This window comes from Pogoniulus pusillus, chromosome 31 (genome assembly GCF_015220805.1).
Source record: "Pogoniulus pusillus isolate bPogPus1 chromosome 31, bPogPus1.pri, whole genome shotgun sequence".
Classification (NCBI taxonomy): Eukaryota; Metazoa; Chordata; class Aves; order Piciformes; family Lybiidae; genus Pogoniulus; species Pogoniulus pusillus.
In genome coordinates, this window is record NC_087294.1 from 12971282 (window position 1) to 13216920 (window position 245639).

A 245639-nucleotide genomic window follows, 5' to 3' on the forward strand; every position below is an offset into this window, starting at 1 on the left:
CTTGGTGATCCACATCTTCAGCAGCTCCCGGTCTTGCCGAACGCTGGCCTCTCGTCTCCACAAGCACTGGAGTCACTCCGAATCGCCACAGAAACACAGAGGCAAAGCCGCCCCAAGACTCGTTCATCCACACGGCGCAGGCGGCGTTTGTTTGCTGAGCGCAAAGAGGCTTTCAGGACCTGCGTGGATCGTTTTTACTAGCAAGGAATGAATTACATTCTGTGTTTCATTCCACACAACTTCCAGCAGGTTTTGTATTGTTAAAAAAAGGCTATTTCTGTGTGCATGTGCATATATGCACAGAAATGTATGCATGTGTGTGTGTATATATATATATATATATGTAAGCTGGCCCAATAAAAGGGTTTGAATTACCAGCATTTCCTTACAAATTAAAGGCAGGCAAGGACCAGTAATACAGGTGACAGAGCATGCACTAACAAAGTCTGCCTCTCCACGCTGCCTCTTTGATGTACCTCATCTTTGCCCTGAAGGAATTTCATTATCCTACGGTGAGCCAGTAATGAAATCTGTACTCAGAATCAAGCCTTCATAGAGAACGCTATCTTGACTCTTTGTTCTGCACAGACTAGCTGTGTGTGGTAGGAATATGTTTCTATTTGTGTGTGATCTGAGCGCACTTTGAATACTGATCTCCAGATAAAAGAGGATAGAGATCTAATTTGACAAAATATTAAAATCTTCTATCTTGCTTTATCTAACAAAATTCTGATGCTTATTACCGTGGTGAACATTCGGAGCGACGCTTGCGGTGTTCAGCATGTGTGAGAAAAATCCCTCTGTGGAGGATGGAATGGAGTGTCAAAGACCCTGATTTATAAAGAGTGCAGAGGGCTCTTAAGTACTATTTTTAGAACAATGCCGCAACAGATTTACACACAGAGAAACAAAAAACCCTCCTCTACAGTCACTTAGGAGCAAAGTAGCATTTTGCTGCATAATAATGAGGAATTAATTGCTCTTTGTCATCACTTTTTATGCAAATTGCCACAGAGCGTTTTGGCCAATGTGCATTTTACCTTTTAACAAAGACAGTAGTCATGACAAACTAGACCAAATTCCACAAGCTACAGACCGAAGTACCACACACAAATTGCAGCTAGCAAGTCTATTCCTCTGATGAGCTCTATCAACTCCCCATGGAAGTCCGTTAAAGAAAGGAAGAAAGGATGAAAGAAAGGAGGTAGGGAGCAAGAAAGGAAGGAAGGAAAAGAGAAGGAGAAAGAAAGAGAGAAAGAAAGAGAGAAGGAAAGAAGGAAACAAGGGAAGAAAGAGAGAGAAAGAAAGAGAAGGAAAGAAGGAAAGAAAGAGAGACAGAGAGAGAAAGCAAAACAGAGGAAGAGAGGAAGAGAGAAAGACAGAGAAAGTGAGAGAGAGAGAGAGAAAGAAAGAAAGAAAGAAAGAAAGAAAGAAAGAAAGAAAGAAAGAAAGAAAGAAAGAAAGAAAGAAAGAAAGAAAGAAAGAAAGAGAAAGGAAGGAAGGAAGGAAGGAAGGAAGGAAGGAAGGAAGGAAGGAAGGAAGGAAGGAAGGAAGGAAGGAAGGAAGGAAGGAAGGAAGGAAGGAAGGAAGGAAGGAAGGAAGGAAGGAAGGAAGGAAAAGATTGATTTCTTGGCCTATGTGTCTTGTTAAATTAAGTTCAATTATCAGAGGATTTAAATTTCTTCTCATGGGATTTGCTTGTCACTCTTTACAAGTCTCTGTTTATGTTTTTCTTTTTGCTTGGGATGATCATCAAATATCAACAATTTTTTGCTTCCTTACCGACCACTTTCAAGCTTTTTCCTCACATTGCTATGGAATTTCAGCTGTAGCAGGTTGCCTGCTGTTTGAAAATGTTTTGTTGGAGTTCTATTTAAAAGGAAAATCACCCCTGTGTTTCCCCAATGCTTTCACAGCATTGACGTTTGGGCTAAAGTGACAATTCTTCACAGAATCACAGAAACATCCAGGTTGGCAAAGCCCCTCAGGATCACCAAGTCCACCCTATAACCCTACTCAACAAGATTCACCTTAAACTACAGCCCTAAGCACCAGAACTGCAGCAGCTACGGAAGAGCATTTCCTTTCAGTACAAGTAAATTTTTTTTGTCCTAGATGAAGCTTCAATTTTTTTCAGTCATTCTGCAACTGACACTGCAAATCTGATGCAAAAATTACCTAGATGGCAGACCAGGTCAAAAAAGAAGACACTGTAAAGTGCTGCATTGTGTCAAAGCATTTTCTCCAGAAGCATCTCAACATGTTTGTTTTTCCCTGAGCTGTGGAGGAAGGATATCACTGCTCAAGGAGTTTCTATCTTGTGTTTGCAACGAATTCATTCAGCAAACTATTAGGTCTTTTCTACCTTTGCTTTCTACCAACTTCAAACACAACAGCAAGCTCCAACAGAGTCCTCTTTCTATTCATATGCTATTCACTGCAGACATTTGTGGTTCACGACTTCAAGTTAACATAGCAAAGTGCATTTGTAAATCACTCCAGTAATCAGAGGTCACAATTCTTTGCTGTAGCTACAAAAAAACCAAACAGCCATAACTTCACAGACATGCTGCAAGCCAATGCACTTTGCTTTCACCTCTGAAATGGAAAAATAAGAGGGACTTGACCTCTGCCTTCAGTGCTAACAATTCAGCAACACTATCTATTAATCAGAAAACAGATGAGTGCAGCTTATAAATCCCTCTGTGTGTAAAGAGGCATCTTTAGCCTTACAGAAATAGATATTTTTGTCCCAATCCTTGCTTAAAGTGAAGGAACATCCTGCAGCCTTTCTGGAAAATAAAATCAAAAGTAGTGGATGTGTGAAGTAAATGAACCAAACAGTTGTTAGTTACATGAGTGGAAACTGTCAGGCTTGTTAGAGTCCCAAGTTCTTTGGTTAGTATTAGAGCCAAAAGCAAAATAAACTGCCCCTGTAAAAGCCAAAGCTTTCAGTATAGTGCTGAGGCACTCCAACACTTCCTCAGAATGGCATAGTGTCAGGGATTTAGCCTGAAACAAGAAGTCCAGTATCTTCCAACATCTCTTCAAGGCCATCAGAGGCAGTGAAAGCTACAGTGCCAGTTTGGCCAGTGTGTGCTTGCTGAGTGCCAGTACATCTGCATCTCCTCACAGTCCCTACCTGCCCTCCCGCCGATTCTTCTCCAGCTTCTGTTCAGCCAGAAGCCATCTGCAGTTTCCACAAGCCTTCTTTTGTTCCAGTCATGTTCCAGCTACATGAAGAACACATTATTAAACTACACAGCAAGCAGAACTGCCTCTTAAATGTTATTATGCATGTTGCAGGGAGCCACTTCCCAGCCTACCTTCTGGAGGCACACTGATGGGCACCTTAGAATCACAGAATGGTTTAGGTTGGAAGGGACCTCAAAGCTCATTCAGTTCCAACCCCTTGCCATAGGCAGGGACACCTCCCACTAAAACAGGTCACTCAAGGCCTCATCCAACCTGGTCTTGAACACCTCCAGGGAGGGAGCAGCCACAACCTCCCTGGGCAACCTGTGCCAGTGTCTCACCACCCTCACTGCAAACAACTTCTTCCTAATATCTAGTTTAAATCTCCCCTCTGACTGGGGAGGGAAGGCTACTCCAAGGTCTCCTGGAAGCCTTCTCTTCTCCAGGCTGCAGAGCCCCAACTCTTGTAGCCTGCCCTCATAGGAGAGGCTGTACCTACCGTTGCTGGGCTCTGCCAGAACTGGTAGCTTTGCACTCTACCTCTTCCACTGCATCTCCTCTGCTCACCCCTAGCACCCTAGTCTCATCTCCTAGTGCCACCAGCATTGCTCTGTCTTCATGGCTACACATCTCCCACCGCCTGCTACATCCTGCATGACTCATCCCCAGAAACACCTCCTTGGAAGCAGCAGCAGCACACTCAGCAAAGTATACCTCCTTCTGCAGAGGCTAAGGGAGGACACAGCAACCACCATGGCAGCCCAGCACTGAGGACCATGGGAGATGTCACCAGAGGCACAAGTTGCAGCCAGGCATCCAGACATCCCACCAGCACTTTCAGTTCTGGAGAAACTTCTTGAGATCTCATGGAATCACACAGAATCACAGCATGTCAGAGGCTGGAAGGGACCTCAAAAGATCATCTAGTCCACCCCCCGGGCCAGAGCAGGATCACCCATACCAGATCACCAGTCTTCCTTGAGACAACACCAATATATCCTCTGTCAGAGTTTCACAGTTCACCCTGAAAGGAAAGAAATTTCTCCACATGAAGCCTGATGCAGTTATCCACTGAAAGCAGAATTATGGGTGCTAGGAAGTCAGAGCTGTTACCAACTCAGTATCTTTGTGAGTACTATTTACCTCAAGGCTTTTACTCTTAATTAGTGGATTTGGGTCTAGTCAGCCACTGGTACATGTGCATAAACTCTCATTGATGTTAAAGACTATGTCAAGCAGAAGACTCCTTAGCAATAGTAATTTCTCCCCTGGGAATATTGCTTTCTTATCTACACCTTCCATCCCCAAACACTGGCTTTGAATGAAGTCTTGCCAGACTGCTGGTGTCCTCTGGCATGTCAGAAGTGGGACACAGACTGCACAGAAATATCGCTGTGCTCCTGAATGGAAATAGTCTCCCGTCTGATATTTACTGTCCAGAGCACAAACACCTCTCAATCACACCTGGATAAGCCTCCATGTGTCCTCTTTGGTCTCCAGTCCCAACCAGTTTCCCTCCCTCAGCAGTGCTGAAGAGAAAGGAGCTTTTCTCTAACCTTCTTTGTGCATCCCCTGATTTGCAGATGGACAATCCTGCCCAGGCAAATGCACCCTAATGGTCTGATGGAGATATTTTCACTTTTCTGGATAACTGTAAAGACAGAGCCTTGTTGAAAAATTGATTACAAAGCTCTTGAGCAAGCTGAGCTAAACCAAGGTTGAGCTGTGTCCACAACTGGCCTCATATGACTTTTGAGCTGATTTGCCTGTGCTGATTCTTAGTGATAGGGGAATACGAAACGAGGTTTAAACATGTCATTATGGATGTCCTTGCTGTTGGAAGCAGACTCTGGGATCATACTGACCTGCAGAACCCAGGAAATTGCCAGAGTTGACCTTCAGAACAACAACAACCAACCAAACAAGCAAGCAAAGCAAAAAAGCACACAAATAAAATCAAACAAAAAGCTTTACATTCTATTTTGAGACATAATGCTAAATGTAAAATCTAAAATAGATGATAATAGTGAACAGGGGAAAAAATACAAAACAAACCAAACAATTGAAAGCAGTAGTAGAGCCAATGAAGATCTCAGAAGGCAGCACTGACTCAAAGACAGAATAGGCAAGGACAAAGCCTTAACCTCACTGGCTACCTCCAGGATTTGCTGCTGGCTCTATTTGGACTGCCTCTCCTGGTACTGAGCTTCCAGACACCAGAAGATAGTTAGGATTGTGTTTGTTCTGGGGCTGATAAATTCTGACCTCATCAGTAGAACCAATGAAAAAAATAATCTCTAAGTCATTCATCCCATCTGTCTGTCTGTCATAGGTGTTGCAATTATTCTTCCCAAATTATTGTATGTCAAACCAAAGTTGAGCAACCTTGGCCAGCAGATCTGAGCAGTTTACTTCTCCTTTTATTGAAAAAAGATAAAACAGCAGAGAAGCTTCACCTTTTGACTCAGTGATCACAGAACATGTTTTGGACATGATGCATGAACTTGTCTCACACAAGAGAAGTCTCTCTTTGTCCAGTCCATGCTGCTCTGAGAGCAGCTGAAATGATATCTTCTAAGTCTTCTCTAGGAGCAGAAAAAGAGTGATTCCCTTTAGACTGGGACCTTGCCAGTGGGGTGCAGCTAAAACAACAGGCCTACAAGAAAGCTGGAGTGGGACTTTTCATAAGGGTGTTTAGTGACAGGATAAGGGAGAATGGTTTGAAGCTAAGGGACAGTAGGTTTGGACTGAGGAAGAAGTTATTCAGCATGAGGGTGGTGAGACTCTGGAAGAGGTTGCCCAGAATGGTTGTGGATGTTTAAAGGCAGACTGGATGAGGCCTTGAGCAAACAAGTGTAGCTGGGAGGCCTCCATGCCCATGACAGGGGATTGAAGTAGATGCTCCCTGAGCTCCCTTCCAGCTTAAGCCATTCTATGGTTCTATAATGATGCCTGACTCTCCATTTCTTGACGTATGAAACCAACAGCTCCTTAAATTCCCTTTCTATTATGCTAGCCACTTCTATTTGTTGAAAGGTCAGTGCCTGCCGTTTTTTTCCTGCCTTGCCTCCTGACACTAAGCTCTCAGTCCCAGCAACAACACTTTGTTAAGACTTCAATGCATTTCAGACATTGTATCTCACCAGCTCCTCAGAATATCCTGCCAGAGACCTGATGCTGTATGCATGGCAAATGTTCTTTCATGGAGCTTTTGATGTCAAGCCAGGCTGCAGAGACGTTACCTCGTGGATCTTTGATATCAAGCACCATGACAATGTCTCCTTCATAACCATCAGAGCCACTGACTCAGGGTGTGCTGTTCCTACCGTCAGTGCTCCCGGAAACATCATGTACCTGGGGTGTGTTAGAATCTGGTTGCAAAAGGGAAAAAAAAAGACATATGGTGCCTGTACTGCGCTCATTAATCAACTGTGAATTTCTTAATCACCGCAAAGAAAATGATGCAATTTCACAAATGCTACCTGCACAACCCAGGAGAATACATGCATAATTATCAATAATGACTTAGAGCTGTGCACAGGACCAGGGCTTAGCCAGGAAGGCTGATGGTTTTTTTCTTCCCTTCACTCAAATGCTGCAGGGTAAAATGTACTTTGGAAGGAAATGACAATTTCCTCAATTAAAAACCGCAAGATGTGTCCTCATTTTTCCTTTTTCACTCCTTCACTACCACCGTAAAGATCAAGTTTCACAAGGTCTGCTAACGTGTTGCTTATTCATACAGGCTTCGAGGCAGCGTGGTTGAAGCCACCACTGCAACAAAGGTTGTTCTGTGCACTACTTTCAGTCTCTGCTTGTAGCGGTTTCAGTTAGGGGTTACCTATCGCCAGGGAAAAGCCACTTGCTTTTGCAAACACACGACTGAAATACCTTGCAATGCACAGAGCTCTCCAACAAGTGGCACTATTAAGACTATCCAAGTTATGAGATGGATATGCAAATGAGATCTCAGAAAGGGATGTTGGGACACATTTTTACAACGTTGGGCTCCATTTAAAACCTTTTCGTTTCACACAGAAGACATGACCGAGACAGATATTCATAATTCAGACACTCTGGAAAGTTTTGTGTTATCCATAATGAAAAACACCGGAAAGTAGGTCAAGTGCAATAAGCTCAACCATGCGGTCCTCTCTAAAGGGATGAAGTCACTGCAGTGTGGAGAAATCACCTAATTAAGATGTTAGTAAAGGTAACGTGCAACCAGGAAATTTCTCCACGCTAAGAGCTAAGCTCAGTCAGTTACTGAATGTGTGGTTGTAGCCTTTTCTTGAGTACAGTGCTGCAGCATCCACAGCAAGTGACCCCTCAAGCATTCACAAGATAACATCACATTTATTCTTGCCTTATTTTGTTGTCGTGGCTTGACAAATAGTGGATCATCCTAAGAGTCCATACATGACATCTCTTTGTTTGGAAGATGTGCTTGGCTGTACTTCAAGAAAAATACTCCAGAAATAGTCACAAACACAAAATCTGATTTCAGTGGAAACGGGATCAGACTGGATTCGTCGCTGGGATATAAGCAGTTTGGAAATGAATTGGGAAGCCAATGCATTAAAATGTAAAACACATTCTATAAAAATAGTATTTTTAAACAGTAGCTTTCGTTCCATTAGTGTAATATTTCTTCTGTCTTTGAAAATCAGGTCTCTTAGTTCCCCCCCCTACCCCCACCCCCCCATTTTCCAGTGCTACATAGAGATATAATAGAGATAATGGAATCACAATCTGACTGATACACAAGAATCTGAACTCTGTCTTCCATTATGTGCTGGTCACAGAATTATTAATAGGGAACTGAAAGCTGCATTAAGCAACTGGGTGAGTTTTCAGAAAGCTCATGTGTTCAGTTCCAGCTCAGCTGTACCTCCTTTCCTTCTGTGCTGATCTTCATCCTGCATGAGCATGATCAGGTTCGCACTGAACCAGAGAATCACAGAATTGTCAGGGCTGGAAGGGACATCAAGGACCATCTAGTTCCAACGTCCCTTGCCATAAGCAGGGACACCTCACACTAGATTAGGTTGCTCAGAGCCCCATCCAGCCTGGCCTTAAAGACCTCCAGGGATAGGGCTTCCACCACCTCCTCCACTGAAGTAATTGTGAATTTTATCACAAGGGTAAACAAAATAATAAAACCTAAAATGGAAGTTTTTGCTTTACACTTTGTTCAAGCCAAACAGTGATGTTCATTTGAAGATGTGGGCCAGTGAGACAAAAGGCACCTTTTGGAAATGTGTGCTGTGGGCAGAGGTGTACACAGAGCTTTGCTGAGTTTTCTTTTTGGCCAGCTTGGACTACCTGGAGCTGTACCTCTCGTAGCATGCTGTAAATAACAGAATATGTGCACTTCAAATACAGTGGCATAATGGGCACGTAGTGTGCTAACTAAAGCACCACAAACACTGCGTGGCTTATTTTTATCCCTCCATCCTTCTCAGTATAGTATTTTTATCTCTCACGCCAATACAAAATTATTTTTGTGCCTCTAGGAAAAACAAGGCAACAAGAAGAGTCACTTCTGCTAGTGTTTAAACATGTGACAAATCCCCTTACACACTGTGGGACGTCTGCAGAACCAGAACCTAAATGGCACTTGCGAGCGAGGCTTTACAGGAGCACTACTTGGAAACGGAAAGTGAAGTTTATGAGTCAGATTCTCCAGTGGGGAGCTATTCTGCAGCCACATGTAGCTAGGAAAAGCAGGGGTAAAACACTGCTGAATTAAAATACTTCCACGTTACAGGACCGGACAACCGTGTAAAATGCATGCCAGGGGAGAGCTATGCTTTTGAAAAGGGACAATATATTTGTCATTACATGCAACGAGTTGGTTCTGCATTATCTGCTTAGCCTTCTACACTTTAGTAGACTTTAAGGGCAGCCTGTTGGGGCTAATGCAGTTTTAGAAGCCATCAGTGAAGCAACTGCTCTAAAAGGTAAGGAAAAACACTACCTATCATCTGTCCGTAGTGAAAGAGGGAAGCAGAGGATGAACTGTACAACAAAACCTGATGTAAACAGAGAAAAAATAACAAACACGCACGTTAATTACCAAACATGCTTTTGTTAGCAGTAGGTCACCCTCGTTCTTTATTGCCATTCACTGTAACTGCCATTTCTTTTTCAAGACCACTGACCCAGGAAAATGTAACCCTCTAGTTATCCAACGCCCATTAATTAGAGATGTCTCCAGAGATAATCTCACTCACAGCCCCTATTGTGAGCCATTTATTTTCTAACTTTCCCTTTTTATCGGCCGTCTTCCAAGCTTTATGGGTTGTTGTTTTTTTCCCCCGCCCTGTCCTAGCAGGGCTGAATCCCTCGGGCTCGTAGAACGCAGTTTATTCATTTATGGGTTCTCCCAATTGCATTTCGCGTCTGGTGACATTTGGGGACTCGCTTGGAAGCGCTGGCTGCCGGCACCAGGGTAATTTGCAGGAATCACAGCTTTCCACTTGGCAAACGGAGCCACGGCGCCGTGGGGTGGGAAAGGGCTCGGGTACGGGCACCTTCCACCCGCCAAGACGAGGCAAAGAACAAACAATCCTCTAGCGCTGGGCACACTCGGACGGGGCTTTGTTTTTGTTTTCAGTCTAGGGCACGCTTATCTCTTCCTGTGATGTTCGGCGGGGCTGACTCATGACTGTTGGATGCTTGCGGTCGGCAGCAGAAGTAGGACGAGGATTCTCCGGGGGCGGAGCGTATAAAATACCATCAGGATCAACACCGCGGCTCTGCCGGCAGCCAACAGTGCCCGGGTGGGTACTTTTTTGCCCTGCTCATCACACTCTGCCCACAGCCAACCCTGAGCAACGCTCTCGCTCGCCCTCCGCACAGCCAGGCCCGGCCGCGGTGTAGGGCCCTTGCCCCCCTTACAAGGCGTGCCGCCCGGGGAGGTGCACATCACAGCACATCCCTTCGTCGCCATCCATCGCGGCGGGGCCGGGCTGCACCGCTGGGCCTGCTCAGGCCGCCGCCAGCCCCCGCCTCCATGGCGGCCAGCGGGACCCTGGCGCCGGACTACGCCTCCCAGCGCCCACTGCGGCCGCCAGCGCGAGCCCCTCCGCGGGGGCCGTTGGCAGTGGCGGCAACGGCTGCCGCGCGCGCGCGCTCACGCGCGCAGGCACACGAGCGCAGAGGCACACGAGCGCAGGGACGCGCGCACACGGTCACACAGGCAGACAGACAGACAGACAGACACCCGGGAGAACGAGGTACGGAGCGCTCCGGCAGGCAACGCTCCCTGCACATGCGCTCTCGGCCGAAGGGGCAGGGCGGGTGCAGTGTCAGCGGCGCCGCTATTCGCGGAGCGGCCGTGCGCCGCTTTCCGTGCGTAGAAGCCGGGGCAGGCTCGGAGCGGGCGCTGCGCCGCTGGCGTAGCGTTATTGTGAATGGAGGGAGCGGGCGGCGGGGCGGGGAGGATGATGTCAGCCTGCGAATGTCAACAATGTAGCGATTGAGGGGCGGGGGCGGCGCTGGGCCGGGGCGCGCGAGGCGGCGGCGGGCTGGGCGGCAGAGCCGGGCAGCAGCGGCCGCGGTAGCAGCGCAGCGCCGCCTTCACTCCTCCGCCGGGTGCTACCGCCGCCGGCCCCCGGTGCCGCTCCGGCAGCGACACAGCCGCCGCGGTGCCGCTCCCTCTCCCCCTCCCGCCTCCCTCCCTCCGCTGCGGCTTTCTCTCCTCCTCCGGCCCCCCTGCCAGCCCCCTCCCTCTCTCCCTCCCTCCCTCCTTCCCTTCCCCCTTTATTTTTCTCCGCAAGACTTTGGCTCTGGAAGCAGCTGGTTGAAAGCAATCGCCATGTGATGAGCGTCTGGGTCGGGTTTTTTATTTTCATTTGGGGGGGGGGAGGGTGCAGGTTTCTGATCGCAGAGAAATTTATTAATAAGAATTTCCGAAACAACAACAGCAGCAACAACAAGAGCAACACCTCCCCCCCCCCTTCCCCTAAACCTCCTCAGCCGTAACAGCCTCCCTCCCCCCCACCCCCGGGCCCGCTCCACCCCGCCCCACGCCCTCCCCCCCCCCACCTTTGGCTGCAGCGAGAGGGGCGACCCCCGAAAGTTGCGCGGAGGCGAGGTGAGTGCGCCTGTTCCGCGGCTCGGCAGCCCCGCTGGGGAAGGGAGCGGGGCGGTGCGGGGGGGTGGGGGAGGCGAAGTTTGGGGAGGAGGCTGGTCGGACGGGGGGCAGCGTGGTTTTTCCCCTCCTCCTTCCCGAGCAGCTGTTGCGCGGCGTTAAGCGGAGGGCTGCTGCCCGGCCCCCGCAGCGGCCGCGGGCTGTGCGGGATCGCTTATTGCTTATTCCTTAATAAAGTGGGAAACACGCGCGTTGCGTAACGGCGGGCGCCGAAGTGTGCGTGTGTCCGTGTGCCCCTCTACGTGTGTCCGTGTGCGCGGTGCCCCCCTGCCCCGTGTACGGCACCGCACCGCCGGGCGGACCGGCAGCCCCTTCGGGAAAGGGCCGTCCCGCCGCCTTCCTCTGGCCCCGCCGCGGCCACCTGCAACCTCTCGGGGCAAGCGGGCATCGCACTCGCACCCCCCCGGGCGTGCGCCGTCCCTTGCGTGGCCCCCACCCGCGGTTTGTATAGGTTTGGAGCGCGCTGTGAACTCCGGTAACAGTTTCTTGGATCCTTAACGCGTAGCGTGTAGGCAAGGCAGCGCGCCGCCAAGACGCTGGCTGTCATGAAAGACGTTAAGTGTGAAATCATGCCTCTCCTTTTGTGGAGCAGGCTATTTTTGTAATGCAGCGGGTGTCTTGCTTAAAACCCTTCAGCTATCGTGAGATCATTGTGCCCTTGCTGCTGAAGCCGCGGCAGCGGCGGAGTAAAGAATCTTTTTTGTTTGTTTTTCATTCTTTAACAATAAACGCGGGGCTGGGATGACATCTTATTAGAAAGACTCTTTAGGATGTTGGAAAGGTTGGGAAATTACCGTGTTGCTGTCTGCTCTAGTTGAAGCCGTGTCAGTGTTCTCACGATGAAAGCCCGTTTTCAAAGACTTCGGAACTGTCACTGAACTTGTGCATATTTTAATTTGGTTTTCTGGGGCTGGAGCCGGAGACAAGTTGTTGTTTTTTTCCTTCAGGCTGGTAATTGTCTGAGATTCTGCTGTAGATGGTGGAATGCTCTGCAGCTTGAAGAGGGTGGTGGTGCTTGGGTAAATTGACTTCTTCAGGTATGTAAATACTGAAATTTGAGATAATTGCATTGGATGAGATGGGTAGAATAAAATGATAAGGTTGTGTGCATTAAGCTGTTGTCTGTGGGGCTGTTGTAGAAACAGCCCGAGACTGGTGGTTTAGGAGTCTTTACATCTGAGGGACAGAAATAAAATTCCACTTGAGATGTGGGCTTGTTCTTTTAAAAGCCTGTGTTGCCTTTTGTATCCACTCGCCTGGCCCCCCGTCACTGGGATCTGGGCACTTGTGCAGCAAAATGAATCAGCGCTGTACTTCCCAGCGGTGTGTTGAACTCATGCTTTCAGCATCGCTTTTCACATTTGACCCTCCAGCTTCAAAGGCTATTCTGAAGGTGCTCTGCAAGAAATGGAAGAAAGCCGTGACTAATTGGAAAAGTGGAAGACTGAAAAATCAGGATCATAGGTCTAGTTTTCCTGGTAGTCTGCACTATAGCACTGGACCAGGCACTCAAACAGATGTACGCCAGTATGCTGACCTGTCAAGTGGACAAGAGAGGTCCCTAATGATGCAGGAGATGGGGTGGATGTCAGGATATTGAGAGATCTTTTGCAGAAAGGCTCCACAGCAGCACAGTGTGCCTTTCTGGGCGATGCTGAGCTGTTCTGCTGTGAGATTTGTGCTCGAACAGCTACATTTTTGGAAAACTTCTACAGCTGTGAGGATCAGGTGGGGAGGGTGCACATGGAAGGTGCATGACTGACGCACATGCTGGCAGATCCCAGGTGGTTAATCATCAGAATTGCTTATGCCCAAGTATCTTGCACTGGGAAGCACTGCTAGGACAGGAATTCCTAGCCCTTTTCTGACCTGGAGGCACATTTGGAACATGTATTGGTGTTGATGTCATGCACACTGGCAGGATGTGTTGGTGATGTAGGTGGGATGCCTTCCTCTCCTCCCCTCTTTGCTCTCTGTTGTTCATTTTGTAGAAAACATTGCCTGCTGGCTCTTCTGTGCCGGGCAGGAAGGAAAATTAGAGATAGCACCCAAGTTGCTAGTTGGGAATAATGGCCTAAATCCCTATAAATAGGCATTGACGTGATGTTTCTAATATGAGGAGATTCTGGTAAATCTTCAGCATTGTAGAAGGCCTTAGAGACTCATTGAAATTAATGAGTTTAATAAAATCCCTGTACTATATAGGAATCCTGTGTATATCTTGGTGTACACGTAATTAATGACAACGAGAGCTGAACATAAACCCCTCTATGGATGATGTGTAGTGTGGAATATGTGACAGGTTGCTTTGTCTTTGCTTATTTCAAAACTTCCATTGCTTGATTTTTTTTTCTGAATTACAATAGCTATTTTTCTTAATGATGCTGCTGTGTGATTGCCAATTAGCTGTTTTCCTTAAGGTGTTCTCTAAAAGTGTCATCAGCTCTGAAACAAAAAAAAAACAAACTCAAAAACCAACAAAAGAAATGAGCAATCACTTTATGTTTTGAACATTCAAGAGGAATAAAAATCTTTTTTCGTTTTTGGTTAGGACTTCAGATACAGATAAAGATGAGAGCTCATAAATGTCTCTTACCTATGCTCTATGGTAGTAAGCTGTGTAACACTAATATATGCAAAGTAATAATTTCGATAGTAATGACATTTTTATGTAATAAACTCTTGTGTAAATTGAATAGCATTTATGGTGTGATGTGAACAGAGTCTCTGGTGATATTTAACGTGGTTTGTGTATTCAAATCAAAAACTACATGCCTTTTTACTCGAAGGAATGCTCTCTGAATGGCTTCTCAGTTTACAAGTTGCATGAACATACCTGTAGCGCTCAGCAGATCTGACTTAGGCTTGAAGGCATGCACGCTTCCGTCTTTCACCTCTGGGTCTGAATTTCCAGCTTGGCTCATTTTGGATGTGGTGGTCATATGTTTCTGGGTCGGACCATGTTGGGGAAGTAACACCAGTCATTCCAGTGGTGTGCTGAAGAAAATCTGGATTTAAACTTATAGCTTTTCTTTAAGTCTGAGTTAGTCCTGCTGCTTTCAGTGTTGTTCCTCACTACAGATACCTTAAGAGAATGTGGGAGAGAGCCCTTCTGATAATGCAGTTCTTCACTGATATTTGAGTAGGTGCCTAAACGATTGTGTTGTAGTAACTGAATGGGCAGTAGGTTTTATAGCCCCAGTAACTCCAAAAGGTTTTCCAGACTAGTGCTTAATCTGCTTATTCAGCTTCTCACCAAAAATGCCCATCGTTCCTTTAAACTCAGCTGAAAGACATTAACCTTGGCAGCTGCCTGAATATTATGCATTTATTTGAAGCTCTCATCAAGAAGATGTACAACAGCTGAGTTGTAGCCTGTTTGTTTTGCTCTTTAGTTAGGCAGAAACGTCTTTGTAGTGGATTGAAAAGAGCACTACTTACTGTGCCACTCTTGGACTATGAATTGTAATTTTGAAGCAGGCAGGCTGTGGAATGCATACAAATGCTTTTGTGGCCAGTGATGGACTTGAAGCTGAGTTGCTAGAAGTAATGGTATTGATCAAAGAGCAGCCATGTGTTCAGAACAGGTAAATAAAAAGGGAGGAGACAATAAGTGTGGGAAAACCCTTATGCTAAAAGTTTACACGTACAGCAGTGCTCACATCTCTCCAAAAGGCTTGGAAGGCTCCTCTGCTTTATTGTGTTGATCTTTGTGCAGAGAGAGCCACACCAACAATCTGAAGAATGCCAGTTGTGCTGCACTGGCATCTCAGCAGATCAATAGATGTGTCCCCATCTGGCTTGAAGCAAGTTGCCTGCTAAAGCTCCTAATGCATCGTGGGCTGAATTGCAGCTTCTGCGTGGATGAGGGGGCTGCCAGGCATGCAGCCTCTCCATGTATAATCCCTTATTGCTCTCTCCTCTGCCTCTGCCCCTGCTTTATAGTTTGCACCTGTTTGGTGCAAACTTGCCCTCAAGGCAAGCTGGGAGAAGAGGAGGTGGAGCTGGCTGCAGGGTCAGGAGGCACCAGGAGCTGAGGTAGGCCATTTTCTTTTTTCGGAATGAGGTGACCTAAAGGGTGAGATCCAGCAGGGTTTATTCCCAGGACCTGCAATTTATATACAACTTTCTCTACTCTTGTATCAGCTGAAAAGATGCCTGAAAAGCTGCTGGGAACGAAAGATCTGGGACCTTCTCCTTTACTCTCGGTAGGAGTTGAAACGGAAGTTTTTCTTTGCTTCTGAGCTCTGAAAACACTCAGCTGGACTGTGATGGGTAGATGAGTTTTGATGCATAGGTGTCTAAGAAAAACAGGAACTCTTTACTGCTTGTCACCGTTCAGGGCTCCTAGGCTTCAGAGCAGCAATTGTGTTGTTTTTCAAAAGAGGAAAAGCAGTTATGTCTAAATAAGCAAAATGACTCTTGAGACTTAATCATAGCTCCTTATTATAGCTGACATCCACTGAGGTTTGGTTTTGGTTGGTTTGTTTGTTTCTTTTCTTTATTAGTGATCGCTTTAAAAGCTAAACCTGGACTAGGAAAACAGGAACTGTAGGTGTGGAGGTGTTCTTTTGCCCCAATTTGCATGCAGCCTGTTTTTTATTTAGTGGGTAGGTGTGTGCTCGGTGTATGGGAGAGCGTTTGAACATGTCAGCAGTTTCCTACGAGCTGCTCTTGCTGACTCACGTGTCTGGTGCGGCTTGGAGCTGCCCTCGCTAGGGAGGATCCACAATAGGAGGCGCAGGCAGAGAGACCATCAGTGCCGAGCCGTTGTTCAAAGGTTATTTCCAGTTCTCCGGTCACTGCTTTGCTGTGGTTTTCTTCCCCCAGTAATATCGAAATGTGCTGTCATTTTGCCAGGCTACTGCTCTGCTAGGTGTGTAGCGTAAAGCAGAAACTCTCCGCACTGCTGCGGAGATCGTGATTGAAGTGCATCTAGCTCAGCGGAGACCTCGTTGCTCTCTACAACTACCTGAAAGGAGTTTATAGTCAGGCGGGGGTTGGTCTCTTCTCCCAGGCACCCAGTGACAGAACAAGAGGACACAGTCTCAAGCTGTGACAGGGCAGGTTTAGGCTGGATGTCAGGACGAAGTTCTTCATGGAAAGAGTGGCCACTGGGACGGGCTGCCCGGAGAGGTGGTGGAGTCATCATCCCTGGAGGTGTTTAGAAGGAGACTGGATGAGGCACTTGGTGCCATGGTTTAGTTAATTAGAAGGGTTAGGTGATAGGTTGGACTCAATGATCTTAGAGGTCTTTTCCAACCTAGTTTAAAAAAAAAAAAAAAAAAGAAGAAAGATGCCACAAATGTTCAGCAGGAGTAAACCTCTGGCATTGATTCTCTTGCCATTTTTCTTTCCTTTTGTGTGTGTGAATGAGACGTTGCCCCCTACCCCCCGAATAAAAAAAATAACCCTGACCACTGTTCCCAATCTGGATATGCCACATCCAGTACATGATTGTATTTTCCCTTGCAAAGGCACACTGGCCAGTCTCCTACCCTCCACCCCTTTTTGTGGTAGAAATCTTTAAAGCTTGTAAGTAGTTACAATGAAACTGGGTTTAGCTATCTTTAGTTCTCAGAATTTTGCTATTTCCTAGTCTGTTTTTTTATCTCCTGTGTGGCAATGTTGTTGGCTGTTAGCATGAAAGGATTCCTTCATTTGCATGAAGATGAAAACTTACACTCTTGTACAACTGCTTCTTTATTTACAGACCTTATTCTGATTACTCATAAGGATTCTAAAACAAAAGCTTCTGCTGACTGATGATTTTTAACTCATCTTCTTGGGGTTTTTGGTGGTGGTGTCTTTTTCTTTTCTTTTTCTTTTTCATTCTCTGCTTTCTTTTTCCTTAGTAGATCACAAAAGCCTTTGCAGAAGTGAAGCAAATTCTCAGTCTGCATTTACTGTATCAATCTGAATTTACTGTCATTGAATTTAGATCTGTATGCATATTTTGTATGTATTTTTCTTGGGTTTGTGGAATGGGGTGAAAAAATAAGCCGTTTTTAAAAGTATGATCAATAAAACTGGATGGTATGAAACAGATTTTTATAACAATAAGGTGAATGTGTGCCCTTGTGGTCAAGAGAGCCAATGGCATCCTGGAGTGCATCAAGAGAAGTGTGTACAGTAGGTCTAGGGAGGTTCTTCTCTCTCTCTGCTCTGCCCTAGTGAGACTACACCTGGAATAGTGTGTCAAATTTTGGGCTCCCCAGTTCAAGAGAGACAGGGACCTGCTGGTGAGAGTCAAATGGAGAGCCCTGAGGGTGACTGGGGGACATTCCCCTATGGAGAGAGACCGAGAGCCCTGGGGCTGTTTAGTCTGCAGAAGACTGAGAGAAGATCTGATCAACGTGTGTAAATATCTGAGGGGTGGGTGACAAGTGAAGGGGGTCAAGCTCTTTTTGGTGATGTGCAGCAATATGACAAAGAACAACAGGTGCAAACTTGAGCACAGAAGGTTTCACCTCAACATGAAGAGAAACTTCTTTACAGTGAGGGTGACAGCACTGGAGTAGGCTGCCCAGAGAAGTTGTGGAGTCTCCTCCTCTGCAGACTTTCAAAACCCACCTGTGTGCATTCTTGTACAGATTACCCTGGGTGAGCCTGCTTTTGCAGGGGGGTTGAACTGGATGATCTCTGGAGGTCCCTTCCAACCTCTAATATTCTGCAATTCTGTGAGTTCTTGTCACTTGTTTTGTTTTTAGTTAACTACTTTGACCAGTAATGAATAGAAAGCCACATTGAGAGCTTTTTCACACATGAAAATGGGTGTTCTTGGTTTCCGCCAATACAAATGACTCATCAGTATCAGCAGGGCTTCTACTTCTAATAATAAAATTGTGGAAGACCTTTAAAACGTGTGGGTTTGGCCCCTACTCTTAGTGAAAATTTGGAAAATATTACCTGGAGCTTTCTTTTAAAAAATAAAACAAAAAAGCCAAACCAACAAAACACACTTATGGAAGCTTTAGTGAACACTTCTGGAAGCTTTAGTGATTTGCTGTATGGTGGTTAAAGATCTTGTACATTCCAAAAAGAATCTAATTGTACCACCACTTGTGATGCTGAAGTCTTCCCCTCTTCTGTTTCATCATCACTGTTTCACGACTCAGTGTGGTTGAGTATTGCAGACACTTAGCCCTGATGTCAGAGATGTGCATCTGGAAAATATCATCTATTTATATTGAGTGGTGGAAGACTTGGCACACTACCTCATCCTGCTGAGCTGCTGTTCTCTACCTCTCCCACTCTGGTAAAGAGAGGACAGTAAGATTGTGGAGTGACCTGCATTGCTGTTTGAGTTGAGATCAGGGGATCTGGAGAAGAAAGCAAACAGAAAATAGGAGTTAAAGAATAAACGGCAACTGCAGGATGTGTCTGTCGTTACCCGGGAGGAAATGCATGTCTTCCAGTACTGAAAGTGATACTGAGAAAAGGGCAGATCAGAAAGTGATCTACTACATTCTTTCTATCTCTTTTTTTTCTCTTCGTTTTTGTTTTTGTTTGTTTGTTTTTAAGTTAATAGTTATCAAATGTGCTGATCTTTTTTAGCTGTTTATCTATGAGGCTGAAGTTTTTTTGTAAAGGCTCTGCCTTGTGTTACAGAATCACAGGATTGTTAGGATTGGAAAGGACCTCAAGGATCATCTAGCTCCAGCCCCACTGCTCTGGGCAGGGACATTTTCCACTAGATCAGGTTGCACAGAGCCACATCTGCCTAGCCTTAAAAACGTCCAGGGATGAGGCTTCCACCTCCTCCCTGGGCAACCTGTTCCAGTGTCTCACCACCCTCATGGTGAAGAACTTCTTCCTAATGTCTGATCTAAATCTCCCCTCCTCTAGCTTGGATCCATTCCCCCTAGTCCTATCACTACGTAACATCCTAAAAAGTCTCTCACCAGCTTTCCTGTAGCCCCATTCAGGTACTGGAAAGCTACAGAAAGGTCTCCTTGGAGCCTTCTCCAAACTAAAGAGTCCCAACTCTCTAAGCCTGTCCTTACAGGAGATGAGCTCCAACCCTCTGATCATCCTCACGGCCCTTCTCTGGATACATAAGAGGGAAGAGCTGTGTTTGCTCAGAAGTTAAAACAAGCCAATAATCACTAGGTTACTAAAGATGAGATCTGGGGGAAGCAGGGCTTGCAGGTATGTGCATGAGTGGTAGGGAAAGATGGTATGTAACAGATTCCAAAATAAAGGAGGAGTTTGGTTCTCCTTGGTTCAGAATTCTGGGATGCACTGGACACACAACACAGAATTCTGAACACATCTACACTGAGAACATGGGTAGACCAGCTGGAGTGGCACCAGTCTCACCACCATGATGGTGCAGTTCCCTCTGGGGACACCTACCTTCTGAGATGGCAGCTGACCAGCTCCGTTGGCCAGTGGGATAGGGTGAGTTTAGCCTGCCCTTTGATCAGTAGAGCTGCTTGGGATTGTTTGTCTTATTTGGCACTGTAGTTTCTCCCTATGGCTGTAGCAGGTGAGCCATAAGTATTGTATATATACCTTTCTCATGATGGCTTTAGCGTTTAATCTATAATAAAAGTATTGGAGCTGTACCCAGAGGGGGTTACCTATGTGTGAGAGCGTTGCCTGGTCCCACAGAACTCACTGGAACAACATGTTTCAGCATGTCCAGATCTTTCTTGTAATAGGTGCTCCAGAACTGGATTCAGTACTCCAGGTGGAGTCTCATGAGAGCAGTGTAGAAGGGCAGAATCACCTCTCTTGACCTGCTGGCCACACTCCTCTTGATGCAGCCCGGGACACCATTCAGTACAACAAAATAACCCCTCACACATACTTTGAAACTGTACCTTGTAGAGTGCAAGGCTGCTTCATTTTCATGTAAGCAGAGTATGCCCCCCTGCCATGCTATTTTAATAGACTTTAGTTCTTTTATGCAAAGTATTCTGCTTTTAATGGTAGTCCAATTGGTGTCTCCTGGTCTGCATTAATATATAGTGTTGTTGCTCTGCCTTCATGCTGCCTGCTGGTAAAAGATTTAAAGACTATGAGGCAGAGTCACTTCTTTCCCCCCCTGTTTGAAAATTCCAACATTTGTGAAACTTCAGTATTTATTTTCTCTGTCACTGCACTATTTATACTAGGAAGTTATTCCTTATAAGGATGTGATGGTTCATTGCTTCTTATTACTCTATTTTAAAAGCAGAACGTGCTGTTTCTAAAATCCATTCTGGGGGCAGATCCTCAGTAAATCTAGACCCATCCCAGCTGCCTCAGTGTCAACAGGCATCTTTTACCATTAAATATTTAGATGTATTTATGTAGTTAATCCGGATTGTGCTAAAATACCTAGCATGTGTTTGTTAGTTTCTTGTGCGATCAGACTGTGATGGAGAATCTTTGTCTGGTAGCTTCATACTTGAGGAGGCACACTAAAAATAGAAGCACAGAAGCCTGTGGAGATATAACTTTGAAATGTGAAAATCCAATTGTTTGTTACATGGCAACAATAAGAGAGGTTTTACTATTTTCACGTTGTTGTAGCAGGAAAGACCAACTTCAGGGATTTATTTGTGGACAGTTCTTACTGAAGTTCACAGAAGAAATACAACATAAGTGCTTATTCAGAGTTCAAGAGGTTTAGTTTGTCTTTAGAAAGTCTTGCCATCAAAACTATCCTGAGGGTTGGGTCATGACATATGAATAACATCTAAATTGCACCTATGTACTGAGCATTCCTGTCTGGAATGGGACTTGTGTCCAAAATCACTGAGGGCTGGACCTGTGAAGGGCAACAGACACTGTCACTACTGGATTTTGAGATTGTGATTCTGCTCTACATCATCTCCTCTCCTTTCTTGTGCTTGCCCTGGTGTCTGTCTCATCCCACAGTGGGCCAGCCCAGAGAACTAAATTGGCAGAAGATTATTAACTATGTAAGGTTAATTTTCTGCTGGCTGAACTTAGTGCAGGGTCTGGCAAGGACCCCAGGTGAGGGATCAAATTAAAACAAGATTTGTTACAAGCTCTAGAGCTGACAGTGGGACACCTAGCCCCTGAAGTAGAATGGCCATCACAGCATCATGCTCCATCTGCTGGAGCTCAGCCATGTCTTGCTCTTGCAGTGTGGCAGTACATGAGCAGTCTGTGCTCAGCCTAGCCCATAGCTTGGCAGTAAGAACTTGCTGCTGGGGCATGAATCACAGAATCAATCAGGCTGGAGAAGGCCTTCAGATCATCAAATCCAACCTATCACCCAACACTAATCAACTAAACCATCACAAGTGCCTTACCCAGTCTCTTTTTAAATACTTCCAGGAACCGTGACTCCACCACCTCCCTGGGCAGCCCATTCCAATGAACTTCTTCCTAACATCCAGCCCAAACCTCCCCTGGTGCACCTTGAGACTGTATTGCCCTCGTTCTGTCACTGGTTGCTTGGGAGAAGAGACCAACCCCCACCTGGCCACAACCTCCTTTCAAGAGGGGTTTGGCCTGGTTAATTTTGGCTTGTGTTTGCAGCAGACAACGGAAAGGAATGTTACAGGAAAACAGAACTTAATCAAGCAAGTCTTCTACATTAACAAAATGCATATGTACTAGAATTTGCAGATACTCAACTGTAGTTATTTCCACCTGATTCTGGTTCCCTCTGGCCTGATGTGACCCAGTGATGTCACCTATCTCCCAGTTGGGATGAGCTCCTGTGAATTTAGGTTTTAAAGGCAGTTATAGCTGAGGAGATGAGCAGACCTGGTGATTGTGGAGAGTTTTTTGATCCTGATAGCTGCAATCCTAGACTCTCTGTTCATCATTGCAGACATTTATCACTGAGAATGATGGCAGTAGTGCTCACTGAGAGATGATGACTAACAGGTTCAGCAGATGATCAGAGAGACCTGAGTTTTCTCAAGAGAAGGAGGGAGTCTGACTGCTTCCGTAATAAGAGGGTGAAGTTAGGAGGTCCTACTTGGCCATTGTTGGACTTTGCTGAACTTTGAGCTGATGCAGCTTTCCAACCTAGCTCATGTGAATTTACCATTTTTGTAGCCCTATCTAATTTTCCAGAAAAAATGCTAAATAAGACCACAGATCCAAAAAGCAGCAGAGCTAAAGCAGGGGAGGCAGGGTGAGCAGTAGAGGCTTTGCTAAGTGGCAAACCTACCCATGTTGCATCAAGCCATCACATGTGGCTTCACCTCTGTGGCTGTTGGAGGTGGGCAGCTGTTGTTTGGTGTCACCCCTGTTCTTCTGTTCCTGAGCAACGCCGGTGTGACTTTATGCAAAGCTGAATGCTGGACCATGCATATTAGGCAAACTTTCATTTGGAAAAGAAAGTATCTGCTGACTTTTAGTCAAGTCCTGCACTTGAGCTGGGAAACCTAAATTCTGCTTCAGGTCAGCTTCAGGTATCTGATGTGCTTGAGGTACTTCAGTGTGTTAAACCTGTAACCCATCAAATGCTTCAGACTCTGCTCAGTGATTTTAACTTCATTACCAATCCCTTTATTCCTGTGGCTGTTTTTAAATGTGTACTGAAGGAGAAGCATGGTGAAGAATTCTTTTTACAGAAATGTGAATTAATTGATGGTGTGAAGTAATGGTGAGGCATGTTGGTGAGCTCACCCCAGTGTGAGTTACAAAATCCTTGAGCAGTTTGTGGTAGCTGGAAGTTCACAGGCAGTGCAAATATAAGCAGTCTGCAAGGACATTTTTGTTTATTTCTTTCTTTCTTTTCTCCCTTCTTGTTCCTCTTCATTTGCCTTATTATTAGACTAAAAGTAGAGTCAGTGATTCATTCAGTAATCTGTTTCTTGGACAGTTAGTCATCTGCCAATTTGTGTTAACTTTCCACTTGGTTCCGAAAGTGAGTAATGCTTAATGCACTAACCACCAAATTCCAAGCTTAAAAAAAGCTGTGAGCATCGTTGAACTAAGTCTCCAGGCTTTCCCTTCAATATTTTTACCATCCTGCAAGATCAAAGCAAGTAAGTTCTGGCATGCTCTGCACCGCAGCTACAGTCCAATTGTTGTGTCTAGCCCCAGTTATTAAAGCAAAACACAAAGCTGCAAATGTAATTCACAAGTTCTGTTGTCTACCAACCCATGCATTACTTAATCGGTGTAATGCCTCTTGTTTTGCTTTGCAACTCCTAGTTTCAGCAGATAAATGTTGCTTCCTTATTTCCCTACCTGCCTACCCTGATTTCCACAGCTTTGTTCGTTTATGTTGTTCCCCTAACTCAACAAATTTTGATGCTGCCAGACTGATTTAGTGAAAAGAGCTTGCAAGGAACACTGGAATTTATATTAGCTGGTTGCTGCAAATATTTCTGGTGCTTTTGGGGGTTTTGGTTGGTTTGTTGCTTGGTTGGTGATGGGTTTGTTTTTTTAAAGAAAAAAAGATTGTTTTGTTGAATTTTTATCTATGCAGAACTTGAAGCCATAAAGCTTTCCTGTAGGTATTTTGATCTCAGGGTGATGCCAGTCATTTCTGAAGACCAACACAGTGCTCGTTTGAATCATTTGAGAGTTTTTTAACTCTTCTCTCTCTCGCTGTCTGTCTCTCTTTCTCTCAGTAGCAAGGTCAGTAGTAACAAGAGAACTTTCTAGGACCAAGGTCTTCACAATCTGTTTTAAAATGACATGAGAGAGCTGAGTACCCGGCTTCTCAGCAGCAAAGGAATCCAAAGTGCAGGAGAGCTTTGAGTGCTGTGGGGAGGGTGTGTGTGCGTGCAGGGGGTAGGGTGAGGTGAGAGTTGGTAAACATGAGTGTTCTGCTTGACCCAGCGCTTCTCTCCTTCCTTCTGCAGGCAGCTGTGTGTTGCCTCTCCTTCCCCACCCCCACAGCTTCGCTCCATTTCTCACACTGAAGTTGTCTCTGCCTGTGATTATCCTGTGGTGCAGATGGTTTTAGGGTGTCCCCTGAGTCTCAGTTCTGTAAAGTGGCAATGCAAAAGCCTGTGGAGGGGAAGGAATAGCATTTGGTTGTACAGCCTGTAGCCAGCCCTTGGCCACCTCATGCTGCAGCGTAATGGGGTCAAAGCAGAGCTGACTGTGCTCTGCTGTGTCAGAGTGAGAAACAAAAGATTCTTTATCGTGAGGAAAAGGCAGGGAAGGATCCCGTTTGTAATTTCCACACCATGTAGATACCCCGAACTTCCATACACTCATGTTCACCATCAGCTTGGAGAATTATGGCTTCTGAAAGGGATTTTCCTTTCAACCTGACTTTGCCTGCCAGTGTGTTGGAAGAATTTGGTTAAGCTTTGGACAAACAGCCATACTGGGGGTGCATATTTGAATGTGAGCCTTTGAAATGTGCCCATTCTGACTGACTTGCATCTTCTTTTCCCAATATCAGCAGTATTAGTTAATGCACTTGCTCCTTTAGACTGATTGTGGCTATTGCACTTCCAAAGTGACTTGCTTCTGCTTTGGTCTCAGCTTTGAGCTGTTGAGCTTTTCTTTCAAAGACTGATGCTGGCTGGAAATTTTCTTGGCTATGTCTGCTTCTCAGCTGGCTCAAGTGTGAGTGGACCTTTGAACTGCTTTTTGTCCAAAGGCATCTGGAAGCCAACCTGTACAAGTGTTGCTCCTCTGTCTGATTTCAAACACAGGACTGCATATGGAGAGACTCAAAAGTTATACCAAAATAGCTTGAGAAACTCTCTCTAAGATTAACATATTATGAAATTGCTCCCTTGTTTTCCAGAATCAACATTCTCACCTTCTTCGGAGGCAGTCAATCAACAGAGGCAACTCTGGCTGCAGCCCCTTGTGGTTGATGGTGTAGGTGGCCATGCCTGTGGCTCTTCAGCCCTCCAGGGAGAGGGAGCTGCTGATGGGTGCCCAGTTGGTGGAGGCATTGACTGCCAAATCCTCTCCGCTCTGCCCCACACAGAATGTCTGGCCTACACCAGCATTGCTTTTAGGTTTCTGATTTAAACCCTCAGAGCATCATGAAGAAGCTTGCCTCTTTGCTCATTTTGGGGTGGGGAGAGAAGAACAAGGGCTGAGGTGGTGCAGCTATTGTTTGGGTTTGATGTGCTCTCTGTGCGTGACTCAAGCAACGGCTGATTCAGTCCCTGGAGTGGGTTTGAGTTTTGCTTTAGTGGTTGTTATTTTTGGTTTGGTGGGGTGGTTATTTTGCCCTTGTTGTTGTTAGTGGTGGGGTGTGTGTGTGTGTTTTATGTTTGTTTTGTTCTGGTATTGTTTTGTGTTGGGGTTTTTGTTGTTGTTGGGTTTTTTTTTGTAATTGTTGTTGGTTGTTTTGTTTTCTAAGGAATTAATCTGGCCAGAGGTGAGAATTGATGCTGTTTCATTGGATTATGAGTAAACCAAAATTGTGAGGAATGTCTTTGCATCCAACCTTTTGCTTCTGACCTCTAGCAGTCAACGCTGGCTGACAGACCTTGAGCACTGAACTGAGGCTGGAGGAGATGGGCACCTGCCTTTTACAGGGTGTGCAGCATTCAGGGGATTGCTTAATCACTGTGTTTGGCACTTCAGGTTCCAGGTCACCTGGGAAGGACAGAGAAGGCTGCAGGATTTATGAGTGCACCTGTCTAAAACCTGGCACAGCTGCATTCTTTGACTGGTTAAGAGACTACCACTTCCCACCTGTTTCCTGACTGTAAAGTTTAGGATATTCCCATGAAGATGGGTGCACCAGTGTCATCCTCCTGCGCAGAGAGGTGCCAAGGAGGCGCAGCCAGGCAAGGGCTGTCCCAGCTATTTATGGAGGGGTGTCTCCTGCCCCAACTTGCTCTGCAGGTGCACAGCTCGGTCGGTTAAAGAAACCACGAGTTGAAATGATCGCCAGGGTGAAACAGTTTACAAATAGCTTTTCAGTGTTTGTTTTTATTTTTAACTCCTTCCCCCCGCCTTGGGCTCCTCCTCCGGTGTACTGGCAAAGCTGAAGCGGCTCGGGGACAGCAAATCGTCGTTACAGAGTATGCAAAGTGCCCCGAGAGTTTCCAGAGGACCCTTGGAAAGAGAATTGGTTGCCTAATGGCAGAGATCTCACACTTCTTCCTTCCCTGAGCCCCAACTGTTCCCTTCCACTCCTTTCTTATTTGGGGTTTAAAGGGCGTAAAGCTTCATTTTCTGTGGTTGCTGAGGCTTTTTTGTGGGTCACTGCATGCCGCCTTGTTTTGTTTTAAAGGGCTGACAACAGATGAGAAGATACCAATAGCAACGTGTCTGAGGTTGGTGGAGGCAGGGTAACCTTCTGATGCCTGCAAGGAGACCCCCGAGCCAGGTCCTGTTGCTCAGGCATTGCCTCCTGGTGTAACGGGCACAGCTGGACACCTTCTTGCTGCCTGGGGGGGTTGTGGAGTCTCCCCTCTGGAGATATCCAAGAGCTGCCTGGATGCGTTCCTGGGTGATCCTGTTCTTCAGGGGGGTTGGACTGGATGAGCTTTCAAGATCCCTTCCAGCCCCTAACATTCTGTGATTCTTTGATTCCTCAGGCACTTGTTGTGTGCCACTTTTGCCCTAATTTTAGCTTACTGCAGAACGGTGATCTCAACTATACTGCTGTATCTGAGCATGAGAGAGGGAATTTAGACATGTCTCTCTCTCTCTCCCTCTCTTCTGCTTTTGATTCATTTTCCTAACCCGTGTTTAATTGATTATGGAAAATTCTCGTCAGAAGATGAAATGTCTTTGCTGGGTGTTTAATCTCAAAACCACAGCTCCCAATACCCAGGATGCACTTAGTGGCAATGCCCTGCTTACAGCCTTTTTCCAGCGCTGCAAAGGCATGGGTTAGGTAGGTGTGCGTGGAGGGGAGAAAGGGAAAGGGCATGGGTACGAATAGGAGGAAGGGGTCTCTCCTGCTCCGTGGACTGCTTTTCTGGTTTGTTTAGTAGAAGAAAAAAAGAGCGATTCTGCCTGCCTGCAAAGTAGGTTAATGGTTGCAGAAAGCCTCGACGCTTGCACTCCACGCATGTATTTTCACATGTGTGCCGATGGCTGCGTACTTTGCGGCTGGCGCAGCGCAGTTGGAAAGTATGTGGGAGTGTGCTTGCTTCCTCTGAGGCTGCTACAGGTGGTCAGAGGAGGGTGGGGGACAAAGGAGAGGAGATGCTCGGGGCGAGGTATGACACCCACTTCCTCTGGTGTGTGTTGTCATGCACTCGAAGCAGCCGCCTCGCCGACAGCCAGGCAGCTGCAGATCGCGCCCGCGGTGCTTCATCTTTGCTCCTACAGATTTGCTGGTGTAGGTTTATGACTAAGGTTGCGGTTTAATATGCCCTTTTTAGGTATGCAAAGTGTTTAAAATTACCTAGTGCTGCGTTTCTTTTTTTTTTTTTTTTGCTCCTTTCCTTTTTCTGTTACTTGCCATGGCCTTTTCTGCCTTTAGAAGTTTCCACAACTTTTCGAAGGTAAGAAGCATAACTTCATTTTAAAAGAAGAAGAAAAAGGTTTCCCTGCTGGTGACTTGTCAGATACAAGTATGTTTTGGTTTGGTTTTGGGTTTTTTTTGCCCTTCAAAGATTTTTTTTTAATAATTTCTTAGCCCTTAAGATTTAAATATGCAACACAAACCATTGGTAAGTCTTATAACTAAAGAAGAAGAAAGCTTAAATACCTGGACTCTCTTTAGGCGAGATGCCTTTCTTCTGCAGCTGTACCCCAAGAAGTTTATTGTTAACATTTGCAAGTAGAGATTTGTTTCCTTGTACTTTTAAAGCCTTTACTTGAGGGTCTGCCATTTTCTTTTAACTGTTCAGATCCTGTTCAGTGCCTCAGATATTTGTTGAGTGTGTAGTAGGTGTGCTCACATTGCCTTATGTTTCAGATTGAATGATATAACCGAGTAAGCTACGCCACCGTCATGCTAATGGTGAAGATAAATTAGCATGTTCTGGATTGGGGAGGAGATGGGAATGGAAGGGAGAGGACCTATACTTAATACTTGCATCTGATTGTTGTGACACTCTTCTTTCTTAGCAGGTTGTGCAGCTTTAGTGTCTACTGATTACCTGTTTTCTTGGGTTTATGTCCTGTTCTGCCATGGGGCTGGCTAGAGTTTACCTACTTCCTACTGAAGAAAAGAGTGTTTTCCCCATGGTGTTACCTGGAATACCTGATAGCAGCTCATGAGTGACAGGAGCTCCAAATGCTCAGCTCCAGAGGAGCCTGAGTGAGTTGAGCTGTCAAATGTAGCTATTGGGTATTAAGCAGAAGTGTAGAGCAGTCTTTTTTGCTGTTTGTGCCACCTTCTATCTGGTTGTTAGTTGAGACTGCAACTAGAAGGCCCAGCAGTAGTTCTAGACAGAATCACAGTGTCAGTCAGGTTGGAAACGACCTTTGAGATCATCAAGTCCAACCTGTCACCTAACACCTTCTAATCAACTAAATCGTGGCACCAAGTGTCTAGACCCTGTGTTTGGCACTTCTGAAAAGGTCGATCTGCAGCCACTGTGGAAGTGTTAAAGCTTGATACATGTTTTGAAAAGCAGTAACTGCAGGGAGATCTGATGCACCACAAAGAAGTGCTGAGATATGTGAATCATTAGCAAACTCATACACAATTAATTTAATCTAGGGAAAGGTGCTGAAAGTCTCACAGCTCTTTGGCTCAAGTTCATCTCCTGCAGAAAGACTTCCTAGCTGTTATTTCTTATGTGTTAGTTGCTTTGGACTTGAGGTAGATGTTTATTGTAATCCTGCAGTCCACTTGCCAAAATCTCCTGGGTGCCACTCTGTGAGCGCTGCAGGAGCTCCTGGAGTAGCTCAAGTAGAAGATCATGGGATCACAGATGCCAGTCCTTCTCCAGAGGTTGGTTTGGTATAGTTGAGGATGTCATCCCTGCTGACTGCAGGAAAGGATTTGACTAGATGATGTTTGAAGGTCCCTTCCAACTCAGACTGTTCTTGCTACCAGCAAAGGCTACTTTGCCCTGGCAGGAGCAAAGGCCTCAGCAGCTCCTCTTGAGTTCACCCATCTCAGTCCCAGGAGGGTGATGGCCAGTCCTTCCACTAACAGAGCTCCTGCACCTCTTGAGGGATGCAGTCCATTGAAATGGCCCCTGAATTGCTCTGGAGGCAGACTGACCACCCTGGTTTAGGGCTGTGTACAAAAAGGAGCGAGATGGGGGAGGCTGAGCTGAAATAGCCATAAAAGGTGTGTGCAGCTGCCAAGCTGGAATTGTTGGATTAGAAAATGAGAGAAAAAGTGGTGCAAAGCCAAGAAGCAGCTGAGACAAAACATCAGAAATACAGACAGAGTGAAAGAAGGCAGTCAAAGCCCTCTCTTCTGTCACACTGGAAAGAGAAACACAGAATCCAAAGACCCATGTTGGAGTAGGTAATGTAGGAATTAAAACATATACCAGTTCCAAGTTGGGTGTTTTTTATGCAGCCTCACTTCAGAATTAACTCTACCCCATAAAAGAGCTGCTTGCATACAGGAAACCATGTTTTTTGGCTACCAGATACAGTAGAAAGGCAGGGTGGGGCATATGTGTGCCTTATTGTATGAAAGCAAAAGGGGAGGGTATGCTGCAGAGCACCATAACTGAATCCCTCTTACTTCTCTCCCTTTCTCAGGATATGGCAAAACCCAACAGCAAGGCGTGAGCAGCTGGTTTGAGAGTGACAGTGTGCCATTTAGTCTCTGCTCTTTTGCTATCCACTTGGTGAAATAGGGACTTAGGAGTTGCAGGGAGTTTTATAAGTCCTCAAAGCAACAAAAGCATTGGTTCAGCATACAGAACTTGCACGCTGCTCAGAGGCATGTGACAGATACAATACTAATTTCTTTTAATATTTACTTTATTTTTAGAGATCCTCCTGCTAGACTTAAATGAAGCAGATCGAGGTCTGGCTGTGGTTGCAAGCTGTGTCAGAAAAATTAGCACCACACTTTCCAGTGGAAGCAGAACAAAAATGTAAAGTCTGCCAATTAAATTGGAAACAGCTCTTAATTTCCCCTCTCCTCCTCCTCCCCCAAAGGATGAATGGCTTACTCTTCTGGATGGAACTTTGTGTAATGACTCATAGTTTTATATGGATTAGTGTGAATATGTAGGTGAGGGAGACGCTGGTATCTGAGAAACTATATATAATGTCTAGGAGAAGTGTTCTGGAACACAGACTAAGTGAAGGTTTGATCTGTGCCTCTCACTGGGTTAGTGGAAATGTAAATGCAGAATATCTTCCCCTCTTTACTCCCTGCTCTCCCAGTTATGCTCGCTGGATACAAAGGAGGTTTGTGAAGGGCAGAGACTGTACCTGTATGGTTAACTGAGATAGTCATCAAAATAGGTGAATCCACTTTGCCCTGACATAGACAGGGCACCAGGAGCCACAAGTAAGGGAAGTTTGTGTGGTACCCTTCCTGAGGTGGTTGTTTTTCCAGTAGATTTCCATCAGGTTGAAAAAGGTCCTTTTTCCTCTTTACCTCACTCTTTGATCAGGCAATGCTGGTCCATGCCAGATTTAAGACTATCTCTTCTGATGGAACCTTAGTATGCCTTAGTATGTGTTAAGAGTGTGTCACCGATGTACCTGATGCTATGAAGCCATAGGTAGGGCAGTCATCCTTGTGGTCCTTTCCAACCCTGACTGAGGAGCTGTTAATAGCAGGACAAGTGACTGTCCCCTGTACTCAGCACTGGTGAGGCCACATCTCTAGTGCTGTGTTCAGTTTTGGGTCTGTCACCATAAGAATGACATGGAGGTTCTAGAGCATGTCCAAACAAGTGGCTGAGGAAAGGTTTAGTGTGGGGAAAAGGATGGTCGGGGAGACCTTCTTGTCCTCTACATCTACTTGACAGGAGGTTGTAGTGAGATGAGGGTTGGTCTGTTTTGCCAATGAACAACCTGCAGGACAAGAGGAAATGGCCTCAAGTTGTGCCAGGGGAGGTTTCTTCATTGAAGGGGTTGTTAAACATTGGAACAGGCTGCCTAGTGGGGTTGTGTTGTCACCATCACTGAAGGTATTTAAAAGACTTGTCTTTAATGTGACACTTAGGGATATGGTGGACTTGGCACCGCTAGGTTAATGAGTGGACTTGGTGATCTTAAAGGTCTTTTCCAACCTGAATGATTCAGTTGTTCTAATAAAGCCCCAATCAATAAAACATTCAGGTTAGGAAGAAGGAACAGCTTCTTCAAATTTCTGTAGCCTTGCTTGTGAGCAACACAGTGAAATGGCTGAGTTTGAAAGAGCTTTTTAAAGTGGAGATAGTAAAGAGTCAGTGAATAGTGGTGGAAGAGAAATGGGGTTGAGCAGACAGAGGAGGATGGAAATGTGTTGTGCTGACACTGCTGCAGGTACACGGAGTGGGGCTTGCACCTTTCAGTGTTGTCTTCTCAGTCTGCAGCAAGGACATTTGCTTCCCAGGGGAAAATAATCTTTCCCTGGGATCTTCATTAAGGGTAAAAGAGAAAGAAAACTGTTCCCTATGTCTCTGTATGATAGCTGTACCTTAAAATTAGACCTTATATAAGGATCTGCCCGCTTGAGTAGCTGTCCAAAAATCTGATGTAGTGAGGTCCTTCTTTTTAGATGCTTCACTATAGCTTACTTCAGCATTTAATTGTGGGGACCTTGTTTTTCCATCTCAGACTTGCAGTGGGGTATTGTTGTGCTAACATAGTTACTATTAGGTAGGAAAATCATGAGGTCGCTCCTGAGCTCCTGGCCTCTGCTTTACCCTGGGAGCATGTTGTTGGTCTTCTCTGAGAGGACCCAGGCTGGATGAGGCTCTGAGCAGCCTGGTCTAGTGCGAGATGTCCCTGCCCATGGTGGGGCGTTGGAATCTGTGATTCTCTTACTATGGAATCTCCTCAGTTCTCTATAGGAGAAAACTGTGGTTTTCCCTTCAAGGCACTGTAAGAGTGCCTTGATACCCTGGGGACATTTTCTGGAGAAGGAGACAATCATTAAAAACACAGAACCAACAACAACAAAAAAGAAGCAGCTACTTCTCATATAAACAGTGGTGGGATCCCACAGCACCTTCAAAGAAGTAGGCTTATTTTCTCACGTGCACTATCTCAGACCTCCCACCATCAGATGTCAAGGAGGTCTGACTTCCATTTTAAAACTAGTACCTGGTGTGGAATAGAGTTACACTGAAGTCTTACTGCCTAGAAACCCAGACGTGGAGAAATGAAGAATTCGTGTCCTCTGGTGCAATTTCTTGAAAAGAGATTAAAACTCCAGTGTTTATCTTGGCTCCACAATGCAAGGAGCAGGAGGGAGCAGGGAGGGTATTTTATAATTAATGAGTCTTTCTGCATGTTTCTTGTGCCTCTTGGCATTTAGCAGTCTCGGTGACCTAGCTTTTTAATTCCTTTTTCTCTTGTTGGTGTTCTCATCGGTAGTCTCCTGAGATGCAAGAATCTCTACCCTCAACCACTGAGTCTCTTCTTGGCTGTGAGGATGTGGGCCAGTGTACTATACTTGGGCTCCATCAGTCAAGTAGGTTAGTGTTGCTGTCCCATTCCTATCATAACACCTTTTGTTCTCTGTTTTGGCACAAACCCACCATCACCCTCACCTTGAAATCAGTATCCACAGAATGATAGAATCAATTGGGTTGGAAGAGACCTCCAAGATCATCCAGTCCAATCTAGCACCCAGCCCTATCCAGTCAACTAGACCATGGCACCAAATGCCTCAGCCAGGCTTTTCTTGAACACCTCCAGGGATGGTGACTCCACCACCTCCCTGGGCAGCCCATTCCAATGCCAATCACTCTCTCTGGCAACAACTTCCTCCTAACATCCAGCCTATACTTCCCCCAGCACAACTTGAGACTCTGTCCCCTTGTTTTGTTGCTGCTTGCCTGGGAGAAGAGACCAACCCCACCTGGCTGTAGCCTCCCTTCAGGTAGTTGTAGACAGCAAAGAGGATGCCCCTGAGCCTCCTCTTCTCCAGACTAAACAACCCCAGCTTCCTAAGCCTCTCCTCACAGGGCTGTGTTCCAGGCCTCTCACCAGCTTCCAATTAACATAACGAGAAGAGTTATCACAGAACCACAGAAACATTTAGGTTGGAAAAGACCCTCAGGGTCACCATATCCAATCCTACTCTACAAGGTGCACCCTAAACCATATCCCTAAGCACCACAACCAAACAACTTTTAAGCACAATTCCAGGGTGGGTGACTCCACCACCTCCCTGGGCAGCCCATTCCAAGGCCTGACTGCCATTTGCCTATGCTGAAAGTGCCAGCCTAAGCAATGGCAGGTCGATTTGGGTACCATGGAAGTCTAGCCACAGTACTCATATTTAGTGGGAGTTGGGTTTGCAGTCCAGGCTGCCCTCCACGCAGAACATTGTGGTTGCTGTGACAGCAGTGTAAACCTGGTCCGCACCAAAACAAAGGTGATAGGAAGAAGCACTCTTCAGCTGCCCTTCTCTGGCCTCAAAGAGGAGAAACGGAAGGTGAAAACTCATGGCTCCTGGCACTTAAATGAGAAAGGCAGCAAGACTGGGGAAAGTCTTGTGTGGACCAAGCAGCAGAGCCTGTTCCAACCACAGGCTTTTATTTCTTTGTGTATCTCTGATTTTTGTGGATAGAGAGGGGTTTGGCTTATACATGGGACTGATCCTTCATCTGAGAGACTGCTAAGAACATCTGACACTGGAGATAATCGATTCATCCTTTCAGATGGGAACTTTCTCAACTGGTGGCAGACCGTATATAGCACATCAATAGCTCTGCCTCCCCTGGGGTTTCTCCCTGCAGCTGCAGACCACGTATGTGTATGTGTGCGTGTTCAGCAAGGAGGCAGGGCAGAGTATTTAACCAGCTGTAAGTCAGTGAATCACTGTAGGGGAAATTATTTCCCTTGGGCAGAAGAACACTGTGCTAGAGCAGAGGCTGAGTTTGGCAGGCCCTCCAGTGGTTCAGGGAGCCCATGCCACCACTCTGGTGCCTTGCCTGGGCTGCAGAATGGATTCCCAGTTGCTAGGTCCCAGTGAAGGAATCCTGGGAGCTTTGCAACCACTGTACAGCTATCTGTGTAATTTCCTCTGCCACTCTGACTGAGGTGTGGAGAGGCTGGAAAAGAAACGTGAGGTTGGAAGGCTTGAGCATGAGCCAGTATTTATGTAGAGCAAGAGCAGGGAGATGGAGTACCATTAAAAATAATGGTGTGCTGCAGGACAGGCAGCAGATCTTCCGAGGCTGGCACAGGAGAAGAGCATGTTTTTACTCCTCTGGCAGTAGGGCTTGTGCTTCCTTCCCTGCTGTTCTCCTTACTTGGAGAGTAGTCAGGAGAGAAGTCATCTGATCAACCTGCCAGAGGCCCTTCTTCACGCTTCTGCCTGGCTGAAGAGGCAAGCGTGAAAGCTTCCCCATTCATTCCTAGCTCTTCTCTCTTGGCTATTCAAGCATAAGCAAGTTCAGGCTGTACCAGTCTGTTTCCTCCATGCAGGCAGTCTCTCTGTGTAGTAAATATTGTTGGTCTTTCTCTAACCCCTGGGTATGACACACCTGTTTTCTCCTGTGGTGTGGTAATTTCAACCAGTTGTGCTGAAGTGGAGGAAGCTGACAAGTAGATGGAGAGTTTTAATTTCACTGAACCCATTCAGGGAAAGCAGCTGGATTTCTGTTCTGCATACGTCCTTATTCCACCCCATGCTTGACTAGTTTGGGAAGTGCTGTGGTGAGCACCTGACTGGGTGAGCTTTGTCACCTGTGTGAGTGGCTGGATGCTTATCATGGAGGCTGCAGAGTGAAGCATTGCCTAAAATGTCTGGGGCAGAGAAAGTGACCTAGCTTCACTTTTGTGGAAGAAGCTTTAGAGGTTTGCATTAGCTTTTTCTGCCTCTTGGTGAGTAACCCAAAGGAGTGAGCAGTTCCAAGAGGGAAGCTGTTCATGAAGGTTACTAGCTGGCAGCCTGGTGTTCTGAGGCACAATCATTCCCCTAAAGCCTGGTTTCCAGATGGATGAGTGGAACAGAAGAGGCAGGAAGGGACAGGTTTTCCTGTGATTGATGAGTGTTGGTTTTGCACCTTGCTCTGAAGGTTCTGTAGCTTGAAGCTGCTGGTGGGATGGACCACGAGTGTAACCAGAGAAAGCATTTTCTTGTGTCCAGTTGAACTACTGTCATACAGCGACTGTTAAACGCTGCTGATGTGACCTCTGGAGTGGTGTGTGAACAAATACCGATGTGTGGGGAATGCTTAGCCTCTACAGAAATGAAAACTAGCAAAACTAAATGCAGTGCATGACACCCAGTAGACCAGTAGACTGTATTCAGTGTCACAGATCAGAGGTTTGTCATTGCATGACAAGGGTCATAGATACACTGCATTGACCTGGATGAGGACACTGAGTGTACCCTCAGCAAGTTTGCTGAGATACAAAACTCTGGCTGTGTGGCTGACACCCCTCAGGCTGTGCTGTCATCCAGTGGGATCTGGACAGGCTGAGAGCTGGATGAAGGCAAACCTCATGAACTTCAGTAAGGACAAGTGCAGGGTCCTGCATCTGCAGATAAAGAACAACAGACACCAATACAGATTGGGGCTGCCCAGCTGGAAAGCAGCTCCATGGAGAAAGACCTTGGAGTGTTGATGGGCAGCAAGTTCTGCATGGGCCAGCAATGTGCCCTTGTGGCCAAGAAAGCCAATGGCATCCTGGGCTGCATCAAGAAAAGTGTGGCCAGCAAGGCTAGAGAGGTTCTTCTCCCCCTCTATTCTGCCCTAATCAGACCACTCCTGGAATACTGTGTCCAGTATTGGGCTCCCCAGTTCAAGAGAGACGAGGATCTGCTGGAGAAAGTCCAATGGAGAGCCACAAGGATCATGGAGTGAGACTGAGAGCCCTGGGGCTGTTTAGTCTGGAGAAGAGAAGGCTGAGAGGGGATCTGAGCAATGACTGAGGGGGTGAATGTCAAGTGGAGGGGACCAATCTTTTCAATGGTACACAGTAATGAGAGTCAGTGAAGAGGATGTAGGCAGGCTCTGCTGGGTGATGCCCAGTGGCAGGACAAGGAGCAATGGGTGGAAGTTGAGGTGTAGGAAGTTCCATGGAAATAGGAGGAAAATGTTTTCCCTGTGAGGGTGACAGAACAGTGGAAGAGGCTGCTCAAGGGTGTTGTGGAGTCTCCCTCTGTGGAGATATTCAAGAGCTGCCTGGATGTGTTCCTGTGTGATCTGCTCTGGGTGATGCTGCTCTGGCAGGAGGGATTGGACTGGATGAGCTTTCAAGGTCCCTTCCAGCCCCTGACATTCTGTGATTCTGTGATATTTCCTCTTGGATCCTGAATATCATAGGAATACCAGAGAGGTAGAATGGTACATTAGATGTTGCCCTGTTAGTGAAAGAGAAGAATAATTGTCCTAGTAATGCTGATGTGAAGAAAAGTCACCTCTTTGGTGGAGAGGCAGAGAAAGTGGGGGAGGTCATAACATGGAAGTGAAGTGTGAATGTGGCCATTAGCTGTTGAGTCCAACAAGACTATTTTTTTTTCCTATTACATATATTATAATGTCTTTCAAAAAAGCACAGAGGTACCAATTTCAGTGTACTGGACCTTCACTAAGTAAGATAGCATCTTTCTGGGAAAACCTATACATAATTGCATTGTTTCAGTAGGCACAAGCCTTGCTTGGGCCAGGAGCACGTTTTGGACAGGACATGTTTTGATTACTATCTGTAGAGTTCTATATAGCAATTGTCCTCCTTGCCTTTGTGTGTGAATTTTTTAGCACTAAAATATCAAGCTACAGCACCATGCTTCATTGTTAAACTCACTGACCTTTGTATTTAGTTGGAAAGGGAGCAGGAAATCTGTGTTTCCTAAAAGATGCCTGAAGTCACAGAAGAAACCAGCATCCCTTCTGCTAGCAGCATACAGAATAACCTCTTTGGTGCAAACAGAAGTAACTGCGGCCACATGAAAGCTGTACAGAGGCTTGGCTGTGGGAAGTCAGCGATGATGGGAAGCAAATCAACTGGATGTTAATGTTGGTTGTGTCAGATACATAAACTCGTGTCGGTTGCAGTAGTTCTGCTTAACAGGATCCGCAACCTATCTCTTACAGGAGCAAGCATCTCCTGTAAGAGAGCAGTGCATACACGGAGCAGATGCGTATGCACTGCTTCAGAGGCAAGATCCAGTTTTGGGCAAAAGAAAGGTGATCTTGTAGGGAAGGGAGATTAAGGTTGTTGCCTTTCCTCTGACTCTTGGTCTGAAAGAAAACTAAAAGCAATCTAGAATGATGAAGACGAAACTGGCCTCTCTTGCCAGTTGGAGGACAGCTACTAATGTTTATAGTCTTGGAACAAAAGACAACAAAACCAGTTACTTAAGAAAAGAATCCATCATTCTGACAAAAATAGAGCTTTCAGCTGTTGTGTTGTTGAGGGGTTTTCCCTTTTGTTTTTTCCTTCTTCTTTTTCCCCTGAGCCTGTGTTTCTCCAGCCAGTCAATCCTGTTACTGAATACAACTCTGTAAATCAACTTAACGAGATTAATGTCTGTAAATATTTGTAAAACCTATGTGTTATACAGTTTCTTTAAATGAGATTATGTCATGTTTATAATACTTTATATTTTTTTTTTGCCCTGGTTTGGTCTAATATTGAATAGTTTTCATTTTTTTCCCCCCTCCTTGCTTAATGTCATGCTTAAACCAATAAGGTACAAATCCGCATGACTGCCCACTTGTTACACTTGAAATAATTGCACTGAGTCACTGTGCATGGACTTGGATTGCCATAGGGTGTTAATAGTTGATATTTAAGTAAGCCTGTTTATCTGAAAGCTGGCTCATCAGTCTGAAGGCAGCATTTCCTACATGCAGTTCAGCCTAGGATGACTGCAGTTAGATGCAGTCTGTGATCATTAATAATGCCTAGAGTTAACATTCATCTTTTCAAAGATGCTAAGTGTGGGGAAATAAATGCAGGGAATATAAGTGTTAGGGATTGTGTGCATTTAATAACAGCCTTCTTAAATGATTTTTTTTCTTGCCTTTGCTTTTTGTCTCAGTCAGTGTCTGATTTTTGTGCTCTGTCTTAAATGTCTCGTTTAACCAGAGGTTTGAAATTAGGGTGACAAAGCTGGTGAGAGGCCTGGAACACAAACCCTATGAGGAGAGGCTGAGGGAGCTGGGGGTGTGCAGCCTGCAGAAGAGGAGGCTCAGCGCAGAGCTTATTGTTGTCTACAGCTACCTGAAGGGAGGCTGTAGCCAGGTGGGGTTGGGCTCTTCTCCCAGGCAACCAGCAATAGAACAAGGGGACACAGTCTCAAGTTGTGCTGGGGGAAGTATAGGCTGGATATTAGGAGGAAGTTGTTGTCAGAGAGAGTGATTGGCATTGGAATGGGCTGCCCAGGGAGGTGGTGGAGTCGCTGTTCCTGAAGGTGTTCAGGAAAAGCCTGGATGAGGCACTTAGTGCCATGGTCTGGTTGATTGGATGGGGCTGGGTGCTAGGTTGGACTGGATGATCTTGGAGGTCTCTTCCAACCTGCTTGATTCTATGATGCTAATAATCAGTTCCCTTTCATGAAGATCTTACTGAAAGATTGGTTGGTTTTATTCTGTCCAGGTTTGCAGCCCAGCTTCTAGTTCCAAGCCCTGATACAAAAAAATTTTTTTCCCTAGTGAAATGTTACTCTGTGGCAGAAAGAACCCTAGGGAAACAGACACTTGAAATGCCATTTCGTCATCATTAATTCTGCTAATGTGTTTGCAGATTGCTAAAACACTGAGAAATTTAGTGGCAGCATCACCTGCTGGAGTGTGTTTTACAGAACAAAAACAAATAGTAGTGAAGGGGGACAAAGGCTGTTAGTTTACTTGCACCTTCTGCTGAGAGGCTGTTCTTTGGTCTTGAGGGAAGAAACTGATGCTCTGCAAGCCCTTGGCATGCAGAGGAGGGTGGAGAACCTTTTTCCTAGCAGATGCCCTGCACCAGCAGGTGAGAGGCTGTTTGGCCACTCCAAGGAGGTATGTGTTGAATAAAGCCTGCAGAGCTGAGCTTCCTCAAGCAAAGTGGATGACTTCATCTAGGACTTTGTCAGAACTAATACTTAGATTTTAGCAGGAAAGCCTAACTTTCCAAACTGAAAAGGGTCCACTGTTCTTGCTTTTGGGGGTACCAGCCAGGAAAGCCCAACTTGCTAAACTGAAAAGGGTCCACTGTCCTTGCTTTTGGGGGTACCAGCCAGGAAAGCCTAACTTGCTAAACTGAAAAGGGTCCACTGTCCTTGCTTTTGGGGGTACCAGCTATGTGTCAGCAGCAGGCTGGATTTAATTTTTCATAGGAGAAGCATCTGTGCAATTTTGCAGACTGAGATAAAGCAAACTTTAGACTGGAAATCAGATGAGTTTGTCATTCAGAACAGTCAGAGATAGAGGTGAGCAGTCAGACAGCACTTACTTCTTTACAAAGAACAGAAGGAAGAGCTTTATGATGTACCACTCTGTCACACTTACAAGTATTTATTGCCTTTGAGCACAGCTGCTCCTGACTAGGGTGATTTTTGTTAGCTGGATTCCAGTTGCTACAGTCACTTGGAATATCCAAAGGGGTTGCTGTTACTCAGAGGACACATCTGGCAGCTTAATATTTTGTATCAGGTGGTATTTCTGTGCTCATGTTAATTATAAATAACATTTTCCTCTCTCAGCCTATGTGTTACAATTAAGAGCATAGGGGAAAAGGACTGGAGGACATCATAAATATGCTTTCATTTATAGTCTCTTACTGATCTTTTGCTATCTATACAAGGAATTAAACAATACCACTTTTAAGGAGAACGTAAAGGAATAGGTGTGCAAGAGAGGCCTCATTATTTTTATTTTACTGCATTAGAATTTATTTTTGGTAGCTTTAAAGTACTTTGCCTTGTTCTTAACAGCAGGAATTCATGGAGCATATTGAGATCCATTATAAACATATCATTTGTTCCTGGGCACCAGTGTAACATATGTGGGTGTCAACTGCATATCACAGTGGGTTTTAACCAATTCATGATACTTTTGTTCTGATGCAAAGCTTAAGCGTGCTAGAACCATGATTTTTTTGTTAGCAGATAGCTTTGGTTTCAGTCACTCTCAATCTCAGTACAAAGTGGTTTTAAAAGGTTTATGTCCTTGTCCTTTTGAAGCAACTTTTATATTCCACCTGGATAACATCTACCGGTATTGGTCCTGGAAATCATCCTCCTATAATGTGTAATGCGGATGTGGAGTTCCACTCTCTTAATTAATTAATTCCACTGAGGTCTTGGACCTCCTAGAGGAGTAGGGTCATCTCTGTTAAGTGTCCAAAGAGGATATGACCCACCAAACAGCAGTGCTCTCTTAAAGCTTTCCTTGATCCTCTGGCTGGGATCCAGAGAGCCCATCACTTCGAGGAATACACGTGTCAGACCGTATGACCTTACATAATAACCATGCTTGTGAGAAGCCCAGAGGGCAGGTAGTCCATGGGAAGTCCAGTGCTGATGCTGTGCCAGAGAGGTTTGCAGCTAGCTACCTCCTGGTTCTCCAGCTTTTATTTGCTCTCCTGACTTTCTTGTTTAGCAATGAAAGTGGAGGAGTGGGAAGTGTGGCTTGTGCTGTCCACGCAGGGATTTCTGACGAACGCTTACATGGCTGCACGAATTGCTCCTCTTGCCTCCAGTCAATTCTTTGGCTGAAATTAACTTGGAGATTAGAGGAGAGGATACAGCCACAAGCATGCACACACAAGCTTGCAGAGCAATGAAGGTACCTAGAGAAATTGCCCAGAGCACATTTTCGTGTGTGTCACGTAAACAAACAGCGTAAACATGCAGCGCCTGCTTGTTGCCTTCGTTTGGTAGGTTACCCTGTGTTGCCCTAAGAGCTTAAGTTAAAATGCTTAACCACTGCTGTGCTTGATCATAGGGGATCTGCTGAAAGAAAGGGGCTGACCTCCTTCACCCCTGCTTCCATTCCTGGCCGTGTAAAATGGAGGCTACCTGTCTTCCCAGGGCTTAGAGAGGATTAGTCACTCCTTACGGCTGGCTTTGGAGGGGAGAAGCACTAAGCAGGCCGGCATGACGTATGTGTTCTGATGGAGATGGGCAGGGAGGCACCGGAGCGCTCGGGGGGAGAGGGAGGAGCATTAACTGGTGAGGATGGGGTCGGGAAAGCCCCTGCGTGGGTGCGTGGAGGCAAAGCCACCGGCGGCCACGGGGAGACCAGAGCTGCGTGGGGCTGGCTGCCTCCTTTGGGATGCCTGCAGCCGGCGAGGCGGAGGCAGAATGCTGGGAGCAGTTCAGTGGATAGGAGCACAAACCTGTTGGCTGTAATCAGCTTAGGAGGGACCAACCGCCCTGGCAGCCGCACGTGCGCATGTGCCTGGCCCCGCGTACCCCCGGGGGGCTGCCCGCGAGTGGGGGATGCTGCCTTCGGCCTCCACTGTACCGCCTGGCCAGGGCCTGCCCTCAGGAGCCTCCCAGACCCTTAGCATGATGCAGCACGAATTTGGTGTTCCCCTGGAAGGCTCAGCTCCGCGCTTGCGTCTAGAGAAATTAAAGCCCTCCTTAGGACACGGTCCCCTTAGAGCGCAGAGCCAGTGCTGGGAGTGCTCGCCTGCCGCTTCACACCCGGCTGAAGGCGTTTCTCTCCTGGGCTCTCTGCTGGCCCTGTTACCTCTTCAGTGAGAGGACACAACCCCATGCTTGCCCTCCTGATTAACATCTTCTCCATCTCTGCTTAAGGATCCTCCTCATGGTATCCCTGGCAGGAGCTTATCCTCCTTCCTGTCCATTCCCCTCTGCATCCTCTGAGATTTAACTCTATATAATTAGGCTGGATAAAGCCCAACAGATAAAGCAGGGTCTGAAAATGGGGTGCAGAGAGCTCCTGCACTGTGCAGGCTGAAGGGATGCCCAAACACATCCCTGCCTTCCAGGATCCTCTGCTTCCCTCGGTTAACAATCAGCAACTTCTCACATTACCTCACATTTCTTTCATCCTTTTTTTATCTTTTTTTCCCTTCTCCTTTTTTTTTTTCCTTTCCTTTTTTTTTTTCAATGTTCCTCATCTCTCCCAAGGAGACAAAAGGCTGTACTAATAAAAGGTAATTTCATAAGTCTAGGGAGAACACCCTTTTTTTCCTTGTGCAAATTAAAGTAATGTTCTGTAATAACTAAGATGTAGGAATTGATTTTTCTGCAGGTAACAACTTCCTGGGCTCGATACAGAGCTGTGCATGTTGTGTGTAGCTCCTGCAGTATTTCAGGGCCATGATAGGAAGAGCCTTTATTATCACGCAGGAACAGCAGTCGCATTCCAGCCTTTTCAGGTTTCGACACGTGAACATCAAACACAGGAACAGCAAAACACAAAACATCTGAAATTCTGAGTTTGCCAGGCCCTACACTGTGAATGTTGTGGTACTTCAGAGCCCTTGAAAATTCAGTTTAAAAAAAAAAAACACATAATTTAAACATAATTTCATCTTCTTGAAATATTAAGACAGGAGAAAAACAAAGGAGGAGGCTCTCTTGGCAACCACATCTGCAGTGGGGCAGATGACTTCTTAGGTAGAGCTTCAAGATAACAAAGTCTGAGGCAGAAAACGCTGGCACTTCGTTATCATCAGGCTTCTTGTGGTCTCTTTCAAATGCGGTTGGCAAGCTCCTTACTTTTTCCCTGTGGCATAAATGGAGAGGCTGCAGCTCGCAGGCTCTGGGAGAATGTGCAAGTCCAAAGAGGTGCTGTGAGGTGTGGTTCTGTAGTAAACAGGCTCACTTGAGCCTAAGGGCTTGTTGGAGCAAGAAGTAGGGCATGAAGGGCAGATAATGTTGATCCCTGACATAGAGAGGATGAGCTTTGTGATTCTGGGTGAATAAATGATGTTCAAAGAGTGCTCACTTTATCCCTCTCTGCTGAAGGAAAGGGTAGAGCACGTAGGAAAAATGGCTGGTTTGTCTGGCTGTGCACATGTCTGGTGCTTGCTGAAGTAAAAGTTGGTTTCTAGAGCCCACATAAAATCCATAATTATTTCTAAGTCACACCTCTGTGTCTTGGAAGAAGTAAACTTGTGGACCTGGAGTTAGGTCTGAGTTGTGGCAGGAGCTGAAAGGACATTGCTGGTCTGGAGATGGAGGAGGTGTGGACTGTGATGTCCCATTTTGAAGGAAGCCAGTGGAGTGAGCGACCTCAGGAGGTGTCAGAAGAGAATCACAGAATGTCAGGGGCTGGAAGGGACATCTAAAGCTCGTCCAGTCCAACCCACTGCTGAGCAGGATCACCTAAAGCAGATCACACAGGAACACACCCAGGCAGGTGCTGAATATCTCCAGAGAGGTAGATTCCACAACGCCCCTGGGCAGCCTGTCAGAGAGAGGTCAGTGTTGATGCCTAGTTGGGTCAAGAAAGACTCAGAGGGTGAAGTTGGCTCCCCAGAGCAGCAGGTGTGGGCATTGATGGCACAGGTTGTGGTTCTCCTGGTTTTACCAAGAGGCAAACCTCATCAGTGGGAGGATGCTTGCCAAAGTCATATGCTGTTGTCATCTGAGCAGAGCTGAAGGGCTGTGTGTAGCTGTTACATCTTGTTCTGATGGTGGAGGTGATGCACAGGTATTTGTGCCCTTTCCCTCCCTGCCCACACTACCAGTGCTGCTGTTCTGCAGCCAGCCCTTCTTGGTATGGCATTGCTTGTCTCCTCTGTTTTGGTGGTCACATTTGAAATACCCTGTTGTTGGTTATGCAGAGTATCTACTTCTCATCACTCTGTCTTCATCTGAATGCTGTGTTGGCTATTCAGTAGGGATTTACTGTTTCTTGACTATTATATGTTAATGGCTTCAAGTTTTCCAGTGTCTCATCCTTTGGCCATTTCACCTTAAATTATTGTTACAGCTGCCCCTTTGTGAAATGTGCTGTGCCTGTGCTGATTTTTTTCTCTTCAGTGCTTGGCCACTAAAATAAACCTTTCTTGCCTTTATCAGTGTTTAGAACAACAGATTCCCATTAAATCAAATACGGGAGTTTGGTTAATGGGGAGACTGTCTAGCACTACAGAGTGGATAGTACACTCTGTTGTAACCTACAGCAGCAAACTGAGAGTGGTATGTTTCATGAAACTTGAGGTTTGTCTGCTGATTCTTCCTTATATCAGGCTCTCAAAAATTTTTGTTGCCACTCTTTATCCAGAATTTCATCACATGTCTGTTCCTTTATATAGGGGACAGAGTTTAGAGCTCTTCATACTCACATCAAAGGAAAAGATACTTTTGCAAAAGGCTGATGAGTAAACCTGGACCTCAGCAAGAAAAATGCAGGAAGGTAGTGCATCAAACCCTGACTCTGAAGTGTATGCAAATCTTCCTTCAGTGGAGCTGGAGCAATGCTGGAGTCTTTCTGAAACTGCTGTGTGGCCTCATGTCCAAAAGAAAACTCCTGGAGGACAGAGTGGGAGAGAGGATTGTGCAAAATTTAGGAGTTGCAAGGCACTGTGTAGTGGTAGTGACAGGCACATGAAGCTGCACAGGTGGTAGTAAGCTTTATCTCAACCCTGTTACTGAGTTTGAAGTACCCCAGTGTGTGACAAAGGGACAGCTGTACTGAGCTTTTTCTTTCCACTGGGCTGTGAAGGATAGGAAACTTCTGCCTAGGATTGCGTGGGAGCTGGCCTGGGTGAAATAGAGGATGCTAGGAAGAGATGCTGCTGAAATGTTGGATGTTTTGTTTTGCAGAATGACTGTTTAAAACGTGTTGATGCTTCCCTGCAGCCTCAGACCACTTTCTTTCCTGGTTGGCTGACAGTGCAAATGCAGGTCTGGCTGTTTCTCCTACGTAGAAAGTATTTGGCTGTGAAGAGGGTGAGCCTACATAAAGACTGGTGTGAGGAAACACAAGATCTCCCAAGGATAGCAGAGATTTGTTTCTTAATGAGTCTTCGGTACAGTGTTTCATAATGGACCTTCAGAACAGTATTTGCCTCAGTGTCTTAAGACCTTTGGCAGAGGGAGTGGTCTCCTTCCCCTTGCAGAGCTGCTGTGAGCAGGAGCTCTGGGCTCCACTGCTGTGTGTGGCCCCTCTGCTGCCTGCACGTCATCACTTCCACCTCTGAGATTTTGTCTTCAGCAGCCAGGCTGCTTGCAGGCTGGGATTTGGTGGTGTCTTTGTAAATTAGCGTTTGGAAAGGAAACCAACAGGCTTTGCTGGATGCCCATGAATTGATCCAGGTGCAGACAGTAGTAGATCATTCATGAGCGTAACCCAAAGAGGATGTAGTCAGTTGTATTTTTGGTTTGTGCTTGAGGCTTTTGTTTGGTTATGTTGGTTTTTTTTTTAAACTGAAAGTATTGTTGTAAAGTGACTTAAATGGCATTAAGTTTAAAAACAACTAAAAATCAGGCAGGTGTTATGCTGGAATGTGAAGTGTTTTTATAGTCTTACACCATATCTGTTTGGCTTTTCCTTGTGTTATCATGACTTACAAAACCAAATGAATGATCATAATGGACTTTAAGATCCTGGGTTATTGCTTGAGTTTATGCTGGTTTGGGGTGCCTGTTGGTTGCATGCCTACTGCAGATGAGTTGAGTTGTCTTGATAGCTGCAAAGCAGAGAAGCACAGGACCAGAAGTGTGGCTTACTATTGAGGTGTTAAAAATAAATATACTAAAAATGCCTTCCATTCCCATTCCTAATTGTCTCTCCTTAAAATAAATTAAAACAGAGTTAGAGAAGCACCCATTTATTTCCAGCACTTTCTAGAAAGCCCTGGAGTAAGAGGACATGAGCAGGATGCTGCTACCAGCCCGCTGCAAGCCCACATAGAAGCGTTTAACTGAGTGAGGAGAGAAGCTGCTTTTGTTTCAGATTATAGGACCTTATTTAAAACAAATTGCAGCTTGGTTGTGGGGTTGGTTTTTGTTGGTTTTGGGGTGGATTTTTTTTTTGTCTTTTGTTTAAAGTTGGCTCTTTTCAGCCAGTAACCTCTAAACTCTGCCTATTCTGTCTGTGTCTGCTCTAACATGCCAAGGCAGAAGGGGCAGCCAAAGCTGGGGACATGTGCCCTCTGCTGCCGTGGCTCGGGTGCACCAGATGGTCCCACCCCGCAGCTCACTTGCTGCTTATTCCCTTCAGTTTCCTAAATCTGCCATAAATCATCAGTTCCTTTTCCTAGCAATTAATCATTTCTCTTTATTTTTTCGGTTCTATATTTAATTCTTCCTATTCATCAACTCTCTGGCGTGTGGATCATCCAATATTAGAAGGGTTGTATGCGTTTCTGTGCCAGTTCAGAGCCGCGTCCGTATACTTCTTAGTTTCCTCTCTTTATTTGGGTGACCAGCTACAAGATGCTCCAGAGGAAGAAGCAGTGCCCCTGCTCCACCTCAAATGGCAAATAGAACATCCTGACAGCCTATGGTGGCTTTAACCCTTTAATTATTGAGTCAAGATTGGAGCATGAGACTTTTATGTTGTTTTGTACAGCCTTGCTGAGGTGGGAAACTCATGCCCGGTCCCTTTTTGAGCCCAGCTGGACTCTTGGCCTTTCTGGTGTAAAGGGCAATGATTTGCTGTTGTGTAAATTGCATGCTGAATAGAGTTTTCTTTTACATGTGTTTTTATTTGGTTGAAATTTATTGTCTTCTCTTGTGTTATGAGACAGAGGAGTGGAATCTCCTGGTTTATCTTCCCAGTTGGTTTTCTAAAACATACCTTTTTAGCAGACCAAATGGAACATGTTATCCAGAGCTGGAGTGCACCTTCTTTCTGCTAAGCAGTGCTGCTGCTTCAGGAGTTTTGCTGTCTCTCCTTTTCTTCCTTTTCCTGGCTGTTGGATGAGGGAAAGGCTGTGGATATTGTCTACCTAGACTTTCAAAAGCCTTTGATGCTGTTCCCCACAGAATTCTCGTGGGCAAACTGGCTGCTCAGGGCTTGGATGAACACAGGTCTGCTGGATAAAGCACTGCTGGACCAAAGGGCCTAAAGGGTGGTGGTCAATAGGGTTAAATTCAGCTGGTGGCCAGACACAATTGGTGTATCCCAGGGCTCAGTGTTGGGGCCACTTCTGTTTACATCTTTATTGGTGACCTTGAAGACATAAGAGTGTGTCAGCAGTGAGTTGCCAGATGACAGCAAGTTAGGTGGCAGTGTTGATCTTCATGAGGATAGGGAGGCTCTACAGAGGGACTGGATAGATTGGATCCATGGCCAGTATTTATGGGATGAGCTTCAACAAGTCCAAATGCCAGGTCCTGCACTTGAGCCACAACAACTCCAAGCAACACTACAGGCTTGGGGCAGTGTGGCTGGAAAGCAGCATGGCAGAAAGGGACCTGGGGGCTGTAATGGACAAACAACTGAATATGCGCCAGCAGTGTGCCCAGGTGGCCAAGAAAGCCACTGGCATCCTGGCTGGGATTAGAAATGCTGTGGCCAGCAGGAGCAGGGAGGGGATTGTCCCCTTGGACTTGATGCAGGTGAGGCCACACTGAGTACTGTGTTCAGTTTTGGGCACTACAAGAGAGATGTGGAGGTGCTGGAGGCAGTGCAGAGGAGGGCAAGGAAGCTGTGAAGGGCCTGCAGAATAAATCTGATGAGGAGAGACTGGAGAAGCTGAGGCTGAGGAAGCTGAGGGCAGAGCTCATGGCTGTCTGCAGCTACCTGCAAGGAGGTTGTGGAGAGGTTGGTGCTGGGCTCTTCTCACAAGTAAATAGTGATAGAACAAGAGGGAATGACCTCAAGCTGCCACTGGATTTAGACTAGATATCAGGAAAAACTCTTTCCCACCAAGAGTGGTCAGGCATTGGAATGAGCTGCCCAGGGAGGTGGTGGAGTCGTCAAGCCTGGCTGTGTTTAAAGGTCGTTTGGATGTGGTGCTTGGGGCTATGGTTTAGGGTGCACCTTGTAGAGTAGGGTTGTGGGTTGGACTTGGTGATCCTGAGGGGCTTTTCCAGCCTGAATGTTTCTGTGCTTCTTTTTGCCACGTGGTGCTGGGGTACCCTTTTTCAGAGCCCTGGTATGGGGTGACTGATGATTGGCCATGTGCTCTCCTGCCTCTCCAGGAGGGCAACCTAAGCCATCTCCAGTGCTGCCACAAACTGTCAGTGAAGTTGGTTCAACAAAGCAGAGGAGAGGTGTCTATCAGCTGAGCAGCCTGATTGAGTGATAGCTCTTGTTCCAAAACACAGCTGCAGCACACACGTAGATCCTGTCTGCTTTATTTCATTTGTAGACATGAATTCTACAGAAAACTTCATAACAGCTCCATCGTGTTTCTTAAGTGGTTCTTTGAACCCGCCTGTTACTTGAAAACGCTTGTGAGAAAGATGAGGAGGAACACACTGAGATGTTGACATCTGCAGCAGCAATTGGAAATGAGAGACTTGTAGCCCTGTGTCCAGTAGTCTGTAGCTCACTAAGGCACAAATCTGACCCAGGGAGCCTCCAAGAGGATGCATGGAGGAGGTTCATAGCTCTGAACGAGCGTGCGCAGCGCCTTAGCTTTGCCAGCGTGCTGCCTGCATCCCTTATTCCAAGTCTTACTCAGACATCTGAATAACTTCTCACCTCTCAACTGCAGGTTGATAGTGGTGCCTTTTATGGGCTCATGTGGGTGAATTCTCTATAGTACATAGTGTTGCTCTGCCTTTAACGTGGATATGTAATTGCTCAGATAAAATATATTCATTGTACCTCACTGCAGCTGTCAGCGTGAAAGGAAATTGTTCAGTTTTTTTTCCCCTTGAGTGCTGGGGTAGTTTTTCTCCAGCGTTTCTTTCTTTGAAAGCTCTAGTAGCATGCTGCATTTTAGATCACTCTCTTTATGGAGGAAAACTCACTTTCTGCTTTTCTTGTGTTCAGAGTTATGCAAAGCAGTTGGTGAACGTAAACATGCACCAGTAAACGCCGTAGAAATGTACTCTACAAAGATTCCACCATTAACCACACTAAAGTCTACAAAAATGCAAGGTGCTACAAATTGATGTCACATGCAGGAAGTGACATTTGAATTCTTGCTCATTTAAAATGAAGCAGGCTTAACCATTTTCCTCTTTTCAATGGTTGAAGATTTTCCATTAGTTAAAGGGCTGTCTGTCTCGCAAGCCGTTGAGAATTATTCCTCCCCCCCTTTTTTTTTTTCTTAAGGAGGCTTGAACTATTTGGCTCTGTTTTTTTAAGATCACAGAATTAACCAGGTTGGAAAAGACCTTCGAGATCATTGAGGCCAGCCTGTCACCTAACACCTTCTAATTAACTAAACTATGGCACCAAGTGCCACATCCAGGCTCCTAAACACCTCCAGGGGCGGCGACTCCACCACCTTCCTGGGCAGCCCATTCCAGTGCCACGCTTGCACTTCTTCCTAGCATCCAGCCTAAACCTCCCATGGTGCAGCTTGAGACTCTGTCCCCTTGTTCTGTCACTGGGTGCCTGGGAGAAGAGAGCAACCCCACCTGGTTACAACCTCCTTTCAAGTAGTTGTAGGGAGCCATAAGGTCACCCCTAAGCCTCCTCTTCTCCAGGCTGCACACCCTCAGCTCCCTCAGCCTCTCCTCACAGGACTGTGCTCCAGCCTTCTCCCCAGCCTTGGTTCCCTTCTTTGGACACATTCAAGCATCTCAGCATCTTTCTTAAATTGAGGGGCCGAGAACTGGACATAATACTCAAGGTGTGGCCTAAGCAGTGCTGGGCACAGGGGCAGAATAACTTCCCTTGTCCTGCTGGCCACACTGTTCCTACTACAGGCCAGGATACCATTGGCCTTCTTGGCCACCTGGGCACACTGCTGGCTCATGTTCAGCTGCTCTCAACCAGTCCCTCCAGGTCCCTCTCTGCTTGGCTGCTCTCCAGCCACTCTGTCCCCAGCCTGTAGTGCAAACAGTATATGTGTGAGTGTGAAAACTGTGTACATTTAATTGGCTATTTGAGAACCTGCGTTAGAGGACTGACCTCAGAAGCTTTAGGAAATGGTAGTCCCAGTGCTTATCTTTACACTTCATAAAAAGCATTGTTGAACTCTTGGAAGAAGAGGGTGTTTGGGTGTTTCAGTCTCACTCCATTTTTTTGCCTCTGTTCTGGTTTGCTCTACTGCTGGTGTTTCTGCTGGTCACCTTCGGTGCTGGAATATGGTGTTGAAACAGCTCTGATGGTTGTGGTTTCATACTCAAAAGTTTTTAATGTTTCCATCATGTGGAAACCTCATGTTGGGCCTCCAGCAAAATTTGCTTGAATCCAAACAAAAAGTGAGGGCTGCGACATGCGACCGGTTTTGGCTGTGAAATCAGGGTCAGAGTCACTTGCACACATCCAGTCCTGGCAGCGGTGCACTTGGGCTTGTCCAAGTCTTGATCTTCCCTGCTGCTTCTGGCTGAGCCCATGGAGCAAAGCTGGAGATGGGTAGGTTCAGACTGGACGTGAGGAGGAAGTTTTGCACCATGAGAGTGGTGAGAGCCTGGAATGGGTTGCCCAGGGAGGTGGTTGAGGCCTCATGGCTGGAGGTGTTTAAGGCCAGGCTGGATGGGGCTCTGGCCAGCCTGATCTAGGGTAGGGTGTCCCTGCCCAAGGCAGTGGGGTTAGAACTAGGTGATCCTTTTGGTCCCTTCCAACCCTGAGTGATTCTATGTTTCCTGACAGCAAATGGCATCCAGGAAGCTGAGCTGTGGGTCCCCTCTGCCATTTGAGTTGTCCCAACAAGCTTTTCCTCCTTCCTTTTTGAGGGACCTCACTAGAGTGAACATCTGTCCTCCTCCTTCATTTGAATTGCTGATCCTTTTCTCTTGCTGCTTGTGCTGTGGGTTGCGCACAACTGTAGACACTCTTCTGAAGCATGAAAGGATGATGTGTTTGTTTCAGTTCTCAGACATCTGGCAGAAGTATTTGATAGCACTGAATTGTGGAGATGTTATCTCAGTTGCTTAAATGCTGTACTTCAGCATTTCTCCACTGCCAGAGCTGAAAAACAAACCCAGGAGATTTGAAGTATGAAACTCCCTTGCAAATTAAATCTAACATTTAATGTACCTTTAGCTGGTAAAATTATCACAGTTGGTAATTGGTATCAGTAGGTTGGGTTGGATGATCTAGGTTGGACTGGATGATCTTGGAGGTCTCTTCCAACTCTGACTGATTCTACGGTTCTATGATTTTTTTGTTATCATCGCTATTGAATTTTCTTTATCAGAATACTCTTGTTCCATTTGTCTACCACTTCTCATTGCAAGGGAAATAAGAAATAAGGAAGTTTTTACTTCTCAGGCATCTCTTTTTATATTATTCTGTCATGCTGAAATGTCTCTTTGGTATGCTGGAAGAGCTGGGAGATTTTAAAATGCAATCCATTAAGGGGGGGAGAAGAATTTAAAAAAGATTCTTCTGCCCCTGTGCTCAGCACTGCTCAGGCCACACCTTGAGTGCTGTGTCCAGTTCTGGGCTCCTCAATTCGAGAGAGATGTTGAGGTGCTAGAATGTGTCCAGAGAAGGGCAGCAAGGCTGGTGAAGGGCCTGGAGCACAGCCCTGTGAGGAGAGGCTGAGGGCAGAGATCATTGCTGTCTGCAGCTACCTGAAGAGAGGCTGTAGCCAGGTGGGCTTGGGCTCTTCTGCCAGGCAAGCAGCAACAGAAGAAGGGGACACAGTCTCAAGTTGTGCCAGGGGAGGTCTAGGCTGGATGTTAGGAGGAAGTTGTTGGCAGAGAGAGTGATTGGCATTGGAATGGGCTGCCCAGGGAGGTGGTGGAGGCACTGTCCCTGGAGATGTTCAGCAAAGCCTGGATGAGGCACTTAGTGCCATGGTCTGGTTGATTGGCCAGGGCTGGGTGCTAGGTTGGCCTGGATGATCTTGGAGGTCTCTTCCAACCTGGTTGATTCTATGAAAACTAATGATTAAAATGTACTCTTAAAAAAAAAGGAAAGAAAAAATCCTGTTAAATAATTAAGATGCTTTGAGCTTTATCAGAGTTGTCAGTGTTCTTGCTACAATATACATATGCAAAAACTATAAGGAGTTTAATATTTTATAGCAAGGATAACTCCAAACCCTAAATCTGCTGGCTTGTTTCTATGGTAACAAATATTGAAGTATGTCTAGCCAACACTGTTGGGGGGTGTGTGTGTGTGTGTTCCTCCCCCCCCCCCCCCCCCATTTAATTTCTTCCTATGAGTTCTAGGAATTCATTAAATCTGTAGAATCCTTTTCAAATTGGTCTGTTCTGTTGTAAAATTCCCTAAGATTAATGTTGAACATAAGTTTAAATTTTAACACAAACATCTCTTTGAAAGAGATTTCTTAGCAAGTGAGGGATTAGAGTTGTGTTTCTAAGACTCTGTGCTCATTGATCTGGTATTTTTTGTTCCTCATTGACAAGTTACATTTTATTTTTCCATGCATAACTATACTTTAAAAAGAGCAGCAGAATTTCACTCTGTGGATTCTGCTGAAGATATTAAAGGCTGTTTAACTGGAATGGTCTGGCTGGAAGTCAGCACCTGCAGAACTATATTTACTTATCAGGACCTCTTGATGGAGAAGAGGAGGCTCAGGGGTGATCTCATTGCTGTCTACAACTGCCTGAAGGGAGGCTGTAGCCAGGTGGGGTTGGTCTCTTCTGCCAGGCAACCAGCAACAGAACAAGGAGACACAGTCTCAAGTTGTGCTGGGGGAGGTCTAGGCTGGATGTTAGGAGGAAGTTGTTGTCAGAGAGCGTGATTGGCATTGGAATGGGCTGCCCAGGGAGGTGGTGGAGTCACCGTCCTTGGAGGTGTTGAAGCAAAGTCTGGATGAGGCACTTAGTGCCATGGTCTGGTTGACTGGATAGGGTTGGGTGCTAGGTTGGGCTGGGTAATCTTGGAGTTCTCTTCCAACCTGGTTAATTCTATGATTTCTTCAGGGCTCCCTCCTACTTCTGTGATGGTTTGGGTGTTACCTGTCCCCCCACACTTAAGAAAATCACCCTGACTAGACTCAGACAACCTGGAAATTTGAAGAATGAAGCTATATTTACAGCTTAGCACAGTATACAAGCAGATATTCACAATATGTACATCCCAACATCTCTCTTCAATTGAGGAGCCCAGAACTGGACACAGTACTCAAGGTGTGGCCTGACCAGAAATATACAAGTTAAAAAAAGTAATCCAGAAACACAACAGCCCTCCCAGAAGTCAAAGTCCCCAGGAGGGGCTCCCAACCACCCTTCCACCTTCTTCCCACCTCTCTACCTTACCCCAGACTTTGCCTTATGTTCAAGGTGAGTTTGGAGGGTTGGTCAGGGGAGTTAGGAAGCAGAAGGATTAGTCAGGCAGCAAATTAGAGAGAGAGAAGTTCGTGCAGCACCAAAAGTCAGAGAGAGACTGTGTTATCTATGTTTGTTTTCTTGTTCTTACACATCTCAGCAAGCCTATGAGTGCAGTAGCCATCACCATTGTTTCCTTTTCACAGCCTATCATCTAATTCCTCTCACCAAAATATCCCAGCTAGGCTCAAACTAGCACAACTTCTTAGGGATCCTGTCCTGCTCTTAAAATGTTGTCTTAGTGGGAGCTTCAGCCTTCTTTTGAAGGAATTGCACTTAACTTTGTTTTATTACAGAGTATTTTCTGGGCATGCAATTTCAGCAGTTCTGTAATAAAGTTAAGTGCAATTCCTTGAAAAGAAGGCTGAAGCTTCTGTGTCTGACGTCATCTGATGGATTTTTCTTTTGAGGGCAGCCTGGCAGCATTGGGAAGTAATCTGAAGTGTTGTCTGTGAGTTTCCATGTCCCCAGTGGTCACTCAAACCACAAGCACCTGGTCGCAGTAGTAACAGAAAAATGTTCAAGACTCTTGAAGTGAAATGTCAGGTTGGTGCAACTTTTTGCATCTGTTTGACTAGCCAGCATTGGATGCAGCTGGAAGCATAAAGACTTCCTCCCTCTGCCTGTGGGGACTCTGGTTTCTGCTGGGATGTAGTAAAGATAATGAGCCAGCAGAAAGACAGTTTGAGAAACTGAGATTTGCACTTCACAGCTGTGTTTCAGGAGCCCGTGGTGATGGACTAAATGCACGTATTCTTGTAGGGCTAAGAACATCCAAACCTTTTTAACGCCAATAGACTTATAGCTGGGAACTTGAAATGGGACCCAGCAACCTTAACAGATGCTTTGAAGGACTAGGAGGTGCAGCTGGAACCAGTAACTGAAGTACTCCAAAGGTGATGCTCAGAGAAAGTGCAGTTCATTCCTTCCTATCCTTCCAGAGCAGTGATTTCAGTGGTGGGCTTGAGGCTGCCACAGGCCATGAGGGCCAGAAGAGTTGATGCTTCTGCTTCTCAGGCAGAGCCAGGCTGAAAGAAGGAGGCAATGTTTATGCACAAGGCAATACAAAACCAAAACACAGACATAAATGCTGTTCATCTGGGTTGTAAGGAAAGTACCCTGTCACCTCACGAGCTCTAGGTGAACCTCCAAAACCTCCTTGCATCATGGCAGACATTGTGTGGAGAGTCACAGGATCATGGGATGTCAGGGCTTGGAAAAGATCCAAAAAGAGCGTCTTAGGAGTGTGAGCTGTAGTGGTACCAGAGTGCCTCCAGCAGTGCCCAGGCTACTCTTACCAGGAAGCTGTTACAGCTGGTGGGGGAGTCTCATCTTCACACACAGCCCCCCCCCCCCCCCCGAGGGCACACAGTCAAGGACAGCAATTTCTTGGCAATATTTTGGCCTGCCCAGACTTCATCCCAAATTTCAGCCTTTGATCTCTCCAATGAGCTTATCCAAGGGGCCAGTGTAAATGACAGATCTGCATTACAGTTCCTCAGAAACAGGGAAAATAATTTTGCTTTCATTTCTTGGGTTGAATGTGGAATTTGTTGGAACCATGGATGTGTTCCAGCCCAGACTTTTTTTAAAATTTTCTTTAAAATAATAATTTTTCATAAATAGGTGCAAGAATATATGTCACAAAGCAAGTTGTGGTTTGAGGCCTTGTGACATCGTAGTGATGGACTTGTCCAGTTTCCCTGAAAATAAATTTGACAAGATTGAGAGCAGGATTGTACATGTGCATGTCCAGAGAAGGGCAGCAAGGCTGGGGAGGGGGCTGGAGCTCAGCCCTGTGAGGCGAGGCTGAGGGAGCTGGGGGTGTGCAGCCTGCAGCAGAGGAAGCTCAGGGCAGACCTTATTGCTCTCTACAACTACCTGAAGAGAGGATGTAGCCAGGTGGGTGTTGGTGTCTTCTCCCAGCCAACCAGTGATAGAATGAGGGGACACAGTCTCAAGTTGCACCAGGGCAGGTTTAGGCTGGATGTTAGGAAGAAATTCTTCACAGCAGGAGTGATTTGCCATTGGAATGGGCTGCCTGGGGAGGTAGTGGAGTCACCATCCCTGGAGGTGTTTCAAAAGAGCCTGGATGTGGCACTTGGTGCCATAGTTTAGTTGATTAGAAGGTGTTCAGTGATAGGTTGCCCTTGATGATCTGAAAGATCTTTTCCAATCTGCATGATTCTGTGATCATAGAATGGTGTAGGTTGGAAGAGACCTCAAGGGTCATCCAGTTCCAACCCCCTGCCACAGGCAGGGACACCTCCCATTACAACAGGTTGCTCATCCAACCTGGCCTTGAGCACTTCTAGGGAAGGAGCAGCCACAACCTCCCTGGGCAACCTGTGCCAGTGTCTCACCACTCTCACTGGAAAGAACTTCTTCCTAACATCCAGTTTCAATCTCCCTTCTGCCAGTTTAAACCCATTACTCATCATTACAAGACTTGATGTGCATGAAGGCTGTGAGTACTGCTGCTCTGTTGTGGTTGTAATCTCTGGAAGGCAGAGCAAGACCACTCACTGCAGCATGGACAGTTGGTAGCCATTGGGAAGCTTTCACAATGCACTAATGTGTCCCTGCCGCTTTCCACCTTACTTGGAAACATCTGGTATGTATCAGGGTGCCACACACTTCTTTTGACTCTTGGAACTGTGAAATGAGAAACCAATGTGTGCTATTCTGCGATCAGCTCTCACATTCTCATATGGTGTCTGTGCAATCAGACATATCAAACTGTACTTTGACTTGCTCCTTCAGTGTGTCAAATGCCATTTGGTTTTGATGAACTACTTAGTAAAATTCTGCAGAGAGTAAGCATGGGTGGAGGGGAAGTACATGTGAGAGGTAAGATGCCAGCAGTTATATGGCCTGCTCAGCACAAGTCAAAGCCAGAGATTACAAGATCACAGGATGCTAGGGGCTGGAAGGGACCTCTGCAGATCATCAAGTCCAACTCCCCTGCCAGAGCAGAACCATAGAATCTAGTACAGGTTACACAAGAACATATCCAGACAGGGCTGGAAAGACTCCACAAGCTCTCTGGGCAGCCTGTTCCAGTGCTCTGGGACCCTGACGGTAAAGAAGTTCTTGCTCATGTTGAGGTGGAACTTCCTGTGCTGCAGTTTTCATCCATTGCCCCTTGTGCTGCTCCAGGGCACAAGTGAGCAGAGGCTGTCTCTGTCCCTTGCTGTGCCCTCAGACACATGTATGCATTTATTAGATGCCCTCTCAATCTTCTTCTCTCCAGACTAATCAGCCCCAGGTCTCTCAGCCTTTCCTCATCAGGCAGTGCTCCAGTCCCTTCATCATCCTTGTAGCCCTCCATTGGACTCTCTGCAGTAGATCCCTGTCCCTCTTAAACTGGATGCATTATTCCAGGTGGGGCCTCACTAGAGCAGAGTAGAGGAGGAAGAGAACCTCCTTGGATCTTGTGGAGATACTCCTCTTAATGCACCCCAGGGCCCCATTGGCCTTTCCTGGCCCCAAGGGCACTTCGCTGTTCAGGCCCTGGTTGGCACTGTTGCCCTTTGTAACGTTTGCACCAAACAGGAGGCAGTGTGTTTTGTAGCGATAGCATCAGTGTTTCCCTTAACATAAGCAATCCTGCAGGAAGATGAATGCTAGAGAATTAAAGAAATAGTCAGGTGAGCTCATTGAGGGAGCATCTGCTTTGGTATGGCAGCATTTGTTTGCTGCTGGAGTTATGTAGCCCCATGCAAGAGGAGAATCACAGAAGATTAGGGGCTGGAAGGGACCTCAAAAGATGATCCAGTCCGACCTCCCTGCAAGAGCAGGATCACCTAGAGCAGATCACATGGGATTTGTACAAGGAAACAAGGATTTGTAGAACCATGTTCATTTTAGATGTCTCTTGAGCACTTAGTGTTGGCCTGCCAGTTGGGTGAGGAGAATTTATTTGTGGCAGGTTTTTTGGAGGCCTGGAGTTTGGAAGAGAAAGCAGGCTGTACAACTCCATAATGCCTTTTAAGTCATCATCCCAGCCTTAATGTCACTGACAACAGGAGTCCCTGCCCCATCTCCCCGCTGATTCAAAATGTGGTTCCTTACTCTTCAGTCCTCTGGCTGTGAAATTTCAAGAGGTCAGGGGTGGCTCCACTGCAGCTTCTTTCCTCTCCTCAATTCCTCAGCCTTATGGCAGAGCTTTATAGTTATTTTCTGTCTTTAACCGCTGTGGAAGAAGTGCTTAACCCTGAGGCAGTTCAAACCTTGTGCTGCATTAATTACAACCTAGTGCTGTGCCCTCCGCAGCAGCGGAGCGTTGTTTGGGAGGGGAGCAAAGACAAGAGCGCTGCGCACTAGGAGCGGGAGGACCTATCCTGCCTGCCAAGATCCCCTCCTGTGTGCCAGGGGAGCTGGTATCAGCTCCTGGATCTGCCTTGCAGCTCCCCGAGCTGGCTTTCGCCCACGGTGCTGTTTGTCAGGGAGCTGCTCCGCCACCGGAGTGTTTTATTTTCTAAACCACGTTGTGAACTCTGTACAAGTTAAAAGGTTTGTTCTGCCTTTCATCTCCTGGGCTGTTTTCTGCAGAGATTTCCTAACTTTTCCCATGACGTTTTTGCCTGGTTCTTCAGCAGATTGTAGGGACTGAAAGAGGCTATTGTTTCCACAGGAGTGCAGGCATGTGCACATCGCCTAATCTGGTTGGCACAGAATTTCAGGAGTGGGTGTTGGAGCGAGGAACAGGGTTGGGATGTGTGTGGCTGTGGACTCTTGTGCACGGTGTGTTCTCTTCTCTTCTCTGTAAATAAATACCCCAGTTCACTCTCTAGGTTTGCCATTTGTATTCCTCTGACAGTTGAACTCCAGTACCATGAGCTTAGTACACAAAGCAGTGGTGTGCAGAAAGGTTGCAGAAGCTTTGGTTAGCAGAGATTGGAAAGCTGGTTTGGTTTTCAGGCCTGCTTCTGAATAGGTATCAGCTCTTGATGGCCTGGAGACTCAGCACTTTAATTTCCCTTTCCCCCTCAACCAAACATAGAATGGTCTGGGCTGGAAGGGACCTCCAAATGTTCAACCCCCTTGCAGTCAGCAGGGACATCCTCAACTAGATCAGGTCACCTGGAGCCCTGTTGAGCCTCTCCTTGCATATCTCCAGGGATAGGGCCACAACCACCTCCCTGGGCAACCTCTCCCAGTGTTCCATCACCCTCATAGTGCAGAACCGGTTCCTAACATCCAGTCAAAATCTGCTCTGCTCTAGCTTGAAGCCATTGCCCTCCTCCTGTCCCTGCAGCCCTTTGCAAACAGTCTCTCTGCAGCCTTCTTGTAGCCCCCTTCAGGCACTGGCAGGCTGCTGTTAGGTCTGCCCTGAGCCTCCTCTTCTGCAGGCTGCACACCCCCGGCTCCCTCAGCCTGTCCTTGTGGCAGAGCTGCTCCAATCTCATAAGCATTTTCGTGGCCCTGCTCTGGACCTGCTCCATCAGCTCCGTGTCCTTCCTGTATTGAGGGGTCCAGAGATGGATGCAGCACTGCAGGTGAGGTCTCAGCAGAGCAGAGCAAAGTGTCAGAATCCCCTCTCTGGCTCTGCTGGCAATGCTGCATTTGGTGCAGCCCAGGCTGGGATTTGCCTTCTGGGCTGCAGGCTCCCACTGCCTGCTCACGTCCAGCTTCTCATCATAGGTTTGAAACTGATACTTCATTGTCTGTCTTACTTTCTCCTTCCTTACATTTGAGTTTACGTTTTTGAAGTGCAAGGTAGGCCAACAAGTGCTTTTTGGCCTGGTGCTTAGGAGGCAGACTTGGGCAATCAAGATGCATTTACCAGCTTTTGAGACAGTGCAGTCTGAACCTTACACTTATACAACAGACTTCTTCTGCAGAGTAGTTTGCGTACAAGACGTCACGTGGTGGGGTTTGTTTCTTTTCAGCTGGGTGGTATCACCAGGGAGCAAAGAAACTGCCCATGGTTGGGTTTTGTTTTACACCCAGGATCTTGTTGTGTGCAACCTCGCTGCAGATTTGTTTCCCATGTCGGAAGCGTTACCTAGAAGATGGGGCTGGGATAGCTCCAGCTTCCTGATGGTGACCCAGATCTCTGCTGGCGATGAGATCTCATCTCCACTGGGCATGGAGTGAGAGCAGCAACGGTGTTTTCAGCTGCTGAGTTGCAGGAGCGTTCCCATACGGTGTTTCCAGGCTCAGCTGCAGCTTTGCAGCACCTTGGCTGTTGCTGCTGACGTGCCTGTGTCTGGTGGTAAAAGGTGGGGGTTTCCTCCTCGGGCTGCTTTCATGTAGGTCTCTTAAGAGAGTGTGAGGCAACTCCCAGGGTGTTTTTACATACTACTTTATGTGTGTGTGAGACAGCATAAAAACCCTCGGAGTTTTTTCAGCAGCAACAACATTGTATTACTGACAGTTTGCTGTATCTGCATTTTAATGTAGTTGCTTTCCTTGGTCAGGAGTAGCTGTTGCTTGGCTCCATGGAACTGGAGGATGCATGCTGGGAAGGCTGAGATTTGCCAGCAAGTTAAGAACTGATGAGGATTGATACAGTCTTTTGCTGATGGATTTTGTCTGGCTGAGGTGCTTTGTGGTGCGTGCACAGGAATTCCCAGGTGTTGATCAAAGCACTTGACCGTGGCCAATTTTGTAAGAGGATAGGGAAGAGAGACTGAAGTGAGGAGTTAAGGGTTTGCCTGGTTCCATTTCATGTGGGGCCTGTCTTATTTAGCGAAGAGCCTACAGCCTCACCCCTAGTCACGTGTGCTTTTAGCACCTCTGGACCAGACTCTGGTGTGTTGACTACCTTTGAAGGGTTTCTGCAGTGCTTCCATGGGACACAGTGCTTCACAGACCACCTACTGCTGCTTCGAGCAGTGCTTTTGAAATTGCACCTCCTTTTCAGCAGCGCATGGGCACGGTGCAGAGCACTGGAGCCAGTCTGTAAAGCTGCCTTTTCCTATCTGATGCTGCTTTTGCCTTAGATGGAATCCTTGCTGCTCTACCCAGGAATATTCGAGGCAGTTCTCTGCTCTGCACTCCCGAGGATTGGATGTAGGACAGTTTGGAGGGTTCCTAGCAGTGGAACTCCCTATTCTCAGTCACTGAGTACATTAGAGCCCTAAATTATTTACCTTAAAGAATTCCAGCCCTGAATTATTTACCTTTAAGGTCTATCTTCCTGCCTTGTGCATTTAGTCGACAGTAGCCCTATGGTCTGTGCTAGGCTGTGAGTGTCTGAGGCGGGATAATGTCTGGGGCGGATCCAGCTGCTTGCTGTTAATTCTCTTTTTGTACACATGTACATTGCATTGTAACTAAGGTCGGAGCGTGGCTCAGTGAGACATAAAAAACGTTTGTACAGACCTGCTTGTAAGTCCTGTGAACGCATGGGCAGTTTTCAATGACGTGGTGGCACTCTTCTCTTTTTGCAGGTCGGCTGCCTATTGCCGCACGTACAGCTGTAAGCTGCACGCCCTGGGCCGATGCCCTGCTCAGCATCTTGTTTTTATCCCTGCTGTTCCGTCTCTGGCCTCACGCTTTTATTTATGGCACACTACTAAAATCCTACTGAAGGAGTTTGCCATTTCCTCTCAAACTTTTTTATGTGTTTATCAGGCTTGAGAGTTTGATAAATGATTTGGGAAGCGTTGCCAGTTTTGTACAGGAAGACAGCTAAAGCAAGAGGACAAAGGATCTTGAGGGTCTTACAGCCTTGCTGCTGAGTTGTCTCCATAGTGTGTAGTATTTCATGTACTGGAAATACAGTTCCCTTTTGCCGTGAGTGTTCATTAGTTGTGCTTGAGAGAAGCCAGGGTTTCAGGTTGGTTAGGAACTCGCCATTAATGGTCCCTTGGGAAAAGCTGGGTTTAAATGACTGGAGTGGTGCTGCATCAGAGCTGCATGGCAGCTCTCCAAGGCACAGCTCATCTGCCTGAGCGCTGAGAGGGATGGCAGGGAGCAGCGGGGTGGCTGCCCTCTTCACTGCCAACAGCTGTCAGGGTTGTCCTAGGCTTTAATCTCATAGCTGTGTTGCATGGCTCAGGTATGTGTCTTGTGCTGAGCGCAGCAGGAGGAGGTGATGAGAGCTGCATGGGCAGCACTCTCTTGCCACACTTCTTTCCTTTTTCAGTGCTTCAGCTCGTCAGTGTTCAGTGTTCTCTCCTGCAACATAGCTTTGGTACGCCAGCAGGCTGAGAGCAAACAAATGGCAAACAGTGTACACTGGCTCCGTAGAGGCTTTAACGTGATTCACTGCTAGTGCTGCAGCTGCAAAGCCACAATGCAGCCCTCCATGCCTAAGCAGTGTGTCACTTTCTCCCCATCCTACCTCAAATTTTCCATCCCCATTAGGTGACATTTCTTGTTTTGACTTATTTTTCCTTGCCATTGCCTGGCCCAGCTCTTGGCTGCTTTGAGCATAGATGGCCGCAGGCTGCTGAGGCTGCAGCAGGGAGGTCACCTGGAGCAGGAGATAGAAGTGATCCCTGGCTTTGCTTGGGAGATGGCCCAGCCCAGTCAGGAGCAAATCCAAAGGGCATCTCTGTTCCTCCTCAGCCTGGGACGAGACTCTGCTCTTTGCTTTGGGTGGTACCTGGCTAGCCTCAGGTTTAAACTCTGTTCCAGATGTTGTAAGAATTTACCCTTTCCAGCCACTTTTTCAGGAATGGCTCAATCAGGCTGCTGTGACCAGAACTTTGCAACAAAAACTTCCAGGCAGACATGCATGTGGGTGATGGACAGAGTATGCCAAGTGCCCAAGCCCTGAAATCTCAGGGCTGCATCCCTAGCCCTGTGCTTTGTGTTGAGGTTTAATTTGCATGCCCTTGTAGAAGAAGGCAAAGTTATCACTTACAGGTCTCTTTAAGTTACATCTTCTTAAGTGAAGGGGTTTGTTTCACTTGCTCTCAAGAAAAGCAGTGAAATACTGATGTTAATGGTATTTCCAGGACTGAAAATCCACTTGCATTTCTTCTTTACTTATGATGTGTTTCCTGACCATTCAGAGAGGCCGGTGGGGTTTTTTTGAGGTTTATCTTCACTGGGGTTTCTACCATAAGGGCTTTTTCCTGCCTTGAGTGTGGAAATGTCTTCTGTGAAGTGTACATTTTGGATTTTTGGTGTATTGGCAGGAGAATTTGACTCTAAAAGCTTAAAGCTACTAATATGTGAAGTGAGGACTCAGCACAAACGCTAAAAAGTCCTTTTGAGACTTTTAAGTGGTGTCACTACTTAATGTTATAGGTGCAAATTTCAGGGAAACCCCATGATTAATTTACTGTTGATGTAATTTTGCAAGTATTCTTCTTAGATTGCTGCTGTGGTTATTAGTGGCATGTATTTGCTTTTGAAACCGAAATAGAATTAAGCAGCTCTCCCTCCCCACCCCCCACATTTCTGCTTTTGGTGGCCTTGTCTGCTTAGTGTTGGTCCCTGCACTACCAGGCAGGATGCCCCAGGGATTTGGGGGCAGAAGAGCTGCATTCTCCCATGTAGTTCTACAAGGCATGGGCTGTGGTACCTTCTCTTCTATTGCTTTGTTTGGTCAATGAGAGCAGTTCTCAGGAAAGGACTTTTTTTTGTTTAGTATCTTTATACCACAAAAAGGCAGAAAACAAAAGACTGAAGTATGTGCTGGGAAAACCAATTGTTGTAATGCAGTTGATAGCTAATTGTGTGCAGTTAATCAATTTTCTCTTTTCTGTCTTTTTTTTGTTTTGTTTTTTTTTTTTCCCCACACAGAGCGATGAGGCAAGAGAGAAGTTTGTAAAAGCAGGAAAATGTGATTGCATGAACATCATTGTTGGCAGGAGGACTCGGTGGCTTCAGGTAATAATGTGGCACTGCTTTCTCTTCTGCTTTACAAACCGGCTAGGTTGCAGGCAGTGGCCCTGAGGAGTGACTGAGGAAGGTGAGAAGGTATAACAAGAATTAGTGGCTGGCTGTTAAATTAATTCAGCCAGGTGAGAGGGTGTGAGTGTTCCATCAGCACCAGTGAATCATAGAATCAGGCAAGGTTGGATGGGACCAAAAGGATCATCCGGTTCCAACCCCCCTGCCATGCCCAGGAACACTCTACCCTAGATCAGGCTGCCCACAGCCTCATCCATCCTGGCCTTAAACACCTCCAGACATGGGGCCTCAACCAGCTCCCTGGGCAACCCATTCCAGCCTCTCACCACTCATGCTGAAGAACTTGCTCCTCACGTCCAGTCTGCCCCTACTGACCTGCAGCTTTGTTCCATTCCCCGTAGTCCTGTCACTCCCTAATAGCCTAGAAAGTCCCTCCTCAGCTTTTTTGTAGGCCCCAGGCCCCCTTCAGATACTAGAAGGCCACAAAAAGGTCACCTCACAGCCTTCTCTTCTCCAGCCTGAACAGCCCCAACTCTTTCAGTCTCTCCTCATAGCAGAGCTGCTGCAGCCCTCTGAGCATCCTCGTGTCCCTTCTCTGGACACACTCCAGCATCTCCACATCCCTCCTATAATGGGGGCTCCAGAACTGGATGCAGTACTCCAGGCAGGGTCTCACCAGAGCGGAGTAGAGGGGGATGATTGCTGAAGAGAACACTGCTGGTGCAGTAGCTTCCTTCCTTCCTCCAGGCTGTTGAATCTGAGGCTGTGCTTTTTTTTTTCTTTTCTTTTTTTTCATTTCTTCTTTTTTTGTTCCCTACCCTAACCCCTTACAGCTGCATTGATGTAGGCGGGGAAGCTCCATGTCTGTTTTATGGAAGAAGGTCAAATGATTAGCTGTCCCTTTAGACTGCACAACTTTGAATCTATGAATATTTCCCTTGAATTCCCCCTTTTAAAAGATTTCTGGATCAGAGGGGATCATTATCTGCTAAAAGACCCAGACCTAAGCCTTTCCTGCTGGTTGATTTGTGAGTGAAGACAATTTCTTGTTCCGTGGCTGTAGAAAGCCTAATACGTAGTACTTAACCATGTCACTGCTGTATTTGCAGTGTTAAAACAGTGAGGTTAAACATATTTAGATCATAGGATCATAGGATGTTAGGGGTTGGAAGGGACCCGAAGAGATCATCGAGTCCAACCTCCCTGCCAGAGCAGGACAATCCTATCTAACACAGATCACAGAGCAACACATCCAGACAGGCCTTGAAAGGCTCCAGAGAAGGAGACTCCACAACCTCTCTGGGCAGCCTGTTCCAGTGCTCTGTGACCCTTACAGTAAAGAAGTTCCCCTTTGTGTTGAGGTGGAACCTCTTTTGCTGCAACTTACACCCATTGCTCCTTGTCCTATCCCAGGGAGCAAGTGAGCAGAGCCTGTCCCCCCAACTCCTGGCCAGCCCTCAGATACTTACTTATAAACGTTTATCAAATCCCCTCTCAGTCTTCTCTTCTCCAGACTAAAAAGCCCCAGGTCCCTCAGCCTCTCCTCATCAGCCATGCCCTCCAGTCCCCTAAGCATCCTTGTAGCCCTCTGCTGGACCCTCTCCAGCAGATCCCTGTCCCTCTTAAACTGGGGAGCCCAAAACTGAACACAGTATTCAAGATGAGGTCTCACCAGGGCAGGGTAGAGGGGGAGGAGACCCTCCCTCGATCTGCTGGACACATTCCTCCTAATACACCCCAGGATCCCATTGGCCTTCTTGGCCACAAGGGCACATTGCTGTGCAATGGATAACTTATTATCCACCAGCACCCCCAGGTCCCTCTCCACAGGACTGCTTTAAATCAGATCACCTCCCAGCCTGTACTGGTGGAGTTTGTTATTTCTCCCCAGATGCAGGACTCTGCACTTGTCCTTGTTGAACTTCATCTGGTTCCTCTGTGCCCAGCTCTCCAGTCTGTCCAGATCTCACTGGGACAAGCCTCCCGGCTTGGTGTCATCAGCAAACTTGCTGAGCAGACACTCTCCTGTTTTGTAGGAACTTTAAGTTGCTGGCTGAAAGGCAGCTCTTATGTTTTTAATCATTTTATTTTCTTCACTGAGGGGGAGTGGAAGATGCAGGTGGGGAGTTTACAGCACTAATTGCACTACACATTCATAACTGGGGCCAGATCCTACCCTCAAACTTCTCAGGCAATCCCAGTGAAGTCATCACTCAGTGGGAAAAACTCAGTTGTGGCTTTGCTATAGTCATGACCAAGAAGGACATTTAAATATCGTGTGAATAAGTGTGGATTTGCCATTTCCTCAACCCAGTATTAAATTGCATACTCTGGGAAGAGAGAGTTGCTGTATCAACACTGGTGTAATGACACGTTATTAAAGAATCAATATCCAGTCATAGAAACAAGTCCTGGTGTAAGCAGTTGGGTGCTTACAGCTGCGATTTGTATGTATTTGCAAATGTAATGGGCTGCTTTTTTCCCTCTGTTCTTGTAGCACTGGTAACTTGGATAAACACTGCCTGTGTGACTCATTGGAGAGTATAAACTTCTTTTAAAGGAGCAAGTGTGGGATTTGCTGAATATCCTCTTGCTCGCAACCCTGAATACATGCGTTAGGTCATGATTCATCTTAAACTGGCCAACTGGAGAGGAAAATTACTGCTGATCTCCCATAGGTGACTTCAGAAACAAACAGAAGGATGGAAGTGCTTTAAAGACATAAATAGTAGTTGGAATTCATAAAATCATAAAGCAAACATATGGCACAAGGTCTTCTGAAATGTAGCAGTTGAAAGGGTTTTTTTTTTTTTGTAGTTTCAGAAAGATCTTCTTTAGTATCACAGGAAGAGTAAATATTTTCATTTCTTTTTCTTCACCTATGTCTCAACTCCATTCCTTTTTCTTCCCCCTCTTTCTTCTTTCCCCTCCTTTTTCTTTTTTCCCTCCTCAGAATCTTCTTGGTTTGGTGGGATGGGGAACCAACACCCCGTATGCCTAGAAAGACCTACTTGGGAGTGGGAGATAAACGCTGCTAATTGTCCTCCTGTTGTTAGGTTCATTCTTGAAGTCCTGCAGCGTTGGCATGGAGTTGATGTAATCCAGAGTGAACGCCTCCTGTGCGCATGTGTGCGTGAGTGAGATGTGATGGGCGCTGCAGCAGCTCCTGGACGGGCCAAGGAACTGCATGGCTCTAACTGAGTACCCTGAGCTTTGGTGATGAGGGATAGAGACCCTCCACGGCTGTCTGCACACACAGGGGTGCATGCTTATGGTGGGGTGGTACGATGTGGCCTCCCCACTCTTCTGCTGCACCCTCAGTGGGGCGACCGTGGTCCTTGGTGCTCTGAGCATCGTAGTGTGGAATGAGGCTGCTGCTTAAAAGGGGATGAAGGAGGAAGACTGGAAGCAGAGGAGTAGGGGACTAAGAGGGGAGGGGGATCTAGGGAGGAAGACACGGCTCCAGAGGGAAATACTCTGTGCTTTGCAGTTGCTTGTGTGGATAGAAACCAGATGGTGCGCTGGAACACCCGCTCGCTCAGGCGGCAGCGGAGCCAAACATATGGTTAATGGTTAGGAGAAAGAGCTTTGCGAGCCAGGGCTTTGCTGACTGCCTCACATTACAGATTGTTGCAGTGTGTCATTACATTGCCAAACTAAGTGCTTAATACCCGCTGCGGGCGCTGGGCAGGCATTTGCAGGGAGGATGCTGAGGCTCCATGGGCAGGGTGGGAGGCTGACATCACGTGCATCCCCCTGCCACACCCCCCCCCCTCCCTACCATTTCCCCTTTCCCCACTGGAAGCACCTTAAATCTTGCCTTTTATAACCTGAACCCTCCAGCAGACAATTTTGTCATTCCGTGTGTGTTTATCTGTTTTATTTCCAGCAACGTATGCTTGGGTTTGCCCTTTTTTGTGCCTTCTTGATTCGATCCCCAAGCAGCCAAGTTTGCCTCAGCTGCAGCACCACACTTACATGCCCGGCATCTGAAGTTCCTGCTCTGGGATCTTTGGGCGACACCAGGCCCATGTTATCTAAGGAACTGCTGAGCTCATTCATCTCCTTTTCATGGCCCGCTTCCTTTTATTTTTAGCCAAATCCGTCAGGCCTGACAGGCGGGTAATTTGAGCCAGAGAAAGGGCAAAGCTCCAGGTCCTTTCCACAAAGCAATTCTTCTCCTCCCTCCTGGGAAGGCTCCAAACTTGGCCTGCTCCAGGCAGATGGATTTGTTGAGTCATGTGAGATCATTTACACAAAAACACAGCGAGGCAGTGAAAAGAAAAGGGGGGGAAAAAAAAAAAGGGAAAGAAAAAAAAAATAGAGGAGGGGGGGGAAGGGGTGGGAGAGCCTGCGCTGCCGGGGCTGCTGTGAGCGTAGGAAATGTGCTGCGAGGCAGCTAGACAGAGGAATGCAGCAGATTCATTCTTGTATAAGGTAATGTCTCGTTTACAGTACAGGGTGGAGCCAGCACGGAGGAGAAATCACTTGAAAACAGATTACTCATTTGAAACAAAAAAAAAAATTCTCCTTAAAATAAATAATAATAATAATAATAATAACCAAAACAACAACAACAACAAAAACCCCAACCAGAGGCACCAAACCAGCCAACAAGCAAGCTGTGTGCACGAGCGTGCAACAAAGGCGGCGTTGTTGACAGCACCGGATTACAGTAGCGGTAAACTCCGGGCTGGGAGGTTGCTGGAAAATGAGTTTGCTCCATGATGCAACCAGAGTTTGCTTTGTCTGGCCGCCAGCACGAGCGGGGCGGTGGGGACAGGGGAGCCTGGCGGCTTCGTGCTTCTCCAGGGATGGTTGAAGGCGATGGGGAGGGATGGAGGGAATGATACAGGATCCCGAGTGGGCAGGCTGCACTGGGGCGTCGATAACAGCGAGGAGGAGGGGGTGGTTGTGCATGGAGTGGGGGTGTGGGAGAGCCTCTTCTTGTTTTGGTTTTGGACTGGTTATGGTATAGGTTTTGATTACGTCGGGGAGTAAATTGTGCTTATCCAGATGAACGTTGATTTTGTTCCCGTTGGCAACCCAAGCTAACCTCAGCGTGTTGGGTTTGGGTTTTTTCAGTGGGCGGTAAGAGAGAACATCAAACTTGGGGGTTTTTAGATCTTGATGCGTCCTGGAGAATGGGGTTGGGTTTAATTTATGCAGTGTTCTAAGGAGATCCATTCAGACCTTGAAATAGACACGGTCTGTGTGTTAAGTGTTGTTAATAAAACTTCCAATTCCTCCAATTTTCTTTGCAAGGCAATATCTGAATATTAATGTTTTGTCCCAGCGATGATTAAAAAGCAGGGTAGCAGCAGAAGCTGGAACTGGAAATTGGTGGAAAAACATGTGCAATCAAACAAGTCCTTTGCAAAGCATGTCATTAAATTCTCAGCTGCAGTTAAGGAACTCGTGGGAGTGTGTAAATGTGGGTTTGGATTTTAACTTGAACCTTTCCCCTTCTGAGCAGCATCTTCTGCAGACTCCACAGCGCTATCCGCTGAGGTGCTTTCCTGCGGGGAGGGGAGGGTTTGTCTGGAGCCAGCCTCCCTCTGCTTGACCTTGTCTTCCCTTTTTTCCTCCTCGTGCTTCTTTTTTTCCACTTTTGTCTGAAAGACAGCTGGCTTTCTCAGCCCCCGTGCCCTGCCAGGCTGTGCCGCCGAGCACATTCAGCCCGGGGAGAGCCTTCGTTTCTCGCGCTTAATAGTTTTCTCACTTGGTGGGACCCTTTTGTCTTCTGTGTCTCTTGATCAGGCCGCCTTGTTAATTCTGGTGAAGGAGCACTTGGCAGCACCCCGAGTGCCAGTTGGGGTCCTGCATTGCACGAACTCATGGTGGGGTTCTTACCTCTTAGCTTACAGCTGATGTCTGAGGTGAGGATCAGCAAGGAGGATAAGAGAATAGGGATGAAAATACGGCCAGGCGTGGGACCTGGACTGTGCAACAGGCTGTGTCGTGGGATGGCAGTAGATCACAGAATCACAGAATGTTAAGGGTTGGTAGGGACCTCGAAAGATCATCCAGTCCAACCTCCCCCCTGCCACAGCAGCATCACCCAGAGCAGATCACACACGAACACATCCAGACAGCTCTTGAATATCTCCAGAGGGAGACTCCACAACCCCCCTGGGCAGCCTCTTCCAGTGTTCTGTCACTCTCACAGTGAAAGAGTTTTCCCTCCTGTTTCCATCGAACTTCCTATGCTTCAGCTTCCAGCCACTGACCTTTGTCCTGTCATTGGGCATCACCCAGCAGAGCCTGGCTCCATCCTCTTTGCTTTGAGCCCCTTGGAAAGGTGCCAGAGAAGGACAGTTCTGTTACTTTCTCTTTGCATAGTTACTGTGACTTTCTTTCTCTAAAATTTGTGAGGTTTTTTGTCTTAGTGGACAGTTCTGCTTAACTCCTGTTAACTGCTTACATCTCTCACCAGCTGGGAGCTCTACAGTCAGCTCTATGTATGGCCCTTAGCAGACTTGTAGTTTTTCCACTCCCCTGCAGAGTGCCTCACTCCTCAGTATCTCCTTTTTGCACTCCGAAGATGCTGCCTGTGTTGCTTTTTGCATCTTTACATTGGACAACCAGCCCAGCTACATAGGTGTGGTGGGTTGGGAACTTCCCCCCTCCCAGTTAGAATTTACCAGACCAGCTCAGACAAACTGGAAGTAAAATGAAGCTGTACTTACAGCAAAGCTAAATTTACAGGCATACATACAAAATATATTTACATGTATTTACAGTTATGTGCAATTGAGAAATGCTGCAGAAATGCAAACTTCTCCCTCTGGACAAAGAAAGCCCAGAAGGCACCAATGCCACCTTCCCTTGTAGAGTAGGGTTATAGGTTGGACTTGGTGATCCTGAGGGGTCTTTTCCAACCTGAGTGATTCTGTGATTCTCTCTCCCCAGACAGAGAACAACCGGCAAGGCTTCAGTGTTATCTTGTCAGTCAAGATAAGTGGAAGAGATTAGAGAGAGAGGAGAACAGATCCAGTGCCCAAGAGCCAAGAAGAACAAATTGTTTGTTTATACTTTGGCTTTTTATACCTCTTAGCAAACCAATGAATGACATAGACTTTATCATTGTGATTCTTCTGCAACCTGTGATCTAATTTAGTTAGATTCTGCACTGAAATTTCAGGAAAGTACCAGTTTGTCTTATTAGAGTGTTCCAATAAGCTTTCAACTGCTACAACAGATTTCAGGAACTGTTGATGACCTGACTATCAGGGAAATCAGCCCTGCTCTTCCTTCCCCATCTTCCGTGGCTGCTCAACTTCCCCCTCTTCTTCTAAAAGTGTGTTGCCTATAAGATGCTATCAGCCCCATAATTCTTGTATCTCACTTCTCCTATCGTTTCGATTCTTCTGTACCTACCTCCTCTTCCTCTATCTCACAATTAGCCCAGAAATTTCTCTGCTGCAGGCCTTTTCCCTCCTTGCACGTACTGTGGCGCTGCCTCCTTTGGGATCAGAGGAAGAATGAGTTTAGAGTTCTTACGTGTTGTGTCATGTCCTCTGCTTGACTTCACTTTGCACAGGTAGAGGGCATCATCTATGTAATATTCTTTTCATTGCCACTTTAAGCAACCAAGTTTCCACCTAGATTGGAGGATGAACAGGGGTCCTCAATGTCTCCCTCACCAAGGCAGTGGAGTCCTGCTGCGGTGCTCAACCTCCTGCTGAGGTTGCTCTTTCCAAAGTGATACAACTCATAGCCAGGAGTTTGCTTACTTTCCCCCAGGCATAAGTGCACTGTTTCCTTCCAAATACCTTATTCTGTGCCTTGGTTGTATAACCTCCCTCAGTCTGAAGTTATGCCAAGGAGAGATGCTCCAGGAGCGAGGCACCCTTCTATGTTTGAGCTCAAACTATTTTGCTTGACTGTATTGTGTAGCAATTCCCTCCCACAGAAAACTTGGTCAAACCTTGTAATTCTTTGTGGTGGTCTCTCAGATGAGTGGTACAGTGACCTACTTGTATCACAAACGTTCATTTTGGGGACTTAGGAAATAACCTGAAAAGAAATCTCTAGCTTGACAGCTTCCCCCTAGCAAAACATCATAGAAGTTACGCTGTAGCGGTGGCAATTTCCCCTTCATTTGTGCATCTAAAGGGCATCCGAGGGGAGAGGTGAGATTTGTTCTGAGCAGGTTACTCACAGTTTCCGTGGAGCTTTCTAAGGCATTAAATCTATGTAAATTTTTCTTACCCAGCAAGGAACTACTGCAGTAGTAAAGCACAGGACCGTTTGTAATGTATTTGGAAACCTAGCTGTTTTCTGCTTGTGGCCAAATCCCATTAACTGTGATTTCCCTGCTTCCTTTTCCTCCTGTCAAGCCTTCTGGATAGTGGCTTCTCTGAACAGCTTGTTTGGAGAATCTGCTCTGAAAATCTCCCAGCCGCTCCACTCCTCTCAAAACAAGGGAATCTCTGAGAGCAGCTTATCACCTGCTCACCGCCTGACTTCCACTTCTGCTGGAAAGTCTCTGTCAGCCGCACAGCAAACAAGCTTAGATCTCATTCCATTCCCTTCCCTTCCATCGAGTGCAGCAGAGGTAGAAGTCCTTTTGGAGCCTAAACTTTGCCCGTTGCTTTAGTGAGATGTCAATCCAGACAGCACAAAGCATATAAAATTGGCTTCTTTAATTCCTTTGGAACATCCTTAGGGATCCTCGAGAGGTGTCAGGAGTTTCCAGCCAGAATGTGCAAGCACCCTCTGGCACTGCCCTTGGAGTAGCAAGTTTTTCAAGTCTGTGTTAAATATGAAGTTGTTTTAAGGCTCTGTTTACTCCATTAGCTTCTCACTGGTAGTTCCTGCAGTCTCACTAAATGCTAATGTGATCCTTTCGGTTTTGCCTTCAAGTTAAACTGATGTAGGCAAAAGCCACTTCTGATCACTGCCCTTGTGCAGTTAGTGGGAACATACTGTTGCTCCTTGATGAATTTGTCCATGTTTAATAGATCCTTGTGGGCCATATTTGAATTTAGGTGGATTTTGAGTCTTTTGATTGATGGTTTGAATAGCTGGGGTTAGAATAGAGGGATATAGAGGTGCTGGGGCCAGTGCAGAGGAGGGCAAGGAAGCTGGAGAAGGGCCTGGAAAATAAATCTAATGAAGAGCGACTGAAGAAGCTGGGGGTGGTTAGTTTGAAACAGGAGGCTGAGGGCAGAGCTCATGGCTGTCTGCAGCTACCTGAAAGGACATTGTGGAGAGGCTGCTGCTGGTCTCTTCTCACAGGGAATTAGTGATAGAAGAAGAGGGAATGGCCTCAGGCTGCGACTGGGTAGGTTTAGACTGGACATTAGCAAACATTTTTTCATGGAAAGAGTGTTCAGGCATTGGAATGAGCTGTCCAGGACAGTGGTAGAGTCACCAACCCTGGATGTGTTTAAAAGTTGTTTAGATGTGGTGTTTGGGGCTATGGTTTAGGGGTGAACCTTGTAAAGTAGGGTTCTGGGTCAGACTTTGTGATCCTGTGGGGCTTTTCCAACCTGAATGTTTCTGTGATTAAACACTCTGGTTACTCATGTCAGTTATTTTCCTGTGTCCGCACCAAACTGTGTGTGTTGCACAAATATTTTTAGCTACAGCCTTGCCAGCTTTGTTTAAGGAAAAGAGATGTCCTCATTTCTCAGAGATGTTTATCTCTGAGTGAGTGGAATTACATTGCTGTTTTTTTCTCAGTTGTTCAAACTCTGAGTGCTGAGATGAAAGGCTCACTATTACTGGCAGAAGTAGGACTTGCTTTTGCAGAAGTAGAGCAATTTATCTCCTGTATCTGCTTCTCTAACTGCAGCCTGTACAGACCCCAAAGAGTCCTGCTAGTCAACGATTTCCTCAGTGAAAAGAAGAGATTTAAAATGCATTTAGCTGATGCTCAGTTCTGCGTTTGATGCCTCTTGATTGCTATGGTCACGGCATAAATAAATACATTTGATGGCTTACTTGATCATGCAAATGTTGATTGTCTTTCTGCTTCATCAGAATGCTGCTTTTATCAAAGATAGCTGCTGTCATACAGCCCCAAGGTGTTGATTAGGTAAAAGGGAATGCCAGGTATGGAAAGACAAACCGGCACTTGCAAGGTGACTTCTTACTAGGAACTAATGAGGTCTTTTTAAGTGACTTCAGCTTGCTGGTTTATATTTGAATGCCTTCTTGGAATTACTAACAAAATGCTGAAAAAATACATTTGTCAAGCTTTCTGGGAGGATGGCATCAATAATTAACATGGCATAGCTGTCTGCTCGTTTCTGGGTTGATTGCTTATTTGCTTCCACATAGTACCGTGAATGGGTTTGAAGGCCCTCCAGTGGGCTTGGACTGTGCTGGAAAAGCTCAGGCTTGTTGCTGCCCTTCTTAGTGCCATTCATTGGGATTAACGATGTCTGGATGGATGGCAGAACCCAGATGGTTATGACAAAATAATTGTCTTCCTCTTGGATGTGCCACTTGGGCACAAATGTTAGTGAAGCTGGCGATGACAGAGGCAGCAGGACCACAAGCTGCTTCTGAGGAAGGGCATCTCGTGTGCCAAGGGTATGAGTGGCACAGTCAGACAAGCTGGGCTGCGTTTGAGAGCAAGAGGTTAAAACAAGGGTGATCCATGGTCTGAAGCAGACTCTTTCATCTGATGGGTCAGTTCTTAGATGCTTGTTTAGTCACATAGCTCAAGTGAAGGGGGTTTCACCTTTGCCCACATGCTGACAGTTGCACACTCTATGGAAGTTATTTTCTTGCTGGGTTTTGGCCCTAGTGAGTTTTGTCATTGGAAATAACAACAAATAAAGAAATGGAGGTTTCTGGGGCATCAGAGCCTGTTCGTTGTTTGAAATAGAAACATTGAATCAACCAGGTTGGAAGAGATCTCCAAGATCATCCAATCCAACCTATCACCCAGAGACCTCTTGAACACCTCCAGGGATGGTGACTCTACCACCTCCCTGGGCAGTCCATTCCAAAGCCAATCACTCTCTCTGTGAAGAACTTCCTCCTAACATCCAGCCTAGACCTCCTCTGGCACAACTTGAGACTGTATCCTCTCATTCTGTTCACACAGAGAGAGTGATTGGCATTGGAATGGGCTGTCCAGGGAAGTGGTGGAGTTGCTGTGCCTGGAGTTGTTCAAGCAAAGCCTGGATGAGGCACTTAGTGCCATGGTCTGGTTGATTGGACAGGGCTGACTGACAGGTTAGACTGGATGATCTTGGAGGTCTCTTCCAAACTGGCTGATCCTATGATTCTGTGATCTTGCAGATACTGATTTGTTGATCTAAACTGTATAGTTGCAACTAGTTAGTTGCTTCTGTAACCAGGTCTAACTCTGGAGTGCACTGCTTGGGGAAGAGGCTCAGAAGTTCCTGTTCTTTTAAAGCAGCAGCCACCTGAGGCTAGTTGTGGAAAATGTGCCAAATTGATTTTCTTCTTTTTTTTTTAAAATTAATTTCCATAAGCAGCTCATAGACAGGTTTATACCACACTGAAAGTAGTCTCACTGCTCTTTAATGTAGATACCTGAATTGGTGATTAAGAAAAGATTGTTAAACAAGTGGAATTTAAGTACTGGTACAGCCTCGTTGTAATAATTTCCCCAAAGGCACGTTGGTAATTCTGCTAAATAGAGAGTTTAATAGACTTTAATAATGTGTACTTTAGAGACCCTGTACACAAAGGAATAATGCATAAAACATTTCTTATGGTAAACTGCTACCTTTGCATGTAAGGAGGAAATCTGTTGAAATAAACCAGATGTGTTATGTGTGGCATCACATCGCTGAGCATTAAGGGCCAGCAGTCATTGTCACGTCCTCACCTAGCACTTCACCTGTTGCCATCCAAGTTGCAGCCTGTGTTCTTTTAGCAACAGAGAATGAGTTGTTTCAGGTAGACATTAGTTTGCTTTCTGAGAAGCCCTTTACTGGCAGGCAGGCCGTGTTGGGCCACAGGGCTTTGTTTGCCTTTGATGCACCTGTCTGGTGTCAAGAGAAGAGATGAGCACTAAGAAATGCGGAATAACCTTGTTAAAAACAAACAAATAACTAACAGAGTAACAAAAACTACCCTAGGGGATTGTGCTTTGGCAGAGGGGTTGGACTCAATGATCTCTGGAGGTCAGAGAATCATAGAATCAACCAGGTTGGAAGAGAGCTCCAAGCTCATCCAGTCCAACCTAGCACCCAGCCCTGGCCAATCAACCAGACCATGGCACTAAGTGCCTCATCCAGGCTTTGCTTGAACACTCCAGGCATGGTGACTCCACCACCTCCCTGGGCAGCCCATTCCAATGCCAATCACTCTCTCCCTTCCAACCTCTAAGGTTCTGTGAATAAAAAGCAACCTTAGCAAGCTCTAAGTGAATTTAGTGTTGGATTTTGGTTTGATTTCGCTGCGCTGCGGCTGACAGGCAAGAAGGAGGAAGGAGCAGATGCTTTTGGTAGAACAGTAGGGCATTTATCTCTTTTAATGAGGTAACATCATTAGTGCTGACAAAGTGCTGAAAATCAATATATGTAATGGACTGCTGCTGTCTTTCAGTAGTGCACAGGCTGTTGTGTTGCTGAGCATTTGAATCTGCTGAATCACAGGTCAGGCTTTATCTCCTGTCTGGTGCTGGGGTTTGGTTTGTTTGGGTTTTGTTGTTGCTTTGGTTTGGTCTGGCTTTTTTATAAAACCGTTTTGTTTTCCTCCTAATCTTTGACTAAGATCTCTGAGACCTGGAGCATACCTGCAGGATATGAGCTGGGACAGGCAGATGAGAACTGTTTATATGAGCATAGGACCCCGTGGAAATGCTGCATACATCCATGACGGTGCATGTCTGTTTGAGCCTGATTCCCTCTGCCTAAAATCACTGCAGGTTTTGTTTTGGGTATTTTGCCTTTTCTTTTTCTCCCCCCTTGCCCTTTGCCTGCTTCCTTTAGAGCAGCCCTCTGAGCGTCCTCGTGGCCCTTCTCTGGACATGCTCCAGCATCTTCACATCCCTCTTATTATAGGGGCTCTAGAACTGGATGCCATACTCCATGTGGGGTCTCAATAGCGCGGAGTAGAGAGGGAGAATCACCTCCCTTGCCCTGCTAGCCACACTTCTGCTGCAGCCCATGCTCCGTTTGCCCCTCCGGGGTGCAAGTGCACACTGCTGGCTCATGCTGAGATTCTCATCAGTGGAGAACTGTCTTTTGTTCCTCACTTTGCAGATGGCAAAGACGACAGTGCATGACCATAGTAGTATGAAAATAACATCATCGACAACAACAAAAGTGCAGAAAAAGGCAAAATTAATCTAAATTTGAAAGATCTTGGAGGTTGTTTTCATAGTATCTCTGTGAAAGATCACTTAATTCCTCCAGACTGCCATCCAAACCACACCATCCTCTACCACAAAAAGGTAGCAACCTAAACATTTGAGGCATGCTGCCTGTTTACCGGAGAGCCCGGCGGTGACGCTCGGGCACCCGTGCCGATTCCAGGAAAAGAGCCTGTCGGTAAAAGAGATTCATCTGTATAGATCATGCACATCAAAAAAAAGAGTGGTTCCTCTTTCTTTTTTTATCTGCATGCCCCTCCCATGCTGGGCTTCCCAACACCTGCTTGTGGTGAAAGAATATAAACAGAATTGCAAGATTCCCCAGCCTTAACTCTTGCCTGACAACTCCAGCTGAGCGCTGGAAGGTCACACGGTTTTTCCTCTTTGTTTTTATGAGCCTCTGCAGCATCCCCAGGTACTACCATCCCTATCACTGAATCACAGAATTAACCAGGTTGGAAAAGACCTTTGAGATCATCGAGTCCAGCCTATCACCTAACCCTTCTAATTATTGGAAGACCTCCTCTTGTTTTTGCCTTGCCGTGATCTGAGTCAATCTTGTTTGTCAGAGTTGATACTGATCCAAAGTTGAGGTCTTGTTGCCCGCCCCTCTAATGTGTCCCCTTGCACAATCTGAAGGTAGCAACTGAGAGCCAAATAAGCTCACAGCTAGTGAAGCCAATTATTAGCATTACCTGAGGTTGATGTCTTGGTGAGGCTGCATCTGGAATATTGAGTCCAGTTCTGGGCCCCACAGTTCAAAAAGGGAACTGTGTGAAAGAGTCCAGCACAGAGCCACAGAAGTGCTGAAGGGTGTGGAAGGTCCTTCATTGAGATTCACTGAAGAGCAGTGAAGGGGAAAAGGACCTGGGGGTCCTAGAGGATGGGAGGTTGACCATGAGCCAGCAATGTGCTCTGGTGGCCAAGAAGGCCAAGGCCATTCTAGGGTGGATTAGAAGGGCTGTGTTTAGTAGGTTGAGAGAGGTTCTCCTCCCCCTCCACTCTGCCCTGATGAGGCTGCATCTGGAATGCTGTGTCCAGTTCTGGGCCACTCAGTTCAAGAAGGACATCAGGGAATTGCTTGAGAGATTCCAGTATGGAGCCACAAAAATAGTGAAGGGATTGGAAGATCTTCCTTAGGAGGAGAGCCTGAGGGAGCTGGGGCTGTGCTGCTGGGATAGGAGGAGCCTGAAGTGTGACCTCATGGATGGTTATACAGGTGTGCAGGGTGAGTGGCAAGAGGCTGGAGCCAGACTCTGCTGGGTGATGCCCAATGACAGGACAAGGGCCACTGGGTGGAATTTGAGGCAAAGGAGATTCCATGGAAACATGAGGAAGATTTTTTTTCCCTGTGAGGGTGACAACAGTGGAAGATGCTGCCCAGGGGAGTTGTGGAGTCTCCCTCTCTGGAGATACTCAAATCCTGCCTGGATGCATTCCTGTGTGATCTGCTGTAGGTGATGCTGCGGGATTGGACTGGATGACCTTTTGAGGTTCTTACCAGCCCCTAACATTCTGTGATCATCTGGTAGTAACACTGCTGATTGTAGGTTTGGGTCCAGGCTAGATTAATACTTGTTGCTTTTGTAAATTGAATTGGCATTCCTGCTGAAGAGGTCAGAGGGGCACCCAGGGTACAGTCAGCATTCCTCACTGCTGAAACTAATGCACAGTTCATGCAAAGCAAAATTGTCCCTAATGCTTTGTTACCCCTATGGTGCTGTTGACAGTCTTAAACTAGCAGAGAGTATTGGCCAACAGGTGTCAATTAGATACTGTCTTGGGAGATCTCTAAAGATCTTTTTTTTTGGGGGGGTTCCATCCACCTGTGCTCCAGAACATCCCTTTTGTAAATCCATATTTCTGCCTCACATAGCTCATGCGTTCCATGCCACCTTACCAAAGTTCACTTCCCTCCACTCCTAGTTTGGGATTATAGAAACTTTACAGACATCTCACCCTCCTCTTGCTGCAGGCACTCCAGGCTGATAAATAAATACTTGGCTGAGTTTTGCTGCCTTTTACGCAGTTAAGTAAAAACAAATGCCTTCTGCTTTGTTAAATGCTAGTCATGCCTACTTCTGTTGCAAAGTTTCTCAACCAGCTCGGCTTCCGAAGGACTGATTCCTTTTTAGTGGCTCTGGAACAGTTAACAAATCTTTCTGTGATCAACATGTGAAAAGTAAGTAATAGTGTTGGGCTCTAAGGAAAGAAAATAGCTGATCATATCCTTTCCTAAGACTGCAGGGGCATAAGCCAACCTCATGAGGTTCAACAAGACCAAGTGCAGTGTCCTGCAGCTGGGTCAAGGCAATCCCAAGCACAAATACAGGTTAGGCAGTGAGTGGCTGGAGAGCAGCCCTGAGGAGAGGGACTTGGGAGTGCTGGTGGAGGAGAAGCTCAGCATGAGCCAGCAGTGTGCACTTGCAGCCCAGAAAGCCAACCAGAGCCTGGGCTGCATCAGGAGAAGTGTGGCCAGCAGGGCGAGGGAGGTGATTCTGCCCCTCTACTCTACTCGGGTGAGACCTCACCTGGAGTACTGCATCCAGTCCTGGAGCCGCTATGACAAGGGGGATGTGGAGATGCTGGAGCGTGTCCAGAGAAGGGCCACAAGAGTGCTCAGAGGGCTGGAGCAGCTCTGCTATGAGGACAGACTGAAAGAGTTGGGGCTGTTCAGTCTGGAGAAGAGGAGGCTGTGAGGTGACCTTCTTGTGGCCTTGCAGGATCTGAAGGGAGCCTACAAAAAATCTGTGGAGGGACTTTTTAGGCTATCAGGTAGTGCTAGGACTAGGGGGAATGGAGTAAAGCTGGAGGTGGAGAGATTCAGACTGGATGTAAGAAGGAAGTTGTTGAGCATGAGAGTGGTGAGAGGCTGGAATGGGTTTCCCAGGGAGGTGGTTGAGGCCCCATGGCTGAAGGTGTTTAAGGCCAGGCTGGATGAGGCTCTGGCTAGTCTGATCTAGAGTAGGGTGTCCCTGCCCATGGCAGGGGGGTTGGAACAGGATGATCCTTGTGGTCCCTTCCAACCCTGACTGATTCTATGATTCTGATTCTGTGGTACAGCTGATCCACCTTTGCTCTCCTTTCCCCAGTAAAACTGGGGCCAGTGTATTACGATAGAGGGCACAGGGAGAGGGAATGGAACAGTTTGCAAAGCAAAGAGCTGCTGCTACTACAGGCTCCTGTAGTACCTGATTTTTCTTTTTATGGTGGGCGATGCATGTAAACCATTTCAGCAGTGCACCCGAACGTGGCACAGCTTTCCAAGAGGAGAAAAAGCAGAGCTGCTCGCTAGTATGGTTTCCGAGCAGGCACAGAGGTTATCCTGTCGCAGGCTAAGCCGCTCATTGCGCTTGGTGGTTGCCTGTCATGGCAAGTACAGGGCAAAGCACTGATGGAGGAAGGCTGCTGGCGTGCACTTGCAGCCCTGGTGGGCCAAGCCATGTTTGCCCAACTTTTCCTGGGTGGTCGCCTGGCTTGTATGCAGCACATGGAAGCAGATCTTCTGGAATGTGGAAGCGTGCCTTACGCGTTGCTCCCACAAGGGGTTTATAGTTTGGGCTGGCATACGTGAAGGGAATGGAGAATAATAGAAGAAAGAAAGCTTACATAGCCCCTCAGCTGTGCTTCCTGTCCACACCAAGGTTTTGCATTTGAAGTAAAACAACCAGCCTGGGATGTAGTGTAAGTCTATTTAAAGTTCAGTGATCAGGTTTTTTGGTAAGTGAGTGAAGGGTTAGGATGATTTTTTCTTCCCTTAAACTCATCTTCAGTTTAGACAGTGCATACTGCTGTGTGTCTTCACTCAGGGAAACTAAATCCATGTGGATTTAGGGATTGAGTAATGTGGTTCTTAAACATTCAAAAGATCCCTTGGACCAGGGTAGTTTTATGTGATACTGGTTTACAGAAATAGATTGTGAAGGGATCACAGGATGCTAGGGACTGGAGAGGACCTCCACAGATCATTGAGTCCAACTCCCCTGCCAGGGCAGGACCATAGAATCTATTGCAGGTGGCACAGGAACACATCTAGACAGAGCTGGAAAGTATCTGGAGAAGGAGACTCCACAGCCTTTCCGGGCAGCCTTTTCACAGTATTCACAGTATCCAGTGCTCTGTGACCCTTATAGTAAAGAAGTTCTTATTCATGTTGAGGTAGAACTTCCTATGCTGTAGTTTTCATCCATTGCCCCTTGTCCTGTCACAGGGCATGACTGAGCAGAGTTTGTCGCCTCCCTCTTGACCTCCAGCCCTCAGATACTTAGATACATTGATTAGATCCCCTCAGTCTTCTCTTCACCAGACCTAACAGCCCCAGGTTGCTCAGCCTCTCCTCACAGGGCAGCGCTCCAGCCCCTTCATCATCTTTATAGCCCTCCCTTGGACTCTTTCCTGTCCCTCCTGAACTGGGGAGCCCAATACTGAACACAGTATTCCAGGTGAGGCCTCACCAGGGCAGAGTAGAGGGGGAGGAGAACCTGCCTCGATCTGGGATGTGGCGTGCTTGGGGATTTTTTGTTGTTGTTCTTTCCTTTTCATTAATGGTGCTACAAACTAGTAAACCTTTTTCAGTCTCATATGCGAGCCAGCAAAGCTTTTTCAGTCTCATATGTGAGCACTGTATGTTGGATGCAGGGAGAAGAGCATATGACCAGCATCTCTCTTTCATTGTTCTCTAGATCTGGCTGTGATCTACTTAGTAGCTTTGCACTCCTAGCTCTAACCATTTGGTGTAAGTCAGAAGCAGCATGTCTCTTCAGCCCTTTTGTGGAGAGCAAAACCAGGTCTTTGCCCTTGGAGGCAGCCTCATCCTCTGGGCATACAGTCCTGATTTTGCGAGGGATGCCCCAGGGTTGAAGCCACTTTGCTTCCGAGCTCTGTAAATGTGGGGATTGTGTTGTCTGTGAGGTGCCTTGATGGTCCGGCACTGGGAAGATGTAAAACGCATACATACCCAAAGTCCTCCTGTCTTTGCAGTGGTTTTCGAATTAACAGTCTTTTGTTTTGTTAACGAGACAACTCCCTAGCCCTAGCCTGCTTTTTCGGTAGCTCACTGAGATCTTTCCCCCGGTGACATACTGCTCTCTGGGTTTCATCTGGCAGGAGCAGTCTCTAATCCAAGGTTGTGCAGGTAAGGGGAGCCCTTCAGAGGCTCTTGGAAAAGCAGGGATGCGTGGTGTGGTACTCAGGGAAGGTGAACACTCTGGCAGTTTCCCACTGTGCCAGGCTATTCAGTTTTGAAAATTGCAGCTTGCATTTATCCTCTCAGTAGAATGAGGCACTCCTCTTGGGCTCCTGGAGAGGACCAAGAAGTGTACACTTAATTGCTCTGTGAATGATGTGAAGCCTTGGAATGCAATCTAGCCGTTGCTCATTAACTAGCTGAACCTATTAAACCTGGACAGCAAGCAGGACTGAGTCGGCTGCCCTTGATTGCAGGCAGCTAATGGAGCTGTGGGAGCAAGCTGTGACTGCAGAGCGGAATTGGCAGTAGACTCTCATCAACCTTCTCAGTTTTGAACTCGCCCTACACTCCATTTAGACTTCTGGCTTGGAGACAGATGATTTCAGAGCAGCAAGGAGGGGGGGAGGCAGAGGGGGAAAGCATTGTCTTGCTAGCTCTGTTAGCTTTCATCTGAAGTTAAAAGTAAACCGGGATGCAAGCGGCATCGGTAATTTGACATTTAAACTTGGAGAAGCAGAGAGATTTGTGGCTGGCTGCGGCTGGCTTTGGTTATTGATTATTTGGATATTGATCTCATGCAAATGGTCCTGCTAGAAGAGAAGAAAATGCCCAAATAATGTCACCCGGCACCTCTTCAGTGTTTTTCAGCTGTGAGGGAATTGCCTGCTCTTACAAAGCACTCACATAGGTGGTTTGGTGCTCGTGAAGTATGCCCTGCCTTTGAAAAGAGCATGGTAGCCCTTTCTTGCCTCTTCATGCCATGTGTGCATCCCAGCAGAACACAAGATTCGCTACGTGTTAGCTGGATAATGGAGGGTTTGTCGCCTTAGGGTTTTGGTTTGGGTTTTTTTAGTAGCTTGAAGAAAAAAATGAACAGAATTGGGCACTGCCCAGGAAATTCGAAGTATTTAGCTCTTAAATACACAACTGGAGATGGATACAGCCCTGGCTGTGTAGCATTTACCTCCACAGCACTCTTGGCATCACGCCGCAGCATTGTTTCAGAGAGGTTTGTGCTCAACCGCCAGCGTCTCATCCTTCAGCACTCTCATACCTCCCATCCAGTTGCACTTTGTGCCCAACCTTATTTACCCTGTGGGTTTTGCCAGGATCACAGGTTGGTGGTGTGGCTGCAAGCCCAGTCAGACCGTCTGTCAGGGGAAAAAGGGGAGAAGAAGTGGTTTTGACACACGGCCTGAAGAAGGACATGCCCAAATGCGCTTTGGAATCTGTGTTCTGCTTCCTCATTCAATACTTTCTAAGCTGCTGCACATTATGGATTACTTTCCTTTTTTTGCTGTTGTTTTGCCTTAATTTCCCCCTTGCAGAGATTGTTTCATTTGTAGTCTGGATCCGTACGTTCTGTTTGTGCTGCTGGCAGATCCCATCAACACCCACTTTTCTGTGAAGTTTAAACTTTAGAAGAGAAAATAAAAGTCTCTGGTGTCACAGAAGGCTGACTTGCTTGTAAAATACTTCCATGTACCAGAGATGCTGTGGAAAAATATTGTAGGAGTCTCTTAGTACATTAGCATTTTATGCATTTCGCTCCGAGGAGTCCCGGAGTGCTGCAGCTGTAGTGCATGCCTGCAGCTTGCTGAGGTGTGGTCCCTTGGACAGAGGCTGTAAACCAGCCCTGCATTTGCTGAGGCTTCAGGGAGCTGTGGATGGGAGCAGCTTGGAACAAAGCTGAGGCGAGGTGCTGGAGCGATTGCAGAGGAGGGCAAGGAAGCTGGGGTAGGGCCTGGAGAATAAATCTGATGAGGAGTGACTGAAGGAGCTGGGCATGGTTAGTTTGAAAAAGCTGAAGGTAGACTTCATGGCTGTCTACAGCTACCTGAAAGGAGGTTGTGGAGAGGCTGTTGCTCATCTCTTCTCACAGGTATAGAACAGGTACAGGTCTCTTCTCACAGTGATAGAACAAAAGGGAATGGCCTCAAACTGTGACTGGGTAGATTTAGACTGGCTATGAGTGGTCAGGCATTGGAATGGGCTGCCCAGGGAGATGGTGGAGTCACCATCCTTGGAGGTGTTTAAAAGGAGGTTAGACAAGGCACTTAGTGCCATGGTTTAGTTAATTAGAAGGGTTAGGTGATAGGTCAGACTCGTTGATCTCAGAGGTCTTTTCCAACCTGTTTAATTCTGATTCTGTGACTTGTAGCAGCCATGCACCAGGACCAGCATCCAGAGCAGCAGTTGGCACTGGTCATAGAATCATAGAATGGTCAAAGCATGTTTCTCTGCATCATCCTAGCTATCCTTCAGCCTATTTTACATTTGAGACTTCTGAAAACCAACATGTGAGTTGTTCTCAGATCAGCTGTTTTTTTAATGTAACTCAGTGGGGGACATAGAGCATTGGTGAGGGGACAGCAAAACTATTTTCTGATGATTTGGAGACACCAGTTACTTCATTCTGGGGAAGTCAGGCTGGCAGAAGCTAACAAACCCTAAAAACGTAGGCTTCTGTAATGGTTAACAGAACAAATAGCACAGTGTATTTTCTGGTTATCATTTCAAAACCTTGGTGGCTTTTTATCCAAGTGCTCCCATCCAAGTGCCATCATTCACATGTAGAATCTCATGAGTAACTACGGGGCGGGAGGAAGAGCAACCTCACTGATGTATAAGAGAGCTCCATCTTCCAGAAGGAATTACATCATGGCAGCTGTGATGTCAGAGCTCAGCGCTCAGCGAGCTGTCAGCAGCCTCCCAGTCTGGTGTTCCTAATCAAGCAGCACAGCAGCCTGTGCTCTTTTTGCACTCTTTAAAGAAAAACAAGTAGTTGATTCTCTCAGTTTTAAAATGTATCATGTCTAAGAGAAAAGAACAGCAAAGAAAAAGGAAAGAAGTGTTTTATTTTCTTTTGACATGACTCTGTTAGGCAGAGTAAGCCTTTTGATACATTAAGTTGGGAAGTAATTAGTCTTGGGAGTGTGAGATGGGTTATAATCTTAATGTCATTCTGCCGTTACTAAAACAGGCTAATTTTGTCCTTTGCTAATCCATGCAAATCCCATTGATCTAACAGTGTTGTGTGCATGAAAACGAGAAATGCAGCTGGCCTATATTTTGGGCTCTCCTTGCCTAGTGTAAAAGCTTACAGGGCATGTTGTTGGAGGCAGCCATCCCTCCTGTACGCTGGCACAAGGCAGTGCATCGCGCGCAGCTGTTGCTGTTTCAGAGCTAGCAGGTGAAGTACAAACCCTTTCATTTCTCTAGATTCAGCAGAACGTGCAATCTGTCAGTACATTTACAGCAAAAGAGGCAGAGAGGAGAAAACATCTCCAGAGAAGGTAAAACCTGCACTAAATGAAATGGGTGGCTTTAAAAGCTTACACGGATCTTGAAGAACACAAAGGGCTGGACCGAACGTTGAGAACCTCCACCTACTTAAACAGGAACACATTTAGGTCAGTCCTTTGTGCTCTGCAAAACTGTCTCCCTAATCTCCCTTCAGAGCATTTCTGCCTGTGATTTAGGTGGGGGGGGGAGGGGGCAGGGGAGAGGGGAGGGAAGTGCTTCCAGGCTGAGACTTGTAGCTAAGTTGTCATATGGAGTTAATCTGTTGAAAGTCTGATGCAGTGTAGATGGGCTCTGAATTCTGAAAGCTGCTGTTCACTGGTGAGGGTACTCACATGCAGGTGCTCATTACCTAGAAGCATTCAGCCAAGGTATCCAGAAACTTTGGTTTTTGAACCCGTGGAGGCAAATTCTGGTTACCTGGGTTGATCTGGCTTTGTTTGTGTGTTTCAGCAAGACTCAGAGTGATTGTGTCAGATGATTTCTTCCATGCAGTTTCTTGCGTTCATCAAGTAAGTGGAGCAGAAATATGGTTTCCTCCTTTCTCCACCCCTCGCTTTTATTTCATGGAATGGGAAATGTTGAAACTCTTGGAAAGCTTGATGTGACATTTGTTAATGCAGCGATGCTGTCTGCTGGGTTTGGGCCCTGTAAGCAAGCAGCAAACATCAAAAGCTCCTGTCTCACTTCTTTTCTTTAGTGCTGTTGGTTTATGATTTGGGTGTGGAATAAATTATCAGGCAATAGATATTTAAAAGCATGTAATGAAAAGTACTTTCTAGCAGATGACGTTGTTTAGCCTAGAGAAGAGGAGGCTCAGGGGGGAACTCATTGTTGTCTACAACTACCTGAGGGGAGGTTGTAGCCAGGTGGGGGTTGGCCTCTTCTCCCAGGCAACCAGCAATAGAACAAGGGGACACAATCTCAAGTTGTGCTGGGGGAAGTCTAGGCTGGATGTCAGGAGGAAGTTCTTCACAGAGAGAGTGATTGGCATTGGAATGGGCTGCCCAGGGAGGTGGTGGAGGCACCGTCGCTGGAGGTGTTGAAGAAAAGCCTGGATGAGGCACTTAGTGCCATGGTCTAGTTGACTGGATAGGGCTGGGGGATAGGTTGGCCTGGATGATCTTGGAGGTCTCTTCCAACCTGGTTGATTCTATGATTCTATGATGAAGCTGTTGGTACAGCTCTCCAGATCCCTAGTTGGAGTCTGCCATCAGAGTACTTGGTATAATCACAGAATCATAGAAATGGTCTAGGTTGGAAGGGACCTCAAGGATCATCCAGTTCCAACCCCCTGCCATGGGCAGGGACACCTCCCTCTAGAGCAGGTTGCTCAAGGCCTCATCCAACCTGGCCTTAAACACCTCCAGGGAGGAGGCACCCACAACCTCCCTGGGCAACCCGTTCCAGTGTCTCACCACCCTCACTGTAAAGAACTTCCTCCTAATGTCTAGTCTAAATCTCCTCTCTGCCAGTTTAAACCCATTAACCCTCGTCCTGTCATTACAGGACCTTGTAAATAGTCCCTCCCCAGCCTTCTTGTAGGCCCCTTCAGATACTGGAAGGCCACTATAAGGTCTCCTTGAATCCTTCTCTTCTCCAGACTGCAGAGCCCCAACTCTCATAGCCTGTCCTCATAGCAGAGCTGCTGCAGCCCTCTGAGCATCTTCGTGGCCTCCTCTGGCCTGGCTCCAACAGTTTCATGTCCCTTTTGTGTTGGGGGCTCCAGAACTGTACACAGTACTCCAGGTGGGGTCTGAGAGAGACTCGTTCAGGATTTAAGATATCTTTAACCAGCATTCTGTGAGCAGAGGCTCCAAGGAGATTGTAGCTGATGCAGTTGTGATTGCAGTGTGAATGTGGGCGTCGTGTAAGTGAGACTGAACCTCCTGGGAATGAACGTTGGTGCTCTGTCTTCCACGAAACCCCCATGTGCTCACCCACGTCAGTATGTATGGCTGTCGCCCACCCGCTAATGAACAATGAAACAGAAGTGCTCTGCGAGGAAGTCTTCCCTTGGTGTTCATCCCCCAAGTGATTCTCCTCTGTGCTAAGCAGGCACTAAAACGAAAGGCAAAAGAACCACAGAAGTGGAGGAGTTAAACCAAGAAGATGCCTCTGTGTACCCAGCTACCTTCAGTGTTTGATTTTGGGAAGAGGGATTGGGGGGCACTCCTGTTTGAGCTGACGCTTCAATTCTTGCCTGTCTCTGTCTGCACATACTGCTTTTCACAATCAATAAAATCAAAAGCTGGCAGCAATCCTGATCTTGATGGAGCACTGCAGTGGCAGCCCGTCTTATCTGGAACTACAGAGCATACTGAAACGTGCTCCATCAGAGAGAGTTAATTTTCAAGAGGTAGAAGTGGAAGTGCAGCACGGTCACGTAGAGATGTGCTGTCTAAGCCGTTGTGAGACCAAGCAAGGAGAGGTAGCTATGACTTAAAATTCATAATCCAAGCAAGTGAAGCAGTGGTGGTGTTATGTGGGGCAGCAGAAGCTAGCTGCTCTTTTGAAGGTCTGAAGTGGTTATTTCAGTCTTCCTTCAGCTTCCTCTTTCCTTCATCTGAGACGTAACAGCTACAGATTTTTGTGACATCTCTATTTACTCAGACACTTTTTCTTTTCACTAGAGAAAAAGTACCTTGGAAGGCCTCTCATGGAGACTTGGTGGGTTGTTCAGAGAGGTACCAGCTGTGTCACAGAATCACAGAATTAACCTCTTGTCGACTTGGCCTCTCTTCTAGGCTGCACAGGAGAGGGACAGACCCCAGGCTTGCACCAGTGTGATGCATAATGGTCAACCTGTTTATTGAAACTCAGCGTGAACCTCTAGAGTGGTATTTGGTAGAGGGGCCTGTACTTTTGATAGGCTTACAAAGCAGAGATGGGCTGTCCACACACACAGATGCAGACCTGACCAGCTACCCCTTTGCAGGAACTTAGCCATAGTGCTGCCTGTTCCCAGGGCTGAGCAGTGTGTCTGCTTGCACAGCTCAGAGCTCCCTCAGCTTCTCTGCTGACCTTCCAAGGCCACCCATCTGCAGCTGTGCCTCCTTAGCAGTTCAGTTACTCAATCCTGCTTGCTCTCCTTATTTTCTCAGACTATTCAGTTCTGTCCAAACCCTGGCAACCTCTGGGATCATCAAGTCCAACCTATCACCTAACACCTTCTGATTAACTAAGCCATGGCACCAAGTGCCTCATCCAGCCTCCTCTTAAACACCTTCAGGGATGGTGACTCCACCACCTCCCCAGGCAGCCCATTCCAATGCCAATCACTCTGTGGAGCCCGTCTTCCTACAGGACTGGGCTTTTTGCTGTGATGATCTACTGTTCTTTTCAATCCTTCTGGCCCATTTGGACTCTCTCCTGCATCCTGACTTTTGAATGCTAATATTCCAGGTCTGTGGCTTGACTCTCCAAGTGCAAAGTCTGCTCTTCCCTTACAGTTGACCCACTGTAAGGTCCAGAATGACTTGTCATTGGGGCCCGAGTATAGATAACTTCTCTCACGTGAGGTAGTAGAAATCATTGGCAAAAGGCACCTTCCTTTTCATCCTCCATCTGCTGAACCAAGCAGCAGCATAAGTACAGATGAGTATGAACTAGCTCAGCAGCCAAAAAAAAAGTGTTTTTCGGATTATTTTATTTCCTCCAGCTCTGGTAGGTGTTCACTTTCTATGTTTCACTGGATCTAGGGAGTCCTAATGTGAACCTGCATAAGATTTGAGTGGTGATAACTACCAGACGTATTAGCGTGCTGGGGATGAGGGAGGGAGACAAAGCAAAATGTCATGCTGAGGAACATATGAACAGTTCACAGCAGCTCTGGAGACAGAACACAGCTGCTTCTGAGATAGAAGACGTGGTTTCTTTTTTAAGCCAGGTATTGAAATGGCTGCTATTACTGTAAAGTGTGAGTACTCTGCAATCTTTTCATCTTGCAGCATCCTTATCAAGCAGAACATAGGTGACAGGAAAACTACTGTGTTCTCTCAGTGGTTGGTGGTGCATGTGTACCACCTAACCCAACGACCTAAACCAAGGTTGAAACTGAAGTTGCATAGACTGAGGTTGTAGAGTCTCATGACTCAAACCGACCTAGCCAAACACTATGGCTGAGGCAAAAAGCAGTAATGCAACACTCTGTGGTTTGTGTACTGCTCCAAGGGAAAATCTGCCCTTGGAAAAGAGGCAAATTAGAGGAAGACAGAGAGGAAGCTGTTACAGCAAAGCATATGCCAGCTACACTACAGATTCTGTCTTAGGTGAAAGGATGTGACCTGCTTTGGTGAAAACTGTCAGGCAGGCAAGCCTCTGAGAAGTTCCTCTGGGAAAGTTTGGGGAAAAAAAAACAACCAACCACTGAATGTAGGTTTCTGGAGCACCAGAATAAAGGTTGCAGCCTTAAAAGATGTGCAGGTGAAAGAGGTGGATGAATACACAAAGTAAAATCTTTTGAGTAAGCAAAATATCTGTGCCCAGAAATGGATGAAGTTCAATCTAGGAATGAAAACAAGGCTGTAATATATTCATGAAGCAAAATGATTATAACTCTGAGGGTGTAGCATTAATTATTACTTCCAAGAGAGAAAAATAGCTTATAGACTGGGAACCAATTAGTGGTCGATTGCTCTGAACTAGATTTCAAACACAGGACACGAAATGACAATTATGCAGTGTTACCAACAGACAAATACTATGATGAGATAAGAGCTGTCAGCAGATTTGGACTGAATTCTTCAGCCTGACATCTGCTTACTAACGGGGAGACTTCTTTCTTGGAGTGAGAGATGGTGACAGAATGGAGGGATCGATGGCCAAGCATCATCTTCTGTCTCCAACCCAGTAGCGCAGGGCCTGGCTCAACCTCCCTGCTATCGAGGCTCTCAGTGATGCGTGGGCATAGTGTAAAAGGTGTCCCCAGAGCAGCTGGTGGAATTGCTGTGGTCTGAATGTACTGGAGCAAAACACAGTGCACAGCTTCAGCAGATACCCACATGCAGTAGAAGTGATGGTTATTTTTTGTGACAGGACCAAAAAGAAAAAAAGGAAAAGCCTCTGCAGGAGAAACAGTAAGGGAGGTGCTTCTTTTGTTTTCACTAGCAGGTGAACAAGCATAAGGTGCTAAAAATGTAGCTAATTTCCAGCTAAGCAAGCTCGAACAGTGAGCTTTCCAAGGATGGAAATACCAGAGCCAACACCTGGCATTTGAATGCAGCCGGCAAAAAGCAGCAGGTTAGTCAGTGTCAGAACAAGAGAAATAAAGCCTTGCTCAAGAAGCTGACCTAATTCCTGGAAAAGGACAAGGGATAATGGATAGGGGTAAGGGGTATAAACTACAGCACAGCAAGTTCCACCTCAACACGAGCAAGAACTTCTATACTGTAAAGGTCACGGAGCACTGGCACAGGCTGCCCAGAGAGCTTGTGGAGTCTCCTTCTCTAGAGGCTTTCAAGCCCTGTTTGGATGCTTTCCAGTGTGACTTGAGCTAGATTCTATGGTCCTGCTCTGACAGGGGGGTTGGACTCGATGATTCTGGGAGTCGGTCACTTCTGTCAGACAAGCAGTGACAGAACAAGTGGACACAATCTCAAGCTCTGCCAGGGCAGGTTTAGGCTGGATGTTAGGAGGAAGTCCTTCACAGAACAAGAGGACACACTCTCAAGATGTGCCAGGGCAGGTTTGCACTGAATGTTAGGAAGAAGTCCTTCACAGCAAGAGTGATGGGCATTGGAATGGGCTGCCCAGAGAGGTGGTGGAGTCACCATCCCTGGAGGTGTTTCAAAGGAGACAGGATGAGGCACTTAGTGCCATGGTTTAGTTAATTAGAAGATGTTAGGTGATAGGCTGGACTTGACAATCTCAGAGGTCTTTTCCAACCTGGTTAATTCTGTGACTCTGTAATCTATGGAGGTCTCTTCCAACCCCTAACATCCTGTGATCCTGTGAAAAACTTTCCCTTTGCTGTTGTTTGCATCAGCTCAACTGGTAAGGTGCCACCTCCCAGCCTGAGGTTAACAAGTGAAAATGGTTTAGTAACATGGCAAGAAGGACCTGATGGCAGCAGGAGCACTATGAGTTTACCAAAGGTACTGAAAATGCTGAGCTGCAGAACAAAGGCAGAAACCATCCAGTCACTAAACCCAAAAAGCTACTGATAGGGGCTACTGCAGAAAAATTATTGAATGAGTTGTTGTTGAGTTCCTCAAGAAGTAGCAGAATCTAAGCGACTGCAGCAGTTGAAGGGAAGCTCTGTTCCTTTCACTGGTACAGCCCATGGAAAATGAATTAAAAAAGAAACAACAGATTCCTTTTTTTTTTCTTCTGGCTTCAGCTCAGCCATTTCAGTTCAGGAGGTAAAGGAATGGCCACAATCTTGGACAGCCTCTCCTGCTCTTTAGCTTGAGGCAGGTTGCTTTCCAATCTGATATAGTTGGAGGTTTTGTGGTTCTGAGGGAGGGCATTTTTATTACCTTTCTCAGGAGATTAATCTTCTCTTTCAAGTGTGCATTTATAATAATTGCTCAGTCTCAACGAGCTTGAACCATTGAAGCAAGTGGGCAGCTGAGTGAATGGTTCATCTTGGATAATGCTGGTGTACAAAAGGGCATGCATTCCATCGCCTCTTTAGAGGTTGCTCTTGACTTGTTGACACGACCAAATCACCACGAGAAAAAGTACAGCTTGATACCATATTGAGTACACCCTCAGCAAGTTTGCTGATGACACCAAGCTGTGTGGTGCAGCAGACAGGCTAGAGGGAAAGGATTCCATCCAGAGGGACATGGACAGGCTGGAGAAGTGGGCACAAGCCAACCTCATGAGGTTCAACAAGACCAAGTGCAAGGTCTTGCAGCTGGATCAAGGCAATGCCAAGCACAAATACAGGTTAGGCAGTGAGTGACTGGATAGCAGCCCTGAGGAGAGGGAGTTTGGGGTGCTGGTGGATGAGAAGCTCAACATGAGCCAGCAGTGTGCACTTGCAGCCCAGAAAGCCAAGCAGAGCCTGGGCTGCAGCAGCAGAAGTATGGCCAGCAGGTCGAGGGAGGTGATTCTCCTCCTCTGCTCTGGTGAGACCCCACCTGGAGTACTGCATCCAGTTCTGAAGCTGCTATGACAAGAGGGATGTGGAGATGCTGGAGCATGTCCAGAGAAGGGCCACAAGGATGCTCAGAGGACTGCAGCAGCTCTGCTGTGAGGACAAACTGAAAGAGTTGGGGCTGTTCAGTGTGAAGAAGAGGAGGCTGTGAGATGACCTTCTTGTGGCCTTCCAGTATCTGAAGGGGGCCTACAGAAAAATCTGGGGAGGGACCTTTTAGGCTATCAGGGAGTGACAGGGCTAGGAAGAATGGAGCAAAGCTGGAGGTGGGTAAGTTCAGACTGGGCTTGAGGAGGAAGTTGTTGAGCATGAGAGTGGTGAGAGGCTGGAATGGGTTGCCCAGGGAGGTGGTTGAGGCCCCATGGCTGAAGGTGTTTAAGGCCAGGCTGGATGGGACTCTGTCCAGCCTGGTCTAGGGTAGGGTGTCCCTGCCCATGGCAGGGGGTTGGAACTAGATGATCCTTGTGGTCCCTTCCGACCCTGACTGATTCTGTGATTCTGGTATTGTCAAGTGTTACCACAGTTAGTTCCAGCACCCTGAGCATGGGATGCTTAAGTGACAATTCAGAAACCATGTAAGCCAAGAGTGCCTGGCATTGCAGGGCTAATCACTCCTTGGGAAAACAAATCTCAGGAGACCTTTGGCAAATCCTAACTGAAGCATTGTGTAAAAAAGGCAAAGGAATACAAGGAATGAGTCAATTTACATGTCTTGGCAGAAACACACCAACCAGTGGGGAAGTCCAAAAGGAAATGTCACCAACTGGCAAGGCAACAGCTGCGTTTACCAACTTAAACAAAATTAGTCATTGAAAATACAAATGTAAAGACCAAACTACAAGTCTTCCACTCAGATGTTATTTCCATTTGAACATGTGGATGTGAGTATTGGAAAGTCACCAAAGGCACAGACGCCTCGTGCCTCCAGAAGTAAATACCTGGGGGAAATAGTAGGTACCAGATGGGGCGAATTTGTCATGAACGCAAAGATCTGTCACTTTGTCACCAGCGTGTCCCCCAGGTTCTCCAGGGTAGGTGATGAAAACACTTGGGTGGTGTGCAGAGTGTAGCAGCAAGCTTGTCCAAGCAGATGGGCTCTGGAGCAGCTGGAGGGACCTGCAAGTGGTCAGACCTTGGAGTGTGAATGCTTGCTGGCACTCAACGAGAAGAAAAACTGCAGAGAGCTACCAAAGATTGACAAAGACTGCAGAGCCCTCTTGGCTTCCAGAGCAACATCTGTGGGTGCAAGAAGGCATTAGGGGGGAAAAAGTTACTCTTAATTCACTCGATGTGAGGGGGGGCTTCCATGGTGTTTCCCCTTTTGCAAATCTACTCTATTTAAGGTTGGGATAGTGAAAGGAATCAGAGCTTCCCAGTGACTGCCTTCTGGCCCTGGCTGTGGAGTGCTGCATTGCACACGTGAGCCAACAGGTCTGTCGTCTCTGGGCTAGCATGCCTTTTCTGTTTGATCTCAAGCAAATCACACGACCCTGCCCTACCACAAGACTATGGTGTTTTAATTAGGAACAGTGGACAGTGCACTGCTTTTTCTGACTTCACAGCCATCTGCAGGGACTAGTAGGTGGAAACAGGAGAAAAGCACCAGCACGTGTTTCCCACACTGTGTGATGAGTAAAGAACTTGTAGCTTTGTTTAAAAGTGACCTTAAGTGGTGGTAACTGTAGCTACAGATCATCTTCAGAGGTGGCTGTTAGCCTTTATCTTCCTCATTTATGGGTGCTTGCATGCTTGACTTCATTCAGTTTTGTGGCTTTTTCATTTGATGTTGTAGGTTATGGCAGTTGCTACAGTGAAAAAAAACCCAACATTTAGATGACTGAGTTGTAGAGCACTTTGTGGAGAACAGAGGCAGCAATAACATCCCCCACTCTTTGTTTTGTGGAGTCTCCTTTTCTGGAGGCTTTCAAAACCTGCCTGGATGCATTCCTGTGCAGACTACCCTGTGTGATCCTGCTTTGGCAGGGGGATTGGAGTGGATGATCTCTAGAGGTCACTTCCAACCTCTAAAGTTCTGTGATTCGGTACAAACAGCAGCTCAGTTGTCTGTTCTGTATAACTTTGGTTCACAGCAGCTCAGTTGTCTGTTCTGTATAACTTTGGTTCACAGCAGCTCAGTTGTCTGTTCTGTATAACTTTGGTTCACAGCAGCTCAGTTGTCTGTTCTTTATAACTTTGGTTCACAGCAGCTCAGTTGTCTGTTCTGTATAACTTTGGTTCCTTTAGGAAATGCTGCTTTCATAGAAAAGTTACCTGACACTGTCTGCTCTCCCTGTTTTTATCACTGCAGCTTAGCACCTTCTTGTGCATCATGGTTGAAGTAGCCTGTTGGACAAGAAGCTGTTTCTTCAAAGTTAGACACATTCCAGCACCTCCATATCCCTTTTGTAACAGTGGCTCCAGAACTGGATGCAGTACTCCAGGTGGGGTCTCACCAGTGTGGAGCAGAGGGAGAGGATGACTTCCCTCGACCTGCTGGCCACACTTCTCTTGAAGTCTTGAAGTGTGTGGTGAGGCTGCTTGACAGTTTCTACAGGGAGACTGACTTGCAGGATCTCAGCTGGGAACCCTGTTAAATTGGTAGCCAGTCCTCTTGAGACCACTTCTCTTCCCCCATGACCCAGCATGGGCACGAGCAGCACTGCCTGCCTTGCTAGGCTGGATCAAACCGTTCGGGCCCTTCACATAAATGGTTGCAGATACATCCCTAGAACAAAGTCTTAATGCAAATTGGTCATGGCAGCAGGGATGGAGTTCAGCAGGAGATAGCCTTTGGGGTGTTTTGTCAAACTCCTGAAGCGTGAACTGTTGGTAAACCAGAGCTAGCAGGGCACACTCGGAATCTGCAGTGCGCAGCGCTGTAAAGCAGCTGCAACCCCCCTGCCAGTGCCTGGCCATGGGTTTGTTCTGCCCTTTCTCTGCAGACTTGCTGTCACCATCCTACCTGGGGGCTTGGGGCACGCCAAGGACCCCAGTCCAGCTGGAGATGGCAAAGGTGTTGAAATGCTGCTGCACATGCCCTTGGGCCAAGCTACCAGACCCAGCTCTCCTGCTTCCCAGCCCGCTTAGAGCAGGAATTTGTCCAGATGGCCACAGTAGAGCTCTTAGTCCCTTCCGTGGGCAGCAAAAGGGTTCTTTCACCTTCTTGAAGATGAGTACCTGAAATGGTATGACATGTGCCCTAGAAGGGACTGTCACTTTGCATCAGTGGTAGAGGAGATCTGGGGAGATGACTGTCTTGGCTGCAAGTTTCTACCTTCTGAATCAGATGAGATTAATCCTGTTGTAAACTGCCGGAGTGATGGGGCCATGGAAGTAGCTAGATAAGTAAGTATGTGATGGGGCCAGAGAAGTAGCTAGATAAGTAGCCAACAGCTCATTAGATAATATTTTACTTTGTAAGGTACACTCTCTGAGCCTGGTGATCAGCTGGAGTAGAGAGGTGGGTGTGGAAGGTGCGGTAGTAGTACTGAGAGTCTTGTCTAAGTCATGGTACTCGGTGGTCCTGTTTATTAGCTGTATCAGTTTATTAGCAGGTAGAGTGTTCTGTGATAAGGTTACACATCTTTACAATAAAGTGTTCTATAAATAAACCTGAATGTTTTCTAAAAACACATGGCATCTTAGCTCGTGTCAGGAGCAGTGTGGCCAGCAGCACTGGCGATGTCACTCTGCCCTGTGCTGGCACTGGGGAAGCCTCAACTCGAGCACTGTGTGCAGCTCTGGGCCCTCGCTGCAAGAGAGAGATTGAGGGGCTGGAGCAGGTCCAGAGATAGCAGCAAGACTTGGGAAGGGACTGGAAGGGAAGGCCGATGAGGAGAGGCTGAAGGAGCTGGCGTTGCTTAGCCTTGACAAGAGGAGACTTAGAGGGGACCATATCACTCTCTACATCTACCTGAAGGGAAGTTGTAGTCAGGTGGGGGTCAGGCTCTTCTCCCAGGCAACTTGTGACAAGACAAGAGGGCATGGCCTGAAGCTGTGCCAGGGAACATTTAGGTTGGATGTTAGGAAGTACTTCCTCATGTAAAGGGTCATTAGACATTGGAATGGACTGCCCAGGGAGGTGGTGGAGTTGCCATCCCTGGAGGTGTTCAAGGAAAGATTGGATGTGGCACTTGGTGCCATGGTTTGGCTGATGTGGTGGTGTTAGGTCACAGGCTGGGCTTGACAATCTCAGAGGTCCATTCCAGCCTCAGTAATTCAGTGATTCTGTATGGTTTCTGTGTGAGCTGCTGTAGGTGGTCCTGCACTGGCAGGGGGATTGGACTGGATGATCTTTTGAGGTCTCTACCAACCCTTAGCATTCTGTGATTCTGCAGCGATCTCATGGATGACTTCCTGTTTGCACTTAGCCAGTTCAGGGCTGCATCAAGAATAGCTGGGTCCTGGGTTTGCCCTGAAATTCCAGGCTTTTTCAGTTTGAAGAAAGCTTTCATAAACAGTTATCCTCATCTTGTTCTCCTAAATCTTGTCAATAGAATTGTTTGTAAACAAAAATAATACACGAGGCACTTTGAAGCCCCAGCAGGATCTTCATGTGCTGTTTTTCCTGTATCCTTCTCAGTCAGGACAGCAGAAGGAGCTTTAAAGATATTTCCTCTGTTGCCTTTAAAGATATTTTCCTCTGTTACGGCAAAGATTGTAAGGACTTCCCAGTTTCAGTTGCCTTCCATGCCCTTGTAATCTCTTTGGGCTCCATGAGTCTTTTTAGCCTGTATCAAACTTATTAGATGCAAAAGTTAAAGTTTAGTTCACAGTTACAAGTACTGAAAAGTGTTGTGTTCTTTGAGTGCCTTCCTTCCAGGAGGCAATGGATGGGAAGGAATAAAAGCATACCTTAATTATACAGCCTAGCTGTTTGTTTTCACAGCTGCAGCACTGCTGAAACGTGCAGCAGGCATCCTAATTCCACTGAGCGTGGCCCCTGGATCTTGCACCTGACAGTCACAGAATGTTAGAGGTGGGAAGGGACCTCCAGAGATCATCCAGTCCCACCCTCCTGCCAAAAGCAGTCTCACAATCCAGTACCATAGAATCATAGAATCAGCCAGGGTTGTAAGGGACCACAAGCATCATCTAGTTCCATCCTTGCTGCCATGGGCAGGGACACCCTACCTTAGATCAGGCTGGCCACTGCCTCATCCAGCCTGGCCTTAAACACCTCCAGGCATAGGGCCTCAACCACCTCCCTGGGCAACCCATTCCAGCCTCTCACCACTCTCATGCTCAACAACTTCCTCCTCCCGTCCAGGCTGAACCTATCCACTTCCAGCTTCACTCCATTCCCCCCCAGTCTTGTCACTCCCTGATATCCTGAAAAGTCCTTCCCCAGCTTTTTTGTAGGCCCCCTTCAGGTACTTCAGATACCAGTTGAGGGGTGTGTATGTGTGTGGCTGAACAATGCAGGAGGACTACAAGAGGTTTATCCCATTAGAAATAAATTACAGTGTAGTGTAGCATGAAAATGATGTGTCAGTGAATGCAGAACACAAGATTACCTTCTGTCTCTTCCCTTTATCATAGATAACAGAAGCAGTATGGGAAGGAGATTTATATTGCTCTCATTTGAAGCTGACCAAGCAATTTAGATGGGATGAAATAAGGCTTTTATTTCTGGAGAGACTAATGTGTTCCTGCTAAAATGCCATTAATTGCTTTATTATTTAAGGCACAAATTATATCTAGCAATTTGTTGGTCTCCTTTTTAGTTTTTTTCCCCAGTGGAAGTAATTCACCACAGAAAGATTATTCTGTCAAAAAAATGATGATGAACCTACTAACAAATTCAGCTGAAAGAAGCTGAACTTTCAATTTAGCTTTTGTTCCCCCCCCCAAGCACCACATGTGTGTGTGTGAATTTCAGTAAAAACAGTACTAGCTCTGCTAAATATGAAAAACAAAATATGATGGCAAAGAGGGAATTATGGGCATCCTCTTACATGTTGGAAAGCTGCTGTCACCTTCTGGTAGCTGTGGCACCATGTGCCCATTGCAAGCAGAGCTTTGTTGTGCTGGGTGCACATAAAGGAGAGGAGCTTAGGAAGGCTCCCAGGCTGTCCTGAAGACAAAGACACTCAGCAGGATGGACCAGTTCCTTCCAGGTCCAGTGCTAAACTCTGCTCCTGCTTCCCTGTTTTAAAAATAGAATCATAGAATCACCCAGGTTGGAAGAGACCTCCAAGATCATCCAGTCCAACCTAGCACCCAGCCCTGGCCAAGCAACCAGACCATGGCACTAAGTGCCTCATCCAGGCTTTTCTTGAACACCTCCAGGGACAGCAACTCCACCACCTCCCTGGGCAGCCCATTCCAATGCCAATCACTCTCTCTGACAACAACTTCCTAACAACATCCAGCCTAGACCTCCCCTGGCACAACTTGAGACTGTGTCCCCTTGTTCTGTTGCTGCTTGCCTGGCAGAAGAGACCAACCCCACCTGGCTACAGCCTCCTTTCAGGGAGCTGCAGACAGCAATGAGCTGTGCCCTGAGCCTCCTCTGCTGCAGGCTGCACACCCCCAGCTCCCTCAGCCTCTCCTCTCAGGGCTGTGCTCCAGGCCTCTCACCAGCCTTGCTGCCCTTCTCTGGACACATTCCAGTATCTCAACATCTCTCTTGAATTGAGGAGCCCAGAACTGGACACAGCACTCAAGGTGTGGACTTACTTATATTTATAGAAACATATATCCAGTCACAGCCTGGGCTGCATCCAAAGCAGCATTGCCAGCAGATACAGAGAGGAGATTCTGCTGCTTTGCTCTGCTCTTGTGAGACCTCACTTGCAATACTGTGTCCAGCTCTGGAACCCTCAATGCAGGAAGGACATGGAGCTGATGGAATGGATCGAGAGAAGGGCCACAGAAAGGATCAGGGTTTTGGTGCAGCTCTGCTAGAAAGACAGGCTGAGGGAGCTGGGGGTGTTCAGCCTGCAGAAGAGGAGGCTCTGGACAGACCTCATAGCAGCCTGGCAGTACCTGAAGGGGGCTACAAGAAGGCTGCAGAGAGACTGTTTGCAAAGGGCTGCAGGGACAGAATGAGAGCAATGTCTTCAGACTAGAGCAGAGCAGATTGAGATTGGATGTTATGAACAGGTTCTGCACCATGAGGGTGGTGTGGAACACTGAAACAAGTTGACCAGGGAGGTATTTGAGGCCCCATGCCTGGAGATGTTCAAAGTGAGGCTGGACAGGGCTGTGGGCAACTTGCTGTAGTTGAGGATGTCCCTGCTGAGTGCAGGGGGGTTGGACTTAGATGGTCTTTGGAAATCCCTTCCAACCGAGACCATTCTATGACTCTGAGTCTGTATAGAAGTGTATATGGTTATATAAATTAATACATTACCAAGAGATATATAAGTTGCATTGCTGCTTGTTTTCCTTGTGAGTCAGAGCATTGCTCTCTGTCTTGATGGGTGTTTAAAGCTGCAGCGAGACTGCTGAAGTGCCAGCAACTCTATATCATTTGTGTCACCATCTATAGGTAAGAAAAATAGCTCTTAGAAAAAAATGGGTTTGTTACAGATGTGTAGCTGTGAATTTATGGCTCCAGTCGTCCTTCCAAGAGAGCATCTGTGAATGCCAGATAGAAAGCTTCATGAAGGAGCTGGCAAGAGGAGTAAGCTGTAGGGAGGGGACCGCAGGAGAGGGTAACACCTGAAAACATCCATCAGGAGGAGTAAAGCTGGGGGAGGCATGCAGCCCCTAAACCTAGGCAGCCCCTGCCTGACTGCTGGTTTCATGCTTGCTTTTTGAACAGTTTTGGTTCAGCATTGCCTTGGTGTGTTTATTCCCACCCTTATTTACAACGGGCAGGTTTTATGAGGCTCGGAAGTGAGCGAGTGCTTTTTCCAGCTCTGCTCTCCCTGCCTGCTGGAACATCTGTACACACACACACACTTTTCCTGTCTAAACATAGTCTGAGCTCCAGTGTGCCTAAAACACAGCTTCAGACTTGGGTTTGTTGTTGTTTCAGTAAGCAGAAAAATATGTTCTAGTATTATGTCACTCTGCTTATGTGTTCCAGCAGCTGCAGGCTATCTGTGTCCAGTTAGTCGGTAACAGCCTTGCTTCCTAGGGTTTGTTTTCCCATAGCCCAAGTCCTGGGTCACTTAGGCTGACCAAGCCTCTGCCTTGTGCTCTTTGAGGGATGATTATTCTTGCCCAGTAGGATAATTCTGGCAGGATTTTCTGCAGGAGTGGCATGACCTCCTTTGGCTGGCCTCATGCCCTGCCAGCAATGCTGTTGGAACAGCACTGCTTCCCACCCCCAGCGCGTTCTTTGCACGTTCCTGTCCCTGCAGGCCTTGCCATGGCTGTGAAAAAAACCAAAATGTCTTCCCTTCTTCCTGCAGGGCCTTCTCCATGTCAGCTGGTCCTGCTTTTGCTTCCCAAAATCTCCACCTCACGCCTTCTAACACAGATGCAGTACACTAGCCCCTCAGCAGTAAATGTGTTACAGGATTGCAGAATGTCAGGGGCTGGAAGGGACCTCGAAAGCTCATCCAGTCCAATCCCCCCTGCCAGAGCAGCAGCACCCAGAGCACATCACACAGGAACACATCCAGGCAGCTCTTGAACATCTCCACAGAGGGAGACTCCACAACACCCCTGAGCAGCCTCTTCCACTGTTCTGTCACCCTCACAGGGAAAAAAATTCTTCCTCACATTTCCATGGAACTTTCTATGCCTCAAATTCCACCCATTGCCCCTTGTGCTGTCACTGGGCATCACCCAGCAGAGCCTGGCTGCATCCTGTTCCCATTACCCTACACATCTTTATAACCATTCATGAGATCACCCCTCAGGCTCCTTCTCTTCGAGCACCACAGCCCCAGCTCCCTCAGGCTCTCCTCCTAAGGAAGATCTTCCACTCCCTTCAGCACTTTTGTGGCTCTGCACTGGACTCTCAAGCAGTTCTCTGTCCTTGAACTGAGAGGACATTGTTCCTGAGGTGTACATTGGGAAAATTGGAGTTAGTTTATTTATATTTTGTTATATTTAGTTTAATGTGTTGTGGCCTCTGTTCTGTGGACATGAGGTTTAATCTTGCCCTCTCATCAGGCAGGTAGAAAACCAGGACAGGAACTTTGTGTAGCCTAGGACCCAAGGAAAGGAAGCTCTGCTAAATGGCAGATTGTACTCCAGCTGCAGTTCTGTGTTGGCTGGTGTTTAGAAAGCTGAAATATATTCAGATCTTTCAGGGGAGGCTGGTGGCAAAGGTAAGGAGGAGCAAAGAAGAGACCAGGATCATCAAATACTAGATGTTGGGGCATTCATAAATAGATATCACAGTCCACATGTTTGTGTGGACTTGTTCAGTTTTGCTGAGCAATGAAAAAAAATAGGCTAAATACTTTTATGTGGAGGGGAAAAATAAAGATATGATCACGTTCAGTTGTAGAAGTGCTTAGGCTGCTGGAAATTTGGGAATGCTCAGTGGCAGAGTGGATGAGTTACGTGGGTCATCTCAAGTGGGTGCCAATGAAAAAGGGCTTTGCAGCTCATTATCAGTTATTCTCTCTCTGGAGCTGGTGTTATGGAAAGGGAAGTTTTGAAACTTTGACTATGCTGATTTTTCTTGGTAATATTCTTCATCTGCCTTTGGGCAGCATCAGAGCTTCCCTAGCAGAGCAGTCAGGCGTCTCCTGACTGCTGCTGGCCAGTTGGAGCCAGGAGAAGGAGGTAAGAAACCATAGAGTTGGCATCCTGGTTATGACTATCAGTGGCTGCCAAAATAGGTTTAAAATAGCTTCTACTCAGAGAGTGGTATTACAGACCTGTGTTTGAGTTATTTGAACTCCACAGGGCTTGGGAATCAAGATGCTAAACGCTGCAGCTTGCTGGGTTATTTTGATGTAGACTTGTATGTCATGAAGTTTGTTCACATAAATTCTTACTGCAAGCTCTGGGCCATGCCATTTTTCCAGAAGTGAGTGTTTGTCTTTCTTTGGCTTTGGTTATCCTCATTTATGTTGCACTGATGCCCAGAAGCCAAGTAGGTTGGGGCACTGCTGCTCTGCGTGTGGGGTGAATGCATGGTGACAGCCCCTGCTCAGAGCGCCAGCAGCCTGGTTTACTGGTTTCAGAAGGCTGTTGCTGCCAGCTGCTCAGGAGCATTGGCTTCTGGGCTGGAGCTTAGCAGGGACAGATACAGCAGGGGTAGTAATCCAGGGAAGGAATCCAAATGTACATTGGAAATGTAGTTTACAGTCTGTGTGTGGCACGGGCGTCTCTGTGTGCAGCAGTGATGTGTCTGCATGCAGCACTGGTGTCTGTGTGTGGCACTGGTGTCTCTGTGTGCAGCAGTGATGTGTCTGCATGCAGCACTGGTGTCTGTGTGTGGCACTGGTGTCTCTGTGCAGCACTGGTGTCTGTGTGTGGCACGGGCGTCTCTGTGTGCAGCAGTGATGTGTCTGCATGCAGCACAGGTGTCTGTGTGTGGCACGGGCGTCTCTGTGTGCAGCAGTGATGTGTCTGCATGCAGCACTGGTGTCTGTGTGTGGCACTGGTGTCTCTGTGCAGCACTGGTGTCTGTGTGTGGCACGGGCGTCTCTGTGTGCAGCAGTGATGTGTCTGCATGCAGCACAGGTGTCTGTGTGTGGCACGGGCGTCTCTGTGTGCAGCAGTGATGTGTCTGCATGCAGCACTGGTGTCTGTGTGTGGCACTGGTGTCTCTGTGCAGCACTGGTGTCTGTGTGTGGCACGGGTGTATCTGTGTGCAGCAGTGATGTGTCTGCATGCAAAGGTTGTGCAGTTTCCTTCTGTGGAGACTTTCAGGCTCTGGGTGTGTTCCTGTGCGACCCGTGCTAGATTCTATGGTCTTGCTCTGGCAGGGGGCTTGGGCTTGAAGATCTCCAGAGATCCCCTTCCAACCCCTAACACCCTCTGATCCTCTGAAATGACTTTAGAGCTGTGTGCATGTAGCCAGTAAGCAAAGAGTCAGTAGGTGGCACTTCTTTTGCTACTGCTGCTCTCACTTCACTTTCTCCTCTAATTTCAGTGTTTCTTCCATGCCACTATCTGCAGGTGAGCATGTTGGTTAACTGTCTTTGTGCAAGGCACAATCAAAACAGTAGGTATTCAGTTTGTAAGTTTCACTTATTCATCTTATATTCTCTTAATGACATTGTGTTTTAATCCTGTAAGTATATACTGTGCCACACATCTGTCTGTTTGGGGAGCTAATCCTGTTGTAGTAGGCATCTATTTCAGGAGCAGCCCAGACAAAGCACTGCACACTGGAGAGGCAGCCTCCTTTACAGGCTGCAGACAATGGTCTGTAGAGGGTTATGTTGGTGGTATTAGTGTAATGCAGGAGTTCAGAAAGGAAAGGTTTTATTTGCAGCATTCACTCATTAACAATATTCTGTGGAGGTTTTTCCCAGAGAATAAGCAGACCAAGCACAGTGGGATCCGTGCCAGGGTATGTTGTAGCCTTGCACAGCATCAGTCGAAGCTCACAAGTTGGATAAAAGGCAGCTTTTTATGGCTTTGACTATTCCTTTAACAAAAACAAGGAGGGGGGAAGGAGGGGGGAAAGAGGTTTGCTTACAGAAGTAGCAAATTAATTCAGTTCTATCCGAAAGTAGGTCAGTGACTGACCTCCTGGTAGCATGAGGCAGCAGTTTGCAGCAGAAGTGACAGCTCAGCAGCATGAACCCTCTGTGTCTCCAGGAAGCTTGTTTTGACAAATGTAAACACGTTCTGTCCTGTATTCCTCTTACTTATTTGCTTCTTTTTTTGCTGCTGCATTAGAAACCACAAACTGTCACTCTCCATACCCTTTCTTCACCCTCTCTGGTCCCCACAGGGAAATGCCTTGTAACATAGCTAATCATTTTTGCGAGGCTGTGTAATGAGGAAGGCGTTCCAGCAGGGCTGGGGGTTGCTTTTTCTTCCTGACAGCCCAAATTGAGCACTGTAAACCAGACTTGACTAAAATCCAAACCAAAGTCTTTCCAGTAGGAGGGAAGTCATTGAGAAGTCAGGAATTGGATTAATTCTAAGGTTCTATGAATTTAGGAGCCTTGTGTCCTCGTCTTGTGTCGACAGGATCACAGAAGCATTCAGCTTGGAAAAGCCCCACAGGATCACCAAGTCCAACCCAGAACCCTACTTTACAAGGCTCACCCCTAAACTGTAGCCCCAAGCATCACATCCAAACGAGCCTTACACCCCCATCCAGGGTTGATGATGCCACCACCTCCCTGGGCAGCTCACTCCAGTGCCTGACCACTCTTGTCATGAAAAAAAATTTCCTCATGTCCAGTCTAAATCTACCCAGTGGCAGCTTGAGGCCATTCCCTCTTGTTCTATCACTATTTACCTGTGAGAAGAGACCAGCACCAACCTCTCCACAACCTCCTTTCAGGTAGCTGCAGACGGTCATGAGGTCTACCCCCAGCCTCCTCTGTTTCACACTAACCATCCCCAGCTCCCTCAGTCTCTCCTCATCAGATTTATTCTCCAGGCCCTTCCCCAGCTTCCTTGCCCTCCTCTGCACTGGCTCCAGCACCTCCACATCTCTCTTGCATTGAGGTGCTCAAAACTGAACACAGTCCTCAAGGTGAGGCCTCACCAGTGATGAGTCCAAGGGCACAGTCACCTCCCTGCTCCTGCTGGCCACAGCATTTCTAATCCCAGCCAGGATGCCATTGGCTTTATCCCTTTCTGCCATGCAGCTTTCCAGCCACACTGCCCCAAGCCTGTAGCATTGCTTGAGGTTGTTGTGGCTCAAGTGCAGGACCTGGCATTTGACCTTGTTGAAGCTCATCCCATTAACATTGGCCATGGATCCAATCTATCCAAGTCCCTTTGTAGAGCTTCCCTACCCTCATCTGCTTCCTTTTACTCCCTCTCCTGCACCAGGTGGGCAGAGCCAGGAAGGAAATGGCTTCTTCAAGACCTGCACTTTGCTGAGCAAATCTTGCTGTGTGAAGCTGCTGCAGGCTGAGATCCTTTCAAGTCAAGGCAATTTGAGTATCTCAATCCCTTCTTAATGTTTAAGAACTGGATCAATTTTTGGAGTGCCCCTGCATAAGTGGAAAGCTGCAGTGTTTCCCCCCACCCCCAAATGCTCAGAGGAGATGCTGCCAGGCTGTCCAAATGATCTGCTTCCCTGTTTGCTGGTGGGTGGCAGACCTCAGTGTACCAGATATGACGTGGTGACCTTTGCAGTGACGTGAAGGCAGGCATAGAGCAGAGGCAGGAAAATTGCCCACAGGGTTCTTAGTCACTGCTGCCACTTGCTTTGGGAGAGCAGAAGCACTCTTCCACCCTGGGAGCTGTCAAGTGTTTAGGTTGGTGTCCTGTCCTCACTGGTTGGAAGAGTGGAGCACAGAGAATAAGAAAGCTGCAGCCTTCTGTATTTTTTTACCATTTCTAACCAGAGGAGTTTGTTTCACACAGTCTGCATCCCACGCAGGCACTGACTGCCCAGCACATACAGTTTACACATATTTATCCCCATTCCCCATCTGTGGAGGGGAAAAGGACCTGGGGTTCTTAGTGGATGGAAGGTTGACCATGAGCCAGCAATGTGCTCTGGTGGCCAGGAAGGCCAAGGCTATTCTGAGGTGGGTTAGAAGGGCAGTGGTTAGTAGATTGAGAGAGGATCTCCTCCACTATGCCCTGGTGGTGCCACATCTGGAATATTGTGTCCAGCTCTGGACCACTCAGTTCAAGAAGGACCTCAGGGAATTGCTTGAGAAAGTCCAGAGCAGAGCCACAAAAATGATGAAGGGAGTGGAAGCTGAGAGCACCTTTATGTCCTTTACTGATTCCAGGGTGTAGACAACCTGCCCTGAGGAAGAAGGAGGGTTTTAAGAGCTGCCACTCAAGGGCACAAGTGCTGAGTAGCACTTATTATCTTGAGTACACAGAAATCAATTTGGACCTTGTCTGATGAGTGCCGCCGCTCTTTACTATGAGGGTGGTGGAACACAGGAGCAGGTTGCCCAGGGAGGTGGTTGGGGCCCTCATCTCTGGAGATATTCAAGGTGAGGCAGGACAAGGCTCTGGGCAACCTGATCTAGTTGAGGATGTTCCTGCTGACTGCAGAGGAGGTTGGACTGAATGACCTTTGGAGGTCCTTTCCAGCCCAGACCATTCTATGACTTTTTATTTCTGTATGAATCACAGAATCACACATGTTGGAAGAGACCTCCAAGCTCATCCAGTCCAACCTAGCACCCAGCCCTGGCCAATCAACCAGACCATGGCACTAAGTGCCCCACCCAGGCTTTGCTTCAACACCTCCAGGGATGGTGACTCCACCACCTCCCTGGGCAGCCCATTCCAATGCCAATCACTCTCTCTGCCAACAACTTCCTCCTAACATCCAGCCTAGACCTCCCCTGACACAACTTGGACTCTGTCCCCTTCTTCTGTTGCTGGTTGCTTGGCTGAAGAGAGCAAACCCCCACCTGGCTACAGCCTCCCTTCAGATAGTTGTAGACAGCAATGAGCTCTGCCCTGAGCCTCCTCTTCTGCAGGCTGCACACCCCCAGCTCTCTCAGCCTCTCCTCACAGGGCTGTGCTCCAGGCCCTTCACCAGCCTTGCTGCCCTTCTCTGGACATGTTCCAGTATCTCAACATCTCTCTGGTATTGAGGAGCCCAGAACTGCACACAGCACTCAAGGTGTGGCCTGAGCAGTGCTGAGTGTATGGGAAGAATAACCTCCATTGTCCTACTGGCCACACTGCTCCTGATCCAGGCCAGGATGCCATTGTCTCTCCTGCCCACCTGGGCACACTGCTGGCTTGTGTTCAGCCTACTAGACTCAAGAAATAACTGCATTTGCTCAAGATAACATTGTGTGACAGCTGAGAACAATTACAACTCTTACTTGAAGCCATATCTTTTCTTTTCCTTCCTTTTTTTCAGTAGGTGGGTGGTGTCTGCAGCTCTGAGTAGTTGTTACAGGATATTTGTCACTGGTCTGCTATTACCTTGAGTGCTGCTTGTGCGAGATTATTTATCTTGCAGCCTTTTCTCCTAGTTTTGCATAACACACAGATCTTGTGGATGGGAACAGGATATGTATTTTTTAATGTTTTTCTTTTTTTACTAGCTCTTTTTGGCAATAAACACAACACCTAACTGTAAGAGAGAAAAAAAAAACCCACCCAACTTTCACAACCAAGCTTGTTTTGCGAAGCCCAAACATTTGTGAAGCTTTACAAACCCTCCAGCTTTGCATAATATGCCCATCCCTGGTCTCAAATTCGAGGTGGCAGGAGGAGGGAAGTGTTACTTTTTTTAACCAACAGCTTATGACTGTGTCAACACATGACAGTTTGTCAAAGCTTTGCTGTAGTGGTGCTGTAAATTAATTTTTAGCATCAGTTGCGAGTGGTAAACACTTTGTGCAGTGTGAACAGCTCTTAGTACAGCGTGAGTTGTCAGCAGCTTGTGAGCTACCCTAGAAGAAAGCAGGGGGGAAGCAAAGGAGGGAGGGCCACAAGCTCATTTACTAGTACAAAATGGATCTGAGTCTGCAAAATTTCAACATCACAGTATCACCAAGGTTGGAAGAGACCTCATAGATCAAGTCCAACCCTTTACCACACAGCTCAAGGCCAGACCATAGCACCAAGTGCCACGTCCAATCCTGCCTTGAACAGCTCCAGGGATGGGGACTCCACCACCTCCCTGGGCAGCCCATTCCAGTAGCCAATCACTCTCTCTTTACTCTTGGGTTTTGCCTTTACTTGCTTGCTTTAAAAGCAGACCCTGTCCCACAAACATGAGCATGCTCCCTCGTTGAGAAGTCACACACATGATATTAAATGCCTGGGGAAAATTAAATAGTTAAGTGAAATATGCAGTCCAAAGAGAAATTATGGCTGAGAGCTCTCTTTTCCTCATCTGTCCCCTTGCTATTTCTGTTAACCTATCCGAGCTGCTGTGGTGAGGCTGGCATGGACAGTTCATACAGTGAGAGTTGATTCTGCCACTCTGCTCTGGTGGAGCCTTGCCTGGAGTACTGTGTCCAGCTCTGGACCCCTCAGTAGGATGCAGCAGGTCCAGAGGAGGGACACAAAAAAGCTCAGGGGGTTAGAGCAGCTCTGCTACAAGGACAGGCTGAGGGAGCTGGGGGTGTGCAGCCTGGAGAAGAGAAGGCTCTGGGCAGACCTAAGAGCATCCTGCCAGTGCCTGAAGGGGGCTACAAGAAGGCTGCAGAGAGACTGTTTGCAAAGGGCTGCAGGGACAGGACGATGGCAACGGCTTCAAAGTAGAGCAGAGCAGGTTTTGACTGGATGTTAGGAACAGGTTCTGCACTATGAGGGTGATGGAACACTGGAAGAGGTTGCCCAGGGAGATGGTTGTGGCCCCATTCCTAGAAGTATTCAAGGAGAGGCTTGACAGGGCTGTGGGCAACCTGATCTAGTGGAGGATGGCCCTGCTGACTGCAGAGGGGGTTAGACCTTTGGAGGTCCTTTCCAACCCAGCCCATTCTATGATTCTGTGATGTGATGAAAGGAAATGATTTAGTACAAAAAGCCAAGGGATATGCATTGCAGAATAGCACTTTTCAGATACAGACCTATTTTAACCTGTCAGTTCGGCAGAACAAGCAATAATAAGCCCCCCAAGTGACTGTTAAGGTGAACATTAACTTGCACAGTTGCTGGATTGCTAACATGTCTACAACTTAGAAGTGAACCCCCACTCAAGAGAGAGAAGAAGGAAGTTGGTGCCTGGAATTCCTGGCCTTGCTCAAATCACCTGCATTTTTTTGTGCGAAGGCCAGTGTTTCATCTTGCATTCCCTGCAAAGGTTTTCAGTAGAACTAGATGAGAACAGCTGTGTGCATTTGCTCAGTGCTTTGATACACTCAGCTTGGGGCTTTTTTTCTCAAGCACAGTTGTTTCTTACAGCTTCAGCATCCCAGGCAGGCTTTGATTGCACCTTGGAGCTTGTTCTTGCAAGTGGGCAGCACTCATGAGGTTTGAAATGAGAAGGTTATTGAGTTCCACTAAAGCTAGTTTTGACCTGCTTATGGTTTTAAACAGAAAGATACCTGTTTGCTCACAAGGAATTCTGATTTTATTTCCTTTTCTAGACATAACTGTAGGTGATGCTTGAATGAAAGAGCTGAGCCACACCATCCAGAAAAGTGTCTAGAGCAGCAGCTGACTTGCTCGGAGATTGCTTCCAGGACTGTGTTCTAAGTAAGTATTTCTGCAAAAGTAGCATCAGGATCAGATAGTTTCTTCAGTTTTGAGGCACTTCTTAGGTGTTTTGATTGTTCCTTATGATTTCATAGCTTTACTCCCAGCATCTAGCAGACAGTAAGAGTGTATGTGGGAACATGAGCACTCCCACGTCTGAAACACAGAGCTGGAGACCTTTCAAAGCTCTTTGCTGACTTGCTCTAAAACTCCCCAGCACAGAATCACAGAATGACAGAATGTTAAGGGCTGGAAGGGACCTTGAAAGATCAAGGTGTCAAGTGGATGGAACCAATCTCTTTTTGGTAGTCAGCAGCAATAAGACAAGGAGTAATGGATACCAACTGGAACAGAGAACCCAGAGAGGTTGTGGAGTCTCCTTCTCTTCAGGCTTTCAAAACCTGCCTGGGTGCATTCCTGTGTGGACTGCCCTGGATGATTCTGCCTTGGCAGGGGATTGTACATATTCTACAGAGGTCCCTTCCAACCTCTAAGCTTCTGTGATTCAGTGTTTTATTTAATTCACCCTGAGGTATTGCTACTGATTTGGTAGAGGGGGTTCAGAGCTGGGGGGGTAGAGCACTAGTGAGTCCATCTCAGTTCCATCAGTAAGCTGAAGGATTCAGTATTCCAACGTGGCTTTCTGCCTCATGTCCTTGCAATTTAACTAGATTAGTCTGTTTAATGGTGCCAGGAGGCCACATGTTGGCTCTCCATGAAGCCACAAACAGTAGATGCATATTTTGAAATAGTTAAATAAAAGTTAATTATGATTCACAAGTAGTTTTCTCCCAACTATTAAGTAATATCAAAGGCTGAATTTTTCAATCAGTAGTTGTTTTTTCAGCTGCAGAGTGGGACCAAGTATTCAGTATTTTCAGATGGTTATTTTTGCAGCTGCTTGGCTGCTTTAAGCCTAAAAGTATAAGGTTACTTTGTAGAGCTTGATGGCCTTGGGTGCACAGTGGGCACAAATTAGTGAAAGCCTGTGGTGGTAGCAGGATGATGACAGCCTTCTGAGGCATCTTGGTTAGCTGGGGATAGTTTGGGCTTCATCCAGCTGAGCTGAAAGTAGCATATTGGGCACTTTTGAAAGTTTGTGGTTTTGCAGCATTTTCTCACAGGAGTTTGGAGCCTTTTATCTTTCTCCTTAGTTATTGCACAGGTGGAAAGTAGCTTTTCCTTTTTTTTTTTTTCCCTTTCTTTTTCCCCCTCTGAAGTTCTTGGAGATTCTCCTGTAAGGGATGCAGTCAATGTGAGTTAGGCTATCAGGTAGTGACAGGACTAGGGAGAATGGAGCAAAGCTGGAGAGCAGCCCTGAGGAGAGGGACTTGAGGGTGCTGGTGGACGAGAAGCTCAGCATGAGCCAGCAGTGTGCACTTGCAGCCTGGAGGGCAAACCAGAGCCTGGGCTGCATCAGGAGAAGTGTGGCCAGCAGGTGGAGGGAGGTGATTCTGCCCCTCTACTCTGCTCTCCTGAGACCTCACCTGGAGTCCTGCATCCAATCCTGGAGCCCCCATTACAATAGGGATGTGGAGATGCTGGAGCATGTCCAGAGAAAGGCCACTGGGATGCTCAGAGGGCTGCAGCAGCTCTGCTGTGAGGACAGACTGAAAGAGTTGGAGCTGTTCAGTGTGGAGAAGAGGAGGCTCCCAGGTGACCTTCTTGTGGCCTTCCAGGATCTGAAGGGGGCTACAAAAAAACTGGGGAGGGACTTTTTAGAGTGTGAGGTAGTGACAGGGCTGGGAGAAATGGAGCAAAGCTGCAGGTGGGTAAGTTTAGACTGGGCCTGAGGAGGAAGTTGTTGAGCATGAGAGTGGTGAGAGGCTGGAATGGGTTGCCCAGGGAAGTGGTTGAGGCCCCATGGCTGGAGGTGTTTAAGGCCAGGCTGGCTGAGGCTATGGGCAGCCTGCTCTAAGGTAGGGTGTCCATGCCCATGGCAGGGGGGTTGGAACTAGATGATCCTTGTGGTTCCTTCCAACCCTGACTGATTCTATGGTTCTATGAATTACTCCCTGAAATAACAGTTGGACTTGTTGCAAATAGCATAATGCCACAGGATTTTGTCTTAGCAATAGGTGTGAAGTGCTTTCCTCTGGAAGACCTCACATGATTTTCAAATGTCAATTAAACCACGTCTCATGATGATAATGGGAGAGAGCACTGCTCTCACCCACCGTGAAGGCTGCTGTGGCTGTGAGCACATTGCTCACATTTGCCTTAGTGATTCATTTGCTGAGCCAGTAAAGCATTTCAGGCAATCTGATGCAGTGACTTACCGGTAGCTTTTCTTCAGCTGATTGCTCATTTCACCATGATGCATGAGCAGCATCAGAGCATTTGCTTTGGAACTTACCTTTTTTGTCCATCTCCTGGCTTTGGTTTTCCCACCAGATCTGCTCTGCCACGTAACAAAGCTGCTCTTTGCATAAGCACTTACTGTCATTTCTTTGAAGCTGTGAATACAACACAGAATGGTTTAGGTTGGAAGAGACCTCGAAGATCATCCAGTTCCAACCCCCTGCTATAGGCAGGGACACCTCTCACTAGAACAGGTCACTCAAGGCCTCATCCAACCTGGCCTTGAACACCTCCAGGGAGGTTGTGGAGCACAGAAGCACCCAGTGTGACCAACAATCACATTGGGTGCTTCTGTGCTCCACAACCTCCTTGGGCAACCTCTGCCAGTCTCTCACCACCCTCACTGTAAAGAACTTCTTCCTAACATCCAGTTTAAATCTCCCCTCTGCCAGTTTAAACCCATTACCCTTTGCCCTGTCATTCCAAGTCCTTGTAAATAGTCCCTCCCCAGACCTCCTGTAGGCTGGGGATAGTGGAAGGCTACTACAAGGTCTCCTTGAAGCCTTCTCTTCTCCAGGCTGAAGAGCCCCAACTCTTGTAGCCTGTCCTTATAGCAGAGGTGCTGCAGCCCTCTGAGCATCTTCATGGCCTTCCCTGGACTCTCTCTAACAGTTCCATGTCCTGCTTGTGTTGGGGACTCCAGAACTGTACACATCTCCTTCCAAAGATCACTAATACGTTTTGATGAAGTCATAGTAGTGACCACAGGGTGTAAAAACAGAGAGACAAAGGACACTTAGCACTGAGAACTAGAAAGAGTCTGATGTTGGTAAGGGAGAAGAGTTAAATATTGAAGGTTAAATTTGTTTTAATGCTCGGTTGTGTTGGTTTTTAAAGCCAAAACAAAGGAAAGAAAAAGCAGAATAAAAAGGTTGCACAAAGCAGAAGTGTGAGTGAAATGAAACGTAGTGGCTAGACAAATCTAAAATCCCCTCATTCATTAAGAAACTCATCAACCTTCAATTTCCAAACCCCAGTAAAAAAGGTGATCTGTCAGCCACTTAGCTTGGACTGGGCACCCAACTGGATGGAACTCATGATCTGGGTTCAGTTGCCTGCCTCAATCACAGGTTCCCTGTGCATTCCAGAGCAACCTCATTCATCTGCTCCATGACTCACTCCCTCCTTTGTGCAGCAGAGACCATCCTGCTCCTGTCCATTGTGAGAGTGAAGTGTGTTGTTGCTGCTGAAAAACCTGGGCATTGTGATGAGGAGAGCCACCTCAGGGACTAGAGTGAGAGGGATGCCCCTTACAGGGGGCAGCCCCCCAAGCTGCTTGTATTTCATTGATCAAGAGAAGAGGAAATTGCTTCCAGATCTAGAAAGGTTGGGGGTTTTCATTCCAAGTCCTTCAGGCCTATTTCTTCTGGAGTTTGGCTGCCCCAGAGCAGCAGCAGGCATTTGGAGTATTCCCTGTCTCTCATCCTTCTTGGGCTCTCTGCTTATGGCTTTGAGCCACTCCTATCTGCTCAACACTGGAGACCCACAAGAAATCAAATGGGATCAGAGATGCTGCTTCTGTCATCTCCCAAGTTATGTGAAGATGTCTTGACATGTAAATCCAGTTGTGTCTAAGAAAGACACTGAAGAATCACAGAATGCTGGGGACTGGCAGGGACCTCAAAAGCTCATCCAGTCCAACCCTCCTGCCAGATCAGCATCACCTAGAGCAGTTCACACAGGAACACATCCAGGCAGCTCTGGAATAGCTCCAGAGAGGGAGACTCCACAACTCCCCTGGGCAGCCTCTTCCACTGTTCTGTCACTCTCACAGGGAAAACATTTTCCTCCTGTTTCCATGGAACTTCCTACGCCTCAAACTCCACCTATTGCCCCTTGTCCTGCCATTGAGCATCACCCAGCAGAGCCTGGCTCCATCCATTTTTCTCTCTGAGGAGTGTGTGGAGTCCCATATGGTCTTTTTCTTCTCTGAACATTAGTAATGCTCTTCTCCAGCCATCAGTGAGATCTTGAAAGTACAAACACGATCATACCCAGGCCAAAGGCACGTTTTCTTTTGTCTTGTGCTCTGCTGCAACAGCTCATGCTCCTCTCACCTTCTTGCTGCCTTCCCTGTTTTTTTGGAGCCCTGTTTTCACAAACCTTCCTTTGGCCTGACCCTCAACTTTAGCTGAGCAGCAAGGGTTAATTAGATCTCCATCTTTTGGGGACCTGAGTAGTCCTCCCATCCCTCTTGTATTTCAGTCCTCTTCCTTCTGTGGCCACAGAAGCATTTCCCCAGCCTTACCCTGAGGTCCATGCTCATCTGGGACTCTTTCTGCCATTGATAGTGTTTGTCCTGCCCCTTTCATGAGAACTTACTGCTAATAATTCATGTCTGGTGGGATGCAGAAGTGGCAGAGTCCCTCCCCAGCCTTCCTGTAGGCCCCCTTCAAATACTGGAAGGCTACTACAAGGTCTCCTCAAAGCCTTCTCTTCTCCAGGCTGAAGAGCCCCAACTCTTGTAGCCTGTCCTCACAGGAGAGGTGCTCCAGCCCTCTGATCATCTTCATGGCCTTGTATCAGTTGTCCTTCTCAGTTGCAGCTGGTGATCCTGAGGGGCTTTTCTAGCCTGAATGTTCCTGTGATTCTGTGCCTGACAAGATGGCAAGCACTTAGTGCCACTGCTGTTCCAACCCTGTGCCCAAGCTACAAGTAATGAGTTACTGAGCTAATTTAGTTTTATATCAAAGAGGTGACTTTCCCCCTGCAAATCAAGAAGGCTGTTTAATGCAGTGTAATTGACTTGAGCTGTAAGATTCAATATACTTATCTAAGATTACAGTTCAATAAAATCTAATTGCTCTGAGAGCAACAGGAATTGTGTAAACAACCAGGGACTCTTTCCTGCCTTTCCCCATGGAGGTCTTCTGATCTTTATGACTTGGGTTACGCTGCTGCTTGACCTGCAAGTCGGCAGGAGCGGCTTGAGGTGAGGGCATTTAGTGCAGGGAGGTGAAGCCAGGCAGCTGAAGTGTTGGGTAGCCTTCTTCAGACAGTTTTGACACGAGTGACTCGGCTCTGAGAGTGCTCTGCCAGCCTGGGGCTGGGGAAGGGGAAGTAAGCTGCGTCTGGTTTCATTATGATGGTAATTGTAACAGCACGATGGATCAAGCCTAGAACACAGCCGGCCAAAGCATGCACAGAGAACAAACCCTGCAGTCTGGGCAGTGCCTAAACATCCTTCTGCCTTGCCTCACCCAGTGTAGAAATAAAGATGGGAAAACAAATATTTATTCAGAGTTTCCTCTGCCTGTTTACCAGGTCAGAAGATGCATGAGGCCAATTTCCACCTGCATTGGCTTTTGGAAGTGTGTGCTTTAAACATGGAGAGCTTTTCTTCCCAGCTACTCATTCCTGATTTGTTTTCTCAGATGCTCTGGGGAAAGCTCTAGATTCAGTTGGTCACTTGCAGGGCTTCAGGGAATAGTGCAGACTTTTTGAGTGGATGAGGACATTGGCACAGGTAATAATCACAGAATCACAGAACATTAGAGGTTGGAAGGGACCTCCAGAGATCACCTCCCTGCCAAAGCAGCATCACCCAGGATAGTCTGCACAGGAATGCAGCCAGGTGGGTTTTGAAAGCCTGCAGAGAAGGAGACTTCACAACTTCTCTGGGCAGCCTGTGCCAGGGCTCTGTCACCCTCACTCTAAAGAAGTTTCTCCTCATGTTGAGCTGAAACCTTCTCTGTTCCAGTTTGTAGTTGTTATTGCTGCTGATCACCGAAAAGAGCTTGGCCCTTGCCACTCTACACCCACTCCTCAGATATTTGTACACATTGATCAGATCTCCTCTCAGTCTTCTCCAGACTAAACAGCCCCAGAGCTCTCAGTCACTCTCCATATGCTCAAGTCCCCCAGTCATCCTTGTGGCTCTTTGCTGGACTCTCTCCAGCAAGTCCCTTTCTCTCCTGAACTGGGGAGCCCAAAACTGGACACAGTATTTCAGGCATGGTCTCATTAGGGCAGAGCAGAGAGGGAGAAGGACCTCCCTAGCCCCTGCTGGCCACACTTTTCCTGAACCAGCCCAGGATACCATTGGCTCTCTTGCCCACAAGGGCACATTGCTGGCCCATGCAGGACTTGCTGCCCATCAGGACCCCAGGGTCATAGTATCATAGTATCATAGTATCATCAGGGTTGGAAGAGACCTCACAGATCATCGAGTCCCAGCAGGGCAGCCCTTAATTGAGTAATTTGGGATGGGGGTGGTGGCTGGACAGTGTGGCAAGTGTCCTTGTCATGCATTGAGGCACAAACTTTGTTATTTTCCCTTCATAAAGATACATCCCAAACCACAAGCCTTGATGCAAATGGTGGTCTTATGTCATGAGGAGTGCTTACCTACCACCGTGCTTATTTTCTCTGTTATTTCTTCCCAGTATTAATTACCCTCTTGCAAGCAGGAAAGCAAAAATACACTGTCAGATGCAACTAAGAGGTTTGGCTGGTTCTGCTACACTGACTTCATACACAGTGAATTATATAACACTGCTTGGTAAGGCACGTGCTGTACTCATCAGGCACTGTGCAACTTCCTATTTTTTACATCATCTAAAACAAATACCAAGACTACAGAGACTAATAAAGCAAGATAATCAAAGGCAGAACAGGCAGGTTTTATGGTATGAGGTAAGAAGAAAACCAGAAGCCCTCCAAAAGCTATGAGAATTGGAAAGGGAGGCTCTTTCATGTGACAAAGTTAAGCTATAATGAGTGGGTGCAGGGGGTGTTTTTCTTGCAGAATGAGCAGTGAGTGTGGATGGAGCAGGTCCAGAGGTGAGCATGAATATGCTCAGGGGGCTGGAGCAACTCTGCTACAAGGACAGGCTGAGGGAGCTGGGCTTGTTCAGCCTGGAGAAGAGGAGGCTATGGGGAGACCTAAGAGCAGCCTGCTAGCACCTGAAGGAGGCTACAAGAACCTGCTAGCACCTGAAGGAGGCTACAAGAAGGCTGCAGAGAGACTGTTTGTAAAGGGCTGCAGGAACAAGATAGGAGCATTGGCTTCAAACTAGAGCAGAGCAGATTGAGATTGGATGTTAGGAAGAGGTTCTTTGCCATGAGGGTGGTGGAACACTGGAAGAGGTTGCCCAGGGAGGTGGTTGTGGCCCCATCCCTGGAGATATTCAAGGTGAGGCTTGATAGGGCTGTGGGCAACCTGCTGTAGTTGAGGATGTCCCTGCTGACTGCAGAGGGGGTTGGACTGGATGACCTTTGGACTTGATGCCCTCGGAAGTCTTTTCCTACTTGGTTAATTCTGTGATTCTGTGGTTCTGTTTGCCGTGATCTGGAGAGCAGAAACACTCTTGTGGATGACAGGAGGCTTGTTTACATATGTGTTTTGAAACAAACAAATAAACACCAAGAGAAAGCCCCCCCCAGACAGAAAGCAGCATTCAAATCAGTCATTCTGATGGAGGCAGTGTCAATTATTAGGCTGCAAAGGGAACTGATGACTCAACTTAGGCACAGCGCTGCGGCGGGCTCCGATTTTCGGTTTCATAACAGCTTCTTTTCAGGAATGCTTTTGGTTCACACCTGACGTTTAAAGGCGGCTCTGGGAGCGCTCAGCGCTTTGTGATTGGGGTGCTGGAGTCCTCTGTCACAGCCTGCTTTGAGCAGCTCTGCAGAATGTAGGAGGTTATCCACAGAGCTCGCTGGAACGCCAAGTGGGAGAGGAATCCTCTGACCCGCAGCTTCACAACCCCGCGCCCTACCTGCGCAACACCGGCGCTGCCGCTCGCCAGGTCAGGTTTATAGCTGAGGTCACCTCAATGAAATCGAGAAGCACTTTGATTCAGAAAGCAAAATGTTTTGGTTCAATCCCATGCTTAGTAATTCCAGCCAGTGCACTTGTTAAAAAGGAGTGAGTCAGAAATGGAAATGCAAAGCATTTCTCTGAAGGGTGGCCGGAAATTAGCTCTGAAAACTGAAACAAAGCCCCAGACCGCAGTTTGATCTATTTGCTTCACAGTGTTAGATCTGAGAAAATCCCTTTGTCTTCAGGAGACATCTTGGTTCCTCTCTCAGAGCACTGATACGGTCCTTACACTTGGATGATCAATCACATCAGGGCAATCTGACGTGTCTTAATTTTTTGGTTTAAAGAAACTGAGCTCCCTCTAAGTGTCTTCCCTGCCCGAGGCACTGCTTGATTCTGTCGTGGTGTGTGGTAGGAGCTGGTGGAAGTATTACATAGGATGGGATGGGATGTTGCAATGTTTGGAGTTGTGTAATGCTGTGGAAGAAATGCAGGGGGATTGAGTGGAGTCACTCAGCTGCTGGGGCCGTTTGAGGTAGGTTTCTAGCTCAGACATAAAAAAAACATTAGCAACGGAGAAACTTAGACAGTGATTGTAAAGTGGAAAGGTACTGGGGTCTCTGAGTGGAGAGGTGAACATGCCAGGCAAAGGTCATAAAACAGTGACAGCAGATAAGTTAATACAGAATCATAGAATGGTTTAGGTTGGAAGGGACCTCAAAGATCATCCAGTTCCAACCCCCTGCCACAGGCAGGGACACCTCCCACTAGAGCAGGTCACTCAAGGCCTCGTCCAACCTCGCTTTGAACACCTCCAGGGAGGTTGTGGAGCACAGAAGCACACAGTGTGATCAACAATCACATCGGGTGCTTCTGTGCTCCACAACCTCCCTGGGCAACCTCTGCCAGTGTCTCACCACCCTCACTGTAAAGAACTTCTTTCTAACATCCAGTTTAAATCTCTCCTCTGCCAGTTTAAACCCATTACCCTTCGCCCTGTCATTCCAAGTCCTTGTCAATAGTTTCTCCCCAGTCTTCCTGTACGCCCCCTTCAGATTCTGGAAGGCCACTCCAAGGTCTCCTCAAAGCCTTCTCCAGGCTGAAGAGCCCCAACTCTTGTAGCCTGTCCTTATAGCAGAGGTGCTCCAGCCCTCTGATCATCTTTGTGGCCCTCCTCTGGACTCACTCCAGCAGTTTGATGTCCTTCTTGTGTTAGGAGCTCCAGAAGTGTACAATTTCATTGGAGCATCAAAACCTTTATATCTGGAAGCACAGCTTCTATCTGCCCCTTGCTGCGCTTGCTGCTCTCTTCCCCCACTGCTGCTTTGGCTGCTGCTTCGCTGCCACTTTTACTCCATCCTCACCTCCTCTGAGGTTGCTGTTTACGTTGTCTATGTTGTTATGTTTTGTTTAACTGTAACAATACAGTTTTATTTCCTGACTTTCCAAATCCTGAGCTGTAAGAGAATTTTCTCTCTCTGGGGCAGGTTTACAGTAAGTTATCAGGGGAGAGATCCACTCTAACCCACAACAGCTGCGTAATACCTGATGCTTGCTACAGATACATGGCTTATGTGGCTCTCTAACTGCTCCAGCACTAAACAGTCACTGGCTTGGGGCTGACTGCTCCCCAGCTTAGCACAGAGGGCTGCAGTGGTGAGCACCTCAGTTCGTAAGGACAAAACCCTCTGTCCATGGAGAGAGAGCAGAAGAGGAGTCATGAGGGGTTTGATGTTAGTAGAGGTGGTCTTAATGCAAGCAACTTAAAAATCAACATACTGAGTGACAGATAACTTTGCTCAGGTCCTCATTCTGCACCTGAGATGTTGCTACTTCTTTCTCTGATGGCGTCTGGGCACTTGCTGCTTATCCTTGAGAGTGAGTCTGAATGCTATGGATTCATTGCACACTCTTGGACAGCACAGGGATTGCTTTCCTGGGTCTGAGGCCCCTGAATGTAAGTCAGAGTGGAGGAGGACAAAGTAATGGATCTGTGTTTAAGGGACTTGCAGTTCCGTGGCAAAGCTGGTGAAGTAGTGCTTGTTCCAAAGAGAATCTGGGTGATTTTGCTTAATGACTGTTTACCTAAATAAATAAATAAATAAATAATGCATATTCATGGCCTTAACTAAAGTAACTCGTGTCGAAATGTTTACCTCTCCTGAGGATAATTATTAGGGGTGGGGGGCGGGGTGCAGCAATTAATAATAAAACATTTAGATGAGCTTACAGAACGTTCTGATTGGAATAGTAAACATTATGCTAGGAATAAAAGCAAATGCACAGAGCTTGTCTGAGACTGTAATAAAGAGCTGTGCTGTCTGTAGGAACAGGCTGAGCAGAAGCGGTTGGGGTGAAATGGTCTTGAAGCTCTTCAGTAGCACAGGGAGGTTTCTTCAGAGCCAAGTTAGGTTTGTGAGTGAAACAGTCTTGCAGCTCTTCAGTAGCTCAGGGAGGCTTCTTCAGAGCCAAGTTGGGTTTGTGAGTGAAATGGTCTTGAAGCTCTTCAGTAGCTCAGGGAGGTTTCTTCAGAGCCAAGTTAGGTTTGTGAGTGAAACGGTCTTGAAGCTCTTCAGTAGCACAGGGAGGTTTCTTCAGAGCCAAGCTGGGTTTGTGAGTGAAACGGTCTTGAAGCTCTTCAGTAGCACAGGGAGGTTTCTTCAGAGCCAAGTTGGGTTTGTGAGTGAAACGGTCTTGAAGCTCTTCAGTAGCACAGGGAGGTTTCTTCAGAGCCAAGTTGGGTTTGTGAGTGAAACGGTCTTGAAGCTCTTCAGTAGCACAGGGAGGTTTCTTCAGAGCAAAGTTAGGTTTGTGGATAGGTTTTCCCTGTATTCCAGTGCAAAAAACCAGTGACACAAGTGCTGGCATCCTGTCGTGGTGTGATGGTTTGGGTGTTACCTGCCCCCCCCTCCCCCCACTTTAGAAAATGCCCCAGACTAGACTCAGCAGCTGGAAATTGAATGGATGAAGCTATATTTACAGCTTAGCACAATATACAAGCAGATATTGACAATAGATACAGAATTATACAAGTTTAAAAAGTAATACAGAATACACAACACCCCTTCCAGAAACCTGAGTCCCCAGGAGGGGCTCTCACCCACCCTTCCACCTCCTCCCCACCCCTCTACCTTACCCCAGACTTTGCCTTACACTTCAAGGAGAGTTTGGAGAGTTGGCATGGGGGGTTAGGAAGCAGATGGGTTAGTCAGGCAGGTTAGAGAGAGAAGTGCAGCCCAAAAAGCCCAGAGAGAGACTCCTTTATCTGTGTTTGTGTTCTTGTTCTTATCCATCTCAGCAAGCCTATGAGTGAAGTAGCCATCACCATTGTCTCCTTTTCACAGCCTGTCATCTAATTCTTCTCACCAAAGCATTCTAGCTAGCTCCAAACTAGCACACGTGGTTTGGGAGTTTCCCTCCCTTCCCCCTACCAGATTAACCAGACTAACTCAGCCAGCTGGAAGTTAAGCTGTATTTACAGTGTGCATAAATATACAAGCATATATACACAATATATGCAGATATTTACAGTCATATACAAGTTAAAAGCAATACAGCAATTCAAAATCCCTCCCAGACTGAGTGATCTTGAAGGTCTCTTCCAACCTGGTTGATTCTATGATTCAAACAGCCAGACTGCCCAAGAGGGCTCCTGACCAACCCCCCCTCCTATCCCCTCCTCACCCCTTATCTCAGAGATAACCAGATAAATCTCTGTGTAGCTCATGTGATACATTTGCAGAGATCTGAGGTGTGATGTCAAAAGCCACCAAGGAGTTAGAAGGACATGATTAGATGGGGCTACGTAGGTTTAAGGCAAAGGAGTTAAGGCAAGATGCAAGCAGACACACAGACCAAAGGAGGAGAAGTGAGTGCCTTATCTTATATTTCAGTGTTTATGCTCCTCAACAGAACAAACAAGTGATGGAGACATTGCTACTATTTTCTTCTCACAGCCAATGATCTCATTTCTCTCATTAAGATATTCCAGTTATCCTCAAACCAACCCACATCTGCACAGTTCAGTGTGGCAGCATAGTGCCCGTTGGCAGCACTTTGATTCTCAACCCAAGCACTGGGGAGTGCTTTGCTCGTTTGTGTCAGTAGTAAACCAAAGCATCCTCCCTGTTGTGAACCTTCTCCCTGCCTCCATTTCGTGCAGTCCTTTGAATGAGATCTTTTGCTCAGCTGAGAGCTTGAAGTTTGGACCCATCCTTTCATGTCTTTTGGCTACGATTCCTTATCCAGCTAATCAGCTCAAAGAGAGGCAGTGATGTGTTCAGAGATTTCTGTGACAGCTGCACACCATTAGGCTGAATGGCTCAGAAAAAACCCTCCTAATGGTAGCTTAGTGCATTAAATACATATTGGTCTGTCAGTTTAGCATATGGCAGCGAGAGAACTGAGTCTGGGACAAGGGGGCTGCTGCTTAAGCTTGTGCAGACAAAGCTTGTGGGAACGGTGGAGCTGGTCTGCCCTGTAGCCTTAACCTGACTCCTTTCAGACCAGCAGAGGAGCACAGTCAAGCAGTGTGATATGTTTGCTTGTTTGCACTGGATTGCTGGTGGAAAAGAGAGCAGAAGATGGGCAGAAAGTAGTTAGGAGCACCAAAGCAGCCGGCAAGGGCTGCAGTCTCAGAGCTCCTGGTGCAAATGAGATCAGCTCGTCTTGCTTACCAAGGTTTTAGAGGGGATCTAATCAATGTTTATAAATATCTAAGGGCTGGGGGTCAAGAGGGAGGGGACAAACTCTTCTCAGTTGCACCCCGTGGTAGGACAAGGGGTAAATGGGTGTAAACTACAGCACAGGAAGTTCCACCTCAACATGAGAAGTACTTCTTTACTGTGAGGGTCCTAGAGCACTGGCACAGGCTCCTCAGATAGATTGTGTGGTCTCCTTCTCTGGAGCCTTTCAAGCCCTGTCTGGATGTCTTCCTGTGCGACCTGCACTAGATTCTATTGTCCTGTTCTGACAGGGGGGTTGAACTTGATGACCTACGGAGGTCCCTTACAACCCCTACCATCCTATGATCCTGCAACCCTGTGTCTCTTGGCCTGTCTTAGAGTAGAAAGATGCTGTCCTCTCTGAGCCATTCCCTAATTCTGCCATCTTCTGGGGATGAAGGTCTTCAGGCTTTCTCCTCTAGACCAAATTGATACCATCTAAGATAGCATCAGATGTACTGGGGACACTCCGCGGCACCTTGCGTGTCCTTTGGATCCCCTCTCATCTAGAAGCCGAGAAGTGGCTTTTCTTTGCCTGGAAGTGCAGTCTGATTGCTAGCTGTGGTGGAGTCCTCGCTCGTGGCTGCTGCTGGTGCAAGTCCCTGGCTGTGCTCTGAGAAAGAGCCAGATGTCGAGGAACAAGCGCTAGGAAATGGGCTGCCTCCTTCCCAGCACAGGTGGTGGGAGTGCCCAGTTGACTTCAGTCCTTGTGAGGCAGCTCTACAGCTGCTTCTGGCTCATGAATTTCATCGACCACATTTTCTTCCTCTGCATTCCTGTGTGATCTACTCCAGGTGATCCTGCCCTGGCAAGGAGGATGGGCTAGATGAGCTTTCGAGGTCCCTTGCAGCCCCTGACATTCTGTGACTCTGATTCAGTGGGCTGACCATGACTGATCCTGCAGGATCTGTGGGTGGCAGATGAGAGTGCTAACGGCAGGACAAGGTGTCCTGTTGGTCCATTTTCTCTGCAGTGGGGGGGGCTTTGTAAGCATGGTGCGTTTGCTCCTTTGAAGAAGTCGCTCTGAGTTCACCTGGGAGAGATGGCAGGGCAGCAGAAGTATCCACCTGCACTTCACCTTCGGGGAGCTCGGCCACCAGCCTGCCAGTGGAGGCAGTGGCAGCGAGGCAGGCAGAGCCTCAGATGGTGTTTTGCAGGCTGCACATGCAGAGGGTGCAGCACAGTGAACTCCATATCAGCTCACAACTAATTATCAGTGTATAAAAATTCCCCTGCTCGCTGTTCTGCCGTTAGAGGCTCGCTGCTGAGATTTATGGCTCTGGCTAAAATGAAGTACCATTTCCTTTTCCTCAGCATTACTGTGCCTGACCTCTCTGACTTTTCTTGTTACACAGATTTGAGTTTACCCAGCAGGGAACAGGTCCTTGAAGCTCTTACCCACTGTGGTTTTCACAGACTCATAGAATTGACCAGGTTGGAAGAGACCTCCAAGATCATCCAGTCCAACCTAGCACCCAGCCCTAGCCAGTCAACCAGACCATGGCACTAAGTGCCTCAGCCAGGCTTGGCTTCAACACCTCCAGGGATGGTGACTCCACCACCTCCCTGGGCAGCCCATTCCAATGCCAATCACTCTCTCTGCCAACAACTTCCTCCTAACATCCAGCCTAGACCTCCCCTGACACAACTTGAGACTGTGTCCCCTTCTTCTGTTGCTGCTTGCCTGGGAGAAGAGACCAACCCCACCTGGCTACAATGCCCCTTCGGGTAGTTGTAGACAGCAATGAGCTCTGCCCTGAGCCTCCTCTGCTGCAGGCTGCACACCCCCAGCTCCCTCAGCCTCTCCTCTCAGGGCTGTGCTCCAGGCCCCTCCCCAGCTTTGTCACCCTTCTCTGGACACCTTCCAGCACCTCAACATCTCTCTTGAATTGAGGAGCCCAGAACTGGACACAGCACTCCAGGTGTGGCCTGACCAGCATTGAGTACAGGGGCAGAATAACCTCCCTTGTCCTACTGGCCACACTGTTCCTGATGCAGGCCAGGAGGCCATTTTGCCTTTTCTCTTTTCCTGTTTGCTGTGACCAGTCAAGATAAGCCACAAAACATTTTCAGTTCTTTTGACTTCCCTTTGCTTGATATGCAGGTGAAGACAGAGAAGCTAAGAGACAGCTCCTTCACATGGGATGCAGCATTGGCTTAATCTATCCCCACCACAGCTTGCACACTCTTGTGCTAGACACGTACCTGTGCCAGCTTGGGCTCTCTCTTCATTGTTTGATTTGCAACCGTTGCCTTCAGGATTTATATGAGCTAAAGGATAGTTCCTTCACTTAATGCTAGAGCGTGGAGGAGCAGCTGTACAGCTTGGAGCAAGGCTGTATTTCTTCTGCCCTCGTGTTGCACACATATGTCCTCATTTCACAGGCTGATGAAAATGAGACCAGGGACTGAACTTTCTCAACTGGCAAACGCATCACTGACTTCACTCTGATCTGAAATCACTTGAAAATTAGTTTGTCTGGTGTTGTAAGACAGTAGGGTGGTGGTTTTTTTTTTTCTGAGTACAGAGAGAAGGAAAGAAAAAGGGAGCAATGTTGAGCTTTTGCCATCCCTCCCAGTCATAGTTAGATGTAGTTATTTTTGTATTAAAGCTTGGAGGAAAAGCGGTAGAGATGCCAGATAAACCTTCCCAAAACAAACATTTGTGTTAATGCTTAAATATTGTTCATCTCTTGCAGCATTTACTTATCTGTTTCCCACATGCTGAACCTTATGGGGAGTTTTTGTGGTTGTCTGTGGCCTGTTCTTTCATTCTGTGTATTAACTGCTTTCTCGATTTGCATTTTGAGAAAGAAATGAGCACTGAAAGTCTTGGCTGTGATAATGGTTCAGCATGGGAACCTCCTTTCAGCAGGGCAGGTGCACGTTCCTGTGGTCCCTGAGCGCTGGGGCAGCAGTCCTGGAGCACAAACCCAGTGAGCTGCATCATTTCATGGTGCCCTGGGAAGCAGTCCTACCTGAGAGACCCGGCGCTGGTTAATCCAGTGTCACCTTCTGAGGTGGCAGGCTCAGAGACAGCACTTCCATCCTGATTGCTCAACTGTCTGGTTTTCTCCTGTTCTCACGTGTGTAAACTGCAGCCTTGAGTCACAGAATCACAGACCGTCAGGGGCTGGAAGAGACCTCGAAAGCTCGTCCAGTCCAACCCCCCTGCCAGAGCAGCATCACCTAGAGCAGATCATCCAGGCAGGTTTTGAATATCTCCAGGGAGGGAGACTCCACAACCCCCTTGGGCAGCCTGTTCAGTGTTCTGTCACCTCACAGGGAAAAAAATCCTCCTCATGTTTACATGAAACTCCCTATGCCTCAGAGGGTATAGCTTTGCACCTTCTGCTCTTGATAAAGAGTATGGTGTCAGTGGCTCCTGAGAGACTGGCTCCTGGGGGGTGATTTCCACAACCAAATGGATACCAGCAATAATGTTCTCCTTTGTCAACACAGACACTGAAAGAAAACCATGTCCTTGTGGCTTAAATCCCTGCTACTTGCAAGGCATTACAAGAAGGCCATGAGGATGGCTCTTGCCCTTTCAAGCACTCACAAAGAGAATGTAGGAAGCCGTCCTGCTCTCTTGACAACACACACAGAGTCACAGAACTTTAGAGGCTGGAAGGGACCTCGAAAGCTCATCCAGTCCAGCTCCCCAGCCAGAGCAGCATCACCTAGAGCAGATCACACAGGAACACATCCAGGCAGCTCTGGAATATCTCCACAGAGGGAGACTCCACAACCTCTTTGGACAGCCTGTTCTGTCACCCTCACAGAGAAAACCTTTTCCTCCTGTTTCCATGGAACTTCCTGTGCCTCAACTTCCACCCATTGCCCCTTGTCCTGCCACTGGGCATCACCCAGCAGAGCCTGGCTCCATCTTCTTGGCACTCATCCTGCACATCTTTTTAACCACTCATGAGGTCACCCCTCAGGCTCCTCCTCTGCAAGTTAAAGAGCTGCAGCTCCCTCAGGCTCTCCTCATAAGAGAGGTGTTCCATTCCCTTCATCATCTTTGTGGCTCTGTGCTGGATGTCCTTGAAATGGAGGGCCCAGAACTGAGCACTGGTCTTTAAGGATTCTATTCTATTCTGACCTATTCCAGGAGAAATATGCCAGCCATGTGAACACAGTCTCTGGCATGACTTCCGCTGTGTATTGCTCTTCCTGCATGGAGCATAAATGTTAATCTTGAGGCATTTGCTAATGTTGTTGTGTGGGGGTATTTTTCCCAGCATCTATTAACTTTCCTTTTACACCTAGCCGTTCTTTTATGAGTCATACCCTGAAGATGAAGCTTTCTTTTGAGTATATTCCAATGATAAAGTCATTCAGGTTTTACATAAAAAAGATATACAAGTTCCTGTGGTGATGCTCTTGAACTACAGCCCTCCGCCTCTCCTAAGCCAGCCTGGCTGATGTGTCACAGAGTTATATGCAACCAGAGGACAAGAGGGGGTGGAAAATTACCCCCACACACATCCCCCAGTTCCCCTGAGTGTTTTCCATTTAAGCTCAGTTGGTGCTGTGAAGTGTAGCTGGGGAAAATCCAGTTTGCAGACCATGGAACACTTCCCTGGCTGGGGCAGGAGCAGCTGCCTTCCCCTTCAGCCATTAAACAGCGGTTGTCTTACTTGCCTCTCCTGATGACTTTGGCCATGGCTTCTAGGCAGGCTGATTCCTCGTGTGGTTTTGCTATTATCTGAACAAACAGCTCAATCCTGTCTCTGCTGACCATAGACAGATTGCCCAGATCGAATGCACCACAAAACCAGGCCTGGCAGTCTTGGGTGGGTACTTTCATGATCCTGGGCTGCACCTCCTTGATCATAGTGGTCCTCTACATCCCACTTCTAGGCAGCAGGGGAGAGGCTCCTGTGCCCTTCAGGTTTCCATTTTTGGCTTGTCTAGCAATGTGCATGAGCACAAGCAGGAGTGATAGATGGGCATGATCCTTCTCCTTGGAAGAACCAAGCAGCTTATTAGGTGGCAATTAAATGCACTAATAGTGAAGCAGGCAATGTGTCTTTTGACCCATTGATGGCCACATTGTTGAGGAGATCCCATCAATGTGTACAGATATCTTGAGGGGTGTGTGTCAAGTGGAGGGGGCCAACCAATCTTTTTTTGGTGGTCAGCAGCAATAAGACAGGGAGCAACAGCTACAAACTGGAACATAGAAGGTTTCACCTTGACATGAGGAGAAACTTCTTTACAGTGAGAGTGATGGAGCCCTGGAACAGGCTGCCCAAAGAGTTTGTGGAGTCTCTTTCTCTGGAGACTTTCCAAACCTGCCTGGATGCATTCCTGTGTGGACTACCCTGGGTGATCCTGCTTTGGCAGGGGGGTTAGGCTGGATGATCTCTGAAGGTCCCTTCCAACCTCCAATGTTCTGTGAGTCTGTGATTCTTCTCTGACATAGATACCAATATAATCTTAGGGTTCATTTACAGCTTTCAGGGACAGCTACTGCACTTGATGTCAGGAGCTCTGCAAATATCTTCTCCCCCTCAGGCAGTCCTTCAAGCAATTGTAAGCTACAAATGTTCCCACGAAGCTGTTTCAACCAGAAAGCAGCAATATTATTCAGCTCTCCTGGAAAGCACAAACAATGTAAAGAAACCCTGCTGGCTAAGATGTGATGGTATTGCACACACCAGACTGGGATCCTTGGCTGCCCTTGGACTAACACACTCCAGAAGCCTCAGAAACCCCAGCTCTGGTGGTACATCTGTGCCCACTTCTTCCTGCTCACTGATGCGCAGCCTTCCTTAAAGACTTTTTCCTTCCTGTCTGCATCAGGAGCATCAATTTGTCCTCTACATTTTGCCTAGCCTTGGCTGTTACATGCCTTTTGTGAACACTGATGTGTTTGCTGCCCTCACTGTGTTGCCTGCCGCCCTCATTTCCCATCCAGCTTCTCTGGTTTTCTTAAGCATGACTACATCATTTTCTGTTTCTGTAAGATCTTCCACACTCTTGTGCATTCATTGTGCTCTTCTTAAATCATCTTTTGGGTTTGTTCATTGCAAACTGAAGAACTTAGTGGTCTTCACAGAATTACAGACTATTAGGGGCTGGAAGGGACCTCAAAAGCTCATCCGGTTCAGCCCCCCTGCCAGAGCAGCATCACCTAGAGCAGATCACGCATGAACACATCCAAGCAGCTCTTGAATATCTCCAGAGAGGGAGACTCCACAACCTCTTTGGACAGCCTGTTCTGTCACCCTCACAGAGAAAACCTTTTCCTCTTGTTTCCATGGAACTTCCTCTGCCTCAGCTCCCACCCATTGCCCCTTGTGCTGCCACTGGGCATCACCCAGCAGAGTCCGGCTCCTTCCTCTTGGCACTCATCCTGCACATCTTTATAACCATCCATGAGGTCACCCCTCAGGCTCCTCCTCTCCCAGCAGCACAGCCACAGCTCCCTCAGGCTCTCCTCCTAGGGAAGATCTTCCACTCCCTTCAGCATTTTTTGTAGCTCTGTGCTGGACTCTCTCAAGCAGTTCCCTGAGGTCCTTCTTGAGTTGTGTGGCCCAGAACTGGACACAGTATTCCAGATGCTTCACCAGGGCAGAATAGAGGGGGAGGGGAAGCTCTCTTGACCTACTAACCCCTGCCCTTCTTATCCACCTCAGGATGGCATTGACCTTGCTGCTCTTTGTGCACATTCCTGCTCTTAGTCATCAAAGTTCTTGTTATTGTACATTAACAAAGCCTCTCTTTGAAACACACCCTCTGTATAACAGCAATCTGAGTTGCAAGGTGTTTTCTCGAAGTAAACACCTTTTCAGCTTTATGCTTCCTCCTGCAAGTTGTAGTCTCTGGAATGTCATCCTCTACCTTTGCATTCTTCAGTGCTAAGTAGAGCCAGCAGGCAGTAAGTACTTGCAGCTTGAGACTGTGTCCTCTTCTTCTGTCGCTGCTTGCCTGGGAGAAGAGACCAACCCCCACCCGGGTACAACCTCCTTCAGGTAGCTGTAGAGAGCAGTAATGTCTGCCCTGAGCCTCCTCATCTTCAGGCTGAACAACCCCAGCTCCCTCTGCCTCTCTTTACAGGTCTTGTGCTCTTCCCATGCTGTAATCCTGGCTGGTCAACATGCTGAAACAATGAAAATCCTCTTCAGCAGATTCACCAGCAGTTTTCATGTATTCCTTGTAACTGCCACTGGATAGATTTAGACTAGATTTTAGGGAAAATTTAATTCATGGCAAGAGTGGTCAGGCTATGGAATGGGCTGCCCAGGGAGGTGCTGGAGTCACCAACATCAGGCTTTGGAATAGGCTGCCCGGGGAGGTGCTGGAGTCACCAACTCCAGATGTGTTTCAAGGTCGTTTGGATGTGGCACTTGGGGCTATGGTTTAGGGTGAACCTTGTAGAGTAGAGTTCTGGGTGGGATTTGATGATCCTGAGGGGCTTTGCCAACCTGAATGTTTCTGTGCTTCTGTGTGTGATTTACAGCTGTAGTGACAGCTTTAATAATTGGCCTATTTCAGGAAGAAAAGTCTTCTATTGAATGGAAAGCATGAAGCAGCCCTTGTTTTGAGCCTAGGCAGAGGGTTAGGTTTCATTTTACCCTAAGCTGACCCTCAAAACAGAGAAATTCCTGCCTTCATGGCTTAGATGGTGTGTAAAACCTGATGCTGGCTGTGTCATCCTGCACGGAGCAAGAATATTTAGGGAACAGGAGGTGAGATATGGAGCGAGGCATTTGCAGAAGGGAATGAAATGTTTGGGATGCAGCCTCATGCGTTCTACAGCAGTGACCATCAATCACACCTTCTCAGAAAAGCTTTGCACTCAAAGTCTTCCCCTTCCCTTCTTGTTTCCCCATTCCCCACTTCTGGTTTTGGGTTGTTGTGGTTTTTTTTCCTTATAATATGCTGTGGTGAGTGCAATTTTAGCTCAGAAAATGAATTTGTCTGTGGAAAAAAAACCCTGATCCTTCCCTGGATTTATTCCTTTGGCCATTGAGTAAGCAACAGTTATTTTTGTTCTACCAGTGATTTATGACTGGCCAGATTTAGAGTTTATATTTTTAGTTTTATAGGCAATTTAGGTAGTGTATATCTGTGACCATAAGTATTTGGTCCTCTTACAGGCTGTCAATGAGTGTTATGGTCACTTAAAGAACTGAAGAAACACAAGCAGTGTGTTCCTGGCATAGCCTCATGGTCCTGCTCTGGCTAAAGGGTTGGACTAGAGGATCTTTTGAGGTCCCTTCCAACCACTAATGTTCTGTGATTCTGTGCTAGTTTGAGCCTAGCTGGGATATTTTGGTGAGAGGCTGTGAAAAGGAAACAATGGTGGTGTCTGCTTCACTCATAGGCTTGCTGAGTTGTATAAGAACAAGAACACAAACGTAGATAACAGAGTCACTCTCTGGGCTCTGGGGCTGCATGAACTTCTCTCTCTAATCTAACTTACTGCCTGACTAATCCTTCTGCTTCCTAACCCCCCTGGCTGATCCTCCAGACTCATCTTGAATGTAAGGCAAAGTCTGGGGTAAGGTAGAGGGGTGGGAAGAAGGTGGAAGGGTGGTTGGGAGCCCCTCCTGGGGACTCTGGTTTCTGGGAGGGCTGCTGTGTTTCTGTATTACATTTTAACCTGTGTATTTCTGTCTATATTGTAAAGATCTGCTTGTATACTGTGCTAAGCTCTAAGTATGGCTTCATTCTTCCAATTTCCAGATCAACTGGGTCTATTCTGGGTGATTTTCACAAGTGTGGGGAGGCAGGTAACACCCAAACCATCACAGATTCCTTTCAAGTACCCATGCAGATAATGCATATAGGTAACAGTATTTTTGAATTTTTGAATTTTTGGTAAATTCACTAGAAGGGGGAATAACCTACCCTGACCAATTCTCTACAAAGCCACAAGGATTGTGATGGTTTGGGGGTTAGCTGCCCCCCACTCTCATGGAATCATAGAATCATAGAATCAACCAGGTTGGAAGAGACCTCCAAGATCATCCAGTCCAACCTAGCACCCAGCCCTAGACAATCAACCAGACCATGGCACTAAGTGCCTCATCCAGGATTTTCTTGAACACCTCCAGGGACAGTGACTCCACCACCTCCCTGGGCAGCCCATTCCAATGCCAATCACTCTCTCTGTGAAGAACTTCCTCCTAACATCCAGCCTAGACCTACCCTGGCACAACTTGAGACTGTGTCCCCGTGTTCTATTGCTGGGTGCCTGGGAGAAGAGGCCACCCCCACCTGGCTACAATGTCCTTTCAGGTAGTTGTAGACAGTAATAAGATCATCTCTGAGCCTCCTCTTCTCCAGGCTGCACACCCCCAGCTCCCTCAGCCTCTCCCTATGAGGAGAGGCTGAGGGAGCTAGGGGTGTGCAGCCTGGAGGAGAGAAGGCTCAAAGCAGAGCTCATTGCATTCCTGTGTGATCTGTGCTAGATTGTGTGGTCCTGCTCTGGCAGGAGGGTTGGACTCGGTGATCTCCTTGGGTCCCTTCCAACCCCTAACATTCTGTGATCCTGTGATCTCTTAAAGGTAAAAGGAGATATGTCATGGGTATAATGCAATTGTCATATTTGACATAAAGATCTTGCTTTAACAAAAAAAAAAAAGCCCCCCAAACTGTTTTTAGAATTAGAAAGAGGGGAGGGGGAAAAAAGTTGTGAATCTGCAGTGCTTGAGTTTTTTAATACTTGCCTTTATGTTATTTTAGGTTGCTATCAACTGAGCTGCCAGAACATTGCCCTACAAAGCTTTGGAGGGCCACTTCTTAATGGATTGCTGCAGCCTCTTCATTTCTCCATTGATCCTGTTCCCTGCATCGTGAGAACATTTTAGCCAGCACAGAACCTAGAAAAGTTACATGTAAGTCATGGTTCAGATTCCTTTCATTTTAAAGGGAAAAGTAGAAAAGGGAATAATGTCTTGGGAAGGGTAAGTGGAAGCAGTAAGCATCAGGCTTTAGAAAAGTACCATAAAAGCTGTAATTCAACAGCAAGAATCAGGTGGTGAATATATTGATGCCAAAGTAGTTGTTTGCTTTTTTATCTATGTGGTGACTGGAGGCATTTTTAAGTGTTTTGCTACCATAGTAGACTGCAGTGAGAAGTAGTTAAAGTAGCTTCTCTTTGCCCCATCTCCCTGATTGCACTTTGCTTTTCTCCACGACTGCATAAGCGCTTACCTGGATGTGCTGTCCTGGATCTGCACCTGCTCTGTGCCAGTCTAGAGGCCAGTCTTTGCTCAGCAGAGCTGCAGCCATCCCTGTATTTTTCCCATTGTAAACCTCATATCCTCCTCCTTTGGGATTTCCATAATATTTGCTTCAAATAAGGCCTAGGGATGCTTCTCCTTTTCAGCCAGCTGCACTGAAAGGCTTTTTAAGCATCAGTAGTATCTTCGTTGCCACTTCCACCTCCAATTAGCTGCTCCACCTGGCTGTAGGGGTCTAAAGAAAGACATGCATGGATCTGCTAGCGACAAAGGGGATTGAAGAGGCTGCAGACCTTTCCTTTCTCCTCACTCTGAGTAGTAGCTGCTGATGCATATTATGTGCTTTGATTTTTCTTAAACCTCTTCCCGGGAAACATTCAAGCAAAGGTTGGACAGACCTGGTACAGGTAAAGATATCCCTGCTCATTGCAGGGGGCATGAACTAGATAACATTTATGTTAAGGTCCTTTTCAACCAAACCATTCTGTGATTCTGTGATTGCCCAGGGAGGTTGTGGCTGCTCCCTCCCTGGAAGCGTTCAAGGCCAGGTTGGATGATGTCTTGGGCAACCTGTTCTAGTGGGGGTTGGAACTGGATGAGCTTTGAGATCCCTTCCAACCTAAACCATTCTATGATTCTAAGACTTGAAGAAGCAGCCAGAAGTTGAATGGACATAAATGGGGAATGTGGATGCCCTTCCAGCCTAAACCCTTCTATGATTCTATGTACTTTTATTTGAGGTACTTTAATTGCTGGTGTGACACTGGAAGTATTATTTAAACCAAGAAAAGTCTATTGAAAAAGGAGGATAAGGCTGGGTTGTTGGTTTGGGTTTTTTTTAATGCATATAGAAATTTAATTTTTAAAGAAGATTTTTTTTTCTGGTGTGGTGAATATCAGCAAAAATAACAGTGAAGTGGTAGGCAGTGGGGGAAGGCTGAATAGTGAAAGCATCTGCTGTCAGAGAGGCTTCACAAAGTCTTGGTTTGGTTTTGATTTCCAAAAAAGGGAGGGCATTGCTACTTCACTGAGGGTTTGGCAATGTATGGTGCAGTTATTGCTCAACCCTCCTGATCCCAGGCATTGCCTAACTGCAGGAGAATTCTGGGGCTGGCTTGAAACTTATTTCTAGTGCTTGTCCTAAGGGGAGAAGACTTTAAATATGAGCTGTAACAGGCAGGCAGGCAGAAACAACTCATCGTTCGTTAGTCCTACTTAGCACCATTCCCATGAGGTTTGAAATCCTGGTTCACTGTTTTTTTGGCAGGCTTTTCTCATGATGCTTGAAGAGCTCATCATTAGGCAGCTTGCAGCTTCACTGTTAAAAACTCTTTCAGCTGAACTAACTCTAAAAACAGCAGCCTTCTTAGGGGACTTTACAAGGTCTTGTAATAACAGGGTGAGGAGTACTGAGTTTAAACTGACAGAGGGGAGATTTAAACTGGATGTCAGGAAGAATTTCTTTGCAGTGAGGGTGGTGAGACACTGGCACAGGTTGCACAGGGAGGTTGTGACTGCTCCCTGCCTGGAGGTGTTCAAGGCCAGGTTGGATGAGCTCTTGAGCGACCTGTTCTAGTGGGAGGTGTCCCTGCCTGTGGCAGGGGTTGGAACTATATAATCTTTGAGATCACTTCCAACCTAAACTATTCTATGATTCTAAGACCTGAAGAAGCAGCCAGAAGTTGAATGGATGTAAATGGGGAAAAAAAAGAAGTGCCTAAGAAGTTTTGTGTTGATGCATTTTATGCTGTGAATAATCATGGTACGTTGAATTGTCAGGGCTGGAAGGGACCTCAAAAATCAGCCAGTTCCAACTCCCCTGCCATGGGCAGAGACACTTCACATTAGATCAGGTTGCTCTCAGCCACATCCAGCCTGACCTTAAAAATATCCAGGGATGAGGCTTCCACCATCTCCCTGGGCAACCCAGTCCAGGCTCTCACCACCCTCATGGTGAGGAACTTCTTCCGAACATCCAATCTGAATCTACCCACTTGTAGTTTTGCTCCATTCCCCCTAGTCCTGTCATTACCTGACACCCTCAAAAGTCCCTCCCCAGCTTTCCTGTAGGCCCCCTTCAGATACTGGAAGGCCACAAGAAGGTCACCCCAGAGCCTTCACCTCTCCAGACTGAACAGCCCCAACTCCCTCAGTCTCTCCTCACAACAGCTCCAGCCCTCTAATCATCCTTGTGGCCCTTCTCTGGACACCTTTCAGCACATCCAGATCTTTCTTGCAATAAGGACTCCAGAACAGGATGGAGTACTCAAAGTACTCAGAAATTTCCATTTCCAACACTAAAAGCAGGCCTGAGGGCTGAATAAACTTGAAAAGGCAGTGTAAGGACATAGGAGCTGTCATCGAATATGAGCTCAACTTACTTTTGGTTTTTTCCTCTTTTTTTTTTTTTCCTTTTTTTGCTATGGTCATGTGCTTGAGGTATGCCAAACTTTTGAAACACAATGTGCACTCTCAACCCCTAGAAACCACACTTCTCACCTCATGGGTTGTTGGCTGGACTTGTAGAGCCTCACCGGCAGATGTAGGTACAAGGGCAAGCTGTGGGTTGCTTACTTAATGTCTCAGTGGTTTGTGCTGTCTACTTCTTGATAACAAACTCTGCTCATAACAATTCTCTTGTTATAGCAAACCCCCTAGAAAGAAGCAAACCTCCCTTGCAAATTAGCCCTGCTGGAAAGAGCACAGGGTTGACCCCAGCTGTAGAGAGCATGTCCTTGCTGCTGTTCCCAAGGTGCAGTGTATTTCATAAACAAGTACACCTTCCCCTCCTGCCCATTTAGTGATTAGTCTTTGGAATACTGCTAAGGAGGCTGGTAGATGTGGGCTCCATAAAAATAGTGTGTATGGGTGGGAGTGCTGCTGGACAAGAAGTTGTCCATGGCACAGTAATGTGCCCTTGTGGCCAAGAAGGCTGATGGGATCCTTGGGTGCATTAGGAGTGTGGCCAGCAGATCCAGGGAGGTTTCCCTCCTCCTCTACTCTGCCCTAGTGAGGTCCCACCAGGAATATTGCATGCAGTTCGGGGCTCCCCAGTTCAAGAGGGACAGGGATCTACTTTTGAGAGACTCCAACAGAGGGCTGCAAGGATGATGAAGGGACTGGAGCGTTGCCTGATGAGGATAGGCTGAGAACCCTGGGGCTGATTAGTCTGGAGAGGAGAAGAAGCTGCACACTTGGTCGAAGAGGACAACTTTCCCTGATAGAGACAGTACCATTCATTGGTCAAGGGTATATGCTAGCTGCACTGCCCTGCTAGAACCTCCAAACAAGTTCTATGATTCTAAGACTGAGAGGGGATCTGATCAATGTTTATAAATACCTGAGGGCTGGAGGTCAAGAAGGAAGGGGCAGAGACAGCCTCTGCTCACTTGTGCTCTGTGATAGGACAAGGGACAATGGATGGAAACTACAGCACAGGAGGTTCCACCTCAACGTGAGCAAGGATTTCTTTACTGTAAGGGTCACAGAGCACTGGCACAGGCTCCCCAGAGAGGTTGTGGAGTCTCCTCTGGAGTCTTTCCAGCCCTGTCTGGATGCGTTCCTGTGCAACCCCTGCCCTGGCAGGGGAGGTGGACTCAAAGATCTCCTGAGATCCCTTCCAACCCCTAACGTCCTGTGATCCTGTGGTGTTTGAATTCAAAGCAGAAGATGCTTTCCTTATCCCTGACAGAGCAGGTTGCAGAACTCTGTTATGGTGCATGTGTCAAGATTAAAAAGCACATTTCTCCAGGTGTCCTGGGAATTAGCTCTGGGGAGGTTAGACCATTGGGATTATAATGAGGGAACACGGGAACTAGGGAGAAGCTTTATTCTTTGCTGAGAGGCTCACTTTGTTATCTGGGACAGTCACTAGTGGCAGAATACAGATGGTGCTTTCCTTGGGTGCTGGGACCATGGCCATGCTTTGGAGCGGATGCTGGGATACAGCTGCTGGCATGCCAGCACGGATGGGTGGAGATTCCTAGCCATTTCCACATTCCCCTCACCTTTCTTGCTTTGTTTTACCCCTCTGTGTTTTCCTTTAAGACTGTCTAAAATTAAATCCTGATCAATGGCATTCTCTAGTCATAAACTGGTCTGGCTTGGAAGGGACCCCAAAGCTCATCCAGTCCAACCCCCTCTGCAGTCAGCAGGGACATCCTCAACTAGATCAGGTTGCCCACAGCCCTCTCCAGCCTCACCTTGACTGTCTCCAGGGATGACCCTCAACCACCTCCCTGGGCAACCTGTTCCAGTGTTCCATCACCTTCATGGTGCAGAACCTATTCCTAACCTCCAATCTCAATCTGCTTTGCTCTAGTTTGAAGCCATTGCCCTTGCCCTGTCCCTGCAGCCCTTTGCAAACAGTCTCTCTGCAGCCTTCTTGTAGCCCCCTTCAGGCACTGGCAGGCTGCTATGAGGTCTCCCCAGAGCCTCCTCTTCTCCAGACTGAACACCCCCCACTTCTTCTGATGCACCCCAGGACACCATTGGTTCTCTTGGCCACAAGGGCACATTGCTGGCCCGTGCAGGACTTGCTGCCCACCATCACTCCAAGGTCTTTCTCTGTGGAGTTGCTTCCCAGCAGGGCAGCCCCCATAGAGAAATAGGTGATTTTTACAACTATTAAATCCATGTCTGGACAAAACCTTGCAGTGTGGTCTGAAAAGTGCTGGTGTGGCTTCACGCACAGCAGCTGTGTGTGCACACCTGTGCGGGCAGTGAGCCCACGTCCCTCTTCTGGCCAAGGGCACTGTGGCACAGGCAACCCCTCATAAGCATGAGTAACAACCAGGAGGAGCATCCTGCTTGTGCTTAGCTGGGACAGAGAAGGGCCACAGGGATGATCAGAGGGACGGAGCACCTCTCCTCTGAGGAGAGACTGAGGGAGTTGGGGCTGTTCAGTGTGGAGAGGAGAAGGCTCCAAGGTGACCTTTCAGTAACTTAAGGGGGCCTATAAGAAAGCTGGGGAGGGACTCTTTAGGCTGTCAGGTAGTGATAGGACTAGGGGGAATGGAGCAAAGCTAACATCAGACTGGATGTTGGGAGGAAGCTAGGAACAGGTTGCCCAGGGAGGTGGTGGAAGCCTCATCCCTGCAGTGTTGAAGGGCAGGCTCTAGACAGCCTGACCTAGGGTGAGGTGTCCCTGGGCATGGCAGGGCGCTGGAACTGGATGGTCCTTGTGGTCTCTTCCAGCCCTGAGTCTGTTGTTGTATGGTGCTTCTGTGACAGCGGAGGACGAGCAGCGTTTGCCTGCCGAGCCCGCCCAACCCGCCGCGTTCCTCGTTCTCCCGCCCCGGCTCTGCTCGGCCGCCGCTGGCCGCAGGTCCGCGTGTGCGCCCCCACGGCGCGGCGAGAGGCTGCGTGGGCGCCTGGCGGCACTGCGCTGTTTGCTCGGCGCTTCCCCCGCGGCCGCCGCGCTGTGGCCAGGAGTTTTTCTTCGGCGCTGCAGCAGGTGACAGCCCCGGGGCTGAGTCACAGCCCTCCCTCCGCCCGGGGCAGCAGCACTGCCCTGGCTGCTGGGGCGCGGCGGGGTGCCGGGCTGTGTCCGCACGGCTCGCCTGCCTGCACGGTGCCGTAGCCTTAGTGCCGCCGTTGTTTCAGTAGAGAGGCCTGCGAGACGCTGCCGGCGAGACCAACTTTCTCTGTAACCCTAACCAGCGAAAAGCAAAATCCATCTCACCGCATCAAGTTTTGTTTTCACTGCTGTTTCGCCCTCTCCTCTCCCTCTGGCAAAGCCCTGCACAGTCATTCCGCGCCCGGCTTGGGGGTGGTGTGGTTGTTCGCTCGGTGGTGTATGACCCAGTTACTTTCACAGTGCTCAGATACCGGCGCTGCTGCTGCGCCCAGCACTCGGGTCCTGCGACCCAGATCCTTGCCAGAGCAGCACACACCTGGCTGCAGCAGCACAGGGACAGTGCCTGGCTCTGTGCTGGGCATGCTGGGGGCTGCCAGGAGGCAGTGCAGCCCTTGAGCCCAGCAGGCAATTAATGAACAAGTGCAGGTAGAGGTGCATTTAGCCAGGGCTGGTATCATTTTGTCAAAAACTGATTGCTAGCTTATGGGACATGTTTCCTGTTGCCATTTGCAAAGAGTTGAGAAGTTAAAGTGTTGTAGTGGATGCTTTTCTGGCTAAAAAAGCTTGGGTTTGCAGAGGCAGCCAGCTAATGATATAGGCTGGGCAGGGACTGGCTTGAGAGCAGCCCTGAAAAAAAGGACTTGGGGGTCCTGGTGGGTGAGAAGCTCAACATGAGCCAGCAGTGTGTACTTGCAACCCAGAGATCGAACCAGATCCTGGGCTGCATCAAAAGAAGTGTGGCCAACAGGGAGAGGGAAGTGATTCTGCCCCTCTACTCCACTCTGGTGACATCCTACCTGGAGTACTGCATCCAGTTTAGGAGCCACTATTACAGAAAAGATCTGGATGTGCTGGAAGATGTCCAGAAAAGGGCCACAACGTTGATCCTCTGGAGAACCTCTCCTGTGAGGACAGGCTGAGAGAGTTGAGGCTTTTCAGTCTGGAGGAGAGAAGGATCTGAGGGGACCTTATTGTGCCCTTCCAGTATCTGAAGGGGGATACAGGAGGGCTGGGGAGGGACTTCTTAGGGTGTTGGGTAGTGATAGGACTGGAGGGAATAGATCCAAGCTAGAGAAGGGGAAATTTAGATTAGATGTTAGGAAGAAGTTCTTCATCATAAGGCTGGTGAGAACTGGTTGCCCAGGAAGGTGGTGGAAGCTCCATCCCTGGAGGTTTCTAAGGCCAGGCTGGATGTGTCTCTGAGCAACCTGATCTAGTATGAGGGTGTCTCCGCCTATGGCAAGAAGATGCAGCTAGATGATCCTTGAGGTCCTTTCCAGCCCTCCCAGTTCTGTGATTCTGTAATTAACAACATGGGACAATTGATTCTTCTTTCCCCAGACACAGTATTACGTCTTCTCTTGTAGAGTGTGGTCTTAAGACAGACCTTTTTTCTTTACTTCTCTTTTTCACTTGGGTAACTGAGTTAGCTTTCTGCAGGTTTTCAGGTGATAGTTACGGTCATGCTTGTGTAGCTTCCAGTAAATGGAAAGAATCAGGCACAGGACAGACAGGAGCATAAACTGGCATCATAATAGACCTCAGAGTTTTAGGTATAAAATGAAAGAGTAATTTGCAAAGTGACTTGAAGTAAAGTGGATTTAAACACAATGAAATCATCCTTGACAGCAATTTGTTTGAAGTTCTACCATTATGAGTGTAAAGGGCTTTGTTGTTTTTTTAATTGCCAGTTTCTGGGTAGAGTATTCAGCATAAATTCTCACAGATAAGTGAAGCATTAACTCCTCAAACCTCAGCAGTTTGGGCAAGAGGGGAAGAAACTGAAGGCTGTATCCCTATTTGGTCAGTGGTCAGGTAGCTTAGAGAAGGACTCTACCAAGTAACCGAGAAGGAAACAATTAAACGTATGAAAAGCCAGCAGGATCCTGGAGAGTTGATCTGCACTGCATGCAAATAGCTGTCCTTGATGGTTAACAGAATGTAATGGTACTCCAAACACAAACTGGAAAACAAGCAACAGCAGTGAGCTAGTTTGCATCCCTTGTTCAGATGAGCCATGAGCTCTGCGCTTTCTGCGCTTATATACTTCTGCTCGAAGCGTTGGAAGTGTGGGTGGCCACGAAAAAGCAGTGGTTACAATAAGATTTTCCACTGATTGCCCTTTGTGTACAACTAAAAATAAGATTCAAATGCTTCAGAATTTGTAGAGCAAGCATAATCCTTCTCTCAGCCCCGATGACTGGCTTGCCTGCAGCTTCAGCTCAGACTGGTGAGTCCTAGGCTTGAATGCTTCTCAATGCGTCTGTGTTGGAAGGAGAGGCAGAGTTTACTTGTGTCTGGTCTAGCTCTGTTAGTTCATCAACTTCTTATGTTAAACAAAAAAAGAGAGAGAAGGGAAGAAAGGAGGAAAGAGAGAGAGAAAGAGGAAAGAAGAAAGAGAAAAGAAAAAATAAAGAAAGGAAAGCAAAAGAAAATAAAGGGAAGGGAGGGAGGGAGGGAGGGAGGGAGGAAGGAAGGAAGGAAGGAAGGAAGGAAGGAAGGAAGGAAGGAAGGAAGGAAGGAAGGAAGGAAGGAAGGAAGGAAGGAAGGAAGGAAGGAAGGAAGGAAGGAAGGAAGGAAGGAAGGGAAAGTGAGAAAACGAGAGAGAGAGAGAGAGGGAAAGAAAGAAAGAAAGAAAGAAAGAAAGAAAGAAAGAAAGAAAGAAAGAAAGAAAGAAAGAAAGAAAGAAAGAAAGAAAGAAAGAAAGAAAGAAAGAAAGAAAGAAAGAAAGAAAGAAAGAAAGAAAGAAAGAAAGAAAGAAAGAAAGAAAGAAAGAAAGAAAGGAAGGAAGGAAAAGAAAAAAGAAAAGAAAGGAAGGAAAGGAAGGAAAAAAGAAAGAAAGAGAGAGAGATGCTTAGGCATAGTGCATAAGTAAGAGGTGGTGAAAGAATTTTGGAAGCAGAAGTGTTCTGTGCTCTGGAAAAAAACAACAGCTTTGGAGGGATCTGAAGCATCTTTAAAATCAGTCCTCCAGAACTTGAACTTTTTGATCCAGATCCATCTTGTGTCATGGGGAAAGAAAAAAAAAAAAAAAAGGAAGCAAGGAAAAGAAGGGGAAAAAGAGAAAAAGGCATTTGTACAACTGAGAAATCAACAAATTCTCCAAGTTAGCTTTTAACTTGGGGCACATTAAATCCTTTTGGTTTTGTTTTAGGGTGATGGTATTGAAATGTGCTGTCTCTGTAGCATTTCTAGGCGGTTGCACTGGTTAGGAATCCACTAAGTTAGTTGCAATACCTTGAGCTACTCAATCTGCTCTGACCACATTAATTGATGTGTCAGCTTGTGGCCAGTTGAAACACTACAGGGAGATGTTGTCAGCGTATGCAGGGAAATTTGTGACTTCGTGGTATCAGGTTTGGTGCTGTCCCAGCTTCACTCATTAAGAGCTGTGGCATTTCCAGAGAATGAGTGTGCCTGTGCGTGTCAAGCTTCTCAGTTTGATGTCATTCTTGTGATGGATAACTAGAGAGAGCATCTGTCCAGGAGCTGCAGAGCCAAAGGTAAAGGCTGAAAGCCTTCTTTCTGCTGCAGTGGCAGCTTGAGCTTCACTGCTTTGCTTCCACTTTTTGACCTTTCCAGGCTTTCCAGGCTTGGCAGGGCAGCAGAGGTGTTGGTCTTGAGAACGGTGCTGTGTAAGACAATGAGTTTTCGCTCTGAGTAACAGCATGGTGCAGAGGCTGTGAGGTGCTGGTGGCACTTAGAGGCACACGTGGAATAGCCGTGCTGTCAGCGGTGAGTCTGTTATTATGCAATATGAAAGCCCTTAAATTATCTTGATGTAACTCTCCCCTTCTTAGGAGAGCTCTCTTGCCTGTCCTTTCTGCCTTACTTTTGCCTCTTAGCTGAAACACACATTTCTGCTTTTACATCTGTGTGCACTCATCAGATCAACTCCTACCTTGATCTGAGGGGTAGGAGAGCTAAGGCTTTGAATATTTCAGGTGGGAATGGGCAAGCCTTCAGCAATAGTTAGTTTCCACAGCAGTGGTTGCTGCAGGGAGCTACAGTACATCTGTTGGCACCTCCTGCATGTCTCGGTCCTGTAAGTGACCAGGTGCTGACAAGCGGCGTAAACCTTTGTTGTCATTTCTTTTCCTGCGGAATTTTCCCTTTTCGGTACAGATGTAGAGAATGGTTCTCCACCCCCACCCCCTACACCCCCACCCTTCTTTCTGCTGCTGCGCCCGATGCAGATAAGTTCAGAGCCGATGGCTTTGGAGATAAGGGCAGGAGGGAGTTTGTCATGCGGCAGGGGCTGCGGCTGCTGCGCTCTCCAGCTGGATGAGGCAGGCTGGTCCCTTCCAGGGGAAGCGCCGCAGGGGCTATTTTTAGAGATGCCACATAGGACTATCGGTACGCGAGGCCGGGCTCTTCATTTTTGCCCTTGTATGGTGATGAAGCTTTCAAGGTGTTTACCTTTCTCTTGAAGAGGTAGACAGATCTCTTTTTGATTCTCCGAGCCGCTTGAAGCGCTGCGCTGCGAAGCCTGCGGAGTTGTGTTTTCCCTACACGGTCCGAGGGGACCAGTCCTGCGTATGGCCACTGAATTAGGCTTAGTGAAAGTGGCTGAAGCAGCACGGCTGAAGAGCTCTAACGACCTGGTGTGTTGCATAGGAGGAGATCTGCTGCTTCAGGAAACCCCCAGCATGTTGAGTTGGGTTTTTTGCTTTCCCACAGCAAATGAGCTACACTCAGACATCTTTACAGTTGCCGTAAACGCTGTAGCTCTCAGCTCCTGGAGTCTTCAGACTGTCTTCAGACTTCAGTGGCTGTCACTGCTTCTCCTGGTGTCTGGAGCCCCTATTACAAGGATATGGATGTGCTGGAGTGTGTCCAGAGGAGAGCCACAAGGATGATCAGAGAGCTCCTCTGCTATGGAGACAGACTGACCGAATTGGGGCTGTGCAAGTCTGGAGAGGAGAAGGATCCGAGGAGACTTTGTTGTGGCTTTCCAGTACTTTAAAGGGGTCTGCAGGAAAGCTGGTGAGGGTCTTTGTAGGGTGTTGGGTAGTGATAGGAATAGGGGCAGTGGTGCAAAACCAGAAGTGGATAAATTCAGATTAGATGTTGGGAAGAAGTTCTTCAGCGTGTGAGTGGTGAGATACTGGCACAGGTTGCCCAGGGAGGTGGTGGAAGCCTCATCCCTGGAAGGTTTTCAGGCCAGGCAGGATGTGGCTGTGAGCAACCTGATCTAGTGTGAGGTGTCCTTGCCCATGGCAGGGGGATTGGAGCTAGATGATCGCTTCTAACCCTGACAATTCCACAGCTCTGTGATTCCATGTACAGAAGGTCCTGTGAGACAGCAGCAGCAGACCCTCATCATCTGGGCATCCCTTCCCATGCACCATGGGGCAACAGCTGATTGTTAAGGATGCTTGGGGATGTGGTATAGCCTCAGGATGGGAACAGAGCTGGCCATAGCAGTTGACCCCTGGCTTACACCTGTCACTTGTGGGCAGGAACAAAGCTGGGCAGTCACAGGCTCCTCATTGCATTGCTGGAGTAACACGGCAGCATTAGCAATGGAGATTTGCTCTAATGGTGTGCTTTAAGTGTGCCTCAGCTCTGCCAGCTCCACTTTTAATGCACTCAGTTAAGGAATGCTTTGGAGGTTGCTGCTAATGGATGAATCCTGCAGAAAATTGGAATTTTCAAATAAGATTGACACTTTGGAGTGAGAAATATAAACCTAATGAGAGTATTTCAGCAGAGGTTGGTAATTAGGAATGAATGGAAAGGAATTTGTGCATGCAGTCTGCGAAAGGGCACAATGGAAGGTGGAATTGCACCCTCTGTGCTGAATGAGGGATGAAAGCCAATGTATCAGTGTCATGGCATGACAGTGTACAGTATAAATGATACTGTCACTGAGTGCTGCAGAAGGTATCAAGGGAATTCCACTCCAGTAAATTACATTACTTAGACAGACCTGAAGGCATTGTGTCTGAATGATTGGAGGGGAAAAAAGGTTGTCAGCACAAAGCAGGAGGTATTAGAGAACAACTGGCTGCAGGGTTGGAAAGCAGTGGTTTTTCTGATGTTTACCATGCAAACCTCTTCAGATACTTTTTAAAACTCTTTTTGGTAGAATTACAAATGTATTGATGAAGCAACAGTATTTTTTTACAAGCTATTCGAGGTGGATATGATCCTGCAGTGAAAGGTTGAGCACTCATAGTTCCCCTGTTCTCAGTAGGAATTGAGACTCCTTCAGACTTGGGAAAAATCTAGTTGTGTGTTCCCAGCACAAGCAGTGATCTTTATGCTTTGCTTCATTTTGTCTGAGGAGTTGCTCTTTGGAGTAGATGTTGGTTATAGGGTAGTGGTAGCATAGGTTTGTGGGGTGGGGAAGGTCATTACCATTCACACCAGCAGCATCTGGGGCTGGATTGTGGCGAGTGGCAACAGCTCAAGTGACACAAACTTTATGGTCTCATTGAGAGGCATTCAGACAGCATGATGAGGTTTGTGATGTGAATGGCAAGAAGCATGATGTCAAGAGAGACAGGGACCTGCTGCAGAGAGTCCAGCAGACAGCCACGAGGGTGACTGGGAGACTTGAATATCTCTTCTATGGAGAGAGACTTAGAGCCTTGGGGCTGTTTAGTCTGGAGGAGAGAAGACTCAGAAGGGATCTGATCAATGTCTATAAACATCTGAGGAGTGGGTGTCAAGTGAAGGGGGCCAAGCTCTTTTTGGTGGTCAGCAGCAATAAGACAAGGAGCAATGGATACAAACTGGAACAGAGAAGGTTTGTCCTCAACGTGAGGAGAAACTTCTTTAGAGTGAGGGTGACAAAGTACTGGAACAGGCTGCCCAGAGAGGTTGTGGAGTCCTCCTCCTCTGGAGACTTTCCACACCCACCTGGATGCATTCCCATGTGGACTACCCTGAGTGATCTGCTTTGGCAGGGGGATTGGACTCAGTGATCTCTGGAGGTCCTTTCCAACCTCTAAAGTTCTGTGATTCTGTGATGACAGCGCAGCAAAACTCCAGAAGCTGCATCCCTTTTAGCATGTGGGTGCTAGTGCATCATACATACGTGTTCCTCACACTGTTTTTCTCCATGCCCACCCAACCCCACTGCTGACACCACCTTCCACAGTGATGGTGTCGAGTGGAATAGTTATTTCTCCTCTTTCTTTTCTCTGTGATGACCTAATGCATCCACCCTCGCAGGGGTGGTACCTCAGAGATGGGATTTAGCTGCTTCTCTCTCTGACCTCACAGAGGCAACCACCTACAAGCTCTTGTCATTTCCTAGGTTGCTCATGAGTGAGGCAGCCCAGCTCCCACAGGTCTCCCAGACTGCTGCTCAGAGACAGAACAGCTTCTCCTGGAAGATGCTACATTTCATTCCTGCGGTGCATAATAAGCCCTGTCTGCCTTGGGGCTTCTTGTAAAACTTCAGCAGACTTTGTACTACTTAACCTATTTTTCCACTTGCCTAGTCATGAAAAGCATCACTGAAAGTGCATGCTGTAAATAATGGTAAGGAAGTGTGCTTCCTTTCTTCTCTCCAAAGCTTGCTTCTCAGCAAAGCCCACACACGGCAGGAGGGTAGATATGCAGCACAGTTAAGTTAGCAGTCCTTAGTGTAGGCTTCTTTACCTGGAAATACCATTTCCAGTTGTGGGAGCATTCATCAGGAAACATGGGCAAACTGAAGGGTACCCACCCTGGAAAGGTTGTGGTTCAAATAATAGAATGGTTTAGGTTGGAAGGGACCTCAAAGCTCATCCAGTTCCAACTCCCCTTCATAGGCAGGGACACCTCCCAGTAGAACAAGTCACTCAAGAGCTCATCCAACCTGGCCTTGAACACCTCCAGGGAGGGAGCAGCCACAACCTCCCTAGGCAACCTGTGCCAGTGTCTCACCACTCTCACTTGAAAGGACTTCTTCCTAACATCTAGTTTAAATCTCCCCTCTTTAAGTTTAAGCCCATTACTCCTCGTCTTGTCATGACAAGACCTTGTCAGTAGTCCCTCCCCAGCACTTCCATGGAAATGGCCTGTCTTCTGCAGAGTGCAGGATTCATTCCTGACAGCCCATGTCTGGAATCTGTAACATCAAATCTACAAGCAGTGTAAGAAAGCAGTGAGGCATCTGTAAGAAAGAAGATACTCTGTGTGAGATGAGATTCAATAGTAGAGAAATTTATTAGCAGGTCTTGATCATAGAATCAACCAGGTTGGAAGAGACCTCCAAGATCATCCAGGCCAACCTAGCACCCATCCCTGTCCAACCAACCAGACCATGGCACTAAGTGCCTTAGGGAATACTGAGAGACTGTGAGAGACAGACTGAGCCCGCTCAGTATCCCCTGGCAAATGTATTTTGTTGTGTAAATGGCTCCCTGATGTCCCAGAAGACTATCCATACCTCTTCCCATCTTGCCAAATGGATTTCTAACTGATCAATCTTTGTGTGGCCAAGCTGCGGTTCAGTAAGCCCAGCACGCTAACAAGTCAGTGGTTTCAGCCTAATTCTCAACGTTGTGTTAGTTCTTCACTGAGAGAGTCATTGGACACTGGAATGGGCTGCCTGGGAAGGTGGTGGAGTTGCCATCCCTGGAGCTGTTCAAGGCAGGGTTGGACGTGGCACTTGGTGCCATGGTCTAGCCTTGAGCTCTGTGGTAAAGGGTTGGACTTGATGATCTATGGGGTCTCTTCCAACCTTGGTGATACTGTGATACTGTGATACTGTTAGTGCTTTTGATAACACAGGGCTATAAAGTTGGACATGGCAGAAACTTCTCTCTAAACTCTTGATTTGCTTGCCAAAAAAAAAAGGCCATTACCATAATTTCCCCCCTTTAACATCAGTGTTATTACACTGACGTCTAAAAACCGCCATTTGCATCAAGGTCCCAAAGCTGCATTAGAAGAGTTCTGACTTGGTAGGGAGAGGGGAGGAAAAAGGCAAAATAATGCTGGTTATAACAGCAGAGATGTTCGTGCAAAGACAATGAGGGCATTTATCCATGTGTGACATAAATACTTCAGAATTTGAATAGTGAGAGACCTCGTGAAGTGCATCAAAACGTACACCCTTGGCATCATGAAGCTTCCCTTCTCCAAAGCCCTCTTCTTGGAGAAAAGCAGCTTTCCTTTTGCTTTGCAAATCCATTATCAGAAGCCTTTTCTTTTTTTAAACACTTGTCTTAGTGCAATATTAAAGCAATTTTATCCCCTAAGAGCAGCTCTTTCCTAAGGTAAAGTGTGTGTATGTAATTGCAGTTTATAATACTTCTCACAATCCCAATTTCCTCAGAATTAAGAACACCACTTACTGGTTTAGGCTTTCCTTTTCATCTTTTTTTTTTCTCTCTCCTTGTTTTTCTTCCACCCCAAAAAAAAAGATCCTTTAAAAAAAAAATCCCTTCCTAGGAGTGGGGAAAAAATAAAGGCACTTTCTGGGTTCATTGCAAAACACTGCTTGAAGGGAGCAGTTTAAGAGAGGTGCTGGAATGGGTGCAGAGAAAGGTGACGAGGCTGGGGAGAGGTCTGGCAAACATGACCTATGAGGAGCATCTGAGAGAGCTGAGGGTGTTTAGTCTGGAGAAGGGGAGGCTGAGAGGGGACCTTATTGCCCTCTACAACTACCTAAAAGGAGGCTGTAGTGAGGCTGGAGCTGGTCTCTTCTCCCAAATTCCTAATGATAGGACAAGAGGAAATGGCCTCAAGTTGCATCAGGGGAGGTTTAGGTTGGATGTTGGGTGGAAGTTCTTTACTGAGCAGATGGTCAGGCACTGAAACAGGCTGCCCAGGGAGGTGGTGGAGTCACCATCCCTGGAGGAGTTTAAGAGGAGAGTGGATGTGGTGCCTGAGCCTATGGTCTAGTGATGAAGGCTGCTGGGATGAAGGTTGGACTGGATGGTCCTGGTGGTCCTTTCCAACCATAGCAATTCCTAGTGGTTAGATGTTGTGCTGAGGGATTTGGTTTAGTGCAGGACTTGTCAGTGTGAAGCTAATGATTGGACTGGATGATCTCGAAGGTCTTTTCCAATCTAAGAAAATTCTGAGTTTGGGTTAAAAAGTTTCTGCCTTTTTCAAACTGCATGGGTGCCATTGCTATTCTGGGAGTCAGTGCCATCTGCTTGTTCAGCCAAAATGCAAGGAAGGTGTTTCTAGTTCTAGTACAGACTTTGAGTTGATTCTGCATAAAATTCCTGATCAATCTTTGCTTGAGCTTACCCTTTCTGTCAGCTGAGGGGGGGGCAAAGGCTGCTTGCAGAATCACACAGAATTGTCAGAGTTGGAAGTGACCTCAACGATAATAGAATCATAGAATGGTTTAGGTTGGAAGAGAGCTCAGAGATCATCTAGTTAAACCCCCCCACCATAGGCAGGGACAACTCCCACTAGAACAGGTCACTTGAAGCCTCATCCAACCTGATCCTGAACACCTCCCTGGGCAGCCTGTTCCAGTGTCTCACCACCCTCACTGTAAAGAACCCCTCCTAACATCCAGTTTAAATCTCTCCTCTGCCAGTTTAAACCCATTCCTCCTCGTCCTATCATTACAAGACCCTCTCAGTAGTCCCTCCCCAGCCCTCCTGTAGCACCCTTCAGATAATGGAAGACCACTACAAGGTCTCTTCCAGGCCTTCTCTTCTCCAGGCTGAAGAGCTCCAACTCTCATAGCCTGTCCTTGTAGGAGAGGTGCTCCAGCCCTCTGATCATCCTCGTGGCCCTCCTATGGACATGGGCAGGGACACCTCACACTAGATCAGGTTGCTCACAGCCACATCCTGCCTGGCCTTAAAGACCTCAAGGAATGGGACTTCCACCACTTCCCTGGGCAACCTGTGCCAGGGTCTCACCACCCTCATGCTGAAGAACTTCTTCCTAACATCTAATCTAAATCTACCCACTTCTGGTTTTACTCCATTCCCACCAGTCCTATCACTACCTAACATCCTCAAAAGTCCCTCCCCAGCTTTCTTGTAGGCCCCTTTCAGATACTGGAAGGCCACAATATGGTCTCCTTGGAGCCTTCTCTTCTCTCACCTCTTCCATCCTCACAGCTCCCAAGGGAGAGCACGACATGGTTGTTCACAACAAGAGCAGTCCATCGTGGTGTATGAGGCCCTTAATTCATAGTCCATCGTGATGTATGAGGTCCTTCATTCTTCCCAGTTCAGGTCACAAAAGCTATGAGAAAGACATTAAAAAAGCCCAGCAGCGCAGTGCCCAACACCCAACATGCTGCAAGTGGCTCCTACCTGCATGTGAAGAGGGTGTCTGGGGCAGGATTGATTGGGGTTTTGTTGGAGGAGTTGCATTTTTCTTTGCTTTTGAGGAAGAAAGGAGGAGGACACATTTTCTGTGATTATGTTTGCTTTGGAGGAAAACAAAAAGAGTCAGAGGAGAAGGCTTCTTAAGTCATAAACCAGCCATATTCTGACTAGTGTAAGGGGTGCAGCAGCTGCAGAGGACAATGAGAGTATCACAGAGTCACAGAATGTCAGGAGCTGGAAGGAACCTCAAAAGCTCATCCAGTCCAACCTCCCTGCCAGAGCAGGATCTCCTATACCAGGAACGCATCCAGGCAGCTCTTGAATATCTTCAGAGAGGGAGACTACACAGCCCCACCCTGGGCAGCCTGTTGTTCTGTCACCCTCACAGTGAAGAAACTCCTCCTCATGTTTCCATGGAACTTCCTATGCCTCAGCTTCCACTAATTGGCTCTCGTCCTGCCATCAGGCATCGCCCAGCAGAGCCTGGCTCCATCCTCCTAGCACTCACCCTTTACATATTCATAAACGTATATAGATGGGAAGGAATGGCAGGACTTTGATGGAGTTCAGATGGGTCAAAGGAAGAGGTTGACCTAAGTAGAAACAAGATGGAGTCTACTTAGTGTGTTCCCTGAGTCTGTGGGAATAGCACAGGGGAGCGTGGTAATACGAGAGGACATTTGGCATCCCTGGGTGCCAAAGACATTTCTCTGAGGGAAGAGAGATTTAAGTCTGTGTCATATTGCTGGAGTATTTGCAAATACATATGTGTCATCGTTACAATATCTTCCTAACTGGCAAAATGTTTCATCCCCTCTTCTGTTGACAGAGAAGATTGCCTACTGATAATTGCTTTGCTTAAGTGTCTGATAATGTGCCAGAAATGAGAGCATTCTCCGTTAGGTCATCTTTAATTATGCATGTACCACCTGTCAGTTTTGAAATCTGGAGATGAGTTTTCTCATTGGATTTAGAGTAGGGGAGAGAGTGGGGGGAAAAAAGGAGAGAGGCTTTAACAAGAGGAGTAGGCTGTCGCAAGCAGGGTGCCTATGGGGGAGTTTCACAAGCAGCCATGGATACTGCTGCTGGCACATGCGGAAATACTTGAGCTATTGCCTAAGCTAGCTGCCACAGCCATGGGTTTCGTAGGAAGAGGATTTCAGGCCATCTGTTGCATTTCCTAGCTTTCCATTCCCCCCCACACACCCCTTCAAAGGGAGAGGCAGCACTGAGGTGGGGGAGGACACGCAGCAAATTGTGGCTCCTTTGGCGGTGCTGGGAGGAAATTCCACCCTCCCCCCAAGCCCCCCAGTTCCCAGATAGCCTTGCAAGGGGAATATCACATACCACTTGTAGTGGGTTAGGAACTTCCCCCACCACCAATTGAAATTCCTCAGCCCACTGCATCACCTCTCCCTTACCTACAGCCCTAGCTGTGGTAGGAGGTTTGCCTGTTTGCCCACTAGTAAATGGTGACACTGCTGTCCCTTCCTACATGTGCTTAGAGGCATGGAGTCAAAGTGATGCATTGATCACAGGAGTGGAGTCATAGAATCATGGAACCATAGAGTCAGTCAAGGTTGGAAGGGCCACAAGGATCATCAAGTTTCAACCCCCCTGCCATGGGCAGGGACACATCACACTAGATCAGGCTGCCCACAGCCTCATCCAGCCTGGCCTTAAACATCTCCAGTGATGGGGCTTCAACCACCTCCCTGGGCAACCCATTCCAGGCTCTCACCACCCTCATGGTGAACCTATCACCTAGTCTGAGTACCATACAGAAGTTTTGCTGTCTGTCTGCAGCAAGGCAGTTGGCAGCTGTAATGGGTTGAGGAACTACATTCTCTCCATCAGCCAAAAATTTACAAGACAAGCTCAGGCAGACTGGAAGTAGGCTAAAGCTCTGTTGCAGCAAAGCTAAATTCACAAGCATGTATACACAATATATTTGCATGTATTTGTGATTATGTACAATTTAGAAATGATATAGAAATCCACATTTTCCTCCTGGACCAAAAGAGTCGAGAAGGGCCCCAATGCTACCCTCTCTCTCTCCCAGACAGAAAACAACCGGCAAAGCTCACCTGTTATCTGTTAGCCAAGGTTAGAAGAGAGTGGAACAGAGTCAAGGAGAATCAAAGGAAGCAAGGACTCAAGAGCAAAGAGGAATGAACTGATTACACTTAGGCTTTTTATCCCTTTTAGCAAACCAATGAATGATACAGACTTTATCATTACTTTCTGGTTTGCAACCAATGATCTAATTTCTTGTCCAGCAGGGCTAGGGAGGTTCTTCTCTCCCTCTACTCTGCCCTAGGGAGACCACACCTGCAATACTGTGTCCAGTTTTGGGCTCCCTAGTTCAAGAGAGACAGGGACCTGCTGGAGAGAGTCCAATGGAGAGCCATGAGGATGCCTGGGAGTCTTGAGCATCTCCCCTATGGAGAGAGACTGAGAGCCCTGGGGCTGTTTTGTCTGGAGAAGAGACGGCTGAGAGGGGATCAGATCAATGTCTATAAATATCTGAGAGGAGGATGTCAAGTTGAGAAGGCAAATCTTTTTTGGTGGTTAGCAGCAGTAAGACAAGGAGCAATGGATCCAAACTGGAACAGAGAAGGTTTCAGCTCAACATGAGGAGAAACTTCTTTACAGTGAGGGTGGCAGAGCCCTGGAACAGGCTGCCCAGAGAGGTTGTGGAGTCTCCTTCTCCAGGGACTTTCCAAACCCTCCTGAATGCATTCCTGTGCAGACTACCCTGGGTGATCCTGCTTTGGCAGGGAGGTTGGACTCGATGATCTCTGGAGGTCCCTTCCATAGTTCTGTGATTCTATCATAAGAATAGTTCTATGACTCTATCATAAGAGTATTCCAATGAGCCTTAAACCACTACACCACTGATTAAAGCACACAGTAAAACCAGCCAGACTGATGAAGATGTGCCAATCTAATGGGAAATTAGGGACTCAAAAGGCTGAAAACTGATGAGGATGGGTGCTTTGTGGAAAACCTCAGCAGGGATGGTAAAGGTCTCTGAGGTTATTAAATTAGCAGAGTTGCCTTTACCAGGCCTACTTATGATATTAAATATTAACTTGGAGACAAAGTACATCTTTGCACAAGGTAGAGAGGCAGTAATTGTTTGGGTATAGTTTAAGGAATTTGCAGTTCACTGGAGAATACTGAACTGTTTCTTTGATGCAGGAATAGGTTTTAGGAATCTCCAGTCTAGAAAGCAGGGAAAAAATCACAGAATCACAGAATGTTAGAAGCTGGAAGGGACCTCCAAAGATCAAGGAGCAGTGTGGCCAGCAGGACAAGGCCACACCTTGAGTACTGTGTCCAGTTATGGGCTCCTCAATTCAAGAGAGATGTTGAGATGCTGGAACATGTCCAGAGAAGGGCAACGAAGCTGGTGAGGGGCCTGAAACACAAACCCTATGAGGGGAGGCTGAGGGAGCTGGGATTGTTTAGCCTGGAGAAGAGGAGGCTCAGAGGTGACCTCATTGCTGTCTACAACTACCTGAAGGGAGGTTGTGGCCAGGTGGGGTTGGTCTCTTCTGCCAGGCAAGCAGCAATAGAACAAGGGGACACAGTCTGAAGTTGTGCCAGGGGAGGTCTAGGCTGGATGTTAGGAGGAAGTTGTTGCCAGAGATAGTGATTGGCATTGGAATGGGCTGCCCAGGGAGGTGGTGAAGTCACCATCCCTGGAGGTGTTCAAGCAAAGCCTGGATGAGGCACTTAGTGCCATGGTCTGTTGATTGTCTAGGGCTGGGTGCTAGGTTGGGCTGGCTGAGCTTGGAGGTCTCTTCCAACCTGGCTGATTCTATGATTCTGTGATCATCCAGTCCAAGCCCCTGCCAGAGAAAGATCACCTAGTGCAGATTGCACCAGAATGCATCCAGGTGGCTCTTGAATATGTCCAGAGAGGGAGACTCCACTACCTCCCTGGGTCAGGATGGTCGTTTGTCCTCTGAAGTGCATTGTTTGTGCCAGGCAACAATAATGTTAATTTCTCGTGAATGATGTTAAGTTTCTCACCTGCTTTTAGTGAACACCACTGGCACTGTCAGATCTTGGTCCTGCTGCTTCTTGCCTATGCATCCAAGTGGCCTGTGCTTCCCTCCCTCTGGGGTTTTGTTTTTTCAGCTTCTGTCATCACTACCTCAGCCTGCTGGAAAGAATTCCTCGGCTGAACTGGTTAGCTGACACTGATTGTTTTTCCTGGTAATACCTTCAGCCAGTGCTATTTCTGAAAATCTGGGATTTGGAACAGTAGGTCAATTTGTAAAACAACAAGAAGGAGCAAAGAGGGACAGATGGCTCTGGATGTGAGAGCATGTTTCTGTTCATCTCCCATTTGGCTTTTGCTGATGCTTTTGTCATCGCATGAGCCTTCGAGGATGTCATTTTGGCATTAGCTGAACGTTAGTTGCTCCTTTGCTGCAAAGATTGCCCTATGGCGCTTGTCACGTCCTCCACTCTGCACTCCCCTGGGGCTCTGGAGCAGGCTTCCTCTGCAGAAGGTAGTGTGTTTGCACCCGAGGACACAGAAGAGGTTTGGGAGATGAGCAGATTTTATCTTTGGGAATCTGGCTGTGTTTTTCCTGAGCCTTTCTCCCAGCACCTGCCCTCGATGAAACTCAGCCTGATTGTTCCTTCGCTCAGGATAAGGTTGCCAGAGTCACCTTTGTTCTTCCTGTGTAGATGGTGACAACTTCTCCATTCTCTGCTGTACTGATAGATTTTGCTCAATGGTTAGATTCTGATTGAATCAGACTCGCTCACTTCTCTCTCTCTGGATAGTGGTTCCATAGCAGGATCTGGACATAGCTGAGCTTTACAGAGCTAAAATGCAAAAGAGCAGGGGTGAGCTGCAACCTTTTTTTTCCTCTGCTTGCTCATGATTCATTCAGACTTTATTCCCATCCTCCTCTTGCATGCTAAAGGGCCCTCCAGCCTAGCAGAGGTCACTGGAACACACCTCTTTCATACAGGCTCCTTCATTAAATGAGGGTATGTGCACCTTATTATCCTTGCTCTGCTGCTGAGTTGTGCAGTACCACTGGGCACTGCAGAAGTCCAGTTCACCTGTTTGAGGCACAGCTGTACTTGAATGAATGCAATACTCTGGTTTTTTTCTCTGAAAAACTAAGATGTAAAGATCTCTTCAAGGATTAAGGAAATATTTCCTTAAAAGCAGACTCAAAATAATGAAGAAAAATTGCCAAAAAAAAATAAATCATCATGCCCTAGGAAGGATTTTTCTGAGCTTTTCTGTCTTGCAAGATGTGGTTTACAGAGTCCCCAGCTCTGGCCAGTCCTGGGGATTTTTCTCACCCTATGTTTTACAGATAATTACTTAATCTACCCAGAGCAGTTTTCCTAGAAAGCCTTCCTGTTCTCAAACCCATCAGCTCCTTTGTCCTCTTTTATGATTACCTGCCCCTTTTCTCTCCTGGACTCCTCACTGGAGCTTGCCCACTGCCTCGGCCACAGGAAAGGATTCAGCTATTGATGCTTGTTTAGCATTTCTCTTATAACCCTTAGTGTTTTGCTGGGTTTAGGCTTCATGCTTTCCCTCTCTCGTTTGACTGTTCTAAAAACACTCCAGCAGAACTTTTCACATGTCAGATTTAGCGTCTGGGACAGCAGAGGCTTCATGCAAGATTCATACCGTTCCTTCCATAGTGGTGCAGCAGTGCTTGATGGTGAAGCTGGTGACATTCAGAGCGATGTGTTTACGTTGAGATATCCAGCTGTATACATTGCTGATTTTAAGAGGAAGAGGAACCTTTCTTGGGATAATTAGTTTTTGCCATGTTTCTTGACACAGCCTCTTGCTGAAGCATGTTTTTCCTGACTCCAGGTCAGCTGCCGACAGCTGGCGTTAACCAGAGTTCATTGTGAGTCTCATGGTCCCTGGTGTGCTTATCAGGTTGGAATCATCAAGCCCAACCTATCACCCAACACCATCTAATCAACTAAGCCATGGCACTAAGTGCCTCATCCAGTCTCTTTTTAAACACTTCCAGGGACGGTGACTCCACCACCTCCCTGGGCAGCCCATTCCAATGCCAACCACTCTTGCTGTGAAGAACTTCTTCCTGACATCCAGCTTAAACCTCCTCTGGTGCGGCTTGAGAGTGTGTCCCCTCCTTCTGTTGCTGGTTGCCTGGAAGAAGAGACCAACCTTCACCTGCCTACAGCCTCCCTTCAGGTAGTAGTAGAGAGCAATAGGGTGCCCCCTGTGCCTTCTCTTCTCTTATGTGTACACAACATAGCCACCATGAAGCCAGGAGTAAGTACTGAAGGCAGTGCTGCTAAACCCTGTAGCAGTGCCTAGCAGTGGAGCATTTGAACGACTGACATGGGCGGAATTGTAGCACTTGCTTAGGCCTTAGCATCACAAAAATGGCCTTATCCTTTAACTGATTTTACCCAACTGGACAAATGTGCAAGAAATCAAGGTAGTCGCTTCTCCCTTACCTACAGCCCTGGCAATGGCAGAAGGTTTGCCTGTTTGCCCATGGCCCACTGGTAAATAGGAGCACTGCAGTACCTCCCTACATGCTCTTTGAGGTGTGGGTCACAGGAGCAGCACAGGCAGGTTTTGCTGCCTGTCTGCAGCAGCCAGCTGACAGCACAGCGCTGCAGAGCGGTGGTAAATACATGCAGCCTCCTCGCAAAGTTCAAGTGGGCAATCAGAGCAAGGCAAGTGGTTGCTTTTACACTTTGGTTGCAGAGTGTTTGTGGAGGGATTTCAAGCAGACCTCTCGGTAGCAGGCTGCTGCTGCTGCTGCTGCAGGCAATCGGTGAATGAGCTGTGCAGTCATCTTCTGCGCCTGGTGCCTGCGTCCCGGAGCTGCTCAGTAACTAGGTGAGCATGGCCATTATCAGCCAGGCTCCCTCTCCTTCGCCTGGGCTGGCTGCTGGCATTTGCTGTCGCATGGAGTGAAGAGGAGAAGCAGTGAGACAAAGCATTCTTCTCCCTTTCCTTAAACAGGATTGATGACCACAGCTTAACAGCATTCCAGGAAAAAGGCATTTGATTGAAGGGGGCCAGAGTCTCCCCTGAGGCACTGAACAAGGGCATTCCTTCCTCCTGACAATAACTTGTCTTTGCCCTTCTCAGAGCAGACGTTGCTGCTGCAAAGCCTGCATTAGTTAACGTGCACACGTGTATATAAAGGTACCTTTTTAATTCCATCCAGGTTGTCTCCTCACCTCCCACATAGTCCCTAGGGCTGCATAGGGTGCCTGCACCACCAGCAGCTCCATCCCAAGGAATGACCTCCAACAGCATCCACTTAGTGCCCTTTGGTGCAGCCTCAGCCATGGAGAGGTCTGCTCTGCTGTACAGGAGCACCAGTGAGCATTCTTCACACTGCAAGCTGAAATGCCCTCTGGGCTGCTGTGATGGATATTGCAGAAGCCTTGCTGAGCTTCTACGTGCCAGGGCTTGCCAGTTTGAATAACGGCTGTTGTGTTGCAGAGGGGAATACTGCCCTGGTTGCAGTGGGTTAGTAGAGTACTGGCAAGTCTTATTTGCAAGGGGTCCCAGGCTTCAGTCTCAACTCATCTGTCACCAGGAGAAGCAATCTGCTCTGACAACTTCTGCAAATGCTGATTTCACTTTTGGTTTTTGTTGCCTAGCCGTGTCCTTTGTTTCTGAAACACTGTTTGTGTACCACAGATTTGCTTGTTTGGGTTTTCCTTTGTTGTGTTTTGGTTTGGTTTGGTTTCGGTTTGGGTTTTCTTTTTGTTTTATTTGTTGGCTTGTGGGTTTTTTTCAAATCAGTTAGTTGTAATTCCTTTCTAAACGACCTGATCTTTATCCCATTGCTTCACCAGCATCCTTTTGTTAATTCACGAGATGGGATGTGATATCCTTCCCTAGTTAAAGTAGCTGTTGGCAGCTTCTGGAAGAGTAATTAGTGAGTAGGAATTAGGCATACTAGCCTAAGCAGGCACTTTCCAGCTGTCTTCGAGCTCAACAACTATTAGGGGCTTTTCAGGCTCTAATACAAGATTAATTACTTGCTACTAGGGGGAAAAAAAAAGAGGCATTTACAAAAATGTGTAGTGTGCAGTGAGGGCTACAGGGTTTGGGTTTTCTTCTTCATTTGGAGTGGGCTTCTTTCATAGACTCATAGAATCATAGAATCAACCAGGTTGGAAGAGACCTCCAAGATCATCCAGGCCAACCTATCCCCCAGCCCTAGCCAGTCAACCAGACCATGACACTAAGTGCCTCATGCAGTCTTTTCTTGAACACCTCCAGGGATGGTGCCTCCACCACCTCCCTGGGCAGCCCATTCCAATGCCAATCACTCTCTCTACCAACAACTTCCTCCTAACATCCAGCCTAGACTTTTCCCGTCACAACTTGAAGCTGTGTCCTCTTGTTCTGTTGCTGGTTGCCTGGCAGAGGAGACCAAGTCCCACCTGGCTACAATGTCCCTTCATGTAGTTGTAGACAGCAATGAGGTCCCCCCTGAGCCTCCTCTTCTCCAGGCTAAACACCCCCAGCTCCCTCAGCCTCTCCTCATAGGCTTTGTGTTCCAGGCCCCTCACCAGCTTTGTTGCCCTTCTCTGAACACGTTCCAGCACCTCAACATCTCTCTTTAATTGAGGGGCCCAGGACTGGACACAGCACTCAAGGTGTGGCCTGAGCAGTGCTGAGTACAGGGGCTGAATAACCTCCCTTGTCCTGCTGGCCACACTGTTCCTGATGCAGGCCAGGATGCCATTGGCTCTCTTGGCCACCTGGGCACACTGCTGCCTCATCTTCAGCCTGCTATCTATCAGTGACCCCAGGTCCCTCTCCTCTTGGCTGCTTTCCAGCCACTCAGTCCCCAGTTTCTTTGTGAGAAAGAAGAGGATTTCCACAGCACTTGGTGGTCGTTTTGCTGAGGAGGCAAGCCTTTTCGTTGCGAGGTGTCAAGCTCAGAACAGTAAGAACTCCCAACAGTAAGCTGCCTACGAGAGCGCTTGGGGCTCTGTGTCCCGCAGTCCGCACGCCGCGGGGCGCAGCGCTGCCTGGCCCGGGGACGGCACCGTGCGAGCGCCTTTGCGCTGGCTGCCCGAGCCGGGATCCCCAGCTCTGTCTGCCTGCGGGACACCAGCCCTTCCTTACTGAGCTCTGTGGTAAAGGGTTGGACTTGATGATCTATGAGGTCTCTTCTAACCCTGATGATACTGTGATACTGTGAGTATCTGCCGTGCTCTCAGCAGAAAGCCATTTGCTCGGCCGTGCCTTTCTTCTGCATGAAGAAATGCATGTAAATCAAACCTAGCCGCACAGCTGGGCTGAAAGCCTCCCTCTCATCCACAGGCAGCTATTGTCAGCCAGCTTTTAGTTCTTTCCTGTTCTGCTGCTCCTCCGGGACCAGCCTGAGCGTGGCTGGATTTTGGTTTGGTCCCCGCTGTAAGGTCTGTAAGGAGAGGGCAGGCAGAGAAGGGTATGGCAGGGGCATTTGACAGAGTTATTTTAAGCTCGGGCTCTTCTAGCCACCTTTGTAGCCTCTTCTGCTCTCTGCCTTTTGCTTGACATCTCTTGTGCCTAATTCTCTAATCACTTGGATTATCAGCTCTTGGCACCGCGTCCTCACCCACTCCAGCCTCTCACTGGGGATTACCTCTCCCCTCTCGTGTTTTATCCATGCTGACACTTCTCCCTGTTTGCTTCTCTGAGTGCCTGCAACTTTCCCTCCCCTCTCCTCCCATTGAAGAAACATCGTCCCACCTTCCAGAGGGGGAATGAACAACCTCCAGGAGCTTGTTTTTGTTGGTGTTGCAGTGTTGCTCTATTCCCACTTCTCTTTCAAGGTCTTTGGCAGCTGTTCCCCTCTCTGTTCTGGGCAGTACAACCTTTGCTGCCTGCCCCCTCTTTTGTGCCCTCTCCCAGCAGCCTTACATACTCACTGTACTGTGCAATGGCTTTATCTGGGGCTTCTTTGGTTTCTTTTTGGCCACTGAAAGCCCTGGAAAATCACCACCCATTCCCACAATTCATTCCCCTGTTCTCGTCTCAGCCCTTCCACCCACTGTGGAAGCAGCAGAGCCAGGACGGGGCTCCCACCCCCTTGCTACAGACCCTTTTCCCTTGAAACATCTCCAGCCAGCCTTCCTCCACCTCTCCTTCTGTGTAACCCCTGATCAATAAGCCCCCAGCCTCTTCGGCCTCCTCTCTCTCTCTGAGGTAAGCCCTTCTTTTATCTTGAACCCCTCCACTCATCCACAGCAACACCATTCTTAGCATCCATCTGGATGTTGCTCCTGGCTCTTCCCCATTCCCTCAAATTTTCTCCATTGCCTCTGGGGCAGTCCCATTTCAGAGCTTTTTTCCCACACATCTGTTTCCTCCTTTATTACTACTCAGGGCATTTGCACAAACATCCTTTTGAGGGGTTTGATTTCTCTCTTGCTTCTGCTCCTCTTTGAAAAAGACCTGTGTGTATGTACTCGGGGTGAGAAGTGCACAGAATAATAGCTATAAATAATACTGAGCCGTCCAACTGGTACAAAGTCAGAAGGGAGGTTTCCCTCCTTGGTGGAAGTCTGAGTAACTCTATTGATAAGTACTCTGATAAGATCCTGTCATTTAATTAATGTTTGGTAAGTTCATGTCAGGCAACATGAGCTACTGCAGAGACATGCAATGACAATAAGATAATTAATCTAAGAGATTAATTAAAGCTTCTGCGTATGAATACACATGGGTGTGTATGTCACAGAAGCACAGAATGTCACAGGGTTGGAAAGGACCTCAAAAGCTCATCCAGTCCAACCCCTCTGCCAGAGCAGATCACACAGGAACACAGCCAGGCAGCTCTTGAGTATCTCCAGAGAGGGAGACTCCACAACTCCCCTGGGCAGCCTCTTCCACTGTTCTGTCATCCTCACAGGGAAAACCTTTTCCTTCTGTTTCCCTGGAACTTCCTATGCCTCAGCTTTCACCCATTGCCCCTTGTCCTAGCATTGGGCATCACCCAGCAGAGCCTGGCTCCAGCCTCTTGGCTCTCACCCTTTACAGCCCAGGATGCCATTGGCTCTCTTGGCCACAAGAGCACATTGCTGGCCCATGCAGAACTTGCTGCCCACCAGCACTCCAAGATCTTTCTCCGTGGAGCTGCTTCCCAGCCTGTGCTGGTGCCTCCCCAGATGCAGGACCCTGCACTTGTCCTTAGTGAACTTTATGTGGTTTGCCTACACCCAGCTCTGCAGCCTGTCCAGATCTCGTTGGATGACAGCACAGCCTGAGGGGGTGTCAGCTGCACACCCTCCAGTTTTGTTATCATCAGTGAACTTGCTGATGAGGCCAAGAAACACAGCACATTGATTTAGTTAGAAGATTTGTGGAATGGTCTGGTTTGGTTGGTTGGTTTATTTTACTGGTATTATTTTTATCACTGCCTGCAATATAGGTTAGGTATAGTTAGGGTAGGCAGAAGTTGAGGGGGAAGAAGTAAGGAAGTAGTATGCTGGGGTTTCTATTGTGGACTGTTCTCTTTTACATGTACACAGAGAGACAAACTCCCTGGCAAGCTCTAATGTTTGCCCTCTTGCCTGGTCTCCTCTTTAGCACAGAAATTGCTGTAGGGATTGTAAGGGCTGGGAAGTATTGATGGTTTCCTTGCACCCTATTTGTAGTACATATTTTATTTAATAATTAGTAATGCTTTTAGATTAGTTTCATTTGAAAAAACAATCAATGAGCTTTATAGATTCCCCACTTTATACATAGACATGCCAGTCTCCAGTGGAGCAAAAGAGTTTTCTTTTATCCCAGGTCATTTGTGCTGCATAATTACTAATCTGTAATTTTCTTCATGTTTCCATGGCTTGAGAGTGCTTGTTGCAGAGGATCCCAAATCTTATTAAAGGGCATGGATTAAAGGCACTGAACACCTTGCTGGAACATGCTAATTCATGTTGCATGTAGACCTCCCAGTGCATGTTCACCACTCTACATGTACACCAGAAGTGCAACTGCCTGCCTTGTATCTTGTACTTTCCCTCTGAAAGCCTTATTTTGAGCAACAGTAGGGTCTGGCAGACTTCAGGTGCGCAGGGTCACTGTTTTCTTGCTGTGATGTTCACTCAACCTGTAGTTGGAAAACCATTGCTGAAGTGTTTTAGCCAAGGGAGGAAGTAAAGGGGAAAATAAAAGCTTGGAATGGTGTGTTGGTTTTCCAATGTTTAACTCACTGTGGAGCTCTTCTAAAGCGCTGGTGCCCCCATGCTGTGGAGCAAAGACGTGAGAGCGCAGTTGGAGAGTGGATTTGGTGCCACAGGTGCAGCTGCTGTTGTTGATGTTCCCATGGAAATCCATCTGACCAGGCAGAAACTTCAGACAAGAGAGCCCAGGGCAGCTAATGGCTTCTGTACAAATATCTGAGGGGTGGGTGTCAAGTGGAGGGGGCCAGGCTCTTTTCAGTGGTGTGCAGCAATAGGACAAGAAGCAATAGATACAAATTGGAACAGAGGACATTGCAGCTGAGATGGAGCCAGAGCACAGGAACAATTTGAAACAAAAAAGCTTTGGGCTGGAGAGCCACAAGGATGAGTGGGGGACTTGAGCATCTCCCCTGTGTAGAGACACAGAAACCTGGGGCTGTGTAGCCTGGAGAAGGGAAGGCTGAGAGGAGATCTGATCAGTGTCTATGTGTCTATAAATACCTGAGGAGTGGGTGTCGAGTGGAAGAGACCAATCTCTTTTTGGTGGTCAGCAGCAATAGGCCAAGGAGCAATGGCTACAAACTGGAACAGAGAAGATTTCAGCTCAACTTGAGGAGGAACTTCTTTACAGTGAGGGTGGCAGAGCCCTGGAACAGGCTGCCCAGAGAAGTTATGGAGTCTCCTTCTCTGGAGACTTTCCAAATCCACATGGATGCATTCCTGTGCAGGCTACCCTGGGTGATCCTGCCTTGGCAGGGAGGTTGGACTCAGTAATCTCTGGAGGTCCCTTCCAACCTCTGAAGTTCTGTGATTCTGCTTAATGCTGCCTGGCAAATCTAGTCTGGCAAACTTGAAGCACTGTGCTCTCTGCACTTCATCTGTATTCAGTGCAGTGTTGTGGACTCAGTTGTGATTTTGCAGACCAGCAATGGGCATTCAGCAGTACCTGGGAAGCAGAAATCTCATAGCTTTCCTCCCAAGCCACATAGGCTCAAGGATGCCTTTAGTTTGTTTAAGGTAAGGAAATATGCACAGAAGCTGTTAAAAGAGTAGAAGGTGTCAAGTCAAACGAGAACTCTTATTGCCTGCTCAGCCTTCATTTGGATCCTGTGTGCATGCAAATTTGACAGTCTTTAATTGCATGTCTCCAAGATCCACAGAGAATACAGCTTCTCAACTGACATCAGAAAAAGCACATGAACTTTTTCCTTCTCAGGAGAAAAGCATTTGCTTGTACATCAGATCTTATTATCTCTTAAAGTGGTCCAGAACATACATACTGGGTACAGTTCATCAAGCATTTAAGCTTCCATAGAATCACAGAAGAGAGGTGTTCAGGACCAGGTTGGATGAGGCCTTAAGCAACCTGTTTTAGTGGGAGATGTCCCTGCCTATGGCAAAGGGTTAGAAGTAGAAGATCTTTGAGTCCCCTTCCAACCTAAACCATTCTATGATCAAAGAAGTAGGGAAATAGAAAAGACAGAAATCTTCCCTAAATGTGTGGGGGGGGTTGTATTGTGAATGGTGGAAGAGGATGTGTCTATCCCACATGATGATGTTGAAAGAAGATAAAGTTTGCTGCATACAGCAAAGGAGGATCTGAGGCAGGCAGCAGTGGTAGAAATTAAACATTTTCACATCGTAGCCCTTCTGGGCTCCTCACTTCAAGAGAGATGTTGAGATACTGGAAGGTGTCCAGAGAAGGGCAACAAAGCTGGGGAGGGGCCTGGAGCACAGCCCTGTGAGGAGAGGCTGAGGGAGCTGGGGGTGTGCAGCCTGCAGCAGAGGAGGCTCAGAGGGGACCTCATTGCTGTCTACAACTACCTGAAAGGAGGCTGTAGCCAGGTGGGGTTGGCCTCTTCTGCCAGGCAAGCAGCAACAGAACAAGGGGACACAATCTCAAGTTGTGCCAGGGGAGGTCTAGGCTGGATGTTAGGAGGAAGTTGTTGGCAGAGAGAGTGATTGGCATTGGAATGGGCTGCCCAGGGAGGTGGTGGAGTCACCATCCCTGGAGGTGTTGAAGAAAAGCCTGGCTGAGGCACTTAGTGCCATGGTCTGGTTGATTGTCTAGGGCTGGGTGCTAGGTTGGCCTGGATGATCTTGGAGGTCTCTTCCAACCTGGTTGATTCTATGTTTTTAGTAACTTCTGCACCCAAGAATCTTAAAGGAGGTTGCCAAAAAGCTCTGCTAAGTGGCTGTTAATTTATAACAAATCTTGGGAAACAGGGGAAATTCCAGAGAACTGGAGAGCTGCCAACTGCATTTCCCATGTTTCAAAAAGATAAAAGGGATGTCCCGAGGAGCTGAAGGCTGGTTTAGCTTGACACCAGTCCAGGGTGAAATAGCAGAACAGCTATTTCAGGACCTGTCAAGAGAGAACTTGGAGGCTAAAGGCAGGGATAATTCCGGTAAGAGTTGAAGGGAGAGCTTGTCATGCAAACCGCTGCTCTGCTCTGTTCTGCTCTGCCGGGATCATGAGTCTGCATGATAAAGGCAACTTGTTGATGCTGCCTTAAGGAGCCCAGATTAGATGCTCCCTTCTGCCTTTTGGGCCTGTGAACTGTAAAAGGAGTGCCCTGAGATTAAAACTCCCATGACAGAGTGCCCTAATTCAAACAGAAATAATGAAGCCACTCTGCTTCCCGGGGATAAAGTGCAACTTAGTTTTGGGTTTTGTCTTAGTCTCATATTTGATGGCTTTTGCACTTCAGTGGGAGCCAACAAACTAAGCAAACTTCAAAAAGCTGCAGGGGAAGCCCAACAAATGCTACAATTATCCTCAAAGAAAGATAAAATCCAAGTTTTTACTACAGCAGCTTTTGCAGCTTTAGTCCCTCGTTCTTTACCACAGCAAAGAAGCTTTGATAAGCTCCTCTAGATCTTAGAGGAGAGGGAAATCTCGTCCTTGCCTTCTGGTGTCTTTGCGAGCCTTGAAGGAACTATAGGTGTAGATGCTACGTTGGCTGTACTAATCATCAGAACCGAGATGCTGATGCATCAAAGCTTTTCTTTCTCTCTGAGCTCTTTGGGTTGCAATTACACTTAGTCAAAATGCCCATTTCTGTCTCACACCATCTCTTTACCTCGGCTGCAGCTCGGTAGGTGTTGGCAGCAGAAGCAATTGCTTTCCGTGCGCCTTTCTCCATGCAGTGATTTATTGTCTGCAACAGGAAAGGCAGTTTAGTTCCAGGATAAAGGCCAGTCCATGGATAAAGGGGCTTTAAATAAGAATCTAGGTATGTGCCAGACTCTGAGGATGGTAGGAAGGCTTACAACTCTCTCTTAAACATGCTGACAGCCAAATGGCAGTTCTGAGATCCTTGCAGGATCAAAACTACCATGAAAATTATTTTTTGAATGTGCTGGTAGGCTTCCCAAGGTTCAGACCTGCAAAGCTGTGGATCTTACTGCAGTAGTCACTAGACTTTATTTATTTATCCATTAGTTTCTTTTTTGGATTAGTGAAAAGCCTAAGATTTAAGCCATAAGACCATAAACCTCTGTGGACCCTATTGACACCTATAGATCCTATGGACCACTATGGACTGTATGGACCACATAGACCCCTGTGGAGCCTACAGACCCCTATGGACCATATAGAACCTTCTGGAGCCCTATGGACCCTATAGACCCTAAGGATCCTATCAATCCCTTTAGACATATAGACCCCTGTGGACCCTGTAGACCTCTATGCACATTATAGACCATAAGGAGATGTGTTTCTTTCAGTATCTGTGTTGATAAAGGAGAACATTATTGCTGGTGCCCATTTGGCTCCCCCCAGGAGCCAGTCTCTAAGGAGCAAGTGGCACCACATTCTTTATCAAGAGCAGAAGGTGCAAAGCTCTGAGGCACAGGGAGTTTCATGTAAACACGAGGAGGATTTTTTAACCTGTGAGGTGACAGAGCACTGAGCAGGCTGCCCAGGGGGGTTGTGGAGTGTCCCGCTCCAGAGGTATTCAAAACTTGCCTGGATGATCTGCTCTAGGTGATCCTGCTCTGGCAAGAGGGTTGGACTGGATGAGCTTTGGAGGTCCCTTCCAGCCCCTGACATTCTGTGATTTTGTGAAATTCTGTCCCAAATTTAACCCAGTGACCTACTGCCTGCGTTCCTGCTCTTCACACGTTAATCACAGGCGACGTGTTCCGAAGGACGTGCCAGCTTGTGTCCCAAGGAAACATGAAGGATATTCTGAACACCTGCTGACTTGCCTCAAAGATGAAAAGCTTGCATTTCAGGGGAAAAGCAACAACAACAAAACCCCCAACCAAACAAAAAGAGCAGGTTTTTTTTTTTCCCTTAACAGCTATGTGGCATGACAGGAGAAGATGGACTTTTGTCCTTTTCACAACCTTTACCACTTGAGTAGTGTAATAGCAGCGGGTTTGGTCTTACCCTCCCATTCAAACAGAACTTCTCCTACCAGTTCTGCAGGCAGACTGGAAAAGCAGTAATTAGTACAGCTTGAGAATGAAGACAGAATTAGCCAGGATATGCAGTTCTGAGAGAGAATGTTTCTGGTTTCCTCTGGAAAAAAAAAAAACAAACCCAAGGCTTATTTGATAGCAGCCCAAAAAAAATCAAGTAAAAGAGCTTCAGGGCTGAACTCTATTGTAATTTTTGAAGGTTGGGCTTCCTTGAGAGTAAAGCAGAAGGGAGGTTAACAGCTTTTACTCAGACAACTTGTTGGCATAATCTTTTGTGTTAAAAGGCTGCTAAAAGGAGCAGAACAGTGTCGTTGTTTGTGTATTGTAGCTTCTGAACACTGGTGGTATTGGGGTCAATGGCAGCCCGCCTTTGGTTCTGTTTATAGGGAAGCCATATCACTGTCTCTCTCCTCAACCAAAGCCCCAGGTACTCATTTAAAGCAAAGAAAGAAGGACCTGAAGCTGGTGGGCCCTTGCCAGAATTCCCAGCCTTCATTTGCATGGAGACCTTAAACCTTTCCAGAGAGCTGACCGAGCTGGAGGGCGAGATGAAAACAAGCCACTGGTTTGGTTTTTGCTATCTGATTCTTTAATCTGACAATTGAGTTTACCCAAGAATAATTCAGAAGGCTCTGTCTTTTCCCCAAGGTCTCGAAGCCATTGACCACTTCAGAAGAGCATAATATGTAGTTTGTTTTGCTTGGTGGTTTCCTGGCACTGTTTCAGTGTCGGGCATTCCCCACTCTGCTTTGAATAAGCTATTTTGAGTAGCAGACTTGGTTCCAGTCCCCTTCACCATAGCCAGCTACTGTAAAGAGCAGTGTGAAAGCCACAAGAAGATAAATTATTGGAGAAGAGTTTCTGTGTTTCTCACTTTCCATGTTCATGTCTGTCAGCTGAGTGGATTCTGAGAAATAAGGTGGTTCTTTCTGTCTTCCTACCTGCTCTGCCTTCCTCACCCCCTCTACTGTGCCTGTAGCTTGAAGGCATCATAACATACATTTTGAAGGGCATTAAAAATGCACATTTGTGGCTGTTTGAGGTAGATTTCTAGCTCAGACATTAAAAAAATACGAAGGGAGAAACTTAGACACTGATTGTAAAGGGGAAAAGTCCTGGGGTCTCTGAGTGAAGAGGTGAACATGCCAGGGATAGGTCATGAAATGGCAGCAATGAATAAGTTAATATCATTTCACTGAAGCATCAAAAACTGTGTATCTGGAAGCACAGCTTCTGTCTGCCCCTTGCTGCTGTCTCCCCATCCCCTGCCACTGTTGTGGCTGCTGCTTCGCTTTACTCCATCCTCTCCTCTAAGGTTGCTGTGTTCTGTAATAGTTTATTTTGCCTATACTGTTATGTTCTGTTTAGCTGTAAAACTACAGTTCCAGTTTCTGACTTTCCCAATCCTGAGCTGTAGTGAATTTTCTGTCTCTGGGGCAGGTTTACAGTAAATCTTATGGGAGCAACTGAGGGAGCCTGGGCTGCTTAATTTGAAAAAGAGGAGGCTGAGGGGAGACCTCATTGCTGTCTACAGCTACTTGAAGGGACATTGTGGAGAGGCTGCTGCTGGTCTCTTCTCACAGAGAACTGGAATGGCCTCAAGCTGAGGCTGGGGAGGTTTAGATTGGACATTAGGAAAGTTTTTCACGAAGAAGAGTTGTCAGGCACTGGAATGAGCTGCCCAGGGAGGTGTTGGAGTCACCCACCCTGGATGTATTTAAGGGTCATTTGGATGTGGTGCTTGGGGATGTGGTTTAGTTTAGGGTGACCCTTGTAGAGTAGGGTTTTAAGTTGGACTTGGTGATCTCGAGGGGCTTTTCCAATTCGGATGTTTGTGTGATTCTGTGAATAAGTTTTTGGGGGAGAGATCCACTCTAACCCTTAACAACTTAAGCTAAGCCTGACTTTCCTGAGGGTAGGATGATTAGTGCTGTAATTATCTAATTTTCCCTGTGTCATAAAAAGATGCACATGTATACTTTGCCCAGCAGGCTGTGTGGGATGCATGTGTCAACCTGCGTGCCCTGTGTAAACATCATTTGCATGTTAGCTCAAGTCCCTAGGGACTGCAAGCTGTGATTACCTTGTTCAGCTGGGTTACTCTCCCAGCCCTCTGAAGTCAAGAAATAGGTTTTATCTGTATGTGCAACATAAATCATTTGGACTCTTCAAAGCAGGCTCCGTTGGGAATCCCTGCCTCCCTCTGAACAACCTGAAGCTCAATTTCTTTAGAGTAGACACCTGGGGTTTAACTCAACATTCATCATGGAGTCCTATGGGCATCCTGGCACTAATTAAAAACAAAACTAAACAAACCCACAACAGACACAAAGAAGCAAAACCAGAAAACCCCAAACAAACAAACAAAACAGAAAACCCCAACCAAACCAAACCAACAAAAATCCAAATGAAGCTGTGGCTCATTTCTGTTCGTGTGTTCAGTCTGCCGGTAGCAAAGGCATTGTAAGTAACCTATATGCTACAGATAAAAGTTACATTCAGCAGTTCTCTTCACAGGTCTGCAGGATCAGAGTCTCTGGGTTGTTTTTCTCCCTAGAGTTGTGCAGTAGGGTCTAGTACAGCAAAGCCAGGGAGTGACTTTGGCTGTGAGACTTAATTCCTAAGTCAAAGCCTCTGTGCTGTGACAACATAGGAGCTGTGCAGACGGAGCCATTTCATGGTCTGGAGGTCTCACCCTTGCTCCCCCTGGTTTAAGCTAAGGAATGAAAGTACAGGAAGCTTGCCATGCAAAAAGGAAGGCTTGTGGCCCAGCTCTGCTGCCAAGCCAGGCACTGTCACTTCTTGGTGCCCACGAGGTCTTGCTGGGGACCAGTTTGCAGCTGTTGAACTGCATGCAGCTGTTTAGCAATTCACAGGACACTCCCTAGGCTGGGAACACATGATGTACTGGAGCCATGCAGCCTCCCCAGCAGTGTGAATTCTTCTCTTTAGGAGATGTTAACAAATGCCTACAGGACCCTGTTGCATGCCTCTTTAAAGGGCCTGTGGTTAAATCCTCTCTCAAGCTTCTCTTTGTCAGGTTCTGTTGGATAAAGCACTTCTGAACCAAAGGGTGGTGATCAATAGAGTTAAATTCAGCTGGTGGCTGGGCAAAAGTGGTGTTCCTCAGGGCTCAGTGTTGGGACCACTTCTGCTTAACATCTTTATTGATGACCTTGATGAAGACACAGTGTGTGTCAGCAATAGATTCCCAGATGACAAGAAGTTAGGTGGCAGTGTTGACCTTCATGAGGATAGGGAGGCTCTGCAGAAGGACTTGGATAGATTGGATCCATGGCCAATGTTAATGGGATGAGCTTCAACAAGTCCAAATGCCAGGTCCTGCACTTGGGCCACAACAACCCCAAGCAATGCTACAGACTTGGGGCAGTGTGGCTGGAAAGCAGCATGGCAGAAAGGGACTTGGAGGTTGTAGTGGGTAAGCAGCAGAGTAGGAGCCAGCAGTGTGCCCAGGTGGCCAAGAAGGCCACTGGCATCCTGGCTGGGATTAGAAATGCTGTGTCCAGCAGGAGCAGGGAGAGGATTGTCCTCATGTGCTCACCTCTGGTGAGGCCACACCTTGAGTACTGTGTTCTCAATACAAGAGAGATGTGGAGGTGCTGGAGACAGTGCAGAGGAGGGCAAGGAAGCTGGGGAAGGGCCTGGGGAATAAATCTGATGAGGAGAGACTGAGGGAGCTGGGGCTGGTTAGTGTGAGACAGAGGAGGCTGAGGGCAGAGCTCATGCCTGTCTGCAGCTACCTGAGAGGAGGTTGTGGAGAGATTGATGCTGATCTCTTCTCACAGATAATTAGTGATAGAAGAGGGAATGGCCTCAAGCTGCCACTGGATTGAGACTAGATATCAGGAAAAACTCTTTCCCAGCAAGAGTGGTCAGGCATTAGAATGGGCTGCCCAGAGAGGTGGTGGAGTCACTAACCCTGGCTGTGTCTAAAGGATGTGGTGCTTGGTGCTATGGTTTAGGGTGCACCTTGTAGAGTAGGTTTATTGGTTGCACTCAGTGATCCTGAAGGTCTTTTCCAACCTGAACGTTTCTGTGATCCTGTGAAGTGAAGGTGTTGCTCAGAACTGGTAGGGTCAGCGGCAGCAGCCGTTGCTATCAGAAGCAATGCGTGTCTGCAGCTCCTGGCCAGGAATGCCCTACTGTGTCTTTTCCATCTGTCCACGTGTCTTCTGCTTTGCAGCAGGAGTTACTTGAACAACGGGGAAAGCTCATTTCTGAGGCCATCCTTGTTAACAGCCCTGGCACCCACAGCATGTTTGGCAGGAGTCAAGCCTCTGTAGCCTGGCAGCCCGCTAGTCTCTTTTCAGTTATCTGGGGTTCTCAGAGAAGAAGACATTAATATTGCTGAGGATGACATAGCAAATTACTGCTGCTCCCTAACCTTTTTAAATTGCTAACACTGTTGTAATCTGTAATTACAGAAATCAGTGTGAGAATTGTGGCAGAGTATAATTATCTTCCCTGATACTTTATTGCTGTATGAATTATTAATCAGAATCAGTCTTGTGTAGTATTTGCGGCAACTCGGAAGAATAATGTATAATTAAATTTCCTTATTTCTATTTTTGTGCTGCTGTTTTATGATGTTGTAATTGATAATTAATTGGTTAAAAATTCACACAGTTCTTGGGAATTTCGTGTGCCTGTGACTGCATGTATTAATTGAATAATGGGCTCACTGAAGAGACCTTTGTATGTAGTCTTCTGTCATTACAGCGAGCACTCCAAAATGGTGAATTAATCATTAGGCCCTTCAATAGTTTCTTTTCTGGAGGAAAGCAGTGACAGTATAATCACATCCTTTGTTGGTATAGCTATAATTGAGAGATCCTAATAACCAATTACAAGGATGGCCATTTCAGGAGCTCTCAAGTGTCACTTGTTGATCCATTTCTCTAAAACCAAAGTGTCGATTACAGAGAAGGAGGCTTCATAAGGAAAAATGTATTAGGAGATGGGGAAGGAAAGCCTGGCAAATAGTTTGCCTCCCACTTGCCACTTAAAACCAGTGCATGTTTATCCCTCAAAACTGTCAAGTCTGATGAGCTTTTGCTGCCATTTGTCAGAAGTACAGGTTCTTCTTTTTCAGTGTTTCTTGTCATTCTCCACTTTTTTTTTCTTAGTACTTTTTGCTAAATTGGTATGGGGGAAAAAAAGAGTTGGTAGAGAAGCTCAGAACAAAGGAGTGTTTTCATAGAACCATAGAATCAACCAGGTTGGAAGAGACCTCCAAGCTCATCCAGTCCAACCTAGCACCCAGCCCTAGCCAATCAACCAGACCATGGCACTAAGTGCCTCATCCAGGCTTTGCTTGAACACCTCCAGGGATGGCAACTCCACCACCTCCCTGGGCAGCCCATTCCAATGCCAATCACTCTCTCTCTGCCAGGAACTTCCTCCTAACATCCAGCCTGTCATTTTGTTCATACTCTCTGCATCCTATTGAACAGAAATACTATCAGATGCTTACATGTAAACCTGTAGTGCTACCTCTGACCAAAGAACCTTAGGTACATTCAAGCCAACTGCCTGAAGTTATCATAGAATCATAGAATGATCTGGGTTGGAAGTCACCACCAAAGGTCATCTAGTCCAATCCCACCCCACAGTCAACAGGGACATCCTCAACTAGACCAGGTTGCCCAGAGCCCCATTGAGCTTCACCTTGAGCCTCCCTGAGCAACCTATTCCCAGTTTCCACTTATTCCTAAGTGTCTTCTTTAAGTGTTAGTGAAACTGATTGAAAGAATGAACTGGAACTGAAAAACAGTCCCAGTGCAGTATTGATCCAATCTTAACACAAGCAGGAGAAAGCCAGGAGCCCCCCTGTATAGCAGGATATAGTGTGAGCCTGTCCTGTGCTTCCAAGCCATACCTGTTGCTCCTTTTACAGCAGGTCAGGTGCTGTGAATCCTAAATGAGAACTCACAGAGCATTACCTGTAGCATGGCAGGCATCATGAGGAGGGACCAAAACCCCTCTTCAGGCCTTTCCTGTGAAGGTGTTAGAAGTCCTCTGTGTGATCATCTTCCATGGTCCTTTCCAGCCCCTGACATCCTGTGATTCTGTGATTCTGTTGAATACACTTTCCAGCCTGACACAGCTTCTCACCTTATGACAGCTGAGCTTCTCTAGCAGCCTTTAGCAAAGGTTTTGTCAAAGGATTTCTGAAAGTCAACACTAATTACACTTAGCAGTGTTCCTGGCTGGCTAATTTGACACGCCTCAGGAATTCTAGCAGAGCCCATCAGAGACATGACTTCCCCTTGTAGAAGCCGTGCTGCTTTGTCACGATGATAATTTGCCTGGTTAAGTGCTCTGTAGCTCTGCCACGATGGAGATTTACCTTTTCACATCATTAGCTCAGTCCTGATGCAGGGCTTGGTGGTGCCTCTTGATAAGGTTTCTCTCTCCCTTCATGTCTCCCTTCAAGAGCAGGCACTGCACCGCCTGCCTTCCAGTTTGGCGAGGTGGGAGCTGGTTTTCCTGTGCGATAGGTGATGTATTTTTAGCAGCAGCAAAGGCAGTGCATTTATGAGTTCCTGGAGAGTTCTGGGTGCGTGCCAGCCAGTAGAGACAATATGCTGCAAGCTGGAGTGATTCAGATGTTTCTTGTATACCTCTTTTTTTTTCCTTTTGGTCTCCTGAGGCATTCAAATGCCTCTTCCGTGCTGCCCATGCAGAAGGGCTCCATGAATCTCCTGCTCCTTGCTCTGGCAGGACCACGTAATCGACTTTCCAGTTCCCTTCACTGGCCCTGACAAGAAACTTTTTTTGGCGAGGTTTCAGTGGTGCTTTCCTTGCCCACAACAGTTCGTGCCAGTTTCTGGAAACTTTTGTTTCAAAGAGGCTTTGTTGTGTGGGTTTTTTTTCTCTTTCTGGCAGCATCCTGACCTATATGCAAACAAATGCACAGCATGTTCTTTTGAGCCAGAGAAAGGCTTGCTAAGACTTTCTTCAGTTTGAAGAAATAGCAAGTGTGTGGCAATGATTTCCATGAAGAAGGTTGTGCAAACTCAGCATAATACCAAATCCAGTTAAAAAACTATGTGGTTTGAATTAACACTGGGTAAAAGACTTCCAGACCAGCTTGCCTCAGATTTTGTACCCAATCCCTGTTTTTTTCTCATGCAAGGAGAGGGGAAAAAAAGTAAACTGATCTGCTAATTTTCCTGCTACCACATGCAAAAAGCCCTACAGCTACCTTTTCTCTTGGCACTCTAAACCCTTTCCCCATGAGAGTGAACAGTATACTTGGAAGTGCAGGGTTCCATCATCTCTTGCTCCTGTCCTGCAGGATCAAGGCCTCTTGGAAAGGAAATGCCTCATCCCTGGAGGTTATTCAGTCACTGGCCGATCGTGGAAAAGGGAAGACCATAAATCACTTGTGATGAAACATTAAAAGCTGATAAATAAGTGGTTCTGAGCTGGAGCCCAGCCCTGGCTTCCCTGTGCGCAATGCAGGGCTCAGGGGTGCTTCCTGGAGCAGCCAGGGGCATGACCAGGGGAAGTCTGTGTCGGGGATGAGATTGCGGCTGCCAGCCACAGCATCCCCACAGGCTCTCAGCAGCTGTGGGAAGGGGCATGGTGTGGATCCTCTGTCGGGAAGCTCCTGGAGTCACGGCAGTAGCCTTGGGAAGGCATGGCAATAGAGGCAGCTGGGCTGGAGGTCACAGGGTCACAGGATGTTAGGGGCTGGAAGCATCTAGAGCAGCAGTTGCCTTGCTTGGAAACTGCTTCCAGGACTGTGTTCTAAGTAAGTATTTCTGCAAAAGTAGCATCAGGATCAGATAGTTTCTTCAGTTTTGAGGCACTTCTTAGGTGTTTTGATTGTTCCTTATGATTTCATAGCTTTACTCCCAGCATCTAGCAGACAGTAAGAGTGTATGTGGGAACATGAGCACTCCCACGTCTGAAGCACAGAGCTGAAGACCTTTCAAAGCTCTTTGCTGACTTGCTCTAAAACTCCCCAGCACAGAATCACAGAATGACAGAATGTTAAGGGCTGGAAGAGATCTCGAAAGATCATCCAGTCCAACACCCCCTGCCAGAGCAGGAAATCAATGTGCTCTGAAGTTTCACTGAACCTTGGTTCTTGTCCTGTCTATCTCTTCCTAGAATCACATGCAGAATGTTAGGTGCTGGAAGGGACTTTGAAAGTTCATCCAGTCCAACCCCTCTTCCAGAGCAGCATCACCTAGAGCAGATCACACAGAACACATCCAGGCAGCTCTTGAATATCTCCAGAGAGAGAGACTCCACAACTGCCCTAGGCAGCCTGCTCCAAGGGTTCTGTCACAGTGAAAACATTTTCCTCCTGTTTCCATGCAACTTCCTCTGCCTCAACTCCCACCCATTGCCCCTTGTCCTGCCATTGGGCATCACCCAACAGAGCCTGGCTCCAGCCTCTTGGCACTCACCCTGCACATCTTTATAACCATTCATGAGGTCCTTCCTGGGAGTGTAGCTGGGGATTCACTTGAGTGGATGAGGCAGTTTACAGCCCCAGCACCTCAATATTGCACTGCTCAGGTTTCCTAGCATAGAATGCAGACTTACTTGATAGTGGGGAAATACACCATGGTGTTTTCAGCAGTTCACAGGGCATGCAACAGGGTTTGGTTAAAAAAAAACCAACATAAAAATTGATGAGAAATGTAGTTAAAAAGTGGGAAATTACTAATTAGTAACGAAGTAATTCAGGATTTGATTCACACAAATTGCACTATTACTGTAAGAAAAGGATTGCAATCTCAGGCAAGCAGTGGGTTTTGTGGGGCTTTCTTTTAAAGGCACTGCAAATACAATTGATGTTCTATTCATTACCTGCCAGGTCTCAGGTTTCTTGTACAAATTTTCATCATCTGAGACATTACAGGCATAAGACATGTCTGGAAAAGAATAGGGGGGGGGAAGATATGAATGCTTTCCTTTTGCATTGTCATTTGCAACTCTGAGGTTTTCCCACTGGTTTGTTCCTGTAAACTCGTTGTGTTTCGTAGCATGCAAGAGTGACCACTTAGAACATCACTGTGGTGCTATCGTTAGCATCAGGGTTCAATTACAAAGAAGGCTGTGAGTGGGATGAGCTAAGTATCATTTTCCCTTTCACCTTAACAGAGTGCTAGCAAAATGATGGCTGTCAGGTTTTTTTTGTTAGTCTCAGTTTGTGAGAAAAAAAATTCTTCTGGTTCAGAAATCCAGCTGGTACCATAAAACCCCTGAAGTGTCTTGCTCCCCAAGCTGGATGGAGGTCATTAAAACCCTCATTAAAGAGTTACCAGAGAAGGAACTTTTCTTTTGTTTTCTACAGTGGTCAGATATCTATGGTGCAGGAGTGTGTTAAAATCACAGAATCACAGAAATATCCAGGTTGGAAAAGACCCTCAGGATCACCAAGTCCAGCCTATAACCCTATAGCCTATAACCCTGCTCTACAAGATTCACTTTAAGCCATATCCCTAAGCACCGCATCCAGACGGCCCTTAAACACATCCAGGGTGGGTGACTCAACCACCTCTCTGGGCAGTTGATTCCAGTCTTATTCCTAATGCCCAGTCTAAACCTCCCCAGCCTTGGCTTGAGGCCATTCCCCCTTGTTCTGTCTCCAGTTACCTGTGAGAATAGACCAGCAGTAGCCTCTCCACAGCATCTCTTCAGGTCATTGTAGACTGACATGAGGTCTTCCCTCAGCCTCCTCTTACTTAAACTAAAGTTGTCCTGCTGCACTGCTGTCACAGAATCATAGAATCAACCAGGTTGGAAGAGACCTCCAAGATCATCCAGTCCAACCTAGCACCCAGCCCTAGCCAATCAACCAGACCATGGCACTAAGTGCCTCATCCAGGCTTTTCTTCAACACCTCCAGGGATGGTGACTCCACCACCTCCCTGGGCAGCCCATTCCAATGCCAATCACTCTCTCTGACAACAACTTCCTCCTAACATCCAGCCTAGACCTGCCCTGACACAACTTGAGACTGTGTCCCCTTCTTCTGTTGCTGGGTGCCTGGCAGAAAGAGACCAACCCCACCTGGCTACAACCTCCCTTCATGTAGTTGTAGACAGCAGTGAGGTCTGCCCTGAGCCTCCTCTTCTGCAGGCTGCACACCCCCAGCTCCCTCAGCCTCTCCTCACAGGGCTGTGCTCCAGGCCCCTCACCAGCTTTGTCGCCCTTCTCTGGACATGTTCCAGCACCTCAACATCTCTCTTGAATTGAGGGGCCCTGAGGCAGTTGTCATTCATAATAAGGAAATACAATGCCTTAAAACACTTGGAAGTTTGTGTATTTACAGAACTTCCCTTCCAGCAGCAGGTGAAAACACCTTTAAGGTCATCGAGTCCAACGTAACCCAGCTACCTTGACCACTAACCTACACCCTTCTTGAACACCTCCAGGGAGGGCAACTCCACCACCTCCCTGGGCAGCCTGTTCCAATGCCTCACTACTCTCTCAGGAAAGAAATTTTTCCTAATGTCCAATCTGAACCTTCCCCTGGCACAACTTAAGCCCAATTCCTCTCATTCTATCACAAGTTCCTTGGGAGAAGAGACCAACACAAGGCTGGCAGTAGTTGTAGAGAGCTATGAGATCTTCCCTTAGCCATCTTCAGACTAAACAACCCCATCTCCCTCAGCTGCTCCTCAGGCAATACACCCTCCAAACCCCTCACCAGCCTTGTTGCTTTCCTCTGGACTCGCTCCAGGACCTCAACACCTTTCTTATACTGTGGCACAAAGGACTGAACACAGTACTCAAGTCGTAGTTAGTGGCTTGTCTTCATCAGGTACAGCAGTTCCTTGAGGTGAAGTCTCCTGTGTAAACATGCCAGCACTCTCCACTGGAGAATAAGCTGAGCTTCTGGGGACTTTTTCCTTCCATCTGAAAATAACAGAAGCAAACTCCAGGCCTTTTTTTTTTTTCATTATCAAAAGGCCCAACAATAACTTTTTTTGCTAAAGTCTTCTGAACTTTCCCATACCCCCGTGTTATTGCCTCTACTAAATCAAAGATGTGGAGTAGGTGGTTGAAGGAAAGTACTTTGCAGTCCATCTAAAGCCTGGTTTGGTTTTGAGGGGAGAAGCTGGGGGGAGGGAGTGGGCAACTGAAGCATTCCAAGGTGAAAGTTGCTGGCAATGAATCACAGAATCACAGAATGTCAGGGGCTGGAAGGGACCTCAAAAGCTCATCCAGTCCAACCCCCCCTGCCAGAGCAGGATCACCTAGAGCAGATCACACAGGAACTCATCCAGGCAGCTCTTGAGTATGTCCAGAGCGGGAGATCCACAACTCCCCTGGGCAGCCTCTTCCACTGTTCTGTCACTACCTCACTGAAAAAACTCTTTGTGTTTCCATGGAACTTCTCTGCCTCAACTTCCACACACTGCCCCTTGTCCTTGGGCATCACCGAGAAGACCCTGGACACCCCTCCCTGTATCCTCCCCAAGCATCAATCGTTGGGCTGCTTTGCCACGGTCCCAGCGCATCCAGACCTTGGGCAGCACCCCACTGCCCGTGTCTGCCCCAGGGCTGCATGGCTCCTCACCGCCTTGTGTTTTCTTCCTCCCCTCTCCGCTGCAGGGTGTGAACGGCATGTCTGTGGATGAGAAGACTGACTCCCCCATGTATGTGTATGAGTCAACGGTGCACTGTACCAATATTCTCCTCTGCTTAAATGACCAGCGGAAGCAGGACATTCTCTGTGACGTGACGCTCATCGTGGAGGGGAAGGAGTTCCGCGCCCACCGGGCTGTGCTGGCTGCCTGCAGCGAGTACTTCTTGCAGGCCTTGGTAGGGCAGACGGAAAATGACTTGGTGGTCAGCCTGCCGGAAGAGGTACAGTATGGGCAGTGTGCCACAGCAGGTCTGGTTTAGACCCAAAGCCTAACAGAACAACGTTATGTATAGGATGCCTCTGCCTCTGCCCCCTTGGAAAGAAAAGAATTAGGTAGAGAAGATGGACAGGGGTAAAACACACAAAGGAAACGATCTAGCACCGGGTTTGGAAGTTAAAAGTAACTTTAACAATAGATAAAGGGTATTTAAGGTAAGGGAGTTGACAAAGGTGTAAGGGAAGGGAAACAGATACAAAAGTATATGCAAAGCCAGGTGGGTGACAGTGGATGGAGGTAGTTGGTCCATCAGGAGGTTGGCTGGCCACGTGGCAAAGCGGGAGCAGCTGCAGCAAGGGAGTTGCTCCTCAGGCAAGGCAGAGCAGAGAGGGAAACAGGAAGTTCTTCTGCTTTTGTAGTGTGGCTAACAGAAAGTGGGAGTGGGCTAACCTTAGCACCTGGGACCAGGTTCTAGATCACCCCCCAGCAGGAGCCAAGGGGCCCTGGAGTCAGGTTCTAGACCACCTCCCAGTCCCATAGAGGCTCAGCCTGTAGCAACAGTGTGTAAATGGAAGCTACTTCCATCCCGCCTGGGGAGGAGGACTTCCACAGGCCATTAAGGTGGACAAGGGCACTGTGGCATGGGTGTTTGTACCTACCCTGTCACCGCTCTGGAGATGGCTTTTGAGTTTGGGTGGGTTGTGAATTGCTGAAGGATGGATGTGTTCACACCAACCTTCCTCACCAGCAGTAATTCCCAATAGGTAGGGTGTAGAGAATAAATCTTATGAGGAGCGACTGAGAGAGCTGGGGATGGTTAGTTTGAAGAAGAGGAGGCTGAGGGGAGACCTCATTGCTGTCAGCAACTACCTGAATGACATCCTGGCTTATATTAAAAATGCTGTGGCCAGCAGGAGTAGGAAGGTGATTGTCCCCTTGGACTCTCCTCTGGTGAGGCCACACCTTGAGTACTGGGTTCAGTTTTGGGCACTGCAATACAAGAGAGGTGTGGAGGTGCTGGAGCCAGTGCAGAGGAGGGCAAGGAAGCTGGGGAAGGGCCTGGAGAATAAATCTGATGAGGAGCGACTGAGGGAGCTGGGGATGGGTAGTGTGAGACAGAGGAGGCTGAGGGCAGAGCTCATGGCTGTCTGCAGCTACCTGAAAGGAGGTTGTGGAGAGGCTGCTGCTGGTCTCTTCTCACAGGTAATTGGAGACAGAACAAGGGGGGTTGGCCTCAAGCTGCCACTGGATTTAGACTAGATATCAGGAAAAACTCTTTCCCACCAAGAGTGGTCACACATTGGAATGAGCTGCCCAGGGAGGTGGTGGAGTCGTCAAGCCTGGCTGTGTTTAAAGGTCGTTTGGATGTGAGGCTTAGGGCTATGGTTTAAGGTGAATTTTGTAGAGCAGGGTTATAGGTAGGACCTGGTGATCCTGAGGGGCTTTGCCAACCTGGATGTTTCTGGGATCAAGCTCTGGGATGTGCCTTTGTCGCTGCTGCTGAGGGTGGTACCTAGACACTTCATGAGGGTAGCTTTGTTCAGGGAGCTATCAGGGCTCTGGTATCCTTCTGCCCTTCCAGACAGGAAATTTGAAAGGACTGATGTGGCTACCAGGCAGCAGGTTATTGTTGAGCAATCATTTGAGCTGTCCTGTTAGTGGGAGTCTCATTGGCATCCACTCCTATCTGGCAGCTCCTATTCTTGTCCTCCTCTTTTCTCCTCTCCTGCACCTTATTCAGCCTTGCTTCCTCTCCCCTCCCCTCCCGTTGAGACTGAGATTTAACTGCTTCAGTCCATGTGTTTTGCACTGAGCAAACCGTGAACACAGCCTGTAGAAAAAGAGCAAGGGTTTTTTTTTCCTCATGCAACATGGCTCCCCCAGCAGGAAGGCAAGGCACGTAGGAAATACATACCTCACTGGAAAGTTTACTTTGTGTTACCACAAAATCTGCCTGGCTGGCTTCCACCCCCGCCGTCACTTCCTCCCCGCTGCCAGCCGCGACAGCGCAGCCACCCCAGTGCACGCCCGTGGCTTCGCTGAGCCTGCCGGCCAGGGCTGCCTGCCTGCTGCCAGCCGGGGCTGGTGGCACAGGAGCAGTGGCGACGTAGCCAGGACGCTGGGTGGCAGTTGCTCAGTCTGCAGATGGGGTTGTTTAGTCTGCAGAAGAGGAGGCTCAGGGCTGACCTCGCTGCTGTCTGCAACTACCTGAAGGGAGGCTGTAGCCAGGTGGGGTTGGGCTCTGCTGCCAGGAAACCATCAAAAGAACAAGGGGGGACAGTCTCAAGTTGTGCCAGGGGAGGTCTAGGCTGGATGTTAGGAGGAAGTTGTTGGCAGAGAAAGTGATTGGCATTGGAATGGGCTGCCCAGGGAGGTGGTGGAGTCACCGTGCCTGCAGGTGTTGAAGCAAAGCCTGGATGAGGCACTTAGTGCCATGGTCTAGTTGACTGGCTAGGGCTGGGTGCTAGGTTGGACTGGATGATCTTGGAGGTCTCTTCCAGCCTGGTTGGTTCTATGATTCTGTGATTCTGTGAATAGAGAGGGTTTCTCACCATCACTGAACAACTGTGAAGGAGCACAGTGTGGTTTTCAGTTGCGACCATTTTTCCCCCTTCTGATTTAGCTCTCTTCAGACTGTGCAAGTTTTCTCATGGTGTTGTCATGGCACAAGTTGGAGAGCATTAGAAAAAGTTGGTCACTTGTGTGACTTCATGAGTCTTGGCACTGAATCTTACTCATGAGGAACTTTCAAGGCAGACATTTGACACAGGAGCTCAGAGAGAACGCAGACGATGCGCTGGGGGGATGTGCACTGTGATTCTGCAGTGTCCTCTCATAATTTCCAGTGGAAAAACCATAAGTCTGAGTCAGTGTCACAATACCTTTCACTGCAGAGAAACGCCAGACAAGTGACAAAACATGCCCAGGGGAGCATTCGTATGAAGAGGCAGGAGAGTATCAGTGCCTTTCTGCAAAGCCTCAGTGTAGGGGTTTGGGTGTTACCTGCCCCCCCCCACTTAAGAAAATCACCCAGACTAGACTCAGCAGCTGCAGATTAAAGAGTGAAGCTTTATGTTTACAGCTTAGCACAATACACAAGTAGACATTTACAATAGATACAGCTATAGACAGAAACAGACAAGTTCAAAAGGTAATACAGAAACACAGCAGCCCTCCCACAAACCAGAGTCCCCCAGGAGGGGCTCCCAACCACCCTTCCACCTCCTTTCCACCCCTCTACCTTATCCCAGACTTTGCCTTACGTTCAAGGTGAGTTTGGAGAATCAGCCAGGGAGGGTTAGGAAGCAGATGGATTAGTCACACAGATAGCAGGTTAGAGAGAGAAGGGAGGCAGCCAAAGCCAGAGAGCAACTCTGTTATCTATGTTTGTGTTCCCGTTTTTATCTATCTCAGCAAGCCTATGAGTGAAGCAGACATCCCCATTGTTTCCTTTTCACAGCCTAGCATCTAATTCCTCTCACTGAAATATCCCAGCTAGCTTCAAACTAGCACACTTGGTGAGACCTCCATGTATGATTTAGGTCCTGTTAGATGAAGAAAAATAGTTGCAGTTCAAATAAGCATTCACAGGAGTGACTGAAATGTTCATGAAGAAGCAGCCTGGCCCAAAGGAGGAGAAAACAAGGCAGTGGCAGGTTCATGCTGCTAGCGTGACAGCTGTGACATGCTGCTGCTCTGTGTAGGCTGAGGAGATAAAGTGGCTGAGAGGAGGAGTTGCTCTTTAATACTGACAGACAATGTTGACACAGGCACTGATTGATTCCAACTCACTTTTAGTAGAAGTAGATTGGAAATGAGCATGTTTCTGATCAGAGCCGTTGTGAGGTGCTGAGCCACAGGCCAGTGGGAGGCACAAGGTGGTGGAGGGATCATGATGTGTCTGTGCTTGATGACCCAGTTCTCTCTGTTTGTGTGACACTGAAGATCTGAAAAACAGAGGTTTGCCATTCTATGTGTTTTATGGGAGATGCTGTGTTTGAAAAAAGTCCTCTTGTCCATCCAGAGATGGTTTCTATTTAAGTGAATCCCCTTTTGGCTAAATCAGGTACTGCTGTTTTACATTTTAGAATATAGGACAGAGTCACAGAAGGTGAGGGTCTGGAAGGGATCTTGAAAGCTCATCCAGTCCAACCCTCCTGCCAGAGCAGGATCACCTAGAGCAGATCACACAGGAACACATCCAGGCAGCTCTGGAATATCTCCAGAGAGGGAGACTCCACAACCCCCCATGGCAGCCTCTTCCACTGTCCTGTCGCTCTCACAGGGAAAATATTTTCCTTCTATTTCCATGGAACTTGCTATGCCTCAAATTCCACCCATTGCTCCATGTCCTGCCACTGGGCATCACCCAGCAGAGTCTGGCTCCAGCCTCTTGCCACTCACCCTGCACATCTGTATAAGCATCCATGAGGTCCCCCCTCAGGCTCCTCCTCTGCCAGCAGCACAGCCCCAACTCTCTCAGTCTCTCCTCATAGCAAAGCACCTCCAGCCCTCTGAGCATCCTCGTGGCCCTTCTCTGGACACATTCCAGCACATCCAGATCTTTCCTGCAATAGAACTGCTGCACAACTGGATGCAGTGCTCCAGGTGAGGTCTCACCAGAGTGAAGTACAGGGGCAGAATCACCTCTCTCACCCTGCAGGCCACACTTCTTATGCTGCAGCCCAGGCTCTGGTTGGCTTTCTTGGCTGCAAGTGCACACTGCTGGCTCATGTCTCATCCAGCAGCACCCCAAAGTCCTTTTCTTCAGGGCTGCTCTCAAAGCCATTCCCTGCCCAGCCTATATCAGTGCTTGGGGTTGCCCTGACCCAGGTGCAGGACCTTGCAGTTGGTCTCATTGAGCCTCGTGAGGTTGAACTGGGCACACCTCTGCAGCCTGTCCAGGTCCCTCTGGATGGATCCCTTCCCTCCAGTGTGTCAGCAGCACCACACAGCTTTTTCTCTAGATTTGCAGGTTTTGCTAAACAACTCAAGCCTCTCCTGCTTTCCATTCTGCAGTTGTTCACTTTTCCTTTAGCAGCTGCTGGTAAATGCAACCCAAAATGAGTGTTTTCCAAGAACCCAGTTTAAGGCTATAAAGTTAGTCATTCACTGCATACCCCTAACTGTTGTTTTGTTTTATTTAATCATGAAAACTGGTCTTCCTTCCTTTAACAAGGCACTTAATTAAGCTTTTAATTCATGATAAGAAGTTAAATGGCACTTATGAGGCTTTTTTAATGGTTTCCACTTCCCATCCAGATTACAAAAAAAAGGTGAGAGAAAGAGAGAGAGAGAGAGGGAGAGGCAGGGCTGTCAGCCAGGGGTATTGTAGGTCATGCCAATATTAGCTGGCAGCAGGCCATTATCCAATTAACATTGCTTCATCTCTGCAAGTAATAGCTCTCGAGTAGATGATTGAGTCATTCATGCTGTAGTGGTACTCTACTTGAGAAGGAGCCAGTGCTTCATCAAACAGGGGCTTTACTCATTGCTATTACCTGCCTGGCTTTGCTAGAGCTCAGTCTATGTGGGCAAGCTGAGAGCTGGGCAATGGACAGAGTTGCAGACACCTTGTTCACTTGGTTTTCTGCAAGCTAGGGTCACAGTGGAGTGATGAAAAGACAGAAACAACAACAGCAAATAAAACTCCTCAGTTGCAGTAGATTTGTACCACCTAGAAATGAGATTCCCAACCTTGCTTGAGGTTATTTGTGATTGTGAGGTGTTGCATTTGTAAACAGAAACCTTCACCTTGTCATTTCAGTCATGGGAAGTACCAAATGCCTTTCTGTGATGAAGTTAAGCTGAGGTCTTTTGATGTAATAAACAAGGTTTCTCTAGCATTGGTTTAGTACTGCACCTGGGGAGGCTTAGATTGGATATTAGCAAGTGGAGGAGACAGACTCTGCTCAGTTGTACCCTGGGATAGCACAAGAGGCAGTGGATGAAAACTACAGCACAGGAAGTTCCACCTCAACATGAGCAAGAACTCCTTAACTGTAAGGCTCCCAGAGCCCTGGCACAGGCTGCCCAGAGAGGCTGTGGAGTCTCCTTCTCTGGAGCCTTTCCAGCCCTGTCTGGATGTGTTCCTGTGCAACCTGAGCTAGATTCTATGGTCCTGCTCTGGCAGGGGGGTTGGGCTCGTTGATCTCTGGGGGTTCCTTCCAACCCCTAACATCCTGTGAGCCTGTGAATTCCTGATGGAAAGGGAGATTAGGCACTAGAATGGACTGCCCAGGGAGGTGGTGGAGTCACCATCCCTGGAGGTACGTAAGGAAAGCTTGGATATGGCACTTGTTGGCAAGGCTTAGCTGATGTGGTGGTGTTAGGTCATAGGCTGGACTTGGCGATCTCGGAGATCTTTTCCAGCCTTGGTGATTCTGTGATCCTGTAATGCTACTCTTTCTGTTAAAATAACCAGCTTGCTTCTCAATTAGGTTGTGTATTTCACCTCTAACACCTGATTTCTTGACTATCTTTCAAAGAGTGGTTCCTGGTGACTGTTTTTTTCTGGTGCAGTGAGCTATCTACTGGAAAGGTTGCCATACAAAAGGATTAAATGGGCTTAGAATCACAGAATCAACCAGGTTGGAAGAGACCTCCAAGATCATCCAGTCCAACCTAGCACCCAGCCCTGTCCATTTAACTAGACCATGGCACTAAGCTTCTCATCCAGGCTTTTCTTCAACACCTTCAGGGATGGTGACTTCACCACCTCCCTGGGCAGCCCATTCCAATGCCAATCACTCTTTCAGTGAAGAACTTCTTCCTAACGTCCAGCCTAAACTTACCCTGGCACAGCTTGAGACTGTGTCCTCTTGTTCTGTCACTGGGTGCCTGGGAGAAGACACCAACCCCCACCTGGCTGCAACCTCCTTTCAGGTAGTTGTAGAGAGCAATAAGGTCTCCCCTGAGCCTCCTCTCTGTACAGCTCTTTGCTGTTAAGGGAATGACTTTCAAAGTATGTGTTAGCACACACCAGGAGCTGAATTTCTTTGTGTTCTTACTGCTTTGCTTCTCCCTGATGGCTGCTGCAAAGCCTGCCATTTCCTCACACGAGGTCTGGCCCTGTGAAGGTTGTCATCTGCTTCTTCAGTTGACATGGGTTAACTCCCTCACCCGGTTAATCTTTGCAAGGAGAAAGGGAGGCGAGGGCCTCAGTTCGGATTCAAGGCTGGCAAAAGCTAAGTCTGCTGGAAAGCAAAGGCATGCAGCAAGCATCCCGGGTGGGAGCGAGCCAGGCAGCTAACATTAGTATGGCTCATAGCTGACAGGGAGGAGAAATACTGGCAGCTGCTAACCATCCATGCCAACCCCACAGCCTGAGGGGAAAATGCTGGGAATTAGCCAATGGAAGATGATTGCAGTGAGGGGAAAATCAAAGGCAGGATGCAGGAGGTCAACTGTTACATACCCTGCTTGCTAAAGGCAGTGACTATTCCTTTTTATCTCTCTGGAAACCACTGTATTCTCTGACTTTGTCTCTTTCTGTGTTTGTACAAATATAATGTCTTCAAGGAACTCAGGCACTGATCTGGGAGTGCTTGGGTGCAGGAGCATGGGGTGGAAGAGGTGATAAATGTGGGAAAGAGGAGCAAGAGGGCAAAAAGATACCTGCTTGGAAATTTGGGTCTTACTACACAATAGCAAATGCCAGAAGGCCCTTTTTGTTTGGCACCCCAGAGGTGTATGAGGAATGGCTAAGGTTAATTCTTAGAGGAGAAGAGGCATAAATGTGCTTTTCTCTTCACCTGACTGTATTGGCCATGGATGTGGCTTTGCAGATTGTAGTAGTGGCCACTGCTGTTTCTGCTTTGACCTGAAACCCTTCCTGAAAGCCACCACCTCCTTCATCCACGAGGGGTGGCTTTTACTAGTGACAAGAGGTTGTATCCATCAGGATTCTGATAAAGTCAGGCTTCAAACTCATTTATGCTTCAGCCTCACCTCATCAGTGCAACTTCAGTGAGTTCATGTGGATGGAAGTTGGGTCTTTGACTTCCTAAATTCCTCATAGGGAATGTGTTCTTTTGTATGCTGATTCACAGTGCTGACATTGACCACACAGAAGGATGACTGCAGGCTCGAAGTCTGTAGTGAGAGTAAAAGTGGGCTTCTGGATACTGTTTGAGGTCACACATGACACCATACTAAGTCAGGAGGAACCATGGATGTTGTTTAATGTGCGTTGATTACTGCTTGAGAGCAGCTCTGGAGAAAAGGACTTTGGGGTGCTGGTGGATGAGAAGCTCAACATGAGCCAGCAGTGTGCACTTGCAGCCAAGAAAGCCAACCAGAGCCTGGGCTGCAGCAAGAGAAGTGTGGCCAGCAGGGTGAGGGAGGTGATTCTGCCCCTGTACTCCACTCTGGTGAGACCTCACCTGGAGCACTGCATCCAGTTGTGCAGCAGTTCTATTGCAGGAAAGATCTGGATGTGCTGGAATGTGTCCAGAGAAGGGCCATGAGGATGCTCAAAGGGCTGGAGGTGCTTTGCTGTGAGGACAGACCGAGAGAGTTGGAGCTGTTCAGTCTGGAGAGGAGAAGGCTCCCAGGTGACCTTCTTGTGGCCTTCTAGAATCATAGAATCATAGAATCAACCAGGTTGGAAGAGACCTCCAAGCTCATCCAGTCCAGCCTTATCCAATCAATTAAACCATGGCACTAAGTGCCTCATCCAGTTGTTTTTTGCACACCTCCAGGGATGGTGACTCCACCACCTCCCTGAGCAGCCCATTCCAATGCCAATCACTCTCTCTGCCAAGAACTTGGATTTTGTTTGTAGCAGGTAAGCGATGAAACAGAAATGAGACCAGCAAGATGCGATAGGAAATTCCATCCGTGTCTCACTGCAAGGGCTTCAAACACTACCTGATTTTTCATGCCTCAAGTATGATGTAGAAACTAGCCACACACTTCTGATTCCACGTGGTGCAGCTATCATTGCATTCTGATGAGGTCTGTCTTGCTATGGATGATGCTTCTCCCATCTTTCCGAGCGGAGAAAAGCAGAATACATCTCCACTGCGTTGTGGGGACAGCCTTAAAAAGAGGCAAAACAAAAGCCCTGCATGCTAAGGAGATAAAATCTTGCAGTAACTCCTTTCCCTCCCTTCGACAGTAGCTGTACTGTTTCATTTATTTACTCCAGTCAGCATATAAAACCGTAGCGTTGAAGGGGCCGTGGAGATGAATGCGGAGGATGAAATTCACTACGGCGATAAGTGGACTCAATTTCATTGCCTTTGTTCAGCTCCTGCCTGCTGCTAATGCTAAATTGGCCTGATTGACTGTGATTGCACAGGCTATTGAAAAGGCAGTTTGCAGTGTGGAAACTTTCTCGCTGGAACGTGGCAAACACAATGTGAAATGTGAAATGTGAAAGATTTCCCCAGGAGCAAGTCCGAGAGGTAGGCTGTGCTAAAGGCATGAGGCTGCGCAACAGCAGAAGGATGTTGTTAATTTGGTGGGGGGGGTGGGGAGGGATTTTGCTGTGTTCAAATGTGTGTGTGGGCAGGAATGAAAACAAAGTGGCTAAGCCATGACTGCATCTCAACGGTGTGAGCACTCTGGCCCTGCAGACTGGAGGAGCTCCTCCTCTTCTCCCTGTCCATCCACCTTTGATTCTCTTAGAATCATAGAATCTTACAATCAGGCAGGGTTGGAAGGGACCACAAGGATCATCTAGTTCCAACTCCCCTGCCGTGGGCAGGGACACCCTACCCTAGAGCAGCCTGGCCTTAAACACCTCTAGGGATGGGGCCTCAGCCACCTCCCTGGCAACCCATTCCAGGCTCTCACCACTCTCATGCTCAACAACTTCCTCCTCACCTCCAGGCTGGCTCTCTCCACCTCCAGCTTTGCTCCATTCTCCTCAGTCCTGTCAGTCCCTCATAGCCTAAAAAGTCCCTCCCCAGCTTTTTTGCAGCCCCCTTCAGATACTGGAGGTCCACAAAAAGGTCACTTGGGAGCCTCCTCTTCTGCAGCCTGCACAGCCCCAACTCTTTCAGTCTGTGCTCACAGCAGAGCTGCTGCAGCCTCTGAGCATCCTCGTGGCCCTTTTCTGGACACACTCCAGCATCTCCACATCCTTCTTGTAATGGGGACTCCAGAACTGGATGCAGTCTTATGTCTGCTTTTTCTCCCTCTGAAAAAACCTTTGACTTTAGTGACAGCAAACTAAGCATCTGCTCTTCTAAGTTCAGAAATACAGGCTGAGCGTTTTCCATTTGAATAAAGAGTCAGATAAGGCCCAGATAAGGCACCCTTCAGCTTCACCACATCAGAGACCACAACCTGCAAGGTACTTTCTGATCCCAGCACCAAGCTTTGTTTCATTAGTGTTCTCAAGACCCAAAGGCTTTATCTCCGTGCAAGGACTGCCCGGTGGATAATGTCAGGCTGACTGCTTTTCTTCTCAGCTACCAGTGAAATTGAGCATGTTATGGGCTGGGATGTGGCATGTATGCAAATAATGCATTGCAGCAGTCAACAAACATGAAGCCTGGAAAGTCTGGTTCAATTTGAAAGTGAAATACAGCTTTTAGGTGAACAGAAGGCGACGGAGTCGTACTGGGATTTGGGAATGAGATGCTCTTTGTGAGCTTCGTGGGCAGGCTGTGGGGATTTTAGAGGAACAAGTAGACACATATTCTGTTACATGCTTGATGCAGGCTGTGAAGAGAGACGTGGCTAGTTTAGTCCAGGACTTTTGTGCGACACCAAATTGTCACTGATGATGCAAACCTTGGAGGGGAGTGGCTGACACCCGCTCAGGCTGCGCTGCCATCCGACAGGATCTGGGCAGGCTGCAGAGCTGGGTGAAGGCAAACCACATGAAGTTCAGTGAGATCAAGTGCAGGGTCCTGCATCAGGGGAGGAAGAACAACAGGCACCAGTACAGGTTGGGGCTGCCCTGCTGGAAAGCAGCTCTATAAAGACCTTGGAGTGCTGGTGGGTAGCAAGTCCTGCATGGGCCAGCAGTGTGCCCTTGTGGGCAAGAGAGCCAATGGCATCCTGGGCTGCATCAGGAGAAGTGTGGCCAGCAGGGCTAGGGAGGTTCTTCTCTCCCTCTACTCTGCCCTAGGAATACTGTGTCCAGTTTTTAATTTCCCAATTCATGAGAGACAGGGACCTGCTGCAGAGAGCCCAGCAGAGAGCCATGAGGATGACTGGGGGACTTAAACACCTCCCCTGTGGAGAGAGCCTGAGAGCCCTGAGGCTGTTTAGTCTGGAGCAGAGAAGACTGAAAGGAAACCTGATCAATGTCTATAAATATCTGAGGGGTGGGTGTCAAGTGGAGGGGGCCAAGCTCTTTTTGGTGGCACACAGCAATAAGACAAGGAGCAATGGAAACCAACTGGAACAGAGAAGGGTTCACCTCCAGGTGAGGAGAAACCTCTTTAGAGTGAGGGTGAGAGCCCTGGAGAAGGCTGCCCAGAGAGGTTGTGGAGTCTCCTTCTCTGGAGAGACTTTCAAACCCACCTGGATGCATTCCTGTGCAGACTACCCTGGGTGATTCTGCTCTGGCAGGGGGCTTGGGTTGATGATCTCTGGAGGTCCCTTCCAATCTCTAGCATTCTGTGATTCTGTCATCTGGGCCACTTTAATGGGAGACTGCCAGTAACAAGCACCCCCAAGTTTCAGTGCAGTCTGACACTGCTAAACAATGTGTCCTTGGGCACTTTATCTACTTTAATTAATTAAATAAATAGGAACAGCTGCACGTGGTCAAATTACAGATCTGCCTCGCTCAGGCTAGGTTTGTTTTAGAAGTGAGATTTAATTTCTCTGAGAGAGTTGGGAGGGGGGCTTGTGTGCTTATCTTAAAGACTTAAATGGAAAGTATCAGGCATACCTGTAGGAAGCCACTTTTCATTTACTTGAGAAAGATACCCTGAGAGCCCCTGGCAGTTGTTTTTTAAGCCAGATTAAAATCAACTGTAAAATTTGGCATGTGGAATCATAGAATCAGTCAGGATTGGAAAGGACTACAAGGATCAGCCAGTTCCAACCCCCCTGCCATGCCCAGGGACACCCTACCCTAGAGCAGGCTGCACACAGCCTCAGCCAGCCTGGCCTTAAACACCTCCAGCCATGGGGCCTCAACCACCTCCCTGGGCAACCCATTCCAGCCTCTCACCACTCTCATGCTCAACAACTTCCTCCTCAAGCCCAGACTGAACTTACCCACCTCCAGCTTTGCTCCATTCCCCCCAGCCCTGCCACTCCCTGATAGCCTAAAATGTCCCTCCCCAGCGTTTTTGTAGCCCCCTTCAGATCCTGTAAGGCCACAAGAAGGTCACCTGGGAGCCTCCTCTTCTCCAGACTGAGCAGCCCCAACTCTTTCAGTCTGTGCTCACAGCAGAGCTGCTGCAGTCCTCTGAGCATCCTCCTGGCCCTTCCCTGGACGCACTCCAGCACCTCATGAGGTTGACTTGTGCCCACCTCTCCAGCCTGCCCAGGTCCCTCTGGATGGATCCCTGCCCTCCAGCAGGTCTGCTGCACCACACAGCTTGGTGTCATCAGCAGACTTGCTGCAGGTGCACTCAATGCCTCTGTCCATGTCACTGACAGAGATGTTGAACAAGACTGGTGCCAGGACTGGTCCCTGAGGGACTCTGTGTTTTGCAACAGACTGCTCAGTGGTGTGTGTGGCAGGACGTTGTAAGGCAAATGGCCTTGGAGAGGTACAAGCTTGGGACACCCCTTCAAGAAGTTCGGTGCTCAGTGCAGATGTAATTGAGTGGAATTTAAGTTGCTAAGGTAACACAGATCAAATTTGCTAATCAACCTTTCTGCCCTTCACACAATGTGACCTGGTGAGAGGGCAAATGACATCAAAATGTGCAGTTAAGTGTAACTGTCTGCCTCTTGCACACAGAGTTAGTTGGAATATTTATTTCTTTGTTTTGTTTTACTTTTTTCTGCCTTTTGGATCTGATTTGGTTTGGTTTGGGGTTTGGTTTTGGTTTTGTTTTTTTGCTTCTTTCTTTCATTTTGCTTTAAGTTTGCACAATGCATCTTTTGGTTCACTTAAGAGTCAGTGATGGAGGCTTTAGAAGACTTTGTGGAGAAGATTCATTTGTGATTGAATTGGTACTAGAGATTTCTTTGCATGACCTAGGGACTGCTGCAAGCTGGAAGCCTGCAGTTAAAATAGCCAGAGCTGGAGTGAGAAGAGCAGAGAATGGTAGTGCTAATGCTTTCAGTACAACCAGTGCATAAACAAGGTGTCACCAAGCAGCTGGAATTGAGAGGTATCAGCTCTGAAGTTAAATAATGGTAACATAAACCCCATAGCAGTAGATCTTTGAAGCCTCTTGTGAACAAAGAAAGCACTGTCATCACCTCTCTGTGAGTGCTGGGGCAGAGGCTGGTGCAGAGGATGGGTGTTGCAGCACTGCTCTGAGCGCCGGGTCAGTGATGATTAAGTCACCTTGTGTGAACCACTCAGATGTGTTTACCTCTCTGGAAACGCTGTGCTTCGTGTTACCTTACATGGAGGTGAACAGACTGACCCACAGCTAGCACAGCTGCAGCTGTATCCAAACCCAGAGCTTATCGCGCCTCAGCCACAGTTTCAGTCTCATTGTCTTCCCTCTGTGTCTTCTAAGCATGCAGGAGTCACTGAGGGGATTTTCTAGCCAGCTTCAGCATTTCTCAAGATGGAGTTAGATGGAGCTGCTCACTGCCTTATCTGGCACTGTGGTCCTGGTCATCCAGTGTGCTCTGTGTCCTCTAAGCTGTTCTTCCTCCATCAGCTCTGATAACAGCTGCTGAGAAAGCCATATCCAAGAGGAAGATAGGCTTGGAAGCATGGAGCAGATCATAAAGAGTCTCTGAATTGCTACAGTCTTCCAGTCCTTCATCAGTAGACTTGAGGATGTTTAGTTAGGAGGTTTTGCTTAAATGCCAGAGCTGATGCAGACTCAAGTTCAAAAAGAAATTATTGATTTTTAATGATACTTAGAACAAGACATGATGATGATGATGATGATGATGATGATGATGATGATGATGATCACAGAATCACAGAATTTCTTCAGTTGGAAAAGACCTTCAAGCTCATTGAGTCCAATCATTAGTTTCACACTGACAAGTCCTTGACTGAACCAAATCCCTCAGTATAACATCTAATCAATCTATTATCATCTGTGATGATGATAATAATAACAATAATGATAGCCCTGGGGGGTGTTTGGTCTGGAGAAGAGAAGACTGAGAGGGCATCTGATCAATAATAATAGTAGTAGTAGTAGTTGTTGTTATTATTGTTGATATTACTTTTGAGCATCTCGTCTATCCCAAACAATGGTCCCTAGCAAGACCTGAGCTCTACCAGAGAGCATTAATGCATCTTTGACTGGTGGGAGTTGTGGGTGTTCAGGACCTCAAAAATAGGGCCTCTTTGTTTTGGTGTTGAAGCAGCTGTATTTAGTTGAGTATAAAGTGCTGCTGGTCCACATCATTGCCTGCAGCAGCTGCTCAGCATTTCAGACCAACACTTGAGAGAAATGGAAGTATATGGAGATACTGTAAGGACTACAGAGTGATTTGGGAGGTTATGATCCAGAGAGGATTCGGTGGCAGCAGTATGTTCTCAGTGCTTCTTTCTGCTTCCACTGTACCAGGTGTACTTCCCATCACAAACCAGGGCTGAGGTGGGCTTATGGAGGTGGTGAAGTAGAAAAGAGACTACCCAAGTAGAAAAGAGACTACCCACGTCTGTGCAAGACTATCAGCAGTGTTAATCATTTAAAGAGGTGTGAACATCCAGAGTACTGCACATCAAACCCTTGGTGTAGTGCTCCACTTGAAATTTACTTGCTTTGAATCGTGATGGCTGAATTCCCTCATCTGTGCCTACAGCTCTTACTTTATGCTCCCAGAATGGATGGGAATGCAGCCTGTGGTAGTGTTTCAAGGTGAGAAAAGTAGATTTAAAGAACAAAAGTATCCATACAGACTTCACCAGTGCAGTTCTTAGACAAAAAAAACCGCTTTTGATGAAGTGTTCTGGGACTTTGGTCAAACTGCTGGCTAGAAGGCTGAGGCTGCATTTTTGGCTGCACAAAACTTTTGTTTGTGAGAAATGTGTTGGGTTTTTGCTTACCTTAGAAATTTAAACCTGTGGTCCTCTGCTACCAAGGGCCTGCAGCTACTAAGGAACACATCTTGACTCTGACAGCAAGGTGTGTTTCCACCTCTGACCACACAGCACTAGGACAACGTGCCCAGCCACCTCACTGCCCAGATGCACAGGCAGCCTTCAGAGAGAATTTCCATGTCAGGGGATTCAGGGGCAAGTAAAACCAGAATAAGCTCAAGTTATTTCCTGTTTCTTTCAAAGCACAGGATTGAAGCCAGTAACCTTTCAAGACAGGAAAAAGCTGGGGAAAGACAAATTCTGACAACTTCCCCTCTGCTTTCCACAGAGGAGTAGTGATCATTTCAGCTTCCAGAAGGGGAAGCTGGGCTTGAAGTGGATGAGTCTCCAGCCATTCCATCTGCCTGTTGCATTGAACTGATTTTTAACCTTATTTTCATCTGGCTGCAGTTTTCCATGATCCTGTGGATGACTTTGTGCATATGGTGTTTTTGTCTGGACATAAAGCCAAGTCAGGCAGTTTCTTTCTGTTCTTTAAACTTGTTAGCCTTCAAGAGACTGGACACATTAAACCAGAGCTGTGTTTTAAATGTCTGGATTAGATTGTCAGAAGACAGATAGCTGTCTTTTGTAAAAGCTTTCTGTTCTTGTCATTGGTTTATATAAGCAGTAGCCATTGAGGACAGATAGTACCTATAGCATGGTCAAAGGGAGTGAAGAATGAAGAGGTGTTCATGGCGTACATAGGCACTGGGGCATTCTGCAAAGAAACTTGTTCACATTTATGAAGCAGAAGTGTTGCCTTCAGTAGTGGCAAAACCTGTGAAATCAGTAGCTCCTTTTCTCTTGAAATCACAGATTGCTTTAGACTGGAAGGGACCTCAAAGATCATCCAGTTTCAACCCCCCGCCATAGGCAGGGACATCTCCCACTAGAACAGGTCACTGAAGGCTTCATCCAGCCTAGCCCTGAACACCTCCAGGGAGGGAGCTGCCACAGCATCCCTGGACAACCTGTTCAACCCTCACTGTAAAGAACTCCTTCCTAACATTTAGTTTAAATCTCCCCTCTGCCAGTTTAAATCCATTCCTCTTTGTCCTGCCATTGCAAGCCCTCCTTTAAGATACTGGAACTGCTTTAAGATACTGGAAGGCCACTCTAAGGTCTCCTCACAGCCTTCTCTTCTCCAGGCTGTAGAGCCCAAATTCTCTCAGCCTGTCCTCATAGCAGAGCTGTTCCAGCCCTCTGAGCATCTTCACAGGATCACAGGATGTCAGAGATTGGAAGGGACTCAAAGAGATCATCAAGTCCAACCCCTCTGCCAGAGCCTCCTCTGGATTCACTCCAACACTTCAGTGTATCTTGCAGTTGGAGGACCGAGAGCACTCAGTAACAGCTACCTCAGGCTTGGTTTAGTTTTGCTTCCATTTCAGAGATGAGCATTAACTCTTGTTTGTGGATTTTATTTCACTGTTATGCATGTACTTACCAATTGGAAACCCCAGTTTAGAAGACAGGTACATTGTTGAAGACAAGCACTGGATCCTATTCTGGTCTCTTGCCTTCAACTGATGGTGCACAGTTGAGGTGACCCTAGTGGGAGCTGCTCTCAAGACTGCTGTGCTGAGCCTCCTCCAGGCAGCTCCGTAGAGCAAAACAATGCTGCACACCATAAGCTGCTCTTCACAGCAAGCTCAGAGGGTTTCAAGTCAGTCCCAGCCTTGAGGGCCTAGACTCTTTGCATCATTTGCTCTTGCACTCTCAGTTTAGTTGTCAGACTCAGTTTGTCTGTGTTGCTTGGCGAGGTTACAGTTCAGTTCTGAAACTGGTTTGCTGAGAAGGAATTGCATAACAAAAGGGGTGTGAGAAATCATGGGAATTTCTTGTCACTGTGCTGTCTACCTCTTGGCTGAGTGGTAAGGTGATAGTAAAAACCCCTCTAAATGTTCTCTTCCAGGAATGGATGTTTTACTCTAGGCTTTTCACAAACTGCTGCCATTGCAGGTGAGGTGAGAAGAAAGGGTCAGGAGTCAGGGGTGCTCCTGAGAGATACCAAAAGTGTGCTTGCTCTTGTGAAGAGTGGAAGAAATCAACGTTGTTGTAACTATGTGACCAAATTCTTTCCCTCCTCAAAATTTCTTACAGCTGAGGTTTTCATGAGGCCCTTCTGTGAGCAGTTGTGCCTGTGCTATCATTTCTCCCTTTTTAGCTTGTTATTTATTTAAGGGAAGGGAGAAAGTTATTCCATTTGCTGCTTGCAACCCCTGTCTGTCCATCGGATGGATGTACATTTACAAGAACTGATGGGTGCCTGTTCCTAATTTCCCCCTTAGAACAAAGTTTGCACCACCGTTGCCTTTAGGAGGCTTTTAAAGCAGCTTGGCTTTGCGCGGGCACACCGTTTCTTGGTACTGTGCCAAGCACCCTCTTGAGATTCTAGTAGGGATCGAAGGAACAGAAGGAGGCTTTGAGGTTTGGAGATAAACTCTGTTCACATGGCTAAAAGTCTATGTAAGACCTCCGCAGCTGTCTGCTGGAGAGCTAAACTCTGTGTTGTGTGCTCCCCGTGCCCGTCTCTGCCGGGGTAAAACAGCTTCTGCTCTGCTGCCTCTCAACGCAGGGTCCCCCAGCACCAAATAGAGGAAGGTCTTGAGCTCTACATGCTCGGCATGACAGCAGCCACCCCTCTGGGCAGGCTGGCATTCCCTCACCCTCTTTGTGCATGTAGTGCTGGCAGATAAATGCTCCTGCTCAATCCTATCCTCTGCGTATCATTCTATTCTGGGGAAGGTGAGAGCAGTGCTGGAAATGACACAGCTCCAAAAGCTATCAGCTTTACCCCCTGGCGTTAGTCCTTGCCTTAGGTTTGAGTGGCAACCACCATCCAAGGGGGAGCTGGCACTCTTTTGTAAGACGGAGAGGGATGCTGCTACATGTTGTGGCTGCCCCTCCCGTGGAAGTGTTTGGTCCTTTCACACAAGGCTGCCGAGCTCCCTGCGCCTCTGTTCCGCCGCGGCTTTTGCGAGGTCCTTCAGAAGCCTTCGCAGCGAGTGAAATAACCTTGACAAGATCCTGCACCACTCCGTGCCCTGCCCAGCATTCCTCCAGTTCTTGCCGTTCCCTGCCCCTTACGGCACGGCTCTGGCTTGTGGCAGCAGGCACATTCTGTGTTCCCCCGGCGAATCGTGCCTTACATTCAGCTGCAAGGGCTTTGGCTGCGGTGCATTTACACGAGGGGCGGTGTGTGTGTGTGTTTGTTTTGTGTGATTATCTGCTGGTCTGTGGCTTGGTTTTATTTCCTCTTTCAACTTCCCCCCCCCCCCTCTCTTCTACCTGAAACCTAAAACGAATTCTAACGTAGTAACAGGCTTAGACAGAGGCACCACTTGTCTGTGCCGGTTCCCCAGCGGCTCGAAACCGCTGGCTGCAATACTGCAAACAGATTCAGACCCGGGCTTAGCCAGCGTTTTCCCCCAGCTCTCCGTGCGTTTGCTTTCCAGGCTTTGTTTTACTTACCCGCTACTGGAGACTGTGGAGTCACAGCCTATGCCTCATTGTCATGCACGGAGGGAAATATTCCCCTACTTATTTGCATTCATTAGCTGTTGGTAGTTCCTCTGTTGAGGTCCCTAGCCTTGTTTTTACAGTGCTTTGGCAGTGTTTCTGCACTTGGTGTGTGAATTTTTATGATCTGTTGCATGTTATTCATGCAATTTCCTGCCCTGTAATGGTATCAGTTTTCCAGACACAGAGGAATACAAACGAAAGCCCAGGAGCCTGCATTAGCATAAAATGTCCCAGTTCTGTCAGTTTGATTAATTTGTCTCTTTGTCTCCTCGCTATATGATAAGTGCTATTAATGGTTGCAACACTTCATATGTCAAAGTCTTTCTTCCTAATGACTTGAAAATGTGGTTTATTTCCTCCTTTTTTTGGTATTATTTTTCTCATTTAGCATTCCACTCCAGCCTAGATTTATGCCACGCTCTTTCATTATCTTACTGGTTGCAGCACTGGAGTGATTGCATATGGTGTAGGGTACGAGCAAAGATGCGATCCCAGGGGCAGCAGCTGCTGATGCAAGCTGAAAACAGATCCAGCGTACGCTCAGCACTTTCCCCAGAGGTCTTTTCTTTATTAGGGAGTCTGGGTACAGGGCAGCTCGGCCTCTCATTTAGCAAGATGACTTTTTGCCTTTCAAGAGCAGTGCAATGACTTTGCTCTATTTACTGACTGCTGTGTAATAATTTTTTTCCCTCGCTGCCTCCTATCGAAGCAGTGACTCCACCTAACAATAAACTGTAACATCATCCTGCTCTGTAATGAAGTCAAGCAACGACAGGCTCCATGTGGAGTAATGGAACTTGACAGATCTGAAGTTGAAATTAAATAATCCTATTTGTGCACGGTACACTGATTTAAAATGAACTTGGGTTCTTCTTCGGCGAATCCTTTGCCGTTCTCTCTGCTTTGCCTTCTGTAGGGCCTTTTTGGGAAGCAAAAGCCTCTTGGAGAGGGTGTGATTGTCTTTGCAAATGTGCGTGCAGCTCTACGTTGGTTTATTTCCCCTAGCCTAAGAAGTTCTCATATAGCAGTTCACAGAACTCTTTAATTGAAGGGGAGAAATTAATGCAGATGACTTATTCAGGGCAAGCCATGTCTAACCTTCTGTGGTGACCAGAAGAGGTCGACTGCTGAGAATGAGGAGAGGGAGGATGCTGGAGAGAATACAGCAAGGAAGGCTGTGGCTCGGCTCTGGCCCCCCTCCCCCGGGAGCAGGGGTTCACCCTAGCAGCCATTTGTGTGGAGGGAGTAGGTTGTCTCCTCTAAACTGTCCTTTCTTCAGAGCTGGCAGAGGAGGACGTTCAAAGACGGCGTTTCCTCCTGCCTCTGCACCCTGCTTTTCGTCCTCAGACACCGCTGTGCCGAGAGAGCCCCGGGCTGTGCAAATCAAAAGGTGATCTTGCTGTGCCTGGCCGCCGGGAGCTGGCAGTAAGCGCAGAAGCGGGGGTCGGTGGAACAAAAGGCTTGGAAAGGAAGAATGAGACTGGAAAGGGAGCTTGAGGTGCTGGAGAAAATGCAGAAAAGAGCAAGGAGAAAGGGCAATGAGATACAAACCCTAAAGGTATGGTGGAGGGAAGCTATTTTAGAAAGTGCCCCCTTCCCTTTTCTCTCCCTCAGCACTGTATTTTTGCCTTCCTTTTTGACTGCCTTTAGTCGCTGCTGCCCCTGTCTGTGATCTTTCTGGTTTTCCTTTGTGCCTGCCTTTCCCCAGAAGCTTGACAGATGCTCTCAACATGCCTTGTGCTAGCTGTACCACCCTATCATTACCCTGAGTCACCAGCATCCCCCCTGAGCCCTGACAAAGAAAAGGTCACTTTTGCATCCATAGCTTTCAAGGGCTCAACTCTGGGGGCTCAGGCCAGCAAATGTTTGGTGTGGTCCATGCCACTTCCCTGCTGGCAGCCAGGTGCTGGCATTTGCCTTCATGCATTGAAGCCAGGGGTCAGGTCTGTTGCAGTGGCCTGGTAAGGAAGAGCTGGACAAAGTGTGGGCTTTAAATGATGCTTTTCTGAGTACACATTAAAGATGTGTTGTGACAGGGCTCAAAAGAGGGTGACCGTGAGAATGGGCTGCCTGGACTGGAGCTTGAGCGTAATGTCTGCCCTGCAGGGAATGGTTTGAGGCTCAGGGAGCTTGTTTTTCATTTTAGTGAGCTCCACTGAAAAACAGACAGTGAAGAAAAGATAACTGCCAAGGAGGGTATTGCATGGGTGCAGGGGCTGGAGCCTGGCCTGGGGGTATGAGGCAAGAGGCTCCTGTTCCCATCTCATGTTCTCCAAGAGGTTGAGAACTTCTTTTTTCCTGAGTGCTTGTAGAGAAGTAATAACTTTCATTAATTAGAAACTAAGCCAAACTTTCCCACTGCTGTCAAGAAAGGACAGGACTCAGAGATATTGCTGGGGAGCATAAGTTAAAACGAGCTCACAGAGCCAAAGCAGGGCAGTTCAGCAGAGGAGGCAAGGGTGAGAAGGATTCATGCAGCAAACATTGGGTTGACATCATGGAGGCCTTTGCTCCTGATCTAGGGAGAAGAAGCAACGAGATCCAAAAGTGGAGCTTTTAGAGTTGCTGCTGGTAGCTTTCACACTGCCTCATCACCCTGCTCTGACAAAAGCGTGCATGGCTATGGGCACAGCTTTCTGCTCGCTTGGAGTTAAAGGGATTATGTGTGGTGGGGAAGGAGGCAGGGCACACTGAATTCCACAGACACAGAGCTTCAGCCTGTGCTGCTTGATCTCAGAAAAATAAATAAAAATAAAATAGCAAGCAACCAATTCCAGGATGATTCAGTATGCAAATAAACTGCCTTTCATTACTCACAGCACACATAAACGCAGGCTGCTTACTGAGGCAGTAGAATAACACTTCACCGTTCATTATTTTATCAGACAGTGATAATTGTAGTTAATATTTTCTTAGTAGTGTCTCTGAGAGTTTATTTATACTGTTAATAACCTGAGCAGCTGTAACGATGCTAGCTGCCAGAGCTGCAGCCTTTGAGAAGCACTCCAGTGTGGCAATGTTACGACAGCAACAGAAATCCAAGGAGAAGATGAACTTTTCAGAGCAGATGGGGCTAATTCAGTCCCTTTCACACACGTTCACATTCTCTTGTCTCTTTCTCACACCAGCATGTGTGGGTGCACGTGAGCATATGTAGACACAGGCAGGCACAAATAGCTGTCAAAGTCCCAACTTCCACCCTCCCAGGGAGTCACATGTCAAGCTGGAATTGCCATCATTATTCTACGTGGAGAGTGTTTCTGAGGCTCCTAGAGTAGGTGGTGTTTTCTGTTCTTTGCTTTCTGGGTAGATCTTTAAAACCTTGCATATGGAGCAGAAAGGAGGAGTTGAGTTCCTTGGGAACAGCTTGGAGCTAAGCACAGGATTGTGGCTGTGCTGGGATACCGTTGCCCATCCTTCCTCTCCTTCCCTGCTCTCGACCATTTAGCTGCAGGGAGCTCCTGCAAAGCCTGCCCTGCTTTAGGGACTAAAAGCCATTTACCTTTGCTAGCAGCAAACAGGAAATCTCACAGTATCACAGCAAGGCAAATGCCTCTGACTTCTTCAGGTGGGATTTATGGAGCATAGCTAACCTTTTTGGCCATTGCAGGAAGAGTTAACTGCTTCTCACGGAGGAAAGGACCAGCTTGGACAGCAAGTTCTGCATGGGCCAGCAATGTGCCCTTGTGGGCAAGAGAGCCAATGGCATCCTGGGCTGCATCAGCAAAAGTGTGGCCAGCAGGGCTAGGGAGGTTCTTCTCCCCCTCTACTCTGCCCTAGGGAGACCACACCTGCAATACTGTGTCCAGATTTGGGCTCCCTAGTTCAAGAGAGACAGGGACCTGCTGGAGAGAGTCCAGTGGAGAGCCATGAGGATGATTTAGGGACTTGAGCATCTCCTCTGTGTAGAGAGCCTGAGAGCCCTGAGGCTGTTTAGTCTGGAGAAGAGAAGACTCAGAGAGGATCTGATCAATGTGTACAAATACCTGAGGGGTGGGTGTCAAATAGAGGGAGCCAATCTCTTTTCAGTGGTGCACATCAATAAGACGAGGTACAATGGGTACAAACTGGAACAGAGAAGGTTTTGCCTCCACAGGAGGAAAAACATTTTTAGAGTGAAGGTGACGGAACCCTGGCACAGGCTGCCCAGAGAGGTTGTGGAGACTCCTTCTCTGGAGACTTTTGGAACCTGCCTGGATGCATTCCTGTGTGGACTACCCTGGATGATCCTGCTTATGGCAGGGGTGGTTGGACTCGGTGATCTCTGGAGGTCCCTTCCAACCTCTAACATTCTGTGATTCTCTGAGCTTTGCCAGCTCAGCAGAGGCTGGTTCTTTTTGCAGACCTGCCTGCTGGGCTGAGCAGACACCATTGATGAAGTGAGAGCACCAAGTAGTGCAATAAAAGCCACTGTGATCTCAGGTCTGCCCATAGCCAGACAAGAGCAGAACCAAGGTGAAGACAAAAAGAGTCGTGTGTCCAAATACCAGAAATTAAAAGGCAAGGTGGGGGAGGAGAGGGGAAGGAAACCTGGAACAAATGCAGCCTTTGGCACTTTTTGTTTGAGAAGTATGATGCCTGCAGGAAACAAGGGTATTTGTACAGGGCTTCAGCCTACCACTTCAGAATGGCAACTGCCTCCTGGTCACTTCATGAAGCACAGCAGCCTTTGACTTTCAGCTCCTTCCACAGCCCAACAAAAGCACCTCTGGATTTGAAGTGCTACAGTACTCACTGGGCTGCTCTCTCTGCTACCCTGGTGTAAGTATGCCAGGGATTTTGTGTGCTGTGCCATGCCAGTGCATGGTCACAGGCAGTGCCTCAAAGTGCTGGCATCATCAGCCCTGTGGAAACCACTGCGGAGAGCCCCTGAGCTGCTCTGGATGTTATCCTTCCCCTTCTCCTGAGCCTGCTTTTTCTCCAGCTCCTGTGTCTTCTGATTTAGTTCTGTTCCTCAGAGTGCAGCCTTGTGTTTTCCTGAATCATAGCTGACAGAGCCTGTTTCTTCCTATGCTGTGCAAAGGGTAATAGTAGGGCTTGTAGTAAGATGCCTTGCTGTGAAGTATTGCGTGGTTTTATGAAGTAATTACAGCGTATTTAATGCACTGTATATTTAAAACACCCCATTGCAGAGACTACTGGCAGAAATAAACTCTGCCATGCTTTGGGAGAGAAAGAGGAGTCTTGGGGTGATTTACAAGGCTTTATAATTTTCCTATCTTGCTGTCTTTGTTTATGTATTAATTGCAGCTTCCAAAACCACTCCGAATCACTCCTCTAAGCAACCTCTGACTTAGCAAATTTCTACACACATCTTCATTTTCTGCCTGTTTTGGTATTCCCCAATGCAATTGGAAGGTTTCTAGAAGAGAAAGGTGACAAAGCTGGTGAGGGACCAGGAACACAGGCTCTATCAGGAGAGGCTGAGGGAGCTGAGGCTGTTTAGTCTGGAGGAGGCTCAGGGCAGACCTCATTGCTGTTCTACAACTACCTGAAGGGAGGTTGTAGACAGGTGGGGTTGGTCTCTTCTCCCAGGAAACCAGCAACAGAACAAGGGGACACAGTCTCAAGTTGTGTCAGGGGAGGTCTAGGCTGGATGTTAGGAGGAAGTTCTTGACAGAGAAAGTGATTGGCATTGGAATGGGCTGCCCAGGGAGGTGGTGGAGTCACTGTCCCTGGAGGTGTTCAAGAAAAGCCTGGCTGAGGCACTTAGTGCCATGGTCTGGTTGATTGGACAGGGCTGGGTGCTAGATTGGACTGGATGATCTTGGAGGTTTCTTCCAACCTGGTTGATTCTATGATTCTATGTCATAGCTGAGTTGTTTCTTCAGAGAAAAGGTTATTTGAAATGTCATCATGTCTTAATTTTCCTTCAAATGCCTCCACCTGGAGTCTGACCTCGGTTGCCTGAAAGTCCTCGGCTCCAAGCTTGTTCACCTGTGCTTGCCTGCAAGGTACTCCCTTGGCCATACTTTAGAATTGTCTGTATTCTCCAGTTTTGCCCTGGGCAGCCTCTAACATCAACAGCATGTCCCCAGACGTGCAATTAGTTAGGAAGAAACTGTCTCCTGCTGAAGTTCACTAAGGCATTTTGTTCAAACAGTGGCACAGTTTGATGCAGAGCATTGCAGGCATTCTCTTAATGACTTAATAAACTGGTGTTTGACTCCAGTGCAAATCACTGAGTGAGGGTTTAAAATGAGGGCTCTGATAGCTATCATGTGGTAGCTTTGCATGTAGGAGTGTAAGAAGTTTGCCTCTCCAGCCCAAGAGCTGTCTTGCTGGAGCTGTGCCTTGCCAGCAGCACACTAAATGGAAGGTGCTAATATTAATCTGGGGTGCATTAAGAGGAGTGTGTCCAGCAGATCAAGGGAGGTTCTCCTTCCCCTCTACTCTGCCCTGGTGAGACCTCACCTGGAATATTGTGCTCAGTATTTGGACCCCCAGATCAGGAGGAACAGGGATCTATCGGAGAGAGTTCAAGGGAGAGCTACAAAGATGCTGAAGGGGCTGGAGCACTGTCCTGTGAGGAGAGGCTGAGGGACCTGGGGCTGTATGGTCCTGTGAAGGGAGATCTAGGGGGAGGTCTAGGCTGGATGTTAGGAGGAAGTTGTTGGCAGAGAGAGTGATTGGCATTGGAATGGGCTGCCCAGGGAGGTGGTGGAGTTGCTGTCCCTGGAGGTGTTCAAGAAAAGCCTGGATGAGGCACTTAGTGCCTTGGTCTGGTTGTTTGGACAAGGCTGGGTGCTAGATTGAACTGGGTGATCTTGGAGGTCTCTTCCAACCTGGTTGATTCTGTGATCCTATGAAAAGCCAGTGACAAGATAGGAGCAATTAAATAGTAACGATAACCAGAGCATTAGAACATGTGGAAAGCAAAAGCAGAGAGATATTAGTCTCTGCTTCCCATCAGCAAAGACGATGTCTGGAAGCAGGGCTCTCTGCACTTGGTGGTCCCTCTGGAGGACATATATCATGGATGAATCTCCAGACTCCCTTCTTTGACTTTGTTCTTGCTTCTGAGCTGATGCCACGTGGCACGGAATATGCCTTTGGCCAGTGTGGGTCAGCTGGCTCTGCTGTGTCCTCTCGGTGTACTCTTGGGGCAGGGAAATGTTGGAGGAGCACAGCCTGGGCGATCGGCTCAGCAGCAGCCACAACACTGCTGTGTTATCAGCACTCAGCTACAGCGCTGCAAAGCACAGCGCTAGAAAGATGCTTTGGGGGGAGGATGAGCTCCAGCTCAGCCCAAACCCACCACGAGGCACCATGTCAGACGCTGACAGCCTGGCACGCAGGGGCCGTGCCTGCTGTGCTGCACTGGTGGGTCAGGCGCTGCCGTAACCAATAAGGTGGGCATCGACCCTCTGCCTGCCTGCGCCATCGCTGCGCGCGGCAATCCATGCCAGGCTGCTTACCGCCGCTGCTGACGCGCTTCTCGCAGGGCACTGCAGTGCTCTGCAGTTACTGCTGCCCGCCCTTGAGGCCAGCCTCAGCCTGAGTGACCTCTCCTTTCCTCCCGGTCTCACACCTGGGAGCATCGTGGTGCTCCTGAGGGCACTGAGAGGTATTGGTCTCCTTCCGGTTCAGGTGTACAGGTCTGGAGCCCCCAGCACAGGAATGACATTGACCTGTTGGAGCGAGTCCAGAGGAGGGCCACAAAGATGCTCAGGGGGCTGCAGCAGCTCTGCTACAAGGACAGGCTGAGAGACTTTGGGCTCTGCAGCCTGGAGAAGAAAAGGCTTCCAGGAGACCTTGGAGTGGCCTTCCAGTATCTGAAGGAGGCTGCAGGAGGGCTGGGGAGAGACTATTGACAAGGTCTTGTCATGACAGGATGAGGAGGAATGGGTTTAAAGTGGCAGAGGGGAGATTGAAAGTGGCTGTTAGGAAGAAGTTGTTTGCAGTGAGGGTGGTGAGACACTGGCACAGGTTGCCCAGGGAGGTTGTGGCTGCTCCCTCCCTGGAGGTGTTCAAGGCCAGGTTGGATGAGGCCTTGAGTGACCTGTTCTAGTGGGAGGTGTCCCTGCCTATGGCATGGGGTTGGAACTGGATGATCCTTTTGGTCCCTTCCAACCCTGACTGATTCTATGGCTCTGTGATTCTACAATACAAATACCTGCATCTGCTGCTTCTTGCCCAAGCTGAATTTTAAAGAGCTCTGCTCATTTTGGGAGCTCCACAGCTTTATGAGCAAACAGGGAAATATATCTGTAAGCTGCTAGTGAGAGAACATTTAAATACTGTTGAATTAAAGAGGGGGGAAATGCAGTAGAATACTTAAGTACTCTGCTGTTTATCATCTCTTCTGTCTTTTTCCTGCCTCCTGCATGTTCTCACTCAACATGAAAGGATCAGGGTTTCAAAACAAACACATCCTGGCTGTCTGCAGGCTTACTTTGTGCATATATAGGGACATGCACTGCTGATGTCTAGCACCACCGATTTTGCACATGTGACTGGCCAGTTTGAATCCTGCCCATGCAAGTGACCAGTTTAAGCTTAGTAGTGTCTTTAAAACTGCCAGAGTTTTCCAAAATGGAATAAACTGAAGCTGGGAAAAGCAGGATCTGCCAGGCTGCCCTAGCCAAAGTAAATAACCAAGAAGTCTCTTAACTCCTAATGGAATAACAGCTTTGGTGACTGGTTCTGGTCATCAGATTACACTCTGAAAATAACTTCTGCTCTATACTTGCAGTTGACTGTAAAAGAAAAAGAACAAAGTGTGAGCTAATTTTAGAAAATAAGATTAGAGTTAATATTTAATCCCAGAGACCTTCTTCTTCAGAAGGCTGCAGAAGAAAATAGCAGTAGTTAACTGTCACTAATCTTCTCTCCTATTTCTAGCATGTGTTTGATTATGTAAGTTGTAGTGTTAGGAACACGCTGGCCAAGTGAGAATCACAGAATCACACAAGTTAGTTGTTTGTTGGCTACATCTTTGTGCTTACTAGACAAACTTCAGGGCTGAGATGGACATGAGGTGTCTCCACATATGCCTTTTTGATTGCAGTAGCAACACTGAAAGGTTAACAGAATCACAGAAACGTCCAGGTTGGAACAGACCTTCAGGATCACCAAGTCATAGAATCATGGCAGGGGCTGGAAGGGACCTCAAAAGATAACCCTGCTCTGCCTTGAACCATATCCCTAAGCACCACATCCAAATGACCTTTAAACACATCCAGGGTGGGTGACTCCACCACCTCCCTGGGCAGCTCACTCCAGTCCCTGACCACTCTCTCCATGAAAAACTTTTACCTAATGTCCAGTCTAAACCTCCCCAGCCTCAGCTTGAGGCCATCCCCCCTTGTTCTGTCTCCAGTTACCTGTGAGAAGAGACCAGCAGCAGCCTCTCCACAACCTCCTTTCAGGTAGTTGTAGCCATCCATGAGGTCTCCCCTCAGCCTCCTTCTTTTCACACTAACCAGCCCCAGCTCCCTCAGTCGCTCCTCCAGGCCCTTCACCAGCTTTGTTGCCCTCCTCTGGACCCGCTCCAGCCACCTCCGCATCTCTCTTGTATTGCACACAATACTCGAGGTGTGGCCTCACCAAAGCCAAGTCCAGGGGGACAATCACCTCCCTACTGCTGGCCACAGTAGGCTTGCTCCATATGCAACTAACAGCTTGGCTTTGGGTTCTGCAAGAAATGATCCTATTTCTTCCCTGATTCTCTCCAGTGGCTCTTGAACTTGGGATTTGATATTCAGCATGCGAGCCTTGATTCAATTTTCCTTTCCTTCCTTCCCCACAGAATGGCTTAATAATTAAATGGATGTTTGGAGATTAGAGATGAGGGGTTGCTAACTGTGTTTATGTACTTGGTGAGGAATTTAACCTGAAAATCAAAGCGCTGAAAGTATAATCCATAATCCTACAAGTAGCCTGCGTGCTCCACAGAAAACCCATCAGCAGTCCCATTGATTTTGGCACTCAAATGCATGAAGATAATCATCTCTGCCTGTGCTGCTCCATCACTACCCCGGCGTTCTCAGTGGGGCTGAAGGGCTGACCCATCTAATTTACTCCCAGTTCAGCAGGGTTTAGCAAGTAATGTTCTGCAGATCTTGCTGTATCCCTGGAGGGGAGGAGGAGGCTGAGCCCTCCCACGCCACCGCCAATGAGCTTGTTCTTTGGAGTGTGCCCCAGGTATGCTTTATTTGAAGAGGAGCAATTGCCTTTAATGTTTGCTGCTGAACTCCAGTGCCCTTTTCTAGAAGATTGTGGGCACTATGCCTTCACTGAAATGGAAATTAGGCCTGGAAAAGCCTACTAAATTGTCCAAGCCCACCTCACCAGACACAAGGCTGTGCTTTCTAAATTTTGCTATGGAATCACAGAATAACATCTGGGCTGGAAGGCACCTCCAGAACTCATCCAGTCCAACCTCCCCTGCAGTCAGCAGGGACATCCTCAACTAAATCGAGTTGCCCACAGCCCTGTCTGGCCTCACCTTGAATATCTCCACCAGTGGGGCCCAAACCACCTCCCTGGGCAACCTGTTCCAGTGTTCCATCGTTCTCATGGTGAAGAACCTGTTCCTGACATTCATTCTAAATCTGCTCTGCTCTAGTTTGAAGCCATTGCCCTCATCCTGTCCCTGCAGCCCTTTGCAAACAGTCTCTCTGCAACCTTCTTGTAACCCCCTTCAGGTACTGTCAGGCTGCTATTAGGTCTCCCCGGAGCCTCCTCTTCTCCAGGCTGCCCACCCCCAGCTCCCTCAGCCTGTCTTTGTAGCAGAGCTGCTCCAACCCCCTGAGCATCTTTGTGTCCCTCCTCTGGATCTACTCCATCAGCTCCATATCCTTCCTATGTTGAGGGCTGCAGAGCTGGATGCAGTACTGCAGGTGAGGTCTCACCAGAGCTGGATCTGCTGTGCAGTACTCAGATGTAAAGTATCCATCATCTTCACTGGAAAGCCTTCCAGGATGGCACAGGGTTTGCCATTAGGGTAGGAGTCAGGAGAGGACCCTATGTTTTTCACATCTTCAGGTTTCCATGCTGCCATCAGCAGCAGCTCCCCATAGCAAACCAGGCAGTTCTCTGCTCTTGATGTTAGTGTGCATCACATTACTGTAAACACACTCTTGCTCCATTTTAGATACTGCCTTGCCAAGTTTTGCATTCCTATGTGTTTACAGTGATCTTTCCTTGCCCTTAATCACTTTCCCCTTCTTTTAATTGAGCTCAGACTCGCTGGCATTTTGCAGAGGTTGGCCTTCCCCACTCCAGATGCAGCTTTTCATGCAGATGCCATTTGGAGCAGGGTTACCAGACATACACGTTTCCTTTGGAAATAACCTTTCCCCCTCCTTGCAAGAAAGCCTGTCTGTGCAGAATTGGAGGGCTCTGTCTGTTTGTCTGGGATTTCGAGCCATCTGGAAGTCTGGGCAGCCAGCTAATGAGCTGATGAACTCTGCAGTGCACAGCGAGTCGAGCCCATCCACAGGCACGTCAGCCCCTGTGCTCCAAACGACGGGAAAGCCTCTGCAGCATGCTTGAGACCAGTCCTGGAGGAGACCAGAGAGAGTTCACCCACAGTGCTCTGTCTCCCGTGGTGCCTGTGGGGGTGTGTGCAGCTACAATCAAAATAGCATCTCTACTCTAGGGTTCCCTAGAGAAATGCTGTGTTCCCAATGTGGCAGTGAGCTAACCCTCCTCCTAAGTTTAGCATAGTGCACGCTGCTGTGCTCTGGAGTGGTGTCTGTGATGCTAGCATTGCTCACTGCTGACTCTCAGCTTCTTGTTCTCCCATCTGACAGTGATCAATATTGTTTTCCTTCAATTAGCCAGCTCGTTCTTAATGATGTAATGCAAACCAAAGAAGGGAAGGCAGAGAGTGTAACAACAGTACAACTATTGCTCCAAAAGCAGGAAGCTTTACCCGGAATGCATCAAGGAAATACAATGAGAGCTGATGGAGAAAAATAAGAGAGGGAAGATTTCCTCACAAGGAGGTTTTGAGTAGAGTCTGGCAATGATCTCCCAAAGGAAGCAGTGGAAGTCTGGTCACTTAAATCAATTAAAGCTAAGCAGAGCATCACACTCCACAGGACTCTGAAAGGAGAAAAGCAGTGTTGGACTGAACTCAAATAGATTTCACAAGCTTATTTTCTGCAGGGCTGCTCTCTGTGTTTTGCTGGTAAATTCAATATGGCTAATGCTGATTGACAATTCTCTTGATGGTGATTATATCACTGCATTATTTCCAGCTTGGTCCTCAGTACTATAAACTTATGAGAACATGAACATGCAGAACACGTCCCCTGGCTTGGTTAGCTCTGTCTGAAAGCCAAGCAACAGATAAAGGGCTGGAGAACTTTCTTTCACCTTAGCAGTGGTTAGGTTTGGTCTCGCTACAGTGCTGAGCTTGCCAAGTGGGGGTGTACCTATGGCAGCACAGCAGAGGCAGAAGCTGCACATAAACCTCCAGTGCTTGATCTCTTGGATTGCTGTAGAGCAGGATGTGCCAGATGGCTTAGGTAGAGCTGTGGTACCCATGTGCTCTGTGCAGTAGGTGTGCAGAAGGGCTTTAATCTCTACAAGACCAGCTGGGAAGAGCAGCAAGACAAAATAAAGTGATTCACCCTTAGGTTTGGCAGCACATTTAGCATGTTTCCAGTACACAAGAGAAGTCCTTTTCTGGCTTGCCTTGTGAAAGAGAAGGGAAAAGAAACCTCCCAGAAGCTGAGATCTTTGATTTGCTTTTCTTGTCTGTGTGGGCATTTCTGTTTTGAATGTGTGCTTTACCTTTTCCCTGCCTGGTTTTCTTGTAGCCAGTCAATTCCATTTAAACAGCAGAAATGGACACAGGTTGGACAGATGATCAGAGGGCTAGGAACAGGGAACTGGTGTATGAGCTTGGCCAAAGCAGCCAGCAGAGGTTCCTACAAACTGACCTACCTACTTACACATCCATTTACATGGAAAATAAGGTTTAACAGCAAAGAAATCTTGGACATATGGCATCTTGTTTACAGCAGGGGAAAAAATAAACTGAGATTGTTGCTGGTGTGTCTTTTACCCATCCAGCAAAGGTCTCTCTCACGTGTAAATGGAGACTGTTACAGCAGAGAAATGATCTGTTTCCTTCTGCAAACACAGATCAATTCAGTTTTGCTGTTTTCACTGAATCAGGCCATTCTAAAAGCCCACTCTGACCTCTTCCTACAGCAGTGCATGTGTGGAGGTAACAGAGGCAGCCTCCAAGCCTTTTTGTTCCCAACACGCAGTGCTCATAACCACAGTGCCTCAGTTAGAGTCATAGAATCATAGAGTGGTTTAGGTTGGAAGGGACCAAAAGGATCATCCAGTTCCAACCCCCTGCCATAGGCAGGGACACTTCCTACTAGAACAGGTTGCTCAAGGCCTCATCCAACCTGGCCTTGGAACACCTCCAGGGAGGGAGCAGCCACAACCTCCCTGGGCAACCTGTGCCAGTGTCTCACCACCCTCACTGCAAACAACTTCTTCCTAACAGCCACTTTCAGTCTCCCCTCTGCCACTTCAAACCCATTCCTCCTCATCCTGTCATGACAAGACCTTGTCAATAGTCTCTCCCCAGCCCTCCTGCAGCCTCCTTCAGATACTGGAAGGCCACTCCAAGGTCTCCTGGAAGCCTTCTCTTCTCCAGGCTGCAGAGCCCAAAGTCTCTCAGCCTGTCCTCGTAGCAGAGCTGCTGCAGCCCCCTGAGCATCTTGGTGCCCCCAACGGTTTGATGTCATTCCTGTGCTGGGGGCTCCAGAACTGTACACTTCCAGCCCTCTTGCCAGAATGCATCATAGAATCATAAAATCATAGAATCAACCAGGTTGGAAGAGAACTCCAAGATCCTCCAGTCCAACCTAGCACCCAGCCCTATCCAGTCAACTAGACCATGGCACTGAATGCCCTTATCCACTCTTTTCTTGAACACCATCAGATGCAAGCAGTCCCAAAGTTATCAGGGGACCTGCATCAGGAGCTAAACCAATATTTGCTCAGCCTCAGGCAGGAGCAGTTGCAGTAGCTGTCACACTTGGCAGCAAGCTTTGCATCCATTTGCTGACAAAGTCATTGTTTGTGCAGTTTCAAGCACTGGCACTTGAGTGATTCCTCCCTGAGGGCGTTGACAAGTGCCCAGTGCTTGAAAATTTTCCTCCTCTGGATCTGAAAATTGTGAGTGAGGAAAGTTGTGCCAGCAGGTAAGGCCTCCTAAGGAAGTCAAAGGGCATGTTTGACCAGCATTTACATAGCCATTTACTAGAGCCGTCATCAGTTGATCCTTGTGGGGAGCCCACAGCACGGTCTCAGCTCTGCTTCCCATACATTCAGCACACAACAGCTGGAACAGCTCTCTTGCTGCTGTTTGTTATCACAGTGGTTTCTTCGGAGCAAAAACCTGAGTCAGTGTGGGAGACAGGCTTACCGTGGCGCGTTATGAGTCAGCCCTGGGGCAGAGAGCAGGCAGGTGAAACTCTGGTCCAGCACAGCAAGTTCTTTTAATTCGCTTTCCAGTCGTTCCACCTAGTGGCCAAGGGACACAAGTGCCAGGAGAGATGAGTCTGAGCTTCAGCATCCCTGTGGAAGAGGACATGGGGGTGCTGATGGACCAGAAGCTGGACATGAGCAGGCAGTGTGAGCTTGCAGCCCAGAAGGCAAATTCCAGCCTGGGCTGCAGCCAAAGCAGCGCTGCCAGCAGAGCCAGAGAGGGGATCCTGACACTTTGCTCTGCTCTGCTGAGACCTCACCTGCAGTGCTGCATCCAGCTCTGGAGCCCTCAGCACAGGAAGGACATGGAGCTGATGGAGCAGGTCCAGAAGAGGGCCACAAAAATGCTCAGGGAGTTGGAGCAGCTCTGCCACAAGGACAGGCTGAGGGAGCTGGGGGTGTGCAGCCTGGAGAAGGGCAGGCTGTGGGGTGACCTAACAGCAGCCTGCCAGTGCCTGAATGAGGCTACAGGAAGGCTGCAGAGAGACTGTTTGCAGAGGGCTGCAGGGACAGGATGAGGGCAATGGCTTCAAACTAGAGCAAAGCAATTTGAGACTGGATGTTAGTGAAACACTGGGAAAGGTTGCCCAGGGAAGTGGTTGTGACCCCCATCCCTGAAGATATTCAACGTGAGGCTGGACAGGTTAATCTGATATAGTTGAGGATGCCCCTGCTAAGTATGGGGATGGTGGGGGAGTAGGTTGGACTAGATGACCTTTGGAGGACCCTTCCAACCCACAGCATTCTGTGATTCTACGATTGAGAATCCCTCAGCAGCAGCAAAAGGGACCCAAAATCCCTAGACAACATTTATGGCTGCTCTTAGAGACCCACACTGCCTGCAGAGCCTGCAAGATGTGTAGCAATATGTAAGCCCTCACACTGAAGATCTTTATCAAAGAGAAACATTGGCCTGTGAGTAGCTCATTACGTTCCTGAGCAATTTTGTTAATCATGCTGCATAGATAGAGTGCAGATAGGCCTTTAGTGAGCTGGTAATCTAACAAATAGGCAGAAAGTGTAACACTGATAAAGCAGAGATCAGTTTAATAGCCAGCTGTAAATCTAGGCAGTCCTGTACCAGAGGCATACTGTAAATCAGGAACGTGCAAACATGCAAAGTACCTGCATGAAAATCCACTCTTTCTTAAAATAGCAGATATGGTCCCAAGCCTCTGCATGGGAAAGCTGTTGGGAGCAATTCTAGAGGTGTTTGGAGATACTTGTGTGTCCATCAAAGCCTGCAGCACTTGTAATCCAGCGTCACAAGTTCAGGTCTATGAGTAGCAAAGCCTTGGGTCTGGAAGTCAGGATTTTCTTTAAAACTTGGAGAGCCCTACCCCTGCTCCTGAGGCAGTGGAGGGAATTGAGGATGATAGCTTCATGAGGAGAGGCTGAGGGAGCTGGGGGTGTGCAGTCTGCAGAAGAGGAGGCTCAGGGCAGAGCTCATTGCTGTCTACAACTACCTGAAGGGAGGCTGTAGCCAGGTGGGGATTGGGCTCTTCTGCCAGGCAACCAGCAGCAGAACAAGGGGACACAGTCTCAAGTTGTGCCAGGGGAGGTCTAGGCTGGATGTTAGGAGGAAGTTGTTGGCAGAGAGAGTGATTGGCATTGGAATGGGCTGCCCAGGGAGGTGGTGGAGTCGCAGTCCCTGGGGGTGTTCAAGAAAAGACTTCCATCTGGCTGAGTCTAGTCTGGGTGATTTCATAAGAGTGGGAGGGTGGGTGGGTAACTCCAAATCATCACAATGAGACATCAAGCCATGAGTTTGTGATAGTCCTATCCCTGATTAGCATACATCTGAGTGAATAATTCAGTTCATCCCAATGAATCATAGAATAGAATCAAGCAGGTTGGAAGAGACCTCCAAGCTCAGCCAGTCCAACCTAGCACCCAGCCCTGTCCAACCAACCAGACCATGGCACTAAGTGCCCCAGCCAGGCTTTTCTTGAACGCCTCCAGGGATGGTGACTCCACCACCTCCCTGGGCAGCCCATTCCAATGCCAATCACACCATGCCAAGATGGTATGATGAGAAAAAAAAGGACAAGTAATAGTGCATATCTCAACTCTGGAACAGCTGTTCAGCAGGGCAGAAGAATCAAATCTGAATTAGTGCTTTCATATTAGTGTGCTGCATCGCAGTTCAAATAAGAATTTGCACTCTCCACTCCAGTCTGATTTTTTCAGCCTTTTATTAGACCATGGGCTTAATTCATAGATCTTTGAGATCCTTGGGACAAATAGTGCTCAACTCAACCTGCACAGTGATGTACAGGAAAAAGATAAAAGGAGCAGTGCTGGTTACTGGCTGCAGCATCGTTGCTGGTGTGATAGAGGAGTGACAGGTACTGAGCAGTATTTATTTCTCTAAAGCAGATTGCAGAGAACCACAGAAATGTTCAGTTTGGAAAAGCTCCTCAGGATCACCAAGTCCAACCCATAACACTACTCTACAAGGTTCACCCTAAACCATATCCTCAGCCACCACTTTCAAATGACTTTTAAACACATCCAGAGTTGGTGACTCCAACACCTTCCTGGGCAGCTCATTCCAATGTCTAACCACACCACACTTGCTGTGAAACAGTTTTTCCTAATGTCCAGTCTAAACCTACCCAGTGGCAACTTGAGGCCATTTCCTCTTCTTCTATCACTAACTCCCTGTGAGAAGAGACCAGCACCAACCTCTCCTCGATCTCTGTTCAGGTAGCTGCAGACAGCCATGAGCTCTGCCCTCAGCCTCCTCTGTTTCACACTAACCATTCCCAGCTCCTTCAGTCTCTCCTCATCCGATTTACTCCCCAGGCCCTTCCCCAGCTTCCTTGCCCTCCTCTGCACTGGCTCCAGCACCTCCACAGCTCTCTTGTATTGAGGTGCCCAAAACTGAACACAATACTTGAGGTGTGGCCTTGTCAGAGCCAAGTCCAGAGCCAAGGAGATAATCCCCTCCCTGCTCCTGCTGACACAGCATTTCTAACCCCAGCCAGGATGCCATTGGCTTTCTTGGCCTCCTGGGCACACTGCTGGCTCCTCTTCAGCTGCTTATCCATTACAACCCCCAGGTCCCTTTCTGCCGTGCAGCTTTCCTGCCACACTGCCCCAGGCCTGTAGTGTTGCTTGGGATTGTTTTGGCCCAAGTGCAGGACCTGGCGTTTGGCCTTGTTATCTAACTGCTCAGTGAAGGACTCTGGATGGTAATGAGAGCTGATGGTAACACTGGCAAATTCTCTCTCTTTTTCTGCAGGTCACTGTCAGGGGATTTGGTCCATTGTTGCAGTTTGCCTACACTGCTAAGCTGTTGCTCAGCAGAGAAAACATCCAGGAAGTCATCCACTGCGCTGAGTTCCTGCGCATGCACAACCTGGAGGACTCCTGCTTCAGCTTCCTCCAGACACAGCTGCTGAACAATGAAGATGGCCTCTTCCTGTGCAAGAAAGATACCACCTGTCAGCGCATGCATGATGAGGAGAACTCAGACGGAGACGAGGAGGAGACGATGGAATCGGAGACGTCAAAAATATCTTGCCCAAGAGAGAGGATGCACCAAGAGCCTTTCAACTTTGAGAGCACTGTTGCTGGAGCAGACAAAGGCGAAGGGATGCTGCCTGACTCTGACATGCTGAGGGACAGCAAGGACAGTTTGGACAAGGATGCAGTAACACGGTACCCCAGATACAAGAAATACCAGCTTGCTTGTACCAAGAATGTCTACAACACATCACACATCAGTACCTCAGGTTTTGCAAGCACATTCAGTGAAGAGAGCTCTGGAAACGGCCTCAAATCAGGACTTGCTATGGGGCAGATTAAAAGCGAGCCTCAGAATGAAGAGAACGATGAAGAAAGCATCACACTCTGCCTGTCTGGAGATGAACCTGACATCAGGGATAAAGAAGGGGATGTTGAAATGGACAGAAAGCAGCCGAGCCCCACTTGTGTTGACAGGCCAAAAAGTGGGTCCTCTCCTTCTTGCCTGCGATCTTTCTTCAACAGAACAAAAAGCATAGATTTGGTTGGCTTCCCCAGCACTTCCCAGCAGCACTTTGGCAGGAGTCCAGCATGCCCTTTTGAAAAAGGGACAACTCAGGGTGACCACAAAACTGATTACGTCCCTTTCACGGGCAACTATGGACAGTCCCATGCCATGCAGAAGGATGCTTCCAACTTCACAGTGGGATCGCCGCTCAGGGGGCCCGGCTTTGAAACTCTCTGCAAGCAAGAAGGGGAACTGGACAGGAGGAGTGTTATATTCTCTTCAAACGCTTGTGACCAAGTCAATACTTCGGTGCATTCATATTCTGGTGTGAGCAGCTTGGACAAAGACCTCACTGAGACTGTGCCAAAGGGCCTGTGGGCTGGCAGCAGCCAGTCTCTCCCCAGCTCTCAGACCTATTCGCACGGCGGGCTGACAGCTGATCACTTGCCGGGAAGGATGCGGCCGAACACCAGCTGTCCGGTGCCAATTAAAGTCTGCCCTCGTTCTCCTCCCTTGGAAACCAGAACCAGGACCTCCAGCTCGTGCTCTTCCTACTCCTACGCAGAGGACGGCAGCGGTGGCTCTCCCTGCAGCCTGCGTCTCTGCGAGCTCTCCTCTTCCCCTTGCTCCCAAGGCCCCCGGTTCCTGGCGCCTGAGCACCAAGAGCCTGGCGTGGTGGGGGATGGATTGTACAACCCAGTGCGAGCCCAGATTAAATGTGAGCCATCCTATGGAACAAACTCCAGCGATGAGTCTGGGTCATTCTCAGAAGCAGACAGTGAATCATGTCCTGTGCAAGACAGAGGGCATGAGGTAGGGATTTAACATAAGTACATATGTTGCAGTCGTTGTGACCCAGTTAATTGCTGCTCGATTGTCTCCAACCACCTGCCGTTTCCCCACCACTTTCTTCATCTGTAGAGGCAAAGAGTAACTTCTGTCTGCTCCCAGCTGAGTGTGTGTGGTTGGCTTCATGTGAATAGATCTGCTGGACCTCCAAGGTGTTGTAGTTTGGGTAGGCTGCTGACTAATGAGAGTGCATTGATGTGTTTAGGGATCTGCTAGAAGTTTCCAGTTTTCCTCTCTCTCTTGCCCACCTGCATGGCACAAAGCACCATTCCTCGTCCTTACTTTGTGGAGGTGGATCCAGATCTGCTTCTCATTGCTGCTGGTGCATTTGAACAGCCTCATGCTGCACCTTCTCTGGCACAGAGCTTCAGACAGGCCCCTTGAAGAGTCCCTGCTCCTTATTGCTAACATCCTGACTAGAGGAGACAGACAGAGTGGGAGGAGAAAGAGGTGTGAGATGACTTAAACAGTTGCACAGCTGGTCACCCTTGGTTGTGGGAATGCTTTTAAAGCCATCTTCCTTCTGTGTGTCTTGCACATGCAAGTAATGGGTTTAGGCTCCATTAAGTGATAACTGAGATGATGTCTCCTGCCCATGACCCCACTTTGTTTCATGATGAGCTCTAGCAGCCACTGCATAAATGGTTTCAAAGAGAAGTTACCCTTCAGTTCCCAGGACTATTAGAATGGTAGGTGCCTGATCTGGGCTTGAAGGGCAAGCTGTGATTTTTCACACAGCTCTCTCCTGAGAGGAATTAAATCTAAAACTGAAGGTGGGCCAGACAGAGGTGCTGTAGTTATGACTGGTTAACCATGATTGAATAAACTGTCTGTATGAGGCATTAGTTCCAAAGAAGACTTAGGTCATAGAGATGTGTTGTGGAGCCCAGAAACTGCAAAAAGAGTGGATGCAGTAGGCTGAGTATGAGCCAGCAGTGTGCCCAGGTGGCCAAGAGAGCTGATGGCATCCTGGCCTGGATCAGGAACAGTGTGGCCAGTAGGACAAGGGAGGTTATTCTGCCCCTGTACTCAGCACTGGTCAGGCCACACCTTGAGTGCTGTGTCCAGTTCTGGGCCCCTCAATTCAAGAGAGATGTTGAGGTGCTGGAAGGTGTCCAGAGAAGGATGATGAAGCTGGTGAGGGGCCTGGAGCACAGCCCTGTGGGGAGAGGCTGAGGGAGCTGGGGGAGTGCAGCCTGGAGAAGAGGAGGCTCAGGGCAGACCTCATTGCTGTCTACAGCTACCTGAAGGGAGGCTGTAGCCAGGTGGGGTTGGTCTCTTCTGCCAGGCACCCAGCAACAGAACAAGCGGACACAGTCTCAAGTTGTGCCAGGGGAGGTCTAGGCTGGTTGTTAGGAGGAAGTTGTTGTCAGAGAGAGTGATTGGCATTGGAATGGGCTGCCCAGGGAGGTGGTGGAGTCACCATCCCTGAAGGTGTTCAAGCAAAGCCTGGCTGGGGCACTTAGTGCCATGGTCTGGTTGATTGGCTAGGGCTGGGGGATAGGTTGGGCTGGGTGAGCTTGGAGGTCTCTTCCAACCTGGTTAATTCTGTGATTCTTTGTTTCCATAGAGGTTCATTAGGAAACTGCATGACCTGGAGAGCATCTGGGTGAAACTGGGCATCAGGCTCCACTTGTACTGCTGATAGGCTCCACTGAAAGCTTGTGTTTCACCACGGGGAGCAGCAAGTGCAAGTTTGTTAGGTTCATGTGCTGTGAGTGCTTAGTTTGGATCCAGGCAGATGTGGCTGTGGGCTATGGATGAAAAGAATGAACTTTGTTTTATCTCTCAGTCTTTGTTCCAGCCACATCCCAGGCTTTGGACAATACCTTTCAGACAGATGTGGGTGGTGCTTTTAGTAGGTTGCTTATGTCTAAGAAAGGGCTGAAGAGCCTGGAGAGCCTCTGGTATCCTAATTCCTGTAATGTTGGACCAGTGGCTTTGAGAGAACAGTTGTTGTTTTTCTTCATATCCTGAGCAAGGTCCAGCATGTGGATTGGGATGATCCCAAGCACTGATACAGAGTGGGCAGGGACTGGCTTGAGAGCAGCCCTGAAGAAAAGGACCTGGGGGTGCTGGTGGATGAGAAGCTCAACATGAGCCAGCAGTGTGCACTTGCAGCTCAGAGAGCAACCAGAGCCTGGGCTGCAGCAGCAGGAGCGTGGCCAGCAGGGTGAGGGAGGTGATTGTGCCCCTCTGCTCCACTCTGGTGAGACCTCACCTGGAGTACTGTGTCCAGTTCAGGAGCTGCCTTTACAGGAAGGATCTGGACACGTTGGGGTGTGTCCAGAGAAGGGCCATGGGGATGATCAGAGGGAGCTCATAGGAGCTCCTTTCCTATGAGGACAGGCTGAGAGAGTTGGGGCTGTTCAGTCTGGAGAAGAGAAGGCTCCCAGGAGACCTTCTTGTGGCCTTCCAGTATCTGACGGGGACCTACAGGAAAGGTGGGGAGGGACTCTTTAGGGTGTCAGGTAGTGACAGGACTGGGGGGAATGGAGCAAAACTAGAAGTGGGTAGATTCAGATTAGATGTTAGAAAGAAGTTCTTCAGCGTGAGGGTGGTGAGACCCTGGTGCATGTTGCCCAGAGAGGTGATGGAAGCCTCATCCCTGGATGGTTTTAAGGCCAAGCTGGACATGGCTGTGAGCAATCTGATCTAGTGTGAGGTGTCCCTGCCCATGGCAGGGTGGTTGGAGATAGATGATCCTTGAGGTCCCTTCCAGCCCTGCAGTTCTGTGATTCTGTGATTCTTTGAAATGCAGAAGGGTGAGAATCTCCTTTGGAGGCTGCCTGGGATACTGTGCACAGGACCTCGTTCAGGAAGCCCTGCAGCAGAACCACTCTGCTTGGCCACACCAAGGTCACTCGGTGAAGTCTTTCCTTTATGCGGGGTGGGAGGCAGCAGGGAGTGGGATCGAGGGGGGGCTCTGATCTGTGCCCGCGTCTGTGCTTGCTCAGCAAGGGCTAATGCACAGCATGAGGCAGAGGAGAGGGCAGGAGGTTAGCCTTTTGGGCTGTGGTGATTAATTAGCTGTCATAATTGGCTAATTGTGTGGAGATGCTCGAGCAGAAATGAGCCTGGAAGAGTCAGACGAGAAGGTTATAGCAGACCGGTGGTAGCTGTCTGAAGGAAGTATGGGAATCCCTGCAGGAGGCTGCGGGTGAGAGGAGAAGACATTGCTGCGAGGAGCGCAAGGATGGGCCACGGGAGGCAGCTCGGTGCGCTGCTGGCCGGCAGATGTGTCTGCCCCTGCATCCCGGCTAGGCAGGGCTCCATCCGCTCCTGGCTGGGCTCTGCCTTTCCTCCTGGGGACAGTTTTCTGCATCATGCTGACAAAACGTTCTCCCTGAGACTGCTGATAGTGCTGCCCATTTCCCTCCCCACCACCTTTGTCCGTCCTTTTTCACTTTCTTTTTTCTTTCTTCCTTCCTTTCCTTTTTTCCCCCTTTTCTCTTCTTTTTTCCCCTTCTTTTTCTCTTTTTCTTCTTTTTTCCTTTTTTTTCTTTATTCTTCTTTTTTTATCTCTTTTTTTCCTTTCTTTTTTTGTCTTCTTTTTCCCTTTCTTTTTCCTTTCTTTTTTCCTTCTTTTTCCCTTTCTTTTTTCTTTCTTTTTTCTCTTTCCCTTTTTTTCCTTTCTTTTTTTTCTTTTTTCCTTTCTGTCTTTCTCTTTTTTTCTTTTTATCTTTCTTTTTTCTTCTTTTTAAATCTTTCTCTTTTTTCTTTCTTTTTCCCCTTTCTTTTTTCTTTTTTCCTCTTTTTTTCTGCTTTTTTTCTTTCTTTTTCTTTTTCTCTTTTTCTTTTTCTTTTTCTTTTTCTTTTTCTTTTTCTTTTTCTTTTTCTTTTCCTTTTCCTTTTTCTCTTTCTTTTCCTGTTTCTTTTTCTTTTTCTTTTTCTTTTTCTTTTTCTCTTTCTTTTCCTTTTTTTTTTTCTTTCTCTCTTTCTTTTTCTTTTTCTCTTTCTTTTCCTTTTTTTCCCTAGGCCATTTTGATTAAGACTGGAGGTCGTTAAAAATGTAGTAAGGAAATTAACACCCCATGAGGTCACACAGCACTGCCCTGAGCAAGGCAAGGGTAAACCAATCCTGCCAGTGCTTCAGTGCAGATTTTATCTGAAAAATGGAATTGTGAAGGTTGTTACCCATGCAGGAAAGGACACTTGCAGCCTCCTTAAACAGGGCTGTGTTTATACAGCAATGCAGGGTGTATATCCTGAAGTCCTGCATGGTCTACCACTGTGGAAACCTCAGTGAAGGGTAAGTTAAACCTAATAGCAGCAGTAGGTTCCTGTGTAAGTCACTCTACCTACTCTGAGCAGTTTGCCTGTCACTAGAACAGCAGGGGAGATGCACAGCAGTCTGAAATGGACTCCTTTCTCTCCTTCACCTCCCTGCAAGCTGCACAGGAATCTTTCTCCACTCCCAAAACTGTGCATTTACCCTTGCTGTCCTGCCGACTTCCCAGATGGGTCCCTTGCTCCCTGCCGTATCAGGTCACACAGTGTTTGCCTGATAAGATAGCTGAGGGTAACACACAGGCACTGACCCCTCTGGAGAGCAGCCAGGCAGGCTCTTCTGCTGTGGCTGGGACTTCATTTGGGTGGGACAGCCTGATGGGAATAAGCCTGATAGACTGACCCTTGGTTATCTCAGGGGGCTGTTCAGTCTCCTTGGAATTTGGACTTTACTGGTCTTAATTTGGGTCCTGGAGTGCTATCAGTGCCAGAATTAATGTCACCAAACATCATTTGCTGGTGTATTGATTGTGTGAAAAATAGGTGAAAGGTTTCTTCTTTCTGCCTTCTTTGGCTGCTCTGCTTTCCTGCAGACAGATGCCATTCAGGAGCACAAGGCCAAATTGTTTGGTGCCAAAAGTGGGGTGCTAGGGCTCAGCATCAGTGGCATGTGGGTGAAGGAACTGGTGGGCTTGAAGTCCCTCTACAGAGAGGGACTGAGAGCCCTCAGGCTGTTTAGTCTGGAGAAGAGAAGACTCAGAGAGGATCTGATCAATGTGGACAAATATCTGAGGGATGGGTGTCGAGTGGAAGGAGCCGATCTTTTTGGTGGTCAGCAGCAAAAGAAAAGAAGCAAAGGCTACAAACTGGAACAGAGAAGGTTTCAGCTCAACATGAGGAGAAACTTCTGTAGAGCACAGGCTGCCCAGAGAGGTTGTGGAGTCTCTGTCTCTGGAGACTTTCAAACCCCACCTGGATGCATTCCTGTGCAGGCTACCCTGGGTGATCCTGCCTTGGCAGAGGGGGTTGGATCTCCGGAGGTGCCTTCCAACCTCTAAGGTTCTGTGATTCTGTGGCCCCACTCTGTGGCCAGCCTAACTGTCCTAGCCCTCCCTGCCTGCTGTGCAGGCAGCAGTCACGCCTGGCAGAGGAGGTGATGCTCCCTGTGACACCACTGGTAAATCCTCTACAGGATGTATTTGCCTCTTTGTTTTCCTACCTGATAAGGGAGCCACCCCAAACCTTCTGACATTTCCCTTAAGGTTTTGTGATGGAAGCAGCAAGTGCAAATGTCTTCATGTCACAGAGTTGCAGGAAGGAGGCTGCTAAGCTGCTGAGGCTTTACAGAAAGCTTTACTGTCATGTGTTGCTGTTTTCACCCACCTCTCCCAGGCCTCCACAGGCTGTTAAGAAGTCAGTTCTTGGGATATAATGCTAGAGAGAAGGGATGTAGTGCTAGAGAGAAGGGATATAATGCTAGAGAGAAGGGATGTAATGCTAGAGAGAAGGGATGTAGTGCTAGAGAGAAGGGATGTAATGCTAGAGAGAAGGGATGTAATGCTAGAGAGAAGGGATGTAGTGCTAGAGAGAAGGGATGTAATGCTAGAGAGAAGGGATATAATGCTAGAGAGAAGGGATGTAGTGCTAGAGAGAAGGGATGTAGTGCTAGAGAGAAGGGATGTAATGCTAGAGAGAAGGGATGTAGTGCTAGAGAGAAGGGATGTAATGCTAGAGAGAAGGGATGTAGTGCTAGAGAGAAGGGATGTAGTGCTAGAGAGAAGGGATGTAATGCTAGAGAGAAGGGATGTAATGCTAGAGAGAAGGGATGTAGTGCTAGAGAGAAGGGATGTAGTGCTAGAGAGAAGGGATGTAATGCTAGAGAGAAGGGATGTAGTGCTAGAGAGAAGGGATGTAGTGCTAGAGAGAAGGGATGTAATGCTAGAGAGAAGGGATGTAATGCTAGAGAGAAGGGATGTAGTGCTAGAGAGAAGGGATGTAGTGCTAGAGAGAAGGGATGTAATGCTAGAGAGAAGGGATGTAATGCTAGAGAGAAGGGATGTAGTGCTAGAGAGAAGGGATGTAGTGCTAGAGAGAAGGGATGTAGTGCTAGAGAGAAGGGATGTAATGCTAGAGAGAAGGGATGTAGTGCTAGAGAGAAGGGATGTAATGCTAGAGAGAAGATTTACACTTGGTGCTTGCAGGCAGGTTCTGACAACCCTGCTTAAAATAGCAGCAACAAAACAATAAGCCCTGAAATAATGAAGTGTTGGGAAGGAAGTAATCTGTCAATCTGTTAACCCACTTAGGAGCAGAAACTTCAGCACTCCTTACTTTTCTTGATTTTTCCCTTTTCTGTTGTTTTGGGGTTTTTTTCTGCTACAAAACTTGTAAAAAGCATGATACTATCAAAGCAGTTGAAAAGAAATCTCAGCTCAGTCTAATTTGATGAGTGAGTTTTCTTAGGAGAAGAATAAGCGAGTGTAGGAGAAGGCAAGAGGTGGAGTTTTCCGAGAACTACTACTATCTAGAGAGCTGCATTTAATGTGTCTTTCATTTGTATTTCAAAAGAAATTTCCCACCTGGGTTGGTGACTCACTTTTCAGAGAGCTTCATAAAGGCAAAGCTACTGCAGCTGGGCCACTGAGGATATTGTTGGCAAATAACCTTCAGTGAGAGTCCAAACCCTTCCATGTTAAGCGTCAGGGAGCCGCCTTCCTTCCATTCATCTGCTTAGCAAAGTCAGAGCCCCAGGAAAAGAGAGTGAACTGAAGTTACTCTACCAGAAAGCTGCTGGAGCTGTGCTGAGTCACCTAAGCTGAGTCTTCTTCACTGCTTTAGGTTTCTACTGAGTGAAGAGTATTGCTTAGAAAGGAGGGCTAGAAAAAGACATGCCAAGGTGTTAGTCTGCTTTTGGATGTAGTTCCACCCCAGCTTTCCTCAGCTTGCAAGGATGACAGATTAGAAGATGAGAAAACTACTTTCCACATTCTTCTCTGGTGGATGTTCTCCTGAACAGGATCATCAGCAGAGCACTGAGAACTGTGTTTGGAAGTATCTGCTCTCATAAGACCTCACCTGCAGTACTGTGTCCAGCTCTGGATGCTGCAGCACAGGAAGGACATGGAGCTGACAGAGCAGGTCCAGAGGAGGGCCATGAAAATGGTCAGGGGATTGGAGCAGCTCTGCTACAAAGACAGGCTGAGGGAGCTGGGGGTGGGCAGCCTGGAGAGGAGGAGGCTCTGGGGAGACCTCATAGCAGCCTGCCAGTACCTGAAGGGGGCTACAAGAAGGCTGCAGAGAGACTGTTTGCAAAGGGCTGCAGGGACAGATTGAGACCAATGGCTTCAAACTAGAGCAGAGCAGATTGAGATTAGAGGTTAGGAACAGGTTCTTTACTATGAGGGTGGTGGAACACTGGGAGAGGGTGCCCAGGGAGGTGGTTGTGGCCTCATCCTGGAGATATCCAAAGTGAGGCTGGACAGGGCTGTGGGCAACCTGATCTAGTTGAGGATGTCCCTGCTGACTGCAGAGGGGGTTAGACTGGATGACCTTTGCAGGTCCCTTCCAACCCAGACCATTCTGTGGTTCTGTGTCTCTATGAAATGGAGTCTAATCAGACATCAGTCCTGCAAGATGAACTTCGTGTCAGATTTGTTTTCTTTCCTCTCCTCTGTAGCAGTGATATCCATGCTGGTAGCAGAGAATTACTGGGGTGCAGCTGTGCTGGGAGTTTTCTGTCACAGGATTGACATTTCAGGAAGGTCCTTTTACAGCTGTGTTATTTCATTTCTGCCTACAGTTACTTCTGTTATGCCCTGAGCTGGAGACCTTGCTGGAGCTTTTGAAGGACTCTCCAGTTCTTGACTTTTTTCTGCAAAAGCAGCTTTTTCAGAGAATTACTACACTTGATCCCCTCCTTATTTCACTGCCTTTTCTGCCCTTCTCAGATGCACCCACAGCTCCTGTTGGGGTTTCTATCCTTGGTCATGGGCATCGAGTATTGCAGTGCTGTGCCCTTTGAAGGGCTGGAAGCTGGGATCACTGCAAGCAGTGAACAGGCAGAGGTCAGCCCAGCATTTTAAGCACCAGCAGTGTGTGTGATCTGAGTACAAGTCCAGGTCTTGGGCTAAAGGGTGAGAACTCCTCCTATATCTCCCGATCAGCGCTCCTTAAAGCCATGGGGCTAGACATTTCCCCTAGTTCTCTGAGCCAGGTGGCAAATCAGAAGGTCACCAAGGCTGTCTCCACTAAGTGCCCTCACAGGCAGCATTTGTTGACACAGGCACCTCATGGCCCTCGGGAGGTGAGGCTGGAGTTGACCTTGGGCAACTATGTGGCCATGCATTGTGTTGTGGCAGATAAGACATATAAGCTGTTTGCAGCTGGGTCTGCTGATTAAGGCTGTTTCAGACCTGTTTTGTAGACCCAGTGGTGGGTCTTTGCTGCTTGGGCTTCCTGTTCTCATCGGGCAGTCCTTTGCCATCTTGGTGTGCAGGACACCTGGAAAGAAGAGGAGCTTAAAGGCTTTACCTCTGCCAATTGACAGCTTGGTGAGGAAAGCACAGAACTGTTTGGGCTGAAAAAGACCTTTTAAGATCAGTGAGTCCAACCATTAACCTGATACTACCAAATCAGTTTGAAGAAGTCCAAAGCAAAGTATAACATTCGTAGTTATAACAAAGTGTACAAGAAAGCATACTTGTTGGGCTTTGCTTTCACATCTTAGGAGAGACTGGCTGCCCTTTTCCAGACACCTCAGCTAACATTTCTGTCACCTACATTAGATGCTGTCAGGTGCAGCATCTTTTCGAAGTCTCCTCTCTGCTCCTTCCGTGGCCATGTGGGATCAATTGTCATCTGAAGGCCTGTCCTTGTTGACAACAGCAGGGACCTGGATCCTAGCTAGTCCCAACCCATCATTTCAGATAGCACTAAGTGGGTCAGATGAATCCCACCCATGCACAGTTGTCAGCTCTTGCAGATTGACTTGCTGCTCTGTTGTGATAAACAGCAGATGAGAGCCTTGCCCTGCGCAGATGTGAAACACCATTGGCCTCTCCCCGCAGCCATACCTCGGTGCAGTCACTCTCTGTGTCTGTGCCAGAGGCTTGCTGGGCTTATTTTATTTCATTTTCAGCCGACAGCTAATTGTGGAGAAGGAGGTAGGCAATAAAAACGCTGTGAATGGTGAAGGAAATGAGTCTGACTCACTTCCATTCTCCCTTTCACGTCTTTAATCCTGCACAGCGCTGCCTGTGAGAGGAGTGGGATTATGCTGGGTTCGCTGATAGCAACCTCTGTGCCTGCTGTGCAGATGCTTTTATTTTCAGTCCTTTACTTTTCTTTATGAATCTGCTTATTTTCTCCTTCCCCTTCAGTGGCTTCTACCTGGCGGATTTCAGTTGCTCCCCCTTTCATTCCTATTCTGTCTGCAAGCGCAGTTCCCCCTTGCAAGTGAATGTGTTCTGAAAGGGAGAAGGAGAGACAAATCAACTTAACATCACCTTCCACTTTGGACAAACAGGCAACATGAAAGGACTGGCTTTGCAGTTACACTGTGGTGTCTTTGAGAGGGAAACAGAGGCTGTTTTCATTTTCAGACCCTGAAGCTTGAGAGAAAAGCAGGTGAGAGTTGACTGAGTTTGTGTTGATCGTCCAAAGGCCAGCGAGGAGAAATCGAACAGGTTTCATGTCAGTAGCTATCAGTCTGTAAACAAGGAAGTCCACATCACCGTGCCTAAGGTCAGCCTCTGTGTGTACAAGCAGGAATTTTGGGGGATTGAGGCAGTGTTTGGTGTTTCTCTCTGGTTTAAGCTGACCTGCCAATTAATGCCTGGACACATGGGGCAGAAGGGCAACGCTCAGGGCATGCAGCTGCCTGAAAAGAGTTTGGTAGCTCTGGGCACTGAACTTCATGTGGCATAAGCCTGGAAACGTGCAGGGCAATGATAGAATCATAGAGTCAGTCAGGGTTGGAAAGGACTACAAGGATCAGCCACTTCCAACCCCCCTGCCATGCCCAGGAACACCCTACCCTAGAGCAGGCTGGCCACAGCCTCAGCCATCCTGGCCTTAAACACCTCCAGGGATGGGGCCTCAACCACCTCCCTGGGCAACCCATTCCAGCCTCTCACCACTCTCATGCTCAACAACTTCCTCCTCATGTCCAGGCTGACTCTCCCCACCTCCAGCTTTGCTCCATTCCCCCTAGTCCTATCACTACCTGATAGCCTAAAAAGTACCTCCCTGGCTTTCTTGTAGGCCCCCTTCAGATCCTGGAAGGCCACAAGAAGGAAACCGGGGAGCCTCCTCTTCTCCAGACTGAGCAGCCCCAACTCTTTCAGTCTGTGCTCATCTCATAGGAGAGCTGCTGCAGCCCTCTGAGCATCCTCCTGGCCCTTCTCTGGAAGAGCACAAGAAAACAAGCTCATAATGAAGGCGAGGGGCTGGTTAGTGGCTGGCCTGGGTGCCAAGGAGAGTCTGTGACTGCCAGTGCCAGAGGCCACTACTGTATTTTGTGTATGGGTCCTCAGCAAACTGCGCTGCGTAGACAAACTCATCTCTCTGGTGCAAAGAACTTCTTTTTAATCTGTGCTGGTATTTCAGGCTGGATGTTAGGAAGAAGTTATTCCCAGAAAGAGTGATTGGCATTGGAATGGGCTGCCCAGGGAGGTGGTGGAGTCACTGTCCCTGGAGGTGTTTAAGAGGAGGCTGGATGAGGCACTTGGTGCCATGGTTTAGTTAATTAGGTGGTGTTAGGCAATAGGTTGGACTCGATGATCTTAGAGGTGTTTTCCAACCTGGTTGATTCTGTGATTCCTTTATCCCCACATAATTAAACTGCACTGTTTGAAGACCATAACCATGTTTTAAATATCAAAAGAACCTCCTCAACCCATATCTTTTTCTTGGCTGGAGCAGCTGAAGTCCTATCTACATTGTTAGTCTGGATACAGAAGCGTCCCCTTGTTGGAGAGGTTGGATGGTAGCACATGGGGACAAAAATGTAAATATTTACTGCCATCTTTTGGGCAGTGTAGGTATGACTCCAAAAACACCAAAAAAAAAAAGGGCTAATGAAATGTCCTCTCCTTCAGCTTTGTGGCTTGGCCACCAAACACAGCAGTCCAGCAAGGAACATTATTTTTTGGTGGTCATATTAGCAGTGTTGAGCTACAGATGAAGCAAAGTTTTCAAGGAGAGGTGGTCCCTTTGATTTGAGCAAGCTGATAGGTTTGGGGGGGAAAAAGATGGTAGAAATCTTTGAGCATATCTCAGGTTCTTGAGGTTTTGAGGCACTGTGCGTCTGTTGCTCCAAGCTGTCCTCAGGAGCTTTGCGTTTTGCTTTGCTTCAGCATATAATCAGTAGGAGTTGGAGAGGTGGTTGAAATTCCTGAAGTCAGAACCTGGAGCTACTGCCTGTGGTCAAAACAGAAGGGCAATTTGTGGCCCAAAGGAAAAACATTTTACTGCAAGTTACTGAATCACAGGATCAGAAACACTCAGGTTGGAAGAGCCCCTCAGGATCACCAAGTCCAACCAAAATCCCTACTCTACAAGGTTCACCCTAAACCATACCCTCAACCACCACTTCCAAATGACTTTTAAACACATCTAGGGTTGGTGACTCCAACACCTTCCTGGGCAGCCCATGCCAATGCCTGACCACTCTTGCTGTGAAAGTTTTTCCTAATGTCCAGTCAATAGACCTCCAAGATCACCCAGACCTGTCCAATTAACTAGACCATGGCACTAAGTGCCTCATCCAGTCTTTGCTTGAACATCTCCAGGGACGGCAACTCCACCACCTCCCTGGGCAGCCCGTTCCAGTGCCAGTCACTCTCTCTGGGAAGAACTTCCTCCTAACATTCAGCCTATACTTCCCCTGACACAACTTGAGACTCTGTCCCCTTGTTCTGCTGCTGTCTGCCTGGGAGAAGAGACCAACCCCACCTGGCTACAGCCTCCAGAGTCCTTCCATTCACCTGCATTCAGCAACCAAAATCTGACTCTCTGCTCTTGTATTTGTTTGTTTTAGGTGAAACTTCCTTTTCCTGTTGATCAAATCACAGATCTTCCAAGGAATGATTTCCAGATGATGATAAAGATGCACAAGCTAACCTCAGAGCAGCTCGAGTTCATCCACGACGTCCGCCGGCGCAGCAAGAACCGAATTGCAGCTCAGCGCTGCCGCAAGAGGAAACTGGACTGCATTCAGAACCTAGAATGTGAAATCCGCAAGTTGGTGAGTTGGGTGCTCTTGGCACGGCCTGCAGGGCACCCCCAGCAGCTCCACCCAGAGTTCAGTGCGTTCAGTCACTTTGTATGTAAGGGAGCAGAGCCACAAGTATGAAAATGTAATGCTGGCACAACAGTAATTAGTGTGTGTATAATGCACATGGAAAACACAAAACCTCAGTGGTGTGAGGCCTGCATCTCACTTTATTTTGAGCTCTCAAGAGCAGGTTGTTGAGTGAGTTGGAAGAATAGGGAAGCTGTATCACAGGCTCCCTTCTTGCAGTTGTTACAGATTATGCAGAATTAATAACAGATGTTAATGTTGAGATCCAGGCAAAGATTGTTACTAACTATGGAAATCGTTTATTAACGTTACATCTCTTACCTACAATGTTTGAAGCACATGGTTTGGATATTTACACACACAGGGAACCTGGAACACTTAAGAAACAACTAGCAAGTACAGACATTAAACTTAAAACTGGAACAAGGTTCTTAGTTTAGAATCTAGTTACAGAATTTCTTACAAAGAGGCTTTGAATATTTACTCTCAGACAGTACCCAAACGCTTGAGTTCTGTCAGTGTCTTGCAAGTCATTGAAGGCAAAGCAGAGCATAATGTGGCAGGGCAGCACAGGCAAAAACAAAAGCAGCAGCAGGCATGTGGGAAAAGCCTATTTATTGTTTGCCCAAATGTAATGGCCCCTTTGGCCACAGAGCTGCACCAAGCAGAGTGGCACCTTGTCAAACCTGACCATGTTAGCTGAAGTCAGGAGCTTGCTTTCCCTTATTTGAGAGGAACAAGTCTCGGACCCTCAAAGTGAGTGTCTTCAGGCCTTTTGTCTTCTCCCTGCTCTCTGCTTCACGCTTCCAGCAGAGGGAAGGGGACCATGGGATCGTGCCTGGGCAAGCCAGGATATGGATCTTCCATGACAGCAGTTTAACCTACCCCAGTATTTTCAGTGTGTCCACAAGACACTCTACCTCTTCCAAGACCCATTTCCATGCCTAACTACCATAACACTCTGTTGGTCAAGGATTCACAGAGTGATCAAAAAACATGGCTATGAAGATACCTTCTTAGAATCATAGGGGGCTTTCTGATCCAGAGGGTGGCGTGGCCAGGCAAGCTTCATCTTGGCACAGAGATTTTTTTCTCCCCTCAGTGTGCTAGAAGGCAGCTCAACATTTTCACAGAATCATAGAATTAATCAGGTTAGAAAAGGCCTTCAAGATCATCCAGTCCAACCTATCACGTAACACCTTTTAATTACCTAAACCATGGCATCAAGTGCCTCATCCAGTCTCCTTTTAAACACCTCCAGGGACAGGGATTCCACCACCTCTCTGGGCAGCCCAATGCAAATCACTCTTGCTATGAAGAACTTCTTCCTAACATCCAGCCTAAACCTGCCCTGGTGCAACTTGAGGCTGTGTCCTCATGTTCTGTTTGATTTTGCTGTGCCTTTCCTTCAGCTCTTTCATTCACTGGGCAACTGGCAGAAATGGCAAGGAAGTGAAAAGCCAGGAATGTGGCTATCCAAACAGGTGGATATCCCTTTGTGTAGATCAATGAGATGTTTCTCCTTGCTCCTGCTTTCTTCTTCCCTCTAATGTTCCTTCTGTGCCAAAGGCTGAACACCCTGCTATGACCATCTAATGCACAGTGCTCTGCCCTTCACATCCCATGCACTGGATTCAGGGAGCAGCTGTTGGTTTGCCCCAGCCCTCCTTGAGATGTGTCTCTGCTGCAGAAAGGAGTACAGTACATGCCCTGCTCACCGGCCAGAGCATGTCTGGGGACAGATCTTCTGTGTGCCAAGGAGTCAGTGGACAGTGGGCATTTTAATGGGTGAGTGAGGTGACTGAAGTGAGGCTAAATGTTTGCTTGGGAAATTCCTCTTCCTTTCATTCATGGTATGGACACCTCAAGTGTGGTTTGAGTGGCTAAACACACAGATGTCCATTATACAGACACCTGCACTGGAACTAGCTGTTCTTGTTTCTTTTAGAGGCAGTGAAGAGCAATAGATACCTGCCAAGTCTTACTTGTCTCATCTTGAAGCAGGGAGGTGACATATAGCCCAGAAGTGCCTGTTCCTCTCCATTGCTAAACAAGATCACCCAGAGAGGCCTGTCAGATGGAGGTTTCTTAGCTATGGGCACCTGATCTGAAAAAAACTCCCCTCCTCATCACAGAATGGAGACACTCAAGAGCTGCCTGAATGTGTTCCTGTGTGATCTGCTCTAGCTGATGCTGCTCTGGCAGAGGGATTGGACTGGATGAGCTTTGGAGGTCTCTTCCAACCCCTAACATTCTGTGAATCTATGAAGTGTCTATGTGCATACTTAAAACATGCTTCTAGGTTGAACTTGGTGGGTCTGGGAAGAGGGACACTTCTTGTTCTTGTCATAACAGGTTGCATGTTGAAAGCAGCCTTTAGTGTAGGCTTCATTGTGCTTTTTACCCTGTGCAAGAGCAAACCCAGTGTGAGAGAGGCAGGGATCTGCTGGAAGAAGCTGAGTTACCATCACGTCACAAATGGCAGAAGGCCACATGGCTCTGGTTTATTCACTGCCTGTGCCTGTCTGCTTCCCGTCTGCAACGGGGAGGTGATGCTGACCCCACAAGCTGGTTAGGAGGCTTAAATTATCAGGGCTTGTGAAACTTTCAGATGCTTTGCTGCTGAAGCCTGAGGGAGGAAAAGAGAAACTAAAATCAAAACATTGTTCAGAGCAGTGCTCCACTGATGGAAAACAAACAACACATTGAAGACAAACAAAACAGTGAGTGACTGCTTTCAGCACTGAGCATAACCCACGGGGTGTGTGGGGTGAGTCAGAAGTTGTGCAGGGAGAAAGAGCAGCTCCCCATCCAGACGGTCAGGAGAAGCTGGTCCAGTCTTGGCTATACATACTCTTCCCTTCCCTCTGCACTGACCTGATGTGGAGGAGGAGTACACATCTCTCATTCTCTGGAGCAAAGCACCAGGGGCAGCACTCTAAGAGCTGGAGTAGCAGCAAAGGTATTTGCTGCTTGGTACTTGTAGTGTCCCCTTGCATTCACTGGAGAGTGGGCAGGCAGGAAGGGACCTGGGCTTGCTGGTTGGCAGCAGCTGAACATAAGCCAGCAGTGTGCTCAGGTGACCAAGGCAGCAAACGGCATCCTGACCTGTTTCAGGAACAGTGTGGCCAGTAGGACCAGGGAAGCCCTTCTGCCCCTGTGCTCAGCGCTGGTTAGGCCACACCTTGAGTGCTGTGTCCAGTTATGGGCCTCTCAGTTTAAGAAAGATGTTGAGGTGTTTGAAGGTGTCCAGAGAAGGGCAGCAAGGCTGGGGAGGGGGCTGAAGCACAGCCCTGTGAGGAGAGGCTGAGGGAGCTGGGGGTGTGCAGCCTGCAGCAGAGGAGGCTCAGGCAGACCTTATTGCTGTCTACAACTACCTGAAGGGAGGCTGTAGCCAGGTGGGGTTGGTCTCTTCTCCCAGGCAACCAGAGACAGAACAAGGGGACACAATCTTAAACCAATCCAGGGCAGGTTTAGATTGGATGTTAAGAAGTTCTTCACAAAGTGATTTTCACTCCTGGGTCTTTCCCCCCTCCACTTTCTTTCTCTAAGTCATGCATCTTGACACAGATGGTTTCACAGCAGACAGCGAGTGGTGAGTGAAATGGTAGCATCCTCTGAGTTTGATAGGTAGTTGGGGCTTTTTTTTGCTTGCTTTCCTTCACCATCTATCTACCCACTCACATTTCCTTTTTTCTCTGCAATCTCCCAGCATATTGTCTTCCATAATTCATTATCTCAAGATGTACTTGAGCATCTGTTGATATTTTTTTATTATTTTTACGCTTTCTTGATAGATTTATCAATATTTTAGCAGTTGCTTCTTTTCATGTGCACTGCTCTCTTTCTTCTTCTCACAGCTGCATGCTTCCAGTGCAGGCTTCTAACCCAGGGCAATACTATCAGCTGTCAACAATCACCCGTAGTTGGGTTATCTGAGTTGTGGAGTTTTCACACGTCAGATGCTGAGGCAGCTTGGGTTTAGCAGTGTTACTAGGTGGGATACAAGGCTGTGCTGTTTTGGGGGCCAGCACAGTTCTGGAAATAGCTCTGGTGCTCTACAAAATCTCAATCTACTCCCTTGAGCTGTATGCCCACCTTCCTGGAACAGCAAGTGGTGCAGCAGGCCCATCCTAATCAATCCACACTGAATCAACACCCTTCTTTAGAGGTGTAACCCCAGGCTGGGTCTAGCTTGGTGCCTAACATTCCCCAGTCTCCCTCTTGAGCACGAGGAGGGCAGCACTCATTCCACAAGGGCCCTTGCTGGCTATGGGAGGTCTCCAGCTGGCTGAAGAAGACTTGGGGATCTTATCGGTTGTGATGGTTTGGGTATTACCTGCCCCCCCACACTTTGGAAATCACCCAGACTAGACTCAGAAGCAAGTTAGGTTAGAGAGAGAGAAGTTCAGCCCAAAGCCCAAGCCTATGAGTGAAGTAGACATCACCATTGTTTCACAGCCTGTAATCTAATTCTTCTCACCCATACATTCTAGCTAGCTTCAAACTAGCAAGAGGGCTTACAAATAAAGGACAGATGTCAAGAGGATGGAGCCAGACTCTTGCCTGTGGCGCCCAGCGGTAGGACTAGAGACAATGGGCACAAGTTGAGATGCAGGAAGTTCCATTGAAATGGAAGGGAAAAATTCTTTACTTTGAAGGTGATGGAGGATTGGAAGAGGCTGCTCAGAGAGGTTGTGGAGTCTCCTTCTCTGGAGAGATTCAAAACCCACCTGGATGTGTTCCTGTTCAACCCTCTCTAGGTGAAGCTGTTTTAGCATTGGGATCAGACTAGATGCTCTCCAGAGGTCCCTGCCACTCTGTCATTCTGTGACCCTCACTGAAGCACATCACACGGCACCCCACAGCAAATACAGCTGGGGTCCTCACCAGTGTTACATGGATGCAGAACAAGGGGTAAAACACACAAAGAATAGTCTTGCTTCAATTTGGAAGTTAAAAGAAAAACATTAACAATAAATAAAAGGTATTTAAGGTGAGTTACAAAAGGTATAGGGAAGGGAAACAAGGTACAGTATACATATACAACCAGATCGATGGCAAGGGATGGAGGCAGATTCAAGAAGGCGTTGTCCACCATGTGGTAGGATGGCCATATGGAAAAACAGGAGCAGCAGGAATAAGGGTGGTGCTATCAGGCAGGCAGGGAGGGCAAAGAGAGAGAGAGCAACAGGCAGTTCCTCTGTTTTTATAGGGGACCTAGGCAGGAAGTGGGAGTGGGCTAACCACTACACCCGGGGTCAGGTTCACAGCACCCCCAGGAGGATTAACCCTTTACAATCAAAGAGTAGGTTATATTCTCCCTATGCAACCGACCAGCAAAACTCCTGAGCTGCACAGATGACAGAGCTGGCAGACACTCATCTTCTTAAGGCAGGCGTCCCCACCGCCACGGTGGTGAAAGTGGTGCTCCAACCCAGCTCCCTAGGCTCTCGGTATAGATGGCTTCAGAATTCTGTCACAGATGGCCAGGACATCCCAGAAGGCCAAACAAGGAGAATGGAGCTCCTCCTTTATTTTGGAATCTGTTCCACACCATCTTTCCCTACTGCTCATTGCATACTGGCAAGCCCTGTTTTCCTCGGGTCTTATCTCCAGTAACCTAGTGACTATCAGCCTGTTGTAACTTCTGATCTAACACACATCAACTCTTCCCTCTTACATCCTTTCTCAGCCTAAGATGCCTCCTTTCTCTTTCAGGTGTGTGAGAAAGAGAAACTGCTCTCAGAAAGGAATCAGCTGAAAGCAAGCATGGGAGAATTGTTAGACAACTTCTCCTGTCTTTCCCAAGAAGTGTGTAGAGACATGCAGAGCCCGGAACAGATCCAAGCTCTCCACCGATACTGCCCCGTTCTCAGACCCATGGATCTACAGCCAGCCACCACCATCAGCCCCTCCCCAGCCAGCGTGGAGCAGAGCCTGGCCACCTCGCAGTGCGTCGGGGAGAGCATGCAGTGCTGCGCCGAGCAAGGGTCGGTGCAGCTGGCGGCACCCTGGCTGCCCAACAACATCTCGGAGAACTGTGCGGCCGGCGCGGGGCTGGAAGGAGCCGACGCAGGTACTTACCCCGAGAGGGAGCTTCCGCCAGAGCAGAGCAGCCAGACGGTCACGGTAGACTTCTGTCAGGAAATGACTGATAAATGTACAACAGATGAACAGCCTAGGAAAGATTACACCTAGTGACTCGTAAGCTTAACCTTGTCACACCTGGTCAGGTGTTCTTCAGTCAGCCAGTGGCAGCGTTCATTTGTTGTCTAGAAGAACGTATTTGGTGCACACTACAGTGGTCTTAGCAGCAATACTGTTTTTAAGTATTCCCTCCTCTCTACAAGCAGGAGTTCTCTTCACAATGGTGCTATCCCTCGCTCAGGCAGGGAACGAAGCAGTGGCGACACTGTCTGTTTTTGTATGTTGATTTCAATCTTAACAGGGATGGACAGAACACCTCTGAGGACCCAACCGCAGCTTTTTTTCTCAGTGGCCCATGTCACAAAACCCTTAACTCAGGAATTTCCTCTGAATGTTCAATTTTTCATTGAAGACAGCTTCTTTACACATCAAAGTTTTATAGCTAAACTGTACATATTATATATAATATATATATAAAATATATATATCCATATGCAAAAGTTCCCTGCATGCCTCAATTTTTTTCTCATCCTACAAACTGGAAGCTTTTTCGTTTCTATTGTATAAAAACAAGTTCCAACATTCCTTTTTTTTTGTCTTTGATGCTAGAACTAGTTTGGTAACTTGTTACACTATGATTCTTTTTCTTTCTCTGGGTTGGCAGTTCCAGCAATATCACTCAATTTGTACTTATTTATAGAGCGTTAATGTTGGAAACCTATTTGAGATTATTTTCTCTTCTGTTTCTTACAGACAGTTTTTTTTTGGGGCACCGCCATTCCCGTGCCACTTGAGCAATGTGGAGTTCTTTTTGTTTTCTTGCAGATACTGTACAGTAATGGTCAACTTTGCCACTTGCACTGAGTTTCTGGTCAAACCTCTTTTCATAAATGAAGTCGTGACTTCAGTATAACTTGAGTACATGGTTTTCTTTGCTTTATGGCTTAAAGCAAATACAGAAGTTTTAGCTAATAGGCAAACACTCAGGAGCTCATTATGTAGTTAAACAAGAAACAAACGGTCTTGCCAAATACTGAATTCACTCTACAATTTGTAAAGAGAATCTGCTTGAATTATTTTTATATTCAGACTTCTTTCTGTTTCACAAACCCAAGTTTTAAGTGCTGTTAACCATGCTTCTGGATTCTTAATAGGGGAAAGTATTTTTCACTCTTTTGAGGGGAAAAAAAGGTATTTGACAACTGGATCGGTTCATCAGACGTTCCACGAAGTAAAGCAGATGGAGATCACATCAATACATTTTGGAGGGTGGGGAGGGCTTTTCCTCCAGCCCCACTCTGCATCCTTTACTCATGGAAACAACTGCAGCTCTGGCTACTCCCCAGAGCCTCACCTCAGCTGCCCTTAGACATTACCTGTTTTCCACACCAGACCCGAGTTGCAGAGCCCAGAGGGGAGAAGTCTGGTGAAGTCAGTGATCCTGCCTGGGTAGGCAGGGTTGTAGGATCAGGCCCCTAGTTGCAGACTTTGGTTTCCTTCCAGAAGTCCAGTTAGAGCTGTTCCTCTAAGAGCAAAGCATGCATCTGCCAACACCCATCAAATTCTTGTGTCCCAGGATCCTCTCGGCACAAACCGCAGCTGACAGAGCGCTGTCTCAAAGGAGGCCACTCGGTGAATTGGCTTAGTAGTAACTGTGTTGGATTTGTATCTTAAGCAGCTTTGACTCATGTTATGCCTGTGTGAGACAGCAGCTTTCCAAGCATAACATCTGTATGTACAGTGTAGACAGAAAAAAAAAATCCTCCTAATGCTTTTTTTTATTAATTAATATTATTATTATTATTATTATTAATTAATTATTACTCTAAGTGTACTGAGGTTTGTTTTGTTTCGTTTTGTTTTCTTTTGTGGTTCTTTGCCCTTACGTGTGCCAGGTTGCGTGGCTTGATCGATGGCAACTGTCATGTGCTTTACTGGCTGATATTGTTTGTTCTTGCTGGGAAAAACAAAAAAAAACCACAAAAAAAGGAGAAAAAGACAAAAAAAAAAGGAAAAAAAAAAAAGACCAACTCTTCACACCTATTTAAAAAAACCAAAAGAATACCAAACCAATTAAATAAGAAGTGTGGGGAAGCAGCTTCTCAGAAGCACTAAAGCGATAATGCGGTCTTCTGCGCTAACGTTTACACTAGAGGTGCGCGCTGGTGGGTTGGGCTTTTTTTGAGGCACTCGGTAGTAAGTAGATCAGCATCTTGATCCTGGAGGAGGAATCAGCTCCCTCTCTCCACTTCTTCCATCCTCAGGCTGTGCTCGTGGACTGTCGCCCCACTCGCCACAAAAGTCTTGCTTTTATCCTCTTCACCCCAAGCGGTGTAGCCAAGCTACCCAAGAGGAAACGCATCTAAGCATGTGCCATGTTTGTTGAAAAGATCTTTTTCTTTCTTTTTCTTCTTCTTCTTCTTCCCCACCTCCTTGCATGTACAAAGAAAAAAACAACCTAGTATATAATGTAGGAGAATATTTATGTTTAAGTATTAACCTTTACTGTACAAAATCCTTACCTTTAAATGTTCGGAAATACACAAATGCCATAAACTCCTAGTTTGCGAGGTCAAAAAAAAGAGAAGGAGTTGTCCTTTCTTATTTTAAAAGAGCTTAACCTAAAGTTTACCTGAACCCCACCCCCCCCAGCCATCCTTTTGGGGGTCAGTGGTTTGTTTTTTTTTCCACAGGTAACACACCAAGAAGCATTTTGGCAGGGGAGGGGTAGGCACGGGTTCAGTTCCCCTTTGAATTCGTTGACGTTGCAAAGCAGTTCCGTGCTTCGCAGAGAAGTTTTGTTTCTATGAGACCATGGTGAAAGCTACCATTGAAAACTAAATGTGAATCACATTATAGAGTCATAGCTACTTGGGAGGGGGGTGGGGGTGGGATGGGCAGGAGGGAAGGGTCAACTGACACAGTATTTTAAAGATTTTTTTTTTCTGATGCCTTTTTTGGTTTTTTTAAGTGACCTCCTCTGTCTCTCTCTATATATATATATGAATAGATAGAATGTTTTATGAGTATAAAACCAAGTTTTAACTTGCTTCCTGACATGAAGATTTTTAATCTACTAACAACTCATGTGCAACTGGTACTCTTGACCTCATTCCCACACAACCCATTGCGCTGCAGCTCTTAGGTTTGACCTGGCTTCATACTGGTGCTGGGTCTCTTTGATTTCCTCTACCTTGGGAACTGATATTTAAAACCACTGCTCAAATAAGTGTCTCTTCCTCCAAAACCTTTCTCTCATCTCTCTCACTCTTCTCTTTCCCTCCCCCACGAGCTTTTCTGGATGTTTGATTTCATTCTTTCTCATTAGAAGTGGCTGATTTTGTGTCATTGCTTCCTATATTTACATGTAACATGGTTTTTCAGTGGGTTGTTTTGGGTGGTTTGTTTGTTTTTTCTTTGATGGTAGTGGTGGTGGTGATTGGGTTTTTTATTTCTTACTTTTGGTTTCAGAGTTTTGGGATTTTGTTGCTATACTGAACCATGTGGCTCTCAAAGCAGTTACTGGGCTAACGTGAAAGGAAGACATTAGGAGAATTAGTTTCAGACCTGGACCCTAGTTGGCACACCCAATTGTTCTTGTCTCATGAGGTCAAAACAAGTGACCACGAGAATACCATCAGGAAGAAAAATAACAAAGCAAAACCAAACAAAACAAGACAAAACAAAACAAAGCAAAGCAAAATAATGCAAAACAAACTAAAACAAAGCAAAGCAAAATAAGGCAAACCAAACTAAAACAAGGCAAAGCAAAACAAAGTAAAGCAAAACAAAGCAAAATAAAACAAAACTCAAGTGACTGCAATATTGATGAATTTTAAGAGCCTGGCCAGTGGTCACCAGGCTCTCACAGTACGAACCTCCTTGCTTTTGTCCAAGAGGATCCATCCAGCATTGATCCCTTCATTCATTGCTTGGGAACGGTGTGGTGAGACCCCACTGGGCACTGCGCTGCTCCAACGGGTGTGCAAGTCTTAAAGCTCTGTCCAGTCTGTACCTAGTCCTCCTTTTCCCTTGCCATTGCTGTACTTGTACTGCCAGGAAACCTCATTTTCATTTAGGCTTGCTATGCTTTGTCAGGTGAGTACTACACAATAGTAGTGTTTGTTTCTCTGCGTTCTCTGGGGGTGCCTTGAACACAAAGTTCGTTGCAAGCTGATTCTGGAACAAAGAAAAAAAAAAACAAGGTAGTGAAAACAAAATAAATAAATGGGAAGGGGAAAAAAAAAAGAGCAAGCAAACCAGAAACCAGGCAAAACAAAAAGCAAAACTGTTGGCTGTGTTATCAGGAGACCCCGATATTTATATCACAGACTTCCTAACGTGATGACTCAGGCGTCAGAGTTTGATGCTGCAGTATAAAACTATTATTTTATATATTGTACAAGTAATTTATTAAATGTCTTTCTAAGGGTATATGCTGCTTTTAAGATGCACTATATTTTTGGATCTAATCCTTGTATTTTTATTTTTGTTATATATATTTTTTTTCCCCCCAAGGAAGTAAAACATGCTGCAAAAGGCAAGCCAGAGTGATTAGTATGCTAACTGCTACTTCTCTTTGAAAAGGAGAGTGGGACCTAGCTGGCTACGTAGCTTTGCTAAATGGATTCACTGCTGCCAGAGAAACGATTGATGCCCATAGCGTGGTCATTAATCTGGAGTCCAACACTTCCTCGAGTCTGTATTATAAAGAGCACTTAAATAGAAGTTAAAATGCCTAGATGCAGAGTTAGATTTTTGTCTGGTTTGTTTTTAATATGTAACTTTCTGGTTGCCTCATAAATAAACCAAATCTGCATGCTGGAATCGCTCTAATCCTGTCGCTGCGTTAAATCAGATCCACTAGGAGAAAGCAGAGTGAAGCGTTGCGACTCCAGAGTCATCACCACGGCCTCACTTGCCTCTTGTAAATTCACTGCTGTGGTGGTGGGGAGAGAGGGGTGGGGGTTGCAGAAGAGAAGGCCTGTAGGGAAGTTTGCAGTGAGACAAAGTGAGCATTTGCTAGGTTTCACAGAATCATGGAATTGTCAGGGCTGGAAGGGACCTCAAAGATCAGCCAGTTTCAACCCCCCTGCCCTGGGCAGGAACACCTCACACTAGATCAGGTTGCTCACAGCCACATCCAGCCTGGCCTTAAAATCTTCCAGGGATGAGGCTTCCACCACCTCCCTGGGCAACATGTTCCAGTGTCTCACCACCCTCATGGTGAAAAACTTCTTCCTACCATCCAATCTGAATCTCTCCTCCTCTAACTTGGATCCATTCCTCCTAGTCCTATCACTACCTGACACCCTAAAAAGTCCCTCAGTAGCTTTCCTGTAGGCCCCCTTCAGATACTGGAAGGCTACAACAAGGTCTTCTGAGAGCCTTCTCTTCTCTACCAGCAAAGAGGAGAGCTGCTTTGACCTTATTTTTACTCTGAGCTGAGCTGAGCTTGCAGATGCCCCTGAACAGATGTTGTAGCCCATGGGTGCAGCATGTTCAAAGTCACTACTTTAGGGCTGCCTAGAGAAGGTTTCGTTCAGTGTGAGCCGCGAGGCTGATGGCCTTGTGTAAAGAAGGGATTTAACAAGTATGGAGTTGGTTTATTTTTATCAGCACTGAGGTGAAACTAAAACTATTAACATAAAGAACTTATGCTCTCTTTCCTGCTAGAAATCTTCTCAACAGATTTTTACTCCAATTTTGTCTCCTCCAACACAGTCCAAGTTAATTTTACACCCATATATATATATATATATATAAAATATGTGTATGTGTATATACATACATCTCCAATTCTAGTCAGGGTGTGTGTGTGTGTGTTCGTGTATTTTCTTGTCTATAATACTTATATGTGTATTTATAATACTCCCTGGAGTATTTAATGACTCAGGCATCAGATCTGATGCTGCAGGCTACAATATTTGTGTATATGGCTCTGTTCAGATGCTGTGTGTACACTGACAAGCTCTACTGTCGGTGGTCTGTAGGATAATTAACGTTTCCCTTGAACTCAGAATTTGGGTGGCACTGCTCCAAAGTGTTTTCCTACACTCCACCACCACAGGTATTATTTATGGCAAAGTCAAATAACAATATGCATTTTAAGGTATTACACAGGCCATGTTGCCACCTTTACAGATGAAATCACTTTTTTGGCAGGAAGGAATGCTAAGAAAAGAACCTTTCCATAAGGTCAATACCCCAAGCAAATGGCTGCTAAAAAGCCAGTGAGATGACTTCTGTTCTTGCACACATTTTACTGACTGTGAGCAGAGCCTTTTCTGGAGATAAAGTGGCTCACACAGTGCTGCTGTTGTCTCTTTTGGCTAGATAAGGGCATGCAGAAAGAAAACTAACATCCTATAATAGAAATGGCAACTGGCAGCGTTTGACTTCATTAAGTGCTTAGAAGCAGAGATGGTCCCAGGCTAGGAACCCAAACCTCCCTTCCGTTTTGGAGGGAGCTGGGCAGGGGCTGCCATCCAGCCTGGTTGGGTTTGTCCCTGCAGCCAGAGGATCCCACTCGCTGGGGCATGGGCAGAGGAGGAAGCAGCCAACCCTGCTGGGGGCTGTGGCTGGGATCCCCTGCCCAGGCTGGCATTCCCCTGCCTCTGGGATGCACCCCAGAGAACCATGCAGGGTTTGAGTCCTCTTCTCGCTACTTAGCTTGCTCTGCCTGAAGCTACCTGGATCCCTCAGAGCAGCAGGAGCAATACTAAACACTTTGGTGACCTTCCAAGCGTGGCTGTTTACTCGCAGTTCCAAGCATCACCTTTGATTTCAAGGGTGGGGATACCCTAAAGAGTTTGTTCCAGAACCAGTTGGTTACAAGTGCACCTCTTCTCTATGCCTTACAAAAACTTCAGAGGCCATATTCAAAACAGGGTTTTTATCAGTGTATGCAAGGGGTGCAACCCCTCCTCTCTTCCTCCCCAGGTCAAACAGTATGGACAGTTTTCACACATATCTACCTGTATAACCCTCTGTACCTCTCATAACTGGTCAATGACTGTAACAGGTTACATCAGGTGTTTTTTCTACATACTTTTTACACAAAATCTATGCGATTAATGTAACTTGATTCAATGCATCATTTTATTGTACTAGTTCTTAAGCTTGTCTTTGGTTTCAATTTGGTTTTGGTTCGTTTGTTTCTAGGTGACTGTGGTTTATCTTGTGATTTTTATTGTATAAATAAATGAGGTGGCTGTTGATGCTTACTCTCTGTTACTAAGAATTTTTACCTTTTTTTGGAAGAAAGCATTGCTATGAACTAATGGATTTAAAAAGAGCATTTACTCATTGTAAATACAGTATTGTGCAAAAAAGAAAAAAGAAGAAAACCCAAACAAAAAACAACAAAAAGACACAAAATGGAAAAAAAAAAAAGGAAAAAAAAATATACACACACCCCCCTCGACCCTTTTCATTCATTTGAATTGCTAGTGTTAACTGAATTTTGTCTAGACACCATTTCTGTTGATGAAATAAAGACATATCATTATGTATTGTAAATTGATTTTGTCTTGACTCCGCGGCAATGCTTGGTCACCGCACGGGATGTTAGGTGAGGTTTGGGAGGGTGGTGTTTAGATCACAGAATCACAGAATGTCAGGGGCTGGAAGGGACCTTGGAAGCTGTCTCACAGAGAGAGAGTGATTGGCACTGGAATGGACTGCCCAGGGAGGTGGTGGAGTTGCTGTCCCTGGAGGTGTTCAAGAAAAGCCTGGATGAGGCACTTAGTGCCATGGTCTGGTTGATTGTCAAGGGCTGGGTGCTAAGGTTGGACTGGATGAGCTTGGAGGTCTCTTCCAACCTGACTGATTCTATGATTCTGTGATAAGAGGAAGATTCAGCATCACTGCTGACTTATAAAGTGATACCAGGATTATGGGATTGAATATCAAAATTATGATTTCTGAGGTCTACCTCCTGAACCTGTGGTCTGCCTGGAGAACTCTGTGGCTTTCTTAAGAGGACCTGGGCCAAACCACCACTGGTCAGTACCTCCTATGAATCCAACTAGAGTAAACTGAAGTTATTTGAAAAGATTCTCCAGACCACAGCTTTAAGCATGACTAACAGCTGGTCTAGGTTTCACTCTCCCATAGAACACTAGAGGCTCTAGCCTCCTGACACTCACCTTCACATCCTTATGAACGCTGATCAGGTCACCTCTCAGTCTCCTCTTCAAGCAGCACAGCACCAGCTCCCTCAGGCTCTCCTTGTAACAAAGGTGTTCTATTCCCTTCATCATCTTTGTGGCTCTGCGCAGGACTCACTCACACAGTTCTATTGAACTGGGGGGGCTCAGAACTTGACACAATATTCCAGATGAGGCCTCACCAGGACAGAGTAGAGGGGCAGACAAACCTCTCTTGACCTATTGACCACAGCCCTTTTAATGCACCCTGTAATGGCACTGGCCTCCTGGCCACCAGAGCACATTGCCAGCTCATGGCTGACCTCCCATCAACTAGGACTCCCAGAGCCTTTTCCCCTTCACTGCCTTCCTACAGGTCAGTCCCCAACCTCCACTGAATGTGGTTGATAAGCACCTGGTGCATCTCAGGGCTGATGAGGAGGCTCCCATTCCTGCAGTCCTGTTGCTAATTTGCCAGTTGCCTTTGATTTAGGAATCCAGCAGTCTTTGGGCTGCTGCAGAAAGAGCTGTGAGGGTATTTTATTGCCAAGACGAAATATATTCATAGAGAATTATCCGGGCAGGAAGGGACCCCAGAGATCACTCAGTTCCAATCCCCTTGCCACGGGTGGGGACACCTCACACTAGATCAAGTTGATCAGAGCCATATCCAGTCTGATCTTAAAGACATCCAGGGATGAGGCTTCCACCACCTCCCTGGGAAACCTGTTCCAGTGCCTCACCACCCTCACGCTGAAGAACTTCTCCCTAACATCAAATCTGAATCTACCCACTTCTAGCTTTGCTCCATTCCCCCCAGTCCTATCACTACCTGACATCCTAAAATGTCCCTCCCCAGCTTTCTTGTAGACCCTCTTCAGATGCTGAAGACCACAATAATGTCACCTGAGAGCCTTCTTTCCAGACTGAACAACCCCCAATTTGTCTTCATAGCCAAGCAGCTCCAGCCCTCTGATCATCCTCGTGGTCCTTCTCTGGACACCTTCCAGCACCTCCAGGTCTTTCCTGTAATAGTTGCTCCAGGACTGGATGCAGTACTCCAGGTGGGGGTCTCACCAGACTGGAGTAGGGAGGAGAATCACCTCCCTCCCTCAACCAGCTGGCCACACTTCTCTTGATGCAGCCTAGGAGCTGGTTGGCTCTCTGGACTGCAAGTGCACACTGCTGGCTCATGTTGAGCTCCTCCTCCACCGGTACCTCCACGTCCTTTTCCTCAGGGCTGCTCTCAGGCTAGTCAAGTTGTTTTGGAAGATCAAATAAGCAGTCTCTATACCCATTCACATAGTGCTTGACTTAAGGCAATGCTGCTAAGTCTTTGGCTTGGTCTTCTAAAGTGTCAGTGTACATCTTGGGAGGCAAGGGAAGAGGTTTGTGTTTGTTTCAAAGAATCACAGAATGTTAAGAGGTTGGAAGGCCTCTCTGGAGATCACAGAATCCAACCTCCCTGCCACAGGTAGGATCGCCCAGGGTAGTCAACACAGGAATGTATTCAGGTGGGTTTTGAAAGTCTCCAGAGAAGACTACCACAACCTCTCTGGGCAGCCTGTTCCAGGGTTCTGCCACTCTCACTGTAAAGAAGTTTCTCTGCATGTTAAATTGCAATCTTTTGTGTTCAAGCTTGTATCCATTGTTCCTTTTCTTATCACTGTGCACCATCGAAAAAAAGAGCTTGGCCCCCTCCATTTGACACCCACCCCTTAGATATTTATAGACATTGATCAGATCCCCTCTCAGCCTTCTCCAGACTAAACAGCCCCAGGGCTCTCAGTCTTTCTTCATACAGGAGATGCTCAAGTCCCCCAGTCATCCTCACTGGACTCCCTCCAGGAGATCCCTGTCTTCTTGAACTGGGGAGCCCAAAACAGGACATAGTATTGCAGGTGTGGTTTCACCTTTCCCCTTTACAGAAAAGCTGAGAGAAATCAAGAAAGGTTTGTGGAGAAACAAAGCCGAGCTGAAAGTCTCTGTGTGTCATCCAAATGCCATAGTGCTCCTCTGTGAAGGAAGAACTTGTGCCATGGGCCCTGAGAGTCACTTACACCCCTGAAGATAGAAAAATGAAAGAGGAAATTGGACCAGCCTTAGCTGCCATTAGCACAAGCAGGGGGCTAGCAGGGGGCTTCGCTCTCTAGAAAGCCCAAATGCATGGCAGCCACCTCCCTCTCTGGGCTGTGAGCAGCCTGAGAGCCTGCTCAGCAGCTTGGCAGAAGGAGAGCTGGGCAGAAGCAAGTGGCATGCCCAGCTGTCCTTCCCTGTTCCACATGCCTGCTGTATGTTGCTGGGAGGAGGGCAAGTTGATAGAGAGATGTCTCCAGGCTGTTTGTTTTAATCACCAGGCAGGAAACTGTATCATGTGCCCTGGGCCACCATCCTTCAGGATGCAAATCACGTCCTCTTCCATCTACTGCAGTGAAAGCTGTCTGCAAGTCCTCAGTCTTAAAATTCTCATGGAAGAAACCCAAACGTTTCCAGACTTCCCCAGCCTTCTCAATCTTCCTGCTGAGCATATATGAAGCAAGATTCTCACCCCCTCAAATTTGTCAGGAGTTGCAGTCACACATAGCCTGGCATTAGAATGTACTTTAGCAAAGCTGTTTCTCCATCCCTGATCAGTTGTTGCTCACACTTAATGGCCACCATCTTAAGTCTTTCCTTATTTTATCTTAAAATGCACAGGCAGAATGACAGAATCATGAGATCACAGAAGCATTCAGGTTGGGAAAGCCTCTCGGGATCACCAAGTCCAACCAGTATCCCTACTCTACAAGGTTCACCCTAAACCCTCAAGCACCACATCCAAACGACCTTTAACTACATCCAGAGTTGCCTCCTTGGGCAGCTCATTCCAATGCCTGACCACTCTTGCCAGGAAGAAAAAAATTCTTAATGTCCAGTCTAAACCTACCCAGTGGCAACTTGAGGCCATTCCCTCTTCTTCTATCACTAATTCCCTATGAACAGAGCCCAGCACCAACCTCTCCACAACCTCCTTGCAGGTAGCTGCAGACAGCCATG

At 47.5% G+C, this 245639-nt stretch overlaps 1 protein-coding gene across 4 annotated transcripts; it reads left to right on the plus strand.

The window, feature by feature from the left end:
• The first annotated feature begins 10737 nt into the window (after nt 1–10737).
• BACH2 (BTB domain and CNC homolog 2) lies at nt 10738–234953 on the plus strand. Of its 4 annotated transcripts, XM_064169249.1 has the most exons (9): nt 10738–11296; nt 12301–12390; nt 63255–63341; nt 109352–109460; nt 132012–132163; nt 177551–177805; nt 214191–215735; nt 228040–228246; nt 234025–234953. In XM_064169249.1, the coding sequence occupies exons 6-9, from the start codon at nt 177563–177565 to the stop codon at nt 234502–234504; spliced, it is 2475 nt and encodes an 824-aa protein (XP_064025319.1). In that variant the 5' UTR covers nt 10738–11296; nt 12301–12390; nt 63255–63341; nt 109352–109460; nt 132012–132163; nt 177551–177562; the 3' UTR covers nt 234505–234953. The 4 variants fall into 4 exon arrangements, with proteins under 4 accessions (XP_064025319.1, XP_064025320.1, XP_064025321.1 ...); XM_064169250.1 differs by lacking the exon at nt 10738–11296 and having other exon boundaries at nt 12134–12390; XM_064169251.1 differs by lacking the exons at nt 10738–11296; nt 12301–12390 and adding an exon at nt 14986–15391.
• The last annotated feature ends 10686 nt before the right edge of the window (nt 234954–245639 follow it).

Bases quoted from the DNA above. Each gene is read 5' to 3' on its own strand.
- BACH2 (XM_064169249.1), top strand. From the start codon at position 177,563: ATGTCTGTGGATGAGAAGACTGACTCCCCCATGTATGTGTATGAGTCA. The intron at 215,736-228,039 runs GTAGGGATTTAA...TGTTTGTTTTAG, and splicing joins TGCAAGACAGAGGGCATGAG to GTGAAACTTCCTTTTCCTGT. The intron at 228,247-234,024 runs GTGAGTTGGGTG...TTTCTCTTTCAG, and splicing joins AATGTGAAATCCGCAAGTTG to GTGTGTGAGAAAGAGAAACT.